At 42.8% G+C, this 277,311-nt stretch overlaps 5 protein-coding genes and 1 pseudogene across 7 annotated transcripts in view; 3 read left to right on the top strand and 3 right to left on the bottom strand.

Annotated features, from left to right (window-relative positions):
- The first annotated feature begins 67,739 nt into the window (after positions 1-67,739).
- On the top strand, positions 67,740-223,669 carry SLC16A10 (solute carrier family 16 member 10). 2 transcript variants are annotated; one of them, XM_007528144.3, is made up of 7 exons: positions 67,740-68,337; positions 158,404-158,548; positions 169,066-169,528; positions 203,406-203,549; positions 208,859-209,087; positions 213,265-215,580; positions 215,611-216,070. In XM_007528144.3, the coding sequence occupies exons 1-6, from the start codon at positions 68,004-68,006 to the stop codon at positions 213,495-213,497; spliced, it is 1,548 nt and encodes a 515-aa protein (XP_007528206.1). In that variant the 5' UTR covers positions 67,740-68,003; the 3' UTR covers positions 213,498-215,580; positions 215,611-216,070. The 2 variants fall into 2 exon arrangements, with proteins under 2 accessions (XP_007528206.1, XP_060046616.1); XM_060190633.1 differs by lacking the exons at positions 213,265-215,580; positions 215,611-216,070 and adding an exon at positions 223,426-223,669.
- On the top strand, positions 79,059-79,751 carry LOC103118007 (large ribosomal subunit protein bL27m-like). The gene has a single exon (XM_060190928.1). It carries the CDS (start codon positions 79,097-79,099, stop codon positions 79,535-79,537), a length of 441 nt encoding a protein of 146 aa, XP_060046911.1. The 5' UTR covers positions 79,059-79,096; the 3' UTR covers positions 79,538-79,751.
- LOC107522800 (large ribosomal subunit protein uL23-like) lies at positions 121,206-121,776 on the bottom strand (annotated as a pseudogene).
- Positions 189,123-190,826, bottom strand: LOC103118009 (ADP-ribosylation factor 1-like). Its single transcript, XM_007528142.3, has one exon. The coding sequence runs from the start codon at positions 190,810-190,812 to the stop codon at positions 190,192-190,194; it is 621 nt and encodes a 206-aa protein (XP_007528204.2). The 5' UTR covers positions 190,813-190,826; the 3' UTR covers positions 189,123-190,191.
- Positions 223,670-226,184: 2,515 nt separating the features above from the next.
- MFSD4B (major facilitator superfamily domain containing 4B) lies at positions 226,185-237,506 on the top strand (the record flags this gene model as incomplete). The annotated part of the gene is made up of 4 exons (XM_060190862.1): positions 226,185-226,490; positions 227,952-228,120; positions 230,093-230,209; positions 232,914-237,506. Coding segments are annotated over 4 exons (1,794 nt in total), but the record flags the coding sequence as incomplete, so codon positions are not given.
- A 29,661-nt stretch (positions 237,507-267,167) lies between these two features.
- Positions 267,168-277,311, bottom strand: part of REV3L (REV3 like, DNA directed polymerase zeta catalytic subunit) — a 154,230-nt gene continuing 144,086 nt past the window's right edge. For both annotated transcript variants that reach the window (XM_007528140.3, XM_060190601.1), the window contains exons 30-32: positions 276,990-277,236; positions 272,219-272,428; positions 267,168-268,302 (exon numbers count right to left, since the gene is read on the bottom strand). In XM_007528140.3, coding sequence (XP_007528202.2) covers positions 268,162-268,302; positions 272,219-272,428; positions 276,990-277,236 — 598 coding nt within the window. In that variant the 3' untranslated portion in view covers positions 267,168-268,161. The remainder of the gene's footprint in view (positions 268,303-272,218; positions 272,429-276,989; positions 277,237-277,311) is intronic.

Below are 277,311 nucleotides of genomic sequence, written 5' to 3'. Positions count from 1 at the left end.
TTTTCTCTCCTCTCTGTCATATGAAATCCCCTCTCTTAATAAATAATGTAAGTATTTTTAAAAGACGTTTGCCGTTCTTCTCGTGGGGAGGCCTCTTCTCGGGTTCAGACTCGGCTACCCCAGTCTATAGCACTCCAGATGTGGGGGCCTAGGAGAATGTCACCCGAGGCAGCAGGAGTGAGACAACTGGGTCTTTCTCAGTGTTCGTGGCTAGAGATGCAACAAGAGATCACCAGAGGACTTGTCTGATGGACAATCTGTTTATTGAACAACAAAGCAGGGCTTATAAGGGGTTTTAGGAGGAAGTAAGTTATCCATTCCATATATGGTTTGGGAGAAAAGGGACAAAGAGGGGATCGGGAAAAGGTCAGAGCATTCCTAGCAAATGTTGAGCAAGGGGTTTAGTTGATCTAAGGAACGAGGAAAGTAGGATTATCAATAACCAGCAGACAGGAGTCTTAAGGGCAGAGAGAAGATAGATCATGTAAGATTAAAAGGACCGGAGGGGGTGGAGAAGTAAGGAGAATGCTCCTAGTTACTCTTTGCCGGAGAGAACAATGATGTATGGGCCATATATGATCAAGGAAGATGAACTCTCATTAACCTCAGAGTAAAAAAACCAACTGGTTTGGGAACAAGGAACTGGGCTGCATGCAGAGTCTGAGAGGCAGAGAAACTGACAGAGGGAACTTTCCCTGGTGGTCGTTTTCCTCCATGCTCTATCTCAGGTAGAGAGAGGCTAATAAGAGGGTCATGCTTTCCAGGCTCCCATCTTTCTATAGGAGGTCCCACACCATGCTCAACCATATCCTCACAACAATTATTATTATTATATCTATTATTAATGATAGAGATAAAAAAGAAAGAGAACCAGACGTCACCCTGGTACATACGTTGCTGGGAATTGAACTCAGAACTCATTCTTGAGAGTCAGACACTTTGTCCACTGTGCAACCTCCCAGATTATGAATAACATAAATCTTTTTAAAATTACTTATTTACAAGGACCGGCATAATGATCTCAGTTTGAAACCCGGCTCCCCACCTGCAGGGGAGTCGCTTCACAGGCGGTGAAGCAGGTCTGCAGGTGTCTTTCTCTCCTCCTCTCTGTCCTATCCGACAACGACAACAACAATAATAACTACAACAAAACAACAAGGGCAACAAAAGGGAATAAATAATTTTTAAAAAATTATTTATTGGACAGAAACAGGCAGAAAATGAAAGGGGAGAAGATGAGAGGGAGAGAGACAGAGAGACAGCTGCAGCACTGCTTCACCATTCACAAAGCTTTTCCCCTACAGGTGGGGACTGAGTCCTTACACATTGTAACGTGCACCCACCCAGGTGCTTCACCACCTGGCCTTAATAATGAAATCTTTAATAATAATAATAATAACCACGCCTGGAGAACTAACTCAACTTGCAGAGTGTGCAGCTTTGCTGTGTGCGTGACCCGGGGTTCAGCCCAGGAACCCACCACACCGAAGAAAGCTTCAGTACTGTGGCTTCTTACCCTGACACCCCTCCCCCAATCTCGACCTGAGAAAATCAGCCTAGAGTAATGAAGCCCTGGAGATGAGTAAAAAAATACCATGACTGAGTGACCCGGTGACGCAGTGCAGTGGATAAAGCACTCACTCTCAAGCATGAGGTCTTGAGTTTGATGGCCGGCAGCACATGTACCAGGGTAATGCCTGGTTCTTTGTCTCTCCTCTTACCTTTCTAGTAAATAAATAATCTTTTTTTAAAAAAAAAAATGATGAAAGAAAAGAGGGAGAGAGAGAGAGAAAGCTGGATTGTGGCATGGAAAGTTTCTATCTCAGACAAGCACTATCGATTCATTTTGCAGGAATTATGGGAAAATACAGTGAGACAGCTGCTAACGAAGTTTTCTAGACTTGGCTCTGGCAGCATTTTGTGAAGAGTCATCACACAGATGGTTGTAAACTCTCACAGAGAAAAATGGAGTTGGGCCAGCAACATAGCTCACTTGAATAGAGCACTTACTTTGTCAAGGGCATGAGCCATGTTTGAGCCCTGCCCACACCAAACTGAAGGCTGCTGCAGTGCTGAGCTCTGTCTCCGCATTGCTGTCTCGGTCTATCTTAAAAAAGCTCATCCGAGGGGCCGGCCGGTAGAGCAGCGGGTTAAGCGCAGGTGACACAGAGCGCAAGGACCGTCATGGATCCCAGTTCAAGCCCCTAGCTCCCCACCTGCAGGAGGGTCGCTTCACAAACAGTGAAGCAGGTCTGTGGGGGTCTATCTTTCCCCATCTCTGTCTTCCCCTCCTCTCTCTATTTCTCTCTGTCCTATCCAACAACAATGGCAACAATAACAATAACGACAACAACAAGGGCAACAAAAGGGAAAAAAAGATAGCCTCCAGGAGCACTGGATTGTAGTGTAGGCACCAAGCCCCAGCAGTAACCCTGGAGGTAGTAAACAAAAACAAAACCAAAACCTTATCCCAAGAGTAAAGACCCCGTGACAACAAGAAAGAAGTGTGTATGTAGTGGTGGTGGTGAGTTAATCAGGGACTTCTGGAGGTAGAACCATGGAAGGAGAGATTCGAGTCACATGTGTTCCTTGAAAACATCTATTAAGAAACAGTAAACTAGGGGGCCAGGCAGTGGCACACCCGATTAATCACACATATTACCAAGCACAAGGACCTAGGTTTGAACCCCTGCACTCCACCTGTAGGGGGCCCGCCGGCCTGCTTCACAAGTGGTGAAGCAGGTCTGCAGGTGTCTTTCTCTCCCTCTCACTATCTCCCCATCCTCTTTCAATTTCTCTCTGCCCTAACAACACAACAACAAAAAATTAGAAAAATAAAAAAGAAAGAAAGAAAGAAAAAGACACCTGGGTTGCTTTCAGGTTTTGGCTATTACAAATTGTGCTGCTCATTTTTTTAGGAGAATAGAAAAAATGCTACAAATATTTATCTGGAACCAGAAAAGACCTAAACTTGCCAAAACAATCTTGAGAAAAAAGAACAGAACCAGAGGCATCACACTCCCAGATCTCAAAGTGTATTATAGGGCCATTGTCATCAAAACAGCTTGGTAGTGGAACATGAATAGACACACTGACCAATGGAATAGAATTGAGAGCCCAGAAATGAGGCCCCACACGTATGGACATCTAATCTTTGACAAAGGGGCCCAGACTATTATATGGGGGAAGCAGAGTCTCTTCAACAAATGGTGTTGGAAACAATGGGTTGAAACATGCAGAAGAATGAGACTGAATCACTGTATTTCACCGAATACAAAAGTAAATTCCAAGTGGATCAAGGAATTGGATGTTAGACCACAAACTATCAAATACTTAGAGGAAAATATTGGCAGAACTCTTTTCTACATAAATTTGAAAGACATCTTCAATGAAACGAATCCAATTACAAGGAAGACTAAGGCAAGTATAAACCTATGGGACTACATCAAATTAAAAAGCTTCTGCACAGCAAAAGAAACCACTACCCAAAACCAAGAGACCCCTCACAGAATGGGAGAAGATCTTTACATTCCATACATCAGACAAGAGTTTAATAACCAACATATATAAAGAGCTTGCCAAATTCAACAAGACAACAAATAACCCCATCCAAAAATGGGGGGAGGACTTGGACAGAAGATTCACCACAGAAGAGATCCAAAAGGCCGAGAAACACATGAAAAAATGCTCCAAGTCTCTGATTGTCAGAGAAATGCAAATCAAGACAACAATGAGATATCACTTCACTCCTGTGAGAATGTCATACATCAGAAAAGGTAACAGCAGCAACAAATGCTGGAGAGGGTGTGGGGTCAAAGGAACCCTCCTGCACTGCTGGTGGGAATGTCAATTGGTCCAACCTCTGTGGAGAAGAGTCTGGAGAACTCTCAGAAGGCTAGAAATGGACCTGCCCTATGACCCTGAAATTCCTCTCCTGGGGATATATCCTAAGGAACCCAACACATCCATCCAAAAAGATCTGTGTACACATATGTTCTTGGCAGCACAATGTGTAATAGCCAAAACCTGGAAGCAACCCAGGTGTCCAACAACAGATGAGTGGCTGAGCAAGTTGTGGTCTATATACACAATGGAATACTACTCAGCTGTAAAAAATGGTGACTTCACCGTTTTCAGCCGATCTTGGATGGACCTTGAAAAAATCATGTTGAGTGAAATAAGTCAGAAACAGAAGGATGAATATGGGATGATCTCACTCTCAGGCAGAAGTTGAAAAACAAGATCAGAAAAGAAAACACAAGCAGAACCTGAAATGGAATTGGCGTATTGCACCCAAGTAAAAGACTCTGGGGTGGGTGGGTGGGGAGAATACAGGTCCATGAAGGATGATAAATGACATAGTGGGGGTTGTATTGTTAAATGGGAAACTGGGGAATGTTATGCATGTACAAACTATTGTATTTACTGTTGAATGTAAAACATTAATTCCCCAAAAAAGAAATAAATAAAAAAAAACACAAATTGTGCTGCTAAGAACATATGTGTACACAGATTTTTTTTTTTACATTTTTAAATGATTATTTATGTTCCCTTTTGTTGCCCTTGTTGCTTTTTTATTGTCATTGTTGTAGTTATTATTGTTGTTGTTGATGTTGTCATTGTTGGATAGGACAGAGAGAAATGGAGAGAAGAGGGGAAGACAGAGAGGGAGAGAGAAAGATAGACACCTGCAGACCTGCTTCACCGCCTGTGAAGTGATGCCCCTACAGGTGGGGAGCCTGGGGTTCCAACCAGGATCCTTATGCTGGTCGTTGTGCTTTGTGCCACGTGCGCTTAACCCGCTGCACTACCGCCTGACTCCCATAGATCTTTTTTTTTTAATGCATTGTTAAAAAGTAGGCAATTGGATAGCAAATACTGATTAGATTATAGCCTTTTTAAAGTTGTGTTACTGTTTGTAATTGCATTCATCTCATTTGTTAATAGTAAGAATTAGTATGATACATAAACCCACACATTTTTTGGCGATCCAGTAAAGCAGTTACACATAATGAACAGGAAATGTAGTCTGACTCATCACCACAGGTAATTTACCAAATTAAAAAGAAAAGTAAGTCATCCTCTGCAATTTATAGTAGAGGAGAAATTCTACAGTTATTTGATTGGCTATTTTCCATGTCTAAAAGCACGAAACATTGATATAATATCTATGCTGTACTAGCTCATTTCCTCAAAAAATAAACACATAAAAGATGTTTTTTTCATTAAGACAAAGCTGGTGAAATATGCTTCTAGTAGAAAAGCACTGTTATTTTCATGCCTACAGTTGAGTTATATTTATAGAAATGAAGTGATATGATAGACCTTCATTTGCATTACCTGTGCTGTTGATAACCTCATATATTTTTCTGATGTTAATTTATTATTAATGCAACTTTTTTTTTGCCTCCAGGGTTATTGCTGGGGCTCAGTGCCTGCACCATGAATCCACTGCTCTTGGAGGCCATTTTTCCCCCTTTTGTTGCCCTTGTTGTTGTAGCTTTGCTGTGGTTATTATTGTTATTGTTGATGTTGTTCATTGTTGGATAGGACAAAGAGAAATGGAGAGAGGAGGGGAAGACAGAGGGGGAGAGAAAGACAGACACCTACAGACCTGCTTCACTGCCTGTGAAGCGACTCCCCTGCAGGTGGGGACCCGGGGGCTCAAACGGGGATCCTTACACCGATCCCTGTGCTTTGTGCCACCTGTGCTTAACCCGGTGTGCTACTGCCAGACAGCCATTAATGCAACTTTTTAAGACCAGAAACTTGTCTTTAATGCACTGAAGAAATGTACAAAATTTTCCGTAGAAACAATTTAATAGGAACAGTTCCATTTCATTTCTTATTTTAAATTTTTTAAAAGATTTTGTTTATTAATGAGAAAGATAGGAGGAGAGAGAAAGAACCAGACATCACCCTGGCACATGTGCTGCTGGGGTTTGAACTCAGGACCTAATACTTGAGAGTTCAGTGCTTTATCCACTGAGCCATCTTCCAGACCACCCAATTCATTTTTTTTTAATTTCTTTATTGGGAAATCAATGTTTTACATTCGACAGTAAATACAATAGTTCGTACAAGCATAACATTCCCCAGTTTCCCATATAACAATACAACCCCCACTAGGTCGTCTGACTACTTCTTGGACCTGTATTTTCCCCACCCACCCACCCCAGAGTCTTTTACTTTGGTGCGATACGCCAATTCCATTTCAGGTTCTACTTGTGTTTTCTTTTCTGATCTTGTTTTTCAGCTTCGGCCTGAGAGTGAGATCATCCCATATTCATCCTTCTGCTTCTGACTTATTTCACTCAACATGATTTTTTTTCAAGGTCCATCCAAGATCGGCTGAAAACGGTGAATACACCATTTTTTATAGCTGAGTAGTATCCCACTGTGTATATATACTACAACTTGCTCAGCCACTCATCTGTTGTTGGACACCTGAGCTGCTTCCAGGTTTTGGCTATTACACATTGTGCTGCCAAGAACATATGTGTACACAGATCTTTTTGGATGGATGTGTTGTGTTCCTTAGGATATATCCCCATGAGAGGAATTGCAGAATCATAGGGTAGGTCCATGTCTAGCCTTCTGAGAGTTCTCCAGACTCTTCTCCACAGAGGCTGGACCAATTGACATTCCCACCAGCAGTGCAGGAGGGTTCCTTTGACCCCACACCCTCTCCAGCATTTGTTGCTGTTACCTTTTCTGATGTATGACATTCTCACAGGAGTGAAGTGATATCTCATTGTTGTCTTGATTTGCATTTCTCTGACAATCAGAGACTTGGAGCATTTTTTCATGTGTTTCTCGGCCTTTTGGATCTCTTCTGTGGTGAATCTTCTGTCCAAGTCCTCCCCCCATTTTTGGATGGGGTTATTTGTTGTCTTGTTGAATTTGGCAAGCTCTTTATATATGTTGGTTATTAAACTCTTGTCTGATGTATGGCATGTAAAGATCTTCTCCCATTCTGTGAGGGGTCTCTTGGTTTGGGTAGTGGTTTCTTTTGCTGTGCAGAAGCTTTTTAATTTGATGTAGTCCCATAGGTTTATGCTTGCCTTAGTCTTCTTTGTAATTGGATTCGCTTCATTGAAGATGTCTTTCAAATTTATGCAGAAAAGAGTTCTGCCAATATTTTCCTCTAAGTATCTGATAGTTTCTGGTCTAACATCCAATTCCTTGATCCACTTAGAATTTACTTTTGTATTTGGTGAAATACAGTGGTTCAGTTTCATTCTTCTGCATGTTTCAACCCATTGTTTCCAACACCATTTGTTGAAGACACTCTGGTTTCCCCATTTAATAGTCAGAGCCCCTTTGTCAAAGATTAGATGTCCATAGGTGTGGGGGCTCACTGATGAACAATCTTTTTAATATACTGCTGTATCCGGTTGGCTAGAACTTTGGTCAATATTTTCGCATCTATGTTCATCAGAGATATTGGTCTGTAGTTTTCTTTTTTGGTTGTGTCCCTGTCTGCTTTTGGTATCAAAGTGATGTTGGCTTCATAGAAGCTGGAAGGGAGTGTTCCAGTGTCTTCAATCTTCTGGAAGACTTTTAAGAGTAGAAGTGTTAGTTCTTCTTTGAAGGTTTTGTAGAATTCATTTGTAAAACCATCTGGTCTAGGACTTTTATTCTTGGGAGGGTTTTTGATAACTGTTTCAATTTCATTAGTTGTGATGGACCTGTTTATGTTATCTAGTTCCTTTTTACTTAATTTTGGGAGATTTTAGGTATCTAGGAAATCATCCATTTCTTCCAGGTTCTCTAGCTTGGTGGCATATAGTTGTTCATAGAAGTCTCGCATGATATGCTGAATTTCTGCAATGTCTGTTGTGATATCTCTTTCATTTACTATCCAATTTATTTGAGTCTTCTTCCTTTTTTTGTTTTGTGAATCTGGCTAAAGGTTTGTCGATTTTGTTCACTCTTTCAAAGAACCAACATTTACTTTCCTTGATCTTTTGTATGGTTTTCTTATTTTCAATGTTATTGATTTCTGCCCTAACGTTAGTGATTTCTGTCCTTCTGGTTGCTTTAGGGTTCCTTTGTTGTTCTTCTTCTAGCTCTTTAAGATGTGAAATAAGGTGTTTATTTGTGCTTTTTCTTGTTTCCTAATGTGTGCTTGTATAGCTATGAACTTCCCTCTCAGTACTGCCTTAGTTGTTTCCCAAATATTTTGATAGCTTGTCTTCATTTTCATTGAACTCTTGAAACAGTTTGATTTCTTCTTTTATTTCTTCTTTGACCCAGTAGTTGTTAAGTCATGCACTGTTGAGCTTCCACATTTGGGACTATTACTAATCTTTTGTTGATTGTTAAGTGTTAGTTTAATTCCACTGTGGTATGAGAATATGCTTGGGATGATTTCAATGCTCTTGAATTTGCTGATGCTGTCTTTGTGGCCTAACATATGGTCTATCCTTGAGAATGATCCATGTGACTTGAGTAGAATCTGTATTCCTACTTCTTGGGGTGAATGACTCTGAAAATGTCCATTATTTCTAGTTTATCTATTTCCTCATTTAGCTCCCTCATGTCTTTATTGATCTTCTGCCTGAATGATCTGTCAAGTTGAGAGAGTGGGGTGTTGAAGTCCCCTACTATGACTGTGTTGTTGTTAATATATTGCTGTAGCTCTTTCAGTAGAAGTTTGATGTATTTAGATGGCTTCTCATTGGGTGCATAGATGTTAATAATTGTTAAATCCTCTTGATTGACTGATACGCTGAGCATTAAATAGTGTCCATCTCTATGTTTTTAAATTTTATTTATTTTAAAGTCTGTAATGTCAGATATGAGAATAGCTGTTCCTGCCCTTTTTTGTGGGCCATTGGCTTGTATGATAGTTTTCCATCCTTTCACTTTAAGTCTGTGTTTGTCTTCTTAAGTTAGGTGGCTTTCCTACAGACAGCATATTGTTGGCTTGTGTTTTCTGATCCATCTTCCTACTCAGTGCCTTTTAATAGGTAAATTCAGGCCATTGACATTTATTAATATCAAAGATTGAAGATATTTTAATGCCATTATTTTAGATTTTTTTTATTTTTTAAAAAATTTCTTTTTTGATGAGTGGCTGAGCAAGTTGTGGTATATATACACAATGGAATACTACTCAGCTGTAAAAAATGGTGACTTCACCGTTTTCAGCCGATCTTGGATGGACCTTGAAAAAATCATGTTGAGTGAAATAAGTCAGAAACAGAAGGATGAATATGGGATGATCTCACTCTCAGGCCAAAGTTGAAAAACAAGATTAGAAAAGAAAACACAAGTAGAACCTGAAATGGAATTGGAGTATTACACCAAAGTAAAAGACTCTGGGGTGGGTGGGTAGGTGGGGAGAATACAGGTCCATGAAAAATGATGAATGAAATAGTGGGGGTTGTATTGCTAAATGGGAATCTGGGGAATGTTATGCCTGTAAAAAAAAAAAAAAGAAGTAGAAACGCAAAGCAGAAATTGACTGAGTTTGGAGTATGGCACCAAAGTAAGAAAGCAGAAGTATACTAGAGTTTGCAGTGAGTACCTCCCTAATACTTCCTCTCCACTTTTCCAAGCTTTGGGTCCATGATTGCTCAACAATTTGTTTGGCTTTGTATGTTAACTCTCTTTTCAGTCACCAGGTTCCAGGTGTCATCAGGATGCCGGCCAGACTTCCCTGGATTGAAGACCCCACCAATGTGTCCTGGAGCTCAGCTTCCCCAGAGACCCATCCTACTAGGGAAAGAGAGAGGCAGACTGGGAGTATGGACCGACCAGTCAACGCCCATGTTCAGCGAGGAAGCAATTACAGAAGCCAGACCTTCCACCTTCTGCAACCCTCAATGACCCTGGGTCCATGCTCCCAGAGGGATAGAGAATGGGAAAGCTATCGGGGGAGGGGGTGGGATATGGAGATTGGGCGGTGGGAATTGTGTGGAGTTGTACCCCTCCTACCCTATGGTTTTGTTAATTAATCCTTTCTTAAATAAAAAATAAATAAATAAAAAATTTTTTTTTATTTATTCATTCCTTTTTGTTGCCCTTTTTTTTTTTTTTATTGTTGTGGTTATTATTGATGTCATTGTTGTGGGATAGGACAGAGAGAAATGGAGAGAGGAGGGGAAGACAGAGAGGGGGAGAGAAAGACAGACACCTGCAGACCTGCTTCACCGCCTGTGAAGCGACTCCCCTGCAGCTGGGGAGCCAGGGGCTCGAACCGGGATCCTGACGTCGGTCCTTGAGCTTAGCGCCACCTGCGTTTAACCCGCTGCGCTACAGCCCGACTCCCTCTTTTAGATTTTTAGAATGTCCTGATAGATGGCACATTTATGGTGGTCTGACTGTTAATAGGAGAACTTTTAGAACTTCTTTCAGGGCAAGCTTGGTGATAGTTGATTCTTTCAACTGTTGCTTGTCTGAGAAGGTTTTGATGCCTCCATCTAGTCTGAATGACAGTCTAGCAGGATACAGTATTATTGGTTGAAAGCCTTTCTCGTTGAGCACTCAGTAGACATCTTGCCATTCTCCTCTGGCCTGTAGTGTTTGTTTGGAGAAGTCTGCTGCTAATCTTATGGGTTTTCCTCTGTAGGTGACTCTTTGTTTTTCTCTTGCAGCCTTCAGGATCCTTTCTTTATCCTTATTCCTTTCCATTCTAAATATGATGTGTCTTGGTGTCTTTAAGTCTGGGTTAATTCTGTTTGGGACCCTCTGGGCTTCTCCTTTTTTTTTTTTTTTTTTTCTTAATTTTTATTTATTTATTCCCTTTTGTTGCCCTTGTTGTTTTATTGTTGTAGTTATTATTGTTGTTGTTGTCATTGTTGGATAGGACAGAGAGAAATGGAGAGAGGAGGGGAAGACAGAGACGAGGAGAGAAAGATAGACACCTGCAGACCTGCTTCACCGCCTGTGAAGCGACTCACCTGCAGGTGGAGAGCCGGGGTTCGAACCAGGATATTTATGCTGGTCCTTGCGCTTTGCGCCACCTGCGCTTAACCCGCTGTGCTACAGCCCGACTCCCCCTCTGGGCTTCTTGAACCTTTATGTCTTTGATGTTGTCTAGATTAGGGAAGTTCTCAGCTATTATGTCCTGAAGAATGCTTTCTTCCTCTCCCTCTCTTTCTTCCTCTGGTAAGCCAATAATGTATATACTATTTCTTTTGAAGTCATCCCATAGGTCTCTGTTGTAGTTTTCAGTATCTCTTAATCTCTTTTTGATATCTCTTACTTATTTTTTAGTTGTCTCTAATTCATCCTCAACCTTGCTAATTCTGTCTTCAGCCTCATTGATTCTATTCTCTCTGCCCTCTACTGTTTTCTGGAGTTCATCTATTTTGTTACCTGTTCTGATACTGTTTTAGCTTGTTCAGCTAGTTGTGTTATTAGTTCAGCTATTTCAGCTTTCATCTCTCTAATAACCTTGAGATAATTAGTGTTTTCTTCCAGAGTCTTATTTTTTGTTTCTGTATTTCTGATGACAATTCTTTCATACTCTTTACTCACTCCTGTGATTATTTCCTTAACTAGTGTTTGGATTTTGACCTCATTATTTTGTGGTTTAACCTTTGAGGGGTTCTTAGCTGGACTCTTGTCCTGGTTCATTTCTCCACTATTTCTTCTTGTTGGTTTAACCATTTTATATAGTATGTTATGAGTTCCCTCTCTTAGTACTTTTCAAATTACTGATCACTCTTGCCTGGATTGACTTGTGTCAAAGTAAGGTACTTAAGGGGTTCAAAATTGTGTAAATTGAAAGTTGTTTCAATTTTATTTTAAGTTGGAGCTCAGTGGCTTGAAAGCCTCTTTTTTTCTTTTTCTTCCCTGTAGGCTATGGGAACCTGAGGGTTTTTAAAGTATAAGTAGGCTTCTTAGCTTAATCACTGACTCCTGACCAAGAGATAAAGCAGGGTGTGGCAGAGATAATCCAGTGGCTATGCAAAGAGACTCTCACAGCCCCACTGCTAGGCCACCGAGTTAGAGATCTTCTCTTAAGTTTCCTCGTTAGTTCTATGTCCCTTGGTGTCAGCATAGGTCCTACCCCCCAACTCGTGCTATTCCAGATTCAGAGGACAGTAGCAATGGAGACTCACAGTTGCATTTGGTGAGTCTTAGGGGAGTCGTCTCTTCCCTTCAGCTGTCTTTTTGTTGGTGAAAGAGACTGGGGTTGTGCTTTAACTGGTAAATTGCGGGACTCTTACCAGCCACTTAATCTCTCCCTAAGCTCCTCTCTATGAGCCACACATGTTTTCACTCACCGGTGATTTGGTGGGTTCCTGAAGTTGTTCTAGTCCTGTCTTTTTGTGTTTCCAGATGGTCTCCTTTGGTATTACTAGTTGACCCGGGAGAGGAGAGGAGAGGAGAGAAACATAGCTGCTGCTGCTCTGTAGCCCCACCTCCCAAACTTTCTGCCTCTGTCTCTCATAAATAAATCAAATCTGGGGCCAGGTAGTGGCACACCCAGTAGAGGGTACATGTTACACTGTGCAAAACTGGGTTCAAGCCCCCCTCCACCTACAGAGTGTGATGTGTCAAAAGCAGTGAAGCAGTGTTACAAGCTTCTCTCTGTCTCTCTCTCTCTTTCTCTCCTTATCTCTCACTTCCCTCTCAATATCCTTCTGTCTCTCTTTGTAAAACTTTTTATTATTTTTTAAGACTTTATTTATTTATTAATGAGAAAGATAGGAGGAGAGAGAGGAGGAACTAGACATCACTCTGGTACATGTGCTTCCAGGGACTGAACTCAGGACCTCATGTTTGAGAATCCAATGCTTTATCCACTGCGCCACCTCCTGGACCACAATTTTTATCCTCTTTATTGCATAGAGACAACCAGAAATGGAGAGGGAAGGGGGCATTAGAGAGGGAGCAACACAGAGAAACACCTGCAGCACTGCTTCACCACTCACAAAGCTTTCCCCTTGCAGGTGAGGACCAGGGTCCTTGTGCACCACCACCTGGCCCCAATTTCTTACTGTCTACCCAGAAAAATAAATAAAATATAAAAAGAAAAAAAACCTTTTAAAATACACAAAACACTTATTGCAAATATATTTATTAATATTTCAAGCAAAATCTAGTGTAAGGATCCCTAAAAAAGTAGAATTTTTAGCTATTAGATGATTCTAGATCCAAAAACATTTCTTGCACCCTGCCTTCTAGGAACACAATGGTTTCAAATAAGAAACACCTGGAGCTCTGTCCAAAGTTTGAGCCCCAGCATCATGACTGCCAGAGTGACGCTTTGATGTTCACGCCTTTATGTTGATAAATAAATCAGTCTTTCTAATATAGACAACAAGATAAGGCACTCCTATGGTTATAAAGTTAATATTTCTTTCTTTTTTTTTAACTTTGTTTATTTTACTTGATAGAACTGAGAGAAATTGAGGGGGGAAGATAGAACATGAGAGAAAGAGAGACACAGAGACACCTGCATCGCTGCTTTACTGTTTGTGAAACTTTCCCCCTGCTGGTGGGGACTGTGGGTTTGAACCCAGGTCCTTGTGCATGGTAATACAGGCAGTTAGTGAAGTGTACCACCACCGGGCCTCCAGAAAGCTAATATTCCTATTTCTTTTTGAGGTAAGTCCTTGGCCTTATAACTGATACAGTTACCCTGTCCAGATTTTATTGGTTTAGTATAAACATGCAAAAGTAGCCTTTTTGTTATTCTTGAAACGTGTTCAAAAGTCCAGATATTTTTGAGACAGAAACTGAGTACCTTTTGAAGTAGATTTTATCAAAGAAATTACAGTAACTTATTGTTATCTTTACTTTTAATTTGACTGGCTCTTTGATTTTGCATAAACATAGAAGTTTTGCAAAAACATTTAATTGTCCCCACAACGTGGCAGGTGCAGATTTTGTATGCAGGGAGATATTTATGACTCGCTGAGACTCTCTGCTCAGAGTCTTAAGGTTTCACGTTCGATATAGAGATTCTAACAGGCTTGTTTTACTCCAGGCTCAGCGTTAGAGACTTGAAACAGGTCCAGTTTCCATCCATTTGGCAGTCCTTTGTGTGAACTGTTCAAATTTTATGATTTGTGATTACTGAAGTAGCCTTCCCCACCACACACACACACACACACACACACACACACACACACACACTTACTTTTTTTTTTTTTTAATGCTCCAGGGGTTTAAGCTTACATGTTTCCACCACTCCTGGTGGGCCTTTTATTTCCAATCTTTGATTCTCTCTCTTTCTGTCTCTCTCTTTCTCTCTTCCTTCCTTCTTCCCTTCCTCTCTTTCTCCCTCTCCTTTCCTTCCTTTCCTCCTTTTTCATTCATTCTCTCTCTCTTTCTTTCTCTCTTTCTTTCTTTCTTTCTTTCTTTCTTTCTTTCTTTCTTTCTTTCTTTCTTCATTTCTTCCTTTCTTCCTAACCAGAGCATCATTCCAGCTTATACAATGCCAGGGTTCAAACTCACAACCTGAAGATTGAAGGTTAAATTCTTTATCCACTCCTCCACCTCCTGGCCCACACCTCCCCCAACTCCTCCCCATTTTTCTTTTCCTTTTTTTAAAAAAAAATTTATATTTATTTATTTATTCCCTTTTGTTGTCCTTGTTGTTTAATTGTAGTTATTATTGATGTCATTGTTGTTGGATAGGACAGAGAGAAATGGAGAGAGGAGGGGAAGACAGAGAGGGGGAGAGAAAGATAGACACCTGCAGACCTGCTTCACCGCCTGTGAAGCGACTCCCCTGCAGGTGGGGAGCCGGGGGTCGAACTGGGATCCTTCTGCTGGTCCTTGCGCTTCGCGCCACGTGTGCTTAACCCGACTCCCTCAGCCTCTCTACTGCTATTTAATTTTTTAAAAATAAACTATAAAATACATAGAGAGAGTGGTCTGGGAGGTGGCGCAGTATATAAAACATTGGACTGTCAAGCATGAGGTCCTGAGTCCAATGCCCAGAAGCACATGTGCCAGAGTGATGGCTGGTTCTTTCTCTCCTATCTTTCTCATTAGTAAATAAATAAGATTTTTTTAAAAGTAGAGAGAGAAGGAGAGACACTACAGAACCCCCATGCCTGACAAAGTATTCACTCTACAGGGTGAGTTATCTCTCTCATCTCTCATCCCTTTACAAAACTTTTTTTTTTTTTTTTGAAATAATGTATGTTCGTGTTTGGAAGAGAAGGAGAAAGAGAACCAGAGCTTTGCTCAGGCACAGTTTGGGACCTCACGCTTGAGAGTCCACTGCTCTATCAACTGAACTCCAAAGCTTTATAATCACTGAGATTTGAATTTTTGTTGTTGTTATAATGTTACAAAGGAAGCACATGGAAGTCAGGTGGTAGTGCAGCGGGTTAAGCACACGTGGTGCAAAGCATAAGGACCAGCATAGGGATCCCGGTTCGAGCCCTGGCTCCCCACCTGCAGGGGAGTCGCTTCACAGGCGGTGAAGCAGGTCTGCAGGTGTCTGTCTTTCTCTCCCCCTCTCTGTCTTCCCCTCCTCTCTCCATTTCTCTCTGTCCTATCCAACAATGACGACATTAACTGCAACAACAATAAAAAAACAAACAACAAGGGCAACAAAAGGGAAAATAAATAAGTATAATAAAAATTATTTTTAAAATTTTATATAAATAAAGGAAGTACATAAAGATTTATGCACTTGGGTAAATCACTCAGCTGGTAGAATGTGGAATTTGCTTTCCTGAAGCTCTCAGTTTGCTCCCCCAGTGCAGCATATATGAGAGTTCAGCTCTAGTCTCTCTCTCTCCTGTGAGCCTATAAAAGTGAGTCTCTATGCCCAACACTCTTTCTTCTTTTTTCTCTACCTAGGAAAGAGAAACAATGCCTGGAGGGGCAGCAGCCATCTTGAAACTATGAGGATAGGATGTAGGTCCACACCTGCTATGTAGAGCAGACACAGAAGAAACTTGAGGTTCAGATGGCACCTTTTATAAATGAACACCCTACTGTTTAAACCACTGAGGTGGGGCTGGCAAAATAGCTCACTTGGATAGTGTGCTGCTTTACCTGGTGTGCAATGCAGGCTCAAGCCAGGTTTGAACCACAATGAAGGAGGCTTTGGTGCGGTGGCCTCTTTTACTCTCGTCTCCCTGTCTCTTTGTACCTACCTAAAACAAAAAAAAAAAACAAAACCAGCGATCTACCTCCTTCCTGGGCTTCTAAGTGCTCCCACCCTGTAAGCAAGACATGCAAGTTTCAGAGTCGGCATCATTCCTGGGTCACAAAGGCATGTGACAGCCTGGCCACTTCCTCTCACTTTGACTCGAGAGCGTCTGGCTATGCTGGAGAGAAACACCATATGTTCCTGCTAAGAAATTACTTTTTTCTTTTTAAAAATTATTTATTTTCCCTTTTGTTGCCTTTTTTTGTTGTTATAGTTATTATTGATGTTGTCATTGGATAGGACAGAGAGAAATGGAGAGAGGAGGGGAAGACAGAGAGGGGGAGTGAAAGATAGACACCTGCAGACCTGCTTCACTGCCTGTGAAGCGACTCCCCTGCAGGTGGGGAGCTGGGGGCTTGAACTGGATCCTTATGCTGGTCCTTGCGCTTTGCGCCACATGCGCTTAACCCACTGCACTACCGCCTCCCAGAAATTACTTTTTTCAACAAAAAGAACAAGGTGGCTCTAATCGGCCATCTGCAACTTGCACTAAGACACACCGATAAGTTGTTAAAAAACAAAAGTCATACAGTGTATATAATATGGTACTTCAAGGGGAAAACATACGCACATGAATAGCTGCACATATGGAAAATATCTCTGGAAAAACACATAGCACACTAGAACCAGAATTTGAAGAAAGCTAGAAACTAGGGATAGGAGAAACTTTTTTTTTAATGTAACCCCTTTTTTGCATTTTGAACTTTTAAATCATGTAATGTTATAACCTATTCAAAGCAATTGTAATTACCAGTCAGAAACATACGCAGCACCTAACAATAATGCTTTTGAAATATGTATAATACCATAGTTAATAATGTGTTTTTAAACTAGCAGGAGTATTGCTGAGCCTTTGCTTTTGCACAGTTCCACTGTTACTAGAGATTCTTTTTAGATAGGAGTGGGAGAAAGAGAGAGCGGGAGAGAGAGAAAAAAAAGAGAAAGGGAGAGGGGGAACAGAAAGGCAGGGAAAGGAGAGACACCATAGCTCTGCTCCATCACTCACGAAATCTCTCCTTTGTAGTTGCTTCCATATGGCAGCTGGGGGTTCAGATCCAGGTTGTCACACGTGGCACAATGTGCACTCTACTGGGTGATCCATCTCTTGACCAAACAGTTATTGCTTATTATTACTTACAGTTTTTTTAAAATCAGAACCCTGCTCAGTTCTGACGTATGATGGCGCCAGGGATTGAATCTGGAATCTGGAAATTTCAGTCATGAGACACTCGTACAGCCACTGCACCACCTCCACGGCCTGCAACAATGTGATTCTGAACGAACCATTTCATATATGTCTGAGACAAATGAAAGTAACAATGAGCAGAACCCCTGTGTATGGAGGAAAAGATTGGGAGGAGACGTCCTACACAGTGGATGATGGCTTCTGAAACTATAAGTAGTCTGTCCAATAAGTGAATAAAAAGGTGACATGTATAAAAAAAGACTTTCTAAAATAGAGAAAAAGAAAAAATACATATATACTTTGTTTTATTTTTTATTTTGTTATTTTCATTGGTTTATCATAATTTTATTTATTTATTTATTATTTCTCCAGCCTTTGTAATCCTTACTTTATTATTATTATTATTTAAAAAATTATTTATAAAAAGGAAACACTGACAAAAACCACAGGATAAGAGGGGTACAACTCTACACAATTCCCACCACCAGAACTCTATATCCCATCCCCTCCGCTGATAGCTTTCCTATTCTTTATCCCTCTGGGAGTATAGACCCAGGGTCATTGTGGGATGAAAAGGTGGGAGGTCTGGCTTCTGTAATTGCTTCCCCACTGAACATGGGAGTTGACAGGTCAATCCATACTCCTAGCCTGCCTCTCTCTTTCCCTAGTAGGATGGGGTTCTGGAGAATCGGAGCTCCAGGACACATTGGTGGGGTTGAAAAGTGCAGGCCCCCTCTCATTAAGCTATCTGGTTGGCCATACCTTACCCTTTTTTTATATTTATTTATTTATTTATTTTCCCTTTTGTTGCCCTTGTTGTTTTTCATTGTTGTTGTTATTAATGTTGTTGTTGTTGTTGGATAGGACAGAGAGAAATGGAGAGAGGAGGGGAAGACAGAGGGGGAGAGAAAGACAGACACCTGTAGACCTGCTTCACTGCCTGTGAAGCGACTCCCCTGCAGGTGGGGAGCAGGGGACTTGAGCTTAACCTGCTGCACTACTGCCCGACTCCCCATACCTTACTCGTATCTTCAGAATCTTCCTTGCACACGGTCCAGCACACAGTAATTCATCTGGACACAAAGTGAATTCGCAAAAGGTTTGCATTTCTTTCTTATCCTCTATATGGAAGACTGATCTTCAAATGTTAAGTCCAATTTCTGGTCCAAAGAGACCTCTAGCAAAGAAATCTACTACCAGTTTCCTTGTTTCTTCACCTCTGTTCTTTCTCTCCTCATCTCAAAATCAGGACATGGGAGTTATGTAGGTGGTGGTATGCATAATAAGATGCTTAAGCTTTGATTTGACTTAGATCTTAATTTTTATTCTACTCAACTCTATTCTTTGAAAAGCTTTCATAAACAGGCAGGAATTTTCTCTTATCATCAGTCAGCAAATGGAGCAAGAGGATTACATTATAGCTAAGAACCGTCTGAAAGAACAGCTTCAAAAGTGTGCTGGAAAGAGAGTGCCTTTCAGGTTCTTGGAAGAGAGCAGCCCACCTGACCTCTGGCTTTGATCTCTGGGGCTCCATTAGAGCGAGGTATTAGCTTTGACCTGCTCTTTGTTTCTGTGCCAGGATCACAGACCCAGGGGTCTGCACTTCGAAACCAAAAAAAAAAAAAAAAAAAAAGACTAATAGCAACAAATTGCCTTCAGACTCAGACATAACACAACACAAGGGTCAAGAAACAGGAGCAGCCTTGGCTGTGATCTAGACACTTGGGGGAAGAGATAATCCTTGACCACAATTAGTCAGCTTTCCCCAGAGCTGCAGCTGCTGCAAACCAGAACTTCCAGGCCCGGAACTTCCAGAAGGCAGCTGTTGTTACCACACCTCCACAGGGAGATGCTCACATGGGCAGAACAGGAGCCACTGTCTCAGTCAGCGACGCCAAGGCGCACCTGTAGAGCAGACCTGTGAACTGGTGCGAAGTCCTGGTTTAAGCGCCCAGCCCCAACTACACAGGGAAAGTTTTGTGAGTGGTGAAACAAGTAATCACCTTTCTTCTCTTTTCTCAGATCCATCATTTCTACAGAGTGAATCTTTTCTTTTTAATTTTTTTAAAAAATTTTTTATTTAAGAAAGGATTAGTGAACAAAAGCATAAGGTAGGAGGGGTACAACTCCACACAATTCCCACCACCCAATCCCCATAACCCACCCCCTCCCATGGTAGCTTTCCCATTCTCTATCCCTCTGGGAGCATGGACCCAGGGTCGTTGAGGGTTGCAGAAGGTAGAAGGTCTGGCTTCTATAATTGCTTCCCCGCTGAACATGGGCGTTGACTGGTCGGTCCATACCCCCAGTCTGCCTCTCTCTTTCCCTAGTAGGGTGTGTCTCTGGGGAAGCGGAGCTCCAGGACACATTGGTGGGGTCTTCAATCCAGGGAAGCCTAGCCAGCATCCTGGTGGCATCTGGAACCTGGTGATTGAAAAGAGAGTTAACATATGAAGCCAAACAATTTGTTGAGCAATCATGGATCCCAAGCTTGGAATAGTGGAGAGGAAGTGTTAGGGAGGTACTCACTGCAAACTCTAGTGTAATCCTGCTTTCAGGTATATATTTTGCAGTAGTTTATGGATACGTGTGCACATAAGCTCTCTCTCACAGAAACTGGTGTATATCTAGGTTATGGGACTTTGTTAGAAAGTGAACTACCTGAGATGAAATTAGAGTGTACTACTAAAGGAAAGGTCTCACCCGAGTAATGAAACTGAAGGGTTGTCATTCCACACGTGAAGTCTCTGGAAACAGTCTGAGGTGAAGCATGTTGAGGTGGCAATTGTTGCTTTGGTTAGGTTGTGATCGGTGGATGCAATATTATTTGGTTTGGATTGGGAGATGCATACGGGAAAGTGGGCCCTATCCAAGGGTTCCAGGACTGGGGGAAGTAGGGGCTCTATAGTGAAGATGTGAGGTTCCTGCTGTCTTAGGGTTCAAAAAGACAATCAATAGTTAATATTATCATCACATTATTTGTTAATTGGGTTAACTTTGAAAAGTCCCTTTGTTATGGTTTGCTGTACAGTATCCAGTATCTTGTATATAGCTGTGCTACTGGAAGCTTCTAATCTACTTGGTCTAGGCTTTTGAGAGAGTCCGCATATCAAATACACAGCCTATATATTAAAAAGATTCAGTTTGTCTTTTGAGAAACTTTGAGACATACAATTGATTTCCCCCTCTCATATTAATTAACTACTGATTTATATGTCTACATTTTGCTAGGAGTGTACATAAACACCATTCCCACCACCAAAGGACTGTGACCCATCCTTCCCGCCCACTCCCACCCCCCACTGGCCCAGGAAGCTACATGTCTACCCCTCACCACTGGGTTTTTACTTTGGTGCCCTACTTACAATTTGATCAGGTCCTGCTTTTAGTTTCCCTTTCAGATCTTCTAAGTCAGCTTCTGTTGATGAGTGGGATCATCCCATACTCATCTTTATCTTTCTGACTTAGTTCACTTAACATAATTCCTTCTAGCTCTGTCCAAGATGGGTCAGAGAAGGTGGGTTCATTGTTCTTGATAGCTGCATAGTATTCCATTGTGTATATATACCACAGCTTTCTCAGCCTCTCATCTGGTGTTGGGCACCTGGGTTGCTTCCAGGTTTTTCTTTTCTCAGATCCATCATTTCTACAGAGTGAATCTTTTCTTTTTAAATTTTTAAAAATATTTTTATTTATTTATTTTTCCTTTTGTTGCCCTTGTTGTTTAACATTGTTGTGGTCATTGATGTCATTGCTGTTGGATAGGACAGAGAGAAATGGAGAGAGGAGGGGAAGACAGAGGGGGAGAGAAAGACAGATACCTGGAGACCTGCTTCACTGCTTACTCCCCTGTAGGTGGAGCCAGGGGCTCGAACCAGGATACTTATGCCGATCCTTGTGCTTTGCAACACGTGCGTTTAACCCGCTGCACCACTGCCCAACTCCCAGGGTGAATCTTTTTATTTTATTCTTGTTGATAAGAGAGGGAACATGGGGGATTGGGCGGTAGCGCAGTGAGTTAAGTGCACATGGCGTGAAGCTCAAGGTCCTGCTCAAGGATCCCGGTTCGAGCCCCTGGCTCCCTTACTGCAGGGGTGAGAGTGAGTCTGCTTCACGGGTGGTGAAGGAGGTCTGCTCTCTGTCTCCCTTCCTCTCTCGATTTTTCTCTGTCCTACCCAACAACAACAACATCAACGGCAACAATAACAAGGGCAACAAAATGGGAAAAAATGGTCTCCAGGAGCAGTGGATTGGTAGTGCAGACACTCAGCCCCAGCAATAACCCTGGAGGCAAAAGGGGGGGTAGAATGAAAGAAGCAGAACTTCATTCTAGCTCATGTGATGCCAGGGATTGAGCTCCGGGCCTCAGGCTTTTAAATCTAAATCTCCATAGATGACTTCCTGGGCTGCAATCCAGGCACCAGGTTTTTTTTTTTTTTAATTTTTAAAAATTTATTTATAAAATAAAAAATAGCGACAAAAACCATAGGATAAGAGGGGTACAATTCCACACAATTCCCACTACCAGAGTTCCGTATCCCATCCCCTCCTTTGAAAGCTTCCCTCTTCTTTTTATTTATTTATTTTCCCTTTTGTTGCCCTTGTTGTTTTTTATTGTTGTAGTTATTGTTGTTGTTATTGCTGTCATCGTTGTTGGATAGGACAGAGAGAAATGGAGAGAGGAGGGGAAGACAGAGAGGGGGAGAGAAAGATAGACACCTGCAGACCTGCTTCACCACCTGTGAAGCGACTCCCCTGCAGGTGAGAAGCCTTCCTGGTCCTTGTGCTTCATGGCATGTGTGTTTAACCCACTACGTACCGCCTGACTCCCAAAAGATTCCCTATTCTTTATCCCTCTGCGAGTATGGACCCAGCATCATTGTGGGATGCAGAAGGTGGAAGGTCTGGCTTCTGTAATTGCTTCCCGGCTGAACATGGGTGTTGACAGGTCGATCCATACTCCCAACCTGCCTCTCTCTTTCCCTAGTGGGGCAGGGCTCTGGGGGAGATAGAGCTCCAGGACACATTGGTGGGGTCATCTGCCCAGGGACAGTCAGGTTGGCATCATTTTAGCATCTGGAACCTGGTGGCTGAATAAGCATTAAGATATAAAGCAGAACAAATTGTTCAATAATCAGGAACCTAAAGGCAGATATATAGCAGATGAAATTTGGGGTCTCCATTTTGGAAAAAAGCTAGTAATTTTATTTTGGGTATATTCCAGGGGGCCCATTACTTTACTAATTTTTGCCTGGGCCTGACAGCTAACATGCTTGGTGGGCCAAAGGTATTGTCTGGGGAGATGGTGTCAGGGTTAGAAAGCTGGATCAGGGAAGAGAGTAGCTCCCAAATATGGGAAAATTATATAAATATGGTTAACTGAAAAACCCCATCCATTTGACCTGGGGCCCATATTCGTCTCAGAAGCCTGTGTAACCTCTGCATCCCTGTAGGTCTGAGGTTGCATCCTATGGTCATGGCTAGGAACATGCTAGGCTGCACTCATTTCAGGACCTGTCTTACTCAAGTGGTAGAGTATTTTTGGCCCAACCTCCCTTCAGAGAGTGGAGCAGTCCCTGCCACTGTTGATCCATGTTGAGGGCGAGGTCCTGTAGGTGCCCACTAGGGGGTCCATTATGTGGTTCCCGGGGGAGGTGACTAGTGACAGCGGAGCGAGGCATTTATTAGAGGTCTAGGTCCATCATGTCTGTGTGGGAATCCCAGGATTCCCTGACTAGGCTCCCAGGTGATGGGGTGACCAGGCACCAGTTTTAATCGCTCGTTTGTGTGTTCATTTCATAACACCAAGATGGTAGAAACCATGAACCACGGGTCAGCATGGAGACAAAATGGCTGACATAAGACCTGTGATTTATAACGCTATGCCATACTCACCCACCTTGACCTGTGCAAATCACAAGGATTAAGCCAACCAACATAAAACATGAACTGGCCAATCGTGGATAAGATGAGTTGGACTAAGAACTATGATAAACTCCGAAACCCCTTCGACTTACTACCTGCCCTCCTTTCTTTTCTTGAGAATATATTACCTCTTTTATTTTATTTACTTATTTATATTTATTTTTTAATTTTTATTATCTTTATTTACTGGATAGAAATTGAGAGGGAAGTTCACACGTATCCATAAGCTAGGGCAAAATATATACCTGAAATCAGAAGTACACTAGAGTTTACAGTGAGTACCCCTCCAACACTTCATCTCCACTATTCCAACCTTTGGGTCCATGATTGTTCAACAATTTGTTTGGCTTTGTACGTTAACTCTCTTTTCAGCCACCAGGTTCCAGATGCCATCAGGATGCCGGCCAGGCTTCCCTGGTCTGAAGACCCCACCAATGTGTCCTGGAGCTCCGCTTCCCCAGAGACCCACCCTACTAGGGAAAGAGAGAGGCAGACTGGGAGTATGGATCAATCAGTCAACGCCTATTTTCAGCGGGGAAGCAATTGCAGAAGCCAGACCTCCCCGCTTTTGCACCCCATAATGATCCTGGGTCTATGCTCCCAGAGGGATGGAGAATGGGAAAGCTATCAGGGGAGGGGGTGGGATATGGAGATTGGGTGGTGGGAATTGTGTGGAGTTGTACCCCTCCTATCCTTCAGTTTTGTTAATGTCTCCTTTCTTAAATAAATAAATTAGAAAAAAAAAGAAAAAAAAAGAATTAAGAGGGAAAGGGGAGACGGAGGGAAGGAGACACATGTAGCACTGTTTCACAACTTGTGAAGCTTTCCTCCTACAGGTGGGATTTATTTATTTGTTTGTTTGTTTATTTATTTTTACTTTTGTGGGAAAGCAGTGAAGCCCTAGTGATTAAAAAAAAAATGAAAAAAGAAAGAAAAGGAAAAAGAAGAAGAAAAAAATAATAAAGACTTTGTTGTGAATCACTGTGCTGTCTCCCTGACCCGCCAGTGCTCTGTTTGTGCTGTCCTCTTTGGCGTTGCCTTTACACCTTTTGGATCCAGAACGGGATGACTGGACATGAGATTAACATTGGATGAGTTTTTGTGGCATATGTGACAACTACAAGGTCAGCTGGCTCTGGGTCACGCAGCGTTGCTCTAGGTCCAGATAGAGTGATTGGCTTGTTCACAGCTCCTGAGACTGCTGAGGAAGTGATCTGTTTCCTGACGCCGCAGAGGAATGCGTCATAAGCATTTTAAGCATTCTGAATTTGACAAAGCCTGAATCTGGTGACTGGAAAAATTATTTTGTAAAGGACTCAACCTGAATAAAACAACTGATACTGACTGGATCTTCTCTGAGGAATGCCACTTTGCCCCCTTATTCCATAAATATATATTTTTTGCCTCCAGGGTTATTGCTGGGTCTTGGTGCCTGCACCATGAATCCTCTGCTCCTGGAGGCCATTTTCCCCATTTTTGTTGCCCTTGTTGTTTTTGTTGTTATTGTTGTTCTAGCTATTGTTGTTGTTGGATAGGACAGAGAAATGGAGAGAGGAGGGGAAGACAGAGAGGGGGAGAGAAAGATAGACACCTGCAGACCTGCTTCACCAATTGTGAAGTGACACCTCCCCCCGCCCCCGCAGGTGGGGGATCGGGGGCTGGAATCGGGATCCTTACTCTGGTCCTTGTGCTTTGTGCTATGTGCGCTTAACTCACTGTGCTACTGCCCGGCCCCATATATATATATTCTATGGGTCTGTCCCTCTCCTCCCCACTCAGAGACTTTCTGTCCTGGAAGTTTCCAGGTTTGTGAAGAGATAAATGTCATTCGTTTGGAATTACCTCAAGCTGACAAGCTCACAATACTTTTAGCAGTTCCCAACACCATCCATTTCCTGATCCTGTTGATTCTGAGTGCTAAATGAACATTGACAGGGGCCAGGTGGTGGCACACCTGGTTAAGCGCACATGTTACAATGTGCAAGGACCTGCATTCGAGCCCCTGGTCCTCACCTGCAGGGGAAAAACTTTACGAGTGGTGAAGCAGTGTTGCAGGTGTCTCTCTGCCTCTCCCCCTTCACTATCAATTTCTGGCTGTCTCTATCTAATAAATAAATAAAGGAAAGTAAAAAAGATTAAAAAAAAAACATTGGCTTAGCTTATGGTATCTCCTCTTTCCTCTAGGTATTTTGCTTTGCTGCTTTCTTGGTTTTTCATTTGCAATAATTTTGCCTTGTATGGAATTCCAGGTTCAATCCCAGCTCCCCACCACATTGAAGGAAACTTTGATGTTATGGTTTGTGGTCTCTCTCTCTCTCTCTTCCTCTCTCTGAAAAATGTGAAAGTAGGGTTGCCACACAGAGATGGCTAGCAGCTGGAGGAAGGGTCCAGGTCCAAGGGCTGAGGCAGTGGGTTTAAGGGCTTCTGTGAATCTGAGTAGGATTTTCTAGTAGGAGCTAGAAAGCTTTTTTTTTTTTTTGATTTTTTTTTCTTTATTTATTTCCTTTTGTTGCCCTTGTTTTATTATTGTAGTTATTATTGATGTTGTTGTTGTTGTTGCTAGATAGGACAGAGAGAAATGGAGAGAGCAGGGGAAGACAGAGAGGGGGAGAGAAAGACAGACACCTGTAGACCTGCTTCACCGCCTGTGAAGTGACTCCCCTGCAGGTTGGGAGCCGGGGGCTTGAACCGGGATCCTTACACCGTTGGTCCTTGCGCTTAGCGCCACCTACACTTAACCTGCTGCCCAACTCCTTATTTATTTATTTATTTATTTATTTATTTTCCTTTTCTTTTATTATTTATAAAATGGAAGTATTGACAAGACCATCAGATAAGAGGGGTACAATTTCACACAATTTCCACCACCAGAACTACGTATCCAATTTCCCCCCATAGATTTCCTATTCTATTTTTTTTTATAAAAAGGAAACGTTGACTAAACCATAGGATAAGAGGGGTACAGCTCCACACAATTCCCACCACCAGATCTCCGTATCCCATCCCCTCCCCCGATAGCTTTCCCATTCTCTATCCCTCCGGGAGTATGGACCCAGGGTCATTGTGGGTTGCAGAAGGTGGAAGGTCTGGCTTCTGTAATTGCTTTCCCGCTGAACATGGGTGTTGACAGGTCGATCCATACTCCCAGCCTGTCTCTCTCTTTCCCTAGCAGGGCGGGGCTCTGGGGAGGTGGGTAGAATGTTTTTTAAAGGGAAAATAGAAGGAGAAAGTGACTGCTTGGCAGCACTATGAAAACAAAAGCTGCTGTAGACTGGGGATTTTTACATATTCACTCAAGCCTTCACTCTTTCCTCAATTTATTCATCCATTCAACAATCAGTTGGTGCACTAAGTAGGCCCCAAAGTCCCAGATGATGCAGGCATGAATGAACGAGCTCGAGTTCTTGATTTTTTAATAGCTCACATTATGTAGCCAAGTGGTATGGTATTGCTGAAGTCACCTGTGAATGGCACAACACTGTGATGTGATGGTTCTTCTTCCAGCGCTTAGTGCAGTGGCTTCCATGGGGCAGGTGTTCAAACATGGCTGTTGAAAGAAGCAGACAGAAGTGGGACTAAAACAACAAGTGGTCATGGGCAAGAACCGGAGCTTGTCAGCGTCAAGAACTTAAAGGGCATCTGCATGATTCACTAAAACACAAAACAGGGCTCCTGGATTCTTTCAGAGACTGGGAACTCAATGTTCTAAAGCCTGTCTTTTCTTGGAACCATATGACCTTGGGTGACTTCATCTCTCTGAGACTGAGTAAAAGTGGACGACTATACTATTGAGCCACACCACCTTTGACAGGTTTTACTTATCCATTGTGCTGTTCAAGAAAGCAGTTGGAATTAGAATAACACACTGCTGTTTCTTAGTTATCAGCCCTCTTCAAATCCCGTGGTGGAAAACAGATGAAATTGTTAAGCAAACATTTCCTTTCGTGTGTAGGAATGTGGTCATCTCAAATGGGAACCACTAGTTAAATTATAACCTTACGCGAGTGCTTACGTTAGCGTCTGTCTTTCTCCAGCTGACCTTCAGGAAGTTACAATAGCAATTTAGTGTTTCATTTCAAGACTAATAAGTTTTGAAAAACAAAAATGAATCTGCCGGTCAAAATGTCGAGACTTAATGGTCTTGGAGGTTGACAATAAAATTGTACCATATCAATTTTCTGATTTTTCTTTGAACACTATAAAGTAACCACTGGTGAATATGACTAGAATAAATAGAACATTTTAAAGCCCTGGCCAGAGAAGAAATCTCAGCATAAAATGTGTGGCCAAAACCACAGGTCAGAGTTTACTATTTCTCCAGGTTCCAGACTGTAAGAGAAGTCAGATTTTGATCTTATCTCACAAATGTTTCATGACTACAGTTATTTCCCAAAAGTGTCAGGTGGTATAGATGTGTAATATTATTGTGGAAGTTGAGTTAGTATATACCTAGATTTTTCAATAGAAAGATTCTTTGAGAGTAAGCTCACCATCCATAAGTGGTCAGGACCTATTTTCCATGGTAATAGTTTAGTATATTTAACTATCTAGTAAATTAATGTTCATTATTGAAAAATTAGAAGATGCAGGGGGCCGGGTGGTGGTGCACCTGGTTGAGTGCACATGTTACAATGCTCAAGGATCCGAGTTCAAGCCCCTTGGTCCCTACCTGTAGGGGGAAAGCTTCACAGGTGGTGTCTTTCCCTCTCTATCTTGACCTTCTCAATTTCTAGCTATCTCTATCCAATAAATAAATAAAGCTAATTTTAAAAATTGTTTTAATTTAAAAGCTGCAAATAAATGAAAAGAGGGAACACCTCCTAAAAGAAACACCACAGACTTTTTGTTTTAGTTAAAAATGAGATCATACTGTTTACAACAGAAAAAAAAAAACAACCCAGAAATGCTCAGAACCTAAAATCAAAGCATCTGCTTTCATATTTTTCTTTTTTTTTTTTTTGCTTTCATATTTTTCCACTAGAAGAATCTGCATGAAGGAAAAAGTGGAGAGGAGGCTGACATTTACTTTATAAATTATAAATCCAAACAGAAATGAGCACTTTGGAGAACAACTTGAAGACGTTTTCTATGTGTCCCCCCCCCTCAATAGAGTGAGATGAGTAGGCAGGGGAAGACACCACAGCACCTATACTGAACCTTCTTTAGCGCAGTGGGGCTCAGACAGGAGCCTGGGTTCTGCACAGAGCAAAGCAGCACACTACTCACATGAGCTATCTGGCTGGCTGTCCCCACATGTCGCTTTGTTTTTTATTCAGCCGGTGCTATTTGAGGTCAGAGAATTTGAGTTCCTTTTTTTTATGCTTACTTTTCATATGTATTTGTTGGATTGTTTGCTGACTGAGACTACTTAAGTGCTTCGCTTTGTCTGCTAGGTACAGGAGTCTTCACTATATTCAAGAAACAGGTTTGCTGGCAATCAGTCTGACACTGTGTTTTGCTCCTAGTAAGTACTCAATGAATATTTGTTAAGTGACTACATGTATGATTTTTACATATATGAATATGTCAATAACAGAGCACTGCTTGCCCTGCTCTGGTTTATGGTAGTACAGAGATTGAATTTAGGATCTTCAAACTTCAGGTATGAAAGTTTTGGTTTTTTTTTTTCCATAACCAACATGGTATCTCCCTGGCCTCTTCAAATATTATTTAATTTGTTATTTTAAAACTAATTTACTTATTTATTTATTTTGTGACAGACATATAAGAGAGAGAAATCAGAGCACTACTTAGCTCTGGCTTAGGATGGTGCTGGGGACTGAGCCTAGGACCTCAGAGTCTCAGGCATGAAAGTCTTTTTGCATAATTATTATGCTATCTCCCCAGCCCATCTTCACATATTATCATTTTATTTATTTATTTTTTTGATATTTATTTACTTTTCCCTTTGTTTTTTATTATTGTTGTAGTTATTGATGTCATCGTTATTGGATAGGACAGAGAGAAATGGAGAGAGGAGGGGAAGACAGAGAGGGGGAGAGAAAGATAGACACCTGCAGACCTGCTTCACTGCCTGTGAAGCGACTCCCCTGCAGGTGGGGAACCGGGGGCTCAAACTGGGAACCTTACGCCAGTCCTTGCGCTTTGCGCCACCTGCGCTTAGCCTGTTGCACCACTGCCCTTCTTTCTTCCTTTCTTTCCTTCTTCCTTTCTTGCTTCCTTTCTTTCTATGAGAGCACTGCTCAGTTCTGGGTTATGGTGGTGTGAAGGATTGAACCAGGGACTTGAAAGCTTCAGGCAGGAAAGTCTTTTGCATGACCATTATGCTATCTCCCCTGTGTGCATTCGCCTTTTCTCCATGAAATGCTTGGCAAGTTAACTTCGTTCCTCAAGGATTTATTTCTTTATTTTTGTGGAAACAGGGTCTTATGCATGTGCACTTTCACCACTCCAAGTCATCTTTTTTTCCCATTCAGAGACACAAAGCGTGGGGGTTGGGGGGGGGAGATACCACACTAGAGAAGCTTCTGGGCCGCCTTAGTATCTGCCACGTGCTGCTAATCACTAACCGGGGTTGTGTGCATGACCAAGTAGGCAGGGTACACTGTGAGCAATCACTCACTTCCCACTTTTTTTTGTTGTTGTTTTAAATACTGCTGTGTCAGGTGCATACTTGGCCTTCCTTGAACATCCTTGGGGTGGAGGACACAACCCCCTGTGAGGCAGCCCATTCTGCTTTCAGACAGCCTTCACAGAGAAAGCTCTGCATTCTGCTGAACTCATGAACTTTTTACTCTCTCATTCTGATCCGCTAATGGCATTTAACCTCCATTGGTTTGATTCGATTCCTTCCATAGTAAATGGTAGTCAGTATTTTTATGCTAGTCCTTCAATATTTGAAGTTAATTTCTTTCTTTCTTTCTTTTTTTATTTTGTCTCTAGGTTTATCACTGGAGCTCAGTGCCTGCAGTATGAATCTACTACTCTCGGAGACCATTTCTTCCCTTTCATTGCCCTTGTTGTTTATCGTTGCTGTTGTTATTGCTATTATGGCTGTCGTTGTTGTTGGATAGGACAGAGAGAAGTGGAGAGAGGAGGGGGAAGACAGAGAGGGGAAGAGAAAGATAGACACCTGCAGACCTGCTTCACTGCTTGTGAAGTAAACCCCCCCCTCCACAGGTGGGGAACCGGGGACTCAAACCAGGAACCTTTTTTTTTAATTTTTCTTATTTTTAATTTATTTCTTTATTGGGGAATTAATGTTTTACATTCAACAGTAAATACAATAGTTTGTACATGCATAACATTCCCCACAAACCAGGAACCTTATGCCGGTCCTTGCACTTTGCGTCACATGCGCTTAACCCAATGCTCCACCACCCAGTCCCCTGGTAATTTCATTTTAAAAGATTTCTATTTATTTATGAGAGAGAACCAGAGCATCACTCTGGTATGTACACTAGCAGGGATCAAACTTAGAACATCATGCTTGAGACCCCAGTGTGGCATTCACTACTCCACTTCCTGGGCTGCATGAAGCAGATCTCTACACTGACATGAAGGCCTGTTTTCCTCCAAGACTGAAATACCTGCAGGCCGGGGAGACTGCGTAATGTCTGTGCAAAAGGCTCTCATGCTCAAGGCTCTGAGGTCCCAGTTTTAGTTCCCAGCATCACTAGAGGTGAGCAATGGTCTCGTCTTTCTTTCTGTAACTCTCTCATAAATAAAGTACAAAAAAGAAAAAAGATTAAACATCTTCAGTCCATTGAACTATTTCTCAAAATGTCTGTTAGCTTTGTGATTATCTCTGACTAGAACTATTCCTCAAAACAGTCTTTCAGTTTTGCATGGTTATCCCCAACTAGATTTATTTATTTATTTATATTTATATTTATAAAATGGAGATATTGACAAAACCATAGGATAAGAGGGGTAATGCAGTCATGGATGAGCATTTATTTATTTATTTATTTATTTATTACTAGAGCACTGTTCAGCTCTAGCTTGTGGTAGTGCTGGGGATTGAATCTGGGACTTTGGAGCCTCAGGTATGAGAATCTGTAAGGGCTCGGCTTGAGGAATGCCAACTTGGCCCCCCAGTGGCCCTGCCACTATCAGTCAGTTCCAGGAAAGTTCTTGCCCCACTAGAGTGCCAATACATTTATGAAATCCTTTTAAGAAAGGGAGCTAGCAGGTGTGGATTTCTCTGAAAAGAAGGTGTGGAGGGTCAAAGGGGGGGAGTTCTAAAATTAACTGTCTATATTAGCTTCTGTACCCTGCTTGCTTGTGAAAGTTGTGATTTTTGCCTATATAAACCAGCTGTGTTACAAGGGCCAAGGCTGTTCTCTATACCAGCACTTTGTCTGGGAGACAGCCCCCGGCCAAGAAATAAAAGAGTCTCATGGGGCCGGTGGTAGCATAGCGGGTTAAGCACGCATGGCGCAAAGTGCAAGGACCAGGGTAAAGATTCTGGATCCAGCCCCAGCTGCCTACTTGCAGGGAGCTGCTCACAAGGTCTGCAGGTGTCTGTCTTTCTCTCCCCCTCTCTGTCTCTCCTCCTCTCTCAATTTTCTCTGTCCTGTCCAACAACAACATCAATAACAACAATAATAACTACAACAAGGGCAACAAAATGGAGAAAATGGCCTCCAAGAGCAGTGGATTCATAGTGTAGGCACCGAGCCCTAGTGCTAACCCAGGAGGCAAAATAAATAAATAAACAAATAAATAAAGACTCTCATAATAATGTCTTCCTTGCCTGGACCCCACAACATCTTTACATAACCATTATGCTATCTACCCCCACTCCGAAATTTTATTGTAAACTTAAATGTGACTTTGAACACACGATTCCTAGCACAATTCTAGTTGTTACATGGAAACAATATACTTTACTTTTTACATTGTTTTATGAATTGCCATCATATCACTTTTTTATCCTGAAAAAAAAAATCCTACATTTCTGAAAGTGTATTGTTTTTTTTTTTTTTTTCACTTTTGCTACCTTTGTTGTTTATCATCATTGTTGTTACTATTGTCGTTATTACTCTCGTTGTTGTTGGATAGGACAGAGAGAAATGGAGAGAGGAGGGGAAGACATAGAGGGGGAGAGAAAGACAGACACCTGCAGACCTGCTTTCACTGCCTGTGAAGCGAACCCCCTGCAGGTGGGGAGCAGGAGGCTCGAACCGGTATCCTGATGCCGGTCTGGTCTGTGAGCTTTCGCCCATATGCACTTAACCAGCACCACCTCCCGGTATTGGGTTTTGACCAGAGCACTTCTCAGCTTCTCGGCTTTGCTTTATAGTGGTGCCAGGGATTGGACCTGCAGGACCTCACATCCTCGGGCATGAAAGCTGGTTGCAAAAACTACTACCCTTCTTCCCAATCTTTGAGGTCATTTTCTTCCTTCTCTCTCGCTCTTTTAATTTTGATTTATTTATTATTGGGTAGAGACAGAGAAATTGAGAGGAGACGGGGAGATAGAGATGGAGAGAAACAGAAAGACACCTGCAGCCCTGCTTCTCCACTCGTGAAGCTTTCCTTCAGGTCATTTTCTTTTCTTTTTTTTTTTTAAATTTATTTCTTTATTGGGGAATTAATGTTTTACATTCAACAGTAAATACAATAGTTTGTTCATGCACCACATTCCCCAGTTCCCCATTTAACAATACAAGCCCCACTATGTCATTCATCATGCTTCATGGACCTGTATTCTCCCCACCCACCCACCCACCCCAGAGTCTTTTACTTTGGTGCGATACGCCAGTTCCATTTCAGGTTCTACTTGTGTTTTCGTTTCTGATCTTGTTTTTCAGCTTCTGCCTTCAGGTCATTTTCTATAGACTTTCTGCTTGTACCTATGCTGTGTACGTCCCTTATTTGATTTGACCCACTAGGTGTATCTGGGACACCTACCTAATAGGAGGCAGGAGTTGTGCCTGTTTTTGTTTTTATTTATTTCTGAGAGAGTTTTGGTTGTAGAGACATATGTAAAACTAATATCTTGGGGGCTGGGCGTAGCATAGCAGGTTAAGCACACATGGCACCAAGCACAAGGAACGGTATAAAGGATCCTGGTTCAACCCCTGGCTCCCCACCTGCAGGAAGGTTGCTTCACTAGCAGTGAAGCAGGTCTGCAGGTGTCTATCTTTCTCTTCCCTTGTCTTCCCTTCCTTTCTCCATGTCTCTCTGTCCTATCCAATAACAATGACAGCAGTAACAATAATAGTAACAATAACAATGATAAACAACAAGGGCAACAAAAGGGAAAAAATAGCCTCCCTGAGCAGTGGATTTGTAGTGCAGGCACTAAGCCCCAGCAATAACCCTGGAGGCAAAAAATAAAAAAAAGGGGAGAGGGAGACTCATATCTTGCTGTAATCTGCTGATTTTGGAGTTTTCTAGCTTCTGTCTTGGACTTTCAAATTCTGTCTTTTGACCTTAAGTTTTATTGTTTGAGGATGGGGTGAGGGTGGGGTGGCTTGATGGGTTGGAAGGAGGAAGAGGTAGCAAGAAAAGTATTGCATAACTCTAGAAAAAAACACACCAAACTCCTTAGAATCTGCACATTCTTTTTCTAGTAAGGAAGTCATAAATGCCTCCTAATCATAAGTGCTCTGTGTCTGGTAGTCAATTTCATTAGTCACTTCCTCCTCCTTTTTACCTCCACAGCCTTTACCTCATGTTCACAAGTATGGCCTGTGGAAACACAAATTATAATAAGATACTTTGGGATTTGTTTGGTTGGTTTTCTTTTCTTCTTTTTTCCTTCTTTCTCTCTTTCTTTCTTTCTTTCTTTCTTTCTTTCTTTCTTTCTTTCTTTCTTTTTTTTTTGCCACCAGGGTTATCATTGGGGGTTAGTGCCTGCTCAATGAATCCACTGCTTTTTTTTTTTTTAACTTTTCCCCTTTCCCCCTTCTTTTATTTGATAGGACAGAGAAAAACTGAGGGGGAATGGGATGGGGAGAGAGAGAGAGAGAGAGGGAGAGAGAGAGAGAGAGAGAGAGAGAGAGAGAGAGAGAGAAGGTGCCAGCCTGAAGCACTGCTTCCCCAGGGCAGGTGGGGACTGTGCTCGGTAACATACACTCTCAACCACTTATGCTGCCAACCAGCCCCAACCATGTGAGACTCTTAATTTTGTTTCTATGTCCTTTAAGTGACTAGGGAGAGACAATGAATGGCCAGTAAATGACCCTTTCTATTTTATTCTGTATATAAGATTACACCTTTCTCACTGGGAGTTTATTGACTGAAACATACAGACCTCTATTTTATTTTATTTTACTTTATTTTGTTTTTGTCATAGCCTAGGCTTCACTGCTCCTGGACAGCTTTTTCAGTTACAAAGGCAGAGCAAGAGAGGGAAGGACAGGTCCCGTCCATGCAGTGGGAGCCAGGCTGTAATCCATGCTGTGGCTGTGTGCATGGCAAAACAGACTCAGGGGGGAGGGGGGAGGCAGGAGGTGGTGCACCCGGTTAAGCACCCACAGTACTAAGTACTAAATACTAAGCAGACAAGGATCTGGCCCGGTTGGAGCCCCCACTCCCCACCTGCAGGGGGAAGCAGGTCTGCAGGTGTCTCTCTTTCTCTCTCTCTTGTTCTTTATCTCTCCCTCCTCTCTCAATTTCTTTCTAATAAAATGGAAAATGTCCACCAGGAGCAATTGATTTATAGAGCCTGCACTGAGCTTTAGGGGTAACCCTAGAGGCAAAAATCAAAACAAACAAAACAAAAACAGACTCATTCATCCAGGTATCTTGTCAGCCCCCGAAACGTGCACCTTTGAAAGACTCCTCATCCTGGCTAGACAAAGGGGACTAGAGCAAGGAGAAGGATGGTCTCAGGGCAAGAAGGCAGAAGGTAAAGGGGAAGTAGGTGTTTCTTTGTTTATTGTCCATCACAACTGTCCTGGGATATGACTTCTCACAACTTTGATGGTGTTTCAAGATAAATGCCCCCAGGGAGCTCTTGATGAAGCAGCATTAGTCACAGTTTTCTGCAGGATTATCTCTACATGGAAAGGAACTATTCTTTCTTTTAATATCCTTGTTAATTCAGAAAAAATCCTCATACACAGGGCGCCAGGCAGTGGCGCAGTGGGTTAAGTGCACATGGCACGAAGCGCAAAGACGGGCATAAGGATCCTGGTTCGAGCCCCCAGCTCTCCACCTGCAGGGGGAGTCACTTCACAGGTGGTGAAGCAGGTCTGTAGGTGTCTGTCTTTCTCTCCCCCTCTCTGTCTTCCCATCCTCTCTCCATTTCTCTCTGTCCTATCGAACAACAATGACAACAATAATAATAACAACCACTATAAACAGCAAGGCAACAAAAGGGGAAAAAATAGGTTCCAGGAGCAGGGGATTCGTAATGCAGGCACCGAGCCCCAGTGATAACGCTGGAGGCAATAAATAAATAAGTAAATGAATAAATCCTCATACACATAAAAGCAAGGGGGAGATCTCTCTCTCTCTCTCTCTCTCTCTCTTTTTCTCTGGGCTTATGGTGATACCTGGGACCTGATGCCTCAGGCATGAAAGTCTGTTGTGCTACTAATGGTGCTATCTCCAAGTGCCCTCAGTTCTCTTTCTCTCTCTCTCTCTCTTTTTAATATTTTATTTATTTATTCCCTTTTGTTGCCCTTGTTGTTGATAAAATACGTAACTACAATAGTTGTAGTTATTATTGTTGTTATTGATGTCGTTGTTGTTGGATAGGACAGAGAAACGGAGAAAGGAGGGGAAGACAGAGACAGGGAGAGAAAGACAGACACCTGCAGACCTGCTTCACCACTCGTGAGGTGACTCCCCTGCAGGTGGGGAGCTGGAGGCTGGAATCGGGATCCTTATGCCGGTCCTTGCCCTTTGCACTATGTGGCTTAACCCGCTGTGCTACAGCTGGACTCTCTCTCTCTCTCTCTTTCATGAAATAAAATAGATGGAGGTGATGGTAGAGTGCACTCACTACCATACTTAGAGATATAAGTTCAAGTACCCAGTCCCCACCTTTGGGAGGGAGGGAACAGTAAAGTGCTGTATCTCTCTCTCCTCCTCTTCCTTCTCCTTCTTCTTTCCCTTCTCCTCTTCCTCCTTCTTCTTTTTCTCCTCTCCTTCCCTCCCTCCCTTTCCTCTTCATCTCTGTCCATCTCTAATATATATATGAGTGGAAAAAGGGCTCAGCTGGTAGTGTTGGGCTTTCAGTTCTCATGCCTGAGTTTCCTGGTTAAACCCTCAGCACCGCATGTACAAGAGTGTGCTCTGGCTTCTTTTTCTCCACCTGTCTCTCACGTGAAGCTCTCTCTTTGATATGTAATCAGTAAAATAAAGAGAGAAAGAAGGAAAGAAAAAAAGAAAGAAAGGAAGGAAGGAAGAAAGGAAAAGAATAGGTGAGATAGCATAATGGTTATGCAAAGAGATTCTTAAGCCTGAGGCTCCAAAGTCTTAGGTTCACTTCCCACACCACCACAAACCAGAGCTGAGCACTCTGGGAGAGAGAGAGAGAGAGAGAGAGAGAGAGAGAGAAAGAGGAGAGGAGAGAGAAATGAGTGGTTTAGAAGCTGGTGCAATAGATAAAGTGTTGGACTCCCAGGGCCAGGTGGTGGTGCACCTGGTTGAGTGCACATATTATAATGTACAAGGATGTGGGTTCAAACCCCTGGTTCCTACCTGCAGGGGGAAAGCTTTGTGAGTGGTGAAGCAGTGTCATAGGTGTCTCTGTCTTTTTCCCTTTCTGTCACCCTCTTTCTTCTCAATTTCTGGATGTCTCTATCCAATAAGTAAATAAATAATAACACAAAGAAATAGAAATATTAAAGTGTTGGATTCTCAAGCATAACGTCCCAAGTTTGATCCTTGCTCAGCTCTGGTTTACGGTGGTGCTGGGGATTGAACCTCAGACCTTTGGTGCCTCAAGTCTGAAAGTCTTTTTGCATAACTATTATGCTATCTCCCCAGTACAGGAATGTTTTTCTTTTTAAAGATTTACTCCCTTTTGTTGCCCTGGTTGTTTTTTATTGTTGTAGTTATTATTTTTGTTGCTATTGATGTTGTTGTTGGATAGGACAGAGAGAAATGGAGAGAGGAGGGGAAGACAGAGAGGGGGAGAGAAAGACAGACACCTGCAGACCTGCTTCACTGCCTGGGAAGTGACTCCCCTGCAGGTGGGGAAGCGACTCCTCTGCAGGTGGGAGCCGGGGGCTAGAACAGGGGGATCCTTACGTGGGTCCTTGCGCTTTGTGCCACGTGCGCTTAACCTGCTGCGCCAGCTCCCGACTCCCTACAGGAATGTTTCTCAAAGTGCAGGAACTCTTCTTTGTTTGCTTTTTTTTCCAAATCACTTTACAGGGAGAAGTAATGGTTTATAGGATTGTGGTTATGGAGCTGGATGGTAGCTCACTTGGTAAAGTACACATCTTTTTTTTTTAATATTTAATTTATTTATTCACTTTTTGTTGCCCTTGATTTTTTATTGTTGTAGTTATTATTATTGTCATTACTGATGTCGTCATTATTGAATAGGACAGAGAGAAATGGAAAGAAAGACAGAGAGGGGGAGAGAAAGGTAGATAGATACCTGCAGACCTGCTTCACTGCTTGTGAAGCGACTCCCCTGCAGATGGGAGAGTTAGGGGCTCGAACTGGGATCCTTACCACAGTCCTTATGCTTAAGCCGCCACATGCGCTTAACCTGCTGCGCTACCGTCCGGCTCTCCTCAAGTACACATCTTACTGCGCACAAAGACCCAGGTTTTAGCCCCTAGTCCCTCCCTCTCTGTAGAGAGAAATGTTACAAGTGGTGAAGCAGTGCTGCAGGAGTCTCTTTCTCTCTCCTTCTCTATCTTCCCCTTTCTTCTCAATTTCAATCTGTCTATATTCAAAATAAATGACTATAAAAAAAAGACTGGTCATGAAGGTACATTTCTACTTTGAGCCATGTGCGCTTAATCCGCTGTGCTACCACCTGACTCCCTGAAGGTACATTTCTTTTTAAATTTCTTTATTGTGGGATTAATGGTTTACAGTCGACAGTAAAATACAATAATTTGTACATGATTAAACATTTCCCAGTTTGCCACATAACAATTCAGACCCCACTAGGTCCTCCTCTGCCATCATGTTCCAGGACCGGAACTCTTCCAACACCCCAGAGTCTTTTACTTTGGAGCAATACGCCAACTCCAGTTCAAGTTCTGCTTCTCTCTCTCTCTCTCTCTCTGTCTCTGTCTCTCTCTGCATTATTGGTCTTGGTAACTGCATTACAAATCCACTGCTCCTGGAGGCTATTCCCCCCTCCCATTTTTGTTGCCCTTGTTGCTGTTATTGTTATTGCTGTTGATTGTTGTTGGATAGGACAGAGAGAAATCAAGAAAGGAGGGGAAGACAGAGAGGGGGAGAGAAGAAAGATAGACACCTGCAGAATTGCTTTACTACTTGTGAAGTGACCTCCCCCTGCAAATGGAGGGGGTGGACTCGAACTGGGATCTCTGCGCTTTGTGCCACGTACGCCTAACCTGCTACACTACCGGCCAGCCCTGTGTTTTTCCTTCTGATCTTGTTTTTCCACTTCTGTCTATAAGTGAGATCATCCCATATTCATTCATCTCTTTCTGACTTAGCTCACTTAACTTGATTCATGAAGGTACAGTTTCGCTGTCTGTACATCACACCCACCACCAACTGAAGTCTCCTTCCCCTGGGTCCTTCTTATCCTCCCAGCCCTCCCTGGGTTCATTGTTTCTGAAATTCTTTCTGCCTGGAGTTTCAGGTTCCCCTGTGTTTGCAGAAGGTACCCCTTAGGGATTCACTTCCATGGCAATCTGGAAGAACACGTTTCCATGACACCAGCCCACACCTTCACTCCAAGTGGGCAGTCTTTGCTCTCAGCCCTTCACAAGAACATCCCTCAGACACAAGGAGACGCTTAAACACGGTCGTGTGCTTCATTGCTTTTTACAGTTTTTAATTAATTAATTATTTTTATTATTGGATAGTGACAGAGAGAAATTGAAAGGTGATGGAGGAAACAAAGGGGAGAGAGGCACCTGCCACCCTGCTTCACTGCCTATGAAGCTTTCCCCCTGCAGGTGGGGACTAGGGGCTTGAACCTGCGTCGTTCTTGTGCCCTGTAATGTGTGTGCTTAACCAGGTGCGCCACCACCCGGCCCCTGTGTGCTCCATTGTTAACCAACGCTGACTCTGTGACACTTATTCCTGGATACGCTTTCTGGCACATTCTAGGTCCTTTAATTTCCCTATGATGCTTTCTCAGAGACTCTTGCTTTAAGCAGGAAATTGACCAAAACAACCCGAACCCTTAAGAGGCAGTCAGAGAGGTGACATAGCAGGTAAGGTGTTGGACTCTTATGCATAAAGTCCCCAGGTTAGTTATTGGTAGTGCATGTGACAAAGTGATGCTCTGTTTTGTTTTTTTTTCTCTTTCTTGCATTCTCATTAATAAATATCTTTAAAAATATTTTATTTATTTATTTTGACTAGAAGCAGAGAGAAATTGCGAGGGCAAGGGAGGATAGAGAGACACCTGCAGCACTCTTTCACTACTTGTGAAGCTTCTCTCCTGCAGGTGGGGACCAGGGACTTGGACCCGTTTCTTTGCACAGTATGATTGCTGTGTTTTGCCAGGTGTGCCGCCGCCTGGCCCCAATAAATCTTTAAGAAGTAATGATGGAGGGGGTTGGGCAGTAGTGCACTGGGTTAAGGGCACATAGTGCAAAGCGCAGGGACTGGTGCAAGGACTCCAGTTCGAGCCCCCAGCTCCCCACCTGCAGGGGGTTGCCTCACAGGCGGTGAAGCAGGTCTGCAGGTGTCTTATCTTTCTCTCCCCTCTCTGTCTTCCCCTCCTCTCTCCATTTCTTTCTGTCCTATCCAACAACAGCAACAGCAACAACAATAACAGCAGCAACAACAACAATGGTGGGGGAAAAAAAGGCCTCCAGGAGCAGTGGATTCATAGTGTAGGCACCGAGCCCCAGCGATAACCCTGGAGGCAAAAGAAAAATAGAGTAAAGAAAAGGAGAGAAAAGAAAGGAAAAGAAAAGAGAAGAAAAGACTAAGCAAAACTTGGAGTGGAGTTGGTCTTTTTCACCAAAGTAAAAGACTCTGGGGTGGGTGGTGCGGAGGGTTCAGGTCCTGGAACATGATGGCAGAGGACCTAGTGGGGGTTGTTTTGTTGTGTGGAAAACTGGGAAAGGCTATGCATGTACAAACTATTGTCTTTACTGTCGACTGTAAAACATTAGTCCCCCAGTAAAGAAATAGAGAGAGAGAGAGATAATGATGCATGAATAGCCAGAGCTGGGGAGGCAGCATTTTGGTTAAGCAAAAAGCCTCATGCCTGAGGTTTAATTCCCAGCAGAGCTGAGCAATGCTTGGGTATCTCTCTCAGTAAAATAAAGAAAGAAACAAAATAATTTTGAAAAAACTTAAATTCTGCTACACTGCACAAAAAGGAAGCTTGTCTTCAGAAATAAAATATTAGTATCAAACATGCTTTTTTGCCATTGCTAGGATTTTACTGCTACATGTTGATATATATATATATATATATTTTTTAATTTTTAAATTTTTTTTGTTGGTCTTTCTTTTTATATATTTATTTATTCCATTTTGTTGCCCTTGCTGTTGTTATTACTGTTGTCATTGTTGGATAGGACAGAGAGAAATGGAGATAGGAGGGAAGACAGAGAGGGGAGAGAAAGATAGACACCTGCAGACCTGCTTCACCGCCTGTGAAGCAACTCCCCTGCAGGTGGGGAGCTGGGGCTCGAACCAGGATCCTTTGCCGGTCCTTGTGCTTTGCGCCACATGCGCTTAACCTGCTGCGCTACCACTCGACTCCCAATTTGTTTTATTTTTAATGAAAGAGAGAGAAAGAGAGATACAGAGATACACCCACAGAGAGAAAGCAGAGCACTGCTAAGCTGTGGTTTATGGTGGTGCTGGGGATTGAACCTGGGACTTCGGGATCTCATGCATAAAAGTCTTTTTGCATAACCATTATGCTATCTCCCAGCCTCTCCATGCTAACATATATATGTGTATATATATTATTTAAAATAGAGAGAAAGGAAAGAAATAACTTGAGCATCACTCTGACATATGCTGTGCAGGGGATTAAACTCAGGACTTGATATTTTTAAGTCCAGTGTTCTAACCACTGTGACACCTCTCTGTGTTTTTACATTTTTACCTAGACAGACTGAGACACAGAGGGGGAAAGACACCACAGCACTGAAGCTTTTTCCAGTGCAGTGGCAAAGCAGGCATACTATCCACGAGAGGTATAATGCTGAATCCTTGGATGTGTTGTTTTTCAAATTTCAGTAATTTGAATGTAATGGGAGCACTATGACAGCACTAGCTAGGAGGTATGTGCTAAACATGGGCTAATGCATGCCACAGATCTTTGTTGAGTAGCTAACCTTTGGAGGCAGTCGGTAAAAATGGAGAGAGTATGAAGCTCCATGCAGCACCAAACAGGACACACTCCTAAAATTTGGGGTTGGGATGGACAGTGCTATCCTCTGAGTATCAGCTGCAAAGGCAGTATTTGACTTACTGTTCTCTTCTAGAATACTTGGAAAGGCAACACTACTGAAGGGTGTGATTCCCCTCTCTTTTCTTCTTTTAATCCTCTCTCTCTTTTTAGAATTTATTTTATTATTTTTATTTATTTATTTTGCCTCCAGGGTTATTGCTGGAGCTCGGTGCCTGCACTACATAGGAATCCACTGCTCCTGGAGGCTATTTTTTCCCTTTTGTTGCCCTTGTTATTTATTGTTGCTGTTCTCATTATTATTGTTGTTGTTGTTGCTGTCATTATTGTTGGATAGGACAGAGAGAAATGGAGAGAGGAGGGAAAGACAGAGAGGAGGAGAGAAAGATAGACACCTGCAGACCTGCTTCACCACTTGTGAAGCGAGTCCCCTGTAGATGGGGAGCCGGGGGCTCCAACCTGGATCCTTGTCAGTCCTTGTCCTTCGCACCATGTGCACTTAACACAATGCGCTACCACCCCGGTCCTCTCCCCCCTTTCATTTTTTTCCTTTTCAGTGTTATCACTGGGGCTCAGTGCCTGCTCAACTCCACCAGTCCTGGTAACCATTCTTTTTTCTTTTTTAGATAGAGGCTGAGAGACATAAGTGACAGATAGATGATAGATAGATAGAGGAGAGACACTGTAGCATCACTCTACCATTTTTTTAAACAGTTTTTCAGATTTCTTCATTGGGGGATTAATGATTTACAGTTGATAGTAAAATACAATAGTTTGAACATGTGTGACATTCTACCACTCTTAAAGCTTCTCCACTGTGGGCTCCTATCCGATGGTGGAGCTCAAACCCGGGTCCTCACACATAGTGTACACTGCACCAGTAAGTAAGCCAGCTGCCAGCTGACTCAAGTCTCTGTATTGATATTGGAATGTATCTGGGAGAAACTGAGCATGACCAAAATAATTGGGAGGATGGCGTGTGAGTGGGTGAACTGAGTTAAGAAAAGAAAAGCTGGGGGCCAGGGTAGCACCCTGGGTTAAGCGCACACAGTCTGAAGTGCAAGGGTACCAGTTCCAGCCCCGGCTTCCCACCTGCAGGGGGGTTGCTTTGCAAGCAGTGAAGCAGGCCTGCAGGTGTCTGACTTTCTCCCACACCTCTCTGTCATTCCATTCTCTCTGTCCTACCCAACAACAGCAGCAACACAACAACAATAAGAGCAACAATAATGACAACGGGGAAAAGATGGCTGCCAGGAGCAGTGGATTTGAAAGTGCAGGAACCAAGCCCCATTGATAACCCTGGAGGCCAACGAAAAAGAAAAAGAAAAAGAAAAACTGTGCTTTGGTTTTGAGCTCTGACTTGCAGATATTCTTGAAAGTAAGTGACAGAGGCTGGGAGGTAGCATAATGATTATGCAAAAAAAGACTTTCATAACTGAAGCATCAAAGGTCCCAGGTTCAGTCCCCAACACCATCATAGCCAGAGCTGAGCAGTGCTCTAGTAAAAAAAAAAGTGTGTGTGTGTGGGAGAGTCGGGCAGTAGTACAGTGGGTTAAGCACAGGTGTCACAAAACGCAAGGACTGGCATAAGGAGCCTCCGGTTCCCCACCTGCAGGGGAGTCGCTTCACAGGTGGTGAAGCAGGTCTGCAGGTGTCTTTCTCTCCCCCCTCTGTTTTCCCCTCCTCTCTCCATTTCTCTCTGTCCTATCTAACAATGACGACATCAATAACAACAATAATTACAACAACAACAATAAAAAAACAAGGGCAACAAAAGGGAAAATAAATAAGTATAAAAAATAAAATAAATATATACATATACATATATATGTTGGCCTTTTGGTGAGTATTCTACTTATATCCTCTCCATAATGAATGAATGAATGAATGAATGAATGAATGAATAAGCAAGAGACAGTGTCAAGGCCTGAGGAACAATGGAGTGACAGACTTCACCCCTCAGTTTCAGTTGTTCACTCCCATCTGGTCTGGATATCGGGTCTATAGTAGAACTGGAACTATTTGGATAGAATAGTTTAAAGACTTTTTCTTTCTTTAATGTTTTTAACTTTATTGGATCGAGACAAAGAGAAATCAAAAAAGAAGGGGGAGATAAGGAGAGAGAAAGATAAACACCTGTAGCACTGCTTTGCTACTTTCTAAGTTTCTCCTCTGAAGGTGGGGACTCGGGTCCTTGCACATTGCAACATGTGCACTCAAAGAGGTACATCACTACCTGGCCCTGAAGCTAACTTCTGTCGTTTTATTTTAATGAGCGAGAGAGATACAGAGAGAAAGTAGAGAGTGAGACCAGAGCACTGCTTAGCTTTGAGTTCTGGGGGTGCTGGGAATTGAGCCTGGAACCTCAAAGCCTCAGGCAAGAAAGTCTTTTATATAACCACCATGTTGTCTCCCCAGCCTGCTTGGAAACATTTTCTCTGGAAATTATTCAGTCTTCTGAACTTTACTTAGGATCCCCTAACAACCTTTTGATAGTAATAGGCTTTGCCACACAAGACATATCCTTCTGGGAAAACAGGACAGTGGGCAGACCATAAATATGTTCAAGTTAGCCTAAAATCATATTAAAAGCTATAGTCCAGGTTCTCAATTAGTTTTGTTGTGAATCTGCTTTGACTGAATTAGGCCCCAGAGGCCCAATGAGGGGAAATAATTGGCTTCTGGAACACAAAGTGCTGAAGACGAGACTCTGGACCCATGTCACAAGGTTGCAAGCACCAGGCTGCACGTGCAAGGGAGTAGACCCAGCAGTGACCAGGAAACCCAGTTCTATGGGAAGACCACAGTCAGGCAATGAGAAAGCTGGTTGAATAATCAACAAAATAAAAAACAATCCACAAGGTTTATCTTTTTCTTTTCTTTCTTTTTTATTATTTATTTATTATTGGATAGAGACGGAAAAAATTGAGAGGGGAGGGAGATATTAAAGAGGGGGTGGGAGAGAAAGAGACACCTAGAGCCCTGCTTCATCGCTTGTGAAGCTTTCCCTCTGCAGGTGGGGACCAGGGGCTTGAACCGGATCCTTGCGCACTGTAAGGATGTGTGTGTGCTTAACCAGGTGTGCTTAACCAGGTGTGTGTGTGTGCTTAACCAGGTGTGCCACCACCTGGCCCCAGGGTTTTGTTTTTAAAGGTTCTTTGTATGAAGACAGAGTATTTGGAGACTGAAGTCTCTGAATTGTCAAGGTTAAGGTTAATATTATTATTATTTATGCTTAATGAAAGAGAGATAGAGACAGAGAGAGAAGGAGAGAGAGAGAGGATTAGAGCACTGCTCAGCTCTGGCTTCAGGCAGTGCTGGGGATTGAACCTGGGACTGCAGAGACTCAGGCATTAAAGCCTCTGCATAATCATTATACTATTTACCCAGCCTAAAGTTAATTTTCCAAATGCAAAAACTCAACTTTTCTTTCTTTTCTCCTCCTTCTTCCCTTCTTCCTCTATCCTTTCTTCCCCTTCTCTTTTTTTCCTCCTCCTCCTTTTCCTTCTAGCATGGGTCTCATAGGTTAAAGATATGCAACTTTAACACTTCACATTCCAGGGCACTTTCTCATTCAAGTATCAGAGAGAGACAGAGCCAAAGTGTGTGTAGGGGGAAGACATCAGCACCAAACCTTCTCTCTCTCTTTCCTTCTCTCTGCCTCATGTGAAACTCCTTCTGTCATAAAACAACCACATAGTTCACCTGGAGAGTGTGTCTGGTCGGCTATATACATGACCCAGGTTTGAGCCTGGCTCCCACTGTACTGGGGGAAATTTCAGTGCTGTTGTGTCTTTCTCTCTCTCCCCCTGAAAAAGTTGGTTCAGAGCAGTGAAGTCCCATGATGAAAATGAAAAAAAAATTGGGGGATACCACACTAGCGTTTTGTAAAGAAAATGTGCTATAAAGATACTTATAAAATTGATGTTCTATTTCTTATAAATACAAAAATAATAATACATAGTACAGAGTGAGGAATGTTATTTGAGTGGTGTGATACATTATTCTGAGTTTTATTTTATCTTTTTAGGGCATTTGCTATAATGGGCATGAATTACTTTCTTTGTACATATCAATGTTGAAGACTGGCTATGCTTTTGCTTGTTTTGGTTTTCCCATGAATGATTTGTTTCTTTCATTTAAGTATCTATGCATTTTTTTTTTTTTAACCAGAGCACTGCTCAGCTCTGGCTTATGGTAGTGCAGGGGATTGAACCTGGGACTTTGGAGGCTTAGTTATGAGAGTCTGTTTGCATAACCACTATGCTATCCACCCTCTGCCCTCCCATGAATGATTTACTTTTTTCTGTAGAGCATGACTGAGGCAGGTTACCTAGATAGGGAGCATGAAGGTTGTTTATTGTCACTGCTTCACTGCTCGAGGCTGACTTTTTTTTTTTTTTTTTTACCTAGAAAGACCGAGAAACACAAACTTCCTTCAGTGTTGCAGGGGGCAGGCTTGAACTTGGGTTGCGTCTATGACAAAGCAAGTGTGAATCAGAGTTTGAAAATAACATATTTTTCTCACTCACTCCAAAGATAACCTTTTCAAAACAAGAACTGCAAAAGCTGAATAAGGGCAAGAGACTGGCATACTTTAACAATGACTCTTTAGTCACTATCAGGCCACTTCATCAGCTGGGGCCCTATTCAGGGAGTTCTGAGATTCCCAAAATAACATGATGGGCCTAGACCTCGAATAAATCCCTCTCTCCATTGTTACTGGTCATCTCTATCAGGAACAACAAAATGGACCCCTTTGTGGGCCCCCATAGAACCTTGCCCTCAACATGGATCAACAACGATAAAGAATGTTCCATCCTCTGAAGGAGGTTGGACAACATACTCTATGCTGCACCTGAGGAAGATGGGTCGATATTGGGTCAGCTTGGAATGATCCTACTCATGGCCAAAGAATGTGAGCTTAGGTCTACAGGGATGCAGAGGTCACACAGGCTCCTAAGCTGAATATGGGACCCAGATCACATCAAATCAATGGGGTTTACAGTCAACAATATTCATATCCCTTTCCCATATTAGGGAGCACCTCTCTTCCCTGATCCAGCTTTCTGGTGCTTTTTCTAGCCATGACATCATCTCCCCAGACAATAACTTGGATCCACCTGCATATCAGATTTCAGGCTCAGGGAAACACACACACACACACATACACACACACACACACACACACACACACACACACACACACACACACACACACACGCCCTTTGGAATATAACTAAAATATGCCTAGTAGCTATCTACAAAATGGAGACCCCTCCCAACTCTTCATCTACACCACTCTAACCTTTAGGTTCACGATTAGTCAACAATTTGTTTGGCTTTGTATGTTAACCCTCTTTTCAGCCACCAGGTTCCAGATGCTAGCATGATGCCGACCAGACTTCCCTGGACAGACAACCCTACCAATGTGTCTTGGAGCTCCGATTCCCCAGAGCTCCACCCCACTAGGGAAAGAGAGAGGCAGGCTGGGAGTATGGATTGACCAGTCAACACCCATGTTCAGCGGGGAAGCAATTACTGAAGCCAGACCTTCCACCTTCTGCAACTCACAATGACCCTGGGTCCATGCTCCCAGAGGGATAGAGAATGGGAAAGCTATCAGGGGAGGAGATGGGATACGGAGTTCTGGTGGTGGGAATTGTGCGAAGTTGTACCCCTCTTATCCTATGGTTTTGTCAATGTTTCCTTTTTGTAAATTAAAAAAAAACTCAAAAGAAAAGAACATATTTTCAAAATTAAAAATCACTGTGGTCCAGGAGGTGGCGCAGTGGATAAAGCATTAGACTATCAAGCATGAGGTCAGGTCCTGAGTTCGATCCCCAGCAGCACAGGTACCAGAGTGATGTCTGGTTCTTTCTGTCTTTCTCCTCCTATCTTTCTCTTAAATAAATAAAATCTTTAAAAAATTAAAAATCATTAACACACGACTGTTGGTAAGGAAAAAGTAAAACTTGATTGAAAGAGAGAACTTTATTGCTCAAATTCTTCTTCTTCTAGCGTTTGCCCTTCTTCCGTAGCCAGTCAACAGTGTCAGGTTGAGCCTGATGTCAAGTTTCGAGACCTCCTTTGAATCTGGAGAGGTGGCAGTCGTTGACTATGTGGGTCATAGTCTGTCTGGAGCCGCAGGGGCAGTTCGGGTCGTCTCTGGCTCCCCAGCGACGGAACATAGCGGCGCACCGGCCATGGCCTGTTCGATAGCGATTGAGGAGGGCCCGATCATAACGTGCTGGGTCAAAGCCGGGTTGACGCTTGCAGGGGTCTGTGATGAGGTGTTTGTTCTTTACCTCAGCTGACTGCCAGCTCTGTTTCCAAGAGTCTGGAACAGAGAAGTTCAGTGTAGGCGTAGGGGACCAGATTGGGTGACGAGACGTCAAGCGTTGGACAGGGTGGGCGAAGATATCCGCGTATATTGGCAGGTCCGGTCGAGTGTAGACGTGGGAAATGAACTTAGATGATGCCGCATCCCGACGAATATCTGGCGGGGCGATGTTGCTAAGAACTGGCAGCCATGGAACCGGGGTGGAACGGATGGTTCCAGAAATTATCCTCATGGAGGAATATAATTTGGAATCGACCACTTGGTCGATTGCTCAAATCAACACCCCCCACACACACCCAATGAGGGAAGGGGGAACCAGAAGTTTGTTACTCAAACTATTTCTAAAGTGTAAAATCTAAAACCCCTCCTCCCAGTATGCTCTTACTTTTTCATTAAGTCTCCTCCCTCTTATTTATGTGTTGGATTCCATCTTGAGTCAGTTATATGCTAAAAGATCTATTTGTAAAGTTTGGGCCTCTTTTTCAGTGTAGGGTTTGTAGAAAGGATTAAACTAGAGTTCTCTTCAGTAACAGACATTAAAACTACGATTTTTTTCTTAGCAATAATGTTATTTAGACTAGAGTCCCTTTCCCTTCCCCACTAATAGGTGCAAACCAAAATCTTTTTCTGAACACTAGTAAACAATAATAGATGTAACAACAGTAGATGTTGACTAGAATGTCTTTTTTTAAAAGAGATTTTTTTAAAAAATATTAATTTTATTTATTTATTTCCTTTTGTTATCCTTGAAATTTCATTGTTGTAATTATTATTGTTGTTGTTATTTATGTCATCATTGTTGGATAGGACAGAGAGAAATGGAGAGAGGAGGGGAAGACAGGGAAGGGGAGAGAAAGATAGATACTTGCAGACCTGCCTCACCGCTCGTGAAGCGACTCCCCTGCAGGTGAGGAGCCAGGGGCTCGAACCAGGAACTTTACACTGGTCCTTGCGCTCTGCGTCATGTTGGCTTGTTGGTATGCTTCTAAATTCTGCTTATAAGACCTTCTGTTTTGATCATCACATTAGGTTTGCTTGTATTACTTATGATGTGGTCTATTTACATAATCACTGTTTACCTGGGTCCCGCCCTGCCTGCAGGGTATTGGTTTAATTCCCACTGGTTAGATGGAAGCTTTCTATGTTCTGTATGCGCTCTTTTTTTGCTCTGCCCCCTCTCCTAGTCATTTCCTTTCCCTTGCCACTTCCGGTGAAGAGATGCATAAAAGGCGATGTATCTGATTAATAAAAGAGATACTGCTTCCCAGCTCAGCCATGAGTCCCTGGTCGTCTCTCTACCACCCGTGAAGCTAGCCCAGCCTGGCATGGGCTTAACCCACAGGCGGTGAAGCAGGTCTGCAGGTGTCTGTCTTTCTCAGCCCTTCTCTGTCTTCCCCATCTCTCTCCATTTCTTTCTGTCCTATCCAACAATGATGACATCAATAACAATGGCAGTAACAACTACAACAATAGAACAACAAGGGCAACAAAAGGAAATAAATAATAATAAAAAAAAGAAAATCTAGGGGGAGGAATTGTTCACAAAGGTTCATCTCACAAACATCTTGTTTTTCTCCAAACACAAAGGAACAATTATAATTACATCTGGAAAAAGGCCTGTTAAACTAGAATAACTGGCTGTCCCCAGTCCTGAGTAGTCCCTCACACCCTCTGTTCCATGCATATATTTATGTGACAGCTGCAGGAGAAGTGAGTTTCCCGGTATCTAACTATTAAAATCCTCTTTAAGGCCTCCTGACACATAGACAAACCGCTATTCCTTCCCAGAGGATAAGCCATTCCCTGTGTCTGTTCCTCTTTACTCTCTTCCCAATAGATAGATTTATATCTCTGTCCTGTCAAAATTCTTCTTTAAATGTACAGAAAGAGCCCACAGCTGCTAGCCAATTACATGACCAGATAATGGTACAGCACACAAGGTGATAGATTGCAAATCCAAGACAGGTAACACACACACACACACACACACACACACACATTTTTTTGTTTTGCCAAAGTACTGTGCAGTTCTGACTGTGGTGGCTGGTGGTGCAGGGGATTGAACCTGGGACACTGGAACATCATGCTTGAAAGTCTTTTTCTTTTTCCTCCTTTTTTTTGCCTCCAGGGTTATTGCTGGGGCTTAGTGCCTGCACCATGAATCCACAGCTCTTGCAGGTTATTTTTCCCCTTTTGTTGCCCTTTTTTAATTGTTGTGGTTATTATTATTATTGTTGTTATTTATGTCATTGTTGTTGGATAGGACAGAGAGAAATGGAGAGAGGAGGGGAAGACAGAGACAGGGAGAGAAAGACAGACACCTGCAGACCTGCTTCACCGCCTATGAAGCGATTCCCTGCAGGTGGGGAGTAGGGGCCTCCAACAGGGATCCTTGAGCCGGTCCTTGAGCTTTGCACCACGTGTGCGCTACTGCCTGACTCCAGGTGGCTTTTTTCCCCCCACCTCTTTATTCAATAGGACAGAGAGAAATCGAAAGAGGAGGAAAATATAGAGAGAGGGAGAGAGAGAGAGAAAGACACCTGAAGACCTGCCTCACCGCTTGTGAAGTGTTCTCCCTGCAGTTGGGGGGTGGGGGCTCGAAAGGGGTCCTTGCTCATATCCTTGCCCTTAATCGGGTGCTTCACCGCCCAATAGGTTTTGGGGATTTTATTTTATTTATTGGCTAGAGACAGAGAGAAATTGAGAGGTGAAGGTGAGATACATATGGGGAGAGAGACTCCTGCAAGCACTGTTGTGCCATTCATGAAGATTTTCCCCTGCAGATGAGGGCCAAGGGTTTGAACCTTAGTCCTTGCACATTGTAACATGTCTGCTGTACCAAGTTGTCTCCCAATTTGGGTATTTCTATTTTACAGCTATTGTATCAATTTTCCTTGGGTGACCAAGGACATGCTCCTAAGTCCAGATCTCCCTGGCGCTGGTGACCTGCATGGCATGGGGCTCAGTTCTGCATCTGAGTCTCTGGGTTTGTGTTTGGTCTGATGAGTTTGTTCTTTGCTTTGTTTCTATGTACTCCGCATCTGAGTGAACTCATTCAGAATTAGACATACTGCTGGCTGACGCGAATAGCACCGTTCCTTCCAGTTATAGTTCCACCGAGGAAGCAAAAGGCAAGATTTTATCCTTTTTCTTAACAGAGTTGTATTTAATTGTGTTGACTACATATTTCCTTCCTTCCTTCCTTCCTTCCTTCCTTCCTTCCTTCCTTCCTTCCTTCCTTCCTTATTTTATTAGATCGATGCAGAGAGAAATTGAGAGGAAAGAGGGAGGTAGAGAAGGAAAGAGACCAAGAGATACCTGCAGCTCTGCTTCAGCACTTGTAAAGCTTTCCCCCTGCAGGGGGGGACCAGGGTCTTGAACCCGGGCCCTTGTGCACTGTACTGTGTGAGATTAACCAGGTGTGCCATTACCCGACTCCCAACTACATCTTCTTTGTCAACTCATCTGCACTGGGCACTTGGGTTATTCCATATCTTGACTGCTATGAATAAAGCTGTGATGGGCATAGGTGCAAAAAAAGTATCTTCAACTAGGGACCAATGTCTCAGAGTAGTGTTGCTGGCTAACACAGGAGGTCTATTTTCAATATTTTGAGAAATCTGTATACTGTTTCCCACAAGAACTCAAACAATTTACATATTCCCATCAACAAAGGTTTCTTTGTACAAAGGTTTTGTGTACAAAGGTTTCTTTTTTCTCCATACCCAGGCCAGCTCATGTCATTTTTGTCCATATCCACATAGGTTATTTTTATATATATGAGGTAGCATTTAATTGCTGTCTTGATTTACATTTTCTTGGTAGTAAGTGATAATCTCTCTGTCTCTCTGTCTGTCTCTCTCTCTCTCTCTCTCTGTGTGTGTCCCCTCCTCTCTTTCTTGTTTTACCAGAGCACTGTTCAGCTCTGGCTTATGGTGGGGTAGGGGACTAGACCTGGGAATTCAAAAACTCAGGCATGAGAGTCTCTTTGCATAACCATCATACTGTCTCCCAGCCCTCTCTGTCTTTCTAAAAGAAGTCGACCTGAAGCAGTAAAGTCTCAGTGTTAAAAATATAAAAGAGAGACACAAAAGAAAGAAATTAAAGGATTACATATAGCATAACTGGAAACTCAAGAACACATATTTGGTATTTCAGTATTTAATATATCCATTTGAATATGTCCAATAAGCAGGTGGGAACTGGGAGGTTTGAACCCGGGTCCTTATGCATTGTAACATGTGCACTCAACCAGGTGGGCCACCACCTAGCTCCAAGAAATACCAAGTTTGATATAAGCTATGGGGGGTCATGGAAGTGGCTCACCAATAGAGCAGACACCTTGCATGTGAAAGGCCCTAAGTTTGATTCCCACCACTGCATAGAAACATGACAAAAACAAACAGAACATCATAAGTAGAGCATCATAAGTAGTGTTCTGGTCTCTCTCATAAAAAATATAAACTACAGATGAAAACGTCTCTATAAATGCTCTTTCTGCTGGCATGTAGACTTATGAACAATTATATCTTTTTATATTTCATAAACCCTTTAATCTCTTGATTTCAAAGTACTTAATAAATAGAAACTCATTAAGGAACATCACTGTGAAGTAGCTGTATATAAACACTTTCATATTTTGAGATGAGGAAAGTGAGGCATGAGATAATCCAGTAGCATAATGTGAATTAGTAGCATTCAAGCCAAGAAAAATAGGACATCAGTATTTCCCTCAGAAATTAGCAAAATGAAATTTCTATGCACAAATTCACCTGATTTAAAAAATTTAACCCAGAATTCAGCTTGTGGTCCAGACTATCTTTTTCATAGAGCATAGAAATGTAAAGTAATATATACTTTTTCTCTCTTTTTACTTCTTTATATTTATTTATTTGTTTATTTATTTATTTTCCCTTTTGTTGCCCTTGTTGTTTTTTATTGTTGTTGTAGCTATTATTGTTGTTATTGATGTCATCATTGTTAGATAGGACAGAGAAAAATAGAGAGAGGAGGGAAAGACTTAGAGGGGGAGAGAAAGATAGACACCTGCAGACCTGTTTCACTGCCTGTGAAGCGATACCCCTGTAGGTGGGGAGCCAGGGGCTAGAACCGGGATCTTTATGCTGGTCTTCTTTTTACTTTTATTTGCATTATTTTACATGGAATTTATTCCCAGGCCATGTATTTTTGTTTCTTCAACTTCTTCTGGGATACAATTTCTTTTTTTTTGTTGTTGTTAGAGAATTTTAAAAAATCATTTAAAATATTTTATTTAACAGAAGGATAAAGAATAAGGAAGCTATCAAGGAAGGGATGGGATACAGAGTTCTGGTGGTGGGAATTGTGTGGAGTTGTACCCCTTTTATCCTATGGTTTTGTCAGTGTTTCCTTTTTTATAAACTATATATATAAATATATACATACATATATATAATTTATTTATTTATTTATTTCATAGAGACAGAAATTGACAAGGAAGGGAAAAATAGGGAGAAAGAGAGACACTTCCAACTCTGTTTTGAAGCTTGTAAAGCTTTCTCCCTGCCAGTGGGACTGGGGGCTCGAACCCAGTTCCTTTACACTGCAACAGGTGTGCTCAACCAGGAGAGTTACCAGCTGCCCCCCCAACCATTTTTACTGGAAGATTAATGGTTTACAGTATGGTTGTTAGCACATGGGCACAATTCTCATCTCCCAATGATAGGTGTCTGCAGAACAAACAGTCTCACCCCTAACTTAGGTGGCTTTTCACTACCATGCTCCAGAAAACCCTCCCTCCCTCCCACCATTCCCTCCTTTCCCAGAGTCTTTTGCTTTGATGCAACTGGGATATCATTTTCTTCTGTGGAACCTCCTCTTCTGGTTTAGAAACTATCAGCTTTTTTTTTTTTTTTAAATCTCTTTATTTGGAGGATTAATGGTTTGCAGTCAACAGTAAAATACTGTTGACTGCAAAATACTGTTGTACATGTTGCTCCCCCCACCCCAAGAATTATCTCAGTGTGGCAGGGAAAAATTCATGTACGGGTTAATCTGACCATGTGTTCTGTAAATTCTGTGTCTTTTAGGTGTTGTTAACCTGAACTTGCTCAGTGGCCAGGGAATCTGTATCTAATCCCTTCAATTCAGTACTATCAACTGCATTTTTAAGCATGTGTAGGAAAGACTCAGCACTCCTCTTGCACTACCAGCCTTGAGTCCAGCTCTGCTGTTGGACCTGGGCTAACACTAACAACACCATTCTGATGATGTGGAACGGCACACTTTGCCTATGCAGGTAGAGTGATGACCTTCAGATATTTGGTGACTTTTTGGATATGTGTCCCCTTGATGGCCTGGATACTTTAATGAGTTTTCTTAAAATGAACACTTAAGATTCAAGTGTCTTGATTTGCATAGTTTTCTAGGTGAAGTCAATAGCAAACTGTTTTGAAATAGCACTTAAAGCTGCTTGAGGGGGAAGGGAGAACAGTGGCTGCTGGGAGAATTATCAAGAGTTCTAATAATTTAACTTTAATGTTTTTTATTAATATTTATTTATTTATTCCCTTTTGTTGCCATTGTTTCATTGTTGTAGTTATTATTGTTGTTGTTACTGATGTCGTTATTGGACAGGACAGAGAGAAATGGAGAGAGGAGGGGAAGACAGAGGGGGAGAGAAAGACACCTGCGGACCTGCTTCACCGCCTGTGAAGCGACTCCCCTGCTTGAACAGGGATCTTCACGCCGGTCCTTGCGCTTTGCGCCACGTGTACTTAACCCGCTGCGCTACCTCCCGACTCCCCTAATTTTAATGTTTAAGGTAGTGTTTCTGTCTTATTATTTCACTTCATGACAGCTTCTCTTTCACCAATTTAGAAATTTGAGAAAGACAAAAGAAAGCAATTGAGATGAAAGCAAAGTGAATTTTAAGAGTAGGGCAAGGGCTAGGTGGTGGTTCACCTGGTTGAGCGCACATATTACAATACACAAGGATCTGGGTTCAAGCCCCCAGTCTCCACTTGCAGGGGTGAAGCTTTATTAGCTGTGCAGCAGTGCTGCAGGTATCTCTCTGTTGCTCCTTCTCCCCTCAATCCTCTCTGTCCTATCAAATAATTATAATAAAAAGAATATTAGAGCAGCTTGGGAGGTGGATGAAACATTGGAATCTCAAACTTGAGGTTCTTAGTTCAGTCCCTGGCAATGCATGTGCCAGAGTAATGCTCTGATTCTCTTTATGTGCCATAAATAAATTAATTAACATTTTCGAAAAAAGTATTAGGGCTGGGACTTCTATTTTTACTGGTAAACTTTACTATACACTCTGCTCAGACCACAGTATAGAAGAGTTACTTTAATTATTTATTTGTTTTTGATAGAGAAAAAGGGAATTGAGAAGGTGGGGGAGACAGAGAGGGAGAGACAGACAGCAGCAGCACTGCTTCAGTGCTCATAAAGCTGGGTGCCTCCCTCCACCCCCTCCAGGTGACTGGGGGTTTGAACCTAGGTCCTTGTGCACTGTAACATGCATGTTCTACTAAGCGCTCCATTGCCCACTTGCCTAGCATTATCTGCAGTAAAGTAACTGGGCCAGACTTTCTCCCCTCCAAGATTTTATTTACTTGTTATTGTGAAAGGTAAGAGAGAGAAACAGTTGAAGCATATGGTATATGTGTTGGTACATGTGATGCTAGGGATTGAACTCAGGAACTCATGTTTCAGAGTCCAATGCTTTAGCTACTGTCCCACCTCCAAGACCACAATTGAGCTAGACTTACCAAAAAGATCAAGTTGGTAGTGAGAGACTTTGTATACGATGTTCTAAATGATGCCTTTTGCGAGTTGGGGATATATTTGTCCATTTTTTTCCCCTATGGTCCCGTCTTCTCTTTCTTTTCAAGTCACACCTACATCGATGACTACTTCCAGATGTCCTTCCTTTTTCCCTCTTCTCTGTCTGAGTCCTGATGGAGTTGGAGTTCAGAGTCTTCTGGTCATCTTCCCCCTATCATTTATCCCCCTTTAGGAGTACGGACCAAGAAGGGGGGAGTTCCGGCTTCTGTAATTGCTTCTCCACAGGACATGGCCATTGGCAGGATGTTCTATACCTCCAGTTGTTTCCATTTTTTCCCTAGTGGATTTCATTATCTCCATCCGGTAAAATAAAAGAAACTATTTTTTACAAATGTGAACATCTGTTTGAACTACTTTGACTTCAGTAAACTTGTGGTGATAGATGTCACTAGGAAGAAATATTGCGAGGCTCACCCAGAGATAGTTCATTTGGTATAGTAAATGTCTTAGCATGTGTGAGGAGCTTGGCTTGGATCATAGCATGACATGGGAGGATTATGGATGGCACCGGCGCAAGCTCCACACATAGTGAAGCAGTGCTGTGGGGTCCTCCCTTCTGTCTCTACCTCTCTATCTGAAATAAGTGAACCCAAGAGCAAATGGGCACGGCTAACAACAAAAACAAAACAACAAAACCTCCCTCACAAATAAAAACTAAACAAATACATTAATAAAAATAAAAAGAAAAGTCTTTCATGCCTGAGGCTTGGAGATCTGAAGTTCAGTCTCCAGCACCGCCATGAACTGGAGCTGAACGGTGTTCTGACAATAAATAAATGTAAATAAATAATAAAGCATACTGTGACCAGTCAGAAACAGTAATGGTAAAAATCTACAAACATTTCCCAAGGGCTTGTCATGTGCTGGGTATTGTGCTAAGTGATTTGTGGACACGAATTCTTTAACATATATATATATATATATTATTATTTATTTTCCCATTTGTTGCCCTTGTTTTTTATTGTTGTTGTAGTTATTGTTGTTGTTGATGTCATCGTTGTTGGATAAGACAGAGAGAAATGGAGAGAGGAGGGGAAGACAGAGAGGAGAGAGACAGACACCTGCAGACCTGCTTCACCGCCTGTAAAGCGACTCCCCTGTAGGTGGGGAGCCGAGGTCTTGAATAGGGCCTTACGCTGGTCCTTGCGCTTGACTCCATGTGCGCTTAACCCGCTGCACTATCCCCGGACTCCCTACTCTTTAGTATATTAAGTCAGAGCTGCTCCTAAACCCATCCTACCTGAAAAGTATCAAACTTCAACTTGAAAATAGACTATATTACATATGCCCAGAAATAATATCAAAGGTTGGGAATTAGCTCACCCAGTAAGTGCAGGTCCTGATCTGAGTGAGGCCCCGTTTTGATCCTGACTATGGGAATATCATATACAATACTAGGGTCTGTGTGCTACATTTAACAAACGAAAGTCTCTATTTTATTTAAAATTCTTTAGTTTTCACTGAATGTCCTGTCTGTTCCAGGAAACTGTATTATATTTAGTCACCCTGTCTGTTTCAGTTCCCTCTTGACTGTAAGAGTTTCTTAGTTTTTCTTTTTTTTCCATTCTTTCTTTCCTATCCTTTCTTTCTTTCTCTTTTTATTTTTTTAAAGGTTTCTTTTTTATATTTACTCCTTTTTGTTGCCTTTGTTGTTTTGTTGTTGTAGTTATTATTGTTGTTGTTACTGATCTCATCATTGTTGGATAGGACAGAAATAAATGGAGAGAGGAGGGGAAGACAGATAGGGGGAGAGAAAGACACCTGCAGACCTGCTTCACTGCCTGTGAAGTGACTCCCCTGCAGGTGGGGATCTTTTTATTTTTTTTCCCCTCCAGGATTATGGTGCCTGCTCCTGGAGGCCATTTTTCAAATTTTGTTGCCCTTGTTGTTTATTGTTGTTGTTGTTATTGTTGTCATTGTTGTTGGATAGGACAGAGAGAACTGGAGAGAGGATGGTAAGACAGAGAGGGAGAGAAAGACACCTGTAGACCTGCTTTACTGCTTGTGAAGAGACCATCCCTGCAGGTCGGGGTCCAGGGGCTTGAACCGGGATCCTTACCTCCTGGTCCTTGTGCTTTGCACCATGTGCACTTAAACTGCTGCGCTACAGCATGGCCCCCTCTCTCTTTATTTTTTATCAAAGTACGGGTCAATTCTGGCTGTTGGGCTGGGGGTTGAATCTGGGATCTTGAAGTCTCAGGCACGAAAGTGTTTTTGCATAACCATTATGCTATTTCCCCAACCCAGTGTGTTGTTTTTCTTGAATGTCAATATATGTCTAGGAATAGAATAAACATACTTAAAAGTTTAATAGTTTTGAAATGTTTCCCTCTACTACTTATACCATTTCTGTGACTGGGAGTATTTTTAAAATTATTATTATTATTTTGCCTCCAGGGTTATTGCTGGGGCTTGGTGTCTACACCATGAATCCTCTGCTCCTGGAGGCCATTTTCCCCCCATTTTTGTTGCCCTTGTTTTTATTGTTATTGTTGTTATAGCTGTTGTTGTTGTTGGGTAAGACAGAGAGAAATGGAGAGAGGAGGGGAAGACAGAGAGGAGGAGAGAAAGACAGACACCTGCAGACCTGCTTCACCGCCTGTGAAGCGACTCCCCTGCAGGTGGGGAGCCGGGGGCTTGAACCTGGATCCTTACACCGGTCCTTGCGCTTTGTGCCACCTGCACTGAACCAGCTGTGCTACCGCCCGACTCCGGAGCTTTCCTATTCTTTATCCCTCTGGGATCATGGACCCAGGATCACTATGGGGTGTAGAAGATGGAAGGTCTGACTCTTGTAATTGCTTCTCTGCTGGACATGGGTGTTGGCAGGTCAATCCATACCCCCAGCCTGTTTCTATTTTTCCCTCATGGGGTAGGGCTCTGGGGAAGTGAGGTTATAAGGCACATTGGTGAGGTCATTTGCTCAGGGAAATCAGGTTGGCATCATGGTAGCATCTGCAAAAAAAAAAAAAGCATTAAGATATAAAGCAGAACAAATTGGACTGGGAGTATTTTTACATACTTAAATTTTTTTTTAATTGCTGCCTAGGTTATTGCTGGGACTTAGTGCCAGCACCACAAATCCACTGCTCCTAGGAGCCATTTTTTCCTCTTTTTTTCTTTTCATTTGACAGAGCAGAGGGAAACTGAGGGGTTGGGAAGAGAGGGAGTTAGAAAGGGAGAGAGAGAAAGATAAACATCTGCAGATTTGCTTCACTGCTTATGAAGCTTCCCTCCTGCAGGTAGGGAGTGGGAGCTTGAACTCAGGTTCTTGTGCATGGTAATATGTGCATTCAATCGGGCATGCCACTGCCCTGCTCCCTTTACATACTTTAAACAATATGCTTTCTGCTGTCCTGGAGATGGGACAGCGGGCAAAGTATTAGAATTATAGGCATGAGGTAATGAGTTCAATCCCTGACACCACATATATTAGAATGACACTTGTTCTACTCCTTTTCTCTCTCATAAATAAATAAATGTGTGTGTGTGTGTGTGTGTGTGTGTGTGTGTGTGTGCACAATACTTAATTCCTACCTTTAAAACAGACTGAAGTGACTCAATTGGTAGAGCAATGAACTGATATGCCTGAAGTTCCCAGCCTGATCCTCAACACCACATGTACTGTTTCGGTATCTCTTTCTCTCTGGTTTGGGATGGTCTCCAGGGGAAAGGTAACGGGCTGGTTCTTTCTCACTCATGACAGGGGTGACACGAAGTAAAAGACAGCAGGGGACTCTTAGCATGCCTAGAATCCTAGAATCCTAGAATCCGTTTATCAGTAAAGTGGACATGAGTTAAATAGAAAAACAAACGAAGGGAATATTACTGAAATATGTCAGAAATTACAGGTTTCTTAACGGTCGGCTTGCCCCTAAGGTAGGGGGCTGATATGACAGGAATTGATGAGATACAAGACAGTTATTCTCCATGACACAAGCAACTTAATTATCCAAAGGTATCTGAGAGAAGCATAGGGGTTAAACCCGTAGGGTAAACAGAGAGAAGATGGATATCAAAAAGCCATATAGTTTGGAATTTCTCTTGTCTGGCGTCTGAGGTGTGTGATGAAGTGTGTGGTAAGGTGTGTTCTTCTGTAGTCAGAAAGTGACTTTGAATAAGTGAATCTGTGGCCATGTGGCCTGCAGTTAATGGAGGGAAGTACTGGGGTTTCTGTGGGCCTGAGAGTCAAGAAGGAAAGAACCAAGTCTGAGTTTCCCCCCTTATGCTCACCTCGGTTGAGAGAGACTTACCAAGAGGTTATCTTCTCAGACCTCCATCCAAGGACGGGAGTGGTTCTCCCTAAACTCTATCAGGCTTACACATGGTTCCAACATCTCCTCCTTATTTCTTTAATTAATGAACAGTGTTTATGGATCAATGTCAGTAAGAGCATTTCTTTTCTCTAAAGGAATACGAGTGTAAGGGTGAACATTTGTACTGTAACATTAATTATGTCATGTATGCGTCTGTATACATGTACTGTAACATTAATTATGTCATGTATGTACTGTACATGTAACTTTGTACTGTAACATTAATTATGTCATGTATGCGTCTCTTGAGGAATTGAATGAGGCAAGGAGCAATCAGCAATAGAGCTACCATAGCTAGCAAAGGGCCTAGGAGAGGCAGAAGCCAAGCAGTTAAAGGAGAAGAGAACCAGGAGTTAGTACCAAAAGAGGAAAAGGAATTCTTAATATCACGGCTGAGTTTGTGCAAGGTATCAACATTCTGTTCTACAAATCCAGTTTCATTTACAAAAAAACAACATTCTTCCTGCCATGCCAGGCAAAGGTCACCCTGTTCTGCATATATTAAGTCCAAACCATGACGGTTCTGGAGTACCACCTTGGCAAGGGAGTTTATCTGTCTCTGGAGAGACTCCAAGCTGTCAGAGGTAAAATCAACAGACTGTTGGAGCTGATTTTCAATGTGTCCAGCAGCATAGAGAGATTGTCCCAAAGCTCCACCAGCAATTCTAAGGGAAGCGGTTAATCCGATTCCAATAATCAGAGGGAGAAAAACTGCACGCCTGGTCCTCCAGTGGGTAGCCATCACCAGCTGATGAAATTCTTCTTCTTCATAGAGGGTCAGCTGTGCAACAAGAGAAACTAGGAGGCAAGGACCAGGTAGAGAAGAATTGACATGAAAATATAGGGTGGTGTTGCACCAAAACACAGAGGAGGTGCATACACATTAGAAGTCAAGGTGAGGTTCCTTGAACATCGAGGAACATTGGGAGTAAAAGAAGAGGTCAATAAACATGTAAGGATGAAGTCAGAACCAATGGAATAAAGAGGAATTGAAGTCAGAGGTGGTAGGTCAGCAGAAAGAGAACTGGGTAGGCTGGTGAGGTTAGCTGGAGTATATACTGGCATGGAGTCCTTTATGGTAAAGACTTGCCAACAGGGACTCTGTGGATTTTGCAAGAGCAATAATGGCATCCACCATAATAAAAGGAAAACAAACATGGAAATCTAGTGTTGAAAAAAGAAAAAAGAAAAAAATATGTCTCTATGACTGGAAAAGTGGGTGGCTTTGTCAATGAGATATAATGGACAATTCGAATTTTTGTAAATATTAAAAAGGTTTAGTATAGTTACTTCATTGACACTTTAGCCAACTGAATACTGGGGGGGTGCATTCCCCTTCTTTTTTATTAATTGAGCTTAAGGGTTATAATATAGGGGATACTGTAACATGGATATATCTACTGAAGCAAAACAGGAGAGCATATGGCTCATAAGGTTTTTGAGATTTTTCTTGTTTGAGCTGTAGCCCACATAAATTTAGAAAAAGTACCAACTGAGGAAAAAAATGTTTTTTTTTTAACAAACATGGGCAGGTGAGTTACATCAATCTGCCAGAGAGCACTGGCTTTTATCAATGTGGATTAATCTTAAAAGTCTGAATAGCAAGATCTTAATTAAACAAAGCAGGAGCCAGTAAAGTGCTCTCACTATGGCAGGTCAAGCATTAAAATTTTAAGAGGCTTGTAAAAAAATGAGAGAAAAAATTTTAGGATATGGGTGACTTTAGGAGTCATCACACACCCATAAATAAAAAAGAAAAATGTTTAGTTTTAAATCTCACCATATGAGCAGTTGGTTCTTCATCTGTAGATTGTACCTATAATTATTTACTTAAGAGAGAAAATAACGTGTACCAAGTTAGAAGTTTAATGGTTAGAATTGGCTTGAGTTCCTTCATATGATTTTAGAAGGCTCTTTATTAAAATATACCAGTATGTTACAGAAAGTCAATACTTAATGTGTTGACATGATAAAATATTTACTATTTTTTTAATCACTTAAACAATTTTAAACTTAGTTTATTAGGATCTTTGCTTATCACAAAGTTTATCACATCCTTAGGACAGCTATGAACAAGGGTGGGTACACAACTTAATTGATCTTTCACTTAAAAAGCTAAGATAAACCTTAGCTTAAATGTTCAAAAATAATTTTTTACTGTTACATTTCTTTTAGATGACAATTTTACACAAAAAAATTTTGTTGAATCACATCTGCCAAATAAAAAATTTTTTATCAGGCCAGGAATACCATGTTTAACCCTTTTTTCCTAGCAAGGCCACTGCTTTACCCAGGCTGGGTTGTTAGAAAGCCAGTCCAAGCCTGCAATTTGTTACAAACAGTGGCAGTTGGTATTGGGGTGCTGGTAAGATTTAGAATTCTCACAAGAGTGAGAGAGACTGCAGAGGTGTCTTACCACACCTAGAGATCTTGGAAAATCTCTAACTAATGAATTGATCCTGATATTAGCTATCAGAAGGACAAAACTGTCTTATATTTTAGTCTGGTAAAGGTGTGCCAACTCTACGAGTCGGGATATTTAAAATCACATTCAGCTTAACTAAATCTTTTTTAAAACTTAAAACAAACTCTAGTTATTTTAGAGGGTTAATAGCCAGATAAGATCTCACTCAGAATTGGTTTAACGCTTTCTGAGAGCTCTGGCTGCCTGCCACCTGAGCAGCGGAAAAAAGCTTTATCTTTTGCGTTTTCCTTTTAGGCAGTAAATAGCAGTTTTAAGACTATGCCTAGGGCCAATTTAATGTCTGATTGACTCAGAAATTAGGTGAGGGTATAGAACAAAATGCCACAAAAGTGGGAGAGGAAAAATTAGGTCAGACTCGTTAAGATTAAACAGGGGGAGGACACTCAGTTTCTCAGAGCCTGGCCAGGGTTCTGATCTGCTGAGGTTCCTTCTCTGTGTCCACTCCACGAGCTTCCCTGGAGTGTGAAGGATAGGGAGAAGGAAAGATCACAGGGACTCAAATGAGAGCCTTGGGGTTACCTTCCGATGTACTTTGATACTGCTTCTTGATTTCCTGGAGCCACAGTCCCGATCCTCTCTGGTTGGACCGCGTTTTTTTTTCAACTGGGTGAAGCACACGATGCCTTATGGGCTGATTTTTCTCTTGGGGTCGGGAAATTCTGCCCCACGCTCTGGGTGCCAGATTTCGGGGTTTCTCTCTCTCTCTCTGGCTTGGGGGGAAATTCTTCCCCACGCTGGGTGCCAGATTTTGGTATCTCTCTCTCTGGTTTGGGTGGTCTCCAGGGGAATGGTAACGGGCTGGTTCTTTCTCACTCACGACAGGGGTGACACGAAGTAAAAGACAGCAGGGGACTCTTAGCATGCCTAGAATCCTAGAATCCGTAGAATCCGTTTATTAGCAAAGTGGACATGAGTTAAATAGAAAAACAAACGAAGGGAATATTACTGAAATATGTCAGAAATTACAGGTTTCTTAATGGTCGGCTTGCCCCTAAGGTAGGGGGCTGGTATGACAGGAATTGATGAGATACAAGACAGTTATTCTCCATGACACAAGCAACTTAATTATCCAAAAGTATCTGAGAGAAGCATAGGGGTTAAACCTGTAGGGTAAACAGAGAGAAGATGGATATCAAAAAGCCATATAGTTTGGAATTTCTCTTGTCTGGGATCTGAGGTATGTGTTGAAGTGTGTGGTAAGGTGTGTTCTTCTGTGGTCAGAAGGTGACTTTGAATAAGTGAATCTGTGGCCATGTGGCCTGCAGTTAATGGAGGGAAGTACTGGGGTTTCTGTGGGCCTGAGAGTCAAGAAGGAAAGAACCAAGTCTGAGTTTCCCCCCTTATGCTCACCTCGGTTGAGAGAGACTTACCAAGAGGTTATCTTCTCAGACCTCCATCCAAGGACGGGAGTGGTTCTCCCTAAGCTCTATAAGGCTTACACATGGTCCCAACAGTACTCGAGTGGTGCTCTGGTTTTTATCTCTCTCACTCTATCTCCATGTCTTAAGTGAAACTGTCTGTAATGTGTATAAATAAACCCAATAAAAGACTTACTTTTATATTTTGAGAGGAAGAGAGGACCACAGTGCTACTCAGTTTTGGCACAAGTTGGTGCTGGGGATAGACTATGCAGCCTGTACGTCCTCAGCCCTGCAAGCTGATGCTAACAGACTGAGCTGCCTCCCCAACCAAAAAAGATGCTCTCCATCTCCTTTCTTCTTCTTCTTCTTCTTCTCCTTCTTCTTCCTCTTTCTCCTTCTTTTTTTTTTTTTTTGTCATTGCCAGGGCTTCACTGCCCTGGGCCAACGTTTTTGGATAGATAGATAGAGACAGAGGGAGAAAAGGAAAGATATTACAGTACGGAAGCTTCTCCACTGTGTTGGAGTCTGAGTCCAAGTCCAAACCAGGGTAACACGCATGGTACAGTAAGCACACTATTCACATGAGTTCTCTTGCTAGCCCCCCAAGTATACTTTCTTTGTTGAACAAAATGTTGTGGCTAACTTTCAAAGTCAATAGAGATGAGAAGCTTTTATTTGCGTAGTATGTTTTTATCCATTCTTTCACTGGTAAAGGCTTATGTTTCTCCTTTTAAAAAATAAATTAAAATATTTTCTTTATTTATTGATAGACACAGAAATCAAGAGGGGATGGATAAGACAGGAGGAGAGACACCTGCAACACACTGCATCTCTGTTGAAGTATCCTCCCTGCAGGTGGGGGTTAGGGGGTTTGAACCCTGGTCCTTATGTATTGTAACATGAGCACTCAGGCAGGTGTGCCTTTGCCTGGCCCTTCATTTTTCATTATTTACAGCAAAACTGAAGTAAGATCCTCATACATATTTTTTACTTTTCCTTATTTTACGATTCTAATCCCTTCCATAAGGTGCTGTATATATACTTGAGCTATAGTTCCATTATCTTTTTTTAAAAAATATTTTTATTTATTCCCTTCTGTTGCCCTTGTTGTTTTATTGTTGTAGTTATTATTATTGTTGTCATCATTGTTGGACAGGACAGAGAGAAATGGAGAGAGGAGGGAAAGACAGAGAGGGGAAGAGAAAGATAGACACCTGCAGACCTGCTTCACCGCCAGTGAAGCGACTCCCCTGCAGGTGGGGAGCCGGGGGCTCGAACCGGGATCCTTATGCCGGTCCTTGCGCTTTGCACTACCTGTGCTTAACCCGCTGTGCTACCACCCAACTCCCTATTTCCAATATCTTAAACATATCTTGCTTTCATTATTTTTCCCCCCAGAATGTTCTCCCCCTAGATTTGCCCACTGAAACTCCCTGCATGATACAGAGTTCAGTTCAAAGGCTACTTGCTGTAGAAATTCTCCTGTAGTGATTCGAAGAGAACTTCGTGGCTTCATCCTACTAGTCTTCAGAGCAAGTACATCGTAACTCTTCTCATCTGAGCTTCCTATTTTGCTCTCCACGTTTCCTTACTCCTCTGTGAACTGATAGGGGCAGAAGTGTGATCAACTGTACTCAGTTGTAGGCACCACAGCACTGTGGTGGGTGTACCTAGTAACGAGCATAGTTTGACTTGGAAGAATTTTAATGACCCAGAAGTTGCCCTAACTAGTTATTCTTTTTCTTGCCTCGGGGGTTATCGCTGGGGCTCTGTGGCTGCACTACCCAATCCACTGCTCCTGGAGGCCATTTATCCCCTTTTGCTGCTCTTATTGTTGTTGGACAGGACAGAGAGAAGTTGAGAGAGGAGGGGAAGACAGAGAGGAGGAGAGAAAGATACCTGCAGACCTGCTTCATCGCTTGTGAAGCAACCCCCATGCAGGTAGGGAGCCGGGGGCTAGAACCCGGATCCTGACATCCTTGAGCTTTGCACCATGTGCGCTAAACCCGCTTCGCTACCGCTCGGGCCCCTACTCTTCCTGTTACACAGATTATTGTTTCATGCTTCAGGTAAAGGATCAGGTTGTAGCTTTTGCTTATAGTGAGAACAACTATGCTGTGGTTTAGTAAATTAAATTAGAGAGAGAGATAGAGAACCACAGTATCACTCTGGCACATGTAATGCCTGGGCTCAAACTCAGGACCTCATACTTGAGCGTCTAATACTTTGCCCACTGCGCCACTTCCTGGGCATCTGTGCGATAGTTTAAAAGTAATGTTTTCTAGTCATCTGTCAAAACGTTTTGTTATTTAAACCCTTTAGGGGCTTAGTGGGGCACATTTGCCATGCTCAAGGACCAAGGTTGGAGTCCCTGGTCCACCACATGGGAGCATTGCCTGACAGGGCTGTGGTTTCTTTCATTAATTCATTCCTTCCTTCTTTCTTTTCTTTCTCTTTTCCTCAATTATTATTTTTAAATTTATTTTATTAATGAATATTGATTTATAAAATTAAAATATAACAGTGGTATAATTCTGCACCATTTCCCCTATTGGAAGCTACAGCAGTTCTCCCAAGGTCACAGATAGGGGCTGTCATTTCTATAATTATCTGTCTTTATTTATGTATTTGTCCATTTTTCCCATGGTTCCATCTTCTCTAAGTCACACCTACACCTATTACTACTTCTGAATGTACCTCCTCCCCCCTCTTCTCTCTCTGGGTCCTGAGTTGGAGTTCAGAGAGCCCTCTGGCCGTCTTCACTTAACATTTTTGCAGGGCTATGGTTTCTCTCCTTTGTCTGTCGCTAAGATTGGAAGGAGAAAAGAAAAGTCTTAGAAATTACAGTTTATCACAAGTAGAACCTGAACTGGAATTGGCATATTGCACCAAAGTAAAAGACTCTGGGGTGGGGGTGGGAATACAGGTCCAAGATGGATGACAGAGGACCTAGTGGGGGTTGTATTGTTATATGGAAAACTGAGAAATGTTATGCATGTGCAAACTATAGTATTTACTGTCGAATGTAAAAACATTAATTCCCCAATAAAGAAGTAATCAAAAAAAGAAATCACAGTTTATGTCTTAGAGAGACAAAAAGAAAAGAGCATTTTCAGTATGCCAGGTAGCCATAGGAAACTGTTACATGCATGTAGGAGGAGTGAAATAATTACATAAGACTTCTGACTCGTTCGATTCCCATTTCAAGTAAGCAGGTGGCATAACATATTAAAATTAGAAATATGCCCTCCCCCCAGAAAAAAAATCCAACAAAGGCAAACAACAAATGAATACCTCTTCCAAGCGAATGCCAAACACAACCCAACAAAACAAAACCAAACAAGGCGGTGTGAATCTGGACGCGAAGCTTTTGTCAAGGAGCAGAAGATAGCACTTAGGGTTGTCCCGGTTCCCACCCAGGCCACACCCGAGACGGCGGCCCCTGCGGGAGCACTGCGGGGAGGGTTGACCTACACGGCGCTGACCCGCGGCGGCCCGGGCAGCTGGCGCTGCAGACGCGCGCGCAGAGAGCCACCGCGGGCACCTGGGTCCGGGCTCCGGGGCGGGGCGCCCGCCCTCCGCTCTCCGCTCTCCGGAAACCCAATCATCTGGGGCACGGCCCGCTGCCGGCCCCGCCTCCTGGCAGCGGGGGCGCCTTTAAGAGCGGGCCGCCGGGCGACCCGCTCCCGGAGTGCGTGAGGGGCGCGGAGCCGGGGACCCGGAGGCGTGCAGCCCGGGGTCCGCGGGCGCATCGCCGCCGTCTCCGCCGTTCGCCTTCGCGCCCCGCGCCGCCCGCCTGCCGCGGGCTCCTCCGCCCTCGCCTCGGCCTCGCCAGCCCGTCGGCCCCGGCGCGCAGCCAGCGAGCGGCTCCTTGGCGCGCCCGCCGGGAACCCGCGCCCCGTGCGCTCCCCGGGAGCCCCAGGGGCGCCCCCCAGCCGCGGGCCATGGTGCCCCCGCAGGAGGAGCCCGCCGCTGCGCGGGGGCCTGGCGAAGCGCAGCCGCCCGACTCCGCACCCCCGGGGGCCGCCCCGCTCTCGGACTCGGGACCCTCGGATCGCCCCGAGGGAGCCGCCGACAAGGTGGAGGGAGAGCCGGCGGGGCCGTCGCGGGAGCAGCCGCATGCGCCCCCCGAGGGCGGCTGGGGCTGGGTAGTGATGCTGGCGGCCATGTGGTGCAACGGGTCGGTCTTCGGCATCCAGAACGCCTGCGGGGTGCTCTTCGTGTCCATGCTGAAGACCTTCGAGTCCAAGGACGATGACAAGGTGGTCTTCAAGACAGGTGAGGGCGGCGCGCCACGGCCTCGCCCCGCAGGGGGAGAGGCGATCTTGGGGGGGGGGCGCTGGTGGGGGGCGCCCCGGAGCGCATCTCGGGCGCGGGGTGTGCGGGTCTGCGGGGGCGCCCTGTGCGCGCCTGGCGGTGCGGGGACCGGCGTGCGGGGAGAGTTGCAGACTCGGTCCCCCTCCTCCAGCGGCTCCCCCTGGGGCTTAGCCAGTCTTTGTCCCGAATCCAGATGCAGGGACGGTGCTTGGGAACAAGTGGCAGGACTTCTTTGCCGAGGGCTTTGCTGCTTGCTTTCCCCTCTGCAGAGGGAGACTGCTCTCAGGTTTTGGAAAACAGAACCTGCCAAGCCTTACCGGCACCGCACTGTCACCATGACTGCTGGGTTTTTTTTTTTTTTTTTTTTTTTTTTTTTTTTTTTTGGTCGTCTGTCTCTGGGATTGTAGATAGGTGTGCGTGTGTGTGTGTGTGTGTGTGTGTGTGTGTGTGTGTGTGTGTGTGTGTGTGTGTGTGTGTGTGTGTGTTGGAGGTGACACAGGGTTGGCTAGATGAAAGATTTTATTCCAAGGTCATGGGGAGTTCTGAATGGAGTCCTGCCAAAGCCACAGTTTCGTGATTTTTTTTTTTTTTTGGGAGGGGGGTGGCAGAGAAGGGGAGAGGCACCCTGTGCTAAATATAGAGAGCCTAGCAGGCAGCTTGGCCCCTGGGACTAGGAAGGTGAGGGGTTGCTCTTTCCTGTTGTGTTGTTCTTTGTCGTACCTACCTAAATCCTAAACTAGATGAAAAACAAAACAAACAAGCAAACAAATAAAAAACACACAGAGCATTATGATCCACTCTCTTAACTGGTTAGGCAGAAAACAAATCCAAGCTCTGTGCAACTTTTGTTTTGCTTGCACTCTCTTACTTTATCATGCAGGGCAGGCATTGTTAGACAGTTCTAGTGAGCTTGGTGACAAAGTGTTTTACTGAATAGTGAGTGGAGACAGAAGACAGCTCTTAGGATTTAAAAAAGCTTAAGGATTTTTTCTTAGTACTCGATTAATCTCCTTTCCTGTTATTGGCGGGGGACTTTAATATGGTCATTCATTTCTTAGACTGGCAGAATAACTGTCCCCATGAGTGTACCTGCTTTGCCTTGCGCACATTAGTCCCAGTGCCAGGCCCCCACACCACATTGTGGAAAAGCTTCAGAGTTGTGGTGTCTTTCCCTCTTTCTGTCTCTGTCTTTCTTTCTAGAACACTGATGAAAAATGTCAGTGCAGAGTGTTGAAGGCCAAGAGATGACAATAATAATAATAATAATAATAATCTGTTAAACCATAATTTTCTTTCTAAAAACAGATTTCCCCCCAAGGCGTGAGAGATGGTTGCAATGGATAGAACATTGGATCTTCAGCATGAGGTCTCTGGCAGTGAATGTGCTAGAGTGATGCTCTATTTCTCGCTCTTCTCTCATAAATAAATCTTAAAATATTTCCCAGGGAATCAGGCAGTAGCACAGTGGGTTAAGTGCATGTGGCGTGAAGCGCAAGGACTGGGGTAAGGATCTCGGTTCAAGCCCCCGGCTCCCCACCTGCAGGAGAGTTGCTTCACAGGCGGTGAAGCAGGTCTGCAGGTGTCTGTCTTTCTCTCCCCCTCTCTGTCTTCCCCTCCTCTCTCCATTTCTCTCTACCCTATCTAACAAGGACTATATCAATAATAACAACAACAATTACTACAACAACAATAAAAAACAAGGGCAACAAAAGGGAAAATAAATAAATAAATTTTTTAAAAAAATTCCCAAGATTTATTTTGAAGAGAACATAGTGGTTTCATCCTGTTTGATTTTAATATGTACACTCAGCCAGGCGAGCCACTACCCGACACCTCTACTTGTCTTTAGAGCAAGTACTTAACATCTGAGCCTTTTTTCTGTTTTCTTTTTCTTTTTTCTTTACCAGAGCACTGCTCAGCTCTGGCTTATGGTAGTGCAGGGGATTGAACCTGGGACTTCGGAGAGTCCTCAGGCCTGAGAGGGTCTTTTTGTATAAAGACCCTCCTATTTTGTCTCTCCACTTTTTCCTAACAGTCTGTGAACTAAGAGGTGTGATCAGCTGCTCGCAGCTGCAGGTTCCGCAGCAAGGTAGTGGGTGCATCCAGCAACAAGCATGTTTTGACTTGGAAGAATTTGAATGGCCCAGAAATGGCCCTAACTGGTTATTCTCCCTCTTTTACATATGTTACTTCTTCATGCTTCGGGTAAAAGGTCAGGTTGTTGTTGTTAAAATTTCGGCGGGCTCTGGCTGGCCGGGCTGGCTTCATGGGCGGGTAACAGAGACGCGGAGACAACGGCTGGGCAGGGAAGCTGTATTTCTTTATTCAGGAACAACGATTCACAAACTAAGACAAACTAATCACCAAACAGAACTCGGCTGTCTCTTTGCGGCGGCACAAGCACTCTCTCTCTTACTCTGGAACTCAGGAACTCAGGAACCCTCCAACTCTGGCACTCTGAAACTCTTCAACTGTGGAACTCTCTCTTACTCTGTAACTCTGAAACTCTCGAACTCAGGAACTCTCTCCCTTACTCTGGAACTCTCGTACTCGGGAACCCCCTGAAACTCTGGCACTCTGGAACTCAGGAACCCTCTCCCGGGGTTCCTTGGGGCGGGGCCAAGCGGGCTGCGAAATTAACTGGACTGATCCAATTCTCTTGGCGGGGGAGGGCTAGAACAAACCAATGTAAAGCATACGACAATTCCCCCTTTTCTTTTTAACTAAATGACTATAGTATCAAGGGTGTGGGGTGAACAGAAACATATATAACAAAAACCAGCATGTTGCCAAGGGAAGGCCTGAGGGGGCCTTATCTGCCTCTGTTTTAGCTCAAGTTTTTGTTGGCAGATTCTCAGGCAGAGCCTGAGGCCCTCTGCGGCCACTCCCCCCCCCCCTCCACCCCCAGCCCAGCAGAGGAGGCTGCGGGATGGGAACCCTGCATGGAAGCATCCTGGGAGGCCAGAGTCCAGCTCCTTCAGCCTGGACTCCGGCGATGGCTCTTGAGGCCCCCGGTGGTGGCCTGCCCGCCCCCCCTGAAAACAGGTGGGGCTGGGTTGTGTTCTAACTCCAGAACGGGAGACTGAGGCAGAGGCCTGACACCCCACTGCCAGTGAGCACCATATGGGGTGTCCTGAAGCCTGGTGCCCGGGCACCCCCGGTCTGTCCATCTGGCGTTCAGGAGCCGAGCCACAAACCTGACGCTGAGTCCTCGATTAGTCTGCTCAGAAGAGTGTCGGTGACTTGCAAAGCCACCCCACCACCGGGAGGGAGGGCCCTGGGTGCTTCAGCAGCTGCTGTGATGAGATGCCACTCACACACCCAGCAGGGGGACCACACCACGGAAGGGACCGCAGGGATGGGGCACGGAGACCAGACCAAACCACTGTGACCAGCAGTGAGCAGACAGGCCTTTGAGCCAAGACGCCTGGCATAAACTCCTTGCTGAAACGCACCTCCCTGGAGACCAGGTGGCGGCCAGAGTAAGGGAGAGTTCCTGAGTTCCTGAGTTCGAGAGTTTCAGGTTTACAGAGTAAGAGAGAGTTCCAGAGTGCCAGAGTTTCAGGGGGTTCCTGAGTACGAGAGTTCCAGAGTAAGGGAGAGAGTTCCTGAGTTCGAGAGTTTCAGAGTTACAGAGTAAGAGAGAGTTCCACAGTTGAAGAGTTTCAGAGTGCCAGAGTTGGAGGGTTCCTGAGTTCCTGAGTTCCAGAGTAAGAGAGAGAGTGCTTGTGCCGCCGCAAAGAGACAGCCGAGTTCTGTTTGGTGATTAGTTTGTCTTAGTTTATGAATCGTTGTTCCTGAATAAAGAAATACAGCTTCCCTGCCCAGCCGTTGTCTCCGCGTCTCTGTTACCCGCCCGTGAAGCTAGACCCGCCCGGCAAGAGCCTCCGAATTTTAACAACAGGTTGTAGCTTTTGTTGACAAGGAAAACAAAACATTTCTCCCAAGATGTTTTTTATGTCACAGGAGCTAGACAGATTGAAGGAGAAGTGGAGGGGGAGAGAGGCGCCAGAGCACACTTAGTGCTGGGGACTGAACTCAGGACCTTAGTGGTCTGCCACTGTACCACCTCATGCACCAAAAACCATAATTTTTGATTTTTAAAGAGTGATCATACAAAGAATAAGCAAGACTGTTACATCAAATGCCAAGGGCAGAGGTGCTGTCAAGAGCTTTAAAAAACCATATAGAAAAAAGGCTGGATTGCATGTAACAACCTGCAACTTGCTGTAAACACTGCTGCAAGCATTGTTTTTGTACAAAAGTGTATAACACATTTTTGTTATATACTTTCTTCTAAAAAGTTATGTGAAAGAGCAGGAGAGATAGCATAATGGTTTCGCAAAGAGACTCACATGCCTGAGGCTCCAAAGTCCCAGGTTCAATCCCCCCATACCACCATAGGCCAGAGCTGAACAGTGCTCTGGTAAAAATAAATAAGTAAATAGTATGATAAAATAAATAAAAATTTATGTGAGGGAGTCCAGCAGTAGCGCAGCAGTTAAGGGTTAAGCACATGTGGCGCTAAGTGCAGGGACGGGCCTAAGAATGGGGGTTCGAGCCCCCGGCTCCCCACCTGTAGGGGAGTTGCTTCACAGGTGGTGAAGCAGGTCTGCAGATGTCTATCTTTCTCTCCTTGTCTCTGTCTTCCCCTCTTCTCTCCATTTCTCTCTTTCCTATCTAACAACGACAACATCAATAACAACTACAATGATAACTGCAACAACGATAAATAAAGAAAAAAAAACTCAAGGGCAACAAAAGGGAAAATAGATAAATAAACACATATAAAAATTTACAAAAAATTATGTGAAATATCATTCAGCCATTTATAATGTTTGGTTTTGTCTTTCTCATTGAACCCAGGGCCTCAGGAATGCAAACTGTGTGCCCGCTGCTGAGTAGTCCCCGCCCCCCATATGGAATATGCAACCATTGCCAAACTTACCTTGCTCTGCTGTAGCAAGCAAATCATTTTGTATGTTATCTGTGTGAACAGTTAATAATCTGGGAGGGGAAAAATTGAAGAAGGCAGAATTGATATTTATGATTATTATTGTTTTAGCAGAGAGCAGTGCTCAGCTCCAGTTTATGGGGGTGCTGAGGATTTGAACCTACAGCTTTGGAGCCTCAGGCATGGAAGGCTTTTTGCAAAACCATTATGCTATCTCCCCCATTCGAGAACTGATGTTTTACTTTATAAAACTTTGTGTTGGGGTCGGGTGGTGGTCCACCTGGTTAAATGCTTGTATTATAATGCACCAGGACCGGGGTTTGAGCCCCCAGTCCCCACTTGCAGGGGGAAAGCTTCATGAGTGGCGAAGGAGGGCTGCAGGTGTCTCTCTGTCTCTCTCCCTCTCTATTACTCCCTTCCCTCTTGATTTCTGGCTGTCTCTATGCAATAAAAAAACATAATAAAAAAAATTTTAAAAACTCTAAACTTTGTATTATCTTTATTTATTGCATAGAGACAGCCAGAAATTGAGAGAATAGAAAGAGATAGGGAGAGACAGAGAGACACCTGTAGCCCTATTTCATCACTCAAAAAGCTTTCCCCCTGCAGGTGGGGACTGGGGCTTCAAACCTGAGTCCTTGTACATTGTAACATGTGCACTCAAGCAGATGCACTACCACCCAGCCCCCAGAATCGACATTTTTAAAGGTTTGCTTATTTGTTTATGGGGGAGGAAAAACAAACAAACCAACAAACACACCCCAGAGCATTATTCTAGCACGTACAGCGCTGAGACTCAAACTCAGGGACCTCACACTTGCATGTCTTGAGTTCTGCCTCTCAGCTGCCAGAGTTGACAGTGGCATTTATTTACTTATTTATTTCATTTTTTATTTCTTTATTGGTGGTTTACAGTCATCACATTTCCACATAACAATACAAACCCCACTAGGCCCTTCTCTGCCATGCAGGTAGAGATAGAGGCAGAGAGAGTAAGAGAGACCTCAGTGCTGAAGCTTCCTTCAGTGGTGGCGGCCTAGCTGGAACCTGGGTCACACACATGGCAAAGCAGGATACTGCCCAAGTGAGCTGTTTCCAGCCCTCCTTTGACATTGTAATGCAGTCAGACTTACAGTCTTTTGTTTCACTTGTTATTTATTTTATTTTTTGTTATTATTTATTTATTGGATAGAGATAGCCAGAGAGCAGAGAGAGAGAGAGAGAGAGAGAGAGAGACCTGCAACACTGCTTCACCACTCACAACCCCCCTCCCCACATGTGGGGACTGGGGGTTCGAACCCAGGTTCTTGTGCATTATAACATGTGCTGGAGGTTGAATGTGGGACCTCAGGTCTCAGGCATGAGAGTGTTTAGTATGCCTGTCTCCCCAGCCTTTGTTTGTTTTGTTTAAAGCTTTTTATAAGACTTACTTGAAGGGAGAGAGACAGACAGACATGCACTAAAATACTGCTTAACTCCGGCACCTGGCAGTTCTGGGGATTGAAGCTGGGTGGGGCCTCAGACATGAAAGTCTGCTGCATCACTGCTGTGCTATGCCTCCAGCCCTCTTGACTTCATAAAAACTCTTTATTTTCAATTTTTTTAAAAAAAATTTCCTTATTGGGGGATTAATGGTTTACAATCGACAGCAAAATATAATAGTTTGTACATGTGTAACATTTCTTGGTTTTCCACATAACAGTTCAACCCCCACCTCCTCTGTCTTCCAGGACCTGAGTCTTCCCCCCACCCCAGAGTCTTTTACTTTGGTGCAATACAGCAAAGATTTTCAGTTTTGATGAACGTCTTTTAAAAAACTTTTTTTAAATCTTTATTTGTTTATTGGATAGAGACAGCCAGAAATTGAGAGGAGGAGGGGAGACAGAGAGGAGAAAGACAGAGAGACACCTGCAAACCTGCTTCACCACTCGTAAAGCCTTCCCCCTGCAGGTGGGGACCGGGGGCTCGAACCCAGGCCCTTGTGCACTGCAATATTTGCACTCAACCAGGTGTGTCACCACCCGGCCCCGACGAATGTCTTTTTAACAATTTTTTTTTTCAAAGTTGTTTTCATGTGTGGTCCGGGAGGTGGCACAGTGATAAAGCTTTGGACTCTCAAGCATGAGGTCCCAAGTTTGATTCCCGGCAGCACATGTGCCAGAGTGATGTCTGGTTCTTTCTCTCTCCTCCTATCTTTCTCATAAATAAATAAAATCTTTAAAAGAAAAAAAACAAGTTGTTTTCATTATTTTATTAATGATGATGAACATGTTTTATAAAATAATAAGGGTGTAATTCCATACCACAACCACCAAGAAAGTTCTGTGCCTTTACTTGAAGAATATCCTTCTTCATTCTACTTAGTTAAATCCTTGACAACGTTCAGTCCTGTTTGTATGTGTTCAGATGTATTATACACAGTTAGGCAGGTACGTCAGTTGAATATGGAGATCACTGTACTAGCTGCATGGCTGCCGTGTATGATTCTGTTCTGCACAAAGGCGCCCAGCTCAGGGTAAGTGGAGATTTGAAAACCAGTCTATGCTCTGAATGCCTTTTATCTATTTTCTACAAAGGGGCCCTATGTGCTCATATAACCTAGCAGCTAGATTGAACGATGATCTTTACTTAGGTGCTGGGAATACATACACAGCAGCTAGACTTTAAGGGCTGAGGATGAATACTGATTTAGCTTCAGCTATGGAAAAGGAAAAAGGAGGGTGGCAAAATAACTCTTTTTAAAATTTTATTTATTTGATAGATCAAGAGAGAAGGGGGAGATAGAGAAACAGAGACACCTACAGTCCTGCTTTACCACTTGCAAAGCTTTCCACCTGCAGGCGGGGACCAGAGGCCTGAACCTGAATCTTTGCACATTGTAACACCCGTGCTCAACCAGTTGTGCCACTGCCCACCCCTACAAGATAACTTGAGATCTCTCACACTTGAAGCTCCACAGCTTTATCCATTGAGCTGCTTTCCCAGCCACCAAGCTTTGAAGTTGTCTTTTTTTTTTTTTTTTTTTTTACTTTTGAGAGGGGCGGGGAAGATTTAGAAAGACACCTGTAGCCTTGCTTTACAGTTTGTGAAGCTTTCTCCCTGCAGGTGTGGGCAGGGACTTGAACCCAGGTGTCCTTTGCACATTGTAATGTGAGTGTTCAACTAGGTGTGCCATGGCCTGGTCCCATGCTTTGAAGTTTTGACTTTTCAGATATTTTCATTTTGATACTCTTTTTTTTTTTTTTTTTTTAGATTTTATACTTTTAAAAAATATTTATTTATTGGATAGAGACAGAAATCAAGAGGGAGGGGGTGATAGAGAGGGAGAGAGACAGAGAGACACCTGCAGCACTGCTTCACCACTCGTGAAGCTTTCCCCCTGCTGATGGGGACTGGGGGCTGGAACCTGGATCCTTGTCATTTTGATATTCTAATGCTGAGTTATCTGTGATCAGATTTTAAGTGTAATATCCAAAGTAACTGAAATTGCTTAAAACTTTTATGTTTTTTAAAGTTTCGGTGCATTTTTGTTGTTGTTGTTGTTGTTGCTGTATTTCTGACTGATAATCCTGACACCAGAGTGCAGCTAATTTTCTCCATGTTTTTATTACTTAAGAACACACAAGGAGGCGGTAAGGGATGGTTGCTAACCATCCAAAAGATGATTCACATTTCCTGACTCCTTTCTATATGCCAGGGCCAGTGCTAAGCACTTCACAATACTCTTCTCTAGACCTTACAACTCCATGAGGTTTACCTATTATATTTCTTTTCTGATGTAGAAATTCAGATTGCAGTAAGTTAAGGAAGCCAACAAGGGAGATAGCACAGTGGTTATGCAAAAGACTTTTCATGTCTTGAGCTCCACAGTCCCAGGTTAAATCCCTTACACAACCATAAAAATTTTTTTAAAAGAGATTTTACTTATTTATTAGTGAGAAACATAGGAGGAGAGAGAAAGAACCAGGCATTGCCCTGGTACATGTGCTGCTGGCGATTGAACTCAGGGCCTCATGCTTGAGAGTCCGATGCTTTATCCACTGCGCCACCTCCCAGACCAAATATATATATATATAAAAATTTGAGCAAGCAAGTAGTGGAGCCAGGATTCAATGTCTGGTGTTATCTAACTTGAAAATTTGGGTTTTTAATGGTTGATCATATTGTACTGGCTAGATTGGTGCATGTGTGTTTCAGTGATTTGATAATGGTTTACAAGATTCTAAGATTACAGAAGCTTCAGCCACCAAGTTGCAGATGCTACCATGATGTCATCCTGACTTCCCTGGGCAGATGACCTCACCAGTGTGTCCTGGAACCTCGCCTCCCCAGAGCCCTGCCCCATGAGGGAAAGATAGAAACAAGCTGGGGGTATGGGTCCTCCTGCCAATGCCTATGTCCAGCAGAGAAGCACTTACAGAAACCAGACCTTCCACCTTCTGCACCCCATAAAGAATTTTGGTCTATACTCCCAGAGGGATAAAGAATAGGGCAACTTCCAATGCAAGGGAAGGGATATGGAATTCTGGTGGTGAGAATTATATGGAATTGTATCCCTCTTATCCTATAATCTTTTTAATCTTTATTAAATCACTAATAAAAAACTAAAATCAATGCTTCTTAAAAATTACGGAAGAATAGTAGATATATCACAATCACCTCTAAAGTTCTGTGACACCGCCCTCCCCTGCAGGATCATTAGCAAAGTCTTAGAGACAATTTGATATATATATATATGTATATATATATATATATATATATATACATATATATATATATATATTTCTGACAAGTTCATGTGTTTCAATTCCTTGTATTCCACAGATGAATGAACCCATCCAGTAGTTATCTTTCACTTCTTTAACTTACTTCACTGAACACAATCACCTTCAGTTTCATTCATTTTGTCCTGGGATACAATGTCATCTTCTTAAAAATTGCTAGATGGGATTCCATTGAATATATGTCCCGTAACAACAACACAACTACTACTACTTCTCTTTCTTTCTTTCTTTTTTTTTTTTTTTTTTTTTATAAATCATCTTTATTTATTGGATAGAGACAGTCAGAAATGGAGAGGGAAAGGGAAGATAGGGAGAGAGAGAGAGAGAGACCTGCAGCACTGCTTCACCACCTGCAAAGCTTCCCCCCTGCAGATGGGGCCCGGGGTCTTGAACCCAGGTACTGCGTACTATAACGTGTGCTCAGTCAGGTGTGCCACCACTGAGCCCTTGTCCCATAACTTCTTCATCCAGTCATTCGCTGATAGGTGTGTAGGTTGCTTCCATTCCTTGGCAGTTGTAAACAAAGCAGCTGCAAACATAAGGATGTTTGTGCTCCCTTGACTTAATGTTTTATGTCCTTTAGGTATTTATGTAGGAATGCTGTTGCAGGGCCATATTCATTTCTCTTCTTCTTTGTTTTACAACGAGCTTGACAATTTTTTTTTTAAATTATTAATTTAATGATTGGTTGAGAACTATACCAGGAATTTTGGGGTTAGAGAAACCTGGGAGAGTTGGGTCCATTTCTTCACTTTTGTTGTCAGTCAGTAATTACTAATATTTACTGTATGATTGAAACTGATTTTTAAAGAAAAGATCTAATTATGTGTCAATGAGAGTGACAGGGAGGGAGAGAGAGCCAGAGAATTACTCTGATGTATGCACTGTTGGGGCTTGAATTTGCAAACCAGGTTCTGCACCGACTCCTAGGTTACTCATGAAAATGCACTTCTGAGACACAGGAAGTGAGTGTACAACTATCATGGCGGTGGCCCTAGTGGCATTAAGGACGAGGACAGCTGCCCTGCTGAATCCCCCTCAGGCTGCTGCTCTTGCTGTTAGATATGCATCCAAGAAGACAGATGGCAGCTCCGAAAACCATGGTGGAAGGTCACCAGGCAAACACTTTGGCATAAAGGAATTAGAGAGTAACTACATTCACGCTGGCAATATCCTTGCTACTCAGCGTCACTTTCGCTGGCACCCAGGTGCCCATGTGGGATTGGGGAAGAACAAGTGCCTGTATGCCCTGGAGGAGGGCATAGTTCGCTACACCAAGGACGTTTATGTGCCCAACCCTAGCAATTCGGGGGCTGTAGATCTGATTGCCAAGCTACCCAGGGGCGCTGTGCTCTACAGGACATTTGTCCACGTTGTTCCTGCCATACCTGAGGGCACCTTCAAACTGGTGTCTATGCTCTAAGCTTCCAGTTGAGGCCGTCAGACAGTGAGACCACAGCCTGGGTGACAGCAGAGTGGAACTAGAAGAAGCCAAAGGTTGAGAATATCAACAAGCCATCCTGAGGAAGAGAAACCCAGTGGTGGCTGCAGAAGATTCTGTGATGAGGTGACTGACTGGGAAACACTTTGGGAGGATTGATTTGGGACCCACAATAAACTTCCTTTGAAGAACCACCCTCCTTAAGACTAATCCATAGTAGAACAGTGTTTGGCAAAACTAAAGAAGAGCCTTTCCTCGTTTACTTTTTCTCTTCAGGTCCCTGTTAAATTTCTTTCCTCCTTCCTTCCTCCTTCCTTCCTTCCTTCCTTCCTTTCTTTTTTCTTAAAAATATATTTATACTTGTTTAATTTGATAGGACAGGGAGAAATTAAGAGGCAGGGAGGTGGTAGAGGGGAGAGAGACACCTGCTGCACTGCTTTACTACCTATAAAGCCTCCCCCTTGCAAGTGGGGATCAGGGGCTTGAACCTGTGGCCATGCACATGGTGGTGCCCCCTCACCCTAGATTTCACTGGGGCTTCATACCTGCACCATGAATCCACTGACCCCAGGAGACTTTTCATAGAGTGTGAAATACAGAGGGTCGAGGAGGACGAGAGACACACAGCACTGCTCCACAGCTCGTGGACCTTGCCCTATTACATACATGGTTTTTCTTTATTGGGGGATTAGTGGTTTGCAGTAGACAGTAAAATATGGTAGTTGGTACATGTGTAGTATTTCTCAGTTTTCCATAACCCCCGCCTAGGTCCTCTTCGGCCGTCATGGTCCAGGACCTGAGCGCTGCCTCCTGCCCAGAGCCCATTACTTTGGTGCAATACACCAAACCACCCGCTTTGCATGATGCTCTCATGCGGCTGTCAGGGGCTTGAAACCAGGCCCTTCACATGATAAAGTGTAAAGCTACCAAGTCAGCTATCTCCTGGCCACCCCACTAATACATATATACACACGTATACACACACACACACACACACACACACACACAGATTCTTTTAAAAGATTTATTTATTTATGAGAAAGAGAGAGGGAGAGAGAACCAGTTGATCTCTCTGGTACACGCATTGCTGGGGCTGTCATGCTTGAGGGTTCAATACTTCATCACCTATGTAACCACCTCCTAGATTTCCCCATTTATACTAAAATAAATAAATAAATAAATAAGTAAATAAGTAAATAAAAAAGAGTGGTGGAGGTAGCATAATGGTCATGCAAAGAGACTCTCATGCCTAAGAAGTCTCCAAAGTCCCAGGTTCAATGCCCTGCACCACCGTAAGCCAGAGCTGAGCAGTGCTCTGGTAAAATAATAATAATAATTAAAATAAAAAATTTAAAAAGAGATATCTAATAATTTGTAAGTCTGAATGTTTTATGTTACAAGCTGGTTAGAGTCCTGGCACCACAACAGCACCAGAAGAGCCTCCAGTGCTTTGGGATCTTCTTTGTCTCTCTCTGTCTCTCTCTGTCTCTTCTGCAGCGGGGTCCCTTCACAGGCGGTGAAGCAGGTCTGCAGGTGTCTATCTTTCTCTCCCCCTCTCTGTCTTCGCCTCCTCTCTCCATTTCTCTCTGTCCTATCCAACAATGACATCAGTAATAACAATAATAACTGTAACAACAATAAAAATTTAAAAAAACAGGGCAATTAAAAAACCACAAGGGCAACAAAAGGGAAACTTAACAAACAATTTTTTTAAAAGAAGAATGCTTTTTGAATCAGCATCTAGTGCAGTTAATGATATCCTTTTAAAGAAATCGCGTCTCTGGTTTAGAGGTTGGGCCAGGAAGACCCTGTCTCTCAGTAATTCCCTAAATGTGTTCTTAAATAGCTTTTCTTGAAAGTAGAAGTCAGTGGTTAAATATGTTTGAGAATCATGGTACATTATATTCCTCTGGATATATATTTTTATTTATTTATTTATTTATTTATTTATTTATTTATTTTTCCCTCCTCCAGGGTTATTGCTGGGCTCGGTGCCTGCACCATGAATCCACCGCTCCTGGAGGCCATTTTTCCCCCTTTTTGTTGCCCTAGTTGTTGCAGCCTCGTTGCGGTTATTATTGCCATTGTTGACGTTGCTTTGTTGTTGGATAGGACAGAGAGAAATGGAGAGAGGAGGGGAAGACAGAGAGAGAGGGGAGAGAAAGATAGACACCTGCAGACCTGCTTCACCGCCCGTGAAGCGACTCCCCTGCAGGTGGGGAGCCAGGGGCTCGAACCGGGGTCATTACGCTGGTCCTTGCGCTTTGCGCCACGTGCGCTTAACCCACTGCGCCACTGCCCGACTCCCTCCTCTGGATATTTTAAAGTACGAATTATCATATTAAAAATTTAATAGTTTTAAAGAAGAGTGAACTCTTGAAAAGGTCCCCCCAAGGGAAACTCTTGCTACAGTATTTCATGCAACTCTTGTCTTCTCTGTTTGGAGGGAGATTGCACTTAGGTATTTATAACCATAAAGTAGAATTTTCTTTCTTTCTTTCTTTCTTTCTTTCTTTCTTTCTTTCTTTCTTTCTTTCTTTCTTTCTTTCTTTCTTTCTTTCTTTCTTTCTTTCTCTCTCTCTCTCTCTCTCTCTCTCTCTTTCTTTCTTTTTTATTTATTCCCTTTTGTTGCCCTTGTTGTAGTTATTATTGTTGTTGTCGTTGTTGGATAGGACAGAGAGAAATGGAGAGAGGAGGGGAAGACAGAGAGGAGGAGAGAAAGATAGACACCTGCAGACCTGCTTCACCGCCTGTGAAGCGACTCCCCTGCAGGTGGGGTGCCGGGGTTCGAACCGGGATCCTTATGCCGGTCCTTGTGCTTTGCGCCACCTGCGCTTAACCTGCTGCGCTACAGCCCGACTCCCTAGAATTTTCAATAGCTCTTTTTTTTATTTATAAAAAGGAAACATTGACAAAACCAATATATCTTTTTTTTTTTAGAAAATACATTATACAACGGAGGTAGATAGCATAATGGTTATGCAAAGAGACTCTCATGCCTGAGGCTCCAAAGTCCCAGGTTCAATCCCCCCGCACCACCATAAGCCAGAGCTGTGCAGTTCTCTGGTAAAAACAAAAATAATAAAAAAAAGAAAATATATTATACATAGTTATTAAGAATAAAATGGAAAATTAGTGAGAATATTATCTGTTTTACAAAGTAAAATGTTTATAATGAACTCATTTTTTAGAAAATTCCCTATGTAGTAGATATATTTTGAAAGCATAGTGTCAAAAGCATAAGCCCTACTACCATCACTTTTAGAGAAATGAGCTTATAAGTCATTTCCGTGGGTTTTAGTTTCTAGCCAGAAAGAATATATGATAGTTAGAATAGGATTTTTTTTTTTTTTTTTTTTTTGGTCAACATGATCAAATTCTTGCAAGAACTAATGAAAGTTAAGGAAGTTTTCTTAGTCTAGAAATAAACTATCTACCATTTACTTTCCTAGATTCTCACAAGGTTGCCTTCTGTCATTCCTATAATTTTCATTGATCTCAATAAAATAGCTAATTGCATAGGAAAATAGTAAACTAATGTCTTTTTTATTTTTTAATAAATATATTTTAAAGATTTTATTTATTTATAAGAAAGGTAGGAGGAGAGAGAAAGAACCAGACATTACTCTGGCACATGTGCTGCCGGGGATCAAACTCGGGACCTCATGCTTGAGAGTCCAAAGCTTTACCACTGTGCCACCTCTTGGACCACTAAACTAATGTCTTGATCACATTTTTTTTAAGTATTTATTTATTTATTTATTTATTTATTCCCTTTTGTTGCCCTTGTTTTTTATTGTTGTAGTTATTGTTGTTGTTCTTGATGTTGGATAGGACAGAGAGAAATGGAGAGAGGAGGGGAAGACATAGAGGGAGAGAGAAAGACAGACACCTGCAGACCTGCTTCTCCACCTGTGAAGCGACTCCCCTGCAGGTGGGGAGCCGGGGGCTCGAACCAGAATTCCTATGCCGGTCCTTGCGCTCTGCGCCATGTGCGCTTAACCCGATGCGCTACCGCCTAACCCCCTTGATCACATTTTTATATTAGCTTTGATTCACTGTGAATTATTTCTTTTGCTACTTTTCCATAAGGTGAGTTCTGTAATGTATTTTATGACTTGAGAAAGTTGAATTTAGCTCAGTAGCTCTTAGGGACACATTCATCACCCAGCCTCTCTCAATCTCTAGTCTTGCTAACATCTCAAAAACTTCAACTGAGTGTTTTCTAGAGTTTTCCTTCTCTTGTTAGTTATGTTTGTGTACATTTGATTTATCTTTTCAAGTCTTTCTTGTATGTGTTTCTGAGGCAATCCTGGTTTTTGGGGCTGTGAATGTTGTGGAAATACAATCACACACCTGTTCAAAAGATATCACTACAGCACACCCACCAGCAGAGTACAGTATTTCTCTGCCAACGTCCAATGGACCCTTCTTCCCATGCAAGCCAGTCCCCCTGTGATTGGCCTCCTGTGATTATCTCAGTTCTACAGCCTCATGTCAGAGTTCTGTCTTCATTTGACTCTGCTTCTTTTCCTTGCTTCATTTACTCCATGTGGGTGAAATAACTCTGTATTTTACTTTCTTTCTTCTTTTATTTATTTATTTATTTATTTTTAATTGCCACCAGAGTTACTGCTGAGGCTCAGTGACAGCACTTTAAATCTGCCTCTCCTGGAAGCCATTTTTTTACCTCCCTCCCTCCTTGCCTTCCTCCCTGCTAACATCTTCCTTCCTCTGTCCCTCCCTTCCCTCCCTTCCTCCCTCCTTCCCTTTCCTTCTTTCCATCTTTCCTTCCTCCCTTCCTCCCTCCCTTCCTCCTTTTCCTCTCCTTCCTTCCTTCCTCCCTCCCTCCCTCCCTCCCTCCCTTCCTTCCTTCCTTCCTTCCTTCCTTCCCTCCTTCCTTCCTATGTTTTTCCCTTCCTTCCTTCCCACCTCTCTTTCTATTTTATTTGGTGGAACAGAGAGAAATTGAGAGGGGATGGGAATATAGAGAGGAAGAGAGAAAGACACCCGCAGACCTGCATCACCGCTTGTGAACTGTGTCCCTTCCATCCCCAGCAGGTGGGAAGCTGGGGCTCGAACCCAGCTTGTGTGTGGTTACCAGGTGCATGTACCTCTCTTTTTCTTTCTTTCTTCCTTCCTTTCTTTCTTTCTTTCTTTCTTTCTTTCTTTCTTTCTTTCTTTCTTTCTTTCTTTCTTTTTTAAAGAAAGTTTCTGAGAGGGTGGGGGTAGATAGCATAATGGTTATGCAAAGAAACTCTCAGGACTAAGGCTCCAAAGTCCCAGGTTCAGTCCCCCACACCACCATAAGCCAGAGCTGAGCAGTGCTCTGGTAAAACAAACAAAAAAGTAAGTTTCTGGGCTGAGGAAATAGCATAGTGGTTATGCAAAAAGCCTTTCATGCCTGAGGCACCAAAGGTCCCAAATTCGATCCTTAATGCTACTATAAGCCAGAGCTGAGCAGTGCTATGCTAAAAACAAAACAAAGTTTTTGTTTGTTTTATAAATTTAATTATTTATTGAATAGAGATACATCAAGAGGGAAGGGGAAGATAGGAAAAAAGAGAGACCTATAGCACTGCTTCGCCCCTTACAAAGCTTCTTCCCCCACCCCCACCTGCAGGAAGGGACGAGGGGCTTAAACCTGGGTCCATGAAGATTATAACATGTGCGCTCTATTGATTGAACCACCTCCCAGACCCCTATATTTGTCTTTCATATAAGCCCCTTTTGTTTTCCTCATAGGTCCACTTTAGTGATAATGATTTCCTTTAATTGTTGTTTTTCTGGGAAATTCTTCAAGACTCCTTCAAACCTGAATGATAACCTAGCTGGATAGAATGTTCACAATTATATATATATATATATATATATATATATATATATATATATATATATATATGTAGTTGTCACCACTGGGGCTTCACCATTCTAGGCTGGCTTTCCTAGACAGACAGACAGATAGATAGATAGATAGATAGATAGAGGTGGTCTGGGAAGTGGCACAGTGGATAAAGCATTGAACTCTCAAGCATGAGGTCCTGAGTTCAATCCCCGGTAGCACATGTACCAGAATGATGTCTGGTTCTTTCTCTCTCTCCTCCTTTCTCATTAATAAATAAAATATTAAAAAGAGAGAGAGATAGACAGAGAGAGAGCGAGACAGAGAGAGAGAGAGAGAGGCAGGGAGAGGAGAAATACCACAGCATTGCAGATTCCTCCAGTATGATGAGGGTCAGGCTCAAACTTGGGCAGGCTATTCAGGTGATCTATTTTGTTGATCTTGGATGGAGTCATGTATTCTTGGGTGTAGGTCTTTTCTTTTTGTTTTTTAATGATTTTATTTATTTATTGATGAGAAAGATAGGAGGAGAGAAAGAGCCAGATATCACTCTGGTACATGTGCTGCCGGGGATCAAACTCAAGACCATGCTTGAGAGTCCAGTGCTTTATCCATTGCGCCACCTCCCGGACCACCACGGTGGAGGTCTTTTCCATTGAAAACTTTAAATATATCCTGCCAGTCCTCTCTTGCCTGTAGAATTTCTGGGGCAGAATTAATCAGTTAATAGTCTTAGTTCCTCTTTGCTCTTCTCTTGTTGCTTTAACGTTTTTCTCAGGGCCTGAGAGGTGGTTTAGTGGATAAGCTGTTGGACTCTCGACAGTGAGGCCCAAGTTTGATACTTGGTCTTGTATGTGCCAGAGTGATGCTTTGGCTTTCTTTCCCACTCATTAATAAATATATAAGTAAGCAATAAAATATAAATTCTGCCTGCCACTTTCATTATGTGCCTTGGTGAGGCTCAGTTTGAATTGATATATTTATTTGGTTATCTTTTCAGAACTATTTATAAGAGAGAGAAAGACAGAGGGAGAGAGGTGGGGGAGAGACTTGCGGACTTGCTTCACAACTTATGAAGCCTTCCCCCTACGGGTGGGGAACAGGGCTTGAACCCAGGTCCTTGTTCATGGTACTGTGTGTACTCACTTGGTTGTGCTGTCACCTGACCCCCCACCCTGAGCATCCTTAAGATGTTTTTGCTGTTCTCTTTAGGAGAGAATCGCTATTTGCTATTTAGCTTGTTGAATTGGGGGTTTTCTTTAAGTTGCTATCTTGGTCCAGTGGTTTGAGGACTTTACTTCCTCATTATGTTTGATGCCCTGTGAAGAATCTGCCTTTGAACCCAGATAGCAGTCTGAATTTTGGGGTTACATGGTGCTCAATAGTCACTAGTAGACATTAGCTTGCTGTGGTGTAGAGTTCACGTGTATTATATGGCTGGGGTCTTTGTACAGGTAGTGAAGGCACTACAGGGCATAGATTTAATAAAGCATTGGATTCTCAACCATGAGGTCTCGAGTTCAGTCCCCGGCAGCACATAAACCAGAGTGATATCTGGTTTTTTCTCTCTCTCACCTCTCTTTCTCATAAATAAATAAATTATTAAATTAAAAATATTTTATTTTAATGAGAGAGATACAGAGAGAAAGATGCAGAAAGAGACCAGAGCACTGCTCAGCTCTAATTTATGGTGGTACTGAGGGTTGAACCTGGAACCTTGGGCCTGAAAGCTTTTTGCATAACCATTATGCTGTCTCTCTGCCCTAGTGCATAGATTCTGACAGGCTGTGTGACCCAGAGTCTTGTTACAGTGAAAAATGAATTCCAGTGCTGTGTCCCTGAGACTTCTGGGAGCAAGAAGGCTAATACTACAGCACGTCTCCAGAATATCTGTGCCAGGGCCTCGGGCAACAAGTCCAGTGCTGTACCTGATAAGCCATCGTCTCTCACCTCAGGAAAGTTTTTTTTTTTAATTAATTTTTTTTTTTTTTTTTTACTATCTTCGTTTATTGGATAGTCAGAAATCAAGAGGGGAAAGAGGGAGATAGAGTAGAAGAGAGACAGGCAGACACCTGCAGCCCTGCTTCACCACTCGCAAAGCTTTCCCCCTGTGGGTGGGGATCAGGGGCTGGAACCTGGGTCCTTGCGCATGGTAACATGTGCGCTCAACCAGGTGCGCTCAGGAAAGTTTTTAACAGTAGTTTCTAGTTAATAGTGAGTGGTTTGGTTTATGATTCTAAGAAAAAACTACTCAGACTCACTTGCACTGGAAGGGAGACGGAAAATCTGAGAGAAGTCCCTTAGGGCAACTCTTCTGCCTGAATGTCCTTTACTGTGCTCCATCTTGAAACACTCAAACTTACACTGTCCATCAGTTCACCTAATCAGCTTGCCAAAAATAAGACGGTGAACCACAAAAATGCCTCCAGTATTTTGGAATAGTAAAGAAATAAGCAGAATGTGAGAATTTTATACTCTACTGCCAGGATGTTTCTGAATTCTGAGCAAGACTGGCTTGTGTGAGTAGTGTACAGTGAGTCTGTTAAACAGTGAGTATTCTCGTAGTGTTTTCTCATGCAGCTTATAGGAGTCAAACCAGCAAAATATAAAAGCATAACAGATTAATTTTTTTTTTACTTATTTATTTTTAACTAGAGCACTGCTCAGCTTTGGCTTTCGGTGGTGCGGGGATTGAACTTGTGACCTGGTGCCTCAAGGCATAACTGTCTCTTGTCTAATGGCTCTATTACTCTGTTTCCTTTCTTTTCTTTTTTAAAAAAATTCATTTGAGAGAGAAATAGAAGTCGAGTGTCACTCTGGCATAGGAGGTGCAGGGAGTCAGACTCAGGACCCACAGATGCAAGTCTTGTGCTTGCTTGCTGAACCTCTCCTCTCTGTTCTCTGTGCTCTTTCTGACTTGCTCGTTTTATAGGGAATCTTGTTGAGCTCACTCACACTGTGATTCCCGGAGGCCTGCCTTTAGCCATGTACTTGCTTCCCTCTTCCTGTCATCCATGACTCTCTGTCTCTCACACACACTCAGTGGTTCCCGTTACTATCTTTGGAGGATTTCTAAATTTTGTGTTAAAGGCCCATATTGACTGTTACTGGCCACGTGCATTTGGACGCCAGCACAGGTGCAGCTTACTAAATTTAAATGAGTTCCCTTTTTAGCCACCTGTATAATCTCACCTGTGCCCCCCCCCATCACAGCCCATCTGCAATTTGACCTATCCTTGTGAAATCTCTCAGTGTATGGCACCTGCTTCTTCTTCTAGCGTTTGCCAAGTGTGTGGCACTACGACTGCTTAAGTCGGACATTTGCAGTTCGTTTCAACTTTCTTACGCATCCTCCAAGCCCTTTGGTATTTACCTCGGAGTGCCTCAGACATCAGTCTCTTCTCTTCTTTTAACTGTGTTTTCAGTCCATGCCTTCATTTCTTTTGACCTCTTTAACTGGTCTCTGTGTTCTTAGTTATACACTGGAATGATTTTCCTTTAATTTTTTTAAAAAATTATCTTTATATATCTGTTTGATAGAGACAGCCAGAAATTGAGAGGAAGGGAAGATAGAGAGGGAGAGAGACAGAGAGACACCTGCAGCCCTCCTTCACCACTTGTGAAGCTTTCCCCCTGTGAGTGGGGTCTGGGGGCTTGAACCTGGGCCCTATACGTGAGAGATTTTTCTGATACATTGGCCTATATATATTTTTTTTATTAAAAAAAGTCTTAAAGTCATCAGCAATAAACGTTACTTGTAGGCAAGTGTTGAATTCTTTAAAAAAATTTTTTTTATTATCTTTATTTATTGGATAGAGACAGCCAGAAATCAAGAGGGTGATAGAGAGGGAGAGAGACAGAGAGACACCTGCAGCACTGCTTCACCACTCACAAAGCTTTCTTCCTGCAGGTGGGGACCAGGGGCTCAAACTCGTGTCCTTATGCATTGTAATACATGTGCTCAACCAGGTGCGCCACCTCCTGCTCCCCCTTTTTTTTAACCAAAGCACTCCTCAGCTCTGGTTTTTGGTGGTACAGGGGATTGAACTTGGGACTTAAGAGCTTCAAGCATGAGAGTCTCTTTGCATAGCCATTATGCTATGTACCCTCTCCTGAATTCCTTATATTATAGGCCAACAAACTCTGGCCCTTGCCTGACAATTGCGACCAAGATGAAGCTCTTGTGTGTTTCTTTAACTTCTTTTTTTAAATTATTCCCTTTTGTTGCCCTTGTTGTTTTATTGTTGTACTTATCATTGTTGTCGTCTTTGTTGGATAGGACAGAGAGAAATGGAGAGAAGGAGGGGAAGACAGAGAGGGGGAGAGAAAGACAGACACCTGCAGACCTGCTTCACCACTTGTGAAGCGACTCCCCTGTAGGTGGGGAGCCAGGGGCTGGAACCGGGATCCTTATGCCCGTCCTTGCGCTTTGCACCACATGCACTTAACCCGTGTGCTACTGCCTGACTCCCAGCTCTTGTGTGTTTCTAAATTCATCCTGTGTCTTTGCCTCTATGTCTTATATGTGCCTTGCTTTTTCACTGTGACTCTTACTCCAAAGGGATGGTTGACCCTTTCATTTATCCTAGATTCTTTTTTTTTAATTCTATACTTTTGGCTCAGTTTTTTTCCTTTAATATGATTTATTTATTTATTACTGGATAAAGACAGAAATTGAGAGGGTAGGGGGAGATAGAAAGGGAGAGTGACAGAGAGACACCTGCAGCCTTGCTTTACCATTCGTGAAGCGTTCCTCCTATGGGAGGGGCCAGGGGCTTGAACCTGGGTCCTCGCACATTGTAACGTGTGCTTAACCAGGTGTGCCACCGCCTGACCCTGACCCTTTCATTCTGTGTGTAACAATTGTAACAACAGTTTCTTGTACCTGTTGATTCATTTCACATTTGGAATATTTTGAAGTTACATTCATTCAAGCGGACTGAAAAATTAGATTTAATTTGAAGATAGGGAACCTAATTTCAACTTATTTTAATCTAGCATTCTGTGAAAGATATTTATATATTTTTAGTGACACCAGGACCTCACACATGTGCAATTTTAACATTCTTGATAAGGTGTGTGCTTAACCAGGTGTGCCATTGCCGGGTCCCAGTGTTATCATTCAGGGGATGAGGGTTTTGTTGTTTTTTTTTAAATTTTTTTATTTCAAAGCAAGAGAGACCACAGCATTGCTCCACCCATCCTCAGAGCTTTCTCCTGAGGTCTCTGGTGTTATCTCAGGCAAATACTTTAGTGAGCAGACTGTCTCCTGTCCTGTATATGAACTACATTAAAAATGGTTTATTTGTTGATGAGAGAAGGCGGGGAAGGGAGGAACCAGAAAGCAACGCTCTGGCACAGGGGGCTGGGGAGGGGCATTGCAGCTGATCCATTGCGCCTCCTCCTGGGCTCTGTGTATTTTGTTTGTTTGCTCATTTTTTTTCTCCTTCCTCCTCCTCCATCTCCCCTTCCTCCTCTTTCTCCTCCTCCTTATTTATTTATTTTGCCTCCAGGGTTATTGCTGGGACTCAGTGCACGAATCCACTACTCCTGGAGGCCATCTTTCCCCCCCTTTTGTAGCCTTCGTTTTTTTTTTTTTTTTTTTTAATCATTGTTGTGGTTATTAATATTGTTGTTGTCGTTGTTGGATAGGACAGAGAGAAATGGGGAGAGGAGGGGAAGAGAAAGATACCTGCAGACCTGCTTCACCACTTGTGAAGTGAGTCCCCTGCAGGGGGGGAGCTGGGGGCTCAAACTAGGATCCTTACGCCAGTCCTTGTGCTTTGCGCCATGTACGCTTAACCCACTGCGCTACCGCCTGACTCCTTCCTTCTTATTTTTTAACCAAAGTAGTACTCAGTGCTGCCTTTTGGAGGTTCAGGGGAGTGGACCTATGAACTCAGAGTCTCAGTTATGAAAGTCACTTGTATAAACATTATGTTGTCTCTTCAGCCCATGAAAAGCATTTTAGAGATAGCACACATCGAAGAGATGATCTGCATGGTTCTTTTCTATAAAGAAAAGATTTTCATATGAATTACTTCATTTTGTCTTTTAAGGTAGGCTTTGTCTTTTATTACCCCCTTCTAGAGATAAGGAAGTTGGGACATCACATGGTATCAGTGTTTACTCAGTTAAAATCTCAGAGCATCATTTGCACTTATGCTAAAGTTGTCCTGAAACAGTGAAGACTGCTTTTTCCCCTTGACACAGCTCTCTGTCTGTTTCTCTGTGTGTTCGCTAGGTCCTCAGTAGTGTCTCCTCAAGTTATCAGAAATACTGTGAAGTTGCTTTTGGAATAGCATTCCATTTAGAGTTATCATCGCCTGACTAGAGATTTGATCTCATATTCAAATTAAAGAAACATACCGTAACAAAAACAAACTAACCCTCAAACACTGCTCCCTCAGTCAGCTCACCACTGCTCTGCACACCTGCCCAGCCTGTTGCCACCCACGCAGGAACTGTGGGCATATTGACTGGCAGGGAATCAGAAGGAGTAAGCCTGGCATGCCTGGGGAACTGTGCAGACCCACCACCCTCCAGCCAGCTCGTCTGAGTTGGAAGAAGGCAGTGCTTTTAGATAAGCATGCACCAAATGTCTGTAAGCTTATTTTCTTTGCTGTGGTATCTGCATTAACAACAGAAGTAAATTCTTACTGTACATATGGTCTTTTTTTTTTTTTTTAAACCAGACACTATTGAGTTCTGGTTTACAGTGGTGTTGGGGATTGAATCTGGGACTTCAGCTGCCTCAGTCATGAAAATCTTTTAAAAATTTTTTAAAAATATTTATTTATTCCCTTTTGTTGCCCTTGTTGTTTTATTGTTGTAGTAGTTGTTGTTATTGATGTTGTCATCATTGGATAGGACAGAGAGAAATGGAGAGAGATGGGGAAGACAGAGACGGGGAGAAAAAGACAGACACCTGCAGACCAGCTTCACTGCTTGTGAAGCGACTCCCCTGCAGGTAGGGAGCCGGGGGCTGGAACTGGGATCCTTATGCCCATCCTTGCGCTTTGCACCACATGCGTGCTCTTAACCCGCTCACTGCGCTACCACCCAACTCCCCATGAAAATATTTTTGCATAAATATTATGCTGTTTCCTTAGTTGTTATTATTATTATTATTTTACCAGTGTTCATCTCTGGCTTACAGTGCTGTTAGAGATTGAACCTGGAACCTTGAAGCCTCAGGCATGAGCCTTTTGTATGACCACTATGCTACCTCTCTGCTCTAAAACTTTTTAAAAAATTCACTGTTATTTAATTATGGGATATTAAGTTAAATGCAGACTTGAAATAACATAATGGACCAAGGCACTGTTTTGAGCCAGCATTGTTGTCTCCTGATAAACATATAAATCTAAAAGTTGATGAAAACTTTGATACAAACTGGTTAGAATTGCAACCTTTGTTGTGAGAATTCCTAGAGTATAGAAGATACAAGCCCATGCTTCTGTAAGCATGCACTCACTCACCTGCTAAAACTTGCCACTTTATTCTTGAAATTGGAAATTTCTTTTCTTAAAGGCTTACTTATTTGCTTTTTAAAACGTTTTGAAATATTCATGTGATGAGAGTGATACAGAGAGGAAGGGGTAGGGTAAGAGGGAGAGAGAAAGACTGGAGCACTGCTCAGCTTTTGCTTATGGTGGTGTGGGGGCTTGAACCTGGGACCTCAGAGCTTCAGACATGAAAGTTTTTTTTTTTTTGCATAACCATTATTCTGTCTTCCCAGTCCCACTTATTTATTTGTTAATGAGAGTGATAAGGAGAGAGAGAGAGAGGGAGAGAAAGAGAGGAAGAGAGAGAGAGAGAGAGAGAGAGAGAGAGAGAGAGAACCAGAGCATCACTGCAGCATATGGGATGCTGAGGATTGAACTCATTGTGTTTGAGACTCAGTGCTTTATCCACTGAACCACCTCTCAGGCTCCCAAATTATTATCTTTTTTTAAACACAGAATTATAACAACCCAGGTAGGTAGTTTAGCAGATAGAAGCACAGGACTTGAAAGCAGCAGACATGAGACCCCCAGGTTGGATTCCTGGCATCAAATATGCCAAAGCTGAGTGGTGCCCTGGTCTTTCTCTCCTCACAATTTAAAATCATATACAAATGTATCATTATTATTATTATTAAATTATTTGCCTGACTATTGCTCAACTCTGGCTTTTGGTGGTGCAGCGCCTTGAACCTGGGAATTCCAAGCCTCTGCCTTCCCAGTGCTGACTGTACATTTTGAAACTGAATGTGCCTCTTTACAACTATTGGCCTATCCTTCTCTGTGAAGGAGAGTGTGCTACCTCCTAATGCCAACCATGGCACTTGGGAAATATGAAGAGTTTTAGATTCAATTTGAGGTCATGCTCTAATTTTTATTTATATTTCATTGTTGTTACTAGGGTCTTCTCTACTCCAGACTGACAGACAGAGAGAGAGAGAGAGAGAGAGAGAAATAGCACGGCATTGATTCTTCCTCCAGCAAAGGTGGTGGGGGTGGTGCTGGGATCCTGGGTCCTTGAGCAAGACCAGAGTACTGTCCATTTCTGGCATGTACGGTGCCAAGCATAGAACTTGGGCCTTTAATGCATGTAGGTCCTATGTTGGACCTCTGAGCTATCTCTCTAACCAAAGGACTCATTAAGTAGCTAAAGTTAAATGAAAACTCATGGGTTAAACTGATGGATAAAAGGCAGGGAAAGTGAGTTGGTCTGTAGGTCAGCTACTCATCCACCTTTTGCATCGACTGTGTTCTGTATGTATTCATCTAGTCATAAATTGTTGTAATAAACTCAGACTGATTTCAAAAGCTTATTATAAGAGGTATATTTCATAAAGGATAGAAAGCCATTACCTAATAAATGGGCATATTTATTAACTTTTCTGCCCAGTCTGCTGACCTTTATTTATTGCTTGTGTAAAAATATTTTTTTTCAACTGAGTAAAAATGGTGCAATGGCTAAAGCACTGGACTCCCAAGCATGAGGTCCAGAGTTCAGTAACCAGCACTGCATGTGCCAGAGTGATACTTTGGTTCTCTTTGTCTTTCTCTCTCTCATAAATAATATTTTTAAATTAATTACTTTTTTATTTGATAGGATAGAGAGGGAAATTGAGGGGGAGGGAGAAAGAGACACACCTGAAGTGCCACTTCACTGCTCGAAGCCCCCCCACAGCAGAGACAGGGCACTTGAAGCCTGGTCCTTGGGCATGTTAACATTAGCACCCAACCAGTGCACCACCAACCAGTTCCAATAAATAAGCTTAAATTTTTTTTCATCCCACTTGTTATTTTTATTAGTTTTGGCTCCGTGCTACAATTTTCAGATGATAGCATCTAAACGAATTTACATTTGTGTATGGTTGTTTAAATAATGATACTCCACAAAGTTGATTGATGTTTTAGAGCAAATGGTAGGAGGTTGCCATTGTTGTCCTCCATAACACTTGAACTTTGACATGAGCACCCCAAGTGCCTCTCTGTCTTTGCTTTCCTTCTTTCTGATGGTTTACCTGAAGTTTTGGTATTTCTAAGTTGAACAAGTGCATTTTATAATAATAGAAGTACTGCTATTTTGAGAGGTTCGTGAGCACTAGAAATGTTACCTTTAATGACTAATAATAAACTTGCCTAACAACAAGCTGCTTTGTAGAAATAAATGATAGACACATGGAGTTTTAGTTATGTTTCCTCTCTTTCTACTTAGAAAAAATGTTAAGTTATGGGAAAGGCTGACACAAAGGGATATATGGAACTGTCAAAAAACTTTATTTTTTTTCAATTTTTATTTATAAAATGGAAATATTGACAAGACCATAGGATAAGAAGGGCACAGTTCCACACAATTCCCACCACCAGAGTTCCGTATCCCATGGAAGCTTTCCTATTTTTTATCCCTCTGGGAGCATGGACTCAGGGTCATTATGGGATGCAGAAGGTGGAAGGTCTGGCTTCTGTAACTGCTTCCCCACTGAACATGGACATTATCAGGTTGATACTCCCAGCCTGTCTCTCTCTTTCCCTAGTGGGGCGGGGCTCTGGGGAAGCGGGGCTCCAGGACACATAGGTGGGGTCGTCTGTCCAGGAAAAACTGGTTGGTATCATGGTAGCATCTAGAACCTGGTGGCTAAAAAAAAAGTTAAGATAGAAAGCAGAGCTTTAAGGATTTATTTATTACAAATGAGTTTCACATGAGACACACACAGAGAGAAAGTGGAGCCCCACTGTGTTATGTGCAGCACCAGGAGTCAAGCTGAGAATCTTCAGCATGCTGGATTGATGCTCTACCAGTTGAGCTATTTCCCTGGCTCCCTCACCCCCTATTTTATTTATTTGATAAAAGACCAAAAGGGGAGATAGAGAGGGAGAGACAGGGAGACACCTGCAACACTGCTTCACCATTTGTGAAGCTTCCCCCGTGCGGATGGGGACCAGGGGCTTGAACCTGCGTCCTCTTGCATTGTAACATGTGTATTCAACCACAGGCACCACTGCCTGGCCCCTGACATCAGATAGTGGCCATATTTTATTTTGGGATCACAACAGAGGTACAACAGAGGTCAGCCAGTAACAGATCTTGTCCTAATCTTACAGCACACCTAGAGTCAGAAGTCATTCCCTCTTCTACTTTTTACAAATGATTTACTTATACCTATTTTTAAAGTATTTTGCTAACACAAGATAGTGCAAGAAATAGAATCAGTGTATCACTTTGGCACATGAGCTGCTGGATCTAACTTAAGTTTTCAAGTTCAATGCCCCATTCACTGTGCACAGTCTCCCAGGTCTCATATTTAATTACTGTTGATTTTTTTTCCCCTGGGGAGGAATGAAGGTAGAGAGGATTAGAAGAAACAATAACGTGGTGTTTGTGCTTATATGCATAATTATATAGGAAATATTCAACCCAGAGATAAGCATTTGTAATCTTATTTATTTATTTATTTTTATTATTGGATAAAGACAGAAATTGAGAGGGGTGGAGGAGAGAGGAAAGAGACAGAGAGACACCTGCAGCCCTGTTTACCATTCTTGAAGCTTCCCTCCTGCAGGTGGGGATTAGGGGCTTGAAAGTGGGTCGTTGCGCACTGTAATGTGTGTGCTTAACCAGGTGTGCCACCACCTAGCCCCTCACTTGTAATCTAAAATCTTATTTTTGTGATTTTTATGTGTTTCTGGTACAAAGGCCACTTTTATGGAGTCAGGAAAACAAATACAAATAGATTATTTTCCTCATATTTTGTTTTTTGCCACCGGAATGCATCTTAAAGGATCTTTTCTTACATAAAAAGTGATGATGTTTTAAAAATTTAAGTTAAAAGATTTGAATTTTTTTTTTTTTTTTTGGTCATCATAGGGGCTTTACTGATTCAGGTAGGGACAAGCCTGGATCGTGCCTGTGACAAAGCAAGTTCATTATCTGCTGAGATATTTTGCCAACCTTAAAATATTGGATTGTCCAAAAAGTCAGAATCTGTATATTTCATATTCAAAAAAGGGTCATGATTGTTGTGACCACCCAATAATATTTGTACATGATTTGAATTTAGACCAGTGGATTTAAAGGCCACATGGAAGATCCTTTGTAATGTATGAGAGTTTTTTTTTTTAAATGATTTCTTTTAATAAATGTGTGTGGGACCAGGTGGTGGCATGCTGGGTTAAGCTCATATAGTATGAAGTGCAAGGACCAGCACAAAGATTCTGGTTCATGTCCCTGGCTCCCCACCTGCAGGGGGCTTGCTTTACAAGCAGTGAAACAGGTCTGCAGGTATCTGTCTTTCCCTCTCTATCTTCCCCTCCTCTCTCAATTTCTCTCTGTCATATTAAAAAAAAAAGGCCACAGGAACGATGGATTTGTAGTCTAGGCACTGAGCCCCAGCAATAACCCTGGAGGCAAAATAAATAAATAAATGTTTGTGTCTGTAAATTATGCTCAATAGGACTGAAGAATGGGATTTATTTATTTATTTATTTATTTATTTAATAAAAAGGAGACATTGATAAAACCATAGGATAAGAGGGGTCCAACTCCACACAATTCCCACCACAAGGAGTCCATATCCCATCCATTGTTGATCCATGTTGAGGGAAAGGGCCTATGGGGGCTCCATTTTGTTGTTCCTGATAGAGATGACCAGTAACAATGGAGAGAGGGATTTATTCGAGGTCTAGGCCCATCATGTCTGTTTGGGAATCTCAGGACTCCCCGACTAGGCCCCAGCTGATGGGGTGGCTAGTCACTATCACTAGCTGATGATAGTGACTAAAGAGTCATCGTTAAAGTATGCCACTCTCTTGCCCTTATTCAGCCTTTGTAATCCTTGTTTTGCTAAGGTTAGCTTTGGAGTGAGTGAGGGCACTGTAATAAGAAGTAGGTAGGAGGGTATGTATCTGTAATGTTTGTATCTGTAAATTATGCTCAGTAGGATTGAAGACTGATTTTTTTTTTGCCTCCAGGGTTATTGCTGGGGCTCAGTGCCTGCACTACAAATCCACTGCTGCTGGAGACCTTCCCCCCCATTTTTTGTTGTTGCGTTGTTGTTGTTATTGCTGCTGTTATTGTTGGATAGGTTAGAGAGACATCAAGAGAGGAGGGGAAGACAGAGAGGGGAAGAGAGGAGGGGAAGAAAGATAGACACCTGTAGACCTGTTTCACCACCTATAAACACGGCTTGTTTCACCGACTCCCCTGCAAGTGGGGAGCTGGGGGCTTGAAGCGGGATCCTTACGCCGGTCCTTGTGCTTTGCGACTGATTTTTTCCCCCAGAAATGCTGTGAAATCTGAGTCTATCTAATAATAGGTGAAATGAAACTATAAGTTGTTTTAATTGATTTGCAATTTGGAGAAGGATCTGCTTTGTCTGCAGTTGTCTTTTTCATGCTCCCCTGCAGATGTAGCTCTATAAGGAACCTTCCTGAAAGAATTTGTTCTTTTCAAGCATTTGTTGATTTCTGTAGGTATCATCAGCACAAAGTCGTGATCCCATCTGAAACTCTTGATCCATACATAATTTAAACTTTAAATATTTGGATTTAAGGGAAGTAACCTGGTACATATTCACTTCTCCTTGCCAGATTTTCCAGATGTAGACAGAGGGACAGGGAGAGAGGAAAGACACCACTGCACCCAAGCTTACCACAGTGTGGTGGGGGTCCACCTCAAACGTGGGTCATGTGCAGTAGCAAAGCAGGCACCTTACCAAATAAGCTTTGTTGTAGGCCCTATGTGAATTAATATATATATATTTGATATATAGAGAGAAATTGAGAGGATGGGGAGATAGGGAGAGAGACAGAGAGACACCTGCAGCACTACTTCACCACTTGTGAAGCTTTCCTCCTGCATGTGGGGACCAGGGGCTTGAACATGGGTCCTTGCACACTGTAATGTGTGTGCTTAACCAGGTGTGCCACTGTCTGGCCCCATGAATTTTTTTTAAGGTAGTTCTTCAGGGGAAGTAATACACTGCACAGTGACACTTCTGCAGCAAATATATAGACATTCAGACAGAGGCAAATCCAGACCAAAAATAGCCTTCTGTTAGTTCAGATCATGTTTGAGATCAAGTGAGTGCTGATGGCATCTTACAGTCAACTTCCGCGTGTGAGGTTTCAGAACTGCAAATAAAGAATCATAGACCCATGTGTAAATATCTACTTTTGATTTCTCTTTCTTAGAAAATGTTCTTTTTTAAGCTCTGCTCTTCTTTTTAAAAAAAAATCTTTTTATTCATTTACTATTGGATAGAAACAGAAAGAAATTGAGGGGAGGAGGAGATAGAGAAGGAAAAAGACAGTGAGACACCTGCAGCCCTGCTTCACTACTTGTGAAGCTTTCCCCCTGCAGGTGGGGACCAGGGGCTTGAACCTGGGTCCTTGCACACTGTAATGTGTGCACTTAACCAGGTTTGCCACTGCATGGCCCCAGCTCTGCTATTCTGTGTCCCATAGTGCACATGCTTATTGCTTAAGTGTGGTGGTGTTGCACCATACTGATAGAACTTTGGTGTGTCAGTCAGGCTTCCTTTGGTGGGTGCTTGGATCATAGGCAGTGCCAGGGAATGGAAGCAGCACGTCTGTATGCATATATGAACACAACTATTTTTCCCTTTGAAATGCTTCCTTGGGGTATACGTCCATAAGTGAGATTACTGGTTCAAAGGGTATGGACAACTTTATAGCACTTGTTACACATTGCCAGAATGTTCTTCAGAGTCTCTGAACAACACTGGTTTCCTGAGAGCCCTGTCACTATCTGATAAATGTCAGTGGTATTTAAAAAATTAGTTTGAAATTGTATTTCCTGGCCTTTAAGGCTGTCTGATTGCACAGTTTCTAAGCCCTTTAGAAAGAGCGAATGGCTTGGCAGTTACAGTGGGTGATATCTGGGAATCCTAGAGGAGACATGTCAGGAACTACATTAGAGCAAAGCTTTGCTACCACAGGTGGGAGTACTGGGGAGGCCCGAGCTTCTCCCAGTTATGATAAAATCTCATCTGACACACCTTAGCAGGTGGGACACCCCTTTGTCCTCTTTCTTCTGCTTTCTCGCCCAGGTATTGATCAAAGTCTTCCTTGAGGATAGAAACTAACCAGTTGGAGACTTGGCAATGAGGATATCCACATTCTGGCAGGTGACATCTCTTTTTTTCAGAGACTGAGGTCTCTAAGAGCAGTCTACAGTCTCATTCTTTTCCCTGCTGTCACCTTTACCTCCCTTCCTCAGGGTCAGGCAAGTTCTTTTTTTTTTTTTAATTTTTTTTATTTAAGAAAGGATTAATTAACAAAACCATAGGGTAGGAGGGGTACAACTCCACACAATTCCCACCACCCAATCTCCACATCCCACCCCCTCCCCTGATAGGCCCCCCATTCTCTATCCCTCTGGGAGCATGGACCCAGGGTCATTGTGGGGTGCAGAAGGTAGAAGGTCTGGCTTCTGTAATTGCTTCCCCGCTGAACATGGGTGTTGACTGGTCGGTCCATACTCCCAGTCTGCCTCTCTCTTTCCCTAGTAAGGTGTGTCTCTGGGGAAGCTGAGCTCTAGAACACATTGGTGTGGTCTTCAATCCAGGGAAGCCTGGCCAGCATCCTGATGGCATCTGGAACCTGGTGACTGAAAAGAGAGTTAACATGCGAAGCCAAACAAATTGTTGAGCAATCATGGACCCAAAGCTTGGAATAGTGGAGAGGAAGTGTTAGGGAGGTACTCACTGCAAACTCTAGTGCACTTCTGCTTTCAGGTATATATTTTGCAGTAGTTTATGGATACGTGTGAACATAAGCTCTCTCTCACAGAAACTGGTGTATATCTAGGTTATGGGACTTTGTTAGAAAGTGAACTACCTGAGATGAAATTAGAGTGTACTATAAAAGGAAAGGTATCACCCGAGTAATGAAGCTGAAGGGTTGTCATTCCACACGTGAAGTCTCTGGACACAGTCTGAGGTGAAGCATGTTGAGGTGGCAATCGTTGCGTTAGGATCAGGCAAGTTCTATGAAAAGACCTTTATCTAGTTCGTCACTGTGTATTGTTAGAGCATTGCTCAGCCCAGGCTTTTAGTGGTGCTAGGGGTTGAACCTGGGTCCTCTAAGCCTCAGGCAAAAAAGGCTCTGAAGTAGCTATTATGATATTTTATTATTTTTTAAAAGATACATTAAAATTATTATCTTTATTTATTCATTGGATAGAGAGCCAGAAATTAAGAGGAATTGGGGTGATAGAGAAGGAGAGAGAGACAGAGAGATAACATGCAACACTGCTTCACCACTTGCAAAGCTACCCCCCGGCCCTGGCATGTGGGGACTTGGGGCTTGAACCCGGTCCTTGCACATTGTAACATGTGTGCTCAACCAGGTGTGCACCACCCGGCCCCTTAAAAGATGTATTTATTGAGCGAGTGAGTAAAAGGGCACCAGAGCATCACACTGGCACGAAAGATACCGGGGGATTGAACTTAGGACCTTGTGTTTGAGAGCTCACTGCTCCGCTGAGTGTGCCACCGCTTGAACTTTGATCATTATGTTTTAAATGAGTGTCTGAGCCAGTAAGTAGCCAGAATGGATTTGAACTTAATCCTTCTGCTTTATGAGCCAGGTTCTTTATATTCAGTTGATGCTGGGCTGGAGAAGAATGGTGTATTTGAGGAGTTGGAGAGTCTGATGCCAAGTTACGAAGCTTGGGTACAGGAAGTGGTGCAGTGGATAAAATGTTGGACCCTAAAGCATGAGGTCCTGAGTTTGGCCTGCCCTTGAAGTGCATGTGTGAGCGATGCTCTGGTTCTCCTTCTCACAGATAAATCTTTAAAAAAAATAAGTTTGGGCATTATTTAGTACATAAGTAATGGGGAGATTTTGAGAGTTTCTGATATAATGCTGTAAAAAATTATGACTGGAAGGGGCTGGGCGGGAGTGCACCGGGTTAAGTGCACATAGTGTGAAATGCAAGGGTCCCAGTTAGAGCCCCTGGCTCTTCACCTGCAGGGGGGTCACTTCACAAGTGGTGATGCAGGTCTGCAGGTGTCTGTCTTTCTCTACCCCTCTCTTGCTTCCCCCAGATTAGGCCGGCAGTTCTCCATGGTGTCTCTGAGAGGTCCAGGAGGAGGAAGAGTGGACAGGAAAAGGGGACACACATCAGACACTAGGCTGTTACGTGCCAGTGGGATGGACACCAGGGAACGCTGTCTAGCAGATAGCTGGAAATTTAGACCTGGAATCTCAAGTGAAGCTGAAACCCAAAGTAGAACTTTGGAAAGAGCCTGTGTTTGTTTAATGCCTTAAAAAGTCACGACTAGGAGTCAGGCGGTAGCACAGGGGGTTAAGCGCACGTGGTGCAAAGCACGAGGACTGGCTTAAGGATCCTGGTTTGAGCCCCCAGCATCCCACCTGCAGGGGAGTCGCTTCACAGGCGGTGAAGCAGGTCTGCAGGAGTCTGTCTTTCTCTCTCCCTCTCTGTCTTCCCCTCCTCTCTCCATTTCTCTCTGTCCTGTCCAACAACAACAACATCAACAACAATTACTACAACAATAAACAATAAGGGCAACAAAAGGGAATAAATAAATAAAATAAATTTTAAAAAGTCATGACTATATAGGGACAGAGGCAGAGAGAGGGGGTGAAAAAGACCATAGCACCGAAGCATCCTCTATGCCATGAGGCTTAGGCTCCAACTTGGGTCCCATGGCAAAGCAGAACACTGTCCAGTGAGCTGTTTTGTCTGCCTGAAAGAGCATATCTTTCTTGAAGGAACATGATATAAACATATAGAAACCCAGAAACTCTGTCTCAACCAGACCCAGGGGCTATTTCTAGGCGGTTTCCATTAGAATGTATGTATTTAAAAGTAGTAACATTTCCCCCTTTTCTTTCTTTTTTCTTTATTATTTTATTTTCTTTCTTTATTTTTTGCCTCCAGGGTTATTGCTGGGGCTCATTGAGACACTAGGTATGAATCCACTGTTCCTGGCAGCCATTTTTTTCCATTTTATTTGATAGGACAGAGAGAAATTGAGAGAGGAGGGGGCGACAGAAAGAAAGACACCTGAAGACCTGCTTGTGAAGTATCCCCCTGCAAGTGGGGAACCGGGGGCTTGAACCTGGATCCTTGCACAGGCCCTTGCACTATGCGCTTAACTGGGTGCACCACCACCGGGCCCCAGCAACATTGCTCTTGAAAAAGACTTTCCAGCATTTTTGTTTTTCTTTAAGTTTGTACATTTCCAAAGGACAAATTATGTTTTTCACTATCATTGTTTTTAATTATGAGCAAAACTTAGTCCTAAGAATTATTTAATAAAATAGCTGGGGGAGATAGCACCATGAGGCTCCCTAAGCCAAAGCCAGGCAGTACTCTGCTAAAGAGAAAAGAGAAAAAACAGAAGAGAGAAGGGAAGAGGTTGTTTTGAAGTCAGAAAGATAGCTCAGTTGATAGAGCACAGGAAGTCAAGGCTCCCGGTGCGGGTCAGGCTGGGAGCATCCTCTGTACCTGAGCCGAGCAGCCCTTCAGCTTCTCTCTGTGTCTAATGTGAAATAAAAGCCAGAATGTCACCTTCCCTTTAATTTAATATGACTTCTGAGACTGCTGCTATTTAATCTTTCCTTCATGATGCTATTAAGCCTGTCTTTAAATCTTATTTTGAAAACGTAATCCTAGAGATTATGAGAGCAGCTTTGGACCACTTCAGCCACTTCAGGTATTTTTTTGTTTTGACTATATTAACCGTGGTGGCGGGCACATTCAACAAGCACCTGGTGCTTTATAGAGTTTAGTCACTGAGTCAGTCACCAGGCACAGTTCATAATGAAAACTGTGAACGCTTTCTGTTTTGGTCATGCAGTGGTGGTATAGTTTGCTTGCTTTCCTTTTTCTGCCTCTCCCCCACCCCTCAGATGGAAAGAGACAGAGAGAAATAAAAGGAGGGAAATATATCAAAGCATAAAAGTTTTCTCTAGTGCAGTGGGTCCCAGGCTCATTCCCGGGTTGTAGAAACTGCTAACTTTTCTTTCTTTTCTTTTTTTTTTTTTTACATTACAATTTTTAAAAATTCATTTGATTATAGTGAATGAGAGAGAAAGAGGCCAGAAAGAGACTAGCAGTGCTCAGCTCGGGTTTATGATGGTCAAAACTGCTGACTCTTGAAGCTGAGATTTACTCTTTTAAAAAATTGTCTAGGAAAAAACTATCAGAAAATCAGAATAAATCCTGTTCCTGTGCTTATTCATTTTGCAGCACTGGCGTGTTGTGCACACATAATTGTGCTGCTCCCATTAAAAAGAATTTTTTTTAAATTATAATTTAGGTAAAGACAGAGAGAATGAGAACTACCCCAGCACCCTCCTCCACGGGTGGGACTTAGCCTCCTGCGTTCGTGTTCCCAGATGGTGCTGGGGCTTCATGCATGGAAGGTGCCCACTTGCTGGCAAGTTCTCTCTGACCCCGAAATTAAGAGTGAGGGAAATTTTGCAAAGTAGAGCTATAGTGGACTACTGTCTCATTTCAGAAGCATGAATGGCTTTTGCTCACTCATTACTAGACATCTGAGGTTTTAACTGGGGGCTGGAGGAGGGGGGAAGTCTTGTGCTAACTGACCGGGCATGGAGTCACTCCTAAGTCACATCATCAGTGACTCCTTGGTCATACACAAGAACATTTTTTGCTTTGGTTTGCAACATAGCAGTGAACTTAAGATCATTATTAAAAAAGTCAAAGTGATTTCCGACGTATAAAGCAGAGGCCAAGGCGGTGGCACACCCTGGGGGGAAGAACACAGGCGTCACCATGCACAAGGACCAGGCTCAGCCCCCTGACTCCACCTACAGAAGGGAAGCAGCTTGAGCAGCGGAGCAGTGCCGCTCTTTCATTCTGACTACTGCTCTCTTCTTTGGTCTCTGCGTCATCAAAAAGCCCATAAAAATTAAGTTGTATAAAGCACTAGAGAGATGTGAAACACTTCTGTTAGGGGCAGGTGGCACAGCGCCCAATATGCTGCTGTGTGTTGACTCACGTGCTGTGCTCTAATCTCTCCAAACTCGGGTCCTGAATTGCTCCCTTGTGACTGCAGCCAGCGGAAGGTGCTGCAAGTGCAGTGACCCTGGAGGAGGAACCAGTAAAAGCAGGGGGTGGATGAAAGGGAGTCCACAGTTGTGCAAGAGTAGGGTTCTGCACTCCTCCCCCTTTTTATGTAAACCAAGGCACTGCCTTTCCAGTCAGTAGCTGTTTTGTCCTTCAATACCATTGGTTTGGCTTCATTTTACAAGGTCTGTGTTGAAGCAAATGTCCGATTGGAGGCAGTATTTTGACCATGCTTTAGTGCTGTCGTGCTTGTTGGGAAGAACTGAAATACTGACTTGCTGACAAGTAACCTTGATCTTAAGATTACGGACAGGACGAGGAAAGGAAAGGGGAAGTCCAACTGAGTCTTTTTCTTTTTTCTTTTTTTAGAAACAAACTATGTAGCCTTTAAAATCTTGTGCTAACATAAGAGTCAGAAAGAGACTTCCTGATAGTAAAGATCAGGAATCACAAAAGAGCCATGCAAGGATTTGGGATTGACTTTAGTTTCTACAAATAGATATTTCTTGGAGGCTGAGCTGTAGCACAGTGGGTTAAGCACACATAGGTTAAGCTCCCCACCTGCACAGGGTGTCAGGCTCACAAGCGGTGAAGCAGGTCTGCAGGTGTCTATCTTTCTCTCTCCCTCTCTGCCTTCCCCTTCTTTCTCAGTTTCGCTCAGCAACAGCAACAACAACAGCAGCAACAACAACAATGAAAAAAAATGGCCACCAGGAGCAGTGAATTCGCAGTGCAGGCACAGAGCCCAGCAATAACCCTGGAGGCAAGAAAAAAAAGGCATTTCTCATGCACATGCTATTATAATTAAGTAGTTTTGTAAATGAGACAGTTGTTCCTTATTAGGAAACAAGCCAAAAAATAAAATAAAATAAAAGCAGAAAAAAAATTTGCTGCAAGTGTTGCTTAATCCAATTAACCTGTCTTCTCCCTCTAATTCATCATTATGACTTTGGGTGTCTGGTGGCAAATGAGAATGGGCTAGGGAGGAATGTCAAGGCAATGTAATCCTCATTATTTATGGTCCCATAAGAGGATAAATGAATCATTGCTCACTAATCTTGGGATAATTACTCTACTTAGCTGGAAATATCCTCTGGTTTTCTTTTTCTTTTTCTTTCTTTTTTTTTTTTTTGGAAAGCAGGTCAGTGAGTTAGTAGAAATGTCCAAGTTGATAAGCTTTTTCAAGTCTGATAGAAAGTGAATGGAAGCGAGTCACCTTCTGCCTCTTTCCTCTCCTGTGTTGTTACCTTTCCCTTTCTCTGGAAGACGTAGGTAGAACAACATGGAAAATACATTTGGGCACCGTTTGTGATTTTTACATAGTCATTCAAAACCATACTCCAGTTAAGCACTAACAGAGTTGCCTTAACAGGCAAAGACTTACAACATGTAGTTCTGTTTTGGGTCACTGGACTTAGTCTAGTTAGCATTATAACTCTAATTTGATTTTCTTTTTTTCTTTTTTTTAAAATAAAGTATTTATGTATTTATTTTATCTGCTAGGACAGAGATGAGAGAGGAAGGGGAGCGAGAGAAGGAAGGAGAGACGCCTGCAGTACTGTTTCACCACTCATGAATTTCCTCCGTGCAGATGGAGATTGGTGGCTTGAACCTAGGCGCATACGTATAGTAAAGTGTGCTCTCAGCTGGGTGCACCATGCCTGGCCCAATTTTCTTATTAAAAAAAATATATATATGTATATATGTATATATACATACCAGAACACTGCTCAACTCCAGCTAGTGGTAGTGCCTAGGGTTGAAACTGGGACTTTGTAGCATCATGCCTTAGAATTTTTTTTTTTTTTGTATTACTGTTATGATATCTCCTTGGGTACAAATGCAGATTTAGAAGACTTAACTAGGACACATTTTAGAAGACTCACTTTGAGTTTTAGAAGTTAGCTTCATTGATAGATACTTTGCATGCAGTAAAATCGACCGATCTGAAGTACATCTTTGCTAAATTCCGAATACAGTCACGCACCGTCCATCACGTCACATCGTGATGCAAGGAATTTCCGTCACTCAACGATGCCACCCCAGGTCTCTGGGTCATCAGTCTGACTCATCTGCAGCATCCTGGTCCCTGGCAGCCGTTGCTCTGCTTTCTGTCACTGAGGACTTTGCTGTTTTGCAATTCTGTGCACATGAGCTCGCAGCAGTGGGCTTCCTTCTACTTCTAGCTTTTGCTTGACACGACCCTTTTGAGATCCAGTCATGTTGTTTCACATGCTAGTAGTTGATTCCTTTTAATTGCTGAGTAGTACTCCATTATATTCCTATACTACAGGCCGTCTCCCTTGACTCATTCACATGTTGGTGTGCATTTGAATTGTTTCAAGTTTTTACCTGTTATGAATAGTTCCACTAATGAACAACTGTATGTATGTCTCTGTGTGAAACGTTTTTAAATTAATTTTTATTAGTGACTTAATATTGATATAACAGAATTATGAGATCACTGGGGTATAATTCTGTACCATTCCCACTACCAGAGTTCTGTGTCCCTGTTCCCTCCAGTGGAAACTGCAGTAGTTCTTCCAAAGTCACAGACATTTATTTCTATAATTGTATTTATATATTTGCCTTTTTTTTTTTTTTGCTATGCTCCTGCCTTCTCTTCCTTTCTAAGTCACACCTACACCTATTACTACTTCCGAATGTCCTTCCTTTTCTTCTTCTTCTTTCTCTGGGTCCTGTAGTCACCTTCCCCCATCACTTCTCCCCCCTGGGGAGTATGGGCAGAATTCTTGTGGAGGTGCAGAAGGTGGGAGTTCTGGCTTTTGCTATTGCTTCTTCCCTAGATCTGGGCATTGATAGGTCGAGCCGTAACCCCGCCTGGTGAAACATTTGTTTAAATTTTTCTTTTACACTTTCTTTTTTAAGTTCTACATGCTTATCTGCATTTTAAGATTTTGCAAGAGGGTAGTACTGCGCCTTACAACTAACTAAAGAAATTGTGTCTGACTGAGAAGGTGAAGTAGAGGGAGTAGGAAGATTCTGAAAAGACAGGTTTTCCCCAGAGGTGACTGGATGAATAATGCAACTGTAAATCAAGAGTCAGATGTGACTGAGATGTCCAGTTTTTAAAAAGACTGAGAAGCCTCTACTGAAGTGAGTCAGGAAGCAAGCACACGTGGGCTCAGCTGGGGGCACAAGGGTTGGGGGCTGAGGACTGTGAAACAGTGAATGGAACATAGTGACAGGAGGGCTGTATGTAGCCTGCAGAGTGAGAAAGTGACGCCAAGAAGAGATGGTTTGTGTTACTGTTATTGCTGGGGCTTCACTGCTCTGGGCTTGTTTTTTATTTTGTTCCAGATGGAAACTGAGGGAAAAGGGTGGTGGCACCTGGTTGAGCACCTGGTTCAAGGCCCCTGGTTCAAGCCTGAAGGTCCCCGCCTTCACGGGCATGAAGCAGTGCTACAGTCAGCTCTTTCTCTCTCTCCCTCTCCCCCTCCTTCCTTCTCAGTATCTTTCCTGTGTCTATAAAAAAATAAAGTAAAAAGAAAAGAAACTGAAAAATACCACACCACCTAACCTGCCCTCAGGACACTTGGGCTGAGCTGGGGCTCCAGCCTGCACACGGTCAAGCAGGCAACCTTTCAGGCGAGCTGTCAATTATTTATTCATTTATTTATTCATTTTTATCAGAGCACTGCTCAACTCTGGCTTATGGTAGTGTGGGGACTTTGGAGCCTCAGGCATGAGAGTCTCTTCACATAACCAGCCCTGTAAAATTCTTTCTTCCTCTCTTTCTTCCTTTCTTTCTCCCTCCCTCCCTCCTTTTTTTCTTCCCCCCCCCTCCCTCCCTTCCTTCCTTCCTTCCTTCCTGATCGAAGAAGCCAGTGCAGAGGGCACAATGTGAAGCCATCAAGTAGCAACTTGATGGATCAGGTTTCTGAACAGGATCACAGAATTCAGTGCACAGGTGATGGGGAAGGCTTGTCCAGAAGTACCTCCTTCTCAGTCCTAGAGGAAAGAAAGTTCAGAGCTGGAAAAGTAAAGGACGGGGGGTGGCGAGGATCTGGAAGGCGAGGGTGAGAAGTTGTTTAAACTCTTAGTTAAACTCGGTGTGTGTGTGTGTGTGTGTGTGTGCGCGGTTGACTAGTAGATCTGAAAAGAATGACAAAGGAAAAGGATTGGCAGCATGTTCTGAGAACTCAACCTTAAGAGTGGAAACCACGAATCTATAGTGAAACCAGTTTCTAAGATTCTGCCTTTTTTTTTTTTCTTTCTTTCCCTTCCAGCTGTGCTCGATAGCCTGGTTAAGTGAACTCAACAACTGAGATAAGGCTGGAGAATCAGAGCAGAGCGACTTCCCAGTTTCTTTTGCTTGTTGGTGTGGTCTCCCCTTCACCTCCTTATTGCCTACCATTCGGATGATGTGGGGGAAGTTGAATGCATTAAATAACCCAGTTCATCTTTTTTGGCTTCATTTTATTTTATTTTTTATTTTTTATATTTTTATTTTACAGAATTACAGGGGTTTGAATCCACACCATTCCCACCACCGGAGTTCTGAATCTTCACTCTTCCACTGCAATCCACCACAGTTTCCCTAAAGTTTGAGACATGGGCCAGCCATTTTCTCTACAACTATCTGTCCACATTTATACATAGTTGCCCCTTCTTTTCCTGATTCAATCCTCACTTCCCCTCTAAGACACTCATGACATCATAGCTATCTCCCTATGCCCCTCTCCTTGTCCTTCTCTCTCTCTGGGTACTGATGGAGCTGGAGTGCAGAGTCCTCTTATCTTCATCCTATCACTTCTCCCCTGCTGGGAGTCTGGATCAAGGTTGTTTATGGGAAGCAGAAGGTGGGAGTTCTGGCTTCTGTAGCTGCTTCTTCACTGAGCATGGGCATTGACAGGTCAGTCCATCTCCCCAGCCTGTTTCTATCTTTCCCTAGTGGACCAGAGCTCTGGAGATGTGAGAGTCCAGGACACATCGGTGAGGTCATCTTTGGTTTCATTTTAATTATTATCTATATATATACTATAAAATTTATGGTTTTACCCTATCTAAATGTGTAACTGTGGCATTAAGTATATCCATAATGTTGTAGATCTATCAGCACTACTCTACCATTTTATTTTCAGGTGTAACTTTTAAAAAAATTATTATCTTTATTTATTTATTGGATAGAGACAGAAATCAGGAGGGAAGGGGGTGATAGAGAGGGAGAGTGACAGAGAGACACCTGCAGACCTGCTTCACCACTTGTGAAGCTTTCCCCCTGCAGGTAGGGACTGGGGGCTTGAACCTGGATCCTTGCTCATTGTAAGATGTGCGTTCAACCAGGCTTAACACCCCTGACCCCTTCGAGACATAGCTTTATCTTCTCTTTTCCACCCTTGTATATCCTTCCTGACCTGTAAACTCAGTAGTTCTGGGCACAGTATATATATATATATATATATATATATATATATATATATATATATATATATTTTTTTTTTTTTACCAGAGCACTGATCAGCTCTGGTTTACAGCGGTGCAGGGGATTGAACCTGGTACTTAGAAGCCTCAGGCATGACAGTCTGTTTGCATAACCATTATGCTATCTACCCCTGCACAGCTTATATTTTCATTACTTATGTTTACCTATCTTTAAGTATACGCATTTGAAAAGGCATTAATTGCCGGTCCCTGTTCAGGTGCCAATATGCCAGGCTAGCTTCGCGGGCGGGAGACAGATGACCAGGGACTCACTGAGCTGGGAACGCAGTTCAATCTTTATTGATGAGCAGGGTTGCAGTGCAATCAATCAATCTCTATTCATTAGAAAATCCTGTTCTTAATCTCCTGAGGCAGAAGTGTCAGGTCAGAAAAGGATGTACGCAGGTTAATGGGTGGGGAGAAGGAAAAAAGCGCACAAACCAATGGGGATTAAACCATAGAAAACAGGCTGTGACTAGGAGAGGGGGCGGAGTGGAGAAAGAGCTCAAACCAGTGGGGATTAAACCAGTGTGCGTCTCAAACAAAACAATGAGTATGTAAATAGACCACAGCGTCAAGCAATGCAGGGGAACCTAACATGATGATCAAAACAGAAGGTCTTAGAAGCAGAATTAGAAGCAGACCAACAATTAATATTAGCCACAAGAATGCTATTCTTTTTTTTTTTCCTTCTCCTGGCATATTGTTTGACTTAGTCCTCAATTTTTTAAAATTTTATTATTAGTGATTTAATATTGATTTACAGAATTACATGTCAACTGTTCCCACCACCAGAGTTCCCCATAGCAAGCCACTGCCATTCTCCTAAGGTTACAGATATGGGCCAACCATCATCTCTACAATGATCTGTCTACATTTGTTCACCATTGCCCTCTTTCTTCTAGATCCAATCCTCTCTAAGTCTCCAAGCCGCTCGTTACACCATTACTTCATCCATATGTCCCTTTCCTTTTCCTCTCTCTGGGTGCTGATGGAGCTGGAGTTCAGAGCCCTCTTATCCTTTTCCTCCTATCACTTCTCCCCTGCTGGGAGTATGGGTCAAGATTGTTTTTGGGGTGCAGAAGGTAGGAGTTCTGGCTGTTGTAATTGCTTCTCCACAGGACTTGGGCATTGGCAGGTCAATCCATACCTCCAGCCTGTTTCTATCTTTCCCCAGTGTACCAAAGCTCAGGAGAGGCAAGATTCCAGAACAAACTGTTGAGGTTGTCTGCCCAGGGAAATCAGAAAGGAATCATCTGCAACTTGGTGTCTGGGAGGTGGCAGGACATAAAGTGAGATAAAACGGTTAATGATAGGAACCAAAAAGTAGGAACAGAGCAGATGAAATTAGGGACCTTAGGGTGGAAAGAAGCTAGGAAGTCCATTTTAGACATGCTTCTAGAAGCCCATGACTGTGGTAGTTTTTGCTTGAGTTTGATAGCTAGCATGAAGTTAGATAGAAATATTGTCTGAGAAAATGGTGTCAGAGTAGAGAAAAGGACTAGAGAGTTGTATTAGGGCAGTGAAAGCAGTGCTATTCTATACTAATAACTTAATAATATAATATTGGGTTGTCAGAAAAGTCATGGCCCTTTTTATTTTTGCATAGAAAAAAATGTCATGACTTTTCTAGCAACCCCCTAATTGTATCTTACTTGGTTCTGTATTTATATTTTTAAACCTGAGCGGTTAATAACAGAATGTATTGAGCTTCGCTTTGACAGGTGCTATGTAAAGCTCAAATTGTGGCAGTGACTTTTTGTCACTGTTCAGCTTTTCATTAAAGTCTGTCTTCCTCACTAGACATGTAAGACCTGTGGCTGTGCAGGGCCTGTCTGTGTCTGTCTGTTGACATAGTTATTCTGTACTACCCAGCACAGTACTTGCCCCACAGTAGGCATTCAGTGAAAAATTTAAACACAGACAAATCTCTCTCTGAAAGAATTTGAGTTTAATAAGTCCTCTCTGAATGCTCACGTGAAGTGGGCACAACTGACACTTTCACACTAATACAGATTATAGGGCACGGCACATTCCAATGTCTAGTTAATTAGTAGAAATGAAAAAAGGGGTTTATATTTGCAGTTTCACCTTGGAGGGTATTAGTGCAGACTGTGCAATAAGCAAATGATTGTACAGAATTGTCAGCAGGATTCCCAAAGCTCGAAGGCTGTCGGTTAATTTGGATAACTTAACAGAAAGTGAGTTAATGAAATTTGAGAGTTGAAAGAATGTTCCAAGTAATTTATGTTCAGACACATTTCAAGTCTTCCAGCAGGTAAACAGGAACTTGGGCTGCAGAGTGTTCAGAAGCAGCAGAACACCAGGAGATTTCATGACTTCACAGTAATATTCTGGAAAAGGAAAACTAGGCCTACAAAATGGCTTGGTGCTTTGCTTTTGTCATCCTGCAGTCAGTAAAACTCACAAGTGCTTAAAACCTTGCGTTTGTTCAAGACAACATGCGCTTTATTAGGAGATTAAGTAATTTAGGAATTCTGTGTTTTATTTTTTTAAAGTTTTTATATGATTATTTTCCCTTTTGTTGCCCTTGTTTTTCTTTTATTGCTGTAGTTATCGTTGTTGTTGATGTCATCGTTGTTGGATAGGACAGAGAGAAATGGAGAGAGGAGGGGAAGACAGAGAAGGGGAGAGAAAGATAGACACCTGCAGACCTGATTCACTGCCTGTGAAGCTTTCCCCCTGCAGGTGGGGACTGGGGATTTGAATCTGGGTCCTTGTGCACTTTAACATATGTGCTCAACCAGGTGCATCACACCTGGCGTTGGAAGAGACTCTCTATGTCTTCATTTTTGGCTGTAGATTCAGATATTTATTGTGTAGTAGTAGTGGTGATAAAAAGGAAAAAGACGGCTAAATGTGGCTGGCTCACATTGCATTTTGCTAGTAGGACAATGCTGCCATTTGCCCTTCCTTCCTTCCTTCTTTTTTGCCTCCAGGGTTACTGCTGGAGTTCTGTGTCTGCACTATGAACCCACTGCTTCTGCAGGCCATTTTTCCCATTGTGTTGCCCTTGTTGTTCCCCTTGTTGTTGTTATCGTTGCCATTGTTGTCGTTGTTGCTGAATAGGACAGAGAGATATGAGAGAGGAGGGGAAGACAGAGAGGGGGAGAGAAAGACAGACACCTGCAGACCTGCTTCACCTCTTGTGAAGCTACCCCCTGCAGGTGGGGAGCCGGGGGCTCGAACCAGGATCCCTACTCTAGTCCCTGTGCTTCGTGCCATGGTAGCTTAACCCAGTATGCAACCGCCTGGCCCCCAGACACATATATATTTTAAGATTTACTTAAGATTGCCTGGGCTTCTCTGGCAGACATTTTTAAAATAGCACTATGAATCTTACAAACTTCTAGTAAATCCTTATACTGAAATCTGCACCCCGCTGTGCAGTTTGCCCTGTCTCTGCTCAAAGAAGGGCTGTATGTGGTGGGAAGCTTGCTGCCTGTGCTCCAAGCAGAGAGGACTCGGGATGGTTAGCATTTCTTTGCCTCCTACATCCACAGAAAGGGATATTTTCAATGCCCATAATTTCCTTTTAGAATCAAATTAAATATCCAGTCATTCTTACTCTTAGGTTTAAAAAAAAAACATAATGGTGAAGCTCTATTAAAAATGCCAGTCATAATACTTGACATAGATTCTCACACCCTGAGGTCTAGCTTAACGACAGAGAAGAAAGTAAAAGCTGAATCCATGAAGATCATCTCTATACCATTACTGTGAAAATAGTAACAATGCCTTGGCATCAGCCTCAACACTCCACCCAGTGAGAGAAATGATTTAAATAGATGATGATGATGGCTGTGGTGTCACTGCTGTTGTTCGAGAGTTTGTGGAGTGCAGTGGGAGTGTCCAGTCTGGGTATCGTTACTTGTGGCTCGGGAGTAAAGATGCTCAACACGCTCCACAATGTGCGGTTCCATTTGCACGATGTGCGCTAGGGGTCAGGCAGTGGGCAGCATTCGGTGACAGGTGTGACATCTGTGATGACAGCAACTGTTACTGGAGAGTACGTGGGAAGATGCCCACAATGTGTGAGAGAGGAACCCCCATCAAATGTGGCCAACCTATCAGGTTGCCACATGTCAATACCTGCCGGGATAGCCTGAGGGTGCTTCTTCCCGAGCAAGTGCTCTCTGGGTTGGAGAGAACTCAACTGGAGCCAACCTAGGCTGCTGCATGGGAGAGGGATCAGGAACTCCTGTTGAGCTAGCATCGCAGGAGAAACACTCTGGAACTCTCGTAGCCAGAAAGCAATTCCAAGTGTTTTAAAACAGAAGAGCAGCTGTTATATATACTCACCAAGTAGGGTGGAAGCAGGATGTGAGGTAGAGAGGGTGGAGTGAAAAAAGACTGGTGGAAATCAGGGTGTACTAGAAGAGGGGGTGGAGCAAAATGACATGGTGAACCAGTGGGGATTAAACCAATGCCCTGGAGGGAGGGTGGTGCTCAGTTAACAGTGGTTTATGTAAATAGACCTGAAACTTTAAGTGGGATCAAACCAATGCCCTGCAGGCATGCCAGTGCTTAGTTAAGCAGGATTAGAGACAGAAGCTTTAAGCTGGGGGAGCTGGCATACTACCCAACAAATACCGGTTGAAATCTCCATAGTCACCACTTTACTTCACCTCTTTCTGGAAATCAGGAAGTGAGTGCTTTTGGTGAAGAAGGTGAAGGAGATTATCTGGATGACTGGACCCTGCTCTGTAATGGGCTCTACTGGATCAGGGATGGTGAGGTGTGTTTCAAGCATTCTTCCACAGAGGTTCTGCTGTCCGTCACAGGAGAACAATATGGTCGACCTATCAGTGGACAGAAAGAGGTGCACAGCATGACCCAGCCAAGCCAGAATAACTACTGGAAAGCCATGGAAGGTATCTTCATGAAGCCCAGGGAGTTGTTGAAGGCAGAAGCCCACTACACAGAGCTGTGAGTCTGGAGACTGTGAGCTACCGTCACCACCGTCACTACAGTGTTCATAGACTACTGCTGCTAACTCGCCCGGGATCCCTGCCACAGGTTCCCTGGAGAGTGGACATGTCACCACTGAGTTGAAGATGCATGGCAGAAAACAATGGCTGTTTGGAAGCTTCAGCCCAGTTGTTTTCCTAGACTTGGGTCAGTTTTTTCTGAGTGTGGAACTGGCTGGTAAAAGAGAGAAGATGTGCTTTATCCATATAATTAAGTAAAAACTGAGATGTCACTCCTACAACTGAGACATTTTTACTTCTCTGAAAGTCGGCATCATGGATTGTTCATGTGTGTGATTTTTCTCACTGCTTTCTCCAAAATGATTTTTAAAAAGGGATTTCATTGTTAAAACAAACAAAAAAATAATAGATGATGATGATCTGTTATGGATGGTGTCGTAACTAAGTGGCAGTGGTCGCTGTCAGATATTAAGGTGGAAAGTACTTGATGGTGAAAGAATGCCAGGCTAGCGTTGTGGGCGGGAGAGAGGATCCAGGAACTTGTGGCAGTGTGGTAATACAATTCTTTATTCACATGGGAACGTCCCAGAGTCAGATGTGAGCACAGCGGGTTAAGCCACGTAGTGCCAAACCACAATGGCTGCCTCCCGCTGTGCACACCAGCCCTTCTCCAGGTCAGGATGCGAGAGAGAAAAGAGAGTGAAACCAGGAACAGAAGTGGGTTTTATGGGATAAAACCAGAAGTGGCAAGTCGGGAACGGAGATGGCTAGGAAAGGGGGTGGAGAAAAGAAAAAGGCACGCTGGGAACTTCCTTGGCTACCTTTGCTGTGGTTTTAGCTGGCGGGAATTAGCAATACCCTGAGGGGATAATGTGGTGGGGAGGAGACCTTTAGTCATTTATAAGACAAAGCAGAAGATTGGTATGTAGATAAAGGGACTGGCCATAGTAGCATAGGGTGGTTTGTGGGCCCTGCCTGACTCAACCACATCTGCACAATTTCCCGACAAAAGAACACATGTGACTGTACTTCGTGATGTACAGACACGTGGACATAGATGAGAGCATGGGCAAACAGAAGTGTAGCTGGATAGAATCACCGAATCTTGAGTGAACTTCTCTCCCCAGCCTTTATTTTTAGAAGTGTGCTTTACTTTGCATATGTGTGTGTGCGTGCGTGTGCGTGTGTAGATCTTTATTTGACCATAAACTGCTGAGCTCTGGTTGTTGGATTCTAGGTGGTTCTGGGATGGACCCTGGGATCTCTCACACTCAAATTCTATGTGCAGTAATTATGTAATCTCTTTGTCACAGGAACCAAATCACCCCCTTCTCTCTCTCTCTTTAAAGAATTTATTTATTCATGAGAAAGATAAGAGGAGAGAGAGAAAGAACCAGACATTACTCTGGTACATGTGCTGCCAGGGATTGAACCTTATGGTTGAGACCTCATGGTTGAGAATCCAATGCATTATCTGCTGTGCCATCTCTCGGACCACAAGAGCCAAATCTCTTGATGAGAAATTTGAATTTCATCTCAAAGATTATGATTTTCTGTGAGAGAACTAGAGAAAGACCAGACCAGTGCTCTGCCAGGGATGGTGCTAAGGATTAAACCCAAGGCCTCATACTTACTAAATATATATAATGCTGCACAGTATAAAGACTGAGTTATTTTTCTGGCCACCAGGTTGTCTAAGGGAGGCTGGAGAGGTAGCACAATGGTTATGCAAAAGGCTTTTATGCTTGAGGCTCTGAGGTCCCAGCTACAATCCCCAGGACTACTATAAACCAGAGCTGAATAGTACCCTGGTCTAGTGCTCTCTTTGTATCTCTTTCATAAAAAAATTTGTATATATACATATATGAAAATATTAGTTATCAGGCTGGGGAATACTAGAAAACTAAAATTAGTGGGACGTTTTTAAATTAAAAAAATTTAATATTTATTTTCCTGGTTGTTTCCCTTGTTTTTTAAAATTATTATTGTTGCAGTCATTGTTGGATAGGACAGAGATAAATGGAGAGAGGAGGGAAAGACAGAGAGGGGGAGAGAAAGACAGACACCTGCAGACCTGCTTCACCACCTGTGAAGCGACTCCCCCTGCAGGTGGGGAGGCGGGGGCTCAAACTAGGTCCTTGCGCTTTGCACCATGTGCGCCTAACCTGCTGCGCTGCCGCCTGACTCCCCCCCAAATTTATATATATGAAAATATTAGTTAGCAGGCTGGGGGGTACTAGGAAACTGAAATTAGTGGGCCTTTTGAAGATACAACTAATGGGTTTTAAACCAGCCCGTCACAGTGAATATTGATTTTTTGATTTTGCCGTTTAAAAGAGAGTTGGCTTAGCACAGCTATGTGGAAATCAAAATATTGAAGAGGATTGGTAAAAGAAGTGGGAGGATCAAAGTCAATGGGACTGGCTTATCCTTTTGCACTACCAAATAAACTAATTTTTTGGACTGTGTCTGCTTTTAGTCAACATTTGGTTATTTGATTTGAAGGTAATTGTTTGTAATAATGCCATTAGCATCCTTAACAGAGCCAAAGTCTGACCCTGAATATTAGAGTCCTAATTTATTTTTACCAATTATATAGAAATCAAAAACTTTTGAGAACATGAAGGACCGTTTTTCCCTCCTCTCCTGCCCCTCCTTCTCTTGCCTTCTGATCAGCACACTGCTCAGCTCTGGCGTATGGTGGTGCCTGGAATTAACCCGAGGATCTCAGAACCTCAGGCTGTTGCATAATCACTATGCTCTCCCGCACCCAAGGACTATTTCTTTTCTCTATATGTACTGTTTTTTCTTTTCTTTTTTTAAAATTTTTATTCATGTATTCCCTTTTGTTGCCCTTGTTGTTTTGCTGTTGTAGTTATTATTGTTGTTCTTGATGTCATCGTTGTTGGATAGGACAGAGAGAATTGGAGACAGGAGGGGAGACAGAGAGGAGGAGAGAAAGATAGACACCTGCAGACCTGCTTCACTGCTTGTGAAGTGGGCCTCTGCAGGTGGGGAGCCGGGGGCTCGAAATGGAATCTTACGCCGGGTCCTTGCGCTTTGGGCCACGTGTGCTTAACCCACTGCACTGCTGCCCGACTCCCTTTTCTTTTCTTTAAAAAAAATATTTCTTGTTTCCATTTTTTACATAAATGCTGGTTTTGGTTATCAGAAAGGGAAAAAAATCCCATAATTGACTCACAGTGGAATCACCTGCCAATGTAGATTGAATATAGACTATGATGATTGAGGAGAAAATAGAAATTAGAATCTTATACACCAAAATCATTTTAGATCTCTAGTGCTTTGCCCATTTGTTAATTTGATCTTTTTACTGGTAAATAGGTCTCTGAAACTCAGCTAAGAACCCCAGTGTCTTTAGGATTCAGAACCTATAATGCCCTTTCTATTTGACCACAAGGAGGAAAGGTAGAGAAAAGCCAAATTATTGAGATTCTAAGGGCTACTTGTTTGTTTTAGGAAAGAGAGAAATCAGACCTGATGCCATTATCAGCTGAAGCTAGAGTTTTTATAAAGACGGTACCACCCTGAAGCAAAGACAGGTAAAAGAGATGAATAATTCACTAAAGGAAAAATCTAATAAACATTAGAAACTATGCCAGGTTCCAGATGCTAGCATGATGGCAACCAGACTTCCCTGGACAGACCCCACCAATATGTCCTGGAGCTCCGATTCCCCAGAGCCCTGCCCGACTAGGGAAAGAGAGAGACAGGCTGGGAGTATGGATGGACCTGTCAGCGCCCATATTCAGCAGGGAAGCAATTACAGAAGCCAGACCTTCCACCTTCTGCATCCCACAATGACCTTGGGTCCATACTCCCAGAGGGTTAAAGAAAAGGAAAGCTATCAGGGGGAGGGGATGGGATATAGAGTTCTGGTGGTGGGAATTGTGTGGAGTTATACTCCTCCTATCCTATGGTTCTGTCAGTGTTTCCTTTTGATAAATAAAATAAAATAAAATAATAATAAAAAAGAAACTATGCAGTGCAGTTAAAGAAGTATCAATGGTGAAATCAATGCCTGTTGCTACCTCTTGTGAAACAACATTTCTATGAACTTTATTACGGAGACCATTGAGTTTATCGGGCTTCTTGACAGTCTGCTCAAGTACTAGAGGACATGAAAGCATTATTAGGAGGTGTGGCCATGCAGTAACAGGGTACAAAACTGATCTCCCCCAAACCAGGTATCTACAAATATTCAAGTTAACAAAACTCGCCAAGTACAGCTGAGACATGCGCAGAAGCACTGCAGCCCTGGGGAGTAGACTTACTACTTGAGGTTCCCTAACTACCTAGACCACAGCTTGGAGTAGACATATTTTCTTTAGCCTGCATATTTCATGTTTCAGAATTGTGGGATGATCAAATTTTGACACTGGGCTTAAATTGTTCAAGGAGCTCTAAAAATACATACATACATATATATAGTTTTTTTAAAATTTCTTGTTACCTACAACCTTAGGCCAGATAGATGAAAACCATTTGGCCCTGTCAGTATCTAAGTATATGCCCTTAAAGGGCACAAAACACAGTGAGGTCAAGTATATTGTGATACATCCTAACCACTGGGTTTTCATAGAAAAACAAACCCCCAACTAACTTGGTAATAATAATAATAATAATAATAATAAATTATTGCTATTTAAAACTCTTTCTAAGACTATAAGGAACCCTTCCTATTGTCTTTAATATCTTTATTTCTTGGGGGTCGGATGGTAGCGCAGCAGGTGAAGTGCAGGTGGCGCAAAGCGCAAGGACCTGTGTAAGGATCCCGGTTCGAGCCCCCGGCTCCCCACCTGCAGGGTAGTTGCTTCACAGGCGGTGAAGCAGGTCTGCAGGTGTCTGTCTTTCTCTCCCCCTCTCTGTCTTCCCCTCCTCTCTCCATTTCTCTCTGTCCTATCTAACAAGGATGACATCAATAACAATAGCAATAACTACAACAATAAAACAACAAGGGCAACAAAAGGGGAAATAAATAAATATTAAAAAAATTTAAAAAACCTTTATTCCTCCTAGTCCTGGAATCTCTAGAATTATGCCCATGTTTCTTGATGTTTCTTCTCTCTTATCTGTTACCATCATACTGCCACTGTCAAAACTCAAGTAAATCAATGCTACCAGTGCTGCCAAGCCACTTTATGCTGCTCCTGACTTGTTACTGCGGATTGTCTCCAGAGACACCAACCTGAGAAGCCAACCTCCCAAGTCCTCTAATATGGTGGGATCTTTCCTAAAACGTGGGACTACCTAGTTCCATTTCAGATGGCACGTAATCTAATGAAGTTGCAGATACTAGATACAGGCTAGGGCTTAGGGTACTGGGTTCAGGTATCCATGTATCCCTAAGTAAGTAAGGGGCAGTTATAGAACTCAAAATAAAAGTGCTTAATAGCCCTCTGTGATTAGACTTAAACCTAATAAGCTTGGGAACCTGGTAGAAGGGCCTAAAGAAGGCTTCAGAAATTCTCTAACCAATTAGACTTAGACCCGATAAGCTTGGCAAGCTTGTGGAAAGGCCCAAAGAAGGCAGACCCCATAACTCTAATATTGATTTCGATACAGCAAAGGACACTCCATTTTATTCATAGGATTTCTTCAAGTTTTTGGAACTACTTTGTGCCCTACTCAAGCTTTCCAGTCCTACTTTCAACTCTGACACCATCTTCCCAAACAATATTTTTGTACATCTCAATGTTAGCTATCAATCTCAAGCAAAAACTACAGGGGTTATAGGCCCCTAGGATCACACCTAAAAATAGACTTCCTCACATCTTTCCACCATATTTAGAATTAGGCAGCTGGACTCAGTTTAGATGATCGCAGTTTTGTTGGCAGCATCCCAGGCATCACAGCCAGTTGCCAGTCGCACGCAGGCCTTCTCTCCATCAGGTCTGGTCAGGGTGTTGACCTTGGCGGCATCAATGTCGTAGAGTCTCTTTATAGCCTGTTTTACCTGGTGCTTATTGGCCTTGACAGCCAGTATGACGACAAGTGTGCTGTTGTCTTCTGTCTTCTTTGTGGCTGAATCCGTGCTCAGGGGGAACTTGGTGATGGCACAGTGGTCAAGCTTGTTTCTCCTGGGGGCGCTCTCCCGAGGATACTTGGGCTGTCTTGGGCCGATGGAAGGTAGGTGGCACGCGGATCTTCTTTTTCTTATGACTGTGGACGCCTTTCAGCACTGCTTTCTTGGCCTTCAAAGCTTTGGCTTTAACTTTGGGAGGGGCAGGGGCTTCCTTCTTTGCTTTCGGTGCCATCTTTGTAGAAAGCTGCTCTGTTCCTGTTTTATGGTTCCTGTTCATTAATCATTTTGTCCTGCTTTATATCTTACTGCCTATCAGCTACCAAGGGGCAGATGCTATCATGATTCCATCCTGACTTCTCTGTGCAGACAACTTTACCAATGTGTCCCAGAACCTCACTTCTCCAGAGTCCTACCCCACTAGGGAAAGGTAGAAACAGGCTGGGGATATGGATCGACCTGCGAACACCCAGTGTCCAGCACAGAAGCAATTGCAGAAGCCAGAACTCCTACTTTCTGCATCCCAAAAAAGAATTTTTTTGGTCCATACTCCCAGAGGGAGAGAAATGATAGAGGAAGATGAACAGAGGGCTCTGAACTCCAAGTCCATCAGAACCCAGAGAGAGAAGAACATAAGAGGAAGGACTTTCAGAAGTAGGAATAGGTGTAGATGTGACTTAGAATTGAAGAGAAGGCAGGACCGTAGGGAAAAATGGGCAAATATATAAAAATATAGACAGATAGTTATAGAAATAATAGTCAACCCATATCTGCGATCTTGGGAGAACTACTGTAGTTTCAGGACTCTGGTGGTGGGAATGATACAGAATTTTGCCCATTACCTTATAATTTGATAAATCAATATTAACTCACTAGTAACATGTAAAAAAGGAAATATTACTATAATAATAAAAATGCAAATAGTATAAGACAAAATCCAGCCTCAAAAATAAACTTCATGTTCCTAATGGTGGTTTTAGACCTCTTTTCGGTCTTTCACTCAGGCTTACCTTGGACCTATTTGTGAATTATCTCAGATGATATTTGCCAAACATGACTGACATGGCAGAAGCTGTGAAGGGCTCAAAGCAGTAGAGAGTAGGTTTCAACACCTCATTTTCCTTTCCTGCCCCACACAGTTGGTTCAGATTTAGCTAAGGATTGTCCTCATCCCCACACAGAAGGTACTATATAGGGTCCCCGAAAACAGAGCTGAGGAGTGGGACCAACTGGAATGGGAATGGAAATGGAAATGGGACAGTTTCTGGAAGGCATCAGTCTGAAGCAGGTGGTGGAACTTTATTGTGGCTCTCAAGCCAAGTCTAGTTCAGTGAAACTAAGATTAAGGGAACCGAGTAGATTATCTGACCTTGATAGCCATGCGTCATGTCTTTTGGACAGACCTTGTCACCTAGGCTGAACCAGCTGGGAAATTCTGATAAGAGGACCAAAGTCAATATTGTTGACACAGAAATAGGCCCTCTGGAGTTCATCTGAAAGCAAGTAATAAGTAGTCAATATTACTTTTTTTTAAGTTTTCAAATACCTTTTATTTTATTTTTAAAATTTCTTTATTGTGGGACTAATGGTTTACAGTCAACAGTAAAATACAGTAGTTTGTACATGTATAACATTTCTCAGTTTTTCACATAACAATTCAACCCCCACTAGGTCCTCCTCTGCCATCATGTTCCAGGACCTGAACCCTCCGCACCGCCACCCCAGAGTCTTTTACTTTGGTGCAGTACACCAACTCCAGTCCAAGTTGTACTCTGTGTTTCCCCTTCTGATCTTGTTTTTCAACTTCTGTCATCCCATATTCACCTTTCTCTTTATGACTTATCTTATTTAATATGATTCCTTCAAGCTCCATCCAAGATGGGGTGAAGAAGGTGAATTCACGATTTTTAATAGCTGAGCAGTATTCCATTGTATATATAGATCACAACTTACTCAGCCCCTCATCTGTTGTTGGACACCTGGGTTGCTTCCATGCGAAACCTAGTTTTGTAGTTCTGAGGTAGACTCATGTCAAGATGCTGCATTCTCAACTGCACAGTGCACACGTTACAATGTGCCAGGGCTCGGGGCTTTAAGCCACATGGTATTTACTAAATGTGGGAAGCTTCACGTGTGCTGTGATATTTCTTCTCTCTGTCTCTTCTATTTTTCTGTTTCTTGCCCTCTATCTAGATGAAAGAAGAATAATAAGAAAAAAAAAAGTCCCTTCTCTGTAGCGGAAGTTGGCAAATACTTTGTGTAAAGGTATAGACAGTAAGTATATAGTCTCTTTAGCCACTATTCAGCCGTGCTGCTACTGCATGAGAGCAGTGAGTATCAGTCGGATTATGAATGGGTGTGACTGCGTTTCAATAAAACTTTATTGAGCACCGGCATGTGCATTATATATGCTTTTATTGTTAGGATTTAAAAAAATTATTTATTTACTTTTTAAATTTTTTTTACCAGAGCACTGATAAGCTCTGGCTTTTGGTGGTGCCAGGGATTGAACCTGGGACCTTTAGAGCCTCAGACATGCATAACTGCTATCACCTTGACCCTCTTTCATTTTTTAAAAATTATTTAGAAGTGTGAAATCTACTCTCATCTTGACTAACACAGTATCAAATAGCATTGCCCTTTGCTCATCTCTTAGAGAAGGAATATGTGGGTAAATTTGATGGTGTTGTCTTGTATAGAAATCAATTATTTATAAAAAGCGGTCTTGTACTTCGTTGACAATAATCACGAGCACTAAAGAAAAAAACCCCTATTTAAGAGACTATACTTATAAATGACCATTTTCCTACTTGTCATTGTTTTAGAGATTTAACTAGCTTTATGAACTAGTTTAGATCTAGATAATTCATAAGAGCTTTTGCATTTCCAAAATACTCTTTAAATTATTTTTTCAAACCAGAGCGTGCTCAGTTCTGGCTTGTGGTGCTGGGGATTGAAGCTGGGATTTTGTAGCCTCAGACACTCCAGTCTTGTAGGAGGTGGGTGGTGGCACATCTGGTTGAATGTGCATGTTACAATGTGCTAGTCGGTCCATACTCCCAGCCTGTCTCTCTCTTTCCCTAGTGGGGAAGGGCTCTGGGGAAGCGGAGCTCCAGGACACATTGGTGGGGTTGTCTGTCCAGAGAAGTCTGGTCGGCATCATGCTGGCATCCGGAACCTGGTGGCTGAAAAGAGAGTTAACATACAAAGCCAAACAAATTGTTGACCAATTATGGACCTAAAGGCTAGAATAGTGCAGATGAAATGTTGGAGGGGGGTCCTCCATCTTGTAGATAGCTAGTAGGCATATTTTAGTTATATTCCAAAGGACCGTGCTATACTAGTTTTGTTTTTTTTTTTCCCCTGAGCCTGAAATCTGATATGCAGGTGGATCCATGTTATTGTCTAGGGAGATGATGTCATGGCTGGAAAAGGGACAGAAAGCTGGATCAGGGAAGAGAGTAGCTCCCTAATATGAGAGTACACATAGAAAAACCTAAAGAACCCAACAGAAAACTACTGGAAGTTATTAGGCAATATAGCAAGGTGTCAGGCTACAAAATCAATGTACAAAAATCAGTGGCATTTCTTTAAGCAAACACTAAATCTGAAGAAGAAGACATCCAGAAATCACTTCCATTCACTGTTGCAGCAAAAATCAATGAAATACCTAGGAATAAAGCTGACCAAAGAAGTAAAAGACTTGTATAGTGAAAACTATGAGTCACTATTCAAGGAAATAGAAAATGATACCAAGAAATGGAAAGACATCCCATGCTCATGGATTGAAAGAATTAATATTAATTGTATTAATATTAATAATTAATATTAATAAATATTAATATATTAATATAATTAATATTCTACCCAGAGCCATATACAAAATTAATGCAATACCCATCAAAGTTCCACCAAGCTTCTTTAAGAGAATAGAACATAAACTGAAATCATTTATCTGGAACCAGAAAACACCTAGAATTGAGGGAAAGAAACAGAAATGGAGGCATCACACTCCCAGATCTCAAACTATATTATAAGGCCATCATCATCAAAACAGCCTGGTACTGGATCAAAAATAGGCACACAGACCAGTGGAACAGAATTGAAAGCCTAGAACTAAACCCCCACACCTATGGACATCTAATCTTTGGTAGGAGGCCCAAAGTATTAAACGGAGAAAGGAAGCTCTCTTCAATAAATGGTGCTGGGAAAACTGGGTTTCAACATACAGAAGAATGAAACTGAACCACTTTATCTCACCAGAAACAAAAGTCAACTCCAAATGGGTCAAGGACCTGGATGTTAGACCAGAAACTATCAAATACTTAGAGGAAAACATTGGTGGAACACTTTTCCACCTAAACCTCAAGGACATCTTTGATGATACAAACCCAATTGCCAGGAAGACTAAAGCAGAAACAAACCAATGGGTCTACATCAAATTGAAAAGCTTCTGCACAGCCAAAGAAACTATCACACAAACAAGGAGACCCCTCACAGAATGGGAGAAGATCTTCACATGCCATACATCAGACAAGAGACTAATCACCAAAATATACAAAGAGCTCAGTAAACTTAGCACCAAAAAAGCAAACGACCCCATCCAAAAATGGGCAGAGGATATGAACAGAACATTCGCTTCAGAGGAGATCCAAAAGGCTCACAAACACATGAAAAATTGCTCCAGGTCACTGATTGTCAGATGATTTTTCAAAGAGGATAGGTATTCAGTCTCCAGTATCACATATGCCAGAGTGGTATCCTAGTGAAATAGTTTTAAAATTGTATTTAAACTTTTAATCTGTCAGAGTTATTTTCATTATTTTGAACTTCTGGTATATACTGAGCCACTCTTATATAAAGCAAATTTTGTGGAAAATGATTTCTAAGAAAGGGGAGGGGAAGATGGAATTTTATTCTTTGTAGTTATTTTTTTATTCATTCAAAGTACATTTTTATTGCCAGGTGATTTTTGAATATATAACCAGCTTCCTAAAACTCCAGTTTTAAAGGAGCCATAACTGAAATAACATGTACAGTAAGATGACTCTCCTGCTTCTTATTCCCCCTGGGAGGAGCTGAGGCAGCCTCTTGGGGGCCTGGCTTCACTTCTTTTTATTTCTAGAGGAATTTTGTGGTTTTCCATTTCCACTCAAAGCATAATTTAAAGACCATTTTTAGAAAGCTACAGACTACCCTCCCTCCCTTTTCCTTTTATTTTCATGTTGCAACAGAGAACTAGGCAGGACCAGCTTCTTTTTTAAAGTTTAATATATTTTTTTAGTAATTATACTCCTGTCATCTTATAATAATACTGTAAACCAATCTAAAATCACTAATATATATATTAATTTTTATTTATTAAAGAGAGCGAGGAGAAGGTCCCTGACACATGTAATGCCAGAGCTTGAACTGAGGGCCTCATCCTCGAGAGTTCAGTACTTTCTCTACTGTGCCACCTTCCAGAGTGCAGGAACAGCCTCTTGTGTGCAGTCAGTCACATGGGGCTGGGTCCTCAAAAGGGGCTGCAGGCTGGAGTTTTAATTTTCTTTTTTTTGTTGTTTTTTTTTTACTTATTTTAGAGAGAGAGTATTGAAAGAGGCCACAGCCCCAAAGCTGTCTTCAGTGCGGTAGGGGCTGGGCCTGACCTGGTACGCAGACATACCAGAGCAGCACACTGTCCGAGGGAGCTGTCCTGCCAGCTCCACACACCCAGTTTTCCTGCTCTGCTTTCAATATTGGGAAGCTCTTAATGATCATTTCTTTGATCTTGTTTTGTAACTGAAATCCAGCCAGATTAGGGGGACCCATGCTGGCGTTTTGGGTGTTGGCTTCTGTGTATTCCTGCCTCTTTACTTCCCTGACTCCCAATCTGTCTCCATCAGTCTCCCTTCACCTGGGGTGGGGTGGGGCGGCTGTGACAGGATTGTGTTAGGGCAAGAGGGGACACATCATTTGCTGTCACCTCCTACCTCTTGCTGGGACCTGGGTGCTGGTTCAGGGAGGGTTGAGGTTAGGTACCTGTGTCTCACAGTATTGCGGGGAGTGGTGGAGACACCCCCATCCCAAAGTGGAAGTTCTCCTCCAGTCCAGGTACACAGCTTGTTTAGTACCTTCAGCTGTGGGCACTGATCCTTTTTCTTCGGCTGTAGCTCTGCTTCTTCACAGCCTTGCTCCAGTGGATGGTCACCAGGAGAATTCCAGCAGTAGTCAGTTTTAATTATATACTGTTGGTATTCTTCATGTTGGTTTGGTCCCCTTCCCCCTACCTCTGAGAGATTTGGTTTGGCCCCTGCTAGTTTCGTGCCCCTCTTTCTCCCCGCCCCCGATGCTAAGGAGGTCCAGGGTCCCAGCAGCAGCCGCTGGGGGAGAATGATGGAGAAGCACATGGTGTGGTGATTTGCCTCTTCGTGAATAAAGATTAAACTGCAGCTTCTCAGCCCAGCCGTGTGTCCACGAGTCTCTGTCTCTGTCTACCGCCGCAAAGCTAGCCTGGCCTGCTGGCGCCCTCGAACCTTAACGACAATATACTCTGTGAGGGTTCAGTATTTCTCCAAGTTCCCATCGGAGGTTTCTGCTGGGTCAGCTACGGGCTTGGGAGAATCATTTCTTCCTCCTTCAAACCTTCTTGATTTTTTCATTTGTTTGTTTACTTATTTATTTATAAAATAAAAAATAGAAAGTGTCCACAAAACCATAGAAGAAGAGGGGTAAAATTCCACACATTTCCCACCACCAGAGTTTCATATCTCATCCCCTCCTCTGATAGCTTTCCTATTCTTTATCCCTCTGGGAGTATGGACCCAAGGTCATTATGGGGTGCAGAAGGTGGAAGGTTTGGCTTCTGTAATTGCTTCTCCGCTGAATATGGGTGTTGGCAGGTTGATCCATACTCCCAGCATGCCCTATCTTTCCCTAGTGGGGCAGGGTTCCAGGGTACATTGGTGAGGTCGTCTGTCTGGGGGAGTCAAGTTGGCGTCATGGTAGCATCTGCAACTCGGTGTTTGGAATGTCTGTTCCTTTGCTTCCTCCTTTCTTGTGGGACTCAGAAACCTTCTTGAATTTGACTTGAGTTTCCCTCTGGGGATGATCTGTGATATGCAAACAATTTCAGTGTTTCCATGCACACATTAAATGCCTGTATTTGCATTAAAAACTGGTGTTGTATGACATAAAGATAATGGTAAAACTGACGTTAACAAATGACTTTATTTTCTCTCCTGTGAGTCCTCAGTAGCAGTGTTGTGTGGACTTGTTTTATTTCAGATAGACAAGTCTGGTCATCTTAGGGTCATCTTAGGGTCATACAGATCTACATGAAATGTGATGTGTGAAAAAGTGGGCCTGTGAAGGTTTTGGTCAGACTTATCCAACCGAGCATCCTATATCCCTGCTCTTTATTACTGTTCTTCTTTTTTTAAGATTTACTTTCATGTATTTTATGTGAGGTAGAGAAAGTCTCACAGTAGAGGAAGACAGGAGCACCACAGCATGTGGAGCTGGGGAATAAACCCAGAAACTTAGGCAGGGAGGTCCTCACTCTGCCAGCTGAGTTATTTGCCAGCTGCTGTCTTCCTGTTCTGTACAGTATATTGAGCAGATTATATCTTTACTATACTAAACAGTAAGAAAAAAATGGGGGAGGGGACCGGAGTATCATTACTGCTTCATCCCTGTGTGATTCCACGGTCTCAGGCAAACCCTCCTCCCATTTCTTTATTTCTTTAATCTTTCCAGATAGGTGAGAGGTGGAGGAGGGCAGAGACACGGAGAGCAGGAGAGGCCCCGCAGCACTGCTCCGCTGCTCATGTTCTTACTTTATATGGGTTTTCTGTGTGGTGACTGGGACTTGGATCTGGGTCCTCACACATGTTAAAGCGTGTGCTCTCCTAGCTGAGCTTTCTCCCTGCCCTTACACATGTTTTTTTTTGTGAGCATATAATACCAAAAAATGACATCTTCACAGAACCTTTTCATTCCTATTCCTGCACCTGTCAGCTTCCTGGTTTCTAATACTAGAAGTCAACATGGATTTCATTAGTGACTTAATATTGATTATCTTTATTATGAATTGGGTAGAGATAACCAGAAATTAAGAGGAAGGGGGAGAGAGACAGACACCTGCAACACTGCTTCACCACTTGCAAAGCTTTCCTTCTGCAGGTGGGGAATGGGAGCTAGAACCTGGGTCCTTGTGCATTGTAACACGTGTGCTCAAGCAGGTGTGCCACCATCCGGCCCCAAGACTTCATATTAATTTACAAACTTATAAGATATTAGAAGAGCGGGGGGCCGTCCTTACCACTGCTACTTTATAGGAAGGACGAGTTCCTGGAGTGGCCCACAAGAAGGCTTATGATGACATTCCTGATGGAAGTGACCAGTGATGGTGCAGAGAGGGTTCGATTTGCTGTCTAGGCCCATCCTATCTATGTGGAGATACAAGGATTCCCTGACTAGAGCCCCAGTGATGGGGTGGCTTATGGTGGTGCTAAGGATCGAACCTGGGACTGCAGGCATGAAAGTCTCTTGCATAACCACTGTTACCTCCTCAACTAAAAAGAATTGGTAATGCTTGTTTGGCTGCCTACCAGTAAGAACTTCTTTCTCTCCAGTGGGCTGGCTGGCTGGCAGGCTGGCAGCCTGGGAGAAACCCTGACCTTTTATCTCACCGGGCTCTTTAAAATTTCCAGGATACAGTTGAGATCTGTCAGGTGCAGCTTTTCCGTGGTGACTTAGCACAAGGCTTAGGTACAGACTCTAGTTACCTAGTTCTTATCGAGTTCTTATCATGGTCAGCACAGTACCTGCTTCCTGCTTTTCCCCAGAGAATTGGTAGGTTCAGGTTTAAGCTGTTCCGCATGGCTGGAGTTGACTTTTCAGTGGCTAACCATCACCTGTCTCTTGGGGAGAGGTGCTGAGCAAAATTGCTAGATACTACTGTTCATCTATTATTTAGTACCAGTTCACCATGACTCAGAATTACTTCATTTGGAAAATAAAGCATTGCCTCACCTGCTCATGGCATTCTGTTTTTTAATACGTGCCTCTCACTCACTCACAAGTTGCACATTAACTTTCCTCCTGAAAACATCAGCATGATTTTGGAGCCTGGTGTGATCTGGATCTTATTACTGTGTGTGTGTGTGTGTGTGTGTGTGTGTGTGTGTGTGTGTGTGTGTGTGTGTATGTGTGAGAGAGGGGGGGGGCAAGGGGATAGATATCAGGTGCTTTTTTCAGACTCTAGCCCATTCCTCGCATCTGTCCTGATCTGATCAGTAACCATGTTCTAGGATTTTTCTCTCCCTTTTTTCTTTTAATATCCCTTTGCCTCTCTTGTCAAATATAAGTCTCTTAAAAGCAGCTATGCCTGATAATTCCAGTGCAGAGGCCACTGGATATTTTAGTGCCCTCCAGGAAGTCTTCAGATAACTACAGCGTAAAAGAATCCTTTCCCTCCCAGCCTCTCGTTACTCACTGGCTCTATTATTTATTCACTGGTGTAATGCACATCTATTCTCAGGTATATGCTGTGCAGCTCTAACACTGTGGCTCCTTCTGAGAGAAGAATCTGTCTAATATTTGCCTCCTTCCTCCGTGTCTAACTGAGTGAGACCCAAACCAGGGTGAGAACTGCTGGCTGACACCTGCTGCTTCCTCAGTTTATATAATTCATTCCTTGCTTGACTCCTAGAACCAGAAAAGTTTTTTTGTTTTTTTTTTACTTGATTCTGTTTTCCAATAGACTAGTAATTAATGAACGTCCATTAGGGGCCACAGGAGTCTGAAGCAAATGAAGCTCCTTGGCAGACCTGGTCTCTGGGGTACTGGGTTTGAATCTGTCCGCTTCCATGCAGTTTAACTCTCAGTTCAGCGGCTCTTGCTAACTCGAATGCCCTCTAGAAGGGAGGGCTGTGCTCATCAGAAAAAGCAGCAGAGTTTATATTATGTTATCAGGGAGACAGTGGCTTTCTCAGGGAGACTCCCCCCACCTTTTTTCCCCTTTTAAAATTTCCATAAAGTGTCAGAGTTGAGGGATTAGTAGTGGCTCAGAAAGGAGCAGGAAAGTTAGCCAATCAGAGAGGGGGAAGGTTGCACTAAGAGCAAAGCAGTTATTCTGATGTTGAAGAGAAAACAGCTGTAAAAACAGATGGTTATCAGTGGCCTTTTTAATTGCCAAGAAGTTAGTAAACTTTGGGTGATGGGATTAGTACTAGATATGTAAAGAACCCTATGCTGTTCATTAAGTTTTATGGTCTTTTATCCTCTTAGCCTGAATCAAGTTATTGGGCTTTTCTACTTAAAAAAAAAAGTAATTAAATTTTTTTTTTCCTGGGAGTCGGGCGGTAGTGCAGCGGGTTAAGCGCACGTGGCACAAAATGCAAGGATAAGGCATAAGGCATAAGGATCCTGGTTCGAGCCCTTGGATCCCCACCTGCAGGGGAGTCGCTTCACAGGTGGTGCAGCAGGTCTGCTGGTGTCTTTCTCTCCCCCTCTCTGTCTTTCCCTCCTCTCTCCATTTCTCTCTGTCCTATCTAACAATGATGACATCAATAACAACAACAATAATAACTACAACAACAATAAAAAACATGGGCAACAAAAGGGAAAATAAATAAATAAATAAATAAATTTTTAATTTCCCCAATAGAGCTCTTTTGTTGAATCCTGAAAATTTGTATTCTGTTTGAGTTATTAAAGAAAAATGACAGTGTGGTCTTCAGTATGGTGTGAAAATAGACATCTGCAAATGAAAGGAAGAAAATGTCCTTCACAGAATTTCTATAGGAAAAACAAATATTTTAAAACTTTGCTTATCACTCTTTGTTTTTCCTCCCTCGGCAATTTGTCCATTACTAACTGCCGGAGTGCAAGCCCAGTTCATTGGACAGTATCTGGAAATTTCCCTCACTGTTAATTAGTAATGTCTTAAATTGTAAACCACTGAGTGGCATAATTCATGAAAAATAGAAGGTGAATGCAATTAGAAAAATTTTATTAAGATATCTTAAACTTTATGATAGATTTACCAAACTAGTCTTTATTTATTTACTTATTTTTGTTTCTAAATCTCTCAACCTAGATCAAAATAATGTGAAACCTTCAGAGATTCATTTTAATTCACTGAATGGCATGTGCCTATTTTTTTAAATTACTTATTATTATTTATTTATTTAGAGACAGAAAGGAGGCAGAGAGGCAGAAAGAATGATGAAAGAGACCACAGACTCAAGTTACCTTCAGTGTGGTGGAGGCTGGACTCGAACCCAGGTCATGCACATGGCAAAACAGCCCACTATTCCAAGTGAGCGCTTTTGTGGGCCCTAATTGTAATTAAAGAAAAAAGTCTTTATTCATTTATACCTAACTACAAGTGGGAGTTGTTTGGGGTAAACCTTTACAGAAATAACAATATTTTTATAAAAGTATGTGGATCTAAAGTGGTTATCTCTTAGGTCATGGGAATTTTTTTTTAACAAAAGATTTTAGTTATTATGAGAGAGAGGGAAAGAAGGAGAAGGAGAAGAAGAAGAAGAAAAATGAGAAGAAGAAGAAGAAGAAGAAGAAGAAGAAGAAGAAGAAGAAGAAGAAGAAGAAGAAGAAGAAGAAGAAGAAGAAGAATGTTGGTATGCTTCTAAATTCTGCTTATAAGACATTCTGTTTTGATCATCACATCAGGTTTGCTTGTATTACTTACGAAGTGGTCTATTTACATAATCACTGTTTTACCTGGGTCCCACCCTGCCTGCAGGGTATTGGTTTAATCCCCACTGGTTAGATGGAAGCGGATATCTTCGCCCACCCTGTCCAACGCTTGACGTCTCGTCACCCAATCTGGTCCCCTACGCCTACACTGAACTTCTCTGTTCCAGTCTCTTGGAAACAGAGTTGGCAGTCAGCCGAGGTAAAGAACAAACACCTCATCACAGACCCCTGCAAGCGTCAACCCGGCTTTGACCTAGCACGTTATGATCGGGCCCTCCTCAATCGCTATCGAACAGGCCATGGCCGGTGCGCCGCTATGTTCCATCGCTGGGGAGCCAGAGACGACCCGAACTGCCCCTGCGGCTCCAGACAGACTATGACCCACATAGTCAACGACTGCCACCTCTCCAGATTCAAAGGAGGTCTCGAAACTTGACATCAGGCTCAACCTGACGCTGTTGACTGGCTACGGAAGAAGGGCAAACGCTAGAAGAAGAAGAAGATGGAAGCTTTCTATGTTCTTTATGTGCTCTTTTTTTGCTCCGCCCCCTCTCCTAGTCATTTCCTTTCCCTTGCCACTTCCGGTGAAGAGATGCATAAAAGGCAATGTATCTGATTAATAAAAGAGATACTGCTTCCCAGCTCAGCCATGAGTCCCTGGTCATCTCTACCACCCGTGAAAGAAGCCCAGCCTGGAAGAATAAAAAGAAGAGGAAGAGGAAGAGGAAGAAAAAGAAGAAGAAGAAGAAAGAGGAGGAAGAGGGGAGAGGGAGGGAGAGACAAGGCAGAGCGCCATTCCCGTAAATATGCTGCTGTGGAACCTTGTGTGTGAAATTCTGATGTTCTATTAGTTGAGCCATTCTCAGACATGAAATTTCTGGGAAGGGATGCTCTGCAGAACCAGGACACGTTAACAGTGAGATCACTTATAATTAAGACTCACTGGAAAACTGCTGAGTTGACAAAATGAAAACAAAAACAAAACAAACATACAAAAAACCTGCTCTTGCATTGCCTCATCAAATCGCCCTGCAATCTCTGTTAGGTCTTTCAGACATGCAGACTACTAAAAACACAGTACTCTGAGAAGGACACAGTATCTTTTCTTTTCTGTGTGGTGAGCAAGGAGACAGTGGGCTAATAGTTGGTTGTCCAAGGAAGCCTGACTTCTTCAGGAATGTTTCCTGGTCTTCTTTTTGGTGCTAATTCCTTGCTGCTTCTCATGCTTTCGTACTTCTGGGATGGCAGCTGAAGGATGTGTGGACAGAGCTGAACTATGTCTAGGAGTGTCACATTCTCACCACTACTGACAGCTGTACCAGAGATGAAGTGTGAGATTACAGACTTTTACTGCACACTCCATTCTTTTTGACCTACTTAAATTCACGTGAGGCAGTCCCTGGCTTTTAGGATGTCGTAATTCATCGCTGGAGCACCTCCATGCTTTGCAGTAGGTTTTTACATATTCTTTCTTCACAGTAAACCTGTTAAGTCATGTAAGATGACATGATTGCTGTCATATTACAAATGAAGAAATTTGACTTGGAAACTGTAGCACTGTGGTTAAGAATATAAGTGCTGGGAATCTTCTATATTTTGTGACTCAGACCAGAATCTGCCAAGTGCTACCTGAGTGACCTTAAAGCAGTTTAGTGTTTAAACCTTGTTTTTCCTCTCTTCCTCTCATTCTTCTCCTCCTCTCCCTTTTTCTGCCCTTCTTTTTTCCTCCTTCTTCTTCCCCAACAGTGATCTGTTCTGTTCGGGGCAAGCTCTAGGCCAGCCAGATGCTATCAAGGAATTAAAGGTACTGAAGAAATCTTTCTTCCTGTAGTTTAGGGTCTTTGACGTTGCCAGATGAGTGCACAGGCAGACCAGCGATCAGTGCACTGTGTCGTGTTTCTGCTGATGTGCTTTTAAACTGATACTGGATTTTTTTTTTCTTATCATGATTTGTACAGCAGTCACTTTTTCAAGTGGCATATTATGGTTCTTGTTACCTGGTAATGAATCTGTTTCTCTAACAAGTCTAAAGGAGTATAGAGCATGGAAACTGAGAAAGGAAAGAAGCTATTTCTGTATGCAGCACAAAATTGAGCCTGGGTAGTTGGGGGTATGTGTGTGTGTGTGTGGGGGGGGGTGGAGTGAAGAGGAAAGGCAAGATCCTTGTTGTGCACAGAAGTGAGGGACGCTCATTTAAAAGGTGGCTTTGATGCCCCAGAGGTGACACGTTGGGTAGTGTTGATTCTACTTGTGAGATCCTATGTTAGATCCAAGGCATTATATATTCTAGAATGATACTGTGACTCACGCTGCCCCCACCCCCAGGTAGCACAGCAGTTTATACAATAAATTTCACCCCTGAGGCTCCTAGGTCCCATATTAAACCCCCAGTACCATCATAAGCCAGGGCTAAACAATGCTCTGATCAAACAAACAAATAATATAAAGTTGGAAAATAAAGTAAATAAAAAGTGACCCTTTGTGGCCTTGGGGGTGGCAGAGTAGCTAGAGTGTGAGGCCCCAAGTTCATCTCTCTCTCTCTCCTTAATGAATAAGTAAATCTTTTTTTTAAAATTGTTACTCTTGTGGTGAGTGGGTAGGCAACATGGCCTAGGCCTTGTGTCTTCCCGGTTTGCTGTAAACATTTAGGCTCTAGTGATGCAACTGTTCCCTTGCTCTGTCATCAAATACTATTTGTAGCTTTTTCTCACACCCGTAGAAGCTGAAGAGAACAGAACGGTGATACCATTCTATTGGCTTCTAAGAACAAACAGCCTCCAGTTTTTTGAAAATTTGTTTCTTTGAATGACTCTGTCAATTTAGTAATGATAATAATAACAATGTGGTGGGGGAGATGCATGGCATGGGAGGTGGCTCAGTGGATAAAGTATTAGACACTCAAGCATGAGGTCCCAGATTCAATCTCTGGCTGTGACTATACCAGAGATCACAAATAAATATAAGTATTTATATATAATATTTACCAATATAAATAAATAAAACAAAATCATTTTTATTAGTGATTTAATAATGATTGACAAGATTTTGGGATAGGAAAGGTACAATTCCACATAATTCCCACCACCAGAGTTCCATATCCCTTCCCCTCCATTGGAAGCTTTCCTATTCTTTATTCCTCTGGGAGTATGAACCAAAACCCTTTATGAGGTGTAGAAGGTGGAAGCTCTGGCTTCTGTAATTGCTTCTCCACTGGACATGGGCGTTGACAGGTTGATCCATATCCCCAGCGTAAAACAAAATCTTAAAAAATAATGGTACTTTTCTATTGAAGGAAGCAGGCTACATTTATTTCCAGAAGAAATAAAAACATTAATCCTACAACTCCTACTATTAACCTCTCTGTTCTTTCTTTCTTTTTATTTTTTTATTTATAAAAAGGAAGTGTTGACAAAGTCATAGAACTTCTCTGTTCTTTATGTTAATTTTTTTTTTTTTTTTTTTTAACCAGAGCACTGCTAAGCTCTGGCTTATGGTAGTGTGGGGGACTGAACCTGAAACCTTGGAGCCCCAGGCATTAGAGTCTTTTTGCAGAACCATTATGCTGCCACTCCCACCCCAGAACCTCTCTGTTCTTAAGCATTTCCTCTGTGTACTGTGTGATGTGCAAATGCATTACGGAAGACTTTCGTTTCTTCAAAAGAAGTAGTGTTTTTCCTTATAGAATGGAGCTTACCGGTGACAGACTGATTATTACCCCTCTAGTGTTTTTTTCTGTTGTTGCACACATAAAATAAGTCTTAAATTAAGAAAAAACTACCTCAAGTCTAATTTCTTTTTTTAATTTTTATTTATTATTGGATAGAGACAGAGAGAAATTGAGAGAGGAGAGAGAGAGAGAGAGATGGAGAGAGGACCTGCTGCAGCCCTGCTTCACCACTAAGGAAACTTTCACCCTGCAGGTGGGGATCAGAGGCTTGGACCCCGGTCCTTGCACATTGTAACATGTGCTCAGCCAGATGCGCCCACCACCTGGCCCCAGCAAGTTGAATTTCTGCCGACATTATATCCTTTTTTTTTTTTTAAGTTAAGCAGTATGTCTCTCCACTGAGATGGAAAAAGTGAGGGTTTGAAGAGCTTCCAAGGCATTAATAATTGATTGAGGAGATGCCTACCACGCAGCCACGTCAGTTTTGGAACCGGCCTTGGGAGGAGCAGCTGTGCACTTGGACCTTGGAAAGTCTTCATCTTTCCATGGAATCTGTTTGGCTCCCAGGAAATCTGGGGAGGGGATGGGAAATGGAAAAACACAGTGATCTGGAACCTGTGTGAAACTAACAAGCTGGTGAGTTCACTGTTTGAGAAGAAAAACAATCCCAACCTGGCCGGGTACTCAAACTGAGAATAAAGCTTTAGTGCCCACCATCGGCAACACATTGCAGTATGTTAGGATCCCCAGTATTTTATTCTCTTCAAGGTGGCTGGATAGTAGATATTTACTGGTTATAAAACCAGTTTTATTAGAGTAGAAGAACTTGATAACTAACCATTTCGGTAATAAAGCTGCTATTCTATATTTAAATTCAGTTTAATTAAAAGGGCCTCTTCAGTTTCCAGTACGTGTATGTAGATAAGCCACTTGGCACTCAGAAGGCTCCTTACTCTAACTCCAACCCCGTGAGGATGGAATCCCACATTCAGGATCTTTACTGGTAGCTTTCCCCATCCAAATTGAGCTTTGAGCTTTTTCTCTGGAGCCTTTGGATGTGACAAGATGTAACTTGAGTGAAAGCAAAGGGACAAAGCGGAAATCCTGTTAGACGTGTTTGGAGAAGGTTGAAAAATTGAAAGAGGTATTTGTCTCCTCCTCCTCCTTCTTCTTCTTCTTCTTTTTTTTTTTTGTTTTGCCTCTCATAAAATCAAATGCAAGGTAAATTCTTTACTGACTTTGGTATATTGGATCTGATCCGAATTTGATTCTCACACAACAGGAATTTCAAAATAGTTTTGTGCTCTGCTTAGACCATCACACCTACCTTTAAAATCTTTTCTTGGGGGTTGGGTGGTAGTGCAGCGGGTTAAGCGCACGTGGCATGAAGTGCAAAGACAGGCTCAAGGATCCTGGCTCAAGCCCCTGGCTCCCCACCTGCGGGGGAGGGGGGGGTCGCTTCACAGCTAGTGAAGCAGGTCTGCAGGTGTCTATCTTTCTCTCCCCCCTCTGTCTTCCCCTCCTCTCTCCATTTCTCTCTGTTTCATCCAACAACAACAACAATAAAAAAAAAAAACAAGGCCAACAAAAGGGAAGATAAATAATTAAAAATTATAAAATAAATGAAGACTTTGCTTTTTAATTGGGGAGTTAATAGTTGGCAGGACAACCTTTGACACTCAGGCATAACTTCTCAGCCCCCTTGATGGTATCTGGGAGACTCTTGCTTCTCCAGCCGAGGACCCACAGCCCCATCAAACACCAGGACTCCACTCTGCTTCATCCTTCCCTGTTCCAGCCTCCTCAGAGTCTTTTGCTTTGGTGTAATTTATAGGCCATCATGTTTAAGGGAAGCTACATTTGAGTTATTTTAAGTGAGTGGTCATTACAGACTCCATATTGCTATCCAGGTATGTACTTTTAATTTTTCTTTTTGTAATATTAAAAACACTCTGTTGTCTTTATTTATTTGATAGACAGCCAGAAATCATAAGGGTAGGAAGAGATAGGGAGAGACAAAGAGAGACATTTGCAGACCTGCTTCACCACTCACAAAGCTCTCTGCTGACAGGTGGGCACTGAGGGCTCGAACCTGGGTCTTTGCACATTGTAACACGTACACTCAACCAGGTGCACCACCACCTGGCTCCTCCTTTTTAATATTTTTTAATGGCTTACAGTAAACACAATTGTTGGTACATGTGTAAAACTTCTAAGTTTTCGGCAAAACATTCTCCCCCCCCAGCCTAGTCATCATACACCAGGACCTGATACCCCAGAATCCTTTGCTTTTTGTAATACACTGTGCATAATTTAATAATACTACAGAAGTTCCTAACCAGAAACCTGCCACATAGACCAGGAAAAGATGAAGCTATTTTCCAGACCTTCCAGACCTTGGGGCAAAGGATTGCTGAACCATCCTCTCTCTTATGTTAGGGGGAAGATGTTGTGTGATGACTGTCTTGAAGTTTTACAGGCCACTGGTCTCCAGTGATCCATTCCTTGTAACAGGACCCTTCCAGCTGGACAAACAGCCTCATCAAAGGACTCCTTCCAGACTTGTTCAAACAACCTTGTGATTAGACCCCTCACAGGCAGATAGTAGCCTCATGACAGGACCTTTAAATCAGCCAGTTGGTTTCATGTCAGCACCCCTTCTCCCCCTCTGACCCACTACCCTTTATCACCGTGAAACCCAATCTCGAAGTAAGATGGCTTTTTGAGGCATAAGTCTGCTACCTTCCAGGTTCCCTTGCAACCTGAAGTAAACTCATTTTCCTTGTACGAATTTGAGTTTTCCTGGTGCCAATTCTATTTATGTATTTTGCATAGAGAAAGAGAGAAATTGAGAGTGTAGGGAGAGGAGGGAGAAGGAGGGGAGGGAGAGAGAGAAAGAGAACACATTTGTAAGATGAAGCACTATTTCCCCACCCGAAGCTTTCCCCCATAGGTAGAGACCAGGGGCTTGAACTTGGGTCTTTGAACACCGTGATGTGTGTGCCACCACTTGTCCTCTCCTTGTACCAATTCTTTATTTTATTCTTTAAAATAATTTTTATTTGTTACTACTACTCTGTTACAAGATTGTAAGATGGCAATGTATAGCTCCACACCACACTTGCCACTAAAGTTCTGTATCCCACACTGCAGCCTCCCAAAGAGAACCACGAGAGTTCTTTAAAAGAATGTTTTAATCATTATTATTAATTGGATAGAGACAGCCATAACTGGAGAGGAAGGGGGAGATAGAGAGGGAGAGAGACAGAGAGACATTTGCAGCCCTGCTTCACCACTTGTGAAGCTTCTCCCCTGCAAGTGGGGGCTGGGGGCTTGAACCCGGGCCTTGAGCATTATAACGTGCGCTCAGCCGGGGACACCACTGCCAGAGTTCTCTTAAATCTTACAAACGGTTTGCTTACTTCTGTTTTGTTTGGACTTTTTTTTTCCCCTTTGGCAAGTTCATGTGGATCATATTTCTGGAGTCCACATATGAGTGAAACCATCTGGTAGGTGTCTTTCATCTCCTTACTTATTTTGCTAAGTGTAAGTGCCTCAGTTTGTATCCATTTTGCTCCAAAGGACACAATATCATCTTTTTTTTATTGCAGAGTAGTATTTCATGGAATATCCATCTCATAACTTTCTTAGCCAGTCATCCATTGATGGGCATTTAGGCTGCTTCCACTCTTCGGCTACTGTGGACTATGCAGCTGTGAACACAAGGGCACACGTGTCTCTTCAAATTAGTGCTTGAGTGTCCACTGGATAAATGCCCCAGAGTCGTATCGCTGGATCTTAAGATGCTTCTGTTCTTATTTGTTTAAGGACTCTCCACACAGTCTTCCAAAGGGGCTGCACCAGTTCTTGCACCAATTCTTGCTTCTTGCCTGGTTGGCATTTTTAGGCAGCAAACAAACAAGTAACCTTTGACTCAGTAGCATGATGAGCTGCAGGGTTTAGTTATGAAACACATCAAGTCCCAGCGGAATATGGGATTTGCTTAGAAAGCTTTTGTCTTCTCTCAGATCTTTACGTGCTTCTGTCATAACAGCAATATGAGACAAATGAGGTGTGTGTGTGTGTTGGGGGTGTCTGTTTGGGGTGTGTGTGTGTGTGTGTGTGTGTGCTGGGGGTGTCTGTTTGGTGTGTGTGTGTGTGCTGGGGGTGTCTGGTGTGTGTGTGTGTGTGTGTGTGTGTGTGTGTGTGTGTTGGAGTGTGTTCTAACTAAAATGCTGTGACAGCAGAGTCAGCGCAGGGAAGCCGCTCTTCCTGCTAATTTCCTATAAAGGTTTTTCTTTGCTGCAACACCCCCTGTGAGCTTGTTCACAGACTAGGATAACAGAGTAGCTTTTACCCATCGGGATAATCAGTTATTAAATAGATAGTAATGTAGCAATTCTAGAAAACTTAAGGGGAATCAGAAAAACGGTGTTAGGACGAGTTTGAATGAGTAAGTACGTGTGACCATCAGGATGGTAGGAGGGTACGGCAGGCTTGGTGATACGTGATGTCTGTTATTTGAAGGTGCATGTCTGTTATTTGATGTCTGTTATTTGAAGGTGCTGAGACAAGGATTGGGTCTTTTGAACTTCTAGCCATGTCGTCTAGTTCAGAATGCTGCCTTTCTCCCAACATGCACACACTCACACTTTCTAGATCTTGCCTATGCTATTGGTAAATCAATCAGTTTAGTATTTTTGAGTGAGCCGGTCTTCTAACTAGGTCTAACTTTGCTCTGTGTGGCCTTTTGGAGAATTCATCTCCGTGAGCTTTAACTGGTGTGTCAGATGGTGTGTATATACCCAGACGTGCTGAGAGGATCAAGTGATGTTTGTGCATGGCTGGCACTTGTGCCTGGTTTGCGGAGATGCTGTTGGGAGGCTCTAAGTTCTTCTGACAGTTACATGGAGTTTATCTTAGAAGGTTTCTGATTGCTGCAAAGAGCAAGGATACTGGAGAGTTACTGGACTCAAATTCTTCAGAAAGTTCATATACGAACAGAAAGACTATATTGACTTCACTTCTCCTATACTTTTACACCATCCTTACTTGGATTATGTATAGTGTCCATAGAGGTCACTTTGATGTAGTCCCATTGATTTGTTTTTGTTTTAGTCTTCCTTGCAATTGGGTTTGTATCATCAAAGATGTCATTAAGGTTTAGGTGGAAGTGTTCCACCAATGTTTTCCTCTAAGTATTTGATAGTTTCTGGTCAAATATCCAGGTCCTTGACCCATTTGGAGTTGACTTTTGTTTCTGGTGAGATAAAGTGGTTCAGTTTGGGGGTTGGCGGTAGCACAGCGGGTTAAGCACATGTGGCACAAAGCACAAGGACCGGCATAAGGATCCCGATTTGAGCCTCCAGCTCCCCACCTACAGGGGAGTCGCTTCAAGGCGGTGAAGCAGGTCTGCAGGTGTCTCTCTTTCTCTCCCCTTCTGTCTTCCCCTCCTTTCTCCATTTCTCTCTATCCTATCTAACAAGGATGACATCAACAACAATAATAACTATAACAATAGAAAACAAGGGCAACAAAAAGGGAAAAATAAATATATATTTTTTAAAGTGGTTCAGTTTCATTCTTCTGCATGTTGCAACCCAGTTTTCCCAGCACCATTTATTGAAGAGAGCTTCCTTTCTCCGTTTAATACTTTGGGCCCCTTACCAAAGATAAGATGTCCATAGGTGTGGAAGTTTAGTTCTGGGCTTTCAGTTCTGTTCCACTGGTCTGTGTGCCTATTTTTGTTCCAGTACCAGGCTGTTTTGATGATCATGGCCTTATAATATAGTTTGAGATCTGGGAGTGTGATGCTTAAGATTGTTTAGGTGATTCTAGGAATTTTCTGGTTCCAGATAAATGATTGTAATTTTTGTTCTGTTCTCTTAAAGAAACTTGATGGGACTTTGATGGTCACAGTCACCTATAGTGGTCTTCTGACATGCTTCTTCCTCTTTATTTTCCTTATCCTTTTACTGCGAAATAGAATGAATCTACAGGAAAAAGTAATAACACACTTGTAAAAAAGGAGGAGAAAATATACATCTATTTAAAACACAGAACAGTACTAGCCCAGTGCCTTTCTCTCCCACACCCATTATTCTTTTTTTTTTTTTTTTTTGTACTTAGAGGAAAAAAGGATAGACACAGTGCTCCATGATCCATGGGCTTCCCTGGTGTTTTTCATGATTCTCCCCTGTGGTGCTGGGGTTGAACCGCAGGTCTCTTGCATGGCAAAGTGTGCTGTGTCCTAGCCCCTCAGTTCATTTCCCAAGTATAAATGGGGGCCTGTATAGCCGAGTCTAAATACTTAAAATTATTATGAAACTGGAAAAAAAAAAACTTGTTAAAATCTGCCCCATTTCAAGCCTTTATAGTAACAAATTAGAAAGTATATAAGGTTGTAGTTTTAAGTAATAGAAAATCAATAAAATATCAAAGATGACTGAATTCAGTTATTCATATCTTAGTGTTCTTTTGATAGACCTGTGATAATTGGATGCCTAACAAGTAAAAGACAGTAATAATTCACGTGTAAATTCTATAGAGTTATATTTCTGCAAAACCACTGTTATTAAGACCAAAGTAATCAAGATAATTTGGTCTTCTAGTCGTAAGATGCAATCACAGTAATGATGTTAAGAATTTGTGTATTCTAAAAGATAACTTTTACATGAATTTTCTGTACATGGAGAAACATTCATATGAGAAAACATTCAAAAGGCAAAGGATGTAAATCAAGAATGTTAATCTGTAGATATGAAGTATTATCTATAAATGCAAAGATGAATTCAGTTGATTCTTAAAAAGTTAGTCGTCTTACTAGTTTTGTGAAAATCAAAAAACTATTCTGGTATCCCTTGTTCATTAATTCCAGTATAAGTAACCATGAGTGCCTTGTTTGATTAGAGTGAGACCCGTCAACGTAGGAGTGTACCTGCTGTCATGTGACTTCTTTAATGCTGCAAAATGTTCCTCCCCTCGTGCGGCAGCTGTAAATACCTCGCTAATCAGTGAGCACTGCCAGAACAATGAATTAAAAATCAAAATTAATAAACGGTCCACACTACTTGGATTGCACTTTGTCATACCAGAATCCACTGCCTTCTCAGCTTGTTTACTTATTTTTAATATTTCATTTATTGGATAGAGACAGAGAGAAATTGAGGGGGGAGAGAGAGAGAAGGAAAGAGAGAGAGAGAGAGAGAGGCAGAGACAGCCCTGCTTCACCATTCATGAAGCTTTCCCCCCTGCTGGTGGGGACTGGGGATTTGAACTTCAGTCTTTGTGCATTGTAACATGTGTGCTCAACTGGGCATACCACCACCCAGCCCATTGTACTGTTGGAGAGGAGAGATTTGACCATTTGTGTTTCTCTGGCCTAAGTGTTTCTGCTGCATAAGCCCTCTGGGTGCTGGTCTCTGAGCTTGGTGGGAGCATAGCCCACAACTTCATGGCATTTAGGCGAGTTTCCTTCTGCTTCCTGGACATAGAGCAACAGGTGTGAAGACCTGAGCACGTGTTTATAGAGTTCCATATGTCACTTATGTCCATGTGTCCTTCCGTAAGACACACGTAAGGGTGTATGTCTCTGATTTGCAGGGGCTCCTCTTGTAAAGATCTAAGAACTGTGATTCCATCACCCACCACACGCACACACACACAGCTTGACTTGATCATCAGTCTTCCTTGTTAATCTTACATATTTGAGAGATATCAGCTATTTTTGAGATGAAAAGAATGGCAGAGGTGATTTTGATCTGGCTGTAATGAAGATTGTGGACACACAATAGAATAGAGAAACAGACAGATGGATTTGGGGTGTGTGTGTGTGTCCCCTCCTGTCCCCTCCTCCCCTGCCCCACCTGTGTGTATATTGCCTGGGGTTGAACCCAGGGCCTCATGTAAGAAGCATGTGCTCTACCACTGAGCTACCCAGCCTAGTTTGTTCTTATCTTAACCATTTTTGTTTGTTTCCATAAGTTATTTCATCAGCTCAACTTGTCTCTCTCTCATCCCCTGCCACAGCCCCCAAGATGGAGTTTTTTGTGATTCTACATCTTGCAAACTCTTTTCCCCTCCTTTTGACTTTTTTTTTTCTATAATATAAGAGAGCACTGCTCAGCTCTGCCTTATAGTAGTGCTGGGGATTGAACCTAGGAGTTCTGGTATCTCAGGCATGAAATCTCTCTGTGTAACCATTGTGCTATCTCCTTAGCCCCTCCCCTGCCTTTAAATTTTTTTATATTTATTTATTTTCTCTTTTGTTGCTCTTGTTGATTTTTATTGTTGCTGTAGTTATTATTATTATTGTTATTGATGTCATCATTGTTAGATAGGACAGAGAGAAATGGAGAGAGGAGGGGAAGACAGAGAGGAGGAGAGAAAGACAGACACCTGCAGACCTGCTTCACCACCTGTGAAGCGACTCTGCTGCAGGTGGGGAGCCAGGGCCTCAAACCTGGGATCGTTACGCCAGTCCTTGCACTTCGTGCCACATGTGCTTAACCCGCTGCGCTACCACCCGACTCCTGCCCCCCTCTTTAAAATTTAATTAATTTATTTTGGATAGAGATAGAGAAATTGGGGGGGGGAGAAAGAGACCTGCAGTAGTGCTTCAGTGCTTGTGAAGCCTCTTCCCTGCAGGTAGGGACTAGGGGCTTAAACCCCTGGGGTCTTTGCATTTGTGTGCTTTATTACATGCATCACCTGGACCCTGCTTTTTAAAATTTAAGATAGATATAGATAGGCAGACAGACAGACAGGCAGACAGACACCATAGTACCTACCATGTGTGGTGCTCCCATATGATGTGAGGGACTCAAACCCAGGCTCTCATGTATGGTAAAGTGTAAACTCTACTGGGAGTGCCTTCTCCTAATCCTCAACTTATCTTAATAAATTCTTTAATTTAAAAGATTATATAGATCCTATATCCAGTGGTAGGGGAGAATTTGAGTGTGGATATTCGGCTTGTAACTAATCCGATATTTGCAGTTTCTGGCTATCTTGGCAGTTTGAACTTATCCATGATGTCCTGCTGTTCAGTAGGAAGTAACTGCCTGACAGAGCCAGATGTGGCCAGAACTGCTGCTGTCAGAGCATCTTTGCTTAGCTGGCAATTTATGACAGGAAGGAGACGTTTGATTCATCGCAATAGAAACCCATCCGTTAGGTAGAAACTTATTTCAATATCTGTGTGGGTTGATGCTCTCTTAGAATATCAAGACTTCTTTGCATGTGAAGTTGGGGGAGGAGTTCTGTCAGATTGTTTTCAGAGATTCATGGTTGCTCTGAACTGCAGTTGGGCAGCTCCTTGTGGGTAATGTGTAGTGGTTAAGAACACAGGCCCCAAACTAACTATATCACTTTCTTCCACTCTGTGTCTTTGTGGCCTGGGTTGTACAAGTCTTATTTAGGAGAGAGAGAGAGAGAGCTAGAACATCACTCTGGTGCATGTGATATCTGAAACTGAACATCATACTTTAAGAGTCCAATGCTTTATCTACTGTGCCACCTACCAGGCCTCTTTGAAACTTTTCTTTACCTAGGTTTCCTCATCTGTACCAGGAAAGCGGAAGTACTTCTGTCAGGGTTGTTACATAGATTGAATAAAGCATTCCAAACCTCGCACAAAATTTAGGAATTGTACACAAAGTTCTGTGTTGGGCTATAGGTAGAGTGATAACTTTGACATTACCTGGAAATTTTAGCTGGAAGTTTCTCCTAAGTCTATAAATTTCTTGTGCTCAAAAGTAAGCCCCCTCTGAATAGAGTAAAGAGTTTTCTTTCCTTTTGAAGGGAAAAGTGATATTGTACCTGTCTAGAATAGTCTCTATTACTCTGAGATGTGTGAGGCAACATACTCCTTTAAAAAAAAGTCTGCTGATATTGACTATTAAGTAGTAAAACCTAAAACTTTATGACTTGATCACTGAAATTCTTCAAAACTTGCAAAGAACTTTTAATAATTGCATTCGTCTTCTTATCCTGGCTGATGGTTATCTTCTTTGAGATAACTGATACTGCTTGACAAAATAGTCTGTTCATAAGCAGAATCCTACTTCTTTCTTTCTCTCTCTCTCTTTCTCTCTCTCTATTTTAAAAAATTTCATTTATTTATTAATGGATAGAGACAGAGAGGAATTGAGAGGTGAGGGAGAGATAGAGAGGAAGAGATAGAAAGACACCTGCAGCTCTGTCTTTAGTATCTGAACTAAATGAATTTGATTTGTTCCTAGGACTTTGGGTCAGACCCCTCAGATCTCAAGCTAGGCAGAGAGGGGTGTTCTGCACTCAGGCTATTTGGTCTGTAGCTTAATTAAGGTATTTTATTCTAATGGTGTCATAATTTTAAAAGCAAGGACTCGGTCACATGCCCTCATTTATTCCCACAGAATAGCTCTTTGTTTTCCTGGAATGGTGAAATAGCTTCTTTGGACTGTACACTGCTTGGCCATGTGTGTGATCCGGGTTCCCGTCCTCTCCTCACCACACTGATGCTCTGTGTTCATTTTTACTCTCTGTCGCTATCTTAAAAAAAAAAAAAAAAAAGAGGCGGTAGCCCAGTGGGTAAAACTCACGTGGCACAAAGCACAAGGACCAGCATAAGGATCCCGGTTCCAGCCCCCGGCTCCCCACCTTCAGGGGAGTCGCTTCACAGGCAGTGAAGCAGGTCTGCAGGTGTCTTTCTCTCCCCCTCTCTGTCTTCCCCTCCTCTCTCCATTTCTCTCTGTCCTATCTAACAACGATGACATCAATAAGAACAATAATAACTATAACAATAATAAACAACAAGGGCAACAAAAAGAAAAACAAATAAATATTAAAAAAAGAAAGAAAAAGTTGGTATTCATTTGTGTTTCTAAATTTATGTTTCTGATGATCAAAGTTATATGTGTATGTGATATAAAAGATGCGGTTTCCTTCAGACTTAAAATAAAAGCTAAGAGTCTCCCATCTTACTTCCCTTTTCCAGGAGGACCCCATCCCATAAACAGCTGCGTTCAGTGCTTTTTAGTTCTTTCTGCTGTTGTAGTTATCATTCTAAACAAAGTGCATTTATGGATGGATATATTTTGAATTTCCAGACTCCTCTGTAGACTTTCAAAGAAAACAGAGTCCAGCTCTTTATTGGGCTAGCCCTGTTCTCATGCCATGTCATCATATCTGCTGTAGTCTACAGCTTGGGGGCTAAGTTACATACAAGTGGTGTAGCGTAGGGACTAAGAGGACTATTGGCTTGAATTCCAGTGTCACCACCCATGAGATTCGTGTGGTATTTTTCAGCAAGGTGTTTTGTTACTGTTGTTGTTGATTGTTCCTTCGCTTCACTGGGGCCATGTGCCTGTATGATCCCAGTGCGCTGGGGAGGATTGTTTTTATTTTCAGATAACAAAAAATACAAGTTTTTGTTTGTTTGTTTGACTTTTTACTGTAGAGAGAGAGGGTAAGGCAGATGGAGAGAGAAGAGAGAGGGGCGGGCGGTGGTGTACCCAGTTAAATGCACATAGTATTAAGTGCAAGGACCTGGGTTCAAGCCCCCTACACTACCTGTAGTGAGGACACTTCACCAAGCAGTGAAGCAGGTCTTCTGGTGTCTATCTTTCTCTTCATATCCCCCTCCTCTCTCAATTTCTCTGTATCCTATTGAATCAAAAAATGGGAAAAAGAAGAGAAAAGAAAAGGAAAAAAATGACCATCAGGAGCGCCAGATTCATAGTGCCAGCACTGAGCCCAGCAACTAGAGGCAGAGAGAGAGAGAGAGATGCCACAGCACTGTCTCACCATCCCTATAGTTCCCTCACTGTTGTCTTTGGTGCTTCCATGTGCTTCTGGAACTGGAACCCAGCACCTAGCACATGTTCCACTGGGTGAGCTACCTCCTCGCCCCTTTCAAGGTTTTAAATCTTCACCTCTTAGTTTAAAAAAATAAAATAATAAAACCTACCTCCTGATTTTTTGTGGACTGTATCTTTCTGTAAAGCTTGTAGTGAGTGCATTTGGCACATGATGAATTTTAACAATTTTCAGCTCTCTTCATTACTATTGTTGAGACCACGGCCATCCCCTGTCTCCCTCTGTGCTTAAAGGATGAGGCTACTCTGGTCGTTACAGGTCGTGGTCAGCAGTAGGTCTCTCCTTTGTAGGCTTCTGTCATGGAGGATCAGAGATTTGGGATGTCCAGAGAATGGATCTCGAAAGGAAAGAGGAGCCCAGAACTGACTGGCTCCCATTCCTGCTCCCAGAGGCACCAACCGGGAAGTTCTTTGCCCCAGAAATAGTCACAGAGCAGTGAAGAAGACAAGCCTTGAATTGACTCCTGGAAAGTCCCTGAATAGAAATCCAAGGCTGGGGAATGAGGAAGGTTCTCTGTGGCAAGTCTCTACAGGCACAGTAGTAGTAGGTAGGACCCTTTTTAAAATTTTTCTTTCCCCTGTCCTGTGAATGCCTATTTGTGATCTCCACACGCACTGCTTACTCACTATGTTGTCTTTAGAAATTTGTAACAGGCCAACCTGCACATGTAATGCCTGCTCCCAGCAAAATATTTCTTTGCTCCTTTGTAACCAGTTTTGTCCTCAGTTGTCCTCCATTTGTATCCCCAAAGCCGACCAGCAGCAGGGGAGGTGATTTCTGATTGTGGCCTCCTCCACCAGCAACAATTTATTCACAGCATAGAAATTGAGAAAGTGTCAATGGTTGAATGGGGAACCCACTTAATGGGCTTCCACCTCCACTAAGTCATCCATTTTGTTGCGTATCTAAGGATTTGTGTTTTAAAGTCTTGTAAAAATTAATGTCTTTCGCCCAGATATAACTTGTCAGTGAAAGATCAGTGTGACTTCAGTAGATACCTTTAGTGTATTTAGAATGTGTAAATTTGTGCTTTGAACTGTAGTTTAATAAATGTAAAATTGTATCATACTATTAGTTGCATTTGACCTAATGTAACCCTTATATGATTGCAATAGTTTTATGTAGATTAAAAAAAATTGAGAAAGTAGCCAAAGGGGCCAGGTGGTCGCATACCTGGTTGAGCGCAAATGTTACAGTGAGCAAGGACCTGGGTTCAAGTCCCCGGTCCCCACTTGCAGGGGGAAGCTTCACTGTCTCTCTCCCTCCTTAACTCCCTCTTCCTCTCCATTTCTGGCTGTCTCTATACAAATAAATAAGTATAATAAAAATTAAAAGAGAGAGAGAGATCCCCAAGACCTGTAGACTTCCACTGTCACTGGGCCTTTACCGCTCAGAGTCAGCTATTTCAGATAAAGAGAGTTGGAGACTTGCGAGGCAGACAGGAGAGAAAGACACTTGAGCACTCAAGCTTTCCCAGTGCCTTGGGGGCCAGGCTCAAACCCAAGTTGCACACGTGACAAAGCAAGCACCTTCCCAAGTGAGCTATCTTGTCAGCCCTTTGAAAGGGGAGTTCAATATCAACCACCTGTGTCTTCTCTTAGGCATAATTTTGGGAAAAGAAACCTCCCATATGAATTCAGGATTATCGGCTAAGTTGCTGTGGTTTTTCACCAGAGTCACCATTCCTTTCCCTGCTCTACCCCAAACCCTCTCATTTTTGTCATTCTTGGCCTCTGCCTCTGCTCCTCCTACCTCTTGTCCCCTAGCCAGGATGCTTGCAAGTCAGCATAGTTAATTGCCACACCCTTCACCTTTCCGTATCTAATGAGTCATCAGTGCTGTTGACTCTCTCTCTCACACATCTAAAGTCTGCCCCTTTAGATGCCCTAAGACTTCTGAGTTGAGACCGTTGGTTGTCATTTGTCACTTGGAGCAGCCTTCCAACTGTGTCCTTCCCAGGCTCTCCCAGTTCACTCTTCAAACTGTTGGCCGGGTGAAGTTTCTCAGGTACCTCCCGATAATGGAACTCCAGGTGAGACCTAATGATGACTCCTTGACATCCAGAGGATAAACTCTGCATTTCTCTGACTCTGACCGAGAGAGAGGCAAGGCCTTGCTATGATTCTGACTGCACCCAGACACACTCCCTCTCAGATCCGTCTTGTGCCTCCTGTTCCCTGCCTGTTCTGTCTCTGCCTGCTGTCCCCCCATCACTGCCTGACTGGGGCCTGTTTGTTCCTCAGGACACTTTGGATGTTATCCTAAGAGTATCAGACTGTCCTTTCCCTCCCACATCTGGGTTGAGTACTTCTTCTGAGTAGTCCTTATCGTCCTGTTGGAAGGATTACTAACTTGTCCTCCTAGGTTTAAAAAGTTTCCTAGCAGAGGGATTGACAAGCAGTTATAAAAGCAGTTAGATAGTTTACAAGGACTGAAGAGCAGGTCCCTGGACGAGCTGGTCCAGAGTGCAGATCTAGAGACTTGCACTTAGCTAGTTGGGCATCCTTAGACACAGCTCTTAATCCTGACGTCTGGCTACTCCGACTGTCACTTAGGATCGTGTTTATTTCTTGGGGTTCCTTAGAAGACTGTAGAGGGCCCCATATGTTGTCTGCCACATGGCAGAATACTCAGTAAATGTTAATTTTCTTTTCTCCTTTCATAGACAAGTTGCAGCTTCTGAGATTATCTTTGCTGTTTTGCTGGCTATTATTAGCTATGGTCTTGATTATTTTTATTAATAGAGTGCCAGGGATTGAACCCATGACTTCATGGTACAGACAGACGCCTGTGTTGAGCCACCTCTCAAGTGCTATTTTTTTTTTTTTTAATTCTTGGTTAAGTCACCACCCTTACAATCCATGTAGCATTGGAAAGAGAGTTAAGAAGTACCCAGAAATGGGTGTCAGATGAAATGAGTGTCTGAAAGGGATCTAATTAGAAAAGTATTTTTATGCCCTAGAATTTAAAATTATGTTGTAGTCTTATGAGAGACTGGAATCTAGATAAAGAATAGTAGTTGTGGGCCAGATAGTGGCACACCTGGTTAAGCACACACATTACAGTGCACAAGGACCCAGGTTCAAGCCCCTCAAGAGAGAAAGCTTCACGAGTGGTGAAGCAGGGCTGCAGGTGTCTCTCTGTCTCTGTATCTGTCTCCCCCTCCAGCCTCAGTTTCTCTCTGTCTCTATCCAGTAGTAAAAAATAAGTATATATTAAAAAGAATAGTTGTTTATTTTCACTATTTTGAAGAATATCTTTCAATGTTTCACATAAGAATTTAAGTTTTCTTCTTTACTAATTTTTTTTTTTTTTACTCTAAGTCAGTAATCCTGCTGTTACTATAAAGTTTCACAGCTACAGTAATAAACAGATTATATGTGTGTTGGTTTATACTACCTCATTCCACAAAGGGTTTGAGATGGATTTCAGAAACATAAAATACTGTACAAGCGAAATAGTAAGAACAGAAGAATCAGAAATTAGGAGCCATTGGAAAAAAATGTTATATGGCTAAACCAGGGGGGAAATAATAATACTTGATTTGTGAACTATAAGGGCTTGTGTCATTACGATTCAATAGAGCATGGCTCTGTAATCTTCTTAGCAACCAAAAGGGAAGCTCAATGAAGGTGATGAAAGAGGAGAGGGTTTACCTCTGCCACTCAAGAACACTTTTTTTCTTAACTTTTCTGTGGAAGGCAATGAGTGGTGAATGACTGTTAGCATTACCCTTATGGTAGATGTCAACTAGATTTTATCAGGAAGTTGCTCTTTAGTGTTTCTCTTTATTATTTCCTTGTTAATTGTCTAGAGACAGAAATCAACAGAAAAGGGGGACGTGGAGAGGGAGAAGGAGAGAGACACACATACCTGCAGCACTGCTTCATTGTCGGTGAAGCTTACTACCTGCAGGTAGGGACTGGGTCTTGAACCTGGGTCCTTGTGCATCGTAACAGGTGTGCTCAACCAGGTGCTGCATCACCTGGCCCCATTCTTCAGTGTGTCTCCTAATCAGAGCTATGCCATTAACACACAGTTGTGACAGTAGTCCTGCCAGCAGGCTCCATTCTCAGCTGAGTTCACAGAATCCAGGTCTGGCCTCATCTGAAGGCAATCGGGAGAGTGCACTGCACAACTTCCCCCTCTTCTTTCTTTCTTTCTTTTTTTTTCCCCTTCTTCTTTAAATGCCACTGCTTTCATCGGGGCTCCTGATAAGAGCAAGCCAGGAGTTTGAGGATCTCTAGTTGCTGAATTACACTGGCGTCCTTCCCTTGAGAGACGAACACACCTATCAGAATGACTACTGTTGTGAGTTAAGTGCAGGTGGTGCAAAGCGCAAGGACCTGAGTAAGGACCCCGGTTCAAGCCGCCCCCCCCCCCCCCAGGCTGCTGCTTACTCAGCGATGCGGGAGAGGAACCAGGAACTCTCGTGGCTGAGCGGGAACACAATGCAATTCTGCCTTTATTCATCTGCCTTTATATCTTCCGAGGTGGAAGTGGCAGGCTGGAAAAAGGAAGTGACTAGGAGGGGGTGGAGCGGGAAAGTTGTAAGCATCCATCTAACCAGTGGGGATTAAACCAGTGCCCTGCAGGTAGGGTGGGTCTCAGACAAAACAATGATTATGTAAATAGACCACAGCCTAAGGGGCCTGGCGTAATAACCAACATAAAACAACAGTAACTACAAGAGTAACTATTTAACTACAAGGGCAATTATTTAAATTAAATATTTAAATAAATATTTTAAAAAACCAAGGGCAACAAAAGAGAAAATAAATAAGATATAAAAAACAACAAACCAGAATGACTACTGTTAAAAGAGGATGGGTGACATCAACAATAGATGAGAATATGGTGTAACTGCAACTGGCAAGACACTGCTGCTGGCAATACAGGAACTACTAGTATGAGTTCTGTCCCCGGCATTACATATCCCAGAGAGATCCTCTGGTTTTCTCTCATTAGTAAATAAATCTTTAAAAAGAGACATTTCCGTCTTGGATGGAACTTGAAGGAATCGTATTGAGGGATATCAGCCAGAAGGAGAAGGACGATCTTATTTATAGGCAGAATTAAAGAAAAGCAAAACACAGGGTGAAACCTGGACTAGCAATGGTCTGTTGCAGCAAAGCGCAATGACTAAAATTCTGAATTCTCAAGCATGAAGCATGAGGTCAGAAGTTTGATCCCATGCATCACAGGTGCCAGAGTGATGCTCTGGTTCATTTTCTCTCTATCTATCTCTTTCATTAGTGAATAAATTAATCTATAAAATAAAATGGCGGTGAAATACCATACTTGGATAGAGTGTTGCTTTGCCATATGTGAGAGCCAGGAGTCCAGCCCTCGTTGCACTGAAGGAAGCTTGGTGCTATGGTCTTTGTCTCTCTCTAAATAATAAATAACAGCAACTACAACAAATTTGTCATTTCTGTTTCTTCTGGTTTCTGCTTTTTAAGAGAGAATTATTTGGGGGTGGGGGTAGATGGCATAATGGTTATGCAAAGAGACTCTTAGGCCTGAGGCTCCAAAGTTCAGTACCCTATACCACCATAATCCAGAGCTGAGTGGTGTTCTGGTAAAAAAAAAAAAAAAGAAAAGAAAAGAAAAAAAGAAACAGAGAGATTGTGTGGAGGGATTTAGACACTGTCCATTGGGTTTAAGTGCCTCCTCCATCCCCGTTATGTAATTGTTACCTGTAGGAGAGTTGACTCGGCTACGCAAATGCCATGAAGCTAATAGCAACTAATTTGGAAAACACTCATAAATTAACTGTAACTGCCAAATCACCTTTAGGATGGCAGTAAAAGGCTCAAGGCACACGGATAATCTACTCCTCTTTGAATCTTGTCATGGTTGTATGAAAGCTAAATGCTGAAGGTCACTGGGACTCTTGTTACATAATGTTTTGCAGTTCAGCCTATTTTGTATCCTGTTGTATGCTACAGCATTTAACCTCAGTAAATATTCCCTTTGGGAGTTTTTGGTTGTAAATATTTTGCCATTGCAATTATTTAAATTGTATGGTTACGGCGGCCTTTGTCTTCACGTAACATGCATGCAGGGGTCTTTGTAAACACCGCTTATTGTAGGTTTTGTTTTCAGTAGAGAGTAGGAAACAAAGAGGATATGGTTGGGGAATCTGGCAAACTTTTTGGTAGGCGAAGACTTCCCAACTTAACTTTCATGGACTTGGCTCTGTAACTCTTAAAACATGCACACGTAGTCATGCACTAGGCCATAGGAGTACATTCTAACACCTTTAACATCTATCTATATATCTTAAGGCAGTTAACACATTCTGTGTGGTGGAAATTTTATTTGCATAAGTGTTACTAGGCTGAAAAAGTCTTGGAAGACAGAGAAATCTCTTAGTTGTTTTTATATTCTCAACTATCTAAGAGTGCACAGAACATGACAGGTGGTTTTCATATGAAGAGAAAGAGCACACGTAGCATAACTTAGACAACCTCTTCTGTTTCAAAAATTTATTAAAGTAACATTAGATATTAGAGGGGCCAGGAGGTGGCACACTTGGTTGAGCACATGGGTCACCAGAGACCCAGGTTCAAACTGTTGGCCTCCACACCTGTAGGAGGAAAGTGGTGAAACAGACTTGTAGAGGTCTCTCTTTCTCTCTCCTATTCTACTTCCCTCTCTCCTCTCAGTTTAAAACATATTTAGGAAAACCCTCTGTGAGTGTTGGCTGAATAATGTGGAGGGACAAGGGCTTGATTTCATTATTTTTAAATATTTATTTAATTTATTTATTCCCTTTTGTTGCCCTCATTGTTTTACTGTTGTAGTTAGTATTGTCGTCGTTGTTGGATAGGACAGAGAGAAATGGAGAGAGGAGGGGAAGAGAAAGACAGACATCTGCAGACCTGCTTCACCGCCTGTGAAGCGACTCCCCTGCAGGTGGGGAGCCGAGCCAGGGGCTTGAGCCAGGGGCTTGAACCAGGATCCTTAAGCTGGTCCTTGCGCTTTGTGCCATGTGCGCTTAACCCGCTGCGCTATAGCCCGACTCCCTGATTTCATTTTTTAAATAGAAGTTTTGTAACTCTGACTATAGTAGCTTTGTACTTACTAAAAAACCACAGTGAAAGCACCTGTCTCACAATATGGAAGATTAAATGAGATCCTCACACACAGCACATAATATCGTCTAAACTGCTGACTGCTGAGGTTTGCAGAGCTGAAAGAGAACATTGTTCAGTCTTCCTTTCATGGCATCTGCCGTAGCCACTTGGGAGGCTCTTGCTTTGTGCACGGCCCAGGTTTGAGACTACCTCCACCTCCTTATTGGAGCTTTGGTGCTGTGGTGTCTTTCCCTCCTTGCCTGTGTCTATCTGAAAAGTCATCCTGGGGCGGTGAAGCCCTAGTAACCCAAAACAAACAGATACACAAACAAACAGATAAATCCAAGAAAAACAGTCAGAAGATAGAAGATAAGACATGTTCATGGGGACCTTGGAATGTCCTGTTAAAATTACAAAAGAAGCAGAAGTTTTGTGAGTTATACTGGCAGATAATTGCATATCCAGGAATTAAATTGGGGGTAGGGGATGGGGCTAGGGGCTGGATGGTGGCCTGCCCACTGCAAGCACCAGTAAGGGGGAAAACTTCTGGAGTGGTGAAGCAGTGCAGCAGATGTCTCTGTTTCTCTTTCTCTCCTCCTCTCCATCTCACCTTTTATCAGTAGAAGAAAGGAGAAGAAGAAAAAGAAGGAGAAAGCCACTGGGAATGATGGAGTCATGGAGTCATGCAGGCATTGAGCTAATAGTAATGATATTTTCTCAAATTCGAGCAGGAGCTAGGCGAGGCTGAGCATTGTAATAGTATATGCACAGCAGCACAGAATTTCCACTTGAGAGAGTTCCTGTTAATTCATGTGTAAGTGCTAGTCAGAGGCTCTACACCTCGTAAGAAGGACACTTACAGATCAAGGAAGAGTGTTTTGTGAGACTTCTCTGAGGAAATTATGTTGTGGTTTCTCCACACCCCCTCGGAGAAGGGGGGGAGAGGAGACGTATGCTCTCACATTTTGTCTGTTAAGCAGAATTTTCTCTCTAGTTAGGAACCACAGCGGACTAAGGTCTGTATCCCTTGAGCCAGGCAGCAGAAGGGCAGACTGTAACTAACTGCTTCCACAGTAAGTGATTATCTGAGAAGTGGCTGTGTTGGGATTTGCCAACACTCCAGAGTTTGTCAAAGCAAAAGGAAATATGAATGTTTCCAACGGTCCAGAGGCAGGTCTCATGGAACGAGGGGCAGCCTGGAGCTGTTTTGACTCCTCCGTCAACTCAACTGTCTAGAAAATGCAGCAAGGCCCCAACAACGAGTCTTTTTAAGAGGCAGCCAGAAAGCCACGAGAAGGAAGGAATTATCCACATCTGTAGAATTACAGGCAGGAGGTGGTGAGTCTTCACTGTACAAGTGAATCTGGAAAAGCAGCGTCAGCTCCAAACATTGTCAGACAGGCCCTCCTGCTAGGACCAATTATTAAATGAGAATCTCTGCTTTCTCTCTTCCAGCCTCCTCTCCCCCATATTTACTTTGGGGAGAACTGACAGCTAGAAATAGGGAGAGGAAATCATGGGGGGGAAATGCAAAGTTGATCTCACTGTCTCCCCAGTTGGGGCTGGGGAAAGATTTAGGTCTGCTGCCTCTGTGAGACTATCTAGGTGTGTGCTTCTTTTTTTCTATTTATTTATTTCCACCAGGGTAGTTGCTGGGGCTGTCTGGGTGTCTGCACAACGAATCCACCACTCCTCATGGTCTTTCTCTTCTTATAGAGATGGAGAGAAAAAGGAGAGGGGAGGAGGCGAGGAAGGGAGATACTTACAGAACTGCTCTACCACTTAATAAAGCCCTCCCCCCACACACACACACACAAGTGACAGCCAGGGGCATGAACTCAGGTCATTGTACTTGGTGACATGTGCACTCTACTGGGTGTGCCACTGCCTGGTCCCTGTATCTGCTTGTTTGCTTGTTTGCTTGTTTTCCCATGCATTTATTTCCAATGCTTAGAAGTTGCTTAAAACCAGACACATTGATGGAGGCCGGTGACGTTGAGCTGTAGGGGTATGTCTGATCTGTTTAAGAATACATACACGGGGCTCGGGCGGTGGCGCAGTGGGTTAAGCGCATGTGGCGCAAAGCGCAGGGACTGGCATCGAGCCCCCGGCTCCCCACCTGCAGGGGAGTCGCTTCACAGGCGGTGAAGCAGGTCTGCAGGTGTCTATCTTTCTCTCCCCTTCTCTGTCTTCCCCTCCTCTCTCCATTTCTCTCTGTCCTATCCAACAACGAATTGTGTCAACAAGGGCAATAATAATAACCACAACGAAGCTACAACAAGGGCAACAAAAGGGGGGAAAAATGGCCTCCAGGAGCGGTGGATTCATGGTGCAGGCACCGAGCCCAGCAATAACCCTGGAGGAGGGAAAAAAAAAAAAAAAGAATACATACACACTTTTCAGCAGTTCCATTTAACACAAATAGTTGCTGTCCTAATTATTATAATTAGTATTGGCAACTGCTTTACAGTTTTGATTCAGATGTTACTAATTGTTAGTAAATTCAGTTGCATTGTTAATTCCAGCTTTCCCCGTTTATCAGGCTGAGTAATATCATTTCTGCATCAATTATTTTTCTGCATGTGTATGACATACTTCAACTACAAATATCATTTACCATGCCATAAATCTTCTCCTTTTTCTCTCTCTCTCTCTCTCTCTCTCTCTGTCACAGCCTGGGTGAGCTCGCTCTCCATGGGGATGATTTTCTTCTGCTGCCCAATTGTCAGTGTCTTCACAGACATATTCGGCTGCCGGAAAACAGCTGTTGTGGGGGCTGCTATTGGCTTCATTGGACTCTTGTCCAGTTCTTTTGTAAGGTAAGAACTTGGTTATTTCCTGTTGCTTTTTACAAACCCTTAGGTAGCATAGTTAGTTTATTTCTCAGAAACTTTGATGTTTAGAAGCAAACAGTCCTCCTTTTCATTGCTAAGAACTTTAATCTGTATGATTTATATACATTGTTGCCCAGAGCTTGAAAATTTGAAAGCTTTTCCTTGTAACACCTAAGAGTTACAGACATCATCAGTCCAGATCTGTGTGTTCCTGGGGGAGGGCGGGGGGAAGGTTCTTCTTTTGGTTCCTTTTTAAAAAAATATTTTATTTATTTATTTATTAGATAAAGACAGATGATAAATTGATAGGGGAGGAGACAGAGAGACACCTGCATCCCTGCTTCACCACTTACGAAGCTTTCCTCCCTGCAGGTGGGGACCAGGGGCTCGAACCTGGGTCCTCGAGCACTGTAGTGTGTGTGCTTAACCAGGTGCACCACCACCTGGTCCCCCTTTTTGTTTTTTATTCACATAAAAATCCTAAAAGAACGGAAGTTATAAAGAACCTGTTAGAATGATGGATTGTTTAAAACCACAGCTTTGCTTTAGGTCAGCTTAGACCTAGGCCCAAAGGGTACATACACTAAGTGATATTTGAAGTAATATTTCATAGGCGTGATAAAAATATTTTTATTGAGATCAAAACTGATGTTTATTTCAACCCAGGCAGAGAATTCATGACTGGTTTTTTTCTTTAAAATAAAATACTAAACATTTTTTAAGGTGATGGCAAAATGAAGTGTGAAATTCAGCTTAGATTGAAAATATCATTATAATCATCCCATGTGTGCTAAATACGTTTACTTGTGAAGGGAATAGCTGGAAAGTGCTGAGGTACACGTTAGAAGTATTGCTCCCACCAGCAATAATTCTCCCAGCAGATCCCCATGCATTGTCAGAATAATCCCAAATTAAAGAAACACTGGTTTAATATGTAACTCGGGCTAACAAAGGTGATTAAAAAGAAAGCCTCTTAAGACAATTTTCATCCTCTCTTTTTGATTTTTTTATTTATTATTATCTTTATTTATTGGATAGAGACAGCCAGAAATCAAGAGGGAGGGGGGTGATAGAGAGGGAGAGAGACAGAGAGATTCCTGCAGCCCTGCTTCATAAAACTTTCCCCCTACAGGTGGGAACCGTGGGCTCGAACCAGGGTCCTTGCACACTGTAACACATGCACTCAACCAGGTGCGCCACCACCTGGCCCATTTCATCCTCTCTTCACTTTAGTGATTTATCTTCATTTCCTGCTTTTTTCCTTCCCTAGTTATCTCATGCTGTGGTTGAAAAGCATTATTGTGGTCACTAGGGGGAAAAAAATCCAACTTATACTTCTTGCCTGGCTTATTTTTAAAAATGTAAGTTCTTTCAAATATGTATTTTAAACGTTTAAAAACAAAATTACGATTTCGGTATTTATTATTAAATATTGAAACATTTATTAACAGAGTGCTTGGTTTTGCTCATAGTTACCCCCCCCACACACACACACACACCTCCCCAGTAACTCTACAGTGAACTTCTTTCAAGCTTTTTCTGAACTGAGACATTTTGTTTGGATGCTAAACAGTTATTTGTACCCCACAGTACCAAACAGATATTTCATCTTTAAAGTACTTTTTTTTTTTTATAAATTAAGTTTTATTTATTTATTTATTTTCCTTTTTGTTGCCCTTGTTGTTTAACATTGTTGTGGTTATTAATGTCGTTGCTGTTGGATAGGACATAGAGAAATGGAGAGAAGAGGGGAAGACAGAGAGGAGGAGAGAAAGACAGACACCTGCAGACCTGCTTCACCGCTTGTGAAGCGACTCCGCTGCAGGTGGGGAGCAGGGGGCTCGAACTGGGATCCTTACGCAGGTCCTGGCGATTTGCGCCACGTGCGCTTAACCCGCTGCGCCACCGCCCGACTCCCAGTACTTTCTTTTTTTAAAAAAAATTTTTATTTATAAAAAGGAAACATTGACAAAACCATAGGATAAGAGGGGTACAGCTTCACACAGTTCCCACCACCAGACCTCTGTATACCAACCCCTCCCCTGATAGCTTTCCTATTCTTTATCCCTCTTGGAGTATAGACCCAGGGTCATTGTGGGATGCAGAAGGTTGAAGGTCTAGCTTCTGTAATTGCTTCCCCACTGAACATGGGCGTTGACAGGTCGATCCATACTCCCAGCCTGTCTCTCTCTTTCCCTAGTGGGGAAGGGCTCTGGGGAGGCAGAGCTCCAGGACACATTGGTGGGGTTGTCTGTCCAGGGAAGTCTGGTCGCATCCTACTAGCATCTGGAACCTGGTGGCTAAAAAGAGAGTTAATATACAAAGCCAAACAAATTGTTGAACAATCATGGACCTAAAGGCTGGGATAGTGCAGATGAAGTGTTGGGGGGTTACTGCATTTTGTAGATAGCTAGTAGGCATATTTTAGTTATATTTCAAAGGGCCTGTAGCTATACGTGTTTTTTGTTTTGTTTTGATTTTTTTTTTTCCTGAGCCTGAAATCTGATATGCAGGTGAATCTTAATTATTGTCTGGGGAGACAATGTCATGGCTGGGAAAAGGACCAGAAAGCTGAATCAGGGAAGAGAGTAGCTCCCTAATATGGGAAAGGGGTATAAATATTGTTGACTGTAAACCCCATTGATTTGATGTAATCTGGGGCCCATAATTAGCTTAGGAGCCTGTGTGACCTCTGCATACCTCTAGATCTGAGCTTACATTCTGTGGCCATGAGTAGGAACATTTCATGCTGCTCCAGTATCGAACCATCTTCCTCAGGTGTATCATAGAGTATGTTGTCCATCCTCCCTTCGGAGGATGGAACATTCTATACCATGGTTGATCCAGGTTGAGGGCAAGGTCCTATGGGGACCCACAAAGGGGTCTATTTTGTTGTTCTGTAAAGTACTTTCATTGCACTTGTGATAGACAACACACGGCTAGCGTGTGTCTTGCCACCTCGAGGCCCTGGGTTCAATCCCTGGTACTACGTGGTGGTCCCTGGTTCTACAGGGTGGGTGGATGATGAAACTGAGCTTTAAGGTTTCACTCCTCCTACCCCCCCCCCACCAAAGAGAGAGAGAGAGAGAGAGAGATGGAGAAAAAGAGAAGGATATATATGTGTATAGGGCGGGGGGGGGGGGTGGCACAGAGTATCAGACCGGAGTGGAATCTGCATTCCTAAAGCCTCAAGTTTGGACCCAGGCAGCACACGGCTAGAATGGAATTCTGACTTCCCTCTCCATCTTCTCTGAATCTGTTGTGACATAAATAATTACTTTTTTTAAAAAAAAGCTTTTTTCATTCATTTTCCATTTGTGATTAATAGTGGGTTACAAGACTGTAAGATTATAGGGCACGTAGCTCCACACCACACCCACCACCAAGGTTCTGTGTTCCCATCCTCCCAAAGAGAACCACCATAGTTCTCATGGAGTCTTAGGGACAGTCTGATACTGTCTCTTTTCTCTTTTCTCTTCTCCCTCCCTCCCTTGTTCATGTGTATCAGTTCTCTAGAGTCCACATATAAGTGAAACCATCTGGTAGTTGTCTGGCATCTCTTTACTTACTTGGCTAAGCACAATCACCACGATCACCTCCAGTTTCATCCATTTTGTTCCAAAGGACACAATGTTGCCTTTTTGATTGCAGAGTAGTAGTCCATGGGATATATAGTCCATAACTTCTTTAGCTGGCTTCTGTGAATGATGCAGCAAGGCATATATGTCCCTTTGAATTTGTGTTTGACTGTCCTTTGGATAAATGCCCAAGAGTGATATTGCTGGACCATATGATAATTCCATCTTTTCTGAGGACTGTCCATACAGTTGTCCAAGGGGCTGCACCAGTTAGCATTCCCCACAACAGTGTAACAGGGTCCCTTTTTCTCTATTACCTCACCAGCACTTAGCATTTCCTACAGACTATTCTCACAGGTGTGAGGTGGAATCTCAGTGCAGTTTTAATTTGCATTTCTCTAATGCTAAAAAACATCAGTTTTGCTTAGAAGAAGACTCTGTTTAGGTAATTTTGTGAGATTGTTAACACTTAGTAATACACATCATTATTGTATTAGCTCGAAGGCTTTGGTGGAGAGAGGCTGAAGGGGTTAGAAAATCTGTGTAACCTTGTTTAGTAGACCAGACAGACAGACAGGCAGACACACCTACTTGAAGCAAGCTGTGTGTTTTGTTTTTCTTTAAAGCTTTCTGGCCATTGAGAAATAGAAATTGTAAACTTTATGTTGTAACCCTGTCTTTTTTATCCTCCCTTCCAATCTTTCTCCCTTCTTTCCTTCTCCCTTTCTCTCTCCTGTCCTCTAAACCTGACAACTGAAGTAAAATGTTCTGAGACCAAATTCCTAGGCATGTCACTGTTTAATCTGGAGATCAGCAGCAACCATAGTTTCACAGTGATATGTAGTAGCAAGGGGATGGGGCTTATCTTTAGTTCTGAGCGTCCCTTTTCATCTAGTTCGAGTGCTGCCTTTCTCAGCGAGGCGGCTTTACTTACCCTGGGTCACGCCAGAGGCCCACCTCCAGCTCCTTTTTTTTTTTTTTTTGCCTCCAGGGTTATAGCTGGGGCTCCATGTCTGCAATACGAATCTATTGCTCCTGGAGGCTATTGTTTTCCCTTTTGTTGCCCTTGTTGTTATTGCTCTCATTGTTGTTGGATAGGACAGAGAGAAATTGAGAGAGGAGGGGAAGACAGAGAGAGGGAGAGAAAGACACCTACAGACCTGCTTCACTGCCTGTGAAGCACCCCTACACACACACACACACACACACACACACACACACACACACACGGGTAGTCAAGGGCTTGAACCGGGATCCTTACACCAGTCCTTTTGCTTTGAGCTATGTGTTACCCTCTCTAGATTTTTTTTTTTTTGTACTTGCCATTAGACTCACCATAGTTTGAACTACCTTTTACTGAAGTGAAAGTTTTGGAGTGAGGAAAGCTCAATAGCAGTAGTGAAAATCCCACCATGAGGTTCACGTGCTTAATTCCATAGGAGAGACATGAAACCACTGCATTAACTGGGAAAGTCATCAAGCATTTTTACTAGGTTTTTCTATGCAAAATGCATCATGACGTTCCTAAAAACCCCAAGAATTTCACTTGTTTAACACTGTGGGGCAGGGGAGATAGCACAATGGTTCTGCAGACTCTCATGCCTGAAGCTCCAAAGTTCCAGGCTCAGTCCCCTGCACCACCATAAGCCAGAGCTGAGCAGTGCTCTGGTTTGAAAAAAGAAGCAAAACATAAAACCCTTTTTTTTTTAGTGTTTTTTATTTGAATTTTTATTGCATGATTAATGTTTTACAGTCGACAGTAAATACAATAGTTTGTACATGCATAACATTTCTCAGTTTTCTACATAACAGGACAACCCCCACTAGGCCCTCTGCCATCCTGTTTCCAATTCCAGTCCAAGTTCTGCTTAGTGTTTTCTCTTTTGATAAAAAAAACTCTTAACAATATATATATATTATGAGGGTTGGGCAGTAGCACAGCAGGTTAAGCGCAAATGATGTGAAGCACAAGGGCTAGCCCAAGGATCCAGGTTCGAGCTCCTGACTACTCACCTGCAGGGGGGTCCTTTCACAAGCAGTGAAGCAGGTCTGCAGGTGTCTATCTTTCTCTCCCCCCTCTGTCTTCCCCTCCTCTCTCCATTTCTCTCTGTCCTATCCAACAACAACAACAATAATAATAATCACAACAATGATAAAACAACAAGGACAACAAAAGGGAAAAAAATAGCCTCCAGGAACAGTGGATTCGTGGTGCAGGCACTGAGCCCCAGCAATAACCCTGGAGGCAATATATATATTATTGAATAGAAACAGAGAGAAATTGAGACGGGAGGAGGAGGTAGAGAGGGAAAGAGATAGAGAAACACCTGCAGCCCTGCTTCACCACTTGTGAAGCCTTCCCCTTACGGTGGGGAGCAGGGGCTTGAACCTGGGTCCTTATACACTGTAATATGTGTGCTCAACCAGGTAACCCACTGCCCTGACTCCTAACAAACTTTTTCTTTATCTGCCTCCAGAGTTAACTGCTTAGGGCTCAGTGCTTGTACTAAAAATCCACTGTGAGAAACTGAGAGGGGTGGGGGAGATAGAGAGGGAGAGAGAAAGACAGATACCTGCAGGCCTGCTTCACAATTTGTGGTGATTTCCTGCTTCAGGGGGGGAATGTGGGCTGTAACTCAGGTCCTAACGGTACACCACCGCCTGCCCCCCACCACAAAAAAAAAAGGATTTAATATTATGTGTGAAGGAATGATTCTGACTTTTATGTGTGTGACTCTGATTTTGCAGCTCAGTGTTGCAATTCTGTGGCCTAATTATATAGGCTGATGTTTGTGATGATACTGTGTTGTCAATACTTTTTAATATCGGTTTTGAAGACAGTCAAATAATCTATAGTAGACTGATATTTTTCACAAAAAAATCGTTGAATTAAGATAAATTAGTATTTTAAGAAATGAGTTTCTGTAGATCTTTTAAATGGAAGAGTTTGACAATTAGTAAAAAGAACAACAACAATAGAAAGATTAGTTGCAACTATCTGGAAAACCATTTATGTGGAAACTTTGATGTAAAATGAAAAAATATATATTTTCTTATTATATTATTATTTGGGGTAGGTTATCTTGATCTTGTTTGACTAAAACAACTATGAGTAGGGAATAACCACATTTAGAATATACATACGTATTCAGTTTTTGATAAGTTTTACCTTCATAAATTTTTATTAGTGATTTAATAGTGATTAATAAGACTGTGAGATAACAGGGGTGTGATTCCACACAGTTCCCACCACCAGAGTTCTGTGTCCCATCCCCTCCACTGGATGCTTCCCTATTCTTTATCCTCTGTGTCCCATCCCCTCCACTGGATGCTTCCCTATTTTTTATCCTTCTGGGAGTATGGACCAAAATAGATTTAAAAAAAAAATTTCTTGGGAGCTGGGCAGTAGCACAGCAGGTTAAGCGCAATGGTGCAAAGCGCAAGGGCTGGCATAAGGATCCCGTTCAGGCAGTGAAGCAGGTCTGCAGGTGTCTATCTTTCTCTCCCCCTCTCTGTCTTCCCCTCCTCTCTCCATTTCTCTCTGTCCTATCCAATGACAACAATAACAATAACAACTACAACAAGCACAACAACAAGGGCAACAAAAAAGAAAAAATAGCCTCCAGGAGCAGTGGATTCGCAGTGCAGGCACCGAGCCCCAGCAGTAACTCTGGAGGCGGAAAAAAAATTCTTTATTGGGGGATTAATGGTTTACAGTCCAAAATAGAATTTTTTTAAGAGAAAGGGAAGTATTTTTATTTTATTTTATTTTATTTTATTTTATTTTATTTTTTAACACAGGTATAGAGAGGGAGAAGGAGAACCAGAGTGTCATTCTGGCATGTGGGATGCCAGCAACCCAACACGGGAACCCATCCTTCCAAGCTTAGTGCCCTACTCACTGCACCACCTTCCAGGTCCCCATGTTGAAATGTTTTCTTTTCTTCAAAAATGTTTTTTTTTCTTTCACGAAGTAAGCAGCAGTGCTGTAAATGTTAACTGAGTAAAGAACGATTTCTTAAATAGCGTTGGAATGATAAGAATAACCTGGAAAAGCCTAGGAAGCCTCTGGAATCTGATTTGATGTCAGTTTGGGATTAGCAGCAAAGGCAAGGCCATCTCAGGCCGAGGAAGTCAGAAGTTGATGAGAGTCTAGAATTCCTCATGAGCCCTCAGCATGTTGCTAGGCTAACACTGTTGCCCAAAGCTAAATGATTAACCACTTTAAATATATATATATACTGGCTAGAGACAGAGAGAAATTGAGAGGGGTGGAGGGAGAGAGACAGAGAGACACCTGCTTCACCATTTGTGAAGTTTTCCCCCTGCAGGTGGGGACCAGGGGCTTGAACCTCAGTCGTTACACACTGTAATGTGAGGGCTTAACCAGGTGTGCCACCGCCTGCTCCCATTTAACCACTTTTATTATCTTAGTTTCTTTACCCCCTGATAAGCATCATTTTAAGTTAGACTTCACAAAAGAAAAAAAAAAAAAGAGGACTACCCTTACTTTAACTATCTCACAAAATTCAATATTGTGACCCCTTCCTCTCCTGAGAGATGTGTTGTGTGGTTCAACTATATATTTCTTTAATCCTTTCATGATCTTTTGGAGTCTCTGACCTTCAAGCTTACAGATTGGGGTCACTAGTGTGCACACTTCGTTTTCTCTTTCTACAAGCAGAATAGGATTTCTTGTTTTCTTGCACAACCCTGAGGACAGCGTAAATCCAGGGTGAAGGCTAACCTGTAGCTCTTAGGCCAGAAAAAAAATGTTCCTGGCATAGCCTTGAGAAGTCATAAAATGCAGTCTTTTCTTCTTCTTTTTTTTTTTTTAAGTGGCTGGGAAAATTCCATCAAGTTTGCATAGTTAAATTCTAATGTTAAAAACCCTTTATTAAGTTTAGGTTTTTATTGTTACTGTTAATCACCATCAATTTGACGAAGGATTCTTCCTGGCACCATCATTCATGTATTTATTTATTTATTTATTTATTTATTTATTTATTACTATTATTTCTTTTGACAAATTTGGACCTACTTTATTATTTTTAATCTTGTGTGTTTGTCTATTTCTTTTCTTTTTTTTTTTTTTGCCTCCAGGGTTATTGCTGGGGCTCAGTGCCTGCACCATGAATCCACTGCTCCTGGAGGCCATTTTTCTCCCTTTTGTTGCCCTTGTTGTTGTAGTCTTGTTGTGGTTATTGTTGTTATTGTTGGTGTCATTCGTTGTTGGATAGGAGAGAGGAGGGGAAGACAGAGAGAGGGAGAGAAAGACAGACACTTGCAGACCTGCTTCACCGCCTGTGAAGCGATTCCCCTGTAGGTGGGGAGCCTGGGGCTCGAACCAGGATACTTAGGCCAGTCCTTACAATTTGCACCACCTGCACTTAACCCGCTGCACTACTGCCCGACCCAGTATTTCTTTTTTATTTATTTCCTTTTTTCTTTTTTATTTATAAAAAGGAAACATTGAGAAAACCATAGGATAAGAGGGGTACAACTCCATACAATTCCCACCACCAGAACTCCATATCTATCCCCTCCCCTGATAGCTTTCCTATTCTTTAACCCTCTGGGAGTATGGACCCCAGGTCATTGTGGGATGCAGAAGGTGGAAGGTCTGGCTTCTGTAATTGCTTTGCCACTGAACATGGGCATTGGCAGGTCAGTCCATACTCCCAGCCTGCCTCTCTCTTTCCTTAGTGGGACAGAGCTCTGGGGAAGCAGGGCTCCAGGACACAGGTTGTCTGGCCAGAGAAATCTGGTTGGCTTCATGCTAGCATCTGGAATCTGGTGGCTGAAAAGAAAGTTGACATACAAAGCCAAACAAGTCGTTGACTAATCATGAACCTAAAGGCTGGAATAAATAGTGCAGATGAAGAGTTGGGCACCATCTTTTATTTTGGACATGTGAAGACCTCTGCCCCAGTGCCTTATGTGTGGTTCACCTGAAATCCAAGACACACAGGGGAACAAAATCATCGATGACTTTAGTAGTCATTTTCCGCATTTTCAAAACGTTTTCACTATCCATCCCATCTGCTTGTTTATTTGTGAGAGAGGCAGAGGGATAGAGAAAGAGTGAAAGATACTACAGCTTCCTTCACTGTGGTGGGGGCCAGGTTCATACCTGGGTCTTAAATAAGGCCAAGCAGCACACTAAGTGAGCTATTTTCTAGCCTTCCATTCATTTTAGATTATATATATATATATATATATATATTATTTCATTTGTTAATGAGAGAGATAAGAGAAAGGAGAACCGGAACATCTCTCTGGTACAGGCACTGCCAGGTATTGAACTGGGGACTTCATGATTGAAAGTCTTTTTTTTTTTAACTTTTATTAGTGATTCAATAATGATTAACAAGATTGTAAGATAACAGGTCTAATTCCGTACAGCTTCCCACCACCAGAGTTCCCCTCCATTGGAAACTTCTCTATTCTTTATCCCTCTGGGAGTATGGACCAAAATTGAAAGTCTAATGTTTTAATCCACTGAGCCACCTCCCATACATACCACTAGATAGAAAATATTTTTATATTTTCTGGGGTGGGTGGGTGGGGAGAATACAGGTCCATGAAGGATGATAAATGACATAGTGGGGGTTGTATTGTTATATGGGAAACTGGGGAATGTTATGCATGTACAAACTATTGTATTTACTGTTGAATGTAAAACATTAATTCCCCAATAAAGAAATAAATTAAAAAAAAGAAAATATTTTTAGTGCTATATTCTCTTTTTGTCCTTGTGTGTGTGTGTGTGTGTGTGTGTGTGTGTGTGTGTGTGCTATGTTCTTGATTAAGTGTATTGGTCTCTGGGGTTTGTTTTTATTTGTAGAAATTCTGTTGAGTCTGTTCTACTAGCACCTGATAAAAATAATGAAAGCTCTCTCTCTTTTTTCCATCCTCGCCCAGCTCCATCGATCCGCTGTACCTTACCTACGGAATCATCTTTGCCTGTGGCTGCTCATTTGCATACCAGCCTTCCCTGGTCATCCTGGGAGTGTATTTCAAGAAGCGCCTCGGACTGGTGAACGGCATTGTCACTGCAGGCAGCAGTGTCTTCACGGTGCTGCTGCCTTTCCTTCTGAAGGTGCTGACAGAGAATGTGGGCTTCTTCTACACGCTGAGGGTCCTGTGCATCTTCATGTTTGTTCTCTTCCTGGCCGGCTTTTCCTATCGACCCCTCACTTCCACTGCCAAAGAGAAAGAGAGAGGAACTAAAGGAGGTGACCGATTCTCCCTCTTGTCTAGAAGAAAGTTCAATCTTCCCCAGAAAATCTTCAATTTTGCCATCTTCAGAGTGACCGCTTATGCAGTGTGGGCAGTTGGGATACCAGTTGCTCTGTTTGGATACTTTGTGCCTTATGTTCACTTGGTGAGTATGTTTCTTGGGCTTTGCAGGTGAGGGATGCCATTATTTCACACCAGGAAACTCAGAGGAGCAAGCTAGAGAAGGCTGAAATGAACACCCACCATTATTCTGGTTGTGACTCAGGTATTCTTGAAATTAAAAAAAAATCTACTTAAGGTCAATACACAGTCAAGAGTAAATGAAGGATGTGTTTCATGTTGACCTTTGGTATTGTAGAAATCTAGAACAAAACAGCAACAGGGAAGGCTGAGCCCAGTGGTGGCATGCCAGCTAGAGTACATGCGTTACAATATTACAGTGCAAAAGGACTAAAACAGTTTTAAAAAGAAAAAGGCAGACAAAGAAGTCGAACTAAGCATCATCAACACACACAAAAAAAGCTTCATCACTTTTCCACCCAGGATCTTAACAAAGCTTAGTAAGGCATAAAAATGGTACATTGGGGGGTCAGGCAGTAGCACAGCAGGTTAAGCACACATGTCACAAAGCACAAGGACTGGCATAAGGATCCCAGTTTGAGTCCCCAGCTCCCCACCTGCAAGGGGGTTACTTCACAAGCGCTGAGGCAGGAGTGTACGTGTCTCTTTCTCTCCCCCCTCTGTCTTCCCCTCCTTTCTCCATTTCTCTCTGTCCTATCTAACAACGATGGCATCAACAACAACAACAATAATAACAACAAGGACAACAAAAATGGGGGAGGGGAAGGCCTCCAGGAGCAGGGCATTTATAGTGCAGGCACCGAGCCCCAGCAATAACCCTGGAGGCCAAAAAAAGTACAATAATTTTGCTAAGTAGGTGGATTGTTTTGTTTGTTTTGTTTTTATATAAGAAGGGTGCAGAAAACATACAAATAGCAACAACAACAACAACAAATTGTGAGCTTGACAGAAAGAAACTTTTCATCTCCCTGTGGGATCCATCTGGCAAAATGGGATTTACATTTGACAGGTTGTCTAAGAAATCCTGACAGGTTCTAAACACAGGAAGAGAACAAGGGTTTCCCAGGAAATCAGGATCCCAGTTGTTCAAACATTATATATTGTGTGTTTCAAATTTCAGCCCCCTTATACTGAAACAAGAATAAGGGATGTATGAAGTCTTTGCCGTTAGCTGGATTTGCTGGGACATGCAAAATGGGACTGTGACTGAAAGTGTATTTAAGCCCAACATAGTTGATAGATGACCAACCAAAAATAAACTAGGGAATTTTTTTTCTTCTCTATGTGCAAAAACAAGGATACTCTTGTAGCTCACTTGTAGGCTTGTGGATGTTAATATGGTCTCTGTTGAGCTTTGGTGGAAATTGGTGACATAGTTCAAAGAATTACTAGGCTTAAGGGGTCTCCCGGTGAACTACATCATTAGCTCCGTGGGTTCCTGTGCTGAGTTCAGAAAATAGATGTAGGGGACACAAAGAAAGATGGTGCCTATTTCCTGGGTCTAAGAATATGTTTCATTTCCTAATTCTTTTCATTCTTTTGCCACAAGCGCTGAGAAACCCACCAGGGTGACCTGTGTATGGTTGGGGCTAGGAGGATAGACAAGGTGAAGGACTCATTTTTATTACTCTTAGCCACTTGGTATTTTGCAAATGTCAAGACACAGAAGGTCCTAGATTAACATCACTTCATGGAGTGGCTTCTCATTTAACATTGGTGAGAAAGAATCACAAACTGCATTAAACAAAATCTTTTTTTTTTTTTCCCCCAATGACCTGGTTTTCATTAAGCTTAAATTTGAAATTCCCAAGAACCTGCCTCATGATGAAGTTGAGAACATGCTCTGTTCAGTAAAGGGGCCTACGGTGTGACCTGCACCTTGATGTGATAGTCTGGTTTTGCGCTTTTAGGAAGGCCTTCTCCTGCTGCTTCTCTGTAGGATTGTAGAACTCCTGTAGAAGGCTCAGCTTTATTTATTTATCTCTTTAATCTTTTTTAAAAAAATTATTTTTAAACTGTATTTGATAGACTAGAGGGAAACTGAGAGGAAGGCACATAGAGAGGGAGAGAGACACCTGCAGGCCTGCTTGACCACTTGTGAAGTTTTCCCCATGCAGGTGGGGACCAGGGGCTTGAACCTGGGTCCTTGTGCAGGTAATACATGCACTTAACCAGGTGTACCACCACCTGGCCCCCTGAAGGACCAACTTTATCAAGTTCTTTCTTTCTTTCTTTCTTTCTTTCTTTCTTTCTTTCTTTCTTTCTTTCTTCCCTTCTGGTGCCCTTGTTGTTATTGCTATTATTGTTGTTGGATAGGACAGAGAGAAATGGAGAGAGGAGGGGAAGACAGAGAGGGGGAGAGAAAGACAGACACCTGCAGACCTGCTTCACCGCCTGTGAAGCGACTCCCCTGCAGGTGGGGAGCCGGGGGCTCGAACCGGGAACCTTATGCCAGTTCTTGTGCTTTGTGCCACGTGCGCTTATCCGCCATTGGCAAAGATGTTCATTGGCCCCCTCCCCCTCCTTCTGGGGTCTCCGGGTAAGTGGGCAGTGGTGGGGTTTCTTTCACTTACCTAGCATGACATCTAGTCTTTGTTTTTGCTTCAGAGCATATTGTCACTTCTCTGACTCTATCCTTGGATATACCTACCTACCTTACAGGGGGAGAGTTCCTGACTAAGGAAATGTAACAAATGTTATCAATCTTTGTTTAAATGCTATTGGTGGTTGACAAGTTAGATACCATTGTCATCAGGAAATGGCCCATCAGATAATGGCAGGGAATAGCAGGGTCACTGTTAACACTCATAATGTGTCAGCCCTTCTGTTCTCCTTCCGGCTACCTTTTCCTCCTCCTTCCCCTGCTGCTGCTTCTCCTTCTCCTTCTCCTTCTCCTTCTCCTTCTCCTTCTCCTTCTTATTCTACAAAATGACATTTGTTTGGGATTTTTCTCTTTGTCAAACTGTTCTTGGCACTCAAAGCCATGCTGCAAAGGAAATACCAGCCAGTTCAGTGCCAGCCAGTCAGGCACTATGAGTTTGCACTGTGTTGTGATTTATGTGTGAATGATCTACTCATAATCCAGGCTTCCGGGAATGAGGAGGGGGGATACCCGCGTTCTCCTAGAGGGAAGACAGGTGCTTCATATCTTTCCAAAAGACATGGGTGTTGGTCTGCTTCTAATTCTGCTTCTAAAAACCCCTTCTGTTTCACTGGTTTAATCCCCCCAGCTTAACACTATTCTATTTACATAACCACTGTTAACGAAGCACTGCCTTGCCTGCAGGGCATTGGTTTAATCCCCACTGGTTCATGATATATTTTTGCTCCGCCCCCTCTCATAGTCACCCTGATTGGTACCAGTCACTTTTCGCTCCACCCTCTCTACATCACATCCTGTTTACACCCTACTTGGCAAGTATAGATATAAGGACAGCATTGTGATTATAGTTTTAGTTTAGTTTAGCTTGGCTTAGATTGTGCAGCGTTCCGCATGAATAAAGAGATACTGCGTACAGCTCAGCCATGAGTCCCTGGTCGTCTGTCTCCCGCCCGTGAAGCTAGCCAGCCCGGCACATGGGGATGTATTCAATTCAGATTAAACCCTGTCTGGGGTGTCACTGGCAATGCACATGTGAGGCAGAGGAGCCTGTCTTGAAGAGGCATAAAGCCTAGTGAATCTAATAGTAAAAATCCTTGCTGGGCCTGGAGTGGTAGCTCACCAAGCAGGTGAGATGCTTTGCCATGCTAGTGGCTCAGGTCAGAGCCTTGGCTCTATATGGAGTCCCGCAGCCTCTGGCGGACGCTCTGGTAAAGTGATGTTCGTTCTCTGAATGAAAAAGTTGCCCAGAGTGGTTGAACTGTGCACATAAGAGGCCCCAGCTCTGCCCTCAAAAATCACTCTTGTTTAGAAAGGTCTTTTTTACATATTTTAACTATTTTTTCTCACAGAGGTATTGCACCTTTAATGCATTATCCTCGTTTTTCAGATGAGAAGACGGAGTCAGCTGTATCAGTCAGAGAGATAGTGACCAATGCTGATTAGTTAGTAGCTCTGTTCTTTTGCGTAAGAGGCAGTACTGTGCAGTGGGTCAAGAGTGAGGTGAGACAGGCTTGAATGTGAAGATGTCTTCAGGGGAGAGTAAGAGAAGGCAGGGAAACTGGGGCGTTATTCTGGTATAGGCAGTGCCTGGGAGAGAACTCAGGATCTCATGCCTACAAGCCTGGCACTTAACCCACTGCATCACAACACCCCCTGTCACCACTACCACAACTCATTTTTATAATTTTATTTATTATTATTTAACTAGAGCCCTGCTCAGCTCTTGACTATAGGTGGGTAGAGGACTGAACCTGGGACCTTGGAGCCTCCAGCATGAGGGCCTCTTTGCATGACCATTATGCTCTCTCCCCTGCCCTATGATATTCTTATAAATCCAAGATGCCCTAGTGTATCATGTCTGAAGACATATTTGAAGGCCTGTTGTAAAGGCGACGGGGAAAGCGTGCCCAGGTGACTTGGCTGAGTGGGTTGACGTGCATCCTTGATGATGGGTGACCAGTTGGCTGAGAACTGAGGAAGTTAACCAGGCGTCTTCACACATCTGGGCTTTACTTTACTTCAGGATACTTATGTAAATAATGAGAATTTAACGAAATGGCCTTCCAAGAAACTAATTGTTTGTTCCGTCTTTCTTTACTAAGAGGATAGTGATTCTCTTAAGTGTGATCCCAAACCACAACAAAATAATCAACCTTTTAGGTCTCAAACTTCAAGGGACATAACCATCACCTGGAGAGCTTGTTAAAAAACAAACAAAAAAACACATTTTACACTCTGGTAGTCTGATTAAGTGTTTCCAAGTTCCACATGATGATAATTCGCTAGCCTGGGACTACACTTTATCAAAGACCTTCTTTGCTCTGCTGTAGGATTCTTCTGCCTCTGTGCCTGCCCTTGTCTGTCTGTCTGTCTGTCTCCCTGTGTTTCTCTTTCCTCTCTCTCCCTCTCCCCACCCCCGATTGATTTATTTATTCATGAGAGAAAGATGAGAGAGAGAGAAAGAGAAAGAGAAAGGAAGGACCAGAGCATCATTCTGGCACATGCCATATGCCAAGGATCAAGCTCAGGATTTCATACCTGAGTGTGTCACTGCTTTATGCACCTTCTGGGCCCCTCCTCCTCCTCCTCCTCCTCCTCCTCCTCCTTTTTCTTCTCCTTCTCCTCCTCCCCCTCCTTCACCATGTTGTTCATATGTCATATAAACAATGTCACTATAAAAAAAACCCAGGTTTTTCATATCCTGTATATTTCTTACTAAGAATTCATTTTATCACGGGGGCTTCACCAGGCCGACTTTTCCAAGTAGAGACAGAGAGGGAAATTGTAGCACTGAAGTTTCCTCTTAAACAGTGGGGTCTGGGCTTGAGGCTGGGCTGCACACATCACAAGAGCGGAGCACGCTATCCACGTGAGTCATTTCGCCAGCCCTGGGCTTAATTATTAAGTGCTGGTCCTGCAGTCTCTGAGTCTTTCTGTGAAAGAGCTTGCTGTTCCTTCAGCAGGTCACCTGAGAGAGGGACACTGCCTACTTTCAGTCACGCCAGGCCTCGACCTTGTCAGTTTTTCTTCTCTCTCTGAACTCAGAACAGAGTTGGCGGGACCCATCTCATGATGATGATGATGGTGGTGGTGGTGGTGGTGGTGGTGGTGGTGGTGATGGTGGTGAAAGGTCCGGGAAGCTTTTTTTTCCCTCCAAAATCACATTGCTTTTAAAATGGCAGAGCCAGGTATAATTATTATAGGAATGAAACTGTTTTCTCACTTTACAACCCCTAGCCAGCTGATGGGTGTGCTTCCCAGTCGGGAGATGACTTTGTCTTTTGGAAAGTGGCAAGACAGTATCAACATTGTTGAGTGCTTCAGAGCCCAACAGTAACAGCTGTAACTGCCTGTGTTACCTTCCACGGATATATTTGGAGCATAGGGCCATGGTGTTTGTGTGCCAGATTCGGAGGATGCGGGCGGAGTATGTAGTAGGATCCTGTGTATTGGGATGCTGGATCCTTGTGTATTGTTCTGGTGGTTGTGATTATCTCTGTTCACTGCAGTGTTCTGACGGGAACATGGCTGGGGACCATTTTGTGTCCGTAACCTTGGGAGGTGGCGATGGTTCTAGAGTTTGGAAGATTTTTTTTTTTCTTTTTTTAATCACCATCAGGGCTTTGTTGCTCTGGGCTGACTATTTTTAGATACAGTCAGATAAGGAAAGACACCACAGCATTGAACCTTCCTCTGATGTATTGGGGACCAGATTCTAACTTGGGTCTCAAGCATGCAGAGCAGGTGTGCTATCCAGGTGAGTTATTTTTTCCAGCCATGGAAACAGTTCCTCCCCCGCCCCCCCCCACATGTTATTGGATAGGACAGAGAGAAATGGAGAGAGGAGAGGAAGATAGAGAGGGAGAGAGAAAGATAGACACCTGCAGACCTGCTTCACTGCCTGTGAAGTGGTCCCACTGCAGGAGGGAAATGGGGTCTCAAACCCAGGTCCTTGGTTGGGTCCTTGTACATGGTATACTATGTGCGCTTAACCAGGTACGCTACTGCCCAACCCCCCATGTTTTACTCTTATAGAGGCCCTGGGTTTGAGCCCCAGCACCACAGGGAGCTTTATGAAGCAGTACTTTAGTGCCTCCGCCTGTCTTCCTCTCTGAGAACAGAGAATTTAAAAAATGGGCCAGGAAGGCCAATCAGCTATGCCATCTCAGTGTGAGGCCCTCAATTATGCCCCATCGCCTAGAATGCGTTGACTCCATCTGTCACTGGTGTTTTGTTCTTCCTTTCTTGCGTGTGTGTGTCCTCCCGCAATTACAACTCAACAGGACCAACTGGAGCGTTCGTTTATCTGACAAATACTGAGCAGCTGTTAGGTGCCATGAACTTTCTAGGTGTGGAGTGCAACAGTGAGAGCAGATGCACTCTATCCCTCACAGGGCTCACTAAGTAAGGAGACACTGTTAGAAGGTAAACTTCTTTAAAGTTAACTTAGTGAGATGAAAAGTGATCATTGGAGACACTGTTAGAAGGTAAACCTCTTTAAAGTTAACTTAGTGAAATGAAAAGTGATCATTGGAGGTAACTTTTTTTTATTTTCTTTATTGGGGAATTAATGTTTTACATTCGACAGTAAATACAATAGTTTGCACATGGGTAACATTTCCCAGTTTCCCATATAACAAATACAACCCCTGCTAGGTCCTCTGGCATCCTTCTTAGACCTGTATTCTCTCCCCCCCCACCCACCCACCCCAGAGTCTTTTACTTTGGTGCAATATTCCAATTCCAGTTCAGGTGCTACTTGTGTTTTCTCTTCTGATCTTGTTTTTCAACTTCTGCCTGGGAATGAGATCATCCCATACTCATCCTTCTGTTTCTGACTTATTTCACTTAACATGAAGTTTTCAAGGTCCATCCAAGATCGGCTGAAAACGGTGAAGTCACCATTTTTTACAGCTGAGTAGTATTCCATTGTGTATATAAACCACAACTTGCTCAGCCACTCATCTGTTGTTGGACACCTGGGTTGCTTCCAGGTTTTGGCTATTACAAATTGTGCTGCCAAGAACATGTGTACACAGACGGAGGTAACTTTGATTTAAAATGTCAAGTACTTTTTTTTTTGAGGAGATGACAGTGCATTATTTGGATGGAGGGCAATATTAGATATTTGGAAGACTTAAAAAATAATAATAATAACAGCTTCATTCTGTGCTTGGAAACATCACAACTCAACCCTCTAGTTCCTTTTTTTTTTTAAAGACCAGCCAACAATTGATCAATTACTTATCCTGTTGATTTTTAACTATTGTGTTCTTTGAAAATAATTATTTTGAACATGAAAAATTTGTGCACAGGACCCAACCATGACTTTTTCATTCAGATACTTTGCTACTTATGTATCTCCTGGTAATACATTTTCTGTTTTTTCAATTCTCATGTGACTGTTATATGAATCAATATATACATATAGTATAATATATATACATATATATATATATATATATATATAATATCTTATCCTTCTACCCACTTTTTTTTTTCAGATTTTTTTCTGCTGGTGTCTTTGCTCTTCTTGCGTCTCTGACCTTGCATTTATTTCCCTGCAGATCTCAACATCTGCTGCAATTTGCCTGCTCGGGTTAGTAAAGACTCACCCATCTGTCAGTTCTGTGCCAAAGGCAGTGTTCACCAGCATTCTCCTACTGGAGATGAATAAGGACCCCTGCTTCTCTGGCCACTGGTGGTTCATTAATGGCAAAGTTAAATATCTACAGAATGCTTTCAGCAAAACAAGCTACGGGGTTGTCAGAGAAGTCATGACTCATTTTTGCATAGAAAAAAGAAATACTTTTCCAACAACCCAATAGTAAGGGCCTTCAAGCATGTTTTTGTCTGTTTGCCTGTTTGTTTTTCAAATTGTAAGCATTAGCATAGAAAATTGCTAGGAGGATGGGACACAATAAACCTAAAAAATACAAATAATTCAAAGTGCAAGGACCGGCATAAGGATCCCGGTTCAAACCCTCGGCTCCCAACCTGCAAGAAGGTTGCTTCACAGGCAGTGAAGCATGTCTGCAGGTGTCTATCTTTCTCTCCTCCTCTCTGTCTTCCCCTCCTCTCTCCATTTCTCTCTGTCCTATCCAACAACGACAACATCAGTAATAACTACAACAATTTTTTTTAAAAAGGCAACAAAAAGTAATAAATAAATATTTAAAAAAAGAAAATACAAATAATTAACCTAAAACAGAGCTGCTGTTGCTTTTAGTAAGACTAAATTAGTCATGTGTTGCAGGTTACTTTTTTAGAAATGATGCATGGCATATTGGTATATAAAAATCATACCTAGAAGCTAGGCCCTTTTAGACTACTAAAAGATTAAAAGTTTGTAGGAGAGAAAAAAAATCCACAGACGTTCAATGTCTGTCATTTAGATGTGGAGTTAAAAGCAGCAGTGATGGAGTTAATGCTTTGTAATATAGTCTATGTAAGTATGGGAAAGGCTGGTGCCGACTGGATTTATCTGCACAGTACACACAGCAGGGTTTTGTGTGGGAAGTGTGCTGACACCTCAGGAAACGAAAGAAGAAACAGGTAAGGTAGACAGGACAGAGCCTTCTCTTCACTGACTCCAGAAGCAAGCTAGAGGCAGGCGCTCAGATTCCCCCCAACATACACTCCCTGACCACTTTCAGGCTGAGCTGCTAAGCACACGGCCTGATAATTTTCCTGCTCCCAGCTGCTTTTCATTCTGTCAGCCCTTCATGTTCTCCAGCTTCCCTCTCTGAGCTTCAACATCTAGCTGCAGGTGAGAAGAGTTTTATCTTCGTCTTACAGGGAAAGGAATATGTTGGCTTTTTTTTTTTTTTTGTAGCCATGCACATACACACAGACATAGTTAGCAACAGAGTTTAGTTTAAAGTTTAAATAATGTAAATTAATAAAACTTTTATGTTCATTTACATTAGTTTCAATGTGGCGTGCTGGCTGGGAGATGGCTCACCCAGCAGACTGGCTTCTTTCCTTGCTGGAATCCCTAGGTTTGAGCACCTTGGACACCACCACAGTGGTATGTCCGTAGATGATGGAGCAGTTCTGTGGTATCTCTCCTCTCCTTCGCCTCACCCTAAAAAATAATGGGCCAGGAGGCCACTCAAGCATGTATGAGGCCCTGAATTCATCCCACAGTGTTGCATCATTAAAAATGAAATGAGATGAGAGCTGGCGAGTCAGTTCACCTGGGAACATAATTGTTTTGCCCTTTTTTGTTTGTTTGTCTGTCTGTCACCTAGGTTCATGTCCTAGCTCCTACAGTGTTGGGGGAAGCTTCAGTGCTGTGTGGTATCCCCTGTCTCCCTCTGCCCAAAAGAGTTGATCCAGACCAGTGGAGTCCCAGGAACAGTAACAAGAATAAGATATGGGAGAGGCTGGTGAGAGGTGCACAGCCAGCCGTAATGAAGTGGAAGCAGGCCTTTCTAGCCTTGTGCCTTTCCCAGCTGCTTTGAGAAGAGTAGGATGCCTGGGGACCACAACTCAGCCAGGTTAACAGAAGCTCACACCCCTCTTTCTCACACAGTTGTAAGTTCTCCCACCTCTATGAAGCTTAAAATGCTGCCATGGACCGATTGTCGAATTCAAGAAAGAATGGGGAAGATAGCATAATGGTTATGCAAGACTTTTGTACCTGAGCTTCTGAAGTCCCAGGTTCAGTCTCCCGCACTACAGTAAGCCAGAGCTGTGCAGAGCCCTGGTTAAAAATAAATAAAGGGGAAAAAAAGTATTGGGATGGGCCAGTGGTGGACCCAGTTGAGTGCACATTTTATGTTGCTCGAAAACCTGGGTTTGAGCCTGTACTCTTCACTTGTAAGGAAGAAGCTTCAGGAGAAGTGAAGCAGGCCTGCCCATGTCTCTCTTTCTCTCACCCTCTTTCTATCTCCCTCTCCACTTAAATTATCTCTGTCCTATCTAATAAAAAAGAAAGAGGAAAAAAAAAAAGAAAGGAAAGGAAAGCAAAGCAAAGGAAAGGATTATCACCTGGAGTAGTAGATTCATAGTGCCGGCACTGAGGCCCAGCCCCAAAAAAAGATTTCATGAAGCACGCCAATAGCTTCAACATGAGCCAAGTGTCCCTGTGCCATCATTTTCCTTCTGTACTTCTGTGCTTTCTTTGATGTTTCTTAGTCACTGGGACCTGCATCTGGGACTCCTCAGCTCTGAACCTCATCCTTTCCAGTTTGTCCTTAGTCGCTGCTCTGAGGAACGGTATTAGCTGCCTTTTGGTGCCTCAAGCTCTAATGCTTTTCTTTTCTTTATTTATAAATTATCTTTATTTATTTATTGGGCAGAGACAGCCAGAAATTGAGAAGTAAGGGGGGTGAAGGGGGAGAGAGACATCTGCAACACTGCTTCACCACCTGCACCCGCCGACTGTGGCGTGCGCTCAACCAGGTGTGCCGCCACCCAGCCGCACGGACTGCTTTCTCTACAGGCGTCTCCTTGTTCTCATTCTGCAGCTCTCAGACCTGGGGGTCATACTGCCCAGTCCCTAGTATCCCCATCTCCCCTCCTCCAAGGAAGGTGCTTCCTGATTCTCCTTCACGGCAAAGCTGCCACATATCTGGAACCTAGTGCCAGGCCCTGTGTATCCCTTTCTCTCCTGAAATAAAATTCATAGAGCACAAAAACCTAGGTATATACATGGTTTGAATTTTAATTGATTTTTTTTTAGGTAGGGGTAGAGAGGCAGAGAGAGTGTGAAAGATTTGAAACACTGAAGAGTTTTTCAGTGCAGGAGGAGTCGGCCTCAAACCTGGGTCATGCACATGGCAAAACCATGTACCATTTAAGTGAGCTATTCTAGCTGCCCTACACATGTTTTTAAAAAAAAACAAAAACACCAACCAGAAACATAAATGGAGACGTTTTAAAGATAAATTTGGAATAAAATAAGTATTTTGAAAGGCAGTTAATGGAACCAGACAGTGGTGCACCTAGTGAACAGCACACATTATAGTGTGCAGGGACCTGGGTTCAAGCCCCTGGTTCTCACCTACAGGGGGAAAGCTTCACGAGTGGTGAAGCAGGCAGGTGTCTCTCTGTCTCTCACCCTCTCTAGTCCCTCTCCTCCTTTCAATTTCTTTGTCTCTATCCAATAAGAAGTTAGAATTTTTTTAGAAAGAGAAAGGAAAGGAAAGGTAGTTCTTGTGATAGATGCTGTAACATAAGACCTGAAAATGCTATGCTGAGATAAACTAGACCCAAAAGACCAACTGTGGAATGATTCCGTTTCACCGAGGTGTCGGTGACGCCACTAGCTGAGTTAAATTCATAGAGAGAAGTTAGAATAGGGTCTCTAGGGGCTGGTGAAAAAGAAAATGGGGACTTAGCATTTAACAAGTACTGATTTTTATTTTGGGAAAATAAACATTTTCTGGAGAGGTTGGTAGTGACATAAGAAAGTGAATTTACTTGGTGCTCCTGAAGTACTCTGAACATGGTTAGTGGAATGTGATACATACTTGACGTAGTACAAGCTTCATTTTAAGAGAGCACTTTGGTGCCTGCTCTGCCATGTGTGGAACTCAGGTTCAAGCCCAGCGTCCACTGCACTGGGGGAAAAAATGTCAGCGCTGTGATGTCTTTCTTCCTCCCATCTTTTTCTCTGTTAGAAATAGTTCATCTAAATCAGTGACGTCCTAGTGACAACAATAAGGAAAAAAAAATTAAGAGATTTTTTTTTTCTCACCACTGCTCTAGGCTGACTTTTTCATTGAGAGAGAGACAGAACAGAAAGGCAAAGAAAGCACAGCACCAAAGCTTCCGCCCAGCTGAGCCCATGTCAAAGCAATGCACTATCCAAGTGACCCAGCTTCCTAGCAAAAAAAATAAATAGTTTTAAAAAAATGGTTCTGCTTGTGCACAACTATCTCAGAAAGGTAAAAATAGCCTCTACTTAATTTCCAAAACATCCCCAAGGTGGTGGTTGCTACCCACACTTGTAACCAACATGCAGTGTTTGTTTGAGATTAAGAAACTTAAATTCTCCTGGTCTCAGATTCAGTAAGGAGCAAAACCAGTTTGTGCCTGTAATCATTTCTTCCCTGGATCTTCCCAATCTCCATCCATCGGAGTTTCCTGATGTGTCAGCTGCTGTAATCCTGGCATGCCTTGCGCCTCCTTCTCTCTCTCTCTTTTCATATATACATATATATATAATAATAATTATTATTATTATTACTGGATAGAGACAGAAATTGAGAGGGGTGGGGGAGTAGAGAAAGAGAGAGACAGAGAGACACCTACAGCCCTGCTTCACCACTTGTGAAGCTTTCCCCCTACAGGGGAGGACCAGGGACTTGAACCTGGGTCTTTGTGCCCTGTACTGTGTGCAGTTAACCAGATGTGCTAATGCCTGAATCCAGGCCATTTTCTTATCTCATCTCTCCTCTTGCAAGGCTTGGTCATTTCTTTCTGAACATTTTTTTTTTTTTATCACAAAACAGAACTGAAGACGTTTAAAAGTATCTTTAGTCACAAACACCTCAAACTCATATTCTTAAGAAAGGGTGGGAAAAAAATGGGGATAGACAGTCTCAGAAGTATGTAAAAATGATAAGAGAGGAAGGAAAAACATGTTCTAGGCCTCATTGGTGAGGTGGTTTGTTTAGTTTTTAGTACTAGGGAGAAGGTCAGCAATTTGAAGTTTTTAATTTTTTATTAGTGGTTTAATAATAGTTAACAAGATTGTAAGGTAACAGGGATACAATTCCATATAGTTCCCATCACCAGAGTTTTGTGTTCCATGCCCTCCATTGGAAGCTTCCCTATTCTTTATCCCTCTTGGAGTATGGACCAAAACTAGAATTAATTTTTTTTTTTTAATTTTATATTTATTTATTTATTTTCCTTTTGTTGCCCTTGTTGTTTTTCATTGTTGTAGTTATTGATGTCGTCGTAGTTAGATAGGTCAGAGAGAAATGGAGAGAGGAGGGAAAGACAGAGGGGGAGAGAGAGAGACACCTGCAGACACCATGTGAAGTGACTCCCCTGCAGGTGGGGAACTGGGGGCTCCAACCGGGATCCTTACGTCGGTCCTTGCGCTTGGCGCCACGTGCGCTTAACCCGCTGCGCTACCGCCCGACTCCCTAGAATTAATTTTTAAAAGATTCAACACTGTGTGGTTAACAATGACTGGAGGAGAGAGAAGTGCAGGAAGGAAGAGTTGGTAAAGGAGTTCCCTAGCCTGATGGATCTAGTGACAAGTTAGAAGAATTTCACGGGGAAATCAGTGTGTCTTCACTTTAGAATTTAGGACAAACTTATCAAGCTAAATAAGAACTAATGCTTCAGCATCCCTGCTTCTTTCAACAATCAGATAAGCCATAAGCCAAATCACTGCAACTTCAGTCAACCTGCTTACACATCTTTCTGTGTTCAAGGAGAATGGTTTAGGCAATTTAAAAACACCTGACTGACTAACATTGCTGCCTCAGTAATTAAATAAGGTCATCACTTTCCTGAGTCCAGTGATTTTTTTTAAAAAGTCATTTCTCCAAATGCTCTTTCGATTTAAGGTGAAATTTCAGCTTAATTGAGCATAGCTTTTGCCAGATGTTTCATTGCCAGATGTTTCATTGCCAGATTGTTTCACAATCTGGCAATTGCCAGATGTTTCACAACAGCTTTACCATCTTCAAAGTGCTCAAGTCCTAGACTTACTGCTCACAGAGGTGAGTTGGGGGCTTTCTTGGAGCTCTGTGGAACCAGCCTGACCAGCAGAGCTGAGGAAATCTGACTCTTTCACACACACTGTCCACTGTGTCCATCCAGACTTGCCAGGAAACCAGTCAGAGAGTGTGCCAAGAATAAAAACTGTCCAGAATCAATCTGCACTGAAGTAGACTGAATAAATATTTGAATAAACCACCAAATTAAATTCCTTTCAATGTTCAGGAAAGACTGGATCAAGTTTTAACAGTATATGACATTACCTATCCCAAAAATTATTGTCAGGGTCGCTAAATAATTCCAAGTAACTTAAAAATCCTAGTGATTTACCATCTGAAGATAAAATCTATCTTAAGCTGCTACAGTTCAGAATGATTTTGACTGGCATCCAAATCTAAATTGGCTTCAGCTGATAGTTCCTCCAAAAATATTTTGCCACCTCTTGATCTTAATCTATACAGAGTGCTATGTCCAAGATGAATTGTTTTTTGTTTTGTTAGGTTCAACCTAAAATTTAATCCAAAAGGAAAAATAAAGGTTTCAATATATTTTTTAAGACTGAGAGAAGTGCTTCCAAAATTAGCCTGGGATTTTTCTCAATCACCATTTTCCTCTCTTTTAAATTATTTATTGGATAGAGACCGTCAGAAATTGAGAGGGGAAAGGGGAGACAGAGAGGAATACAGACAGAGAGACACCTGTAACACTGCTTCACCACTTGCAAAGCTTTCCCCCTGCAGGTGGATTCCTGGGACTTGAATTGAACCCTGTTCCTTGTGTGTTGTAACTCTTGCACTCAACCAGGTGCACCACCACCCAGCCCCTCATTTTTCTTTTTTCTGAATTTTTTCCCCCACATCTTGCTGGCATAAAATAATTTTCACTCTGTAAACACTTGCCACTTATTTTCCAGCCCCAATTTTTATGTTTCTTTACATTTCTGTGTTTGATTACTGGCACTGAGGAATCTCATCGTAATGAAATGGAAAGGCTGGCCTTTAAAACAAACAAACAAACAAACAAACAGTAGCAACTGCCTGTGTCTCCTCAAGTCCTTTAAGGCCAAAGGCCTCCTCTCCACTTAGTAAGCTGCCGAGGAGGCAGTGAGTGCCTGCACCACATGCTTAGTTATGATAGAAACCCCTTAGCAAGTACACAGCAGGCTGGACAGCCAAAAAACCTTGGAGTGAAGGGATTTTTGTTTTCCATTCAAACACGTCGTGAAGCTGTGTTATTCTTGTAATACAGTTAAACACAGTTAAGCTAAAATGATATATTTTGAGACTCACCTACCCATTGAATATTAATATTCAAAAGGTACTGTGTTGATTTCATGGGCCCAAATCTGTGGAAGTTACTTTTCTCGTGCCTTTAGTCACCTCACTGTGATTGCTGGCCTAACAGTGTTCAATGTTTGAAAACTTCCTAAGAAAATGTCCACTTGCTTTTAATACTTTACCTCCTTTTCTTAGGAAAAAAAAAATGAGGTAGAGAAAACACAGTTGTTTAAAAAAGACAAAACAAGAAAGCAAGCCCACTTTCCATTCAGATAGTTGCTGTTCATCTCATTTTGAAGTCAAAGGGTAGTATAACATTTTGATTTGCAGCAAATTGAGATTATCCATTAACCATCCCAGCAGGCTTCCTACTCTCTTTCTAAAAGTACATCTAAATTGTTAAAGGAACCAACCTCCTTTTCCTTCCCAACATTTAAAAAGGTTTTTTTGTTCTTACAGTCATGGAATAGCTTTTCCAATACGGAATAGCTGTATGCTTGGAAATCACTTGAAATGACATGCAAATTAGAAGCCCAAGTTGCTGATCTCTGGAGTGGGCAGTGGAAGTGATCTTGACCCAGTCTCTCTGCTGGGAAGTGGGACCCTGTAGAATCACTCAGAATCCCCAAACTACAGAAAATACAGTGTAGCATCGCTCGTCTGGCTTTGGATCACACTGTGCTAACTTAAAAACGGAAGGCCCCCTCATGACCTACCCTGCCTTGGCCAAATGTGTTTGCTTTCCTAGAAGCAGTGCAGTTGTCTACCCAGCTTGATGGTGTCTCTGAAAAGGAGGGCCAGAGGGCCGGGGAATGAAAATAGTGGAAGAGGAGGAGGATAGATGAGGACAGCACAGCTAGAAAGTGTGCCCCTCTCTGAGGGCAGTCACTGCAGGAGCAGTGGATGATACAATTGATATGGCTTTTCTTCTGTTTATTTTTTCTTTCTTCAAAGACAGTGTACAGATCTGTCTTTTGGTTCCATAGCCTTTTTTTTTTTTGCTCTGCTTTCCCCGCTTCCCTAAAACATCACTTGTTCCTTCACTCACTGACTACAGCCCACTCTCAGAGGTAAAGTTGTTTTGTCTTAAGAATCCTCTGTGTGGTCTGGGAGGTGGTGCTGTGGATAAAGCACTGGACTCTCAAGCATGAGGTCCTGAGTTCAATCTCCAAAAGACAATGTACCAGAATGATGTCTGATTTTTTTTTTTTGCCTCTCTACCTGTTTTCTTCAATAATTAATAAATAATATATTTTTCCAAAAAAAAAAGAATCCTCTGTATTTTCCACTTTTTTTTTTAAATGACTACTGGTTATTTTATTTTTTGCCCTCATAGTGATAACTGGGACTAGGTGCCCACAAGATGATTTGCTATTCCCAGAGGCCTTGTAGTTTTTTTTTTTTCCTTTGATAGAAAGTGAAAGATGGTGGTCGGGTGTTAACGCATCAGGTTGAATGCACATGGCGCAAAGCACAAGGACCAGCACAAGGATCCCGGTTCAAGCCCCCGGCTTCCCACCTGCGGGGGGGGGGGTCACTTCACAAGCGGTAGTGAAGCCGGTCTATAGGTGTCTATCTTTCTCTCCCTCTCTGTCTTCCCCTCCTCTCTCAATTTCTCTCTGTCCTATCCAACAACAATGACATCAATAACAATAATAATAACCACAATGATAAAATAATGAGGGCAACAAAAGGGGAAAAAATAGCCCCCAGAAGCAGTGGATTCGTGGTGCAGGCACTGAGCCCCAGCAATAGGCCTGGAGGCAAAAAAGAAAAAAAGGTGAAAGATAGAGAGGCGTAGAAAGGAAGAGGGAGGGAGAGACAGACAGACACCTGCATGCTGCTCCACCACTTATGAAGCTGTCCCCACAGCTGGGGAAGGGGGCTTGAACCCAGGTCTTCTTGCCTGGTTAAGCACGCACTCCACTGGATGTGCCACTACCCAAACCCTCTTTCTATTTTTTTTTAACTCCCATTCTCCCAGAGATACATATAATAGATAATTTGCATGCAACAAAGTTTTGTCACAATTCAGTTTTTTAAAGTTTTATTTATTTGATGAAAAAGAAAAAGAAAGCCAATCAGAGCATCCCTCTGGTATGTGCAGTGTTGGGGTTAAGCCCAGGACCTTATGCAAAACCCTGTGTCTGCTTACTGAGCCACCTCCCTGGCCGTTACCATAATTTTTATGTAATAAGTTACATAAAATGTATTAACCAGCATCACCGGAAGGAGGTTAATAATCTTCAAGACATGGCAAAATTGTACAGTTTTAGCAAAAAAAAAAAAAAAAAATGGTAGCTAATGATTAGATTTTTTTTTTTTTTTTTTTTTTTACTAAAGATGACCTTGTTTTGCAGAAGCATGCCCACTCCTGGCTGCCAGGATTTTTGTCACTAAGATGATTTGGGTTCCACTTCTAGTGACCTGGCTTCTCTCGTGCAGGCAGGCACCTGTTGAGGAGAGACTTGCCCGGCTACTGCTTTGGGGGAGGTGCTTTGACAGTATGGCTACTGTTCAAACTTCCTGTGCAGTTGGCTGTTTGAAAAATACAAGACTCAGTCTGGATTCTTAGTGAAAGAACTGTCTGATTTTTCCACATGTTTAAAAGGTCTTTCACGGGGTCAGACGGTAGCGCAGCAGTTTAAACGCATGTGGCGTGAAGCACAAGGACCGGCGTAAGGATCCCGGTTTGAGCCCCCAGCTCCCCACCTGCAGGGGAGTCGCTTCACAGGCGGTGAAGCAGGTCTGCAGGTATCTGTCTTTCTCTCCCCCTCTCTGTCTTCCCCTTCTCTCTCCATTTCTCTCTGTCCAATCCAATAATGATGACATCAGCAACAATAATAATAACTACAACAATAGGAAAAACCAAGGGCAACAAAAGGGAAAATAAATAATAATAAAAAATGTTTTAAAGTCTTTTTACATTAAAAAAAATCAATTACTTTTTATGGGGGGGTTGTGGTTAATGGTATACTCTGTAGTCTTTTTTTAAATTTTTATTTATAAAAAGAAAACACTGACAAAAACCACAGGATAAGAGGGGTACAGCACCACAAAACTCCCACCACCAGAACTCCATATCCATCCCCTCTCTTGATAGCTTTCCTATTCTTTAACCTTCTGGGAGTATGGACTCCCAGATGTATGGAGATGCATTGTGGGATGCAGAAGGTGGAAGGTCTGGCTTCTATAATTGCTTCCCCGCTAAACATGGGTGTTGATTGGTCGATCCATACTCCCAGCCTGCCTCTCTCTTTTCCTAGAGGGGCAGGGCTCTGGGGAATCGGAGCTCCAGGACACATTGGTGGGGTTGACTGTCCATGGAAGTCTGGTTGGCATTATGCTAGCAACTGGAACCTGGTGGCTGAAAAGAGAGTTAACATAAAGCCAAACAAGTTGTTGACTAATCATGAACCTAAAGGCTGGAATAGTGCAGATGAAGAGTTGGGGCAGGGGGGTGTCTCCATTCTATAGATAGCTAGTAGGCATATTTTAGTTACATTCCAAAGGGCCTTTGGCTATATTAGTTTTTTTTTTTTTCCTTAGCTGAAAATCTGATATGCAGATGAATCCTAGTTATTGTCTGGGGAGATGATGTCATGGCTGGGAAAAGGACCAGAAAGCTGGATCAGGGAAGAGAGTAGCTCCCAAATATGGGAAAGGTGTATAAATATTGCTGACTATAAAAACCCCATTGATTTGCTCTGATCTGGGGCCCATATTCAGTTTAGGAGCCTGTGTGACCTCTGCATCCCTGTAGATCTGACCTCACATTCTGTGATCATGAGTAGGAACATTCCAAGCTGCCCCAATATCAGGACCCATCTTCCTCAGGTGTAGCATAGAGTATGTTGTCCAGCCTCCCTTCAGAGGATGGAACATTCTCTATTGTTGTTGATCCAAGTTGAGGGCAAGGTCCTAAGGGGGCCCACATTGGGTCTGTTTTGTTGTTCCTGGTAGAGATGACCGGTAACAATAGAGAGAGGGATTTGTTCAAGGTCTAGGCCCATCATGTCTGTTTGGGAATCTCAGGACACCCCGATTAGGGCCCCAGCTGATGGGGTGGCCTCATAGTGACTAAAGTGTCATTGTTTATTTTTTGTTTGTTTGTTTACTAATTGTGTATTGAAAGCAGTAAGAGGTTCCACGACACCAAATGAACCAGTTCTGAGGTTTTCCCCAAGATAAAGTTTAACAGCTCCAGCTTCTTCAGTGTTTATCAAAATACAAAAGAAAAAAGTAGAGGTCATCGTTTTCAATGGCAGATTTGACCCTTGCAGGCTGAGGGAGTGACAGCACATGTAGCTGGGTGCTCTGAGGGGCTGTGGCTCTAGAATGACTAGCCCTGCCCACCCACCACACTCTTACTGGTGAGATCCCAGCCAGCCTAGAGTGAGTGTGGGGGCAGCAAGACTCCCACTCCTGCCAGAGCTTTTCAGCCGAAGCACCTCACACTGACCCAGAGGAAGCCTGGGATCCCTCCAAGGGGGTTGAGAGCGGCTGGCTGCAGCCCCCAACCCAACTCTTGGGTGGCCGTATAAGCACAAATACAAGCACAAACGCTATGGATATGGGGTGACCTGACCCGAGACAGAGCAAATTACAGGACCCTATTGTGACCATGCAGAATGGATCGTTTCCTGTTCCTCATGGGTGACAGGACCACACTCAGGCAGCGACTGCAGAATCTACACTAGGCACATTTCTCCCTTCTGTGTTCAAGTGTTCTTATCCTGTATTTTTAATTATTTTTTAAAAATGCACTGAGTTCGGGTTAAAAACCAACACCAAAATGGATCTCAACAGGTCTAAAAGCCCAGAAAAAGGTGCACCGGGCTCATCTGACACAGTAACTCCTGGAGGCCACGTGTCCCTAAAATCCCTTCTCAGTACTAAACAGTGGATTGATTCTCTTTTTACAATAAAAAAAGCTGAGTAATATTGCATAGAAATACCAGAAACTACCTCATTGGGAACAAAAACTATTTACATTAAATAAAAACCCGGTTGCAGGCTGCATCTGCACACTTACAGCATGGTGAAGCACACTGTGACCAACCATGGAGACAGCTTCTGGCACTCACACCACAGGGCGCACGTTTGCCACATGAGAGAAAAGCGAGGGTGGAGAGGGGGTGAGAGAGGAGGAGTGCTGGTTCACTTCTGGTTCCGGAGCCAGTCCAGTCCCTCATAGAGCCCATCCCCGCTGGTGGCACAGGTGGCCTGAATGTACCGGTTCCTGTGGCGCAGGGAGTGCAGGCCCAGCTTGTCCGTGATCTCAGCCGCATTCATGGCATTAGGAAGATCCTGCTTATTAGCGAACACAAGCAGAACGGCATCCCTGAGCTCATCTTCAGCCAACATCCTCATGAGCTCCTCACAGGCCTCGTTCACACGCTCTCTGTCATTGCTGTCAACCACAAAGATCAGACCTTGTGTGTTCTGGAAGTAGTGGCGCCACAGAGGCCGGATCTTGTCCTGGCCACCCACATCCCACACGGTGAAACTGATGTTCTTGTACTCCACAGTTTCTACGTTGAAGCCGATAGTGGGAATGGTGGTCACAATTTCACCCAACTTCAATTTGTACAGGATGGTGGTCTTCCCTGCAGCATCCAGGCCCACCATGAGAATACGCATTTCTTTTTTGCCAAAAAGGCCTTTGAAGAGGTTTGCAAAGATATTCCCCATATTTGTAGACTGGTGGGAGCAACACTGGCCAGAGACCCCGGGTGGCCGTGGCTGCTGCTGCTGCTGCTGCTGCTCCGAGCCAGGCATTGGTTTCGCTCCCACAAGATCAAGAGTCATTGTTTTAAGTAGGCCAGTCTCTTGTCCTTATTCAGCTTTTGCAGTTCTTGCTTTGATAAGGAGAGCTTGGGAGTGAGTGAGGGAAGTCTAATAGGAAGTAGGTGAGGAGGGTATCTAAGTCTAAGTAGACGCTATTTCATTATGAACTTTATACTGACTCACTGCAGACTATTGTGTACTTTTGCTTTCAGGTATATATTTTGCCCTAATTTATGGATACATGTGAACATATGCCCTATGTAATGGGACCTGGTCTATATCTAGGTTTTGGGACTTTGTTGGGAAGTGAACCACCTGGAATGGAATTAGAGAATCCTATGAAAGGAAAGGTCTCACCTGAGTAATGAGGGTGAAGGGCTGACATTCCATGTCTGACATCTCTGGACTCAGTCTGAAGTGAAGCATGCTGAGGTGGTACTCATTGCGTTGATTAGGTTGGGATCAGCAGATGCAATATCATTTGGTATGAATTGAGAGAAGCATGCAGGAAAGTGAGCCCCACCCTACAGGTTCCAGGACTGGGGAAATATAGGCTCTATAGAGGAAGCAGGAGGTTCCTGTTGTCTTAGGGTTTAAGAAGGCAATAGATAGTTATTGCTATTTGGTACTTGGGTTAACTTTGAAAAATCCCTTTGTTAGGATTTGCTGTATCATACACAACATCACCATAATTTATGTCCTTTGATATTATTTGTATATAGCTGTGCCACAGGTTGCTTCTGTTCTTCCTGGTCTAAGCTTTTTTTATTTTTTTATTCATTCCCTTTTGTTGCCCTTGTTGTTTTATTATTGTAGTTATTATTGTTCTTGTCATTGTTGTTGGATAAGACAGAGAGAAATGGAGAGAGGAGGGTAAGACAGAAGGGGGAGAGAAAGAGACACCTACAGACCTGCTTCACCGCTTGTAAAGCAACTTCCCTGCAGGTGGGGAGCCGGTGGCTCGAACCGGGATCCTTATGCCAGTCCTTAGCGCTTTGTGCCACGTGCGCTTAATCCACTGTGCTGCCGCCTGACTCTCTGGTCTAAGCTTTTTTTTTTTTTTTTGGTCTAAGCTTTTAAGAAAGTCAACATATCAAAGACTCAGCCTGTGGTCTGTGCATTTAAAAGTTTGAGACAATCAGTTTCCCCCCCTTCATATTAATTAAATAGTGATTTATATGACTACAGATTAATAGGAGTGTACATAAACACCATTCCCACCACCAAAAGACTGTGTCCTATCCCACCCACCCCACCCCCGCCCCATGAAGCCTAACATCCACCCTCACCCTCAACCCAGGGTTTTTACTTTGGTGCCCTACTCCAATATGCTGTAGTCTTTTACACACAGGCACAGCCTCTCATCTCCCATTGACTGGCATCCAGGAAACACACCAGCACCTCCAGTGTCCCTCATCCCATCCCTCTCCCTCCTTCCCCACAGTCCTTTGCTTTGGTGCAATACACCACACTCAGTCCAAGTTTTACCAGATGTTTCCCACACTGTTCTTTGTTCTTAAGTTCCACATACAAGTGAGATCATTCAGTATTATTGGTCTTGCTCCTTTCTAGCTTGTCTCACTAAACACAATGTCTTCCAGTGCTGACTATGTGATCACAAAGGAGACGGCCTGAATCATTTTTGACAGTGGCATAGTACTCCATTGTGAATATGTACCATGACTTCTTTAGCCATTCATAAGGGCTGCTTCCAAGTTTGGGCCGTTACAAACTGTGCTGCTGTGAACATTGGTGTGCATAGGGCTTTTCGGATAGCTGTGTTTGCTTTCCCTGGGTAGATCCTTAGGAGAGGGATTGCTAGGTTATAAGGCAGGTCCATTTCCAGAGTTCCAATAAATCTCCAAACTTTTTTCATGGGGGTTGGACCAATGTACATTCCCACCAGCTATGTGGGAGAGTTCGTCCGCACACACACACATACACACACACACACACACACACACACACACACATACACACATAGCATTTCCAGCTTATGGGGAAAAAAAAGCTCAGTCACTGAAGATCAGGGAAATGTGAATAGAAACAGTGAGATTCCTACCACATTATACCTGTGAGAATGCCACACATTATTAACAATAATAGTAATGATACCTTCACGATTATCACTGGGGCTTGGTGCCAGCACTCTGACTCCACTGCCCCTGCCACCATTTTTCATTTTATTGGATAGGACAGAGAGAAATTGAGAGGGGAGAAGGAGATAGGGAGAGCTAAAGAGAGACACCTGCAGATCTGCTTTGCCACTTGTGAAGCATCCCTCCTGCAGGTGGGGAGCCAGGGGCTTGAACTTGGATCTTTGTGTGGGACCTTATTCCTAGTACTAACTGTGTGCTTAACCAGTTGCGCCAGTACCTGGCCCCCACTTTTTTTTAATGAGAAAGATGGAACCAAAGCATCACTCTGGTATGTTTGATGGTTGGGGATCAAACTCCAGATCTCTCAGACTTCAGAGTATACCACCTCACCCACTGTGCCACCTCCTGGGCCACAGGCCACTGCTCTCCTGAGCAGATCTCCGAAATGGAGTGTCCTTCTGGGCTCTGCTGAGGGGAAGGAACTTCTCTCCTCTCTGGCTGGCTGCTCAGAGACCTGTCCTCCAGAGAGGCTGCAACACTTCACATGTGAAGAGAGGTGACTAGAAGGAAGGAGAACCTGAAGGTTTTGTTTTTATTTTTCTTTATTTTTTTTATAATTTATTTCTTTATTGGGGAATTAATGTTTTACATTCAACAGTAAATAAAATAGTTTACACATGCATAACATTCCCCAGTTACCCATTTAACAATACAACCCCCACTATGTCATCTATCATCCTTCATGGACCTGTATTCTCCCCACCCACCCACCCCAGAGTCTTTTACTTTGGTGCGATATGCCAATTACATTTCAGGTTCTACTTGTGTTTTCGTTTCTGATCTTGTTTTTCAACTTCTGCTGGAGAGTGAGATCACCCCATATTCATCCTTCTTTTTCTGACTTATTTCACATAACATGAATTTTTCAAGGTCCATCCAAGATTGGATGAAAACGGTGAAGTCACCATTTCTTATAGCTGAGTAGTATTCCATTGTGTAAATATACCACAACTTGCTCAGCCACTCATCTGTTGTTGGACACCTGGGTTGCTTCCAGGTTTTGGCTATTACAAATTGTGCTGCCAAGAACATATGTGTACACAGATCTTTTTGGATGGATATGTTGGGTTCCTTAGGATATATTCCCAGGAGAGGAATTGCAGGGTCATAGGGTAGGTCCATTTCTAGCCTTCTGAGAGTTCTCCAGACTGTTCTCCACAGAGGTTGGACCAATTGACGTTCCCACCAGCAGTGTAGGAGGGTTCCTTTGACCCCACACCTTCTCCAGCATTTGCTGCTGTTACCTTTTCTGATGTATGACATTCTCACAGGAGTGAAGTGATATCTCATTGTTGTCTTGATTTGCATTTCTCTGACAATCAGAGACTTGGAGCATTTTTTCATGTGTTTCTCGGCCTTTTGGATCTCTTCTGTGGTGAATCTTCTGTCCAAGTCCTCCCCCCATTTTTGGATGGGGTTATTTGTTGTCTTGTTGTTGAGTCTGGCAAGCTCTTTATATATGTTGGTTATTAAACTCTTATCTGATGTATGGCATGTAAAGATCTTCTCCCATTCTGTGAGGGGTCTCTTGATTTGGGTAGTGGTTTCTTTTGCTGTGCAGAAGCTTTTTAATTTGATGTAGTCCCATAGGTTTATACTTGCCTTAGTCTTCTTTGTAATTGGATTCATTTCATTGAAGATGTCTTTAAAATTTATGCGGAAAAGAGTTTTGCCAATATTTTCCTCTAAGTATCTGATAGTTTGTGGTCTAACATCCAAGTCCTTAATCCACATGGAATTTACTTTTGTATTTGGTGAAATACAGTGGTTCACTTTCATTCTTCTGTATGTTTCAACCCATTATTTCCAACACCATTTGTTGAAGAGACTCTGCTTTCCCCATGTAATAGTCTGAGCCCCTTTGTCAAAGATTAGATGTCCATAGGTGTGGGGGCTCACTTCTGGTCTCTCAGTTCTATTCCACTGGTCAGTGTGTCTATTCATGTTCCAGTACCAAGCAGTTTTGATGACAATGGCCCTATAATACAATTTGAGATCTGGGAGTGTGATACCTCCGGTTCTGTTCTTTTTTCTCTTGATTGTTTTGGCAATTCTAGGTCTTTTCTTGTTCCAGATAAACATTTGTAGCATTTGTTCTATTCTCCTAAAAAATGTGCTTGGGATCTTTATGGGGATAGCATTAAATTTGTAGATGGCCCTGGGTAGTATATTCATTTTTATGATGTTAATTCTACCAACCCATGAACATAGAATGTCTTTCCACTTCTTTGTGTCTTTTTCAATTTCTTTGGTAGTGACTTATAATTTTCAGTATGCAAGTCTTTCACTTCTTTGGTTAGATTTACTCCTAGATATTTTATTGTTTTTGTTGCTATAGTAAAAGGAATTGATTTCTGGATTTCAATTTCTTCTAACTTAGTGTTTGCATAGAGGAATGCCACTGACTTTTGAATGTTAATTTTATAGCCTGACATTTAACTGTATTGCCTGATGATGTCCAAAAGCTTCTTGCTGGATTCCTTAGGTTTTTCCATATATACTATCATGTCATCTGCAAATAAGGAGAGTTTGACTTCTTCTCTTCCAATCTGTATGCCTTTAATTCCTTGCTCCTTTCTCAGTACTTTTCAAATTACTGATCACTATTGCCTGGATTGACTTGTGACTAAGTAAGTTAAAGGGTTCACAGTGGTGGAAGTTAACAGTTGTTTCAATAGTATTTTAATCCCTGAGTTGGAGCTCAGTGGTTTAAAAGCCTCTTTTTTTTTTCTTCTTCCCTGTAGGCTATGGGAGCCTGAGGGCTTTTAAACTATCAATAGGCTTCTTAGCTTAATCACTGACTCCTGACCAAGAGATAAAGCAGGGTGTGGCAGAGATAATCCAGTGATTATGCAAAGAGACTTTCACAGCCCCTCAGCTATGCCACCGAGGTATAAGTCTTCTCCTGAGTTTCCTGGTTAGATCTCTGTCCCCTGGTGTCCCTTCCTGTCACTGCTCCAGATTCTGAGGGTAGTAGCATTGGAGACTCAGAGTTGCACTTGGTGAGTCTCTGGGGAGTCCTTTCCTCCCTTCAGCTGTCCCCTTGTTGTGGAGCAGACTGGAGGTGGTGTCTCAACTGATAAACTGCTGAACTGTTAGCAGTCACTTAATCTCTCCTTAGGCTCCTCTCTGTCACCAGCCATGTGTGTTTGTACTCACTGGTGATTTACTGGGTTCCTGTGGTCATTCTAGTCCTGTCTTGTTTTGGTCGCGGGTGGTCTCCTTTGGTATTCCTAGTTGATTCAAGAGAGGAGAGGAGAGGAGAGAAAGCGATCTGCTGCTGCTCATCTATTTTTTAATATTGGATGATTGAAGGAATGCTTTTGTCTTGTACTTAGTTTCTTTTAAAAACACATCTTTATTATTTTTTTAATGAGAGAGAGACAGAGAGGGACAGGTGGTGGCACACATACTGCCATGTGCTAGGCCCTGAGTTCAAGCCCCAGGCTCTTGTAGGGGTATCCACTTCACGAGTGGTGAAGCAGATCTACAGGTGTCTTTCTCTCTGTTACTCTCTATCTCCCCCACTACTCTCAATTTCTCTCTCCCCTATCCATTAATATAGAAAGGGGGGGAGAGGAAGGAAGGGGAAGGGAAGGAAGGAAGGAGGGGGGGAGGGAGGGAGTGAGGGAGGGAGAGGGAGAGAGAGAGAGAGAGAGAGAGAGAGAAAGATATTGCCACTTGGAGCAGTGGATTTGAAGTGCAGGTACTGAGCCCCACTAATAACCCTGGTGTCTAGGTGTGGGAGTGGGGGGGAGTCAGGCCAGAGCACTGCTCAGCTCTGGCTTAAAGTACTGCTGGAGATTGGACCTAGAACATGAAAATCTTTTGCATAACTATTATGCTATGTCCCCAGCCCACCCATTCCCCCTTTTTTTAAAAAAAATTAATATTTATTTTCCCTTTTGTTGCCCTTTTTTTTTTTTATTGTTGTTGTAGTTATTGCCATTGTTGTTAGATAGGACAGAGAGAAATGGAGAGAGGAGGGGAAGACAGAGAGGGGAGAGAAAGACAGACACCTGCAGAGCTGCTTCACCACCTGTGAAGCGACTCCCCTGCAGGTGGGGAGCCGGGGGCTTGAACCAGGATCCTTATGCCGGTCCTTGCACTTCGCGCCATGTGCACTTAACCCACTGCATTACCGCCTGACTCCCGCCACTTCCCTCTTTTTAAACTCATGGATGTGAAATGAGCACTTATTTTAGAACATCAGTGCTTGATTATCTCTGGATAAGAAATTCAGCAAGTAGGATTTCACACAGTCCAAATATGACTTGCATGGTGATGGAAAAACTGTTGCTTGAGTGATGAGAGTGTTTCAGAGGTGGGCTGGATCGGCTCTGGTGATCCCTGGGAGTGTGCAGCTGTGGAGTAAGTGCACGTGACCCAAGAAAAGACTTTGAGACCCAAGAAAAGACTGACACAAGTTGTAAATGCTCTGACGCGTTCCAGTGAAGTCTGCTGTGAGAACTGTTGTCTAAAGCACTGTAACCCTAGGTTGCATTTTGTCTCAGCTTAAATAAGGTTAAATAGAGAAGAATTTGCTCCACATTTTCATGTTTCCATCCTTGTAATTCCGTGTTAGAAATCATCAGTTTTGCCCAGTATTTATACTTCCTGCTGAACTAAAGTGCATACCAGCCTCTCAAGGGTGAACGATAGAGGAGTTTGTAAACAACAATTCTGGGAGGTTCCAGCCGCCAGCAAGAGCAGCTTGGCTGCTGGGGATTCTGTGACCAACCTGAGCAGGTGTCTGGGAACAAACGTCTTCATTCACAGGCTTGGTTCTGCAGCCCTTCTGTACTCCCTGCTTGGTTTTGTTGTTGTTACTCCCAGGCTTTTTTTTTTTTTTTTTTTCAATCTCTATTTATTTGATAGAAACAGCCAGAACTGGAGAGGGAAGGGGGGACAGAGATGGAGAAAGACAAAAAGATACCTAATGCCCTGCTTTACCACTCACAAAGCTTTACCACTCACAAAGCTTTCCCCACGTCCTTGAGCATTGTAACATGTGCGTCCAACCAAGTGCACCTCCACTTGGCCCCACTCCCAGGCTTTACACGTGAAAGTTTCAGCACTCTGACTACTTCTTCATTCTTTTTATTTCAGACAGAGTGAGGAAGAAAGAGAGACACCATAGTACTGGTCTGCCATCCACAGAGCCTTCCCAGAGCTGTGGTGCTCCCATGTGGTGCTGGGTATTTGAACCCAGAGCCACGTGTTTGAACAGGTGCAGGTTCCACTCATTGAGCTGTCTCCTGCCCCTCCCTTGTTTCCTAGCTGAGTAAATCTTATAGTCTGCAGATTTGGGTTTAAGGTGGGAAAGGAGGTATTAGGAGAAACTTAAATTCTTGCTTTATGCAAACAGTGACAACAAAGTAACGCTCTACACTTGAAGAGCTATGTTTACACTTCAGTTTAATTTGAATAGATCCACTTTCAACACACCCCCATCTCTCATTAAAGTAAGACAAACTATAAAAATAGACTGAGGAAAACAGCAAGCATAGTGGTCAGCAGAAGACTGTCTGCCTGTGGCTCTTAGTGCCTAACTTCAATACTTAGCACCACCATAAGCCAGAACTGAACAGTGCTGTGGTCCTGGGGTCTGTCTCTCTCTCTCTCTGTGAAGATATGAAGATATGTGTGTGTTTAAAATACATACCTTGGGAGTCGGGCGGTAGCACAGCGGGTTAAGTGCAGGTGGCGCGAAGTGCAAGAACCGGCGTAAGGATCCCGGTTCAAGCCCCGGCTCCCCACCTGCAGGGGAGTCTCTTCACAGGTGGTGAAACAGGTATGCAGGTGTCTGTCTTTCTCTCACCCTCTCTGTCTTCCCCTCCTCTCTCCATTTCTCTCTGTCCTATTCAACAATGACAACAATAACTACAACAACAATAAAAAAAAAACAAGGGCAAGAAAAGGGAAAATAAATATAAAAAATTAAAAAATAAAATACATACCTTTTTATTCTTTTTAAGGATTTTTAACTAAAGGGGCTCAGTGATAGACCTCTAGATTTTCAGGCACAAGGTTCCAAGTTCCAGGACTGCACACAGCAGAGTCGTGTTCAGTCTTCTGTCTACCTTATGAAATAGATAGCAGGGCTTAGGGGCAACAAAGCAGGTCATTAGGTAATGTGGTGCTTTGTCATGTGCAACGAAGGTTTGCACCTCATCTCCAAGTCCAGTCGACCCCACTACACTGGAGGGAGCTTGGGTTCTGTGGCTTCTTCTCACTCGAGCCTCTCTGTCTTTTTATCTTTGTCACCTCTGTCCCTCACCACTGCTGGCAGGCTTGTTATAGTTGTTGACAGAAGGAGACATAAATAAGGAGAATCACCACTCCATCACTGGTGAAACTTCCCTCCCTTGCAGGAACTCCCATGTGATGACCAAGAACTAGAGCCGAGGTCCTGGTGCATTTTAAAGTGTGCATTCTACCAGACGAGCCACCACCCGTCCCCTGAACATCGTCTTGTGGTCTCAGAGAACATGGAGTTTTCGGATTAGGGGCTAAAGCAAGAAGCATGTTAGCAGGCTGTAGTTGTGACCCACGGAAGGGAGGAATGATGAAAACCCAAATTAAAATACTGGGGAGTGTGGTCCAAAGAAAGTATCTCTAAGAGAGATAAGGAGGTAAAATCCTCACAATGTGGTGGTGGCTGTTGTAGTTGAAGAAAAGGAAGGAAAGGAACCCAGTGGTTGCCTGGTTTCTAGATTGGGTGCTTGGACTTGTATTAACCGAACAGGGGTGGGGGCGGGGTGCGTGCAGACAGGCTGTAAGGAGAGATGAGGCTAGCCCATGGCAAGCTGACTTTAAGGTGCCTTTCGATCACGCACGCTGGCACGTCTAGTTCGACGGCAAGGATGCATAAGTCGAGACGCTGTAAAGGCTGTTAGTGCGTAAGGTGTCTGGTGAAAACCAGGCAGGAACAAGGAGATGGAAAGTCAAGGGGCAGCTTGGGATATCTGCACTCGTCAGATTTAGATTATCAGAGAAGGCAGGAAAGGCAGCTGGAATGTAGAAAGGTAAGAACGCTGTGAATAAACCATCCTGCAGGAATAGATGAGATTAGGTTAAGATCAAAGCGAGCCTAATGCAGTTTGCAGACATGTTTTGTTTGGCTGGCAAGGGGTTGAATCATGCAACATTCCCAATTTAAATTACAGGCTAACATTTGACTAAAAAAACGCCAGGCTTCTGACTTCTCTTTAAAATAAACGGGCGGCCAGGAGGCAGATTGGACAACATGAGTGGTTCTGTGTGGTAATGATTTACTATGATACATCTCCCTCTTTTAAAGAAGTCTGCAGTGTGGATGCTGCTTGAGTGAGTCCTGAAGACATTTGCACTTTCTGTTTCTGAGCCAAGACTCAGCACAGGGTAAAGGTACAAGGAGAGCTTGGTGACAGACTTTAGAGCACTTTGAAGACAAATTTAGGAGTCTTGATAGTAACTGATGAGTCAGAGGCTGATGAAGCTACAGCTATATGTTGAAGGATTATTCCTTTGTTGTTGTTATTGAAAAACAAACAAACAAACAGAACTGCTCCAGGCTGACTTTTTCAGGTAAAGAAAGAGATACAGAAGGAGAGAGGGAAGCCTGAAGGTCCCCGCAGTGTGCTCAGGGTCAGGCTTGAACCTGGGTGTTGCACACATGCAAAGCAAACGCACCACCCAGGTGAGCTGTCTTGCCGGCATTGGGAGATGATTCTCAGCCCAGGTGATGAGAAGCCGAGCCTGGGGGAGGTGGCACAGACGTTGTACACCAGATGTTCATAGGTCACAGGTTCAGTCTCGACACTGTCATTTGCCACAGCTGAACGGTGCTCCAGTCAGTCGATCTGTCTGTGTCTTTCATGAAAATAGGAAGCTACAACATTTTTTTAAATTTTTTTTAATATTTATTTTATTTATTTATTCCCTTTTGTTGCCCTTGTTGTTTTATTGTTGTAGTTATTATTGTTGTTGTCGTTGTTGGATAGGACAGAGAGAAATGGAGAGAGGAGGGGAAGACAGAGAGGAGGAGAGAAAGACAGACACCTGCAGACCTGCTTCACCGCCTGTGAAGCGACTCCCCTGCAGGTGGGGAGCCGGGGTTCGAACCGGGATCCTTATGCCGGTCCTTGTGCTTTGCGCCACCTGCGCTTAGCCCACTGCACTACAGGCCGACTCCCGCTACAACATTTTTAAAAGATTGAAAGAGGGCGCCAGGTGTTGGCACACCTGGTTAAGTGCATACATTACAGTACTCAGGGACCTAGGTTCAAGCCCCTGCTCCCCACGTGCAGGAGGAAAGCATCATGAGTGGTGAAGCAGGGCTATCAGTGTCTCTCTGTCTCTTTCCCTCTCTGTCTCCCCCTTCCCTCTTAAGTACTCTCTGTCTCTATCTAGTCATAAATAAAATATTTTTAAAAGATGGAAAGAAAAAGTTAGTAGGTTTGAAAGGGAAGAGACTAACGAGATGGTGAGGGTGTTTCTGTATGTAGGCAAAATAGTAGAATGTCAGTCTCTTCTGGAGGAGTTGCCCCAGCAGGACACCTGTCCCACAGGGTCATGGAGCTGACTGAGAAATGTGTTTGCCGACTTTCAAGTGTGTAGTTTGAGATGATGGTGACAGTACAGACATGAGCATTGTCCTTGCTGCAAGCCGAGAAGTAGATAATAAGCAAGAGACTGGGGCTGAGGGAACAAGCTTGTTAGACAATATCACAGCAAAGCTTGTGCCTGGTCACACTGCCCTTTCGAACATCGACACAGTGGGCTTTCCTTTCCTTCTCCCCTCCCCTCCCCTCCCCTCCCCTCTTCTCCTCTTCTCTTTACCAGAGCACTAATCAGTTCTGGCTGCAAAGGATTGAACCTGGGACTTTGGAGCCTCAGGCGTGAGAGTCTTTTTGCATGACCACTATGCTATCTCCCACACCCCTCAGTAGACTCTTTAAAGGACCTTTTAGGGCCAGGCAGCGGCACCTGGTAACACACAGTGCTGGAGGTCCTGAGCCAAGCACCGGCTCCCCACCTACGAAGAGGAAGCTTCTTCATGAGCAGTGAAGCAGGTCTGCAGGAGTCTCTCTGTCTCTCTCCCTCTCTGTCTCCCCATCTCCTCTCAGTTTCTCTCTGTCCTATACAATAAGATAGAAAAATAAATAAATGAAATGGAAAAAAGTTAATAGCATAAAGATGCTTATTTTAAAGGTCCTTTTAAAACAGAGACTAAAATTAACAGGTGATTATTATTATTATCCAAGTACCAGGCATTGTTCTAAGTTCTTTACACAGAACATTAGTCCTCACAGCCACTCAAAGTACCATTGTCATCTCCATTTTTTTAAAAATCTTTTTATTTATTTATTATTGTATAGAGGCAGAGAGAAATTGAGAGGGGAAGGGGAGATAGAGAGGGAAAGAGACAGAGACACCTGCAGCCCTGCTTCACCACTCATGAAGTTTTCCCCCTGCAGGTGGGGACCAGGGGCTTGAACCTGGGTCTTTGTGCCCTGTAATGTGTGCGCTGAACCAGGTGTGCCACCGCCTGGCCCCTGTTATCTCCATTTTACACAGTGAAACTTGCTGGCGTAGGAGTTAATGCACTTGCCAGGAAGGCTGACAAAAGGTTACTAGGAGGCATTTCTGTCGGTCACTGTGTTAAACTATATGTACATTGGGCACATCACAAATAAGGCTCATTCACAAGTAGGAAGCCTTACAGCTTTGTCTGGGAGCTTCAGTGTGACTTATGTCAGAGCTGACTGTTTGGTTCAGGACCCTGTAGAAGAGATGAAACTGCAAGACTGAACCTTCAGTTGCCTTTCCAAGGTGACCTTGACGGGGTTTTCCTTCTCGTCCTTTAGTTCATGTCTCAGTGTTAACTTACCATGTGCATTTTAATAACTCCTTCTGAAAAAAATGTCAAAGACCTTTTACAAACTAAATAATGTTCATCTCTCGGGCCAGGCAATGGCGCACCCAGTTAAGTACACATAGCACTATGTGCAAGGACCTGGGTTCGAGTCCCCACTCCCCATCTGCAGGGGGGTCGCTTCACGAATGATGAAGCAGGTTTTCAGGTGTCTATCTTTCACTCCCCCACTCTATCTCTCCCTCCCCTCTCAATTTCTCTCTGTCTTATCCAATAAAATGGAATAAATGGCGGCCAGGAGCAGTGGTTTGGTAGTGCTGGCACTGAGCCCCAGCCATAACCCTGGAGGCTAATAATAATAATAATAATAATAATAATAATAATAATAATAATTTTAACCTCTCTTGATATGTTCTCGTGAAACATCATCACAGAACAGATTTGACAAATACTTGAATGTGGACAGAGGTGAGAATGCTTTACATTGCAGAGAAACCAAGGCATTTGTACAAAGTCCTCTAGCTTGTTGAGTTTTCACGCCTGGCTTCTTCCTCCCCGGTTTGCAGATGAAATACGTGAAGGAAAAATTTCAAAATGAAACAAACAAAGAGGTGCTTCTCATGTGCATTGGCATCACTTCAGGAGTCGGACGACTGTTCTTTGGCCGGATTGCAGATTACGTGCCTGGAGTGAAGAAGGTTTATCTGCAGGTACTTTCTTTTTTTTTTTAATATTTATTTATTTATTCCTTTTGTTGCCCTTGTTGTTTTATTGCTGTAGTTATTGTTGTTGTTGTTGTTAGTGTCATCATTGTTGGATAGGATAGAGAGAAATGGAGAGAGGAGGGGAAGACAGAGAGGGGGAGAGAAAGACACCTGCAGACCTGCTTCACCGCCTGTGAAGCGACTTCCCTGCAGGTGGGGAGCCGGTGGCTCGAACCAGGATCCTTATGCCGGTCCTTGCGTTTTGCGCCACCTGCACTACCGCCCAACTCCCTGCAGGTACTTTCTTAAACCTTTCCCCACCTCTCCCTTCACCTCTGCCTCCAGAAACACATCATCGTCACCACCTGGTTGAGCACTGTCTGTATTTACTTGTTTAAATCCTTCTGTGAAACGAGAAGGATTCTCTGGAGCATACTCTCTACAAGTAGCTTCTCAAAGGCAGGGGGAACTTTGCATTCTGGGCTTTCACGTGTAAAATCGGCCATCGAACAAACTGTCTTCTTTTCTTTTTTCTAAATTTCTTTAGTGGGGGGAACTGATGTTTCAGTCAGCAGTAAAATGCAGTAGCTTTCACTGTATTCAATTTCAGTAGTTTGTTACTGATGTCATTGTTGCTGGACAGGACAGACAGAGAGAAATGGAGAGAGGAGGGGAAGACAGAGAGGGAGAGAAAGACAGACACCTGCAGACCTGCTTCACCGCCTGTGAAGCGACTCCCCTGCAGGTGGGGAGCCGGGGGCTCGAACCGGGATCCTTATTCCGGTCCTTGTGCTTTGCGCCCCATGCGCTTAACCTGCTGTGCTACTGCCCGACTCCCTTTTTTAAAAAATATTTATTTGTTCCCTTTTGTTGCCCTTGTATTTTTATTGTTGTAGTTATTGATGTCATCTTTGTTAGATAGGACAGAGAAATGGAGAGAGGAGGGGAAGACAGGGCGAGAGAAAGACAGACACCTGCAGACCTGCTTCACCTCCTGTGAAACGACTCCCCTGCAGGTAGGGAGATGGAGGCTCAAACCGAGATCCTTACGCCAATCCTTTCACCACGTGTGCTTAACCCGCTGTGCTACCACCTACCACCCAACTCCTGAGGATGTCTTTATGTATCATTATTAATATTTTAAACCAGAGCACTGCTTATCTCTAGTTCATGGTGGTGCTGGGACATCATAGCCTTACGCACTGATGTTTTTTTCATAACCATTACACTCTCTCTCCAATCCCCAGGTACAGGAATTTAAGCAAGGAAATGATTATGACTTTCGTTACATTTTATAATTCTCATGCCAGTAGCTAAAGGTTGAGATGGAGTGGAGGAGGAGGGGACAAGAACTCAGGAGGTCACAAAAGGCTATAGTTCCATTTACATGGTGTACCAAAAACAGACAGATTCTAAAGACAGGAAGTAGATAAGGGGTTTCCTAGGACTGGAGGAAGGAGAGAATGTGAAGGAATGGCTACTGAGTATGAGGTTTCTCTCTGGGTGACGCAAACATCCTAAAGTTAGTGTTGGTGGTTGGACACCTTGTCAGTGAACTGAAGCCTAAACTAAAACGCCCAAGCTTTATGGTATTTGAGTCTTACACAGCTTCTTCTTCTTTTTTTTTTTTTTTAAGTATGGAGACAGAAGGAGTGGTTGGAGATTTGAAGTAGCACACGTCATTGAGCACACACACCCCAGTGCCCATGGACTAGAGTTCAGGCCCCTGGTCCTCACCTGCAGGGGGGAAGCTTAGCAAGTAGGGAAGCAGGGCTACAGGTGTCAATCTCTCTCTCTCTCTCCCTCTTTACCCCTTCCTTCTGAATTTCTATCTCTATCCAAGAAATAATTTTTTTCAATTTTTTTTGCCTCCAGGGTTATTGCTGGGGCTCAGTGCCTGCACTATGAATCCACTGCTCCTGGAGGCCATTTCCCCCCCCTTTTGTTGCCCTTGTTTTTTTAAAAATTTATTTATTTATTCCCTTTTGTTGCCCTTATTGCTTTATTGTTATAATTATTATTGTTGTCATTGTTGGATAGGACAGAAAGAAATGGAGAGAGGAGGGGGAGATGGAGAGGAGGAGAGAAAGACACCTGCAGACGTGCTTCACCACTTATGAAGCAACTCCCCTGCAGGTGGGGAGCCATAGGCTGGATCCGGGACCCTTCCGCTGATCCTTGTGCTTTGCACAGTGCACTTAAGCCGCTGTGCAACCACCCAACTCCCTTGTTGTTGTTTTTTTATTGTTACTGTTGTTGTTGGATAGGAAAAGCAAAACCGAGAATGCTCTCAGGATGGGAGCGGCAAGCAGTGTCAGCCACAGGCTAGGGGTCCTCCATCAAGGACTTAAAGCACAGCGGTTTAGGCCACGTGGAGCTAGCAAGATGGCCGCCTCCCACTATGCCCACCAGCCCTTCTCCAGGTCGGGTCACGGAAGAGAAAAAAGAGAAGAGAGCAAGCAGAAGCAGGAGAGACTTTTATGGGAGAATTCCAGAAGTGGCAAGTCAGGATGGGATTGGCTAGAAACAGGGGTGGAGAGAGGCAAAAGGCATGCTGGGAAGGTGGAAGCATCCTTAGCAACTGTTGCAATGGTTTTAACTGAATTAGCAATACCCTGAGGGGATAACGTGGTGGAGATCTGTAAATAATACTTGCATGGAAATATAGTGGTTTGTGGGCCCTGCCAGTGTTCAACCACATCTGCACAATTTCCCAACAATGATGAGAAAAAGGCATTCATTGCAGTTAACAACTTGCACCAGTTGGTGGTGTGACTGCTGAGCCGTGCGGGTGATCAAATTAGTGCTCAGTAAGCACTGTCCCCTTGCCCTGGTCCTTCAAAGAAGGTTCCTTTGCTTTTCCACATGGAGAAGCAGGTAGTGAGGAACTCAGGTCACTTCACTGTGCGACTGTGTGTGCAAAGATCCAGGCACTTGGCCACAGGAAGGAGTCGGCTAGGAAGGAAGTGTGGACATAGGGTACCGTGTACTTTTAATCTGACACTTTTACCAAGGGAATGTTGCTTTATAAGGCAAGTGGTCCCGGGATGCAATATCACAGCTCCCTCCACTTCAGGGCACAGTGTCCCCATCCCCCTTTAATTTATCTTCTTTATAGGGGAATTAATGGTTTACAGTCAACCATAAAATGCAGTAGTTTGTACATGTGCTAATAATAACATTTCTGTCTTCCACATAGTCAACTGCTACTAAGTCCTCCTCTGCCATCCTGGTCCAGGACCTAAACACTCCTTCCCACCCCAGAGTCTTTTACTTGGGTGCAATGCATCAAACCCAGTCCAAGTTCTGCTTTTCCCAGCCCTCCCCCCCCCCCAACCCCCCAGTGTATTTGAAGCACTTATGATCATTCCCTCACTTCTTGGGATAGGCTTATCCAACAGGTAGTGGAACAGTTGGTCTTTTTCTCAAGTGTCAGGGAGCCCTCTAATGGATATTTGTTGCATTACAGCTTTTCACAAATTCTGAAAGTGTCTGCTCCATTCCAGAACCTGATGAGATGATACAAACAAGACAGACATGGCCCTGAGCTCTTGGAGCAATGCTCAAGCCATGAACGTTGAGCACATTTACAGGTGCACACACACACACACACACACACACACACACACACACACACACACACACACACACACACACACACACACACGAAGAGTGGCACTGGGAGAAGTCGGCAAGCTTAGGAGACTCCTGATTGACAAGACCTGGCAATCTGAAAGGAAGAGATTGGACTTCAAGTGTAGTGGGTCTTTGTCGGAGAGAGAATCCTGAGGTTTGGTTATCACTGGGAGGGATTCAGGAGAGGAAGAAAACCAGTTAGAGAGTCAGCACAGTGGTTGAGAGAGAGAAAGAGGTGGAGAGGGAGAGAGAGAGGAGGCCCAAGCTAAGGTGTACCCATAGATAACGTCCTGATATGCTTTACTTAGAGCTGTTTTATTCCTTTTTTTTTCCCCCTCCAGGGTTACTGCTGGAGCTCGATGCCAGCACTACAAATCCACTGCTTCTGGCGGCTATTTTTTCCCATTTTATTGGCTAGGACAGAGAGAAACTGAGAGAGGAGAGGGAGATAGAGAGGGAGACCTGCTTCAACACTTGTGAAGTGTCCCCCCTCCCCCTTCAGGGAGGGAATAGGGACCCAAACCCAGATCCTTGCACATAGTATTATGTGGACTTAACACTGCCCACCCCACCCCACCCCTGCTATTTTATTCCAAAACAACCTTTGAAAGTCACGTCCAATATGTGGGCTGATCTGGTCATTTGCCACCTTTTTTTTTGTTTGTTTTTGGTGGAGGGAGCCATTTCAGTAGGTGTTCCCTGTGCTTTACAAAGAAAATATAGTTGTCCTTAACTTGTCCTTTGATGCCCAGTCACACAGCGTTGAGTTCAGGCTAGCCGCAGCTGGCATCACACAGCCGTAGCCCACGCGGGCACAGTGTTGGTAGCACACAGTGCTGCATGCTGAGCCGCAGCTGAGCGTTCCAGAGAAGCCTGTGAAGGAGAGAGAGGAGTCTCTGGGGAGCCACTGATGGGCTTCATCTTGTGATGACAGTCACACCCAGCCCACACAGGACTCTGGACTTGCTCCTTTCAGTCACTCCCCCTGTTCATTCTCTTTCTCAAATAAGAGAGTAAGTGGCCCAGGAGGTAGCACAGTGAATGAATTCTTTGCACTTTGAAGCACTGGATCCTGAGTTCAAACCCTGGCATTGCATAGGCCAGAATTCCACTCTACTTTATGTTCACCCCCCCTCCTTCCCTCCCTTCTGCCTCATAAATAAATAATTCTTTAAAAATAAAACCAGGGGAGTCGGGTGGTAGCACAGCGGGTTTAATGCACGTGATGCAAAGTGCAAGGACTGGTGTAAGGATCCCGGTTTGAGCCCCTAGCTCCCCACCTGCAGGGGGGTCACTTCACAGGTGGTGACGCAGGTCTGCAGGTGTCTGTCTTTCTCTCCTCCTCTCTCGATTTCTCTCTGTCCTATCCAACAACAACGACATTGATAACTACAATAATAAAACAACAAGGGCAACAAAAGGGATAAATAAATATTTATAAATAAATAAAATAAAATCAGAAGAGTGAAAGAGCTGTCTGAGGAGCATTGGTATCAGGCATGCGTGAGGCCCCGGGATCACATTAAGGAAAGATCAAGGTGAACTGGCCTGGTGAGGAGAGCAGTGCTGACAGAAAGGTGGCTGACTGACCAGTAACCCGAACACCCTGAGCATGTCACCGGGCCCTTAGAGTACTCCCTTTCCCTGAAAGCAGACTGACATCGTGGTGTCTGTCCCAGGTGCTCTCCTTCCTCTTCATCGGCCTGATGTCCATGATGATTCCTCTGTGCCGTGTGTTTGGGGCGCTCATTGCTGTGTGTCTCGTCATGGGTCTCTTCGATGGATGCTTCATCTCCATTATGGCGCCCATAGCTTTTGAGTTAGTTGGTGCCCAGGACGTCTCCCAAGCGATTGGATTTCTGCTCGGACTCATGTCCGTTCCCATGACTGTGGGCCCACCCGTTGCTGGTAAGTGTAATTGTTCTCTAGTGGCTCGATTAAGTAGTAGCATGTTCTACTATGGGGAGTTCATTTTGCAATCTGTTATAGACTTGGAAATCCTTAAAAAGAATAATAAAGAAAAGTTTGTCCTTGAATACCAACTCAAACTGTTTTTTTATTATAGGTATAAAAATAAGAGAGTAGTATGTCATGGTTTTATGTTGAATACTATTTCATAGAGTATGTGAGTCCCACTTCTGTGTAAAATGTATTATGATTTATTGGTTTTCTGACTTTGTGTATATTCAGCCTATAACATCTTAAATAAGAACAGCTGCAGATGGCATGTTTAAAAAGTTTGCTGAGCAGACCCTCTTATTCTTTTTTTTAATTTATTTATTTATTTATTTATTTATTGGATAAAGACAGCCAGAAATTGAGAAGGGAGGTGGTGATAGGGAGAGAGAAAGAGAGACACCTTCAGCCCTGCTTCACCACTTGTGAAGCTTCTCCTAGCAGGTGGGGACTAGGGGCTTGAGCCTGGATCCTTGAGCATTGTAATATGTGCACCCAACCAGTTACACCACCACCCAGCCCCTAGACCCTCTTATTCTTTTTTAAAAATTTTTAAATATTTATTTATTTTCCCTTTTGTTTCCCTTGTTTTTTATTGTTGTTGTAGTTATTGTTGTTATTATTGATGTTGTCATTCTTAGATAGGACAGAGAGAAATGGAGGGGGGGAAGACAGAGAGGAGGAGAAAAAGACACCTGCAGACCTGCTTCACAGCCTGTGAAGCGACTCCCCTGTAAGTGGGAAGCCGGGGGCTTGAACCGGGATCCTTACACCAGTCATGTGCTTAACCCACTGTGCTACCGCCCGACTCCCAACCCTCTTATTCTTACTGGTATCTAAAACACTAAAAAAATGTATAGCAGTAAGCTTCTGGGCTGTATGCTTTAACAGTTTCTATATTTTCTTTCAGAAAGTGTTTTTGGAGAAATAGAAACATGGCTTCCTTAAAAAAGTGAGAGATGAGTGGTTCACCACTCTGGGGGAGAGAGAGAGAGAGGGATGAAGGGGACCAGGAAATAGCTCACCTAGTAGCTAGTAGAATACACACTTTACAAGACCTGGGTTTGAGCCCCAGCCACCACATGGAGCACATACATGGAGGAAGCTTCCTGAGCAGTGGGCTATAGGGTCTTTCTCTCTCTCTCTTACCCAATATCTAAAATAAAAAAAAAAAAAAAAAGATCATGAAAGGTTTCTTTAATTATCTTTATTGGATAGAGACAGAGGAATTGAGAGGGCAGGGGGAGAAATAGGGGGAGAGGGACACCTGCAGCCCTAATTCATCTCTCATGAAGCTTTCCCCCTGCAGGTGAGGACCAGGGGCTTGAACCCAAGTCCTTGCACACTGTAGTGTATGTGTGCTTAACCAGGTGCGCCACTGCCTGGTCCCAAAAGATTTCTAAATGTGTGTGCTTTGTAGAAGAGCTATACTTCCTAGTTAATGAAAAATAACATTTAGTGGAAGCAACCCAAACATCATCAAGTAAATAAATGAACAAAATGTGTATAGTTACACAAAGTCATTCAGCTATAAAAAGAATGGAGTGCTATGCAGACATACGTCCCGTGTTTATTATTTCTTGGGCACCAGTGTAAGTTAATATGATAGATCATTCAATAAGGTTGTGACAAAGTTTGAATGTATGTACTTGAGGGACTCAGGTAAAAGTTCAGCTCAGTTCATCCTCATATCCAAAGCTGCACATATCTAGCAACTTTGCCGACTGGGAACTTCCTCGTGAGTCCAGCAAGCAGTCACTGTGAAGCAGGCTAAATAAAGTTGACATTCTAGAGGTCACAGGGTCCTTCTAGGAAAAGCCTCACTCACTCTTCCTTCATCTTTCCTGTAAAGGGATATGCTGTTTACTCTTTTCTTTTTTTATAAAAGGAACTTTTTTTTTTTTTTAAAGATTTCCAAGTCCACAGCAGCTTGCGAGTAGCCCTTCAGCAGGAACAGGATTTGCTACTAGAAGTGATGGATAACAGGCCAGGAGTAAAGGAGACACCCAAGGCAGGCAGAAAAATGCAGTTGGCAACAGAAAGGCCCTGTCTCACTAAGAGATCCCTAAGGGTGAAAGGTTCATGAACATGGTCATGCTAAGAGAAATAAGGAGTGAGAGCCAGCTCCTGGATGGTTTCACTCAGATGTGAAATAACTGAAATAAACAAACAAACCTGACTCTTCGACTGTGGTGGTGACACAGGAATGTTGGTGGTGAGAATAATGAGTTCTATACTCCTAAATATATTAATTTTTAAAGAAACTTAAAGACCCAGGGCAGAAAAAGGGTGAAAGATTTGGTTATATATTAAATACTCTGATTCAGAAGATAGGCAAATGAAACAAATATTGCAGGGCTAGCTTCACGGGTGGGAGAGAGATGACCAGGAACTCAAGGTTGAGTGGGAATGCAATGCAACTCTCTTTCATTGATCAGAAAAGAATCTTCCTCTATTTATACCTTCTGTGATGGAAGTGGCAGGTCAGAAAAAGGAAGTGACTAGAAGAGGGGGTGGAGCACGAAAGTAGCAGGCTTCCATCTAACCAGTGGGGATTAAACCAATGCCCTGTAGGCAGGGTGGGTCTCAGGTAAAGCAGCAATTATGTAAATAGACCACAGCATCAAGCAATGCAAGGGAACCTGGCATGATGACCAATACGGATAGAAACAAAAGGGGTCTTAGAAGCAGAATTAGCCAAAGGAGAAATGATGGCCAACAAAATATATTCCATAGTTTAGATTTCTAAACATATATATATATATTTTAATCACCATCACCGGTGGTTCACTGCTTCAGGCCAACTTCTTTAGGGAGAGAAGGAGAGATATTATGACACCAAAGTTTCCCCCAGTGACAATGGGAATTGATTGGGGTTTGAACCTAGGTCACGCTCTTTACAAAGCAGGCCCCCCTCCTGGGTGAGCTTTCTCACATCTCTGTATGTGTTGGTACACAATTGGATAAATCCTCAGCTCATTATTTAGTAGCTAGGTATTCAGAACAATGGGTTCTGTAGATAATTCAGACAACCATGATTATATAGTAGAAGTCACAGAAGCTTAGAAACACCAAGATAATTTTTTAAAATATTTTATTTATTAATGAGAAAGGAGGAGGAGAGAGAAAGAACCAGACATCACTCTGGTACATGTGCTGCCGGGGATCGAACTCAGGACCTCATGCTTGAGAGTCTGATGCTTTATCCACTGCGCCACCTCCCGGACCACACCAAGATAATTTTTAAAACTCAAATTTTGTTAAAGGAAAAACAGAAATAGAGTACTCTGTAAGTAAGTTTTCAGAAGCACAGTCCAAGGATCTGTTTGGATGCTCATACTCTTATGTTTTCTTCCCCTTACTCTTTGTAAAATGTATTTAACAACTTTTATGACCCTCTTAGATTTATCATTTTTCATGCTTTTAGTTTTTAATCTTAAATAATTTATGGTTTTGTAAATAAATAGATCCAAGAAAGTTTGACATGTTGACATTTTGAAGTATGTGTACTAAAGAAGACTCACCTTTGTGGTGTGTATACCTTTAGATAAGAACCCTTCAGATAGATAAGAACCCTTTAGATGGATGTATGTCAGAATTTCCCAAATGGCTTCGGAAGGTTTTGAGAAAGCCAGACCTTGGTTGCAAATAGTTTTTTTTTAATTTATTTATTATTGGATAGAGACAGGGAGAAATTCAGATGGAGGGGGAGAAGGAGAGGGAGAGAGAGACAGAGAGACACCCTGCAGCCCTGCTTCACTGCCGGTGAAGCTTTTCCCCTACAGGTGAGGACTGTAGGCTTGAACCCTGGTCCTTGTGCACTGTAGTATGTGCACATAACCAGATGCAGCATCCCCTGGCCCTGGTTGCACAGTTTTCATGTGATATCTTGATATGAACACCCACAGACCTATACTTTATGACAAGACTATAGATAAATCTTTTCTTTCTTTGTTGCAAAAGAGATTACAGATCCATCTCCTAAAAAATGTCTTATATCTGAGATGCTGTCTGAACTAGTGCTAAGATGAAGTTATTAGCTTGAGGCAAGTTAATCAGTTTGACAGACCTGGAATCCCTCTGGCCCACACTTGTGTTCCTCTTGATGACAACTGTTTTCCCTTTGCAGGGCTACTTCGAGACCAGCTTGGCTCTTATGATGTGGCCTTCTACCTTGCTGGAATCCCTCCCCTTATCGGAGGTGCTATCCTTTGTTTCATTCCGTGGATCCATAGTAAAAAACAAAGAGAAATCAGCAAGACTGCTGGAGAAGAAAAGATGGAGAAAATGTTGGAGAACCAGAACTCTCTGCTGTCGAACTCATCTGGAACCTATAAGAAAGAATCTGACTCTGTTATTTAATATCTTATATACCTCCTCCACCAGACTGAACTTGGCTTTCAGAAGCCTAAGCAAGTTTTCCTTTTATATATGAATTTCAAATTTCTTATTTTTTTAGATCACATACTAGGCATAGCACAGTAATTGGGAAGTGGAAATCTTATTACTACAAGGAACCATTTTCTGCCACTGAGTAGTCTGAAGTTTCTGTGAGTTCTGATGGCGGAGCTGCTGGTACATGAAGACGTGTCTGAAAGTCAAATATTGTGAGAATTTGACACTTTCTCAGTAAAAAAGCAACTTTGGAAGCTGTGAATATTCTTTAGCTTGTACAAATATTTTAAAATACCTCAAGCTATACTGAAAGGGTTGTGGTTTGGTTAGGACTAGAAATGTTGTTTGTAGTGTCACAAGGTTGTTTTTAGTTCTACCATCTCTGTTTTGATTTTTTTCTGCAGTATGAAACTTTTTTTTTAATGAAATATAAGACTGGCAAGGGGCAGGTGTTGGAGTGCTTGGTTTAGTGCATATACTACCATGCACAAGGACCTGGGTTCAAGCCCCCAGTCCCCACCAACAAGAGGGAAACTTCACAAGTGGTGAAGCAATGCTGCAGGTGTCTCTCTGTCTCCCCCTCCCTCTCAATTTCTCTCTGTTCTATCAAGTAAAATAAATAAAGTTAAAAATTAAATAACATTAAATTAAGCCTGGATTTCAGATAACATTGGATCTACTAAAACCTTGAGTCTGTTAAAATTGGTTTGCCTACTATTATATAAGTCATGAGATTAAGTGCCTGTGACGTGTTCCAGTGGCAGGGGATCTTCTTGGGGAAGATGCTAGGAGCGTATTCAGAATCAGTATAGGAGGTGAAAAGAATGTTGCTCAGACAGACAGAGCAGCTCAGATGGACAGAGCAGCTCATAAATCAGGCATTTCTTCCATTAACATGTATTCCCTTTGGGTTTGCAGTGTGCTTTATTCAAGTAGTCAGAAACACCCCAATTGAATTGTGTGTGTGTGTGTGTGTGAGAGAGAGAGAGAGAGAGAGAGAGAGAGAGAGAGGCTTCTGGATTTGTTAGCCATAGGACCTGGTATTGAGCATGTTATCAAGGTGCAGTTATAGGTACATAAATGGGGATTTTTGTATACATTAAAAAAAATAATCCCTTTTGATTGTAACAGCAGATCAAACTACGTAATGAAACTTATAGGTATTGAACATTTTAAAATACTTTTAAAGAGAAACAACTCCTACAGTCCTAACACTTTCTGGCAACACTTTGTATTCTTATCGACGTGTCCTAACGTGCTCCACATTGGCATCCCCATACTTTCTCCCCTCTCTATAAAGAAGGCCGTGAGAACATTTTAGAGTAGGCTGGGAGGCAAATAAAGTGTTAGATTCTCAAACCTAAGGTACCAAGTTCGATCCCCACCATTGCGTGTGCCAAAGTGACGCTGTAGTTTTCTCCCCTGCCTCTTTCCCATTCATATATATAAACTTCCTAAAATAAATAAATAAATCCATTAGATTTTGAAGGGTCTCAAATTAAAAATCAAAACTATGCTATGACCCATACTCATCTAGGGAAAAAAAATGGAAAAATTTCTATATTCTTGAAATTCTACTTGAGTGTGGTTTTGTTTCTTATGTAGGTCTTTAAAAATCATCACTATATACAAATAAATCCTAAATATAGATGTTTATTAACTTTTCCTCAAACATAGCTTGCTCACCCGGGAAGAACGAATGCTAGCTTTCTCTAAAGCACCTCCAGGGTCTGTCTGTTTCTAGATTTCCTGCAAGGAGAGAGGATACTGGCCCTGCTCTTCTCAGCGTCTGTTGTTTTTCAGAGGCAAGACGCTTCCAGCGTTTGTCTCTAACTAAAGCTGGAGATACCTGGGAAGCTTATAGGTGTGTGGTCATTGGTGATAAATTGGGGCACATTGGACAGAGGAGAGTAAAGTTATTAAATGGAAGATTTATTTTTAGTAGGATTTTAACTAATTTGGAATTACTCAGTAATGTAATTCAGTGGTCTACTATTCCACACCATCTCAACCTAGTACTTTGAATACCTAGGTAATGTATCATGAGAAGGTTCTGTCTTCTTCTAGCGTTTGCCAGAAGGTTCTATTGTATAGAACATCTACCTTTCAATGATGCATGACCCTTTCCTACTCTTATTTTAAGCCTCTGGAAACGGGCTTTGAAATGATAATGTAGCAATTATGTTCATTTATTCATTCCTAAATATATAAAATCATCTCATTCTCAGTGCTTCTGAGATCAGCAGAGATATGCCACACTGACATCAGTCATCAAATTCGCCATTAAAATTTTAACTATCATAGTTTTAATGTAGACAAGACTGTAGTTTTATACAAAGGGCAATTCCAGAATTAAAAAACAAAATGTATTATGTAGAGACTTTTAAATGTGTGCCTTTGAGTGGTTGAAGCCGCTTATTTGCGCTGTGCTTATGATCCTGCCCCCACCTCCATACTGAAGGAGACTTTAGTGCCGTAGTTGCTCACATTCAGTCTCTCTACATCTCTCCCCCTCTTCTCTCTCTCTCTCTCTCTAGATATATATATATATATATATATATATATATATATATATATATATAGTATAATTTTGACTTATTTTAGGGGAAAGGGACTCTAAAATAATTTGACATTTAATCTCACTTGTTTCCATATTGACAGAAGAGTAACTTAAGTACGGTAAAACTTAGATCTCATAATATTATTTGTGTAGAGTATTATATACATACATAGTTTTCAGTCTAATGGGACAAATCAGCTAGTATCTGTAACACTGGGGAAAAAAACCACTGCATTATAACAAACTTTTATAGAGCACTCTTTTATGAGGGAGATAACCTAATGGTTGTACAAAGAACTTCAGCCTGAGGCTCTGAAGTCCCAGATTCAGTCCCCAACACTACCATAAACCAGAACTGAGCAGTGCTCTGGTAAAAGGGAAAAAAAGAGACATGGAGGAAAGAAAGGTTCAATTCCATAAAATACACATCAAAAGCAAGTAGTCAGGTGGCACAGTGGGAACAGTGCTCAGCCTGCAAGCATAGCCCTTGGCATCACATTGCTTTAGTCATGTTCTAGTTCTCTCTTTTTCCCTGTCCCCCTCTCTCTTCTTCACTTTCTCATTTATAAATGGATAAATAAATATTTAGTTTTTAAAAACTAAGAAAATGAACATCTCTAATAATCATAAAGTCTGTTTTAGCCCAGGAAATAATTCCAGAGTAAATCCTTTCTAACTTCTGAACAGGGTTTCTTTTGTAATAAAGTGACCTGATTGTCCTAAATATTTTTGCTCAATCCAGATATTTTTTGAGAGGAATGGAAGAATCAGAACTCTGCTTTGTCTTATCACCTTAATTCTGATAGAATTGAGCCAGTTCTCAAACCCAAACATTTCTGACATTTGAAGCCAATAGGGAAGAAAGTATTATTCACAGAAACTCTGAATCAGACACTATTTTAACAAACTCCCAAGAATCTTTCAGAGACATTTTGGTTAAATTTTATTATAGTAAAACTTGTGGGATGCATTCATCTCAGTAGTAGAAGACATCCGCCAGGCCACAGAGTTTCAGTGTTCAGTCAATTGCAGGACCTGACAATCATTGCATAGCGCTCACATTAAGCTTCACATTTTGTTCATTAAAAAATAAAACTAAAACAGACTTCCTTTGTAGTTCATGATCCATCTATTAACTGTCCACATATGTGGTTGTTGATTTCATGGCTGTGCCCAAGTAATGGAGAAACCTTTGGCACCGTTAGCTTCAACTCTTCATAAATATATGCTTAGTTGAAAGTAAGTCTATGTATCTGGTAATTCTAACTATTTAAATTGCACTCAAGAATATTTTAATTTGTATCACTTTGTTAACTATCAATGCAAGGTGACTTCTGGTGTTAGAATAGGACATGGGGCATAATGTTTGGGATACGTAACCATTGGGTGGCTCTGACCCATTTCTGGTAGTGGTCTTTCATACAGTTATTTCATATTCTTTCCTTATTCCCTTTATCTATCTCATTCTTTCACTTTCCCTATCTTTCAGAAACCTGCTGAGGTCCATGATTCACCAGTTGTTTATTCCCAGTTGCCTTGGCCTTATGGAACCCCATCCAGTTTTATATAATCTGGAGAATGTCTTGCTCTGAAGTTTGTGCTAACATTTAAACTATCTTTATTTAAATATTTAAAGCAAAAAGAGATGCTTTGACAGAATAGCTTGTCCAAGCTTTTAGCATAGATATTTTCAGAGTATATTTTTTACATTTTTATATTCTATTAAAGTTTTGCTATATCGTAGTTAAAGAAAAAGCCTTGGGTTGTCATGGACCTCTTAAAGACATTCCTAGTGAAGTGCTGGAGGCCGCCTTACTTGATGGTGATGGTGTTAGAATACATTTCTAGAGACTAGAACTACAAATAGAAGTCATGAATAATTGGCTCCAGTTCTACATACACAGACTATTTAAGTTTTTAAAACTCCTTAGAAAGTTTCCAACACTTGGCCTGCACATTCTGGAGTAATATCTATAATCTTATTAGTTTGAAAGACAAATGGCATCTGGGCTAATAGAAAAAAAAATGTGTCATCTATAATAGCTTAACTCTCAAGATGCAAACATTTTGTCTTATTAAATCAAAAAGATCGATTTGTCCTAATGGTCATTGTGGAATATGAACACACAAGAGGAGGACCTGCCACTTAACGGACTTCATCATTAATTCTGCTCACCCTTAACTAATTTTGTAGGTTAGTGTAAGGAAAATGTACTACGTAGGGCAGAATTTGAGAATAGTTTAAGGGACAGAATACAGAGCAACACCAATTTTTCGTGCGCTCACTTGGGCTCAGCATGCTCATAACTTTATTTGTTGACAGAGACTAATATTTTATTTTACAGATACACTGTAGAGTGATGGGCTGCCATTCTCAAGAATAGTCAAATGCCCACAGCTTGATGTGAAACCTGTATACAGATCAGAAGTATAATTATGTAATGCCTTAAATGTGGGCTCTCAGCTGACTTTTCTGAAACAACAACCCATAAAACAACTAATTGTCACATATTTGAATCAAAGAAACCTTAAAACATTGGAATTTCATAGTTCATGTAGTTTGTCCAAATTTAACTATCAGTTTTAAAATAGTAATCATCTTGACCTCTGTACAGGAATTCCTCCATGGTACTATTTCTTTTTAGCTATGAAATAACATAGTAGGCTACCTCAATTATAAAGTGGAAGATTTCAATATTTGTGTTAGCAAGTTGGAAAGACACTAGGAGTAAAATAAAACTTATGTACAAAAATAAACAAACAAAAAAACTACTTGATCATGACAGCCTAACTACCTCGGCTTTCAGTGTCCAACTAAAAGTTTATCTTTAATTCTTGTTTGATCAGAAGAGAATTAATGGTGACTTTAGAATTAAAGTGCAACTAATTGGAGAGGTGTCAAAATGTCAGTAACATTCCTTGTATTTTGTTCTGACAAATGGATATAAAAGAAACAACAAAAAGAATATTAACTAGTGTGGCCTGTGGATAGTATGAAAAAGGAAACAAAACCTGAGGAAATGTATCATTTACATAGAGTAATGAATACATACTACAATGTTTCACCAGTAGTTTTTCAAATCACCGTAGCAGGTGAAGGTGAAAAGGTACTGTTTTCACTGGCCGTGGAGATGATGACTGGCACTGGACTGATTGTATGATGTACTTAGCTTCACAGCTTACTGGTTAAAGTCTGCCTAACAGGCGCACTTTCCTGTGGGTACAAGGACAGTCTCAGTGAATTTTTGTTAATGGAGCGTTTGAAGATGACACCAAGTGTGACAATCTAAAGCTGTTTCTAGACATTCAATATGACTGATGTATTCGGGAGGAATAAATATGCATGGGATAACTGTCACATTCGATCTCTTTTGGAGCCTCTGATATATAACTTTTATTCTTTTTATTCTTTTCAGTATTTGTCTGCTATTAGGAGTAGTTTGGTGAATGACTTAAATCCATGGAAACACGAGAATTTTTTCTCCTGTGATTGTCCAGGGAGTCTTCTATAGTACGTTCTAGAATGTAATAAATAGGTCAAGGTATCTTCCACAATTCAGTCTGTATTGTGATATGTCAGGGACTGCAGGTTTATTACCAAATGCGTTGTATTTTTTTTTTTACCCCAAGCTAAGAACCTACTATGTATTTGGTGCCTTTATTTTTCCTGCCAAAGAAAAACTAGGTCACAACTGGTGCTAAATTTCAAATGTGTTTTTTAAAATATAAGTAATACGATATATGTATGGACCCAGCAGTATTATGTGTGTTGCATTTCGTACATATACCTGAGAGAAAAACACATATTCCAGTATCTACTTAAAGGTGTATAATTTTTTTTTTACTGGCACATAAGACTTTGAATGGCAGAGTATGAAACTTACAAGAGCACAGTCAGCAAATGAAAGCTTAGTAGAGAATGTAGTCCCTTGCATTCCCCTAGGTGGTAGCTTTACCCATACAATGATATATATGTTATATTAATATATTAGTAAAATATATTTTTAATGTACCAGTCAATGCTTTTAGCACAATTAGCCTTTTGGAATATTCTGTATCTGAAAGTATGTGAGAAAAAAAAATATTTTTACTACATATATTTTACTATATATATTTATATATACAATATAGCTTTCATTATGCTTCTTTAAGAATATATGTTGTAGGACCTGGCCGTGACACACTCAATTGAGAATACATATTACTGTGAGCAAGGGCCCGGAGTTTAAGCCCGAGGACCCCCTCTGCAGGAGGGATGTTTCATTAGTGGTGAAGCAGGTCTACAGGTGTCTTTTCCCTCTTTCCCCACGCCCACTCAGTTTCTATCTGCCCTATCAAGTAAAATAGTAATGAAAATGGCTGCCAGGAGAGGAGACTCATCCTGTAGGCACCGAGCCCCAGCGATAACCCTGGTGACAATAAAAAAAAAAGTCTTTAAAAGAAGGTATGTCAAAGGACCAGCAAAATAGCTAACTTGGGTAGTGTGCTGCTCTGCCCTGTGCTGACCCAGGTGGACTGTGGCCCCGCCACACTGAAGCAAACTTGGGCGCTGTGGTCGCTTCCATTTTCTCTGCCTCTGCCTTCTCTGTCTAAAAATAATAGGAATCAAAATAAAGACAACAGTATATACATCAGACTTTTCAGATGACTAAAACTCGTTTGTGGAGTCAATCTTGAGATGTACAGTGAATTTCATTTTAAAAGTTTTCATTAAAGGTATCATCATTCGTCTTTCAGATTGGACACAAGTATGTCAGTTAGTAAGGACGACATCTGAAATCAGGGTAAGCAGAGCCCAGCCCTGCGATTATCTTTCCAGAGCTGTTGGCATCAGCACTGTAGCTCACTATGTGGCAACAAACTTGTTTGCAGGGCATCTCTGAGTTCCTCTCGGTACTCGGTATGGTTCAGACAAAGCAGGAAGTGTGTGGTCTCGCTTTATTTCATTCTGCTACCTTTTGTAAATGTTGCCTTAACACTATTTTATGAGAACTGAGTACGTATAGTCCTTGTGCAGTGCTTAATGAATGTGCGTTCCTCTAGTTTGTTCTGTTGGCTCCTTTTAGTTTCAAAGGTACAGCACCAGCTGTGTGAGCGCTGCAGTGTTAAGAGCTCTGAAATTTAAGTGTCTTCCTGGATTAATATGGAGGGTTTTTTTTTAAATGTCAGATTATTTAACTTTAATGTTAATCTGAAACTTTAAAATTCTTTTTTTGTATTTTGTTTTTACCAGAGCATTGCTTGGTTCTAGTTTTATGGTGGTGCCAGGGGTTGAACCTGGGACCTCTGAGCCATAGGTCCTGGTACATAATCTCCCTGGGCCTGCGTTTCATATTGCCAGGGATGTAAAACATACTCTTAGACACCAAAAGCGAGGCTTTCCAAGTACATGTGGCATACTGCAATGTGTTTCTGCTTCTCTGCCTATACAGAGTATCATTTTTGGCACAGTAGCTGTTCAAATAGCGGTCATTGTGTGAAAGGCTTATGCTGTCTGCGTTCTTTTAGTACGCTGTTTAAAAACAATTGTATGTTTCTTTTTAAAGGTATAATGTGTAATTGATTTTTATAAGGTGCAATTTAATGTAGATCACCCAAATATTTTTAATGAAAAGAGCTTTGTGATTATTTAGTAGATACGATCATTTGTTGTGGAAAACTATGATATTATCAATAAATACAATTAAAAAAATGAGGAGCATTCTATAAGCTTTGTGAGTCTATCTATGAAATCCCCCAGGGACATTAGAAGAGGATAAATACTGAAGAATAGTCTCTGTTAAGTAAAAGCACCTTCTGCTCCCCATAATGACCCAGGGTCCATGCTCCCAGAGGGATAAAGAACAGGAAAGCTTTCAAGGGAGGGGATGGGATATGGAGTTCTGGTGGTGGGAATTATGTGGAGTTGTACCCCTCTTATCCTATGGGCTTGTCGATATTTTTTATTTTATAAATAATTTTTAAAAAATAGATATGCATGTGCAAACTATTGTATTTACTGTCAAATGTAAAATATTAATCCCCCAATAAAGAAATTTTAAAAAAGAGAGAGAAAAGAAAATGAAGGAAGGAAGGGAAGAAGGAAGAAAGAAACATTCTGTGCAAGGAGATAAGCAGAGTAGAACCAGAGCCATAAAGAGCAGTAACACGGGACAACATCATGTATGGAATGGAGGCATCAATGCATAGAAGCAGTGCCGTCAAACGCTGATGCACTGAGACAAGTACCAAGAGACATTTAGACACAGTAAGTCAGATACAATCCTCATGATAACTGCAAAACAAAATATAGAACACAGACACTTAGAAAAAAAAAAAAACTGAGAGAATCACTATGGAAAACCATTCACATAAAAATAAAAATCAATGGGAGGAGGCAGGAAAGATAGCATAATGGTTATGCTGAGGCTCCAGTTTCCAGAGCTGAAGTGCCCTGGAAAAAATAAAAAGTGGGGTGGGGATAAAAGAGGAGGGCGGGGCCAGGTGGTGGCACACCCGGTTGAGCGCACATGTTACAATGCACAAGGACCCAGGTTTGAGCCCCTGGTCCCCACTTGTAGGGAGAAAGCTTTGCAAGTGGTGAAGCAGGGCTGCAGGTGTCTCTCTGTCACTCTTCCTCACTATTTCCCCCTTTCCTCTCGATTTCTGACTATCTCTATACAATTAATAAATAAATATAATAAAAAAAATTTTTAAAGAGGAAGGGCTAGGTGGTGGTGTGTCCAGTAGAGTACATGTCTTATAGTGAACAAAGACCCCAGCTCAAGCCCCTGTTCCCTAACTGCAAGGGGGTAGCTTCACACATGGTGAAGCAGTCAGTACTGCAGCTATCTCTCTGTCTCTCCTCTACCTTCCACTCCTCTCTCAATTTCTGTCTCTATCCAGTAAATAAGCAAACAAATAAAATATTTTTAAATGAAGGTAGACCACCTCTGAACACCATAGACAAAAATTAACTCAAAATGAATTGAAGACTTGACTATTAGATCTGAAAAGATTGAAAAAAAAAAAAAAAAAAGATCTCTGTGGCCGGGGAGGTGGTATACTCGATAAAGTATACTCAATACTGGACTCATCAGCATGAAGCTTCAAGTTTGATCTTGGCATTGCATATGCCACCGTGATCCTCTGGCTCCCTTTCAAAAAAATAAACAAATATCTTTTCAAAAAAAAACCATGTAGTACACTCCAAGGCTTTGATATCAGAGATGTTACAAGAAATCTAACTCCACTGGTAAGAGAGACTAAAGTAAGAAGTTACAAGTAGGGCTTTCTCTCCTTTTCTCCGCCATTGTGGTGGCGGACTCACTTGTCCTCACCATGTCTTCCTACAAGGCCTTCCGAATCAAGCACTTCCTAGTTAAAAAGCAGAAGCAGAAGCAGAAGCAGAACCATCCTATTCCCCAGTGGCTTCAGATGCAAATTCGTCATAAAGTCAGGTGCAACTCCATGAGGAGGCACCAACGCTGGGCCTGTAAGGATCCTCTAAGACGCACGTGTGTGTGCTGCTAGTATCCTGAGGGAAGCACTGCTTTCTTGGACATTTGATTAGGAACCCACTCGGCCTTGTAGCTCTTCCTGTTTCCTGACTCAGTGATAAACATGAGTTGTTTGGAAAAAAAAAAAAAGCAACCAGGACTGCACCAAATAAAATCTTCTACATATTGAAATACATCACCCCCCAAATCAGTACTTAGAAGGAGGTATGTGCACATAACATGTCAGACAAAGTTGATTAAATTTAAAATAAATACACCTTGCAACTCAACAACAAAATAACAAGTAACCCAATTTAGCAAAGGGGGGGGAGGGTGGCAGGATGAGTAGCAGCTGTGTCCACTTCTCTTGGAACCAGCTGGCTTCAAAGAGGTGGAAGTAACTTTGCCACACTGATTCTTAGACTACGTACTCCAGTAATTTTCTCCTTCTCTTCCTCCTCCTTTCTCTTCCTTCCTCTTTTTTTTTCCCCACCAGTGTTATCACTGGGGCTTGGTTGCTGGCACTATGAATTCACTGCTCCTGGAAGCTATATGTTTTCATTTTATTGGCTAAGACAGATAAAAATTGAGGGGGGCGGAGAGAGGGAGAGAGAAAGACAGACACCTGCAGGGCCTTTGGGAACAATATAACAAATCCTTAAATTAAAATGGAAATACCTTATAGTCTAGCAACACCACTTTCAGGGATATAGCCAAAGGACATAAGAACACCAAACAGGAACACACAAACCAAGCAACTCAATTTAGAAAAGGGAGGGGAGGGAGGAATAGCCAGGATTAACAGCAGGGACATATGCAGCCCTATGTTCACAAGTACCCTAGATGTCACTGACGTGACCCTAGATGCCAAAAAGGGAATAAATAGATGTCACTGACGTGACCCTAGATGCCACAAAAGGGAATAAATAAATGTTTCTTAAAAAGAAAATTTAAAAAAATATTTATTAATTCCCTTTCGTTGCCCTTGCTGTTTTATTGTTGTACTCTTCAAAGACCCTGATACATGGCCTCTCTGTGAAACACTGCACAAGTTACCGCAAGGGAAAATAGTCCCTTCCATCTACATGTCTCCAATGCCCTTCGTTCATGTCACTTTGTTTGTATTGTAGCACAAATCCTATGGTCGGCAATCAATTTACACACCAGATTCTTTCAGCATTAAATATTAACATACTTCAAACTACAGGTCTCTCCTGAGTCCCTGACTATAAGTTGTAAAGTACTGGTATCTGCCCCCTCTTTTCTTTTAATTAATGAGAAAGGAAGAGAGAGAATCACAGCTACAGTCTGACAAACTTTATGCTGGGGATTGAACTTGGATCCCTCCTGGGCTGCAAACTTCTCCTTTTTGATGTTTCAAAGTGTGCCACCAGCCCCCTCCCCAACACATACACGAACAGCCCCACTGAAAATATTAGATGAGCTTTGGAACTCAACAAGAACGCTTGTGTGACATTTTAACGAAGAAATGAGGACAAGAACTAAGGTAGTAGGAGCTGGGAATTGGGAGTAGGAGTCAGCTTTAAATAGCTGCTATTGAAATAAATTTAGAAAGGGCTTAATGGTTGTGTATTGAAAATAGTGCAATTTTGGGGCCTGGTAGTGGTGCACCTGGTTGAGCACATGCTACAGTGATCAAGGACCCAAGTTCAAGCTGCTAGTCCTCACCTGCTGCAGGGGGATAGCTTTGTGAGTACTGAAGCAGGGTTGCAGGTGTCTCTGTCTCTTTCCCTCTCTTTCCCTCTCCCCTCTCAATTTATGGCTGTCTCTATCCAATAAATAAAGATAATTTTAAAAAATCATTAAAAACTAATGCCTAATAATTTACGAAAGTGATGCGATTTCAGTTATTATAAACTAATATAATATAAACTGTTCTCCAGCGGATGAGTGTGATCAGGTGGAAACGAACATTTGAGAGATGATACAAAAACCTTGACATATTTTGAGGCTGTGCTCTGGTCAAAAGAGCTATAGGAAACAAATGTAAGACCTTGGGGGCCAGGAGGTGGCACACCTGGTTGAGTGTACACATTACAGTGTGCAAAGACCTGGGGTCAAGTTCCTGATCAAGACTGGTGAAGTGGGAGCCTGGGCAATAGCGCAGCAGTTTAAATGCATGTGGCACAAAGCACAAGGACCAGTATAAGGATCCGGGCTTGATCTCCTGGCTCCCCACCTACCAGGGGTCACTTCACAAATGGGGAGGCAGACATATGTACACATCTGGAAGGGAAACGGAGTTAGGAGACCCAGGGAACACGCGAGAACCAGTACTTCGCAATTCTTGACCAGTATTTCCCGTTAACAGGGTGGGGCGGGGGTAGCCACAATTTACTTTCTGATGTATCTAGTCCCCAGGCTGCAGCTCTCATCCGCCCCGCCCCGCCCCGCCCCGCCCCGCAGGACCTGTCAAGCGGAGACCCGAGAATGATGCTCGGTTTCCTAGGCAACCTGTCAACTTCCGGTAGCCCCGCGGCAACATTTCCCCCCCCCACGGTCTGCGCAGGCGCAGCGAGGTACCCGCCCCTTTGCCACAACCAGCCAGCCTGGAGTTCTACTGAATTGCCGCTCCCCTTCCAGGCGGCGGGCTGACCTCGGTGGGCTGCGCTGCGCGTCCACGGGTGCCTGCCGACCTCCTGGGGCAGCGCTGGGTCTCCATCCGGGCGCTGTGGTTTGGATGAGAAGCTGGGCAGTCGGCGAGCCGCCAAGCTGGAGCTAGAACTGGCGATCGCTGGGGCCGAGGCTCCTGTTGCGGGGCAGCTGCTCCTGCAGACCGAGGTCCCCGGGGAGGATGAGCCCGAAGCGGAGGCGGAGCCGGGCCTCCGGCGGAGCTGCGGCCCCGGGGACCCGCTGCGCTGGCTCAGCACCTTGATCCTGTGCGCCGCCTTCCTGGGGCTGGTGAGACCTGCGGCTGCAGCCCTCCCGGGCTGGAACCCTCCCTGGCGAGGGCTCGAGCGAGCTGGCCCGGAAGGCCGCCTCGGGTTCGAGTCTCACCTCGCAGTGTGCAGTCCCGTGACCTTGCCCATTGCAGTTCTGTGACCTTGGGCCCCGGGACTTAGTCGCCCCGAGCCTCGGTTTTTGTTCTCGAGGAAACGGGCGCCATTCTAATCTGAAAGGTTATTTATGTATTTATTTTCTTCTTAAGTGAATATTTATTTTCTGGGGCCAGGCGGTGGCGCACCTGGTGAAGCCCTCACGTTACAGTGCACAAGAACCCGGGTTCAAGCCCCCTGGTCCTCACCTGCAGGGAGAAAGCTTCACGAGTGGTGAGGCAGGGCTGCGGGTGTCTCAGTGTCTCTTTCCCTCTCTATCTCCTTCTCCCCCCTCAATTTCTCTAGCCAATAATATATATATATATATATATATATGTATGTATTTAAAGATGATAATGACATTTATTTTAATGAGGGAGAGAGACAGACATCAGAGCCCTGCTCAGCTCTGGCTGATGGTGGTGCTGGGCATGCAACCTGGAACCTCAGTCTCAGGCATGAAAGTCCTTTGCTCAACCACTGTCCTGTCTCTGTAGCCCTGAAATGTGATTTTTTCTAGTGCGACATTTATTGCCACAATATATTTACGCCCTTTCTCCGTGGGGGATCCAAGTCTATAGCTGTACCTCCCATACCTACCCAAACCCCATATTATTTATTACTTTTAACTTTGGGGATTCTTCATTGTCTGACCAAATTTAGCCAACCTCTTGCAGTTCTGGGGTGGGGAACGTGAGCCCAGAAAAGTGATTTATTTTTTCTTTTAGCCACATAATTGGTTATGTGGTAGAGGAAGGACTGTCACTTATTCTGCCCACAATCCTACACAAAGCAAAACTCAGATCCTTCCAGGTTTCTCTTGGAATTAACTGCAAGGCCTGAATGTCTTTTGCCAAACCCTCAGGCACCCTGTTGTGCCCTTATTTCTGGAAGTCTCTAACTCATCTTGTCTTCATGATTGTGATCTTGGGCAGTTGAGATTGTGGGTTTTCTGAAGACAGTCACTTCTGTTTATTTAACATCTTCCTCTGAGTACAACTGGTTCTTAGAAATATTTTTTAAAGAGATTTCTCTAGTGGCCCAGGAGGTGGCACAGTGGCTAGAGTGATGGACTCAGAAGCATGAGGTCCCAAGTTCTGTCCTAGCATCACACTTTTTTAAAAGGATCTATTTTTTTTAAATCATATAGTTTATTTATTTTATTTTAGTGAGAGAGAGAGAGGATGAGAGAGAGAGAAAGATACAGAAGCCAGAGCACTGCATAGGTGCAGGCTGTAGGGCTTCCCTTTTATTAATGAAAAAGCTTCCACATAAGCTGACTTTACCTTGCAGATTGTAAGTAAAAGCTTGCCTTTTTGAAATTTAGGGCATGAGTATTGCAATCCTGGGACCCACCTTTCAAGATCTGGCAACAAATGTGAACCGCAATCTCAGCAGTCTCTCTGTGATCTTCGTGGGCCGGGCCTCTGGCTATTTGAGTGGCTCTGTTATTGGTGGAGTTCTTTTTGACAGTATGAATCATTTTCTACTTTTGGGTATGTAAAGATCAATGTCACTTCTTTGTTCCATTGAAGTCATTTACCATTTGTCTTTAAATTAAAAAACAGACTAGCCTGCAGAATGGCTCCTAGCTGCTCACTCACTATTCCAAGTGAGCTGTTTTGCTGACTTTTTCAGATAGAAAGACATAGGAGAAGCCGCTATAGTAATTGCTTTTGTTTGGTTGGTTGGTTTATTATGAACCTCGTATCTAAAAATCCTTTTATATGCTCAGATATGAAGCAAATGTTTTGAGCTCTTTTGCTGCAGAGCACTGCCTTAATAGTATAACCATGTGACTACTCGCTATGCTAGAATTACATTCCTATTAGAATAACTTGTATTTTATTTTCCATGAAGACTGTAAAAGTTTTTTCTTCTGAAGATTATCAAGGAGTGACAATAATGCTGATGCTGTCAGGAGAGATTGATCAAGAGATCTCTCTTACTTCCTTTTGGTAGTTAGTTGACTAGACAGAGTGAGGGAGGTACAGTAGGGATGTGAGAGGAGGGTGTCTCGCTATAAGTAGCAAGTATTTGATGAGACAATTTATAGCGCCTTCTTTAGGCCTTTCTACTCGCTTGTCAAGCTTATTAGGTTTAGATCTAATCACAGCAGACTCTTAAGCCCTTTTACTTTGAGCTATATAGTTGCCTCACTATCCATGGGAAGGCTGTGGCATTTTTTTTTGTTGTCGGCGCTGCCTTAAGAGAAATGGCTATTTCTGCAAAATTTTGGTTCATACTCCCAGAGGGGGAGAAATTTTAGGGGAAGAAGGCTCTGAACTCCAGTTCCATGAAACCGAGAGAAGAGAGAGAGAGAGAAAAGGAAGAACATTCAGAAGTAGCAGTAGGTGTAGGTGTAACTTAGAAAGGAAGAGAAGGCAGGACTGTAGCAAAAAAAGGGAAAATATATATATATGCAGTTATAGAAATAATAGTCAACTCATGTCTGTGGCCTTTGGAGAACTACTGCAGTTTCTAGTGGAAGGACTCTGGTGGTCGGAGCAATGTGGAATTATACCCCTGTTAGTTCATAATTTTATAAATCAATATTAAATCACTAATAAAAATGATTATAAAAGATTTTAGGCTGGGGGTATGGATTGACCTGCCAATGTCTGTGTCCAGCAGAGGAGCAATCACAGAAGCCAGAACTCCCACCTTCTACACCCCAAAAAGAATTTTGGCGACTACTCTGAGAGTATATAGACCTTTACCCAGAGGAGAATAAGACAGGGGAAAAGGCCAGAGGGCTCTGAATCCCAGTTCCACCAGGACCTGAGGTGTCACTAGGAATCTTGTTTTTATACCAGCAACAAAAGGGAAGCGAATCTGGAAATACCAGAGCAAGCCAGTCACTGTTTCTCTTATCTGAGAAAGAAGAGGAAAAAAAGGAAGAGCACCTGAAAATAGTAGTAGATGTAGGTGTGCAGGGGTGAGGGTAGACAGCATAATGGTTATGCAAAGAGACTCTCATGCCTGAAGCTCCAAAGCCCCAGGTTCAATCCCCCACACCACCATAAACCAGAGCTGAGTGGCCTCTGGTTTAAAAAAAAAAAAAAAAAAAGATATAGGTGTGACTTAGAAAGGAGGTGAAGGCAGGAATTTAGAAAAAATATATACTTTGCTATTGATACATAGTTATGACTATAATATCAGCTCACATTCATGATCTTGGGAGAACTACTGCAGTTACACAGAACTCTGGTAGGAGGAACGATATGGAATTAGACCCCAATTACCTTAAAGTTTTGTAAGTCAGTATTAAATCACAAAAGTACAAAAAAAATTATAAAAGTTTTTCAATGAGATTCACACCTAATGAAAAGTTGAATTTCCCATCCAATCATTATATTTACTTTGAATTGGACCTACTTTGCATTCGGAGGAATTTCTATGATGCTGACTTGAGCCATGACTCTCAGAAGTATTGCTTTGTATAATGACTTTTATCTCTCTTTTTAGGTGTATCCATGTTGGCTACCACAGCTGGTCTTTATCTTGTTCCATTCTGTAAGACCGCAGTCTTGCTGATTATCATAGTGTCTGTATTTGGCGTTTCAATGGGCATTCTGGATACAGGTCAGTGAGTCTTTCTTCAGAGTAAGGACTTTCTACCAGAAAAAGCAGAGCAAAATATGTGCCTCATTCGCTTACAGTGTCTTCTAAAATTAGTGAGTTGGTAATCAGGCCAACCAATTTTATTTTATTATTACTATCATTATTATATTATTTATTTATTTTGCCAATCAGGGTGCCTGTTTTTGAGCAGTGAGGTGAATTGAAAGGTTTTTGTTCCATGATAGTTGTTGATTTACAAGAAAGCCCAAATAAGAGAGGGCATCCATGCTGCACAGGTGAGCAGACTTGCGGTTTTGGAGCAGGCCTTTCTCACTGCAGTAAGGTAGGATTTGCTGTGAGACTTGATTAGCTTTTTAACTGTAGCCCTGTTTACCAAGTCAGGTGCATTTTAGTGTTTTTTGGAGTTTGGTTTGGTTTTTTGATTTTTGTCATCCCCAAAGTTTCACTGTTTTGGGCTGATTTTTCCAGAGAGAGAGAGAGAAAGAGGTTCGGAACCTCCATTTGTTTCAGGCATAGAAGGAACCGTCCAATTTTCAATGCACCCTACCTTTTTAATCAAGAGAAACTTTTACTATGCATTATTTCTTCTCATCCTTTTCTTTTAAGAGTTCTTTGCCTCTTCCTGGAAGACATTCTTTCCCTGCGTCTTGATGTCTTTTAAAACCTACTATATGGGCGCTGGGCAGTAGAGCAGCGGGTTAAGCACACATGGCGCAAAGCATAAAGATCCTGGTTCAAGCCCCCGGCTCCCCGCCTGCGGGGGATGGTCACATCACAGGCGGTGAAGCAGGTCTGCAGGTGTCTTTCTCTCCCCTCTCTCTGTCTTCCCCTCCTCTCTCAACTTCTCTCTGTCCTTTCCAACAGCAATAACAACAAGGCCAACAAAATGGGGGAAATGGCCTCTAGGAGCAGTGGATAAGTGATGCGGGCACTGAGCCCTACCAGTAACTCTAGAGCCCCTCCCCCAAAAGAAAACCTACTATATAACATATTATTATCTAGCCCGTATACCTGTTTTATCTGCTTCCCTGCTTTTTTTGTCCCTGGGACTTCACTACTCAAGGCCGACTCTCTCAGAAGGAGAGACATAAAGATAGAGGGAAGCACACCACAGGATTGAAGCTCCCACCAGTGTTGTGGGGCAGGGCTCAAACTTGGGTCACGAGCACTGTCCAAGTGAGCTATTTTCTCAGTTCCAGACAAGATTTTTATACTTTAGGCTGTGCAACCGGAGAGTGACATTTTATGTTTTTCAGCAAACTACTTTAAAATAACAACAACAAAAGGCTTGCTATATCTTGCATTTAACCTTGTTAGGTGCATGGGAAGTTTAAGTGCAGATACTAGTAGACATTCCACTAGTTTCTATAGTGGTCAAAATCCACTGGAGTTCAGGTTCCTGAAAAGGTGTTTTGTATATGCTTTCTGCTTGAATTATTTTCCTCAGTCACTGTATATGTATATGTATATGTATTTATATTCCGTTTTGTTGCCCTTGTTTTATTGTTGTAGTTATTATTGTTGTCATTGGTATTGTTGTTGGATAGGACAGAGAGAAATGGGAAGAGAGGAGGGGAAGACAGAGAGGGGGAGAGAAAGACAGACACCTGCAGACCTGCTTCACCGCCTGTGAAGCGACTCCCCTGCAGGTGAGGAGGGGAGGGCTCCAACCCAGGTCCTTCCAGGGTCCTTGCGCTTTGTGCCACGTGCGCTTAACCCACTGTGCTACCTCCCAACTCCCCCTCAGTTATTGTCTTTCTTTTTTTTTAATTTCATTATTGCGGAATTAATGTTTTACATTCAACAGTAGATACAGTAGCTTGTACATGCATACCATTTCCCAGTTTCAGTTTTCCATATAACAACACAACCCCCACTAGGTCCTCTGAAGGACCTCTGTTTTCCCTCCCACCCACCCCAGCGTCTTTTCCTTTGGTGCAATACCTCAGTTATTTTCTATCAACTGCAAGTACAGTAATCTTTGGCAATGTGGCTTCTAGTGATAAAATATTCTTTTGTAAATATGTATGTATGCATATATGCCCTCCTGCCCCAAGTTTGTATTAGAACTGTGTTATAAAAAGCTTTAAGCCTGGATGGGGGTCGGGCGGTGGCGCGGCGGATTGGGCGCACATGGCGCAGGGACCTGAGTAGGGGGTCCCGATTCGAGCCCCCGGCTCCCCACCTGCAGGGGAGTCACTTCACGGGCGGTGAGGCAGGTCTGCAGGTGTCTGTCTTTCTCTCCCCCTCTCTGTCTTCCCCTCCTCTTTCCATTTCTCTCTGTCCTATCCAACAACGAACGACATCAGTGACAATAATAACCACAAGGCTACAACAAGGGCAACAAAAGGGGGGGAAATGGCCTCCAGGAGCGGTGGATTCTTGGTGCAGCCACTGAGCCCCAGCGATAACCCTGGAGGCAAAAAAAAAAAAAAAATTAAAAAAAAAAAAAGCTTTAAGCCTGACTCTGAAAGGTAGTGCTTTACTGGTTAGTTGAATTCCATTTATGAATAAGTATGAGGTGTTTCTCAGTTATTGGCCGGTGAAAGCTTCTTAACCATAGAATAGACTTAGTTGTAGCATTTGTTAACTAAGTATATATGATCTTTGTGATATGTTAAATAGATCCATTCATTTTCTGATAGTAATTACCCCAGTTTGTGATGTTACTATGTCTAACTCACTTACCTTCTTCACTTGGTAGGGGGTAACGTCCTCATCTTGGCTGTCTGGGGAGACAAGGGGGCCCCTCACATGCAGGCCTTACACTTCAGTTTTGCCATAGGTGCCTTCGTGGCCCCACTGCTGGCTAAAGTGGCACTGGGCACAGCAGTGCCTGCTGAAAGCCACACAGAAGCTGACTTGAACTGTTCTCTGGTCAACCAGTCATGGGGAGCTGACTCAGACGCTGGATCCGGGATTCCTGACAACACAAATCTGCTGAGGACGTATTTTATTATCGGGACGTACATTTTGGCTGTTTCTGTCTTTTTCTTTGCTCTATTTTTGAAAAAGAGATCCCAAAGTGAAAAAGCGAAAGACTTCACTCGAAGGTCTCGAAGAGCGAAATATCACAAAGCCCTTCTTTGTCTTCTTTTCATCTTCTTCTTTTTTTATGTTGGAGCAGAAGTGACGTACGGCTCTTACATTTTCTCCTTTGCAACCAGCCATGCTGGCATGACAGAAAGCGAAGCAGCTGGGCTGAACTCCATCTTCTGGGGCAGCTTTGCAGCCTGCAGGGGGCTGGCGATCTTCTTTGCTGCGTGTCTGCAACCGGCATCCATGATTGTGCTGAGCAACATTGGCAGCCTGGCTTCCTCCCTAATGCTGGTGCTTTTTGATAGGAACCGAGTTTGCCTCTGGGTGGCCACTTCCGTGTATGGAGCCTCCATGGCCACCACGTTTCCCAGTGGCGTTTCTTGGATTGAGCAGTACACCACTATCCATGGGAAAGCGGCGGCGTTTTTTGTGGTTGGCGCTGCCTTGGGAGAAATGGCTATTCCTGCAGTGATTGGGATCCTTCAGGGACAGTATCCAGACTTGCCTGTAGTTCTGTACACCTCTTTGGGGTCAGCAGCAGCCACTGCCATCTTATTCCCTGTGATGTATAAGTTAGCCACCATACCTCTCGCTCATCAGCGAAAGGAGCACAGGAAGAGTGAGGACCAGAAAGCTCTGCTGTCTGCCTCCGAGCTGAATGACTACGAGGAAGAGAACGAAGAAGATGATGCAGAAAAATGGAATGAGATGGAATTTGAAGTGATAGAAACAGATGATAGGATTAGGAACTCTATAATGGGCACGTCTAGAGAGATTCTGAGAGTGCCCACAGATGACATTCTCATCCACTCAGCTGCTTTATCTGCAGTCAACATCAGTAACTCCCATGTCAATCACCTTATATGAAACTTCGACAAAAGAAGATGAACTATTTTCTGACTTCTGAACAACTGCCAGTTCTATAGAGGCTGATTAATAGCATATTTCATCATACTTTGTGTCAACATTTCTGGATCCGTATTGCAGTGCTCAAGAGTTTGAAACATTGTGTGTATTTCAGAGACTTCCATAAAGAACCCAATATTTTATTTAAAAAAAAAATTTTTTTAACCAGAGCACTATTCAGCTCTGACTTAACTGTGACACACAGGAATTTAACTTGAGACCTCAGAGTCTCAAGGATGAAAGTCATTTTACATACCCATCATGCTATCTTCCTGGTCCTCCCACAATGGTTCTGTACAAGAAGATCTTGTTGTGAGGCCAGTTTTTGATGCGCGACTGATTTGGTAATGTTTTATAAGCTTTACCCCTCAGATCACATAAAGAAGGTATTTATTTTTGAGATGTATGCTGCCATTTTAATAGAACAAAACTGTCTTGTAAGTCAGTGAACCGAAGGAATTATCAACCAGTGGTATTCTGCCAGAGAAGCTGACGAGAGTCACTTTGTAAAGGAGCATCTTTGAAAATGAACAGAGGGTCTGTGGCCATACCTCCCTGAACATACTCGGTCTCGTCTGACCATGGATAGAGGTTTCTTATTAAGTGACCTGCCATATTGGCAGCATTTGGCCAAAGAAATTTTGATTTCTGTGAAGAGAACACCCAGAAGTCTAGAGATCTGTCTTCAAACCACAACTATCATTTCCTCCCCTTCTGTATCTGCAATCTCTTAGTTCATTGGCACCTCAGTGTCTCAACTCCTGCTCTCTCACTGTACAAATGAAAACGAGATGATGTCCGTGTTGGGAATCTGTAAATTTTTTTAATTTGTTCACGTTAGAAATAATGGAAGAATGCATGTCAGTTTAAGAAACCCAGTGTCTGATACTTTGGCTAATGATTTGAATACATTGTTTTTAGTATTGCATTTTATTGATTATCAGAAGTGCTGTTTTTGGCATTTTTGTCATCTGTGGAATCAGATCTTGTTAAAAACAGTCCTCTTTTGGGAGTCGGGCGGTAGCGCAGTGAGTTAAGAACACGCGGCGCAAAGTGCAACGACCAGTGTATGGATCCCGGTTCGAGCCCTTGGCTCCCCACCTGCAGGGGAATCGCTTCACAGGTGGTGAAGCAGGTTTGCAGGTGTCTATCTTTTTCTCCCCCTCTCTGTCTTCCCCTCCTCTCTCCATTTCTCTCTGTCCTATCCAACAAGGATGACATCAGTATCAACAACAATAAAACAACAAGGGCAACAAAAGGGAATAAATAAATATTTTTTAAAAAGTCCTCTTTTAACAGTGTAAGAAAATGTTATTGACAATTTTTTCATATACATATAGAAATAGTGTGTATATATATTTTTCATCAGAGTTATTGCTTGGATTCAGCTCCTACATGGCTCCACTCCCAGCAGCCACTACTGTTATCATTACTTTTTGAAAAATTATATATATTATAAATATATAATATATACATACATATATATGTATGTATATATATATATATATAGAGAGAGAGAGAGAGAGAAGGAGAGACTAAGGAGATAAACTTGCAGCACTGTTCTACCATTTGTGAAACTTACCCCCCTGCCAGTGGGCAGTGGGGGCTGCAGCCTAGACCCTCACATACAACAATGTAGTTGGTCCGAGAGTTGTGGCTTATTAAGCTGTTTAACAATGTGTGTGCTGTACGCGCTGAGCCACCACCCAGTTCCAAAAATTATGTCACATTTCATGGACTGGCAGGATAACTCACCTGGAAAGGGGTCTGCTCTGCCCTACACATGACTTAGGTTCAAGTCCTGCCCCCTCACATCCACACTCTCTCTCTTATTTCTCTGTCTCCGTATCTCATGGGCTACCTGTGAAAGTTAGCCTGGAGAGGTGAGGCCCAGTGGTGGCAACACAATTAGAAAGTGATATTTTATAATTAGTGTCTTAGATTCAGTGAAAGAGAGTAATTCAGTCTATGAGGCAAAGTTTTTGTTTACAGACATTTTTGAAAGTTGTTTTGATATGCTAATTGTTCTCTGTGTTCAAACAGCACTTGAGAGATGCTGTTTTCTGATTTTAAAGCTGCCTCAGACTTTCTACATGAGTATTAGAGCTGTTGGTGGGGCTTCTTGAGGTAGCAGTCCGGTTGGAATCTTCATTTACTATTGACTCCTCGCTGAATGGGATTGGTGATCCCATGGTCAGCTCGGTTACCCAAGCTGCTAGCTTAATTTAGACTCTGCCAGTAGTTGGAATACTTCTATCGCCCCTCTGGAGTCTCTTCCTGAGCTTGAAGTAAGTACCTGGGAAGGTAAAGTAATAATTAGAAAGTAACTTGCAAAAAAAAAAAGAGAGAGAGAGAAATGACCTGCTGGCCAAAGCGGGACCAGAAAGGGCATTGTCATATGAACAGGGCAGAGCGTCCGTGGGGAGCCCTGGGCGAACAGTATCGAGTTCTGTGCTGATACTCGTCATCTCTCCCTCACTGCATTATTAACAGTCCCCTTCCTAATTTCTGTAAATTTGGCTTTTCTTAATGGAAGTACAGATGTTTTCCTGATGACTGCTAGATAACCTGTACCTGCCATAATTTTGGTTCCTAATTTTTAATCTTACTTTTTGGAGAGGAGAAGTTTTATTATTATTATAAATATAGTGAGAATATTCCAAATTTCATCACAGAAGATTAGGGAAGAGAAAAATATATATATTTGGCCAGCACTTGGGCTTCACCACTGCAGACTGCTTTTTTCTTTTTCTTTTTCTTTTTTTCCCCCCCACAGATATATGGATAGACAGAAAGATACCCTTGAACCTGGGTAGTGTGACAAAGCTGTTTTGTTGGCCCAAGTATAAATAATTTCAGTCTTAAAACACTTAGCAAGACTTTAATTTCTTACTAACACAGTTTCCTAGTTAAAGAGTAAAATATTTTAAAAACATTCCTTCTCATCAAAATATCAAAAACAATTTGATTTTGTGATTCTTGGCTAGGTTTCCTCCTGCCTTGGGTAGAAGGAATTGATAACCTGATGCCTATTTTATCTGTCTTACATAAGTTGGGGTCCTGTGGAAATCATCATGTCTCTCTTACATCCTCACCCTTTAGCAACCCTCCTTACTGGCCTTTGTTTTTTGTTTGTTTGTTTGTTTTATGGGTCTATAAGTGTAATCCCCATGTCATGCTAATACCCAAGGTTTCTCCATCAGAGAGAACCAAACTCTGATACACTTTGCCTGAAAAGACTCCCAGGATATCCGGGAACCCTTAGTGCAGGTGGAGAGCAAAGGCCTCTGTTGTTACATGAGAAGGTTTCACCTGTACTTGTACCAAATAAACACCTGTTTTATTGCCCTTAGCATCTGTCTTGTTCTTCCTGACACCTGCATCCGGTCGTGGAAGTGCTTTCCTGGAATGGGTACAGAACCATGCAGAAGCTTAACTGGCGGGTTTGAGGTTCCTTAGGGACTCACATCTCTCTATTAGGACTGACCGGGCTACGCATCTCTTATGGAATTTAAATACATCTTCTCAAGGGTCTACATACTTTTTTTTTTTTTTTTTGCCTCCAGGCTTATTGCTGGGCTCAGTGCTTGCACTACAAATCCACAGTTCCTGGTGGCCATTTTTTCCATTTTGTTGCCATTGTTGTTGTTATTGCTATTATTGGACAGGACAGAGAGAAATTGAGAAGGGAGGGGAAGACAAAGGGGATGAGAAAAACACCTACAGACCTGCTTCACTGTTTGTGAAGTGGCCCCGGCAGGTGGGGTGCCAGGGGATCAAACCAGGACCCTTGCGCCCGTCCTTGTGCTTGGTACTCTGTGTGCTTAACTCAATGCCCTATCACTCAGCCCTCTACATACTTTCTTAGTTATTGTCTTCTTGATTTGTCTTTCTTGGGGTATGTAATGCTATTGTGGAGTAGGATTAAAGTGAACTCCCTCTACAGAAGCTGAGAGAAAAGTTGGCACTAAGATTGTATGGGTCCAGTGTTTGTGGCGATGGATTATGCAGAAGTAACTTCATTTAAGTACTGCCATCATAGGCCCATGACTGATGGCAACTCTGTTTTGGTATGCATTGTAACTATGATCAAAGCATATATCTGTTCCAACTCCTGTGAATCTCTTAATAAAACATTCATGTATTTGTCAAGCCACCCACACAGTCATTCATCCTCATAGACTGAAGAAGCACATGACGTGTGTTTGGTCCTCTCACATCATTTTTTTAAATTTCTTATAAACGGTCAAAGAAGCAGAATACCAATGGCATATATTATGCCAGAGATTGAGTCCAGCCCTCTGGTCACTGTGCCACCTGCTTGGCCATCATAAATACTCTTTCATGAACCCACCATTAGTTAGATATTGAGACATTCTTCTAACCCCTGTGGAGAGCAGTCTGGAGAACTCTCACAAAGCTAGAAGTGGACCTACCCTATGACCCTGCAATTCCTCTCCTGGGGATATATCCTAAGGAACCAAACACAGCCATCCGAAAAGATTTGTGTATACCTGTGTTCATAGCAGCACAATGTGTAATAGCCAAAACCTGGAAGCAACCCAGGTGTCCAACAACAGATGAGTGGCTGAGAAAGTTGTGGTCTATATACACAATGGAATACTACTCAGCTATTTAAAAATGATGATTTCACCTTTTTTACCCCATCTTGGATGGAGCTTGAAGGAACTGTGTTAAGTAAGATAAGTCAGAAACAGAAGGATGAATATGGGATGATCTCACTCATAGGCAGAAGTTGAAAAACAAGATGAGAAGAGAAAACTCTAAGCAGAACTTGGACTGGAGCTGGTGTGTTGCACCAAAGTCAAAGATTCGGGTGGGGGCCCCGGGAGGGTTCAGGTCCTGGAACAGGATGGCAGAGAATCTAGTGGGGTTTGTATTGTTATGTGGAAATGTTATGCGCGTACAAACTATTGTATTTTACTGTTGACTATAAACCATTAATCCCCCAATAAAGAAGTTATAAAAAAAGATGTTAAGACATTCTTGATGGGCTATATTATAACAAATGTGCTATAAGGTGAGTGAGTATGGATCTCTGTGACGTAAGACCTATCTGCTGTCTCTTGAGATCAGGATCTACATAAGGGTATGGAACTTAGCCTGAATAACTTTCTGCATGAATTCTGCGGAGGTACTTCTTTCTTCAGACTCAACTTTCTCAGTTTGGGGGAAACTTATTCTCACAGTTGAACATGAACATCTGAGTCTGACTTTCATTTGGCTGTTGCCTTACAAGTAAAATTGCTGGATCAAAAGAGATTCTATTTTGAGTTTTTTTTTTTTTTTTCTGATTTGGCTTAAGATGTTGTCCTAATGTAGTTTAGCCAGAAGAGAGTAACTACTAGATATTGCACATTGCTCCAAACTCATTTTCAGCTCAGTACCACACATCTGCTTAGTAAGTGAACTCCAAGCTAATACCAGGCGTTTTTCTTGAAGTTTTATTTCTGATTCCAATTTCTGTTTCGTCACGGAACAAGTGTTTGAGAGCTTACTTTGTACAGGACACAACAGACTTCAGTATTATGAAATGTTGGGCATTACGCCAGCTCCCCCTGCTGCATTGCTTGACGCTGTGGTCTATTTACATAATCATTGTTTTGTCTGAGACCCGCCCTGCCTGCAGGGCATTGGTTTAATCCCCACTGGTTAGATGGAATTCTCGCTCTTTTCCTTCTCTCCACCCACTCTCCTACCCACTTCCTTTTTCCGACCTGCCACTTCCGTCTCAAAAGATATAAAGGGCAGGTTCTTCTGATCAATAAAACATTGCATTGCGTTCCTGCTCAGCCATGAGAGTTCCTGGTTCCTCCACCGCATTGCTGAGTAAGCAGCAGCCTAGGTTGGCTCCAGTCGAATTCTCTCCAACCCGGAGAGCACGTACCTGGGAAGAAACATCCTCAAGCTTTCCCGGCAATGACCTTCCTCCCCTATCACTGTCATACTGAGTGCTGTGGAGTTTTGATCACGGTTTTCTATTAAACAAGTGCTTTTGTGTCCATGAACACGGATCACTGTGACTGGAAAGATCTTCAGCCCTTGGAGGTGGGCAAGTGCTAGAGTCAGGCTTTTCTCTTTCTCACAGAAACTGCCTTCTGGGCTTTTCTCCCTGTTCCTCCTTCCATGTCCATCCTCAGTATCACACTCCAGAAGGAACTTGTCTGACTGTTGCAGTTGCTCTGTTACTGAACAGAACCCTTTATCTCAGCCTGTGATTGGTCCCCACGCAGAGGGTCACTTCTACACCCCTGCCCTGACTGCTCTGAATCAGGGCTGTGACTCCAGATTCCAGAACCAGTTTTATGCCGCTGTAGCTTTTGATTTTTCTCCGGGAGCAAAGTATCTCCTGGCTGTGATATGGGAAGTGCTTAGTCACATTGAAGGGGGACAAAGTGCCATCCACACTGCTGCTACCACCTCCCTGCATCCCCAAGGGGGCAATGTAATTGCAGCCTGTACTCTTGTCCCTGTTCCAACGATAAGCTTTTATTACAGTGATTTTAATCCTGGCTGCTGATAGAATGACCTGGATGGGGTGTTCCAACATTACTGACTTCCAGAGTTTTTCTTAACTATGAATTTAATTGGGTTCTACTGGACTTGGGTATTGCTGTGTTTATTTATTTTTATCAGAGCACTGCTCATCTCTGGTGCTAAAGATTGAATCTGGGATCTGAGAGCCTCGAACAAGAATGTCATTTTCCTAACCATTATTTTGTCTCTCCAGCCTGGTATTGCAATTTTGAAAATACTTTCAATAATTGCAATGGGAAGCTGAGGTGGAAAACAATGGTTTTCATTCCATGCAGAGAACTGGAACATTTACTAGTTACAGTAATTATTTAAGGTTAACTTACATTTTGGTTAAGTCAGCTGCTTTTGTAGGTGCTCAAAACTCTGTCCATTTTCTCTCTAAACAAACCAAAAATGAGAAGGGGGGCAGGTGGTAGTACACAAGGTTAAGCGCACTAAGTGCAAGGACCAGCGCAAGGAACCAGGTTTAAGCCCCTGGCTCCCCAACTGCATGGGGGAAGCTTCACAAGTGGCGAAGCAGGTCTACAGGTGTCTCTCTTTCTCCTTCTCTATCTCCCCTTCCTCTCTCAACTTCTCTCTGTCCTATCCAGTAAAATGGGAAAAAGAGCCACCAGGAGCAGTAGATTTGTAGTGCTGGTACTGAGCTCTGAAAGCAAAAAGCAAACAAAACAAAACAAAAAACCAGCAAGGAAGAGCTGTATTTCCTGTTACCTCCACTGCAGCTTGGTCAGTTAAGGGTGGTATTGAGTATGAGTGTTTACAATCCTGCCTCAAAAGGAACCAAGCCTGGACCTTTTGGAAGGAAAACGTTGAGACAGGTTTTTGCTAATCAATTTTGACCTGGAAGTCACGGTGTGGTAGTTATCTCAGAGATTTGTGATACTGCATTTAGACTGCTCTCTGTCCACATGATTTTGTACACTTTAAAAATGCACAAAATATTGATATAAAATACATAATTTTTTAAAAATTTTATATTTATTTATTTTCCCTTTTGTTGCCCTTGTTTTTTTTAATTGTTGTAATTATTATTGTTATAGATCTTGTCATTGTTAGGACAGAGAGAAATGGAGAGAAGAGGGGAAGACAGAGATATTTTATTTATTGTTTGATTTTTTTATTAGTGATTTAATAACAATTGACAAGACTATAAGAGACGCCCAACAAAGTTCTGTTCCCTTCCCCAACCTCCATAGTTCTCAAAGTCTTAGAGACAGTAGCTCATGTCACTGTTTTAGAAAATGGCATCTATCATTTTGATGACAAATGCTACTTTAGGCTCTTTGGTTCTCTTCAGAATTTATGATCTGATTTCTGAACTTCCCGAGCACCTATCTTGGTTAATATTTAAATTGAGTAATAATTCCCTGGTAAAGATGATTGGATATTTCCGTTTCAGAACAGAAAGCATGTATGCAACTTTGCACATCAGGCAGAATGGCAATGCCTCTTGAATCCATTCAGTGCAGGGCCCAGCAGCTGAAAGTCTGGCGTTCGTAGCCACAGCCCCATATTTTAAATATTTTGTTTAAAACAACCACAGAAATCCATAGAAATTCCTCAATTGCTGGGGTGCTTGATCTGCCTGCCTAGGGCTCCTGGTTTGACCTGCCTCCCCAGTGTGGTTCCCTGGCTTCTCGCATATGAAGCACACTATGGATGTAGATGTAGACACAGGTCATATATATGTGGTCATATACATAGGTCATATATATATCATGTGCAATAAATAAAAGACAATTATATGGGAATCGGGCAGTAGTGCAGCAAGTTAAGTGCACGTGGTGCAAGGCACAGTGACCAGTGTGAGAATCTGGGTTTGAGCCCCTGGCTCCCCACCTGCAGGTGGGGGGGGTCACTTCACAAGTGGTAAAGCAGGTCTAACGTGTCTTTCTGTCTCTCTCCCCTCTGACTTCTCCTCCTCTCTCGATTTCTCTCTGTCTTATCCAACAACAACTACAGCAATAACAAAATCAAGAAGGGCAATGAAATAGGAAGAATAAGGGCCTCTAGGAGCAGTGGATTCATGGTGCAGGCACCTAGCCCCAGCGATAACCCTGGAGGCAAAAACAAAAACAAAACTGTAATGATAATTTGGTTAAAGGCTTCTAATTTAGAGCCTGATTCAAGTCAACAGGAATGTCCTCAGCTTTGCTTCTACACTGTATGGGAGCCTCAGAAACTTTCAATGCCACCACGACTACTGCTAGAACCCAGTACCTACAACTATTCCTGGCAGCCCTCCTTTCCTCCCTCCTCTCCTCCCTTCCTTCCACTCATCTTTCATCCCTTTGTCTTCCTTCCTTCATTTCTTTTTCTTCTTTCTTTCCATTCTTTTTTTCCCCTTTTTTTCATAGAGGTGAAAGTGAGATAGAGAGAGAGAGATAGAGAAGAGAGAGACACCTGCAGCACTGCCCCACCTTTGGGAAGCTTCTCTCCTTCAAGTGGAAACGAGGGCCTTGAACCTGGGTTCTCATGTATGTGAGCTCTGCCTGGTGAGGCACCACTCGGCCCTGGGAAATATATATATATTTTTATTTTCCCTTTTGTTGCCCTAGTTTCTTATTGTTGTTGTTGATATTGTCATTGGATAGGGCAGAGAGAAATGGAGAGAGGAAGGGAAGACAGACAGGGGGAGAGAAAGACAGACACCTACAGACCTGCTTCACCACTTGTGAAGTGACTCCCCTGCAGGTGGGGAGCCAGGGGCTGGAACTGGAATTCTTTTTTTTTAAATATTTTTATTTATTGATTATTGTATAGAAGAGACAGAGAGAAATTGAGAGGAGTGGGAGAGATAGAGAGGGAGAGGAAGACAGAGAGACACCTGCAGCCCTACCTCACCACTTGTGAAGCTTTCACCCTACAGGCGGGGACCAGGGGCTTGAACCTGGGACCTTGTGCACTGTAATGTTTGTGCTCAACTAGGTGTGCCACCCCCTGGCCCCAGAACTGGGATTCTTAATGCCGCCAGTCCTTGCGCTTTGCACCACCTGCAATTAACGCACCGCTACCGCCTGACTCCTGGGAAATATAATTTTTTAAGGGAAAGGTTAAGCTGAGTTTAGCATATTGCCCTTATATATATTGTTGTGGCTGAATTGTGTTGTCCCCAGTGTAGGTGTTAAAGACCTAGCCTCCAGCCTGTTTCTGGACACAGAGCCTTTAACAAGGACGTTACATTTAAGGGAACTCACTGAGATCAGCTCCCGTCCAACATAGCTCGTGTCCTTCTAAGAAGAAAACTGACCACAGACAGGCAGGAGGAGAGTCCCCGTGAAGTCACTGAGAGAAGACAGCCACCTATGAGCCAAGGAGAAGATCCCCGAGGAAACTAATACTCCAGGGTTTGCGGTCTCAGTTTTCTGACTTTTTCTCAGTGCTGTGATAAATTTTTTTTATTGTTTCAGCCACCCAGTGTGAGAATGTAGTTATTGCAGACTTACCAAACAAATACAATAGTAAGACCATGATTCCATCCTGACTTCTCTGGGCAGATGACCTCACTAATGTGTCCTGGAACCTCACCTCTCCAGAGCCCTGCCCAACCAGGGAAAGATAGAAAAAGGCTGGGGGTAGGGATTCACCTGCCAATGTCCAAGTCCAGCAGAGAAGCAATTACAGAAACCAGAACTCCCACCTTCTGCACCCCAAAAACACTTTTGGCCCATACTCCCCGTGGGAGAGAAGTGATAGGAGGAAGAGGATAAGAGGGCTCTGGACTCCAGCTCCATCAGGACCTGGAGAGAGAAGAGGAAAAAGGGAGGAACATTTGGATGTAGTAATAGGGTCGTGAGTGGCTTGGAATGGAAGAGAAGACTGGACTTGGAAGAAATAGAAAGCAATTATGTACACATCCAGACAGATAGTTGTAGAGACAGTAGTTAACCCATGTCTGCAACCTTGGGAGAACCACAGTGGTTTGCAATGAAGGGATAGGGGATTCAGAACCTTAGTGGTGGAAACGGTGTGGAATTACACCCCTGTTGACATGTAATATTGTAAGTCATTAATTAAAAAAACAAATACAATAGTAAGCACACAAGAATTGTTAATTACTGTTTTTATTTTATCTTTATTTATTTATTGGGTAAAGGCAGCCAGAAATTGAGAGAGAAGGAGGTGCTAGAGAGGGAGAGAGGCAGAGACACTTGAAGCTCTGCTTCTTCACTTGTGAAGCTTTCCCCCACAGGTGGGGCCTGACATGCCCTCAACCAGGTGTGCCAGCCAGCACCAGTTGCTGTTTTTTTTTTTTAATTTATTTACTAATTCCAAGCACCCTGCCTAAGGAAGTGGGGGGAGACCTTTATAAATAAGGAATTTTGGGACCGGGTGATGGCAAACCTGGTTGAGCACACATGCTACAATGCACAAGGGTCAAGCCCCCGGCCCCTATTTTCAGGGGGAAAGCTTCACGAGTGGTGAAGCAGGGCTGCAGGTGTCTCTCTGTCTCTCTCCCTCTCTAAATTCCCCTTTCCTCTCAATTTCTAGCTGTCAGTATCCAATAAATAAATAAAGATAATTATTTTTTTTTTAATGAGGGATTTTAGGGCTGGGTGGAACACACAGGTTAAAATGTACAGGGACCAGGGGCTGGGTGGTATCGCACTGGGCTAAGAGCACACAGTGGGGAGTCGGGTGGTAGCGCAGCGGGTTAAATGCACAGCACAAGGACCAGCTTTAGGATCCTGGTTTGAGCCCCTGACTCCCCACCTGCAGGGGAGTCACTTCACAGGCGGTGAAGCAGGTCTGCAGGTGTCTGTCTTTCTCTCCCCCTCTGTCTTCCCCTCCTCTCTCCATTTCTCTGTGTCCTATCCAACAACAACAAGAATAACTACAACAATAAAACAACAAGGGCAACAAAAGAGAATAAATAAATAAATATTTAAAAAAAGAGCACATAGTATGAAGCACTAGGACCAGCGGAAGGATTCAGGTTTAAGCCTGTGGCTCCCCAGCTGCAAGGGGGTCTATAGTACTGAAGCTTTTCCCTTCACTGTTGCGGCACTGTGCTGACTTTTTGTCTTGTGAAGTCTTCAAATTCTTCAAGACTTAAGAATTTTCTCCTAGAATAGCTAGGGAGGTGACTCAATGAAAACATGGCTCTTCTATGTGAAGGTCCTGAGTTTGATTCCCCAGCACATAATGTTCTGATTCCCTCTCTCTCTCTCTCTCTCTCTCCCTCTCTCCCTCTCTCTCATAAACAAATAGTTCTCTGAAAAACAGAGAGTGATTTCCCCCAGAAACTCTCAAATATCTAATTCATGGTTGCTAACTGTTGTCAAAGTTCATTACATTCCCAGAACTTCTTCATACCTGGAGCTTTGTGCCTTCTGATGACCTCCACCCACTTCACGTTGCTCCATGCCCTGCCTGGCTGCCTCTGACAGCCACCAACCTGTTCTCTGGATCTAAGTTTGATGGCTCACTTGGACATGAGTTCAGTCCCTTGGCCACCACATGGGAACACCTCCACAGGGAAGCATTGCCAGTGGTACAGTAGTACTGGGGGGTCTCCTCCTCTTTGTCTTTTACCCTCGTATTTTTATTTGGTTTTATTTTATTTTATTTATAAAAAGGAAATACTTACAAAACCATAGGATAAGAGGGGTACAACTCTACACAATTCCCACCACCAGCTCTACGTATCCCATCCCCTCCCCTGATAGCTTTCCTATTCTTTATCCCTCTGGGTGTATGGACCCAAAGTCATTGTGTGTTGCAGAAGGTGGAAGGTCTGGCTTCTGTAATTGCTTCCCCAATGAACGTGGGCATTGACAGGTTGATCCATACTCCCAACCTGTCTCTCTCTTTCCCTAGTGGTGTGGAGTTCTGGGGAAGCAGAGCTCCAGGACACACTGGTGGGGCTGTCTGTCCAGGGAAGTCTGGTCGGCATCCTACTAGCATCTGGAACCTGGTGGCTGAAAAGAGAGTTAACATATATAAAGCCAAACAAATTGTTGACTAATCATGAACCTAAAGGCTGGAATAGTGCCAATGAAGAGTTGGGAGGGGTCTCTGTTTAGTAGGTAGCTAGTAGGCATATTTTACTTATATTCCAAAGAGCCTGTGGCTATACTAGTTTTTTTTCTTACCCTTGAGCCTGAAATCTGATATGCAGGTGGATCCCAGGTCCCATGAGATAGAACATAGGTTCACATGTATCCATAAATTAGGGCAAAATATATACCTGAAAGCAAAAGTACACAATAGTCTGTAGTGAGTCAGTATAAAGTTCATAATGAAATAGTGTCTACTTAGACTTAGATGCCCTCCTCACCTATTTCCTATTATACTTTCCTCACTCACTCCCAAGCTATCCTTATCAAAGCAAGGACTGCAAAAGCTGAATAAGGGCAACAGAGTGGCATACTTTTAACAATGACTCTTTAGTCACTTTCAGGCCACCCCCATCAGCTGGGGCCCAAATCGGGGAGTCCTGAGATTCCCAAACAGACATGATGGGTCTAGACCTCGAATAAATCCCTCTCTCCATTGTTACCAGTTACCCCTATCAGGAACAACACAATAGACCCCTTTGTGGGCCCCCATAGGGCCTTGTCCTCAACTTGGATCAACAACAGCAGAGAATGTTTGCCGGGCTAGCCTGAGGGTGCTTCTTCCCAGGCATGTGCTCTCTGGGTTGGAGAGAACTCAACCAGAGCCAACCTAAGCTGCTGCGCAGGAAAGGGATCAGGAACTAGCATCGAGAGAGAGACTCTGGGACTCACAGAGTAGGAACACACAATACCCCGCAGCATTTATTGATCTGCCTTTAACTATCTTCTGAGACGGAAGTGGAAGGGTAGAAAAAGGAAGTACATAGGATAAGGGGGCGGAGTGGAAAAGAGCACAAACCAATGGGGATTAAACCATAGAAAACAGGCTGTGACTAGGAGAGGAGGCGGAGTGGAAAAAGAGCGTGAACCAGTGGGGATTTAACCAGGGCGGGTCTCAAACAAAACAATGATTATGTAAATAGACCACAGCGTCAAGCAATGCAGGGGAACCTGGTGTGACACGGATAGAAACAGGAGCAGAACTAGCTAAAGGAGAAATGTTGACCAACAAATGTTCCATCCTCTGAAGGGAGGCTGGACAACATACTCTATGCTACACCTGAGGAAGATGGGTCGATATTGGGGCAGCTTGGAATGTTCCTACTCATGACCACAGAATGTGAGCTCAGATCTACAGGGACACAGAGGTCACATAGGCTCCTAAGCTGAATATGGGCCCCAGACCAAATCAAATCGATGGAATTTACAGTCAGCAATACCTATACACCTTTCCCATATATATATATATATATATATATATATATATATATATATATATATTTTTTTTTTTTGTCGTCACCGCTACAAGCCAACTTTTCCAGGTAGACAGAGACACAGACAAAGACACCACATCACTGATGCTCCATTCATTGTGGGGAGACCCCCTGCCTGAACATGGGCTGTGTCTGTGGTAAAGCAGGTGTCTTACACAGGTTAGTGTGAGCTATCTTGATGGCCTTCACCCTCTATCTTAGGGAGAAAAAGTGTTCACTGGTAGTGGTGGAATCATGTAGATGTGAAGCCCCAATAAAAACCCTGATGGCAAAAGAAAAAAAATCTATATATAAGTGCTATATACTATTTGCCTATCTCTGATTTGTTTCACATATCAAATGCCGTCAAGTCTATCTGTGTTGTTGCAAATGGCAGAATTTCCTTCTTTCATTGGCTGAATAATACTCTAATATACATCCCATGCATATATGTCCCTTCACTCACTCTCCACATCTTCATTATCCATTCAAATGCCAATGAACACTGAGTTTCTTTCTTTCTTTCTTTCTGTATCTTAGTTATTATAAGTAATGTTACAAAGATCATTGGGATATATATATATATATATATTAGTTTCCTTTGGGTAAATCTCCATTAATAGAATTGCTGGATTTTTTTCCCCTAGATATCACCTTACTGTTTTTCATAACTGCTACACTGATCCATATTCCTACTAACAATTCACAATAATTTTTTCTGTAGAGGACAAAAAAAAATGCTTTCTCTCTCATAATCATGCCAAAAAAAAAAAAAAAGGTGGGGTAGGGGGTTAACTAATGGGTAAAACTGCACACACAGGAACTTCACAAAGATGTTCCAAGAAATTATCAAAGCAGACTTCTTTTGTATCTTTTATACCAAAAAAGCAGCAATCTGTGGAGAACTGGTAGAACAACAGAGATCTTTTAAGTTTGGCAGTTAACTGGGTGGACTAAGAACTTATTTGCTGGGAGTCCAGTGGTGGCACAGTGGGTTAAACGCACGTGGCGCAAAGCACAAGGCCCAGAGGAAGGATTCCGGTTCGAGCCCCCCCCACCTCCCCACCTACAGGGGAGTCAGTCACTTCACAAGCAGTGAAACATGTCTGCAGGTGTCTGTCTTTCTCTCCCCCTCTCCGTCTTCCCCTCCTCTCTCCATTTCTCTGTCCTATCCAACAACAACGACATCAATAACCACAACAACGTTAGACAAGAAGGGCAACAAAAGGGAAAATAAATAAATATAAAAAAATAAAAATAAATTATTTGCTGTATAAGTACCATGCGCTAACCGATTGCGCCATGGAGTTCCAAGAATTTATTTGCACAAGCTGAACAGACCCTGCATTCTTTGTCTACGTTGAAGAAGCTATTTTCTTCCCTCCTGGCACAGGGAGATCACCCTTCTCAGGGGAAAGTCAGCTCCTGCTTTCAGGGAAACCTGGTCAGTCTCATCCTTGCATCTGTTGCTATTCAGGTAACAGCAATTCAGAATAATCACTATGCTACTGTAACCCATGCTGGGGTGGACTGCCCAGATTCCTGACAGTTTTCTCTACATCCCTGCCAAGGTTGTGTTTGTTTGTTTATTTTATTTTATGGAGGGGATTAATGGTTTACAGTAAACATTAAATGCAGTACATGTATAAAATCTGTTTTCTGCAAGACATTCTTTTTTTTTAATATTTATTTCCCATTTGTTGCCCTTGTTTTTCATTGTTGTTGTAGTTATTATTATTGTTGGATACGACAGAGAGAAATGGAGAGAGGACAAGAAGACAGAGAGGGGGAGAGAAGGATAGACACCTGCAGACCTGCTTCACCACCTGTGAAGCTGCTCCCCAGTAGGTGGGGAGCCAGGGGCTGGAACCGGGATCTTTACGCTGGTCCTTGCGCTTTGCACCACGTGCGCTTAACTCCCTGTGCCACCGCCTGACTCCCTGTGGAAAACATTGCAACCCCACACTTAGGTCCTGCCCCAGCACTGTGCACCAAGCCCTGCAAGCCCTGCCTCCCCTGGTGCAATCCACCAGACCCCAGTCCAAGTTCCTCATTGTGTCCCCTTTCTGTTCTTGTTTCTCAACTTCTGTCCATGAGTGGGATCATCCCATCTTCTTCTCTTTCTGGCCGATCTCACTTAAGACGGTTCCTTCAAGTTCCATCCAAGATGAGGTGAAGAAGGTGAATTCATTATTTTCATCAGCTGATGTTTATTTAATTTTTTTAAACTACCTCCAGGATGATTGCTAGGGCTCAATGCTGGCACTACAAAGACAAGATATTTTTTTTTCCTTTTCTTCTTATTTCCTTTCTTACTCTATTTGACAGGTCAGAGAGAAATTGAGAAGAAAGGGAAGACAGAGAGGGAGCTAGAAAGACACCTGAAGACCTGTTTCACTGCTTGTGAAGTGTCCCCCCTGCAGTTGGGGAGCCTGGGGCTCAAACTGTTGTCCTTACAAAGGTCCTTGAGCTTAGCATTATGTGTGCTTAACTGGGTACTCCATTGCCCAGCCCCCTTAAATACTTTTCTCTCAAACAATGTTACTTTTTTTTTCTTTTAATTGGGTAACAGGGGTATCCATGTACAAACATTAATGTGACCAATTTAGCTTACTAAGTTTTAGTTAATGCTTTTATCTAGCTAGTTGGTCTCGTTTCACTTCTATCAGAAAATAGAATGTGAGCTTCTTTTATCAGTAAATATTTATAAATGTATAGGAATGTCAAATTGAAGTGCTAGTTATAAAACTCTACAATGATTTTGTTATAAAACTCTACAATGGGGAGTTGGGCGGTAGCACAGTGGGTTAAGTGCAGGTGGCACAAAGTACAAGGACTGGCATCAGGTTCTTGGTTCAAGCCCCCGGCTCCCCACCTGCAATGGGAGTCGCTTCACAGGCGGTGAAGCAGGTCTGTAGGTATCTGTCTTTCGTTCCCCCTCTCTGTCTTTCCTTCCCCTCTCCATTTCTCTCTGTCCTATCCAACAACAACGACAGTAATAACAATAATAATAACAACAACAATGACAATAAACAATAAGGGCAACAAAAGGGACAAATGAATAAAGTTTTAAAAAAAAATTAAACTCTACAATGCTACAATGATTTTATTTTTGTTTGTTTCAAATGCATCTGACTTAAGACACAGACATTCTTTCTTTTCTAAATCCTTAAAAAAAAAAGTGCAGTCAGTCCTGTGTCTTATTTTATATGGTGGGGCTAATTTTCAGAAAGATGATCAACTTTCTTGTTTCCTACAGTCAGTAAAAATCTATCAAAAAATGGGAGTCGGGCTATAGCACAGTGGGTTAAGCGCACGTGGCACAAAGCGCAAGGACCTGCATAAGGATCCCAGTTCAAGCCCCCGACTTTCCACCTGCAGGGGAGTCACTTCACAAGTGGTGAAGCAGGGACCTGCAGGTGTCTCTCTTTCTTTCCCCCTCTCTGTCTCTCCCCCCCATTTCTCTCTGTCTTATCTAATAACAACGACATCAATAACAACAACAACAATCACTACAACAATAAAACAAGGGCAACAAAAGGAAATAAATATTTTTTAAAAAATTTAAAAATCTATCAAAAAATCAAAATGTAACTTACAAGGTGACAAATCCACTGTTCTTGGAGGCCTTTTTTTTTTTTTCTATTTTATTGGGTAAGACAAGAGAAAATTGAGAGGGGAGGGGAAGCTAGGAGAGAGAAAGACAGACACCTGCAGACCTGCTTTGCTGCTTGTGAAGTGTCTCCCCTGCAGGTGGGGAACCAGGGTGCTGGAACCTGAATCCTTGCGCTTAGTATTATGTGTGCTTAATCGGGTACACTGCTGCCTGGCCCTCTAAATGTTATTTGTATTTTCTCTAATTATGTTCAAACTCTAGAGATACTATATTCGGATTTTAAAAAGAGTTTCAGGGTTTTGGTGTAATAGGAGGAGGGAGGGAGGACTTTGGATGTGACTTTTAGAATTCTTTTTCTGCCTTGGAAACAAGCCTCATCTGATCCCAGGTTTTCGGGATTCGCTCCTCATTGAATGTGACCAAGATCACTGTCAGTGCTATTAACCAAGCTGCTAAGTTAATTTACAACGGGACACAGACTTCACCAGTGATTGGAATACTTATATCACCTTTTGGATGTCTGCTTGAGAGTTTAGTACCCAGGAACCCAGAGTAATAATTAGAAAGTGACTTTCTGGGGGCCAGGCAGTAGCATAGCAGGTTAAGCACAGAGACCCATGCAAGGATCTCAGTTAGAGACCCCGGTTCGCCATCTGCAGGGTGGGGTGGGGTCACTTCGCAAGCGATGAAGCAGATCTGCAGGTGTTTTTCTCTCCCCCTCTCTGTCTTCCCCTCCTCTCTCGATTTCTCTCTGTCCTATCCAGCAACAACAGCAGCAATGGCAACAATTAACAATAAAGGCAACAAAATGGGAAAAATGGCCTCCAGGAGCAGTGGGTTCCTAGTGCAGGCACTGAGCTGCAGCAGTAATCCTGGAGGCAAAAACCAAACCAAACCAAACCAAACCAAACCAAAAAGAAGTGACTTTCTGGGTAACAAGTCAGGGATCAGAAAGAGCAAGTCATATGAATCTGCAAAAGTGGTGTGGGTAGCCCTTGATGAATGGATAGTGCTAATGATCATACGCACTTCTCTTTACCAAGTTTCATGCTGGTAATTTACTATTTCTACTTCACTGCATTCTCAGCTCTCTCTTATCTAATTTCTATAAGTCTGACTTTTTAAAAATTTTATTTATTTGTTGCCCTTTTTATTGTTGTTGTAGTTATTGTTGTCATTGTTGTTAGATAGGACAAAGAGAAATGGAGAGAGGAGGGGAAGACAGAGATGGGGAGAGAAAGCTAGACACCTGCAGACCTGCTTCACCGCCTGTGAAGCGACTCTCCTGCAAGTAGGGAGCTGGGGGCTCGAACCGGGATCCTTATGCGGTCCTTGCGCTTCGCTCCACGTGTGCTTAACCCGCTGCGCTACCGCTCAACTCCCAAGTCTGACTTTTTAAATAAATTATTTTTATTATCTTTATTTAGTTATTGGATAGAGACAGCCAGAAATTGAGAGGAAGGAGATAATAGGGAGTAAGACAGCCCTGCAGCCCTGCTTCATCACTCACAAATAAATCAATAAAAACGTGGAAGAATATGGGGAAATCCACCATAGTTGGGGCTGGGAAGTGGCACACATGATCAAGTGCACATAGGACTGAGCGCAAGGACCTGCTCAAGGATCCAGGTTTGAGTCCCCCGGCTCCCCAGCTGCAGGTGGGACGCTTCATGAGCGGTGAGGCAGGTCTGCAGGTGTCTGTCTTTCTCCCTCTCAGTATCCCCCTCCTCTCTCCTTTTCTGTCTTTAAATAAATAAATAAATAAATAAATAAATAAAGGCCGCCAGGAGCAATGGATTCACAGTGTTGGCAACCAGCTCTAACAATAAGCCTGGAGGCAAAAAAAAAAAAGATTGTAGGCACTGTTAAAATTTCATCATGTAATTCCATATTGGAAAAAGAACAGTAATATACAAAGCCAAACAAATTGTTGAGCAATCATGGACCCAAAGCTTGGAAAAGTGGAGAGGAAGTATTAGGGAGGTACTCACTGCAAACTCTAGTATACTTCTGCTTTCTTACTTTGGTGAAGCCAGACCTTCTACCTTCTGCAACCCACAATGACCCTGGGTCCATGCTCCCAGAGGGATAGAGAATGGGAAAGCTATCGGGGGAGGGGGTGGGATATGGAGATTGGGCGGTGGGAATTGTGTGGAGTTGTACCCCTCCTACCCTATGGTTTTGTTAATTAATCCTTTCTTTAATAATAAATAAATAAATAAATAAATAAATAAACAAAAAAACAAAAAAAAAGAACAGTAAGGTTCCAAGAACTAGTAGCTGTCCTTAGCATCAGTTTTGTTTTGTTTTTCCTGCCTGCCTGCACGGGGCAAAAAGTTCCAAGAGAGAGCAGGAAAATAAGGTAAAAGAAGAGAAACTCCCGGACTGCGCACTGAACGAGGAACCTGGAGCCCGAGAGGTGAGAGCGCCGCCACTCAGCTGATGCGTCCACCCTCGGCTCTCTGAGGACCCACTAGTGTCTCCTGCCTGCCTGATGGGGGCCCAAGGCCCTGAGACAGCGGGACAGAAAGAAAGAAAAGATTGCTCTCCAGCCAGGCACCGAGTCCAGGACATGGTGCCTGAGAGGTGAGAGCGCCGCCACTCGGCTGATGCGTCCACCTTCCTATTCTAGGCTCTCTGAGGGCCCACTCAGCACTCAGCACCCAGCACCCAGCACCCAGCACCCAGCACCAAGCTCATAGCTTAGTGTCTGCTGGTCCAGAAGAATCTGATACTGAAGGTGTTTTTTTGTTTTTGTTTTTGCTTTTGCTTTTTGCTTAGCGACAGATCATCATACATTTAGTAGCTTGAAGCGACTTTTTTTTTTTTTTTTTTAAGTTTCTTTGAGTCAGGGATTTTTGGCAAGAGTTCACTGGGTCCTTGCTCTGGCCCTGTGAGAGCTACATCCACGTTTGCTAGAGCTGCAATCCAGGGCCTGGTGGTCGTCGACAGAAATCGATGCCCCTGGTTTTACTGGCTGTCAGCTGGCACCAGTCTCAACACAACAACAGCCTGCACTGCTGTGGGCCTCTCCCAGCACGACGCTTGCTTCTTGAGGGCTTATACCAAGTCTCTAAGTGGGAGCCTTACATAACGTAAGGTAATCAAAGACGTGAGAGCTCTCCCCCTCTACCATATTCTGTTGGCCTAAGCACATTACAGATTCTGACAGAGGCCAAGGGGTATGGCTAGAGGTTCCTTTTTTTTTTTTTAATATTTATTTATTCCCTTTTGTTGCCCTTGTTTTAGTTATTGTTGTTGTTGTTGCTGGAGAGGACAGAGAGAAATGGAGAGAGGAGGGGAAGACAGAGAGGGGGAGAGAAAGAGATACCTGCAGACCTGCTTCACCACCTGTGAAGCCACTGCCCTGCAGATGGGGAGCCGGGGCTCGAACCGGGATCCTTACGACGGTCCTTGCTCTTTGTGCCACGTGAACTTTCTGCTGTGCTACCGCCCAGCCCCCTGTTTGAAATTTTACTACACTGTCAGGTCAGACGAGGGTTTGGTGTAATAGGGAAGATTAAAGAGATTTAAGGTGTGGTTCCAAGTTTACATAAACTTTTCCTTTTTAATTGACGTTTTTATTGAGATTACTGTAGATTTTATGCACTTGTATAGAGTGAGTTTTTCGTGTTGGTTGACTGAAGGGTGTTTGCTTGGTGTGGAAGGACAGGGATTACACTAATATTTCTCCTCTATTTTAATGTGAATTAAAATTCTCTGTTAAAATGAAGATTCTAATTCATTGGGGCTGGCTTGGGTAAAGGCTTGGGCCTTCATTTCTATCAAGCTCCTATGAAATCTCACTAGGTAAAGGCTGTAGTAGAGTCCAGTTCCACCAAGGAAAAAGTTTTGGCCCAACAGGGAATTTTTGCCAGAGCACTGCTCAACTCTGACTCTGAATTTGGACCTTTGATGCCTCAAGGCATGAAGGGCTTTTTGCATAACCATTATGCTGTCTCCCTAGTTGCCAACAGAGTATTTAATTACTTAGTGAGAAATGGGGGTAGGGCTAGATAGCATAACGGTTATGCAAACAGACTTTCATTTCTGAGGCTCCAAAGTCCCAGGTTCAATCCCCCACACCACCATAAGCCTGAGCTGAGCAGTGCTCTGGTGAAGGAAAGAAGGAAAGAAGGGAGGAAGGAAGGAAGGAAGGAAGGGGTCATGGTTTATAAGGTATCTTAATGTAGTTCTTTTTTTTTTTTTTGGCATTATCTTTTTTTTTTTAATAATTTATTTCTTTATTGGGGAATTAATGTTTTACAATGTAGTTAATGTAGTTTTAACATCAGAGCCAGGATATGGCGCAAGGATCTGGGTTCTCGCCCCACCTCTCCTCCTGTAGGGGCTTGAACCTGGGTCCTTGCACATTGTAATGTGTGTGCTTAACCAGGTGCGCCACTGCCTGGCCCCCACTTCCTTAAATTTCTACCATCAACTTTTTAATACTTCCCTTAATTTTACAATAAATCTTATTGAAATTTTCTCTTAACAAATAAGCATTAAAAACAACCTCAAAAGATTCTTGGATGTTACTATGAAAACACTGTAAACTGGCATTTGCCCATTTCCTGGTGTTAAGCTGCATTTGAACGAGGTAAAAGCTCAGTGACAAAGGATATTACATTAAATATTTAAAAAGAAGAAGAATGACTCTGAGTAAAGCGATCCAGTGGCCCCCAAGTCAAGACTCCTCTATGTGTTCTGCTTGTCCAGACTAAGGAAGCCTTCCATTCCTATGCACTCACACTCACACTCACACTCACACTCACTAAACTCTCCCTACGGTCTTAGTCTCGGAGCAGCTGCTAATTCTTTCCCACAGCTTCCACTTCTTAGCTCCCTTTCGTTACTTCTGCAGGTCCCTGAGCACAGGATATACCTATTCTAATAAGAATCTCTGGGGAGTCGGGCGGTAGCACAGTGGGTTAAGCACACGTGGCGCAAAGACCGGCGCAAGGACCAGTGTAAGGATCCCGGTTCGATCCCCTAGCTCCCCACCTACAGGAGACTCACTTCACAGGCAGTGAAGCTTTCCATTTCTCTCTGTCCTATCCAACAATAATGACATCAATAACAACAATAATAACTACCACAACAAAAAGACAAGGGCAAAAAAGGGAAAACTATAAATAAATATAAAAAATAATTTAAAAAATAGAAATAATATTTCTCTCCCCCTCTCTATCTTCCCTTTCTCTCTCTATTTCTCTCTGTTCTTTATTTATTCATTTATTTATTCCATTTTGTTACTCTTTTTTATTGTTGTAGTTATTATTATTGTTATTGATGTTGTTGTTGTTGGATAGGACAGAGAGAAATGGAGAGAGGAGGGGAACACAGAGAGGGGAGAGGAAGATAGACACCTGCAGACTTGCTTCACTACCTTTGAAGCGACGCCCCTGCAGGTGGGGAACCGGGGCTCGAATTGGGATCCTTCCACCAGTCCTTGTGCTTTGTGCCACCTGCATCTAACCCACTGTGCTACCGCCTGGCTCCCTATTTCTCTCTGTTCTATCCAACAACAATGACATCAATAACAGCCACAACAATGATAAAAAAACAAGGACAAAAAATGCAAAAAAAAAAAAAAAGTGGTCTCTAGGAACAGTGGATTCGTAGTGCAGGCACTAAGCCCCAGCGATAACCCTGGAGGAAAAAACATTAAATTAAATTCAAATTAAGTTAAAATAAAAAAGGAGAAAAATTTGTGGTCTGGGAGGTGGCGCAGTGGATAAGGCATCGGACTCTCAAGCATGAGGCCCTGAGTTCAATTCCCAGTGCACATGCACCAGAGTGATGTCTGGTTCTTTCTTTCTCCTCCTGTCTTTCTCATAAATAAATAAATAAATAAATAAATAAATAAATATCTTTATAAAAAAAGAGAAAAATTTCAAACACACATAATATCCTTGGGTACACTTATACATACACACAACACTATGAACAAAACAAGTTATACCTCACAAACCTCGCTAAAGAATACATCTACTTTCACAATATATAACGTCCTTACTATTTTCTTTCTTTCTTTCTTTCTTTTTTAATTATTTATAAAAAGGAAACACTGACAAAAACCATAGGGTAAGAGGGGTACAACTCCACACAATTCCCACCTCCAGATCTCTGTATCTCATCCCCTCCTCCCCTGATACCTTTCCTTACCATTTTCTTTTGGTGCCAGGAGTCAAACCCATGAGCCTACACATGTGAGGCATGGACTCGATTACTGAGCAACTTCTGCTATTATTTTACTAACAACTTTTTTTTTCCTTTTTGCCTCCAGGGTTATTGCTGGGGCTCAGTGCCTGCACCACGAATCCCCTGCTCCTGGAGGCCACTTTTCCCCTCTTGTTACCCTGGTTGTTTTTATCATTGTTGTGGTTATCATTATCGTTGCTATTGATGTCGTTGTTTTTGGACAGGACAGAGAGTAATGGAGAGAGGAGGGGAAGACAGAGAGGGGGAGAGAAAGAGAGACACCTGCAGACCTGCTTCACCGCCTGTGAAGCGACTCCCCTGCAGGTGGGGGGCTTGAACCAGGATCCCCACACTGGTCCTTGCACTTTGTGCCATGTGTGCTTAACCTGCTGCGCTACCACCGACCCCCACAATTTCTTTTTTTTTTAATTTAAAAAAATTTAATATTTTATTTATTTATTAATGAGAAACATAGAAGGACAAAGAAAGAGCTAGAAATCACTCTGGTACATGGGCGGCCAGGGATTGAACTCAGGACCTCATGCTTGAGAGTCTGATGCTTTATCCACTGCACCACCTCCCGGACCACATCTTATGTACTATTCTAAGCACCAGGATTTGATCAACATTATGCCAGGAGCTCTCCCATCTATCACTATCATCCATTCCATTCTCTATGAAACACATCTGTGCAGCTGAGTCTATGTCTTCCCCCTTCTCATCTTCCACACCATGCTAGGCTGCAGAGCTCTCTGCCAACTGTGGGTCCTAGCCATTTCAATGATATTATCATCAGAATTCTGGGATCTGAAGGTCTCTAACCTTTCCCTTAACCATCCTTATTGCCCTGGGCAGTATCCTGGGTTTGAAGGAGACATCTACAATCTGCATTATTCACTTGAACAAGTCAGAATTTTTTAGACTTTTAAATTCATCTTCATGAGACAGAGAGCAGAGCACTGCTCATCTCTGGTATATGGTGACACAAACGATTGAACATGAGACCTCTTGGGCCATAGGCATACAATTCTGTGGACTATTCCCCAATAGTCCACAATTTCTTTTTAAAAAAATATTTTAATTTATTTATCTATCATTGGATAGAAACAGAGGGAAATTGAGAGGAGAGGGAGAGAGAGAAAGATAAGACACCTGCAGACCTGCTTCACCGCTTGTGAAGTGTCTCTGCTACAGGTGGGGAGCTGGGGGCTCAAACGTGAGTCCTTATGCTTAGTGCTAAACACAGTTAACTAAGTGCCACCGCCTGGGCCCCCATTTCCAGTGTTTTCTCATGCAGTCTTTGTGTTTTGAAAAGTCGCTTAGTATAACGCAGTGAGGCTTTATAAGTCAAGAACCTGCTACAGACCTGTTGCTGGGGACTCGAACACCAGCCCTGAGTTACGCTCAGAACAGCCAAAGGCCACAGCTGCGTTTGATCTGTGCTTGGTCCAAGCCCTCCTGGATCAGCTGAGATTTCTCCTCCTTTTCACCTTTCACTTCACTGGAACTTGTTACCCTTTCAAGATGACCCAGTTCTGAGTGGAAATAGTCTTTGGGTCTTTACCATGGTCAGAGAAATACTCAGAGACAGAAGCATTTAGTATCTATGAACGTTTATTTTCTCCTTCTTTTGAAAGATTTTATTTATTTATTAATGAGAAAGATACAAGAGAGAGAGAGAGAACCAGACATCACTCTGGTACATGTGTTGCCAGGGATCAAACTCAGGACCTCATGCTTGAGAGTCCAGTGCCTTAACCACTGTCACTCCCAGACCACTTATCTTTATTTATTGGATAGAGACAGCCAGAAATCAAGAGGGAGGGATGATAAAGAGGGCGAGAGACAGAGAGACACCTGCAGTCCTGCTTCACCACTCATAAAGCTCCTCCCTCCCCATGCAGGTGGGGATGGGGAGGTGACTCAAACCTGGGCCCATGCACTAATGCACTAAACCACCTGGCCTCGTTAAGAATACTTTTTTTTATTAACAGATTTATTTATTGACCCGGCTTAATCATATTTCCTTAGTTGGCTTCAATACAATTACTATTTATGGCTGAGCAAGTTGTGGTATATATACACAATGGAATACTACTCAGCTGTAAAAAAATGGTGACTTCACCGTTTTCAGCTGATCTTGGATGGACCTTGAAAAAATCATGTTGAGTGAAATAAGTCAGAATACTTTTTTTTTTTTTTTTTGGTGATGCAGAGGATTGGATCTGGGACTCTGGAGCCTCAGGCATGAGAGTCTCTTTGCATAACCATTATGCTATCTATGCGTTTAGGAAAGGACAAGCTTCCCTATAGAGGAAGCAAGGGAAGGGACAGAATGGCCAAATAGAAACACAGGGATTTAAGGGAAATGCAAAACATAGCATGCTTTTCAAATTTGCACTTGTTTTTTCATGGTGGGAGCATACTAAATCTCAGAATCGATTGTCTTATTCCGAAGATTCATGTTTTCAATTTCTAGCACAGGCAAATCCAAGGATAACAGCTTTGCTGGGTGTCTAGTGCATAAGGTAAATATTCAAGGTTTTGTTATTTTTGAGATCAGGACCAGTTATTTGCTTCTGTTGCTTCTGTTTCTGTCAAGGTGCCAAGTGTCTCCTGGTTGTGATACGAGAAGGACTTAGTCACACTGAAGGAAGAGAATAAAATGTTAAACTGCTTCACAACCTCCCCCTTCCCCACGGGGCCATGTGACAGCAGCGTGTATTCCCGCCCTCTGCCTAACAATAAGGTTTATTGCAGTGACTTTAGTCCAGGCTGCTGATAGAATTACCTGGGCGCTGTGCTCAAACACTACTGATGTCCAGAATTTCTCTTTCTTCTTCTTTTTTGAATATTTTATTTACTTGTGATTGGATAGAGACAGAGAGAAATTGGGAAGGAAGGAAGAGATAGAATGAGAAGAAAGAGACTGAGAGTCACCTGCAGCACTCATGGAGCTTGCCCCCTACAGGTGGGATTGAGGGGCTTGAACCTGAGTCCTTGCGTACAGTTGCCCGTGCTCTTAACCGGGTGCGCCACCACCTGGCCTCCGGGATTTTTATCAAGGACGAATTTAACAGATTTGGAGTGGACCTGAGTATTACTATTATTTATTTATTTATTTTTTAGTCACCCTTCCTCCCATAATGGCAGTGTGCAGCTGAGGTGGAGAATGTCTTTGATCCATGCAGAGAACTGGAGCATTTGGTAGTTATTTAAGGTTAATTTACATCTTGGTTAAGTCACGCTGCTTTTGTAGATGTTTGAAACTGCACTTTTCTGTAGGAAAATTGGAGAGGAAGGGCTGGACTTCCTGTTACCTCCACTGCAGCTCGGTCAGTTAAGGGTGGTGCTCAGCATTGGTGTTTATAGTCCTGACCTAAAGGAACTAATCTTGGATCTTTTGCACTTTGCCCTTTTAGACAAGTTTTGCGAATCACTTCTGATTTGGATGTCATGGTGTAGATGTGATCTTAGAGATTATATGTGCATTTAGACTGCTGTGTGTCTGCATGACTGTACAAGTACAAAAGTTTGTATAAATTAGTGATGACTCTTAATGTTGGTTTAAGATAAAGTTCGAGTCTTGTCTCTGATGTTTAGTAATAATGAAATTGGCATCTCTTCTTCAGATTAGTGAAGAGTATTTCTTTCTTTCTTTTTTTTCTTTTGTCTCCAGGGTTATTGCTGGGCTCATCCGTGGCTCCTGGCGGCAATTTCCCCCATTTTATTGAATAGGACCCAGAGAAATTGAGAGGAGGGGGAGGGGGAGAAGGAGAGAGAAAGAGAGACACTTGCTGACCTATTTCACTGCTTGTGAAGCTTTGCCCCCTGCAGGTGGGGAGCTGGGGTCTTGAACCCTCATCTTTGTGTGGGTCCTTGCGCTTTGTACTATGTGTGCTTATGGGGCTATGTGTACCCTTGATAGAGCTTAGGGAAAACTCCCCATATCCTTGGATGGAGGTCTGAGAAGACACCCCCTTGTTAGTCTCTCTCAGTTGAGATGAGCAAAGGGGAAAAAGAGTCTCTCAGACTTAGTTCTTCCCTTTCGAACTCTCAAGCCCACAGAAACCTCATTGCCTCTCCCCATTAACTGCAGGACACATGGCTGCCTGCCTTAAGGTTCATTCAAAGTTCACATAGTCACCCAGAGTTAACACAATCACCTCACTTTTGATCACTAGAGAAAACACTTCATCATACACCTCAAACCCCAGACGAGAAATTCCAAACTTTATTTCCTTATAGCCTTCTGATATCTATCAAGCTTGTTTATCTTCTCTCTATCTCACCCTGCTGGTTTAACCCCTATGTTTCTCTCAAATACCTTTGGATAATTAGGTTGCTTGCATCATAAGTAATAATTGTCTTGACCTTTATGTATCTCATCTTATGTAATTCCTGTCATACCAGCCCCCTACCATAGGACCTTTAAGAAACCTGTAATTTCTGACATATGTAAAAAATGTTCTTTGTCTGAAACCCTATTTAAACCCAAGCCCACCCCCAAATAAACGAGATTGCCTCAATTCTCCCTGGTGTCTCTTGTCTCTATTTAGTGTCGTCTCTTGAACGAGCGAGGGAGAACCGGTCTTTTACCTTCCTGGCTGAGAGCCAACCCACGTGAGTTCTGGCATGTGCTTAGCTGGGTGCACCACTACCCAGCCCCCATTAAGTTATATTTATTTGTTAGATAGACACATAAATTGAGAAGGGAAAGACAGAGAGACACCTGCAGCCTTACTTTACCTCTCATGAAGCTTTCCCACTGCAGGTGGGAACCAGGGGCTTGACTGTGGGTGCTTGAACATTTAAGCTAGGGGCACCACTACCTGGCCCCCAAGAGTATTCCTGCATTTTGGTCTTCCTCTCATAAATAAATATCTAAAGTTTTTTATTTATTTATTTTTGCCTCCAGGGTTATCGCTGGGGCTCAGTGCCTGCACTACAAATCCACTGCTCCTGGAGGCCATATTTTTCCCTTTCATTGCCCTTGTTGTTCATTATTGTTGTTGTGATTACTGTCTTTGTTGTTGTTGGATAGGACAGAAAGAAATGGAAAGAGGAGGAGAAGATAGAGAGGGAGAGAAAAAGATAGACACCTGCAAACCTGCTTCACTGTTTGTGAAGCGAACTCCCTGCAGGTGGGGAGATGGGGGCTCGAACCGGGATCCTTAAGGTGGTCCTTGCGCTTCGCACCATGTGCGCTTAACCCGCTGGACTACTGCCCAGCCCCCAAAGTTCTTTTTTTTTTTTTTTAGCTGAGTTTCTTTCATTATGATCCTCATCCTGAATCAGTTTTGCCACCAGGATTATCACTGGGGCTACTACGTGCATGATGGCTCCACTGTCCCCACTGCCACTCCCTTCCTTGTTTTAAGAGGTAAGATAGGGAAGGAGGAGATGGAGGGAGAAATAGATAAATAGAGAGAGGAGATGCACCCATTGCCCTGCTCCACTGACGGTGAAGCTTCTCCCCTGTAGGAAGTGGCTGGGGTCTGGGACTCCGGTCCCTGTGCAGGATAACACGTGTGTGCTCTACCTGGTGTGCCACCACCTGGCCACGCTGAATAAATCTTTTATTTTTTTTCCTCCAGGGTTATTGCTGGGGCTCAGTGCCTGCACCATGAATCCACTGCTCCTGGAGGCCATTTCTCCCATTTTGTTGCCCTTGTTGTTGTAGCCTTGTTGTGGTTATTATTGTTATTGTTGATGTCATTGTTGTTGGATAGGACATAGAGAAATGGAGAGAGGAGGGGAAGACAGAGATGGGGAGAGAAAGAGACACCTGCAGACCTGCTTCACCGCCTGTGAAGTGACTCTCCTGCAGGTGGGGAGCCGGGGGCTCGAACTGGGATCCTTACCCGGGTCCTTGTGCTTTGCACCAGGTGTGCTTAACCCGCTGCGCTACCGCCAGACCCCCTGAATAAATCTTTTTTAAAAAAGCGTGTGATTAAAAGTCCAACAAAGAAACCATTATTCGTGGCATATTTTAGTTAATATTTTGCCTGACTGATAACTTTCTTCTGTTACTTTTAATAAATGAATAATTTATTTAATATTTAATAAATTAATATTTAATAAATGAATGAGCGTGCTGCTCAGCTCTGGCTTGTGGTGATGTTTGGGGACTGGATCTGGGCCCTCTTGTGCCTCGGCCATCAAAGTCTGCTGTGCTACAGATGGCACTCTCTCCCCAGGCAATGCTTTTTATTATTAAGGTGACTGAACATTTATGAATCGGGCAGTGACTGTGATGACTCTTGCTCCCTTCACTACAGGGCCCAGCAGCGGGAAGCCTGGGGTTTAAGACTGGAGCCCTTCAGCCTATGTAGTGGCCTAGGGGACTCACTCAGATGGTGGAGCAGTGGGCTGGCACCTGGTGTCTTGGCCTCTGTCTCTCTTAATATATATGTATACATGTGCACGTGTGTTCTCATATGAAATAAAAAACAGCTGTAGTGTTCTTGGCCTGCCTCTGCGTCAACATTTAAGCACCTGCTTCCTTTCTCTCTCTCTCTCTCTCTCCCCATGTGTCTTCTGGTATGTGTGCTATCACTTTTCCTCAATAAAAGCTTAGAATTCCTGGGAACTAAAAAACACATCAACTGTAGTGACGATCTGGATAAAAGCTAACTTGGGTCCCAGAAGACAGAGAAGGAAGGACCTAGTGGGGTTTGAATTGTTATGCGGAAAATTGAGAAATGTAAACACATGTACAAACTATTGTATTTTATTTTACTGTTGATTGTAAATCTTTGTAAATTCCCAAGAAAACAAAAAAATGAACGGGGTCCAGGCTGTGGTATACCTGGTAGAGCACACATTACCATGTGCAAAGTCCTGGGTTCAAGCCTCTGGTTCCTCCCTGCAGGTGTGTGTGTGTGTGGGGGGGAAGGGTCCCATGAGGGCTGACGCAGCACTGAGGTGTCTCCTTTTATCTCCCTTCCTCTGTGTGTGTGTGTGTGGGGGAAGGGTCCCACGAGGGCTGACGCAGCACTGAGGTGTCTCCTTTTATCTCTCTTCCTCTCTCTGTGTGTGTGTGTGTGGGGGGGAAGGGTCCCATGAGGGCTGACGCAGCACTGAGGTGTCTCCTTTTATCTCCCTTCCTCTGTGTGTGTGTGTGTGTGTGTGGGGGAAGGGTCCCATGAGGGCTGACGCAGCACTGAGGTGTCTCCTTTTATCTCCCTTCCTGTGTGTGTGTGTGTGGGGGGGGGAAGGGTCCCATGAGGGCTGACGCAGCACTGAGGTGTCTCCTTTTATCTCCTTTCCTCTCTGTGTGTGTGTGTGGGGGGGGGAAGAGTCCCATGAGGGCTGACGCAGCACTGAGGTGTCTCCTTTTATCTCCCTTCCTCTCTGTGTGTGTGTGTGTGGGGGGGGGAAGGGTCCCATGAGGGCTGACGCAGCACTGAGGTGTCTCCTTTTATCTCCCTTCCTCTCTGTGTGTGTGTGTGTGGGGGGGAAGGGTCCCATGAGGGCTGACGCAGCACTGAGGTGTCTCCTTTTATCTTTAAGGTGTCTCCTTCCTCTCTCCATTCTTTAGTGTATTTTTAATTAGTGGTTTAATAATGATTAACAAGATTGTAAGATAAAAGGGTACAATCCCATACAGTTCCCACCACCAGAGTTGTCCCATCCCCTCCACTGGAAACTCCTCTCAATTTCTATCAGATAATGAAAATAAAGGGGAAAAAAGAAGTCTGCCAGGCGTGGTGGTTTCATTGTGCAGGCACTGAGCTGTGTGTCAGTCCTGCAGAAATATCCTCAGCCCCAGCCGCACTTTAGTGGAGTCTTGAAAAAGGATTTTTTTTTTTTAAAGGGAAAAGATTAAACAGAGGAGATGAAATGACCACACCTCCCTTGTCTTACCCAAACTGTTATAAATGACACTCCAGATGTCCTTATCTGATGGCTACCATCTCTGATTTCTAGGACCCGACTTTGCAGTTCTGCTCTCTGCTCTGGGCAGGGTTGCCCTGGTGCCTTTGCCTCATGCCACGGACTCTGGGCAAAATTTCACCTTTGTTGCCTTTTCCTAAACATTGGAAGTTTAGGTGACAAGCAAGCTAGGGCAGGGATTTGAATATAACCGAGATTTGAATATAACTGACTGTGACCTCCTCGGGTTTCAGTGCTCTTTCCATGAGGCGGCTCAGTGGCTCACTACACTGCCACTTCATCTTCCAAGCATGGCAGTGAACTGTGTGACCAAGCCACCCACTGCTAGTGGCCCTCTGAGCTAGAAAGGAAGGATGAAGAGAGATCAGAGCTCTCAAGGACAGACTTGTGGACTGGTTAGGAGTTTCTGCCAACTCCCGCAGGAAGAGAGAACAGACAGGGGAGTGGAATTTCTTCTTTGTTCACTACTACAGAAGTCATTTCATTTCCTCTGCTTGGGAAGCTTTCAGTAGAACACAAGAAAAACACTCAGGTGTGGTGTGGTCACAAAATAGCTCCCTTAGGTAGTGCGCTGCCTGGTGATGTGCACTGCCCAGGTTTGAGCCCTGCCCCCACGGCATTGAAGGAAGCCTGGGAGCATGGGTGCTGTGGTCTCTTTCATTCCCTGAGAGAAAAAAGAAAAAAAAAAAAAGGAAGGAAGGAAGGTAGGTAGGAAGGAGGGAAGAGTAAAGTATAGAATCAGGAACCTGTTTTTGGACTTAAATTCTGAGTCCTGTCTTTCTTTGCCACAGAACTTAGTCTCTCTGTGACGTTCCTGGGGTTGGCAATGAGGCTTCTTCAGTGAGGTGACGCCAAGCATGTAGAACACTGCTCGCCCGTGTGCATGCAAGCTTGCCCCCCGGCCCCTGTGGCTGACTTGTGTCCCACATTGATGTGTTAAAGACCTAACCCTCATTACACCCTAGAATTGTTAGCTACTGCTGCTGTTTGATATTACTCTGAAGCACAAAGTAAAAAAATAATAATAATCATAATCATAAGGCATTCACAGATGGAGATTTTTCTCCCCTTTTTGACAGAGAAAGAATTGAGATCAGACAGGGAAGGGGAAGGAAGAGAGCATGAGGGAAAGAGAGTCACCTGCAGCACGGCTCCACCACTTGTGAAGCTCCCCCCACTGCAGGTGGGACCCAGGGGTTTGAACTCAGATACACAGGCAGTAACCTGCACTCTACCTAGTGGGTCACCACCTGGTCTAACCCCTGCCAAGTCATATCCTGAAGTTTTGAAGGGAAATGTAACATGAATTAAGAAACTGTCACATCATAAAACTCCAGAGAAGGGTGAGATGCTACTGACATCAGCTTGCAAAAAAGATGTCAACAATGCCTTTCTTTACTGCAAGATAAAATGACACTGCCAAGTTTCATATTTTATTCAATTTTAATGTGATTCCCATTATTAACCTTTAAAGCAAAATGGTTTCCAGTTTAGAAAACAATGCACTGACCACATAATTCCTTTTTCATTTTATACAGTTATACAAATATTCTAAATACACATTTTGTGTTCAAGATGATGGCAAATAAGACTAACTGTACAGTAGTACATAAAGAAAGAAATATTTTAAGCATATTTAGAAGCAATAGAAATGTCTATACAAAACAAGCAAAAATGGAATAAAATCTTTTTATTTTTAAAGTATTGCAACAGGCCCACAGGTTTGTAACAAAAATGTCTTTGCACAGTTCCTCACAATGCCCCATTAATAGCTAAAGCAAGACAGTGGTTTTAGAAGAAAATGTTTCCAAATGCTACACATGGTAGGCACTATTTGCACAGTTTGATCAAAATAACAACTCTACTCTGAGTCAAGCAAAACCTAGAGGAAATATACCAAACAACTTGGAAAATCATTTGTATAAAATTCATTGCACATTATTTTACTCAGTTGTTTGAAAAGTAAAAAAGTGTATTTACAAAATATTTTGCAGTCAAAATTATAAAGTCGATGGGTATCTCTAAGTAACACGTCTTGACACAGACAGTTCAAGGGAAACACACGAATGGTTTTTTTTTTTTTTTTAAGAGGTTTTCAATGCTTCTTCCAGAAGGAAGTAAACATGGTCTACTCAAATGGATTTACGGGGTGTTACACATACTGGAGCAAATTCAACACCTGCATTATAAGCAATGTCAGAAGAATGAGAAGACGTGTTCGTACACTGTCAGAAGGGAGCTATTCAGAGATCAACAAGAGCGCTGTCGAGTTCAGTTAGCAGTGAAGTTTTCTTCATCTTCGGATGGCAGACAGCGAGCATACTTGACTCAATGAAAGTTGAAAAAGCACCATGCACAACAGTCTAGTGGTAAACACTGAAAACAACTAGCACCTGGAATTCTGTGATACGGACTATTTCAAAACTGGTCTAATAATTGCCGGAGATATGGTGCCTTGGATAATTCTCTGTTTACTCTGGAGAGTTTGAAAAGCACTGGACAGTTCAGAGAAACACATGGGATATGTCGGTCAAAGCAACCCGTGCAGTTCTTGCAGATCTGAAAGCACAAAATGAGCATGTCAGAACAGGAAGGCTCCTCCTTGTAGGTGCAGACAGCAAGGACAATCTTGCCTTTCTTTTCTTGTCCGTTAAATACTGCTGGCATGTTTACAACATGTAACGCACTAGGTTGGAAGTGGTGGTTGAGTGCTAACACATAGGACTTGTACCTTAAGGTCTTGAGGTTGGTTGTTGGCACTGAATATGGTAGTGAGACTATAGTTCTATTCCTCTCTTTCTATAAGATTAACACGAAGGAGGGGAGAGGGAGACAGAGAAAGAACATCACTTTTGCATGTGATGCTAGGGAACAAACTGGGGACCTCAGGCCCCCAAGATGAATGCTCTAGAAACTGCACCATCCTTCTTATTAATACATCTTTTCAAAATAAAAGTAGCTATTTCCCCTCCGGCCATGGTGCTCCCATACAGTGCCAGGACTCAAACCCAGGGCTGTGTGTGCGGCAAGGTACACATGCTCTTAGATGAATTATCTTCTGGTCCACCATAAGGCAACTTTCTAGAGACTTCTCACAGGGAAATCATTTCTTCTGTGCCTTCTATCTTCTGGTCAGCCAACGGGGACCATTTTCTGAGCACCCATACATGCTATTAGACCCAGTATTCCTATATTGCCATAAGCAATTGCTAAGACAGGTATTCTAGTGTGTTTTATGAAGATTCTGTTCTACTGATATCTTTACTAATTATACTTTTGCTAAAAGATTCAAATCTGTCTCCTACAGACTTTCTTTTACATATATATGCATATATATATATATATATATATATATATATATATATATTTTCCCTTTTATTGCCCTTGTTGTTTTTCATTGTTGTAGATGCTGCTGTTGTTAGATAGGACAGAGAGAAATGGAGAGAGGAGAAGACGGGGGGGGGGGAGAGATAGACACCTGCAGATCTGCTTCACTGCCTGTGAAGTGACTCCCCTGCAGGTGGGGAGCTGGGGGCTTGAACTGGGATCCTTATGCTGGTCCTTGTGCGCCACGTGCATTTAATCCGTTGCGCTACTGCCCGACTCCCCCTAACAGACTCTCTACGGTCGTAGGCACTGCAGCCCTATTCAGGTGCCAGGACAAACCGCTGGTATTGGTGCATTTTCTGTGCCTGCCTGATAAATGAGCCAGGGTGGAATTACCTGACCCGCTAAATTCCACTCCATGTTCAGCTTCAGGATTCCTTACCGGTCACCTGAGTGCCGCTGTACCAGTGACCCGAGCTCCCCTGCTGCATGATGCTCTCAGGTGGCAGCCAGGGTTCAAACTCGGGTTTTTGTGCATGGCAAAGTGTATGTGCTACACGGGTAACTACCTCCCCTCACCATTTTTGAAAATGATTTTACTTACTGAGAAGGGGGGGGGCGGAGAGGGAGAGAGAGGTAGAGAGAATCAGAGCATCCAACCCACCCCAACCTGGGAAGTTATCTTTATTTTACCAAAGCTCTCCCCCTGCAGGTGGGGACCTGGGGCTCAAACCTGGGACCTTATGCACTGTAACATGTGTGCTCAACCAGGCGCACCACAATCCAGCCCCAGGTTTTAGAACATTTCAGTGATTTTGTTTTTTCATGTTTTGAGAAAAAAAACAAAACAAAACATCTAAAGCATACCAAAACAGTTATTCTCTAGTCTAAAAGCTAAAAATGGAACTTAAAATATGAGGTAGCAGGGAGACGGGCGGTAGTGCAGTGGGTTAAGCGCGGGTGATGCAAAGCGCAAGGACCGGCGTGAGGATCCTGGTTCGAGCCCCCGGCTCCCCACCTGCAGGGGAGTCGCTTCACAGGCGGTGAAGCAAGTCTGCAGGTGTCTATCTTTCTCTCCCCATCTCTGTCTTCCCCTCCTCTCTCCATTTCTCTCTGCCCTATGCAATAACGACAACAGTAATAACTACAACAAGGACAACAAAAAGGGAATAAATAAATAAATAATATTTTTAAAAAAATGAGATAGCAGAGTGGTTACACAAAAGACTTTCATGTCTGATGCTCAAACCCTGCACTTCCATAAGCCAGAGCTGAGCAGTGCTTTGGGTTTTTTCTTTTTTTAAAAGACATAAACTTTTCATTCCAGTGTTGCATGTGTCTCTCTCTCCCTCTCTATCTCCTCCTCCCCTCTCAATTTCTATCTCTTAAAAAAAAGAAAGATTGAAAGAAATAAAGAAAATGGCTGCCAAAAGTGGTGGACTCTTCATGCAGGCACTGAACCCAGCAATAACCCTGGTGGCATATAAATAAATAAATAAACACTCCATTTGAAAAAAAAAGTGCTATAATTTTCCTATTGTTTTCCACATACATGGTATTTTTGTAATTTTTTATTTATTTATCTTCCCTTTTATTGCCCTTGTTGTCTTTTTTTTTTATTGTTGTTGTAGTCATTGTTGTAGTTGATGTTGTCGTTGTTGGATAGGACAGAGAGAAATGGAGAGAGGAGGGGAAGACAGAGAGGGGGAGAGAAAGACAGACACCTGCAGACCTGCTTCACCGCCTGTGAAGCGACTCCCCTGCAGGTGGGGAACCAGGGGCTCGAACTGGGATCCTTACGCTTTGCGCCACCTGCGCTTAACTGCCTGACTCCCTTGATTTGTACTTAAAAAATATATTACAAAAGAAATCAGACAGGTGGACATTCTGTTTTAGGTTTTACTGAACACTAAACATATTCCATAAAAATTATATGACAAATTAAGTCATTTTATTATTACAATTATATTGTGACACTGGGGCCTTTTGAATGTGTATGATCAATAAACTGGATTAATTAACAAAACAACTCTTTAAAAATTCATAAAGATATATGAGAGAGAGAGAGAGAGAGCAGCACTGCTCCACTACCCGTGATGCTTCCATATAGCGCTGGGGCCTGAACCTGGGGCTTTGCATTTTGGTAAATCATGCCCCTTCCTAGGTGAGTTACCTCCCCACTCTTTTTTTTTTTTTAATTTTTATTTATAAAATGGAAATACGAGATCATAGGATAAGAGGTGTACAATTCCACACAATTCCCACCACCAGAGTTTCTTATTCCCCCCCAACACACACACCAAAAAATAAAAAAAGCTTTCCTGTTCTTTATCCCTCTGGGAGCATGGATCATTATGGGGTGCAGAAGGTGGAAGGTCGGGGGTCGGGCGGTGGCGCAGTGGGTTAAGCGCATGTGGCGCAAAGCGCAGGGACCGGCGTAAGGACCCCGGTTCGAGCCCCGGCTCCCCACCTGCAGGGGAGTCGCTTCACAGGCGGTGAAGCAGGTCTGCAGGTGTCTATCTTTCTCTCCCCTTCTCTGTCTTCCCCTCCTCTCTCCATTTCTCTCTGTCCTATCTAACAACGAATTGCGTCAACAATGGCAATAATAATAACCACAATGAGGCTACAACAACAAGGGCAACAAAGGGGGGAAAAATGGCCTCCAGGAGCGGTGGATTCATGGTGCAGGCACCGAGCCCAGCAATAACCCTGGAGGAGGAAAAAAAAAAAAATTAAAAAAAAAATTAAAAAAAAAAAAAAAAAAAGAAGTTGGAAGGTCTGGCTTCTGTAATTGCTTCCAACTCACTTTTAAAAGACAGGTCCATTATTATATTATCAAGATGTTAAGAAGCTTTTATTGATGTCCAACCCTTATGCCACTTTTTGTATATTTGCCTCATCTTTTTACTTATTTATTTATTTAACTTATTAGAAAGATAGGAGGAGAGAAAGGAGAACCAGACATCACTCTGGTACATGTGCTGCCGGGGATTGAACTCAGGACCTCATGGATGAGAGCTCAATGCTTTATCCGCTGTGCCTCCTGGACCACTATTTGTCTCATCTTATACTACACCTTAACAACTGACTACATCTCCTTGAGGAGTCTCACTGCCTGGGGCCTGGGGGTCACTGAATGAGGCCATACCTTTATAAGCTGCTCCTGTTTACGTTCCAGCTCTCGGATTTCTTGGTTGAGGATGACAGCAACATGCTGGGGTTGGCTCCGACATTTATTACAGACTCCATGCTGCGTCAGCTCGTCACACACGGGACAATGTAAGGTAGTGAAATATTGTGAAATAGTGCCTTTCCGACTTTCAGATTCATTTCGAGAGGTGCTAGTAGCTTTTTGGATCTACAGAAACATCAATTCAGAAACAAGTGTGTCAGCAGCTTCATAGCAGAGCTGCTATTCTTACTGCAGTTACAAGTATTACTTTCATTCAGTGAACAAATGCTAAGCAAGTACAATGCGTCAGACATGGTTTTAGACAAAACTAGGGTCACAGGAAATGAACAAAGTCTTTTTTTTTTTGTGTCCAGGGTTATCGCTGGGGCTCAGTGTTTACACTACAAATCCACTGCTCCTAGAGGGCATTTTTTCCATTTTGTTGCCCTTGTTGTTGCTGTTATTGTTGTTAGATAGGACAGAGAGAAATTCAGAGAGGACAGGAAGCCAGAGAGGGAGAGAGAAAGACAGACACTGGCAGACCTACTTCACCGCCTGTGAAACGACCCCCCTGTAGGTGGGGAACCGGGGGCTGGAACTGGGATCCTTACGCCGGTCCTTGCGCTTTGCACCATGTGTACTTAACCTTCTGCGCTACTGCCCAGTCCCCTGAACAAAGTCTTTTCAAATAGACTACATCTAGTTTTTTTTTTTTTTTCTTTAGCACCAGAGCCTTGTGCATATGATCTGATTGCTTCTGGATCCACTCCACTCCTTCCCCCAATGACACACAGAGAAAGAAAGAGGGAGGGAGGGAGGGAGAGAAAGAGAGAGAGAGAGAGAGAGAATGAATGAGAGAATGACCAAATGACCGCAGCTCTGCTCCAGCATCCTGGGAGCTTGCTGGTAGCTTCTGCCCCCATGTGAGGCGAGAGCTCACACCTGAGGCCTCCTACATAGTAAAGCTGCTGCTCGACTGGCTGAACCATCTCCTGGCCTCCTGTGCTTCCATCTTAATATCATCAACTACACTGTTTTTCCTTTTGGGAAGAAAACAGTCCCCTGTTATTCAGCTTTTTGCTGCTGTACGCTTAACTATGAGATCATACCCGGCAATGGAAGAATTTCATTTTGGGAGTGGACACTGTTTGAGGCTGCAGAATTTGGGTAATGGCAACAAGGCAAGCGAAAGGGTCTTTTGGCTCTTCACACTGGGACTTTACTGTTCTCAGTCTTTCTGCTTTTTCAGGCACAGAGACAGAAAGAGAGGCAAAGACACCACAGCATTGCAAGCTCCCTCCAGGGTGGGGAGGGTCAGACTGCAACCTGGGTTGTGTGTGTCACGAAGCAGGTGCACCATTCAGCTGGCCTTCCCTGGTGGTGGCGCACCCGGTTCAGTGCACATGTCACTAGAAGCCAGGACCCAGATTCAAGCTCCCAGTTCCACCTTTGTGAGGAAGCTTCACGAGTGGGGAAGCAGTGCTGCAGCTCTCTTTCTCTCTGCCTCACAGTATCTCCCCTCCCTATCTATGTCCCTATCCAATTAAAAAAGGCTGTTAGTGCAACACTCAAGCAAAAATAAATTCAGACATTCCAAATGTAAGTAGGTATATAATATCTAAGAATTCTTCATTTGCAATTAATACTGTTTTTGGAGATTAGAGTTTTATTTTTACATTCAAATAGCACTGTAATAATATTATTTTCTTGGTATAGTCTGGTAACTTTCAAATCACTTTGTATATGTCCTTCCTTTTCTCCTCTTTTCTCTCTGGGTCCTAATGGAACTACAGTTCAGAGCCCTCTGGTCATCTTCCCCTAACATTTACCTCCCTCAGAGTATGGACCAAAATTCTTTATGGAGTGCAAAAGGTGGGAGGTCTGGCTTCTGTAGTTGCTTCTCCGCTGGACATGGGCGTTGGCAGGTTGCTCCACACCCCCAGCCTGTTTCTATCTTTTCCTAGTGGGGCAGGGTTCTGGGGAGGTGAGATTCTGGGACACATTGGTGAGGTCATTTTGGGTTCTTGTTTTTTATCAGCTGGTTTATTCTCAGTTACTCTGTAGTTTAAGTGATTAACATCCCAAAATTGATGAATCTGAGGGAGAGACTTCCAGAGGCGGGGCTACGGAGCTGCAGCCTGTGCTTCTCTTCTGTCCTCTCCTGGGAACACCAAAGGAGACCACCTGGGACCACAACAAGACAGGACTAGAATGACTTTGGGAACCCACCAAATCACCGGTGAGTGAAACATACGTGGAAGTCTCTATATAGTGAATCTATATATATAGCAAACCTACAGCCAACATCATACTCAATGGTGAAAAACTAGAAGCATTTCCTCTCGGATCAGGTACTAGACAGGGCTGCCCACTGTCACCATTACTATTCAACATAGTGTTGGAAGTTCTTGCCACAGCAATCAGGCAGGAGCAAGGAATTAAAGGGATACAGATTGGAAGAGAAGAAGTCAAACTCTCCCTATTTGCAGATGACATGATAGTATACATAGAAAACCCTAAGGAATCCAGCAAGAAGCTTTTGGACATCATTAGGCAATACAGTAAAGTATCAGGTTGCAAAATTAACATTCAAAAGTCAGTGGCATTCCTCTATGCAAACACCAAGTCAGAAGAAGATGAAATCCAGAAACCAATTCCTTTTACAGTAGCAACAAAACCAATGCAAAAACAAAAAAAAAACAAATCAAAAAAACAATACAATTTCTAGGAATATACCTAAGCAAACAAGTAAAAAACTTGTATACTGAAAATTATGAGTCACTGCTCAAGGAAACTGAAAAAGACACAAAGAAGTGAAAAGATATTCCATGTTCATGGGCTGGAAGAATTAACATCATCAAAATGAATATACTACCCAGAGCCATATACAAATTGAATGCTATTCCCAGCAAGATTCCAATCACATTTTTTAGAATAGAACAAATACTACAAATATTTATCTAGAACCAGAAAAGACCTAGAACTGCCAATACAATCTTGAGAAGAAAGAACAGAATTGGAGGCATCACAACTCCCAGATCTCAAATTGTATTACAGAGCTATTGTAATCCAAACTTTTTGGTACTGGAACATGAATAGACACCATGACCAGTGGAATAGAATTGAGAGCCCAGAAGTAAGCCTCGTGTGCACACCTATGGACATCTAATCTCTGACAAAGCTGCCCAGATTATTAAATGGGGAAAGGTGAGTTTCTTCAACAAATGGTGTTGGAAAAAATGGGTTGAAACATGCAGAAGAATGAAACTGTTTTGACCATATTTCACCAAAAAGTGTTTTGACCATATTTCACCAAAAACAAAAGTAAATTCCAAGTGGATCAAGGACTTGAATGTTAGACCAGAAACTATCAGATACTTAGAAAATATTGGCAGAACTCTTTTCCACATAAATTTTAAGGCATTTTCAATTAAACGAATCCAATTACAAAGAAGACTAAGTATAAACCTATGGGACTTCATCAAATTAAAAAGCTTCTGCACAGCAAAAGAAGCCAATACCCAAACAAAGAGACCCCTCACAAAAATGGGAGAAGATCTTTACATGCCATACATCAGACAAGTGGTTAATAACCAACATATATAAAGAGCTTACCAAACTCAACAAGAAAACAAATGACCTCATCCAAAAATGGGGAGAGGACATGGACAGAATATTCACCACAGAGGAGATCCAAATGGCCGAGAAACACATGAAAAAATGCTCCTAGTTTTTGATTGTCAGAGAAATTCAAATAAAGACAACAATGAGATACCACTTCACTCCCGTGAGAATGTCATATATCAGAAAAAGTAACAGCACCAAATGCTGGAGAGGTTGTGGGGTCAAAGGAATACTCCTGCTCTGCTGGTAGAAATTTAAATTGGTCCAACCCCTGTGGAGAGCAGTCTGGAGAACTCTCAGAAGGCTAGAAATAGACCTACCCTATGATCCTGCAATTCCTCTCCTGGGGATATATCCTAAGGAACCCAACATACCCATCCAGAAAGATTTGCGCTGCACATATGTTCTTAGTAGCACAATTTGTATTAGCCAAAACCTGGAAGCAACCCAGGTGCCCAACAACAGATGAGTGGCTGAGCAAGCTGTGGTATATATACACAATGGAATACCACTCAGCTATTGAAAATAGTAATTTCACCGTTTTCAGCTGATCTTGGATGGACCTTAAAAAATTCATGTTAAGTGAAATAAGTCAGAAACAGAAGGATGAATATGGGATGATCTCATTCACAGGCAGAAGTTGAAAAACAAGATCAGAAGAGAAAATACAAGTAGAACCTGAACTGGAGTTGGTGTATTGCACCAAAGTAATAGCCTGGGGTGGGTGCGGGGGAGAGTACAGGTCCTGGAAAAGGACTGAGGATCTAATGGGGGTTATATTGTTATGTGGAAAACTGAGAAATGTTATGCATATACCAACTTTTGTATTCACTGTCAAATGTAAAACATTAATCCCCCAATAAAGGGAAAAATTGATGAATTTACCTTTAATATTTTATAATTTTAAGAATCTGATGAAAGCTAGGAAGTGTTTATGGAAACTTGAAGGTTTTCCTTAGGAAACCAGAAGACTGTGGAAACTTTACCATAGTTTATTTTACGCCTTATAACACACTAATGAAATCTTCACTTTTACTGGAAATTTTACTTTTCAAAATTTTTATTTAAATTTTAAGGGAATCTTATCTATAATAATGGCATATGTAATGTCCAATGAGCTTACCCGTGGTAACTCATGATACCAGTTGAAGACATCGATACCAATCAGCGAGAAAATTCTTGCCAGTGGTGGAAGAATTTGCTTGGTGATGTAGTAGGCGGCATTCAGCCTCAGAGCCGGGTCCTGCAGGACTTCTACTGGGCGCCTTACCAGCTGGATAAGTGGTATTCCAGGGGCCCCGTAGATGATGACATATGGCACTCGTTCCCCGACTCGAGGCTCAGATCGCCGGTCATAACTAAGCATTTTCCTATTTGAATCCAAATAAGATACACATTCAAAGACTGTCATGTAAGGCAGCTTCCAGAAAATTAAATGAGAACTA

This window comes from Erinaceus europaeus, chromosome 4 (genome assembly GCF_950295315.1).
Source record: "Erinaceus europaeus chromosome 4, mEriEur2.1, whole genome shotgun sequence".
NCBI lineage: Eukaryota > Metazoa > Chordata > Mammalia > Eulipotyphla > Erinaceidae > Erinaceus > Erinaceus europaeus.
This window is presented reverse-complemented; position numbering and strand designations above follow the sequence as displayed.

Coding starts and splice junctions, on each gene's coding strand:
- SLC16A10 (XM_007528144.3), top strand. CDS start 68,004: ATGGTGCCCCCGCAGGAGGAGCCCGCCGCTGCGCGGGGGCCTGGCGAA. Junction 68,338..158,403: donor CAAGGTGGTCTTCAAGACAG/GTGAGGGCGGCG, acceptor TCTCTGTCACAG/CCTGGGTGAGCTCGCTCTCC. Junction 209,088..213,264: donor TGTGGGCCCACCCGTTGCTG/GTAAGTGTAATT, acceptor TTCCCTTTGCAG/GGCTACTTCGAGACCAGCTT.
- LOC103118007 (XM_060190928.1), top strand. CDS start 79,097: ATGGCGGTGGCCCTAGTGGCATTAAGGACGAGGACAGCTGCCCTGCTG.
- LOC103118009 (XM_007528142.3), bottom strand. CDS start 190,812: ATGCCTGGCTCGGAGCAGCAGCAGCAGCAGCAGCAGCCACGGCCACCC.